General features: G+C 42.4%; 1 protein-coding gene and 2 non-coding genes across 5 annotated transcripts; all 3 read right to left on the bottom strand.

Moving 5' to 3' along the window:
- Positions 1–111,237: 111,237 nt before the first annotated feature.
- Positions 111,238–277,173, bottom strand: LOC124544766 (zinc finger protein 420-like). Of its 3 annotated transcripts, none has more exons than XM_047123442.1 (17): positions 276,544–277,173; positions 218,804–219,006; positions 211,067–211,316; positions 209,304–209,572; positions 207,718–207,924; positions 202,920–203,229; positions 199,059–199,264; positions 191,078–191,221; positions 185,776–185,964; positions 176,729–176,971; positions 176,503–176,638; positions 149,708–149,848; positions 149,448–149,615; positions 139,360–139,529; positions 134,666–134,763; positions 132,023–132,187; positions 111,238–111,587 (listed from the first exon to the last, which is right to left on the bottom strand). In XM_047123442.1, the coding sequence occupies exons 2-17, from the start codon at positions 218,966–218,968 to the stop codon at positions 111,476–111,478; spliced, it is 2,973 nt and encodes a 990-aa protein (XP_046979398.1). In that variant the 5' UTR covers positions 218,969–219,006; positions 276,544–277,173; the 3' UTR covers positions 111,238–111,475. The 3 variants fall into 3 exon arrangements, with proteins under 3 accessions (XP_046979398.1, XP_046979400.1, XP_046979399.1); XM_047123444.1 differs by having other exon boundaries at positions 149,448–149,609; XM_047123443.1 differs by having other exon boundaries at positions 176,503–176,635.
- Trnat-ugu lies at positions 169,999–170,073 on the bottom strand. Its single transcript has one exon. It is a non-coding gene; the product is annotated as a tRNA-Thr (tRNA).
- Trnat-ugu lies at positions 170,439–170,513 on the bottom strand. The gene has a single exon. It is a non-coding gene; the product is annotated as a tRNA-Thr (tRNA).
- Positions 277,174–288,358: the final 11,185 nt, after the last annotated feature.

The raw sequence follows: 288,358 nt of genomic DNA, 5'->3' as shown, positions 1-288,358 counted from the left end.
GAACAAACACCGTCTGGGCCATAACAGATGTATCTTTTCTACGAAAAATTTGCATGATCACAAATAACATTAATAACAGCCAGCCTCATTTACCGATTAACACAGAAGCTACCAATTAATCTTGATTTTTTTGTATCGATGACGTATGTGCAACGCCATTTATAGCTTTGGTGAAAAACTATTATTTACATGATTCGTACTGTGCTGGTAATACGCGTTCTGAAACGAGGAAGATACGGTAGCCCATGGGCAGGAAGCTAGGGGGGCTGCGGCATTTGGTTTTGAGAAGCCTTATAGGAGAGTCCTGCGAAGGCAGCCGGGCTCGTAGGTGGAAGAGGCAGCAGCGACCAAGGTACGATGGTTTGGGCGGCGATTCGGTCACATTCGCAAGTATCGTCGATACTCTATGAAGTTTTTCGATACTTACACATTTTTCGGTATTTCATGAAATATGTATTTCTGTAATTACACCACCAACTGCTGTCAACACCTTTACTAAGTTTCGATCGTGTACATGGACTATTTTCTGGCATCTGGTAATTAACAACAAAAACAAACCATGTTATGGTCATTTTAGTTTTTGATTGATAACAGATGTAGTGGCATGTAATAATAATACCAGTTGATGCTTGCCCATTTAACTTAATGTTAAGATAACAATTTGTAATGCACCAGAAAGCAAAATTCTATAACCATATTGATTTGTTTTCGTTGTTAATTACCAGAATATGGTCCATGTATATGACCGGACTAGTAGCAATATACTACAGATTTGACAGCAGATAGTGACGTAACTACACAAACGTCTTTCATGTAGCATATAGCAGCTGTGGACCACCACTACACTTTCTGAGTTACTCTCACTTGATACTTAACAAGAATCGCGTGTTACACTGAACAGTGACTAACTTATGAATGGAACGGTTACTTCGATGATAGAAATTAGATTACTGAACTTTGGTGGAATGTCGATGAATTAATGGTGCCGTTTTCTTCAATGGAGTTTGACTTCCAGCGGGACCAGTCGTTAATCTTTTATCTCGTGCCTGCTTGTATCAGTCGATGCTCTCTAATTTCGGAAGATCGCCCAGGTTCTTGTTTTATGGAACAAAATTTAATTGAGATTCACGTTGATCCAATGCAGCTTAAATTATTTAAGCTGGTCCACATATTTACTGAACGTTACAAATTCCTCAGCTAGTCTATTTTACGAACACATGATTACGACAATGCGGTGGCATCCGTGTACAACGCATAAGAATTCATCCATACAATCACCTGTCCCGACGAATTATGGTACAGTGATAACTTAGGGAGCAGCTGTCAATCATAATCTAAGACTCTCGTCTCCCAGTCTGGTTTACGAAGTCGTGACACAAACGTCGTCTTCTGCGAATCAAACTGGAACACCACAGTAATAGTACCAGTTTCCTACAACTTATAACGCTACAGCCTCTCTCAAGATGATTATGAAGTGTCTGATACCACCTTTTTTTATATGCATCCGTGTATTTATCGTACGATTCAGTGCTCCCCAAGGCCTTTTATCTGTATCTTTACAGGTATCATTCAGTTCAATTTGCCAAAAAACCTATTATTCTTTGTAAACGCATATAGAATATTCTGGAAGACGTACATTATCGTGATTGTCAATAGATTGTTGTCATTAACAAAACTATATACATATGCCAAATTATATATTAAATCGAGAAATTGAAGTGATAAATGTTTAGCAACAAATATTAAGAGGCTGTGGAAATGTTGGCATAAATAACTAACGCCTCTAATTACCAAAATTGCAATTGGCACATTAGTTATCACAAAAAACTTCATTCTGATTCAAATGAAAATAACAATTATTATCCAGTGATGTAGTTTCATTCGTTCTTCATTTTTATGTAATTCATTCTAATTAATGATGCTTGAAAATTACGCAGATTATTCCCTCTTGTCAGTTACACAGCCCAAATTAAAAAACTCCGGCATATAAGACAAGTGCGTATTCAATTTATGTAATCTGGCGAAGCACGATGTGTATACTTCTAACTAATGTTAGCAACGAAATTCATACAATCACTAATTCTAAGTTAAAGTAAAACCAAAATAATTGTTGAAAAATATTGTAGATTAATTTTCACACAAGAGACCACAGATGATAATAAAAAATAATGTTATTCTACATTATATATTATAACCTGTACAAATGTAACAGCAGTTAGTTTAGATGAAATTGTTTTTAATTGTAAGTTACGTTTTGTAATAAATTAACAATGCAGCAGCTGTTAATAATTGTATTTAAAGCGACGCAGCGAGGCTGCAGGGAGGAGAGTCAGTGAAGTCAGTCAAAGAGGTCAGTCAGTCAGTGTGTTCTGTTTACCTCAGGAGTCTGTGCAGTTCGGCTGTCAACTAATGTCAATAAATAATTTTGTGAAGCTTGAAACTTTCGTGATGTTCTTTTCGATCATCAATGAACCAGGCAAACGCAAAGTTAAGTAACGTTCAAAAATAAGATCGTTACAAACTGCAATAAAGCATAACGTGATCGTCCAGTTCCATACTCTTTTTAGAGTTTATTTACACAGTGGAACACGAACTGCTAAATTTCTGGCAAGGAATTACAAAGCTCGCTCGAGCAGTCTGGCCTTGCAGAATGGTGAGAACTGCAGGTGCAGTCAAGGCCCAAGGAGTTCTCTGTGCTCTGGCCTTCAGTTGGTCCCGCAAAGGATTTACGTTTTCTTTGGAGCTCAGTGAAGAAGCTCAACCCGAGTCGAGAATGTCCTCGTCGTTGACTTTACCACGCTGGACGCTCTAAATATGGTAGAGGAACGTGGCCAGCACTTGAAAAGGAACGAAGGTCGGGGTTTAACGGCCGGTCGACGGAGAGATCGCTAGAGACAGAGAGAAAGTTCGGATTCAGGAAGTATAGCGCAACCCCTCTCCTCTCCTCTCCCGCTTAATCTGCCTCTTTGAATAATCAAAGTGTTCGTTAAAGTTTACGGCAATCGGACGGGTGAATACGGTTTATCACGTTAGCTGTGCAAGTGACTGTGCAACTGACAGTTTAGGACCGTGTACCTTAATCAACCTCTAGAGTGCTTCCTACATGTATAAGTGACTGTTTTCAGTGATTGTTCCGAAATATTAAGTCATTCAAATTAAAGACAGTTTTTTCCCCTCTTTAGTTTCTCTCAGTTCAATATCACACATGCTGCTTAACCATGAAACTTCTTTGTTTAAATGATTGTGTCTGTAATTAAATTGCTGAATGACTGAGAAGATGAAATTTCTACGTTATTTGATTCTGAAACAGCTGAGTAAAACTGAACGTACTGATCCTAGTTTCTCTTTACTTTTTCATATCATGTCAACACTGACCCACAATATTCTAGCGCAACGCAATCTGACTGCTCAAACAATAATTAATACAAAAGAATGGCCCTGACTTCAAATAAATCTTAACAATATCCTATACATTTCATTAAGCATTTACCTCACAAAAATCTTCATTACGCGAACTACTGCAATATAGCGAGCGTCAATACTGCCAGCTAAATGAAAGATTCTAACTACTGAAGCCATTAACTACTAATAGGCACGTTGTTAGCAAAGGAAAGATTTTGTTGCAAACCAAATCATGTATTTTTTACCTAAATAATGTGACATCCAGTTCAAACACGAATATAAATCGTCATTGACATCCAGTACAAAGATATATAATCATGAATAATTTTCAATCTCCAAGTCGGATACTTTCAGATCGTTAGCCTACGCTAACACTTCAGACCTCTGCACTCCATTAACGCTAACTTCTCACATTTAACATCCATCACTGCTGGCTGTTCACCTCCAACTGCCAAACAGTACTTCCATCACTGCTGGCGACTAACTTCCAACTGCCCAACACTACTGGCGATTAACTTCCAACAACAAGTCCAACCAGCCATAGAGTCTCTTACAAAGAAAGCGCATTCACAGATCCAATGCAGAGCGCTACACAGCGTTGCCAACACAGAAACAGCTCACTTACAACCATGTAAGTCAGTTTCAGCAATTTCGCTTGGTTTAGTTACTTCATCTGAACTTGTTCAGGACTACTATTGATAGTCAACTTACGTAGACGGTTGTTAATTAATAAATTATCTTGCCACGTTCTGCTAATGATTGCCATACACATAGCACTCTGCAATCTTCAAACTGCTGAAATCTCACAATTCTACATACTTTTATTCACATAGTTATTTCCCGTTATTTTACCATCACAACGCCACTTGAATACACGGTCAGTCACATTAATGTGAGCACCACCTACTTTCGACGTCAACGTACAATAGTCCTTCACGAACGGCAGGTTTCAGAACTAGCAATGGAGTGTATATAAAGCGTCTTTGGGAGGACGAGGGAAACAGTGCAGTCATTTTCGTAATGCGGAAACGTAGCGATTTCTCTGGGGTCCGAAATAGAACGATCATTAGCTTTTGGGTCCAGGATGGAAGCAATTTCGAAACGCCTACGTTTGTAAACTGTTCGCGTGCCGCCGCGATTAAATTATTCCGCGCACGGCAAAATGGCGTTATCTAAAACTGGCGCGAAGGCGATTGTAGCACACCACGGACCATAGGTGACAGCGCTGAACGACGGCTGTGGAGACGTGTAGAGGCGAATAGCCTGCAACTGCCGAGCAACCGACCGCTCAGGCGAACCAGGGCTACCAACTGTGTCTTCCCAACGACCGTTCAGAGAACGTCGCTGCCTATAGTCCTCCGCATGTTTAGTGCGCCATCGGAAAGATGGCCGTTGGCACTTAAGTCGTGAAACGGCTAAAAGCAAACGCCCTGCAACAATGCAGTACTGATGATATGGGAGGTGGTGCGTTCATTGCAGTTAAAAGCTATTTAAGCAGTTGAGATCGATACTGGGTCGGACTGTGAAATAGTCTGGATAAAACTGTCAATCAGACAGTGATTGTCCGTCGTATTTGGAAGTTTTCATAGACCTCCAGCATCCGCAACAAACGTCGCAGAACGTTTCAGGGAAAGTTTTGAGTACATAATCAATAAATATCCAAATTATCCATTAGTTATAGTCGGAGACTTTAATCTGGCGTCCACTGACTGGCAAAATTACACGTTTATCACAGGGGGCAGAAGCAAAGACTCGTGTGAAATTATTCTAGGAGCGCTCTCAACATACAACCTCGGGCAATTGGTTAGAAAACCAACTCTAGATGGGAACATATTAGATATATTGCCGACAAACAGACCTGATCTTTTTCAGGAAGTTAATCTAGAACAAGGTATTAGCGACCATAATGTCTTTGTGGCTTCTATGCCAGTATAAGTTGAAAAAAAAAGCCACGAAGAAACAGCGTAGAGTTTTCTTGTTTGGGAAAGCAAATAAAACTGTCATTAATGAATATCTTCGTAGTCAGCTCCAAGCATTCACCGCGGGACACAAAGATATTGAGCATCTTTGGTCGAAATTTAAAGGTAGTGCCCACCACATGCTAGAGATGTATGTGCGTAGCAAAATAGGGGAGGGAAAGAATCAACCTTGGTACAACAAACATATTAGGAAGTTGCTGAAAAAGCAGAGAATTTTGCACAGTCGATTTAAACGTAGTCGCTGCCCCGCTGACAAACAGAAATTATGCGAAATGAAAGCAACTGTCAAAAGGTCAATGAGAGATTCTTTCAACGAATATTGAAAGTAATATTTTATATGCAGGCTCTAGAAAAACCCCAAAAAATTTTGGTCTTACGTAAAATCTATGAACGCTGCAAATAATTCAATACCTTCTCTTGCTGACAGTACTGGTAATATAACGGATGATGATAAACAGAAGGCCGAAATTCTAAACCTAGCTTTGAAAAACTCGTTAACGGTAGAGGCCTGCAGCACCATTTCCCCTTTGAATTATCAAAATGGCTCTGAGCACTATGGGACTTAACATCTATGGTCATCAGTCCCCTAGAACTTACAACTACTTAAACCTAACTAACCTAAGGACATCACACAACACCCAGTCATCACGAGGCAGAGAAAATCCCTGACCCCGCCGGGAATCGAACCCGGGAACCCGGGCGCGGGAAGCGAGAACGCTACCGCACGACCACGAGCTGCGGACTTTCAATTATCGAACAAACGTAAGGATGGCTGACATAGTGTTTAGTTTATCTGGGATTGTAAAACAGTTAAGATTCTTAGACGCCAGGAAGGCATCTGGCCCAGACGGTATCCCCGTAAGATTGTATGTTGACTATGCTACAAATATAGTACCAGTCTTATCCATCATCTATCAGAGATTATTGGAACAGCGGAAAGTTCCACGGGACTGGAAGAAGTCCCAGGTCATAGCAATACATAAAAAGGGCAGAAAATCAGATGCACATAATTACCAGCCAATTTCACTGGCATCGATTTGTTGCAGAATCATGGAACGTATTTTGTGTTCAGACATAAAGACCTTTCTAGACTCTGAGAAGCTCATCTGCAGAAACCAGCACGGTTTTAGGAAACAGCAGTCATGCGAAACACAGCTAGTCCTCTTTGTGCATGATATACAACAGGCTCTAGATACCGGCTCCCAGGCTGATGCCATATTTCTCGACTTTCGAAAGGCGTTCGACTCAGTTCCGCACTGTCGCTTGTTCCAAAAAGTGCACACTTACGGTCTATCCGATGACATATGCGGTTAGATAGAAAGTTTTTTAACAGAGAGAGAGCAGGATGTCGTTCTGAATGGAATGACTTCGACGGAATCAAGCCTAACATCAAGTGTGCCCCAGGGCAGCGTAATAGGTCCGCTGCTTTTTACGATTTACATAAACGATCTGGTTGATGGTATTGAGAGCGAAATTAGACTGTTTGTCGATGATGCTGTAGTCTACAGGAAAGTAGTACCACACGAAAATTGTGAGCAAATCAATGAGGATTTGCAGAAAATAAATGCGTGGTGTAATGACTGGTAGTTAGCTCTCATTATTAGTAAGTGTAACCTAATGCGTATAACAAGACGAAAATCCCCATTAATGTACGAGTACAAAATAAATGTCCAGTCTTTGGATGCGGTAACATCCGTCAAGTATCTGGGTGTGACTATTCGAAATGATCTCAAATGGGATGATCAGATCACACAAGTAACGTGCAAGGCGAGCTCTAGATAGCGGTTTATTGGTAGAATCCTGAAGTGATGCAGTCCTTCAAAGGAAATTGCTTACAATACGTTATTTCGTCCGGTCTTAGAGTATTGTTCGTCTATATGGGACCCTTACCACTTCGGTGTGATTCAAGAGATTGAGAAGGTCCAAAGAAGAGCGGCAATATTCGTGAATGGTACATTTAGCCATCGCGAGAGCGTTACAAATCTCACATGAAAGTTTGAAGTGGGACACACTTACCGATAGACGACGCACTAAACGGAAGGGGCTGCTCACAAAATTCCGAAATACTATCTTCGCCGAGGGTGTAGAGCGTATATTATTACCACCAACTTTCAAACCACACAATGATCACCATTCAAAGATAAGGGAAATTAGAGCTCATGCTGAGGCTTTCAGACAGTCGTTTTTCCCTAGCGCGATCCGCGAGTGGAATAGAGGGGGGGGGGGATATGACTATATGACTTTGGCGTGAATTGTGCCCTCCGCCAAACACCTCTTAGTGGCTAGCGGAGTATATGTGTGGATGCAGAATTGCCGGAGCATTATGGTCTGGGAATGCTTTCGTGGCATTCCCTGGGTGATCTCGTCATTCCGTACTGCGCAATGGCTCAAAACCCGTGTGCATATATGCTTGGGAACCATATGCAACCCTACATGCCCCTTCGTTTTTCATCGGCACGCCGGCATCTACCAACAGGGACAATGCAACGTGTCCCACTGCTTACCCTTGACCACCAAACACCCCGAATTTAAATTCATTCGAGAACCTGTGGGAACAACCTCATTCGGGCTGTTCGCACCATAGATCCTCATCCGAGAGACCTAGTGCAGCTGGAAACAGCACTGGAGTTGGAATGGCTCAACATCGATGTCGATACCTTCCAGAACCTCACTGACTCTCTTCTTGCACGTCTCGCAACTGTCTACGCTACAAAAGGTGGTTATTCAGGCTTTTGGCAGGTGTTCATTTCAGTGTGACTGAACAGTGTACTTCGTCTTATCACTTTCATACTACTTATGCTTCAAAGTTAAACTTTTCTCCTCGCTAATGAGCCGTAGCCGGACAGTCACCTTTAAGCCGCCGAGTCGCTAGCTCTTAACTTCTCGAAAGCACGCCCGGCCCACCTGGGATTTCCGACCGTTTTGCGTAACTATAGCTCCCAGGACCTTCTAGAACACCAGCGGTATCGCAACCACCTGAACTGAGCTGCTAATATCAGTTTTTAGTAAGGGTGTCGATAAGGGCATCATTACAACAGGAAACAGTCGTTTTCAAAGGAACCATCCCGGCCTTTGCCGTGAGCGATTTACTGAAATCACAGAAAGCCTAAATGTGGATGGCTTGGCATTCATATGAATCACCATATTCCGGAATGCGATTCCAACTGCGCAACCTCGGTCGGCGCAAGTTCTGGCATTGTGGAGCGCCAGACTTCAAACTTGTACGCAACTCAAAGGAGAGGTAGGAGACGAGGTACTGGCGGAATTGAAGTTGTGAGGGCGGGTCGTGAGTCGTGCTTGGGTAGTGCTGTCGGTAGAGCACTTGCCCACGAAAGGCAAAGGTCCGAAGTTAGAGTCTCGGTCCAGCACACGGTTTTAATATGCCAGGAAGTTTCATATCAGCGCACACTCCGCTGAAGTGTTAAAATCTCATTCTGAAACTTAAGGCTGTTCGTCACTCGTATTTATTGCACTGCGACATCTCCTGTTACTTCTTTCCTAGTTGCTGTAACAATACTGACAGGAGGAACTATGGCCCCTTTGTGTGCAACGACTATACATAGGCAGCAGTGGTTTACTATTTTACTACCTGGAAGTTCGTACTATCAAATTTCAGTAGTACCCTTTCTACGAAGGCTAGTCGTAAAGCAAGCAACGATAGGTCGCGAAATGGAAATCACAGTGAAAATCAAAACTATTTTATTTACAACGGTTAACTACACCTTCCAGCTATTTCTCTACACAGTCGCCCCTCAGACTTAGACATCTGTCTAGCGTTGTACCAACTTTTCAATTCCCTCGTTATAGAAGACAGCCGCCAGTGCTTTTCGATAATTTTCTACTCTTGACTGCAGCTTGTTGTCTGTATCAAAATATTGTCTTCGTAGTCGGCGGTCCATATGAGCAGAGATGAACCTCAGCGGTAGCCAATTACGGGCTGTATTGTGGGTGATCAAAAACTTCCTATTCAAAACGCTGCAGGAGCATCTTCATTGCCCCTGCAGAGTGCGGCCGAGAATTGTCGTGTAGAATGAACTGCATGACAGTTATGTTATGTGGACTGCATAGCTTCAGGCGAAATCTTTCCCCAGGCCCTCATACTTGGTGGAAGACATTAATTTCTAGCCATTTTTACGTTCTCACTGATAGCTCTGAACTGAAAAGAGCGACATGATGCGATCGACGCGCGTCCTAGACACAGTGCCCAACGCATCTGTGCAAAACTTCATCAGATTTTCACTGTGTTTTCCATTTCGCGACCGATCGTTCCTTCCCTTCCGAATAGCCCTCGTATAACCTAAACTGCTGATAACACTTTAAAAATAAATACTTGTTAAGTCGGGTGACTGCTGAAACTAGTAAAAATTGTTTCTTTATAATTCTATACCACATTTTTTAATCTTTTTTAATGAAGCATCCCCTCTAAATTACATCATTAATTTTCGGACCCGTTAAGATAACACTTTGACCTTCCTTTGGTTGTGCTCCACAGTTTTGATCAAAGACTGTTTTATGTTTGCTACCAAAAGCTGCTCTTGTTTTACGGAGTTAGAGGTGCCAGTCACTAGGCACACTTGCTTCCACAACACTAACTAGACACATATTTTACTATTATGGACATATGGTAAAGTCTGCCACATGATGACTTAAACTGACGAAACTAGTTTTAGTGTTACAAAGATTCTTGCAGATTTTTGTGGCATAAATAAAAACTACTGTGTCGGTAACAGGGGAGGCTGATAAAGGCAATTAGACATCTAAGATAGATAACACATTAATAAGTTCATTTATAATATGTACATTTTTTGAGATATATATAACTTTTGTATAGCTGTAAGTTCTTCTGGTGCTGGATTATATAGAATGTTAATAATGTACATGATAGAGTCTTGAATGCTGATACTGCTAAAAAAAAAGTCCCTGAATAATAGTAATGTTCACTAGGGAAGTGCTAAGTAGTCGTGTTGTCCTCACTGCAGTCTTCCGTATTAATGTTGATTAGTCTGCAGATGAACTGAATCTCCGGGAGAAGCTCTGAGTGCAGCTGCTTGAAAAGACGCGCCGGCCAATCAGAGTCGCAGGCAGTGGGATCCGACCTCCAATGGTGTTCAAATGTGTCGTCTTCCGCGTCGCTGTGAGCGATGCGAGCGCGCCAGGTGCGGTTGTCGAAGATACAGCCGATACCACAAAAATGTCAAAGCTTTAATTCTTATCAGTCCTGTATCTGCTGCCAAAATATTAAGAAAATGTTAATCTATTCGTGACAATATTACACATTACAGAGTAAAAATGTAAAACGAAGTTTGCAAAGAGCATTATTTAGTAAAAAAACTCGGACAGAACCAAACAAGTAGAAAACAAATGTGAAAGAAATTAGTGGGAAGATAGATGTTGCATAACAAAATTGGTAATGTCGGTAGCATTCTGAGATTTTCTTAGACATCTTTTATTCTATTCCAGCACTTTTTTCGTAGAAAATGCTTTCTGGTGAATACGTGTAGAATGGCTATCAGGTAATAAATCTCAGAAAGCTACTTTAACGTTCGTTTTACAGCTCCGTCCGTAGATAACTGTGCCAAACTTTCATGTTCACCGAAAGTCACTTCTTGCATCACATTCATGTCGACAGCAATGGCGCTCTAACCAAATAGTTTTTTATGTTCCAGAAAATATTGCAGTACCTTGATCATTTTGAGACCAAAGTTTATTTTACCTAAATTTCGAATATTTATGTGTCTCCCTGTAAGGGTCTGCTATGAATATGTATTAAGAGGACGTGTTAAACGTGTAGCTATATAAATATCCACGTTCCCTTTCCTTTTTTCTCCCGCCACGAATTCCTCTCCTTTCCCAGCCTCTTCATTTCAGAATGGCATTTGCAACGTACCTCTTTGCTGGATGTGTCCCAATCTCTGTCTTCCTCTGCAGTTTCTGCCCTCTATAGCACCCTCTAGTACCGTGAAAGCCATTCTCTGACGTCTTAACAGATATCCTGTCATCCTGTCCTTCCTCTTTGTCAGTGTTTTCCACATATTCTTTTCCTCTCCGATTCTGCGAAAAACCTCCTCATTCCCTACCTCAGTCCACCTAATTTCCAACATTCGTCTATAGCAACACATCTCAAATGCTTCGATTCTCTTCCGTTCCGGATTTCCCACAGTACATGTTTCACAATGCTGTACTCCAAACGTACATTCTCACAAATTTCTTCCTCAAATTAAGGCCTATGTTTGATACTAGTAGACTTCTCTTGGCCAGGAATGCCTTTTTTTGCCAGTGCTAGTCTGCTTTTGATGTCCTCCTTGCTCCGTCTGTCGAAGCTTATCTCACTGTCTAGGTAGCAGAATCCCTTAACTTTATCTACTTCGCGACCATCAAACCTGACGTTAAATTTCTCACCGATCTCGTTTCTGCTACTTCTCATTACTTTCGTCTTTCTTCCATTTAGTCTCAGTCCACATTCTGTACACATTAGACTGTTCATTTCATTCAGGAGCCAATGCAATTCTTTTTCACTTTCACTCAGGATAGCAATGTCATCAGCGGATTGTATCATTCATATCCTTTCACCTTGAGTTTTAATTCTGCTCCTGAAACTTTCTTTTATTTCCATCTTCGTCGATGTACAGATTGAACAGTAGAAGCGAAAGACTACCGCCCTGTCTTATTATTAATCCGAACACTTCGCTCTTGGTCGTCCACTCTCATTATCCCCTCTTGGCTCTTGTACACACAGTATATTATACGTCTCTCCCTATAGATTGCCCTATTTTTCTCAGAATTTCGAACAACTTGCACCATCTGACAACACTTTTTTCCAGGACTACAAATCCTATGAACGTGTCTTGATTTTTCTTTAGTCTTGCTTCCACTATAAACCGCAACGTCAGAATTGCCTCTCTCGTACCCTTACCTTTCCTAAAGCCATACTGATCGTCATACAGAGCATCCTCAATGTTCTTTTACACTCTTTTGTATGTTATTCTTGTAAGCAACTTCGGTGCATGAGCTGATTGTGCGATAACTCTCGCACTTGTCGGATCTTGCAGACTTCGGAATTGTGTGGATGATATTTTTCCGAAAGTCAAATGGTATGTCGTCAGACTCATACATTCTAGACACCGACGTGAATAGTCCTTTTGTTGCCACTTCCCCAATAATTTTCAAAATTGTGGTGGAATACTTATTATCTATGCCTTCTGCCTTATTTGTTCTTAAGTCATTGAAAGCTCTTTTAAATTCTGATTCTAATACTGGATACACTATCTCTTCTAAATCGATTCCAGTTTCTTCTTCTTTCACATCAGACAAACCTTCCCCCTCACAGAGGCCTTCAATATACTCTTCCATCTATCCGCTCTCTCCTCCGCATTTAACAGTGGACTTTCCGTTCCACTCTTAATGTTACCACCCCTGCTTTTAATTTCATCGAAGGTTGTTTTGACGTCGCTATACGCTGAGTCATTCCTTCCGACAATCATTTCTTTTCCGATTTCTTCACATTTTTCATGCAGCCATTTCGTCTTAGCTTCCCTACACGTCCTAGTTGTTTGATCACGCAGCGACTTGTATTTCTGTATTCCCGAATTTCCCGAACATTTTTGTTCTTCCTTCTTTCATCGATCAACTGAAGTACGAGGGGCGTTCAGAAAGTAAGCTCCGATCGGTCGCGAAATGGAAACGACTATGAAAATCCGATAAAGCTTTGCACAGATGTGTTGGGTAGTGTCTCTAGTATAACCCCAGTTAGCATCACGTCGCTCTTCTCATTTCTGAGCTCGCAGTGAGTGCGTAAAGATGTCTAGAAAATAGTGTTTGCCGCCAAGTACGAGGGCCTGGTGAGAAATTTCGCCTGAAGCTATGCAGCTAACATTACATAACTGTCGTGCTGTTTCGTCTTCACGACAATTCTCAGCCGCATTCTGCAGGGGTAATGAAGATGCTCCTGCATCGTTTTCAAATGGAAATGTTAGATTACCCACAATACAGTCCGCAATTGTCTCCCCCTGAGTTTCATCTCTGGTCACATGAACCGCTGTCTTTGAAGACAACATTTTGACACAGACAACGAGGTGTAGGCCAGCGTGGAGAATTGGCGGAAAGCACTGGCGGCTGCCTTCTATGATGAGGCTATTGAAAAGTTGGTACAACGCTATGACAAAAATCTAAGTCAGAACGGCGACTACATAGAGAAGTAGCTGAAAGGTGTAGCTAATTGTTACAAGTAAAACATTTCTGATGTTCACTGTGGTTTCAATTTGGCAATCAATCGGAGCTTACTTTCTGAACAGGCCTCGTATTTCTTCTGTTTCTCATGGTATCTTCTCACTTACCTTCCTTGTACCTACGTTTTTCTTTCCTACTTCTGTGATTGCCCTTTTTAGAGATGTTCATTCCTCTTCAACTGTATTTATTGCCTACTGAGCTGTTCCTTACTGCTGTATCTATAGTCTTAAAGAACTTCAAGCGTATCTCGGCATTCCTTAATATTTCCATATCCCACTTCTTTGCGTACTGATTTTTCCTGACTGATCTATTGAACTTCAGCCTACTCTTCATCACTACTATATTGTGATCTGAGTCTATATCTGCTTCTGGGACGCCTTACAATCCAGTATCTGATTTCGGAATCTCTATCTGACCATGATGTAATCTAATTGAAATCTTCCCGTATCATCCGGCCTTTTCCAAGTATAGCTCTGCCTCTTGTGATTCTTGAACAGAGAATTCGCAATTACTAGTTGAAATTTATTACAGAACTCAATTAGTATTCTCCTCTCTCATTGCTTGTCCAAAGCCCGTATTCTCCTGTCGCCTTTTCTTCTACTCCTTCCCTTCAACAGCATTGCAGTCCCTCAAGACCATTATATTTTCATCTCCCTTTACGTACTGTATTACCCTTTCGATATCCTCATGTACTTTCTCTATCTCTTCATATTCAGCTTGCGACGTCAGCATGTAAGCCTGGACTGTCGGTGTTGGTATGCTGTCGATCCTGATGGGAACAAACCTATCACTGAACTCTTCACAGTAACACAGTCTCTGCCCTTCCTTCCTATTCATAAAGAATCGTACTCCCGTTATACCATTTTCTGCTGCTGTTGATATTACCCTGTAATCATCCTGAAACCTCCCCTTAGAAAAAATTATGAATGATTGTGCTGATAAACCCCTTACGTTATTTGATTTTCAAATAGCTGAGCAAAACTGAACATGCACAGACATTTTTCTCTTTACTTATTCAGATCATCGATAAACCGACACACAATATTTTTAGCACAACGCAGTCTTACTTTCTATAATTCCTACAAAAGAATGGCCCTGACTTACAATAACCTAAACCTTTGATGAATCACTTACCTCACAAAAATCTTCGTTACTCGAACTACTGCAATACAGCGAGCGCCACTACTGCCAGCTAAATAAAAGATTCAAACTACTGAAGGCACTAACTACTGATAGGCATAGTCAGCAAATGAAAGATTTTGATAGAGAACAAACAATGTATTTACCTTAATAGTGTTCAAAAGTCATAATATATATATATCAGTTCATGACATCCAGTCTTACGAATTTACTGTCTCTGATGGACACACATCCAGATCATCCGCTCTGAAAACTCTGCCATCTCACTCCCCACATCCACCACTGCTGGCGGCTCACTTCCAACTGCGCTACGCTACGCGCTGTTCACATCCGACTGCCCAACACTACAATAGCGAATATTACAACAATCCCAACCAGCCACAGACTGCACATAGCACAGCGAGTGATTTTCATACAGAGCGCTGCGTGGCGTTACCAATATAAAAACCTAAACAGCCTACTTACAATCCAACCAGAAATCCTTATCTTCTTTACATTTCACCTCACTGACGCCTATTATATATAGACTGAACCTATGCAGTCCCCTTTTCAGGTTTTCTAGCTTCCATACCACGTTCAAGCTTCTGACATTCCACATACCGACTCGTAGAACGTTATCCTTTCGTTGAATACTCAGTCTTTTTCTCATGGTCACCTCTCCCTCGGTAGCCCCCTCCGAATGGAGGACCATTTCGGAATCTTTTGCCAGTGGAGAGATCATCATAACGCTTTTGCAACTACAGTCGACGTGTCCTGTGGTTACACGTTATGTGCCTTTAATGCACTGTTTTCCATTGCCTTCCTCTGTCTGTTCCCCCGCCCGCTTTTGACAAGGACGTTGACAGAATGAGGGTATGGTAACACCTCTGGTAATGCCTCCGGTAATACGGCTGGTAACGCAAAGACCATGTGGCTTACACAATGGTGTGAACGAAAGTGACGAATTCAGGTCACAGAAATATATTAGCTGTTAAACAAAGACAAGTGGTCAATAAAACCAGAAATATATTTTTTCGACGATTATATGTCACAGGCAAGTCAGACATATTTGAGTAGGTAAGTAATGTTTTCAGTAATAACTTCTTGTCCCTATGTCCTGCACTGTATGACACGTACGCTCTATTAATTGTCAGTTTAACATGTATTTGAGAATAGCTATGAAGCCGAAATCACGATTGTGTAAAAAAAATAATTAACAATTAACAGTCAAATGGGGGAATTTATTTTAAAATAAAAAGAATGTAATGGTTGCTTCTCTTATTGTGGATCATCGTATAGCACAGCTTATTCTTGGTGGATAAAGCTGTTCTAATGTTATAAGGTTTTAAAGAGTTGGTCTTTTTTGTTGAGAGATATTACGTAAGGAATACATACAGTGGGCGTATCATTTTGTTATCATTTTTCGTTCTGTTTTCTTCTGTTCCACTTCTTATTTTGTGGAATACTTGTTCTATAAGTGTAGACAGTTATCCACTGACATAAGCCTCATTGTCATCCAACTTAACTTATTTAAAAATTCCAAAAAGATCCGTTAATGTTACATCTGTAAACTGTAAACAATATTTATGTAGCATATTTGCAAATGTTGTTTGCACAGAAATAATTATTGTGATGTGATACAATCATATAAACATACAGTAATCCGCAGAGCCATGTTATTGATTTTCATCATATCACTTTGTTTTAAAATTAAATTCATTTGTTTAGTGCTGGAGCAGTATTATGTAGAACTAAAAATTCAACAGCCTTAATATACATCCATATCTTAAATGTATTTTTTTACAGTTAATGCCTACGAATTGTAAGACTTGATTACTGACTTTCATTAAAATGCATTTTGATTTAAAAAATAGAAGAATAATTTAAATTACACAAGTTGTGGGTAAAGAGCGCCAACTCTTTCCCGCTACAAGCTCCACAACACAAATTGGCGCGACTCCGCATTAAACAGTTCAGGTTGTCGAGCTTGTTTGAAACTGTTAAGTCTTCATGGCCTTTGATGATGTCTTCAGCTTTAAGGGACGACTCATTAGGCACAAAAATTTGTCTTGGACCATGCCCTCATACCCATGAAACAAAGATCATTACGGGCACAAATCGATGATTTGGGGGGGGGGGGGGGAAGATATCAAATCATTCGCAATACTCGAAAAGCAGCCCATCTTCTGCTGATTTAATGAAGTCCGCCACTGTTTCCTCTCCTGTTCCAGTCTTGTCAGTTCAGAACAATACACTAAACGTCCTCGCAGTTATTCGTCGTACATTTGCCAATCTCTGTCTTCCACAATAATGTTTGTCCTCTACGGATCCCTCTGCTAGCACGGAAGTTATTTCCCGACGTCTTATCATATGTCCAAGCCATAGAGTATAAATATCTATGGCCGGCCGAAGTGGCCGTGCGGTTAAAGGCGCTGCAGTCTGGAACCGCAAGACCGCTACGGTCGCAGGTTCGAATCCTGCCTCGGGCATGGATGTTTGTGATGTCCTTAGGTTAGTTAGGTTTAACTAGTTCTAAGTTCTAGGGGACTAATGACCTCAGCAGTTGAGTCCCATAGTGCTCAGAGCCATTTGAACCATAAATATCTATGGCGTGAGCATTCGGATGCGCAAACGAGAATTCTGTCCGCAAAATCTCCTGCAGCTCAAGCCATGTGATTTTGGGTCGGGGCATTCTAGTCGTATAGCGCTTAGGCTGAGTGATCGTGGCCACATATAGATCACCTTCAGAGGCACCGTGCAACTTTGTATACGCGTTTTACTGTCATCTTAATAATTTGATACCAGAAACAGAAGTTAGCTTAAAGATGTGAAGTCCAAAAGTATTGTGATTTTTCGCCACACCATGATAGCTGACATTTTACTTTATTTACGATTTTTCGTTAACGGGATAAGAAATGAGAGCCAACAATATTTTTTTACGTTTTCTGTCGCACTTGTTCATATTGTCGAATCTCTTTTCTAATTAATCACGTTACAATGACGTTGTAGATGGCACCAAAGTGTCAAGAAAAAAACAACGCATTTGGAATTACGAAACTGTTACAATAAACACGGTAAGCTATTTGCACCACCTGCTTATCCATTATTATTTCCAATTTTTCGTTATTTACCCTTCTGCTTTTTACAGACAAGTAAAATATCTATAACATTTTTTCGCTATCTTATCAGAGAAGTAAAACCATACACTGTGCACAAGAAAAAATAAAAAATACATGCTTTATGCTAGAAATTTGGAGTAATAAAAGAAGTGACAGCCAACAATATTTTTTCGCTCTTTCTATTGTACTGATTCATATTGTTATAATTAATTACGTTACAGTGACACCGTACAGGATTTTGACTTATGCAGAAATACTCAGACACACACAAGGGTTTGAGAACCTGCGTAAATTCGAGAAAATCAATCAGACTTCAATGTATAAATTTTATGTGTGTGAACATAGAACTGATATGTAAACACAGACTGGAAGTTTACTCAAACCCACTTGCAAATTTATCTAGCACTTGTCTGGTAAACACATGGCCATAACATCGTAGAAATTATCGCTACAATACGAGTTTTTACAACACCGTGTCTCGATCTTTTGCAACATACAAAGTTCTTCATGTCAATGTTGTTGTTGTGGTCTTCAGTCCTGAGACTGGTTTGATGCAGCTCTCCATGCTACTCTATCCTGTGCAAGCTTCTTCATCTCCCAGTACCTACTGCAATCTACATCCTTCTGAATCTGCTTAGTGTATTCATCTCTTGGTCTCCCTCTACGATTTTTACCCTCCACGCTGCCCTCCAATACTAAATTGGTGATCCCTTGATGCCTCAGAACATGTCCTACCAACCGATCCCGTCTTCTGGTCAAGTTGTGCCACAAACTTCTCTTCTCCCCAATCCTGCTCAATACTTCCTCATTAGTTGTGTGATCTACCCATCTAATCTTCAGCATTCTTCTGTAGCACTACATTTCGAATGCTTCTATTCTCTTCTTGTCCAAACTATTTATCGTCCATGTTTCACTTCCATACATGGCTACACTCCATACAAATACTTTCAGAAATGACTTCCTGACACTTAAATCTGTACTCGATGTTAACAAATTTCTCTTCTTCAGAAAAGCTTTCCTTGCCATTGCCAGTCTACATTTTATATCCTCTCTACTTCGACAATCATCAGTTATTTTGCTCCCCAAATAGCAAAACTCCTTTACTACTTTCAGTGTCTCATTTCCTAATCTAATTCCCTCAGCATCACCCGACTTAATTCGACTACATTCCATTATCCTCGTTTTGCTTTTGTTGATGTTCATCTTATATCCTCCTTTTAAGACACTGTCCATTCCATTCAACTGCTCTTCCAAGTCCTTTGCTGTCTCTGACAGAATTACAATGTCATCGGCGAACCTCAAAGTTTTTATTTCTTCTCCATGGATTTTAATACCTGCTCCAAATTTTTCTTTTGTTTCCTTTACTGCTTGCTCAATATACAGATTGAACAACATCGGGGAGAGGCTACAACCCTTTCTTACTCCCTTCCCAACTACTGCTTCCCTTTCATGTCCCTCGACTCTTATAACTGCCATCTGGTTTCTGTACAAATTGTAAATAGCCTTTCGCTCCCTGTATTTTACCCCTGCCACCTTTAGAATTTGAAAGAGAGTATTGCAGTCAACATTGTCAAAAGCTTTCTCTAAGTCTACAAATGCTAGAAACGTAGGTTTGCCTTTCCTTAATCTTTCTTCTAAGATAAGTCGTAAGGTCAGTATTGCCTCACGTGTTCCAGTGTTTCTACGGAATCCAAACTGATCTTCCCCGAGGTTGGCTTCTACTAGTTTTTCCATTCGTCTGTAAAGAATTCGTGTTAGTATTTTGCAGCTGTGACTTATTAAACTGATAGTTCGTTCATGTCAATATGACATTTACAATTACGTACACCGAGCGAGGTGACGCAGTGGTTATCACACTGGAGTTGCATTCGGAAGAACGACGGTTCATACCCTCGCCACAGACGCAGGTGGTTTGAGGAGTGTTATAGTCTCGGCGACCAAATTGCCTGATGTAAATCCTGTGGCACCCATCTGGGTCACTATCACTATGGGGCGACACCACTGCGTACACAAATGGATGGCCAGTTATTTACGCGAGTTACATGACCTGTGTGCAGACATCTAATGCCACACACCTCCACAAACCTACCAAGAAACTGTCGGCTCCCTGATACGCATAATCAGTGTTGTATTTTCTTCCAAAACGGACAAATAAGCTATTAAGCAGGTGGTCATAACGTTTTGGTCTCATCAGTCTATAAAACAAGGCCAATACGTGTAATATTCAGGCTTCGCTATTACCGCAAATTGTAGACAAGCAGCGTTGTCCCGAAATCACGTGAATAGCACGATTTGATGTTGAAAACATGCACAGAAGGCTGTGCTCACTCCATAGACATATATATTCTATGGTCCGAGCATCCTCTTCTTTCTTCCAGTTACTGGTTTCTGCTTATCTCTTTCCTTGCCCTTTATGCGTAGAAACTACTCCTTTCTGCCAACGACGTTTTAAGCAGCCTTCCGTAAGAAACCTTGAATATGCACTGCATGTTTGGGGCGTCAGACTCTCTCCTTAACATGTCTGGTTCTGTGAACGCTTCTTGACGTACAGGAGCGACGCCCCCCCCACCCCCACCCCTCCGTCTTCGTACGTGATAGATTTCCCAGAACAGGGGTCCAGCGGAAGTCTCTGGTTGCGTCAGACAGTTGTGAAAATGCGCGAACAGCCGTGGATCCAGGCGTCACATCCTGTTCCCATGGTTTCTCCAAAGCGCTGCAGGCTTCCAATTCCCGCCCTCTTTAATCCGCGTCGCTGTCGACGGGCTCCAGTTCTTCTGATGAATGGACGCAGCAAAGTAACTTTACGCGATGGACCAGTTAGTGGCATACGAAAGCTAATCGTACGTCTGTTATCACAATGTTGACAGGAGATCAAGGAATTCTTGCTCTTTACTTGTTCATCCGACACGTACGACGTTTATCACTGATATCAGATATCATCTATCTGCAAGTCCACACCGCAAACCGAGATCTTCTGGAGGAACAGGCTGCAGGTTACAGTATTGGCTGCTGCTCTGCCATCGTCTTTCAGCCCACACTTTATGCCATGCGTAATTATGTCCTCGCTTCAAGTTGAGATATGTGGTCGGTTACATTGGATTCGGAGATAAGTGCCCATTGTGTGTTGTGTCATTTGCAAGGAATTCCACATACTCGTTTTTTTCTTTCAACTGTTAGTTGGGGAGGGGAGGGGAATCATTTGAGGGGGGGGGGGGAGGGTTCGCTGGCTCTGCTGGTATCCAGAGATCGCGTTGCTTGGGTGTCGAGAGCTGATACACTTAATGAGTCAAATACATCTTCACATAAATGCATATCTACATCTCCATACATACTTCGCAAGCCACCGTACATTGAATGCAGAGGATTAATCATATCAGTATTATTCCATTCCATTACCCTGTTGAGGGAGGGAAAAACGACAGCGTGCTTACCACATCACAACTAAGTACCCTTCTTTCCAACGAAGATCTTCCTCATTTCCCGAAACCCTGGTACAGTCTACCTAAATTTCTCTCCTTGAGAATTGGCTCCTTCAGAAAATATCTATTTTGTACACCTATAAATACGTTCTGTATCTGTTACGATCACTGTCTTTATCATAATATTAATACCTGAACACGAAAATTTAAGTACTGAATTTTAATATTAATTGTACAAGGAGGACAATTATCCTTACGTAATTCTAAACGTACTTTGCCATAGATGTGCACAAAGGAATAATAATGTGTGTATGTAGCCGTTAAGAGTCATAAAAGGAAGTAGAAACTTTCACATTCCTAACACTAATGCTACATTCTCTATCACGTATTAAAATCTCCAATACCTGATCATCAAACGTTGAAAACCTACCAACCTCTGCCTTGCGTACCGATCAGGTGCCGTGGTAGAAATGACACATGAAAGTAATAAACCGCGTTCTTTGCAGTAAAGCCGCATACCGGGCAGCTACAGTGCGGCAACTGCTAGGTCGATGATGTTGCTAGCAGTGAAAAATGAACATATCGTAGTAGCTAAGTGTGTAAATAACGTTGTATATTGGCGTCGTTATTTCGATTAATTTTCTATAAGAGTAACTGTGTGGTCATTTTTTGCCATTACCAGATAGTTTAAATAAGTTCCTAATTTTTAATTTCTTCGTTTTGAATAACTACGACTTCCGACTTTGCTTATTATACGGAAACTCTATTTTTTGAGAGTATTGCTAAAAGGAGAATGCCTACAGGTCAGAATGAAAGACGCAGACCTAGACAGACATAATTTTTGCACAGAGAAAGTAATAGTAATGTGGACATTCATAATGATAATGCGTCTGTTTTATTTAACGACCATAATATTAAAAAGTGAGAATCGAAAATTGGAGTACCGATACTTAAAATTAATTATATAAGGACGCCAATAAAACTTTCCTTGGATGTGCACAAAAGAAAAAAAATCATGTGTATACACAGCCATTAGGAGAGGTAAAAGGAAGCAGACACACATATGAGAAAAGTTCTCCTTTGTTTCTGACATTGGCACAAACCTCTGCCACGCGTAACGGTCGGGTGCTGTGGTATAAACATCACACGAAAATAACAACGTATCGTGAAGCTGCATTCTAGGGACGTTCATGTTTAAATGTTGCACATAGTTCATTTGTACACGTCTTCCGGACAGCTACAATGCTGCAATTGCTACGTTGTTGATCTCGAGAGTGGAAAACGAAACGTAGTAACGAAGCCGTCGGAGACAACGAAAGTTGTTTATTAGCGACGTTTTTTCACTTACTTTGGTCTAAGAGTAAACGGAACTAAATCTGTGTTCATTTGCCACCGTCACCACAAAATTTAAATTGTTCCTAGTTTTCAGTATCTACGTTTCGAGTACCTACAACGTCTCTTATTATAAGGAAACTATATTTGTTTTAGGCTATGCTTCAAAGAAGAACATTAACGGGTCGGACTGAAAGACGAAGCACTAGAAAGACACAATTTTTGTGTAGAGAAAGTTATAGGAATAGTAAACATGTTGATAATGATAATTCTATCGTCGTTCTGAAAGATACATTTCAATGTACACTGAACATAATTCCAAATAATCCTGAGAACTTAAATTGCGGTTTGATGAATTTACAGTCCATATTTTGGTAATGCAGATCATTTCGCGCCTGAGGTAGCGCATACAACGGCATACACATTGTGTTGTCACAAGGGAAAAGTTAATGCCGCCATTAACACAAAATTTATTTTTCAAGCATTATATCAAAGACTCTCTTCAAAACGATCGAATAATTAAAGAGAAATCACGGAATTCCCCAAGAATACACGTAGCTACCATGCATTTCTTGCCAAGGATCAGATCTGCGCATAAAGTTTTAGACACTTTGAGATACATGAATTTGCTATGACAGATCAGGTCCACTAAAGCAACTGGTCGAATTTTGAGCACAGGCGATACTAGTTATTATTATTATTATGTTACCAGCAGCAGTAATAGTCGTGTCGGTAGTACAGTGCGTTAACTATAAGTTGGTCGATCGACTTTCTAGACCTGAATCTGTGGGTCAGTAGGAGTTGGAGAATTTCGGCCGGTAGTCATATGTTTCTGGTTGCAGCCAACGTTACCTATCTGACAGTACTGAGGTAGCCATTACTTGCTGGGGTATGTTTCGTACACCACCTCACAATGTTTTCTTTCCACTGGATAAGTCTACATAATTGTTGCCGTTCCGATCTTTATTAAATATGTCACTATACAAGACAATCTCAGTTTCGATTACGAACAACATTTAAGTGATTTTTACCTCCATGCATGAAGCACAGGTTAAGGTGCCTCCACTGCCGGAGGGGTGGGTGGGTGGGGGGGGGGGGGGGGGGGTTCTGGTCTATTGTTATGTAACTATGATGTAAAATGTACCGTATGTGTAAAATACTGGCATGTTGTAAGAGAAATAGAAGTCCCTAATCTGATCAAGTTAAGTAAATAAAATCGCTAAAATAAGGCCGCGCGGGATTAGCCGAGCGGTCTCAGGCACTGCAGTCATGGACTGTGCGGCTTGTCCCGACGGAGGTTTGAGTCCTCACTCGGGCATGGGTGTGTGTGTTTGTCCTTAGGATAATTTAGATTAAGTAGTGTGTAAGCTTAGGGACTGACGACCTTAGCAGTTAAGTCCCATAAGATTTCACACACATTTGAACGTTGTGAACTAAAATAAGTATATGCCTCTGCACGCGTCCTGCCACCTCCTGTCTTATTTCGTAGCAGCAGAACGGCTATCCAGCAATGTATAAAACAATATCTACTAGCGTAGTCTCAGTATTCTATCCATCCTCAGCCACTATAGTCGTATATAATGAAATAATAAGCAACCAGTTGCATAAAAGAAATTTAATTTCTTTAGTGGTTTCGGGCACTTAGCGCCCTTCTTCAGAAGGTTATACCCATCGCATTATTTGCGAGTGTCAGCAATAAGATACATACAGCAAAATACTGTGGTCAACGTACAGATACTATGAAAGACATAACTATAGCATTTTGCTGTATGCGTCTTATTGCTGACACTCGCAAATAATGCGGTAGGTATAAGCTTCTGAAGAAGGACATTAAGTGCACGAAACCGGCGAAGAAATTAAATTTCGTTTATGCGACTGATTGCTTATTATTTCCTTACATGTGCATATCCTTCGTTTTACACCCTACACGATATAAACATGGTGGCAGCACAACGATCACACCGATTTCCTCACATACAAGTTCTGTAAATTTACCGAACAGTGTTTCGCGAGGTCTTCTTTGACTTTTTTCCAAGGATTTCCATTTAAGTTCCTCCAGCGCTTCTGTTACACTTAGTGCCGCGGTTGACAGCCATATTTTATAATACTGTGCATCTAGCAACAAACAGACGAATACAAAAATGTTATCTAAGGTTAAGAGCTACTTAAGAGTGAACGTTTCCTATTCAGTAAGGAATAAAAATACATAAAGAGGCAGTAATACAGGGTGATTATAATTAAAGTTTAACTTTCAAACCACTGTAGAAATAACACCACTGGTCATAATGACATCAAATTGCAACGGAATGTTATCGGAGAAAGGGAAAACGTATGCCAGAAGAAAAATAAATAGTCACAAAATGTAGCGATAGATGGTGCTCTAAGCATCATAATTTAATAGTGGTCGACTACAAATGAATCGTACACAATGCCTAAGGTGCACGTTTGACGTTAAACAAACTGTACTACTCAGTGTGCATGGGTGTACGGGTGTGATACTGTTAGTTACGTCGACCCATCTTACACGCCAAGGTCATGTCATATAGGATGGGAAAAATCCTTTTTTTAATTGGCCTGAGGCCAAAAACCGCATAAAAAGCATCGCTCACATCGGTTTTTAATTGTCCTGAAGCCAAAAACCGCATAAAAAGAATCAATCAATGTCAAATCGGATTATTAATTTCCGTGTGACTGCGCAAAACACGTTCAGTATGCTGTCCACCGTTTACTTCAACAAGTTGAAATCGATACACAGCATGTTCCACAACTCATTGAAGTGTTTCCGGGGTCACGTTCAGGATGTGTTGCTCTATGCGTGCCTTCAATGCAGCTAAGTTTGCAGTCGGAACACTGAACACATCTTTCAGATAGCCCCACAGCCAGAAGTCACACGGATTAAGATCAGGTGATCGGGTCGGCCAGGTTGTAGGAAAATGGCGGATGATAATTGTAGCATTTCCGAAATGGCGCTTTAGCATCTGCTTAACTGGATTTGCAGTGGTGCGCCATCTTGCATAAAAATGATCCCATCCACACATCCACGCCGTTGGATAGCTGGAATGACGTGGTTGCGCGAAAGAGACTCATAGAAGTTACCAGTGACGGTATACGTAACAGGACCAGAAGCACCTGCCTCTTCGAAAAAATGTGGCCCTGTGATAAATGATGTCGTAAACCCGCACCACACAGTCACCTTTTCAGGACGAAATGGTACTGGTTGATTTGCGTGTGGATGTTCCGTTGCCCATATTCGACAATTCTGTGTACTGACATATCCTGTCAGATGGAAGAAGGCTTCGTCTGTCCACAAAATCTTCCACAGCCAATCATTGTGCATGTGCATAGTCATCTTGTAATACAGCTTTACAAGCAGAGCGCGATCCTGCATTGAGACAGTCATGGCGAATGCCGCAGGCGCGAAAGGAGGAAAAGCCGTGTACCAGGCGTGTTTGTACCAACTTCAATGGGCCGTGCGTATGACAGGTGTTTTCATTTACGTACTCTGACAAATACAGCGCCATCTATTGATCAATTTTCACACTATTTTTTTTCTTTTGCTGTGCGTTTCCCCCTTCTCCGGTAATATTCCGTTGTAATTTGACGGCATTCTGACCAGTGGTGTTACTTTTACAGCGTTTTTAAAGTTTAATTATAATCACCCCGTATTTTAAGACGTGCTTCATTTTAATTAACGTTGGTCAATTCGGCCGTGAGCTAACTAAAGCTGACCGACTACTTCAGGGTAGAGTGAAGCCCTGATTAAAGAAAGTAGCGACAATCTTTTATGTCTGGATTGCCGACAATTAAGCGCTGCCCTTGGTCAGATTAACGTCACATGGTACGATGCCGCCATTTAGGATTCAAGTAGTATATGAGAGCAAATGGGGGACTTGATCTAGTTAGCCATTATCTTGGTATATAGGGGTTTGTGAAACATACAGGATCATTTTTATCGAATTGAGAGCCTAGCAAAACGTCTCAATTTTTCTGTGGTGAAGAATGCCGCAGTGTTGTGCAGTAAACTGCTATTTGAGGGCAGAAGGGTGGTAGCAGGATTTTTCGAATTTCACAAGTTGGAAGGACTACAGAAAGATCCAAACATGGATGCATCGAATTGGAAGGAAAGATACATTTCCATACGAGTCTGCTAGAATGTGTGAAATAAGCATTCTCTCATTAGTCTACTTAATAATGGCCTTCTGTCTCCCATTATGTAGTACGTACATCACATTATCACTTATAGCATAAATGGTAGCGTGCGACTTTACAAATGCAATGATCATATGATCTATCCTCATTTAGACCAAGATTTATTTCCTTCCGGTCCTATTTGCTTAATACTGTCTTCTGAGGTTTACTTTACTCGTAATACTGTTCTGTCAGAGCTTTAAATTCCATTAATGTTACGTGTTATATTTTAATATCTTTTTTTCATTTATTAACCTCATTTTACAAGTAAACAATGTGAGACGAACCACAAGGGTGATGCTAAGAAATTGCATTTCATACCTGATACAGCTCTTATTATGAAAAATCTGATAAACCATTTCACAATTTCCGACCACACTGTCCTGTCCAGACACTTCACTGAAGACAATAGTTTGCCGCTTCCAACTGTTTCCATTGAGATGCTGTAAATTTTGACAATGAAAAAAATCGAACATGCTTGGAACCTATGAGAAAATACACTGGTGTCCACAATTAAAGCGACAAACGGAAATTTTGCAAGGTTGCGTTTATTTTGCCGCAGAGTAAACAGGTGATAGTAAAGTAAGAAAAATGTAGACTAAAAGCCTTTTAAATGGTTAAAATTGTATTCTTTTGTGTGAGAAATTTTTCCTAATATTTGCTTTCTTCAAAATAAATGTAATTTCAGTGAAGTGTGTTCGCAATCTGTGTTGACATGTTGATTCCTCCAATAACAGTAGTCATCACTACTTACCATCTCTTTCTATTGTAGCTGTACTGCATACATTTTAACGTATTTTTTGGAGGGGTGTTTTTTAATGTACGTGTGCAGCGTTTTTACATGGTGCATTTACGTGTATTGTTGTGATACGTGATAACGAGCGTTAAGTTGTGGCATCCGTCATTAGATTCCGATCACCGGCCAATCACAGTAATGTTCTCGATCGCTATTGGTGCAAGACACGCTATCGGTGGGGACTTTAGATCTAAATAATGGAAACTCTAAGTTGTAACATTAGCAATATACGAAGTTACACACTTAGGTTTCGGCCAAAGCCTTTTTCAGAACAGAAAACACACACATCCATTCACATAACCATGCACACCTCACGCACACATTCCAATCGAGCTGCCAGAGATGGCGGTCATGTGTGCCTAAGGTATGCTTGCTCGTGTGAATGAATGTGTATGTGTTTTCTTTTCTGAAAAAAAGCTTTGGCTGAAAGCTAATAGAGCAACAGTCTTTTCTTTGCGCCTTTGGCTGAAAGCTAATAGAGTGTCTTTTCTTTGTGCCTGTCTGCAACTCAACGTGTAATCTTTACGGTAAGTAGCAAGCTGTCCTCTTCCTTGTATTGTTGGAACTTTAAATTTGACAGCCCTTCAACTACATGAACTGTGTTTACATTCAAAGGAACGTCATATTACCAAATATTCATGAAAGAGTGCGAGTTTTTTGGCTTTCCAATTATAACAGAGCAAAATTGCAGCCTGTTCCATCATTATCTATGGAATTAGTATGGGAGGTTCAGGACACTCACTTGCCCTTGGAGTGGGAAACTGCCCGTCAAGAATCAGCAATGATCAACGGCTTGAGGATGCAAAAGGCGGTAGAAACCACTGCACTGAAGACACACAATGTGTAGCCACAGGATATGTGGCCTGTAATTGATAAAGTATCATGATGATCTCTCCATTGGCAAAAGATGCCGGAATATTCTCAGTTCGGATCTCCAGAAGGGGACTGCCAAGGGGGAGGTGACCATGAGAAAAAGATTGAATAACCAAAGGAAGGATAACGTTCTACCAGTCCAAGAGTGGAATGTCAGAAGCTTGAACGTCGTAGGGAACCTAGAAAATCTGAAATGAAAAGGCTCAATCTAGATATAGTTGGAGACAGTGAAATGAAATGCAAAGAAGACAAGGATTTCTGGTCAGTGATTCTAGCAGAAAATTGTGTAAAGGGAGTAGGATTCGCTATGAATAGGAAGGTAGGGCACAGAGTGTGTTACTGTGAACTGTTCAGTGATAGGGTTGTTCTTATCACAGTCGACAGCAAACCAACACCAACAACGATAGTTCAGTTATACATGCCGACGTCATAAGCTGAAGATGAAGAGGTAGAGAAAGTATATGAGGATATCGAAAAGGGTAATACAGTACGTAAAGGGAGACGAAAATCTAATAGTCATCGGGGACTGCAGTGCTGTTGTGGGGGAAGGAGTAGAAGAAAAGGTTAAATGAGAGTATGGGCTTGAGACAAGGAATGAGGGGGAGAAAGACTAATTGAGTTCTGTAATAAATTTCAGCTAGTTATAGCGAATACTCCGTTCAAGAATCACAATAGGAGACGTTATACTTGGAAAACGCCGGTGATGCGGGAAAATTTCAGCTAGATTACATCATCGTCAGACAGATATTCCAAAATCAGATATTGGATTGTGAGGCGTACCCAGGAGCAGCAATAGAGTGGGATTACAATGTAGTAATGAGGAAGAGTAGGCTGAAGTTCAATAGATTAGGCAGGAAAAATCAGTACGCAAAGAAGTGGGATTTAGAAACATGAAGGAATGACGAGATACGCTTGAAGTTCTCTAAGACTATTGATACAGCAATAAGGAATAGCTCAGTAGGCAGTACAGTTGAAGAGGAGTGGACATCTCTAAAAATGACAATCACAAAAGCTGGAAAGTAAAACGCAGATACAAAGGAGGTAATTCCGAAGAAACCAGGGGAAATAGAAGAAATACTTCAGTTGATCGATGAAAGCAGAAAGTACAAAAATTCAGAGAAATTCAGGAATACAGAAGTACAAGTCGCTGAGGAACGAAATAAACAGGAAATGCAGGGAAGCCAAGAAGAAATGGCTGCAAGAAAAATGCGAAGAAGTCGAAAAAGTAATGGTTGTCGGATGACCTGACTCAAAATATCCTTCGTTGAAATTAAAAGCAAGGGTGGGAACATTAAGAGTACAACGGGAATTCCACTGTTAAATGCAGAGGAGAGAGCGGATTGGTTGAAACAGTACATTGAAGGCCTCCATGCGGGGGAAGATTGGTCTGATGTGATTGTAGAAGAAACAGGAGTCGATTTAGAAGAAATAGGGGATACAGTTCTAGAATTAGAATTTAAGAGAGCTTTGGATGACTTAAGATCAAATAAGGCAGGGAAGTGGCAACAAAACGACTATTCGCATGAGTGTGTAGAATGTATGAGTCTGGTGACATACCATCAGACTTTCGAAAAATATCATCCACACAGTGCTGAAGACAGTTAAGAGCTGACAAGTGCGAGAATTAAAGCACAATCAGCTTAATAGCTTTTGAATTCCAATTGCTGACAAGCATAATATACAGAAGAATAGAAAAGAAAATTGAGGACATGTTAGACGACGATCTGATATGACATCAGGGAATGACTATGGTACTACCGAGCGAGGTTGCGCAGTGGTTAGACACTGGACTCGCAATCGGGAGGACGACGGTTCAATCCCGCGTCCGGCCACCCTGACTTAGGTTTTCATGATTTCCCCAAATCGCTCCAAGCAAATGCCGGGATGGTTCCTCTCAAAGGGCACGGCTGACTTCCTTCTCCGTCCTTCCCTAATCCGATGAGACCGATGACCTCGCTGTCTGGTCTCCTTCCCCGAAACAACCAACCAACCAACTATGGTACTAGAGGGAGCTGTAGAGGGCAAAAACTGTAGGGGAAGAAAGAGAATGGAATAATCCAGCAAATATCATTAATTAAAACTTCAGGGCTGAATTTCCGTGGTCCAGGAGAAGCAGTTTTATATATGGACCACAGCAATTCAGCCCATGAAAGCTTACATGTTATGAATCCAGCAAATAGTTGAGTATGAAGATTGCAAGTGCTGCTCAGAGATGAAGAGGTTGGCGCAGGAGAGGAATTCGTGGCCGGCTGCGTCAAACCAATCAGAATACCGATGACTCAAAAAAAATGGGATTTCTGCGAGATGCTTTTGGGGTTCGTACGTAAATTCTGACATGATTTCTCTCATTAACTTCCATAGTGAAACAATTTTTTTTAGTCTAAATAATCAAAATTTACTGTATCAAGCATTCCAAAATCAATTTATAAATTCACGATCAAAATTATATTGAGTAGATCTCTTAGAATCGTTTTCTCCACATTTGGTTACATTTTGTGACTGGATTGAGTCATATAATTCACCACTTTCTGATGGATTATACCGTCCTGTCACAATCCTACAAGCACCTCTCTCAATTCACCAGTGTTTTTTTTTCATATTTATGGTAAATACTGTCCTGATGAATGTTGTAGTATACAAATGTAACTGTGTCAAAACTTTTAGAAGAGATTACCTTTACAGTTTATGTCAAGAATCGATAAATTAAAAAGCTGATGATTTCATCTTTGGTTAGTTTTCATCTTTGCGATAAAATGTGCTAGCAAATGGGCTTATAACCGGAAACCTAGGTCGTCTAATAAAGTTCGTGAAACAAGGCAGAAAGGTCCAGAATGAGTTTCTCAGTTTTCAGCGGAGTGCGCTCTGACATGGAACTCTTTCCCTCTTGGTTCTTGTACAAATTGTTTATTATCCTTCTTTCCATTCAGCTTACACCTATTTGAGAATAACATACACTTTGTTCCATATTTTTCTTAAGTCTTGCATCCATTATCAAGCGAAACGTGACAACTGCCTATCTGGTGCCTTTACCTCTCCTAAAGCCAAAATGATTCAATTTTTTTCCATTCCTCTGCGTATTACACTTGAGAGCATTTAAACTGGATGTACGATAGCTCTCGCCCTGCCTGCCCTTGCCATTTTCAGGACTGTGTCATTGATTTTTTCCGAGAGTCTGATGGTACCTTTCCAGACTCATAGATGCTACTAAACAATTTCAATAAAAGTTTGGTTTTCTCTTCCCCTAATTGTTTTAGAAATTCCAAGGAATGTTTTTTATGCCTTCCACCTTGTTTTCTTGCAACTCTTCCGAAGTTCTGTTAAACTCTGACTCTAATACAAGTACTAAATCCCCTACGTCTTCCCTATCAACTCCCATTTGTTCTTACTTTCCTTCTTTGAGGTCTTCAATGTATTCTTCCCACTATCCGCTCTCTTCTCTGTGTGTATCAGCGAAATTCCTAACTTGCACTCTTAACGTTGACGCCTTTGCTTTTAATTTCACTGAAGCTTGTCTCGATGTACCTATACGCGGAATCACTCGCTATTTCTTCAACAGCATAACGCGCGGTAATTTCTTTTCTTCATTCGTCGAGGAACAACGCTTCAACAATCGATGCCGTGCTGGTGGAAGTGTGTGGTAATAATACAACATGAAATGATACAGTTAATAGGTGGTGCATACGCTTCCAGTGTGATCAAACATGTCTGAATGAGGAAGAACGAAATGTCAGACCATTTTTCTGTGGAGAACCGAGAATACAACGAGGGGCGGAGACGGGTGCTGCTAGATCGGCGAATTACAATCTAGGCGGTAGCGAGAAAAGTGAGAAACAGTAACAGACAAGCCGTCTGCCGGGTTCCATTACTGCTGACGGCCATGCGAAAAGCCAGCCGAACCGAAACAGCAGAAATGTCCAGACCAAATCATTCGACTACTTTAACTACATAATCACTACGCACGAGTACCGGATGTGTCACTAAGACCTCAAAGCAGTAAAGGAAGCAGAGTAGACATGTGGGTCCATCACTGCCAAAAAAAGGTGAAGACCCACCCATCAATGGACAAGGTGATACGGTTCTTCGGTACTACCATGGTGCGATGCTAATAAATCATGTTGGTAAGGGGCAAACCGTCACAGGTGCATTTTAGAAAAATCTCCCGAAGAGCTTACGGGAGGCTTTTAGAACGAAGCGTCTCGAGAAGGTGTCCGTGGAGGTGTTATTCCTCTACTACGCCACGTCTCATTCTGCACACGATCAGTCACACATACTGCTTCTTTAGATATCGACGATCACGGACCCTGAAGATCATGCGCCGACCTTGACGTTGTTCCTCCATAGAGAGCAACACAGTGCACTTTGGATTCAGTTCTCATGGACGCCTCCTTAGCTGAGTGGTCAGCACGACTGACTGCCAGGCGGGGGACACGGGTTCGATTCGCGGTACTCCCAGGGAGTGTTCCTTGTTGGGAAGACTGGAACGGGGTGCAGCCCGCCTTGTGAGGCTAGCTGAGGAGCTACTCGAGCGATTAGGAGCAGTTCTAAGGTCAAGAAACCCGACAACGACAGAGAGAGCAGTGAGCTGACCCTATGCATCTCCGTACCGCATCCGACGATGCCACTGGTAAAGGATAACACGGCGGACTGTCGGGCCCGATTTGGTCTGTCTAGGTTCAGAACGCGGAACTTTACCTACCTTGCCTCTCATGGACACCCAGTTGCTGAAGACCCTTCTGCAGTTCATCCTCCCATCGCTCCCTTGGTCTTCCAATTGAATATCACTAGCTTCGGCCCACCATGTGACAGGCTTCGTGGCAATGTACCGTGCCAGGTTTATTCTCTGCGCTTTCATTTTCTGCACGATGTTCATTCGTTTCATCCGGTAGTACAGTTCTCGGTTCTTTCTACGTGTAGGTGTTCTCTTCGTGGACTGGTCCAGAGATCTTTCTCACTATTTTCCATTTAAAGATCGACAGGTTCTCTTCATACTTTTTTGTAGACCCTAAGATTGTTATCTGTTACAAAGTTACAGGCTGTAAGTTTAGTCTTAATTGCCATATTTGTGATGAGATGATCTGCTTGACCGGTTCTAGGCGCTACAGTCAGCAGCCGAGCGACCGCTACGGTCGCAGTTTCGAATCCTGCCTCGGGCATGGATGTGTGTGATGTCCTTAGGTTAGTTAGGTTTAATTAGTTCTAAGTTCTATGGGACTGATAACCTCAGAAGTTAAGTCGCATAGTGCTCAGAGCCATTTGAACCATTTTTTATCTGCTTGACACTGAAATATGTTTTAGACCCACTGACTATAAGTGGAGTAATTCCTTGTTTTAACTTATTATGCCTCTTGATCTAAGACTATATTGCATATTCAAAGCTGTTGCGGGACGTTATTAGGGGCTTCTCTGGATACTTCTATCATTTCATTCCTTCCTGCATTTATCCACAGTCCAGTCTTACTGGCATCCTTTGCTAAGTCCCCTACAGATTCTTCCAGGTCTTCCCCTAACACCTCTGTGGCTGCAGTGTCGTCTGCATATCGCAGTGACTGTGCCCTTTCATTTATCTTACCCACTTGCCTTCCGCTTTCATTTCCCAAATTACTTTATCGAGGAGAAAGTTAAAAAATAATGGTAAAATGACATCAACTTGTCTTACACTACTGGCCATTAAAATTGCTACACCACGAAGACGCCGTGCTACAGACGCAAAAATTTAACCGACAGGAAGAAGATGCTGTGATATGCAAATGATCAGCTTTTCAGAGCATTCACACCAGGTTGGCACCGGTGGCGAAACCTACAACGTGCTGACATGAGGAAAGTTTCCAACCGATTTCTCATACACAAACAGCAGTTGACCGGCGTTGCCTGGTGAAACGTTGTTGTGATGCCTCGTGTAAGGAGGAGAAAAGCGTACCATCACGTTTCCCACTTTGATAAAGGTCGGATTGTAGCCTATCGCAATTGCTGTTTATCGTATCGCGATATTGCTGCTCGCGTTGGTCGAGATCCAATGACTGTTAGCAGAATATGGATTCATTGGGTTCAGGAGGGTAATACGGAACGCCGTGCTGGATCCCAACGGCCCGTATCACTAGCAGTCGAGATGACAGGCATCTTATCCGCATGGCTGTAACGGATCCTGCAGCTACGTCTCGATCCCTGAGTCAACAGATGGGGACGTTTGCAAGACAACAACCATCTGCACGAACAGTTCGACGACGTTTGCAGCAGCATGGACTATCAGCTCGGAGACCATGGCTGCGGTTACCCTTGACGCTGCCTGCGATGGTGTACTCAACGACGAACCTGGGTGCACGAATGGCAAAACGTCATTTTTTCGGATGAATCCAGGCTCTGTTTACAGCATCACGATGGTCGCATCCGTGTTTGGCGTCATCGCGGTGAACGCACATTGGAAGCGTGTATTCGTCATCGCCATACTGGCGTTTCACCCGGCGTAATGGTATGGGGTGCTATGGTTATACGTCTCGGTCACCGCTTGTACGCATTGACGGCACTTTGAACAGTGGACGTTACATTTCAGATGTGTTACGACCCGTGGCTCTATCCTTCATTCGATCCCTGCGAAACCCTACATTCCAGCAGGACAATGCACGACCGCATGTTGCAGGTCCTGTTAGGGCCTTTGTGGATACAGAAAATGTTCGACTGCTGCCCTGACCAGCACATTCTCCAGATCTCTCACCAATTGAAAACGGTTGGTCAATGGTAGCCGAGCAACTGGCTCGTCACAATACGCCTGTCACTACTCTTGATGAACTGTGGTATCTTGTTGAAGCTGCATGGGCAGCTTTACCTGTACACGCCATCCAAGCTCTGTTTGACTCAATGCCCAGGCGTATCAAGGCCGTTATTACGGCCAGAGGTGGTTGTTCTGGGTACTGATTTCTCAGGATCTATGCACCCAAATTGCTTGAAAATGTAATCACATGTCAGTTCTAGTATAATATACTTGTCCAGTGAATACCCGTTTATCATCTGCATTTCTTCTTGGTGTAGTAATTTTATTGGCCAGTAGTGTATATCTGTTCTGACGTTTGATTCCTTGGACAGATCCTCCTGGTATTTCATCTTGGCATCCGTCTCCGCTGAACGCACCTTCACCAAGTTAATTACAAGTTAATGAACTTTCTCGGCATGCTAAGCTCCCTCAAGATCTTATACACACTAATCTATACAGAATCTTTGATAAATCTACAGACGTTACAAGAAAACAAAACGATAGTTGAATCCCCAGCACTTCTCCCAGATCTGTCTCACCCTGAAAATTTGATCCACGTTTTTCTTCCTGCTCAGAAAGCTACCTGACTCTCTTCAGCCGCATCTGCAGCAAAAGGCTTCAGTTTTCTGCTCATGGGGTCTGTCATCAGGGTTTTCATACGTAGGGATAAGGTTTCATTTTACGCCGAGAGCTCCGTCCGCCCTATGGCATGGAAAAGTGCGGGATGGGTATTGAAACGCCGCCGGTTTTTTCCTTCATTGGTTTTGTGTGTGATTTACCGAAGCCGTCAAACAGTTAATTATTATGATTACATGACCGTGTGCTTAATGGATGAAGGCTATCGGTTTTGCGTCTGTGGTTTCGGGGGTATTTCAACAGAGTGCGGCTGTCCTGAAACGGAATAGTTAATAATTGAAAGTTTGTCTATTATTAAAGACCATGAAGGTTGCGATGTACAAACTGATCTGTATTTTCTACGAATACACAAATTCTGAGGCAGTTGCTACCTTCGCCTTAGAAGTTTAATTACGGTTATATCTATTATTGGTTGCTGATTTTAGGTACTTCGTCACACGCAATGATGATGGTTAACATTCACAACAATCCTCACTGCAGTCCATGGTTGCTGCTGGCCGACCCGGTTGACGCGAAACACGTAGTTCGGCACTTGTCACTTTTGGTTTCATATCACTCTCGAATCGGTATCAATGAGGGTCAACCCCACGACGATCATGGGGACTCGCTCATTTGTCATACTCCGGTGAATTTACCGTTTACTACTCACTCGACCACCATTCTTGCCTGACTCTCCAGTACTACTTCTCACTCGGCACTCGTCTCTCTGCCTCCGGCAACGCTCGACAATCGACTCCTGTGTGCTATCGACCTGGGTGTCGGATACTAGCATCTATGTTCGTGGGATCACGGATCCCTTACAGTGTGGAATGGAAGAAATGAGGAAAGCAGTTCGTTGTCCGGCTCCTCTGCTGAGACCTTGTAGGCTAAGTAGGCCATGCTGATGGCTACGCTACCATCGGTATAGCTCTCGATTTCATTGGAGTGCAGAAGGTCTACCGCTTGCTACGATAGGGAGGTGCCCCATGCTTCTTTGGCTTATCACATTTTGCCTCACCTACGTATTGTCCTGACAAGTCACCCGGAGACTTCTTCCTCTTTCCTCAGATGGGCGAACCACTGCTTTGCTGGTACTTCCAGAACGACGAAGAGACGATTTTCGATGTGGAAAGCTTTCTGAACAACGAAAAACGCAGACTTTTACAAACAGAGTCTCTGGCGTGACTTCTAGAGGTGGGAAAAAATGTGTTGTACTCAAGGGAGAATATGTAGAGAATGGTTAACAGCATCGCTAAATTTCATGGTCTCTGATTTTTCCGTGGAGGTAATTAAAACTGCCCCTCGTATGGACAGATACTCCTAATGCTGCCGTCTCTTAATAGTGATCATATTGGACCCTCCTCGGTCCCCGTGGAGCGGCCTGCCACTCGTCCAGCGCCCACCGCGGATTTCTGGTCGCACCACCACGACTGTCCGGGAGCTTCTCACGCATCGGCGCCGACTCTGGCCGCGGGAAACGATTTCCAAACCCGTTCGCCTCTTCCTGCATCTGCGCGTCCGCGCCCGCCTACAGAATACCAAACGCAGCGCCCGGTGGCGGCGGCGACGTGGAATACATTGCAACAAACGACACAGGCGCCACATACGAGAGAGCGAGCCGCTGCACTTGCAGCGCCCGAGTAGCTCAACTCATTGCCGTGGGCACCGCCAGGTCGGGTATGGACAGCGCGAAAGGGCAGACCAGGTAGAGAAAGTATGAACGTGTTTTTAACTTCTCGTATAGTAGCTACATGTAGCCAAAATTCCACCAACAGAAGGTTGTTCAGGGACATTCGCTATTTTCTTATGACAGGCCCGTGGTGTCTGGTACCTCTTCTTCTTCCTCTTCTTCTTTTTCTCCTTCTTCAAGGGGCCATCTCTCTTCGGAGCGCGGCTAATAATCATCTTGTGACGTTGCAGTTCTTACACTACTGGCCATTAAAATTGCTACACCAAGAAGAAATGCAGATGATAAATGGGTATTCATTGGACAAATATATTATGCTAGAACTGACATGTGATTACATTTTCACGCAATTTGGGTGCATAGATCCTGAGAAATCAGTACCCAGAACAACCACCACGGGCCGTAATAACGGCCTTGATACGCCTGGGCGTTGAGTCAAACAGAGCTTGGATGGCGTGTACAGGTACAGCAGCCCATGCAGCTTCAACACGTTACCGCAGTTCATCAAGAGTAGTGACTGGCGTATTGTGACGAGCCAGTTGCTCGGCGGCCACCATTGACCAGACGTTTCCAATTGATGACAGATCTGGAGAATGTGCTGGCCAGTGCAGGAGTCGAACATTTTCTGTATCCAGAAAGGCCCGTACAAGACCTACAACATGCGGTTGTGCATTATCCTGATGAAATGTAGCCCGCCGGTCTGGAACCACGCGACCGCTACAGTCGCAGGTCCGAATCCTGCCTCGGGCATGGATGTGTATGATGTCCTTAGGTTGGTTAGGTGTAAGTAGTTATAATTTCCAGGGGACTGATGACCTCAGAAGTTAAGTCCCATAGTGCTCAGAGCCATTTGAACCATTTGACGAAATGTGGGGTTTCGCAGGGATCGAATGAAGGGTAGAGCCAAGGGTCGTAACACATCTAAAATGTAACGTCCACTGTTCAAAGTGCCGTCAATGCGAACTAGAGGTGACCGAGACGTGTAGCCAATGGCACCCCATACCATCACGCTGGGTGATACGCCAGTATGGCGATGACGAATACACGCTTCCAATGTGCGTTCACCGCGATGTCGTCAGACACGGACGCGACCATCATGATGCTGTAAACAGAACCTGGATTCATCCGAAAAAATGACGTTTTGCCATTCGTGCACCCAGGTTCGTCGTTGAGTACACCATCGCAGGCGCTCCTGTCTGTGATGCAGCGTCAAGGGTAACCGCAGCCATGGTCTCCGAGCTGATGCTGCTGCAAACGTCGTCGAACTGTTCGTACAGTCTTGCAAACGTCCCCATCTGTTGACTCAGGGATCGAGACGTGGTTGCACGATCCGTTACAGACATGAGGATAAGAAGCCTGTCATCTCCACTGCTAGCGATAGCGGAAAGGTCCCGAGTTCGTGTCTCGGTCGGGCACACAGTTTTAATCTGCCAGGAAGTTTCATATGAGCGCACACTCCGCTGCAGAGTGAAAATCTCATTCTGGAAACATCCCCCAGGCTGTGGCTAAGCCATGTCTCCGCAGTATCCTTTCTTTCAGGAGTGCTAGTTCTGCAAGTTTCGCAGGAGAGCTTCTGTAAAGTTTGGAAGGTGGGAGACGAGATACTGGCAGAAATAAAGCTGTGAGGACCGGGCGTGAGTCGTGCTTCGGTAGCTCAGATGGTAGAGCACTTGCCCGCGAAAGGCAAAGGTCCGGAATTCGAGTCTCGGTCGGGCACACAGTTTTAATCTTCCAGGAAGTTTGTTACTGATTTGTTTGACTGTTGGGGCTGCTAAGTGCTATACTACCTACTGCACCCCCCTGACTTAAGCCCTCGTAAGGTCAACTCGATTTCTAAACGGAAGGAAACACTTCACGGCATTCACTTCAGAACTGCTACAAATTCGTCGGGCAATAGACCGCGCCGCTCGAACTGTCAACACGACTGGCACTGCTAAGAGTATCCTACGACTTCCACATCGCTGGCAACGGGTTATACACAATGCTCGTGACCACTTTGAAGGTCGCTAAAACTTTGAAACACCTATCTATTTTGTACGAGCTGTAAATATATGGTTGCCACTATTAAAGTTTCAACCCTCGTATTTTATCTTATCTTCAATTGCAAGATGTGTTACTGAAATATCTTAACAAACTGTTCCTAATTGCCGGCCGAAGTGGCCGTGCAGTTCTAGCCGCTGCAGTCTGGAACCGCGAGACCGCTACGGTCGCAGGTTCGAATCCTGCCTCGGGCATGGATGTGTGTGATGTTCTTAGGTTAGTTAGGTTGAACTAGTTCTAAGTTCTAGGGGACTAATAACCTCAGAAGTTGGGTCCCATAGTGCTCAGAGCCATTTTTTTTGTTCCTAATTTTTCTAATTTTTTTCATCATTCTGTCCTAAAAAATTTGCTCCAAACGTTAGGGGGCTGTTCCGTCCCGGTTTCTCCCAACTCATCTCTTACCTCCGAGATTTCAAAGTTCTCCTGCGAAACTTGTGGGTCTAATTCCGGAAGAAAGTATATTCTAGAGACATGGTAGAGCACTTCCCCGCAAAAGACAAAGATTCGGAGTTCGAGTCTCGGTCCGGCACACAGTTTTAATCTGCCACGAAGTTTCATATCAGCCGACACTCTGCTTCAGAGTGAAAAATTCATTCTGCAAACGTTTACTCCTGCAAGTTCCGCAGATGAGCTTCTGTGAAGTGCGGAAGGTAGGAGATAAGGTACTGGCGGCTCTAAAACTGTGAGGACGGGGCGTGAGTCGCGCACGGGTAGCTCAGTCGTGAAAGTGAGTTGCCTTTAGTTGTGTGTGTATTATAGTAAATACAAACTTGGGAATCTGAAATGGCAAGATAAATGTGCTGCTGAGCCTAAAGCCACATCACTTAGATGAAATTGAAAAGAATCCTGTGTGTCTGAAAAACTATCTCATTCATAAGCAAATAAATAGGCAAACCAATAATTTCATGTTCAGTAGATTTGGTCAGTACGAACTGTTTGAAAAAATGTAACTGTACAAAATAAATTGTAATGTCGACCTGATTAAGAATGTGATCTGAAGCACAAGAAAATTTCTGCACTAACGTATGGCCCTGGTAAAATAAAGAAACTGACGGAACGTGCATTGCGCAAAGGAAACGAAACAATCACGTATTATGAACCTCACCTGCAAAATGAAGTACTGGCGGAAACAGTTACACAACAAGACTCCGCAACAGTAGATTTGGTCAGTACGAACTGTTTGAAAAAATGTAACTGTACAAAATAAATTGTAATGTCGACCTGATTAAGAATGTGATCTGAAGCACAAGAAAATTTCTGCACTAACGTATGGCCCTGGTAAAATAAAGAAACTGACGGAACGTGCATTGCGCAAAGGAAACGTATTATGAACCTCACCTGCAAAATGAAGTACTGGCGGAAACAGTTACACAACAAGACTCCGCAACAGTTAAAAAAATACTGCTAAAAACTAACTATAGTTGGTCCAGGGAAACTGGGTTCATAATCTTGACACAGAATGCCAATGAAACACATGACTCAACGTTTAAGTTCTGAAATTTTAGTTTGGAAGAAACTTATTAAAGGAAACAATTATAGACTATAATATGAAAATTCATGTAATCTAATAACTTCCATGGAACAGCAAATTAAATCAGAAAATTAATCAATACAACAATCACAAAAAACTCGGCTTGACTAGAGTTAAATGGATCAACATACAAGTCTGCAAAAATAAAAATAAACTTTCTACCTGATAAAATAATACCTTGTTCTTCGTTCCAAAACCTTTTTTATGTCCGTATGCTATCCAGTCATTGTTCTTAGTCATCATTCCTCCTCATAATAAATCTGCATCTCGCTTAGTTCCAAAAGTGCATCCATGCATGACACTGGTACACTCAACGAACCCCGCCTGGTGCACACCGCAGCAATGATGGTCATTGAGAGACAGTGACACTGACACAGAAAGAGACATGAGGGGAGGTAGAGGCGGTGGGAGATAAAGAGAGAAGTGAAAAGTACGGATAAGTGCAGGCGCTACATATGTTTGTGCCGTTTGGACCCTACGAGAGGGGCGAGCTTTAACACATACGTATAGGGAAGAGCGCATTTTGGACCGACACTTTAAACACGTGGATAAAAGGGGAAACCAACTTCTAAAATCAATGAAAAAACGGTCTTGTTCTCGATGGTTATTTTATAAAAATGGCCGGTTTCGGCCAAGGCTTAGGTCATCTTTAGACAACACCATCAGCTGAAGTTGACGATGCATAGAACAGCCCGTTGGCAGTTTCAGATACTGAAGTCAATTTCCACGTACCGTCAACTTCAACTGATGATGCTGTTTGAAGATGACCTAAGCCTTGGCCGATACCGGTCATTTTAATAAAATAACAGTCGCGATAAAGACTGTTTTTCACTGATTTTATACAGATTAAGAGATCGCTATTTTCCCAAAAATGTTACCAAAAATTTCTTAAAATGACTTGAACCCTCAGAATTTTTGAGGTGCTACGTCTAGTGGAAACTGTGATAATGGGAAATAAAAGACAAAAGGAGACAGTGTAAGTGAAAAAGCAGACAGCGGCAGAAGGATGTAGAGCAGTGCGAAAAAAAAGACAGTGGGAAAGAGAAGTAAATGTAGACCGTGGCACTGCGAGGGAGTTGCCAAGTATGAAGGCTTAACTACAAAAAGAGACCAGATAAAATGATTTAGAAAAAAAAATGTGAGGAAGGCAGAATGAGGATTTAGGCAACTGGTTCCCCACTTTTCTGTCGGATTCTTTTAAGAAGGACATATTCGCCTTTTATGTGCTCCGACAGGAGTATTTTTCCTCTGATAGTAGTAAATATTGTATAGCTCTTAGACAGTATACATAATCTATGATGTACGGTTTTTTCTTTTCCCTTGCTTTACCCTGTCTAGTACGGAGTCCGCTTTTTCAGAATTTGGCAGATTTTATTTTACGATCTAAGTATGTGTGCGGATACCCTTCCTAACGCCGCAGCCATCGCGGGAACCTGAGGGAAAGAAGTCATGTGCGCCATCTGTCCGTCAATCGTGTGAACTTTGTTCTATGGGTCGTAGTTCAACTGTTTACTTATGGTTTTCTCTGGGGCTGAATGGGGCACCCTGCCCAGCACTTGCCAAAACGAGCATCGGAAAGCACCTAGCAGTCTGACCAGCCAGTGTACCAACCCACGGTCGTCAATCTTCCACGTAGCTTCGATCCTGGTTTCGCTCTTTTCCGTGTCGTGGAAGTTAGACAGAGTTACGTTATTCAGGTATCTCTGTTTTGTGATCTAAAGTATGGTTGTTATTCTTTAGACTCGGAGACGTTTCGGGAGTGCAGCCGGTCGTCGTTTAATGTCACGCGCAGTATTTCTTCTGCACACCTACCAGATATCTACAAGTGAGCCTGCCAACCACGTTATCAATTTATCTGTGTTAAACGCATGCGCCAAGATCTTAACAGCAAGACCGACGTGACGGCCAGAAGGCTGCCCCCTCGATGACGGAAATGCGACACTCGGGTGTCTGGTGGGTTGCCGCTCACTCTGGGACACGGCGCATTCATGTCGTCTTAGCTGACAGCAAACGGGGGAAATAATGGGATTCCATGCGTTACCCAATCGCTAGGGGCTGCACTGGTTAACAATGCATCCCGCCATACGTATCCCCATGGATTTTTAATAATGGAATCCCAAACTGAAGTAGCAGTAGCCTAAATTGGAGTACGTTATGTATGGTGGAATGCAGCGTGTCCATAAAGTCCCGTTATCATTTCAAAAAATCTTAACGCATCATAGATTGTTCTAAAACGTTTAGCAGATCTCAAATTATTCACCTTTCTCCTTTGTTGCAGATTCAAGTCGGAGTGCATCAAAATGACGACAGACCAGCAGTAGGCGCAATATGTCTTCTGGTACACAGGATCCAAATCTGTGAGAACGGTGCTGAGGAGTTATCAACGCTAGTATGGGAGACCACCACAAAAAAACACAACCACAAAAAAACACACAATTCTAATGAGATGGTTCAAGAAACTTAAAGATACGGGTAATATCATAGACTTTCCTCTAAGTGGACGTCCACTCTCCCCCCCCTCCTACCCCTATGTCTCAAGCATATGTTGACAGAGTGCAAGCTACATTTCATTGTACCCTACAAAAGTCAATTCGTTGTGTATCGCGAGAATTGCAGGAAGCAAGATCGTCCATAATGTGCTACATAAGCTTTACACCTTTTTGCATACAATTTGCAAATGTTACAATCATTGCAGCTAAACGATATTCCTCTGCGATATGCATTCACGTGTTCAGTGCTGGCCTCCATAGATACAGTCAACGACTACCCGCAAAGATATATATTAAGGTAATATCATGCCGGAATAATTCTGTAATATCTACCTGAAATTTATTGCCGGTAATTGCCAGGGAGTCTACAAGTTGGGTGTTTGTAAGAGGAGAGACCGCATATTAGCAAACGAAACGAGTTTAGTCGACTGGATTTGATCTTATTTGAACAGGGAGATAAAAACAGCAGTGATCCTAGTCCACTACTGCTCGCACCGAAACAGGGATCCTGGTGCGATTTCATTCTCTGTGGTTCTAGTAAAACCAACCATTATCCTCAAGCAGTAGTAGGAGTCCCTTTACTAGTTCTTCATCGGACACAGTTTCTTCAGGGTATGATGACCCAAATATTCTGTGCCTTTTGATCTCCAATGCGAAGCACTGGAAGATTGGGTGTGATGCAGTTTTATTACCCTCATCACACAGCTTACACGTAAGAGCATCTAGCTCTGTGTCCAACATGTCTAGCTGTTTTTTAAAGTTCTCATGGCCTGTAATTAGTCCTACCATGAGTGTAGCCTGTCTTCTGTTCAGGCTCATGGTTACAGAACTTCTCTTAAAATATCCCCCTCCCGTCGGCGGTTCGAGTCCTCCCTTGGGCATGGGTGTGTGTGTTGTCCTTAGCGAAGTTAGTTTAAGTTAGTTCAAGTAGTGCGTAAGCCTAGGGACCGATGACCTCAGCAGTTTGGTCCCATAGAAACTTACCACAAATTTCCAGAATTCCAAAATATCCCTTTGACATCATTACCTTGTCATGTCTTTGTTTTTGGAATGTTGATACTAAACACTCGGGCAGTGCTCATTTCGAAAACGGACATACCTTTTTGCTGAATGATTTTTGTCTCTCTAGTCGGGAACAATAGTAGGAAAAATACCAGACCCTCAATGTGTCACCAAAAAGAAATAACTTCCCTAGTTTTCTCCCAATAAACGTATGTCGAACATTCGCCTTCCACTTAACCGTCCTTACGTGCTAGTTACATTTCATGTCTGTTTGCAAAGTTACGCATAGATATTTAATCGGCGTTACTGTGTCAAGCGGCACACCACTAATACTGCATTCGAACATTACTCGTCTGCATTAACTTACTATCCCACGTTATAGCACGCTACTGTTCAGCAAACCGACGTTAGGCATATTGGTCTGTAGTATATACGCGAATCATCTGTACCTTTTTTTCCAGTCGCTTTGGACTTTCCGCTGGACAAGGGATTCACTAAGTAAGGGGCCACTGCCTAAGAATACGTTGTTTAAAACCAAACTGGGAGTCCATCTGGGCCTGGCGATTTACTTGTTTTCATTTCTTTCAGTTGCTTCTCTACGCTTGTAAGGTTTTGAGGACAGAACAACTGTGTAAGCTGTAAATATTTTTGGTTTAATGTTGCAATCTTGTCACAGAAATACACGCATTTACACAGTTTACAATGTGACAATGTTACGACAGTTGTCAAACTAACGCATCTCGTCCTCAGAAAGTGAAATAATCCTAATCACAACAATGGTAAATTTTAACCAGAAGTTTCTTTACAAAATTATTCTTAAGACTACATCATGATGTTGGCCAGTACTATGATAAATCATCCGATTCCGGTTCAAAGTTCGGTACTATTTAGGATGACAATCAAGTCTACAGAGGATGGTTAGTTCTGCGACAAGTTGAGCAAAAGATTACCCAAGGTCGTTCGAGTTTTCAGTGGACACAAGCTGGTGAACCAACAAGTTTACGCCTCTGCTCATGGTATTTACTTTAGCTGCGATGAGCTGTCATCTGCATAGCTGCTCTCGTCCTCTGAAATTCCTATAAAAACTAATTAAGCCTTTGCTGATTTTTCCAGCAGAAACTCTCCCTGAGTTTCTCGACTTGGAAAATGGCGATATGCACGCGCATGGCTAGAGCAGTGTGCATATTAAAATGCCCTCTCAGTCCTCGCAAGAACAGTTACCCAACCGGATGGTTCGTTTCTCTGCTTTTAGAACTCAGCGACGCTACAGCTAAAATCTAGCTGAATGTCAGCTGCAGTGAACGCAGTGTTCACACAAATTTCTCCTCTGCGTCGTACAGAGCGTTATGCGCCCCATTCTGCGCTTGACGCCAGTTCAGAGAAGAGTCCCCGAAAAGTTCGCTCTTGTCTTTCTCGTAGCTGAACTGTCTCCCCACCTGGGTTCTTTTGTTCTCCACGTCACGGCTTTTTTCGGCCAATAGGAGCGTTCCTCTTATTTTTGTGGAAACTCTCTCTGCTAATCGGGAGGGCCCTACCATTAAACTGCATCGAAATCTCGGCACTTTACTCCTTCCTAGTTCGTTTCCGCCAGTCGGACGTTTTGTGCCCGCTCCAGACGGCTAAAAGTTACAAGTGTACATCACATGGGTACCACTCGCTGTTCGTATGATCAACTGCGTCACTGGTTTTGTTCGTATCCATTTGGAATTCCGAAATGCAGTTTTCTAAAGCTTCTTTCTGTCCTACTTCTGGTGGCGCGTTACTTGCTCTCCAGTATGCGTCACCTGTCCGGTCGCTGACTTCCACTGCGGGACGCCCCCTAAGAGCTTTTCGTGGTGCCTCCCGGGGTGCGGCCTCTGCTTCTGCCCGCACCTGCTTCCGCACAAAACGCTTCCTCTCGCTGCTTGTTTCACCTTCTGCTCATTGACATGCATTATATAGGAGTGATGTGTTAATACCGTCTATTGAGCGTCATCCCTTTTGCATTACACACTTATAGTCAAATCCGCTCATTACCGCCAAAGTAAGTTAGGTGTCATATTCACCTTCCCGTTACGATGTATAAAAAACTCTTATGTAAGGTGCGAAATTGACCTTCATTTATTCTGACACCTTACACGCTAATGATGCCATTTCTGCATCCTCCATACGGGAGCTTGCACGGCAGTCAAAATGTGGCACATCTCCATAGTCTTATTGCGTGAATGATTATTAAATGCGAATTTTCAAATATCAGTTTTCTTTATATCGTCTTCTATTTTCATATCAGACTGGTCTACGAGTGACTGATTATAAACCTTCAGCCTGCTCAGAATTTTTACGCAGGACCAGAATTTTCTATGATTCTCAACAAGATTTTTAGCTAACTTTTGATGGTGGAATTGGTATATGCTTCATGCATCGATCCTTTTATAAAAGCTCACATTTCTGTAAACTTTTGCCTGCCGACGTTTCCGCGTTGATTTTTGAATCAAAAGAGGAACAATATCTCTTTTCACTGAAGTTTCTGAATTTTGTTAGTAGGCCATGGCGGAATTTTCTACATTAATCCACTTACTAGACACATACCTATCCCGTGTCTGAATTATAGTCAGTTTAGACTTTTCCCACAATTCCTGTACGCCATATTGGAACTAAAATATGTCAAGGATGCTAACAACAGTTAATCTGCTCTTTCCAGCTTAAAATCTCTTTTGCCTCTGTTGATGAATTTATTTCGCTAACCTACATCTCCGTCTACGTCATTGTGACTACTTTGCCATTCACGCTTAAGTGCCTGCCAGAGGGTTCTTTGAACCACCTTTAGACCATTTCTCTACCGTTCCAGTCTCCAACAGCGCACGGGAAAAATGAACACTTAAATCTTTCTGTACAAGTTCTGATTTCTCTTATTTTATTATGATGATTGAGACGCCCTGCTAAACCCATAGGACAGGACAGATAGAATAAATTGTGGAAAGGGGCCAAAATAAGGGGCTGCCAGTTACACTCTAACATACAACTTTATTATTTGATGAAACATTACAAGAGCCCAAAAAAGTTTTTAAACACACAGCTTTTATCTTTGGGACTTAATTACTGGCTGAAAGCCAGTTTAATTTAAAAACAGCTGAAGGCCAATAACTTAAAACGCAAACATAATCAGAAATTTAAAAGGTAAGCCTTATCTTAAAACAGTTCTTTTGTTAGGCTGAAGTAAACAAGTTAAATTCAAATCGGCTGAAGGCTGAAGACTTAAAAATTCAAATTTTTTTTAAATGCCAAAGGGCTCACGCGAAACAGAACTTTAAACTAGGCTGAACGCCTTAAGAGTAAAACACAAAACCGGCTAGAAGCCATACAAGCACCAAAAAAAGAACAATTTTTTTAAAAAAGATGGCAGTCCACACAAGGGCGCCCAGGTGTTCGAGGGTCGGCCTGCAATTCAAACACTAACGCTCGCTTTGGTGATACAGGCAGTCGGGCAAACCATTCATGATCCGACTACAACTGACCGACAGTCAGCGGACCCACCGACAAGATAACTTCCACTTGACCCGACCAGGGCACAACAGAGCGTTGAACGGAACAACGTAGAAGATATTGGCGCCCCCAACCAATCATACACGGAGCTGTCAAACTACACACCGTGCTGGAGAGCAACAACACGATGAGGAAACCACACTGCCTGAAATTTACGTCGATGGCCAGGGCAGGTAACCAGAACGTTAACGCTCACAAGGCAGAAGATTCCGCTGGTGCACTTCAATTCAAATAACCATATACAGTGAAACTCCACTGGAGGGTGGTTATAATTTTGCAACTTGAAAACCACGTTGTTGCTCTCGGGAATATCCGAACAGCCGACACCAAACGACACAATGTGAACAGTCTTGACTTGCTGGTAGGTGAAATCAAAACTCAACTTTCGTGTCCAGGGTTAGCGAGCCACAGACCTCATAGCAATGCGAACAGCGCCACACACTCCGACACCGCGTAGAGACCGCCAGCGGGCCCCGGCCAAATTATGCCCCGCCGAGAATTCCTCACTGCTCCATGCCAACCGACCGACTCCTCGGAACCAGTATGCCGACAACATTTAAAATAACTTGTCAGTCAAAATCAGACAAACTACATACAGTTTCACGAACACTTGCACGAAGAACTGGACGATGCTAACGGCAGTGGCTGTACAGTAACAGGGACGAATCGCGAGTCAGCACACACAGCCAACCCACAAGCGATCGCCGGCCAAATACAAGTGGTCCGGCAAGACGACGGACCGACGAGCAACCAAAGTCGCCCCCACTCCAATCATGCGTGTCGGCAACCGTCGGGCGAGTCATGGCGGTCCGGACCTCACAGCTGCCACGCCCCGACTGGACTTGTGCCGCGTGCCAACTCAAACACTGCCAGGTCCGAACTAACATCACATGACGACCAGGAAGTAATACCAGTCCAGCAAAGATAATACGGCAGGGCCTATATCGATAAGCGCTGCTGCTGCCGCTCACGGGCAGGCAAGGCAGCAACTCAGTGACACAAGTAATGAAAATTAACAAAACGAGGTGGCAGTATGGTAAAAACAAGATGTAAAATAAGAAGTGGTACGAACACGAGCCACGCACGGCTCAATGATCATTTCTCCCTATGTAGGTTGGCGACAATGCGATATTTTCACATCCAGAGAAGAAAGTTGGTAATTACAATTTCGTGAAAAGATATCGCCAGAACGAAAAACGTCTTAAGGTTTATAATTTATATAAAGAACAGCTACCAGCCACATGTATGGTTTAAAAAGGTTTATTATCTTCAGACCATGACCGGTTTCGGATTTTTCTTACAAATCCATCTTCAGATGGCAGATTACAAGCATTCTTAGTTGGACCTAGTTTTGTTTGTGTTATTCGTTTGCTGCACTGGGAAAGGAAAGAAATATGATTGAAGCGATTTCCCAGCTCTACAATAACTTTATTATTTGAGATATTTTCACAATGCTTTGCACACACATACAAAAACTCAAAAAGTTTTTTTAGGCATTCACAAATGTTCGATATGTGCCCCTTTAGTGATTCGGCAGACATCAAGCCGATAATCAAGTTCCTCCCACACTCGGCGCAGCATGTCCCCATCAATGAGTTCGAAAGCATCGTTGATGTGAGCTCGCAGTTCTGGCACGTTTCTTGGTAGAGGAGGTTTAAACACTGAATCTTTCACATAACCCCGCAGAAAGAAATCGCATGGGGTTAAGTCGAGAGAGCGTGGAGGCCATGACATGAATTGCTGATCATGATCTCCACCACGACCAATCCATCGGTTTTCCAATCTCCTGTTTAAGAAATGCCGAACATCATGATGGAAGTGTGGTGGAGCACCATCCTGTTGAAAGATGAAGTCGGGGCTGTCGGTCTCCAGTTGTGGCATGAGCCAATTTTCCAGCATGTCCATATACACGTGTCTTGTAACCTGTAACGTTTTTTTCGCAGAGGAAAAAGGGGCCGTAAACTTTAAACCGTGAGATTGCACAAAACACGTTAACTTTTGGTGAATTGCGAATTTGCTGCACGAATGCGTGAAGATTCTCTACCGCCCAGATTCGCACATTGTGTCTGTTCACTTCACTATTAAGAAAAAATGTTGCTTCATCACTGAAAACAAGTTTCGCACTGAACGCATCCTCTTCCATGTGTTGTTGCAACCGTGCCGAAAATTCAAAGCGTTTGACTTTGTCATCGGGTGTCAGGGCTTGTAGCAATTGTAAACGGTAAGGCCTCTGCTTTAGCCTTTTCCGTAAGATTTTCCAAACCGTCGGCTGTGGTACGTTTAGCTCCCTGCTTGCTTTATTCGTCGACTTCCGCGGGCTACGCGTGAAACTTGCCCGCACGCGTTCAACCGTTTCTTCGCTCACTGCAGGCCGACCCGTTGATTTCCCCTTACAGAGGCATCCAGAAGCTTTAAACTGCGCATACCATCGCCGAATGGAGTTAGCAGTTGGTGGATCTTTGTTGAACTTCGTCCTGAAGTGTCGTTGCACTGTTATGACTGACTGATGTGAGTGCATTTCAAGCACGACATACGCTTTCTCGGCTCCTGTCGCCATTTTGTCTCACTGCGCTCTCGAGCGCTCTGGCGGTACAAACCTGAAGTGCGGCTTCAGCCGAACAAAACTTTATGAGTTTTTCTACGTATCTGTAGTGTGTCGTGACCATATGTCAATGAATGGAGCTACAGTGAATTTGTGAAATCGCTTCAATCATTTGTAATAGCCCTGTACGTGTACAACCATTGCTCTCATCTTTGAACTCACTGTTCGACTTTCGCTACGGCGTCTCCTACAGTAGGGTATGTGCTGAGATTCTTTGGTGTACCAACGGCCTGGCCAATGAGATGCTAAGGCGCGATGTCGCTGGCCATTCTTTTGTGAATTTTGAAGGCGAACAAGGACCGTGACTTCTTTCCATTGCGCTCGGCAGTGTGGTAGTAATGAGATGTACTTTCTTATGGTGTGAAGTGGTGTACTGTTCAATGTTTCTGGATTTATATACGCTGAGAGAGAGAGCAATATATACATGAAAGCAGCAATGGTTTGTATGTGTGAGATATTTCATTAAAACAAAGCTCCTCTCAAGCGGCGAATCTGGACAAAAGTAGCAGTTTTTCATTATTAAATGCGGGGGAAGCATGCTGGCTTGTCGAAATCTGTCTGGATTAAGTATTAACCGCTGTGACAGGGTGGCTCAATGGGTTAATGTCCATTCTGTTTATGAATTACATTTATCTCTTGAGCAAGGCGTTACTTCCATTCACCAAAAAGACTGTTTCTTCCACGATTCTTTTAATGTACGTTAAAGCACTGATCTTTGAATGGGTGTGCTAAAGACAGCACGAATTTTAAGCCACTGCAATCAAGTTAAGCTACGCAGCTTTTGCATGTGTGTGGTTAAATAATAATCCAAGTTAACGTAAGTCTTATACATTTCATTTCAAACCTATTCAATTCGTACATTCTGTTAAATGAGGCTGCATTCTTTTGAGATAATATATACGACCAAGTACAAGGCTTTGTACAAATTCTTTGTGTGGATGTAACAAAATTTTTTCTCATAACAAATACTGATAAATAAGCTACTCTTCGTATTATTAAGCTGTTTGCAGGTCACATAAATGAAGTTACCTCGAGAACTTCGAAAGGGCAGCTACCTCACATTTGGATTACATAATTTGTGTTACGATGGCATTAGAAGCTCGCCATTGAGAAAGATAACTGAATGCACAAGCTTAGAGCCATATTTTACTAATAGAGGAGAGCTAAAGGCTGTGAGGGAGATTTATTCTGGTTTCAGTAAAAGGGAAGTTAAGCAGTGGCCAATATTAAATTATTCCAGGCATCTAATCCAACTTCCGTTGCAGTATTGAAGTCTTGGTATCTGAGAGCCATAACAGTGATTAGTCAGGTCGCGTTACATTAATTTGGACCTTATTCATTTTGTAAGTAGGGAAACTTCCGTGTGCGACTTAATCAGCAGCAAATCTTGCTCTTTATGGTATAATGAAGTAACAGTTTTTAATTTAGAGGTAGCATACAACTTCTTAGATTAAAGTGAAAACCACAGGCGCCCAGTTTTCTCATGCATGCAACAACAACGATTATGATGGAATACAGTAGTCTCACATGGCTGGCTAGACTTTCTTGCCAGCCAAGACGAGACAATTCAGAGACGAAGGGTAAAGTAGCCCGTTGCTGTACTTCTGTAACACCGTCAGGTAACTTAATTAAGCAGTGCGATTTTAGAACCTCGTAACATCATATTTAATTGCCAGTCTGATTTAATTAGAAGCTCGTTGAAAAAGTTGGTCAGACAGACGTGTTGCCTGAAAAGGGAAGTTGCCTCACTGGGGAGTGGAAGGCGTAGAGGCGAAAGCGTTCCGTCACTCGCGCTTGCACAGATGTGACTTCCTCGTTCTCTTTGTCAAGAAATTCGCACCGTGCAATCCGAATACCATATTGCCAGTATAGTGGGGCAGATCCTATGGGTTTAATGATAACTTCCCGTCCCATCTTTATACCATGGCTTACTGTACTTGTTGACGCATCCAGACAAAAGGACAGTAGTGTTCAGTTTACTACACCTTGGTGAACGACGGTAGTAAAGGACTAAAAAACGATTACAAGGCAGCATTCAAACTGTTCACTTGAGCGAGTGAAATGTTTGCTTCTGGAGCAGGTATCGTTTCTTGGAACAAATTGTTGAAAGAGTTAGTTGCATCCTTGTTGATTCGAGCTATACGGGCGTTTCCTCTCGTAGTGCTGGTGATACCCTCAGATCGAATGATGTAAATACCGTGCATGGAAGATTGACTAGTATGACCACTTAGCTAATTTTATACGTGGGCCAAAAGTTACTTCGTGGTATCAATAATCTCGCCTACTGTAAAATATACGTTCTATGCCGATTATTTCTAGCAGTTAATGATAAATCCCAAATGCGCTATAGGAACAATTCAGTTTCTAGGTAGTATGTAGTATTATACTTCTTAGTTTAGCACATCACCATACCTAGGAAAATACACAAGATGAGACGGTCCCAAACCACTTTTCGAATAGCAGCTGATGATTGACTAATAAGATGGAGAGTGGAAGTAAGTAGGAAACCGGTAAGATGCAAGTTCATTTAACAAGATGTAGAAACATACACCATGAGAATTCAGTTCAGAATACGAAGATATTACAGATTAAATAAACCAACACCTACACCGTTGAACCAAAACATTATAACCACTGCCCTCCAGGTGGCGTTGTGGGTAGGTGTGATGTGGTAAGGAAAGTATGCAGTGTTAATGGGGATAAAGTCCCGCAATTTTCAGATTTTCTAATATTGTGGACAATGAGTTTCCCATGATATCAAATTGAAGTCATAGGTTGTGTAATTACCTATAACCGTACGAAATTCCAGCTCTGTAGGATTGTTAATGAAAGAGAAATTTACAGTTTCTCTAAAAGAAAAATTGCGCGGTTTTACCCTCGAAATGGGGAAAGCCTCGCTGAGCAGGTCTTTGCCCCATTTGCGATAAACATGGATAAAAATGAATGACTGTATAATAAACCACCTGAAATAACACTCTATGATATTGTTGTATTATAGCCACGTTATCCAACACGATATTGACCTGAAGTCTCTCGTACATTTGAATGAAATGTTTAAAAATACTTCTACAAAAATAATACTTTCTTCTCCATGAAAGTAGGATTAGTAGGATAGAGTTCAGTTACTGAGGCTAAGCTGTCTAGATACGTCGCAAATAATGTACTATGTTAGATCCTCTACTTTTTCCTTTCCTTATATTCGGATACTTCTTCGGGAAACAAAAAGTCGATATCTACAGGGTGGTCTATTGATCGTGACCGGGCCAAATATCTCACGAAATAAGCGTCAAACGCAAAAATTACCAAGGACGAAAATTGTCTAGCCTGAAAAGGGAAACCAGATGGCGCCATGGTTGGCCCGCTAGATGGCGCTGCCATAGGTCAAACGGATATCAACTGCGTTTTTTAAATAGGATGCCCCATTTTTATTACATATTCATGTAGTACGTAAAGAAATATGAATGTTTTAGTTGGACCATTTTTTCGCTTTGTGATAGCTGGCGCTGTAGTAGCCACAAACATATGGCTCACAATTTTAGACGAACAGTTGGTAACAGGTAGATGATTTTAAATTAAAATACAGAACGTAGGTACGTTTAAACATTTTATTTCGGTTGTTCCAATGTGATACATGTACCTTTGAGAACGCATGCTGTTACAGCGTGATTACCTGTAAATACCACATTAATGCAATAAACGCTCAAAATGATGTCCGTCAACCTCAATGCATTTGGCAATACGTGTAACGACATTCCTCTCAACAGCAAGTAGTTCGCCTTCCGTAATGTTCGCACATGCATTGATAGTGCGCTGACGCATGTTGTCAGGCGTTGTCGGTGGATCACGATAGCAAATATCCTTCAACTTTCCCCACAGAAATCAATCCGAGGACGTCAGATCCGGTGAACAGGCAAGCCATGGTATGGTGCTTCGACGACCAATCCACCTGTCATGGAATATGCTATTCAATACCGCATCAACCGCACGCGAGCTACGTGCCGGACATCCATCATGTTGGAAGTACATTCCCATTCTGTCATGCAGTGAAACATCTTGTAGTAACATCGGTAGAGCATTACGTACGAAATCAGCATACATTGCACCATTTAGATTGCCATCGATAAAATGGGGGCCAATTATCCTTCCTCCCATAATGCCACACCATACATTAACCTGCCAAGGTCGCTGATGTTCCACTTGTCACAGCCATTGTGGATTTTCCGTTGTCCAATAGTGCATATTATACCGGTTTACGTTACCGCTGTTGGTGAATGACGCTTCGTCGCTAAATACAACGCGTGCAAAAAAATCTGTCATCGTCCCGTAATTTCTCTTGTGCCCAGTGGCAGAACTGTACACGACGTTCAAAATCGTCGCCATGTAATTCCTGGTGCATAGAAATATGGTACGGGTGCAATCGATGTTGATGTAGCATTCTCAACATCGACGTTTTTGAGATTCCCGATTCTCGCGCAATTTGTCTGCTACTGATGTGCGGATTAGCCGCGACAGCAGCTAAAACACCTACTTGGGGATCATCATTTGTTGCAGGTCGTGGTTGACGTTTCACATTTGGCTGAACACTTCCCGTTTTCTTAAATAACGTAGCTATCCGGTGAACGGTCCGGACACTTGGATGATGTCGTCCAGGATACCGAGCAGCATACATAGCACACGCCCGTTGGGCATTTTGATCACAATAGCCATACATCAACACGATATCGACCTTTTCCGCAATTGGTTCAAATGGCTCTGAGCACTATGGGACTTAACATCTGTGGTCATCAGTCCCCTAGAACTTAGAACTACTTAAACCTAACTAACGTAAGGACATCACACACATCCATGCCCGAGGCAGGATTCGAACCTGCGACCGTAGCAGTCGCGCGGTTCCGGACTGCGCGCCTAGAACCGCTAGACCACCGCGGCCGGCTGCCCGTCGAATTTGTAGCAGTTCTGAAGCGAATGCCGTGAAGTGTTTCCTTCAGTTTCGAAAACGAGTTGAACTCACGAGGGCTTAAGTGACGGGAGTGTAATGGGTGGTATAACACTTAGCAGCCCCCATCAGTCAAACAAATCAGTAACAGCTTGCACTGTACGTGCTTGAGCATTGTCCTGCAAAATGATGATCAGGTCCTGCAGGAAGTGTATCACTTCTGTCTCTAAGCTGGTCGTAAGTTACGTTCCAAAAATCAAAAGCATAGAGAAGCTGTCTGTACTTTACTTTTTATAAAATTTTTGAGAATGCTGGCAAAAGTGAAATCGGTCTGTAGTTTATCCCCTTTCTTGAATAGAGGCTTAACATCTGCATATTTTAGCCAGTCAGGAAATGTCCCAGTTACAATTGACTGGTTGCACAAGTAACTTAGAATTGTACTAAACTCACAAGAACATGCCTTAATTAACTTTGTTGATATTTCATCATAACCACTAGAATGCTTTGTTTTTAAAGATTTTATGATGGAAATTATTTCTTTTGGTGAAGTGAGTGACATATTCATGTACCTGAAGCTATTTGTAAAGGCTAGTTTCAGACATTCAAGGGCATTATTTACTGATCCTGACAATCCCATTCTATCAGTAACGGATACAAAGTATTTGTTAAATAGATTTGCCACACTATGCCCATCGGTTACTAATGTATCATCTACCCTTAATGTTATTTGCTCCTGTTCCTCTCTAGTTCTACCAGTCACCTCTTTCACTATATCCCATATTGTTTTTATTTTGTTCCTTGACATTGCTATCTTCTTCTCGTAGTGCATTTGTTTAGATGTCTGAATTACTTTTTTTAATATTTTACAGTATTCCTTGTATTTAGCTAAATCATCAGCATTGGAGCTGTTCTTGGTCGACAGATACATTTTCCTTTTTGTCTTACAGGAAATCTTTATTCCTTGTGTAATCCATGGTTTTATTATAGTCTTCTGTTTAATTTGAGTAACTTTTAGAGGAAAACAGTTTTCAAACATGGTACTGACATTGTTCATGAATGTGTTATATTTTTCATTCATGTCATGAGCACTATAAACATCTTTCCACTTCATATCTTTGAGCAGTTTTCTAAAACACTCAGTTTTTGGTTGATTGACTACTCTCATGTACTCAGACCCATTACAGGCCCATATCGTTAACATCGATATGTAGCAGGATTTTAGAACATATATTGTGTTCGAACATTATGAATTACCTCGAAGAAAACTGTCTATTGACACACAGTCAACATGGGTTTAGAAAATATCGTTCCTGTGAAACACAACTAGCTCTTTATTCGCATGAAGTGCTGAGTGCTATTGACAAGGGATTTCAGATCGATTCCGTATTTCTGGAATTCCGGAAGGCTTTCGACACTGTACCACACAAGCGGCTCGTATTGAAATTGCTTGCTTCGTAGCAGCTGACGGAAAGTCATTGAGTAAAACAGAAGTGATTTCTGGTATACCCCAAGATAGCGTTATAGGCCCTTTGCTGTTCCTTGTCTATATAAACGATTTGGGAGACAATCTGAGCAGCCGTCTTCAGTTGTTTGCAGATGACGCTGTCGTGTATCGACTAATGAAGTCATCAGAACATCAAAACAAACTGCAAAACGATTTAGAAAAAATATCTGAATGGTGCGAAAAGTGGCAGTTGACCCCGAATAACCAAAAGTGTGAGGTCATCCACATGAGTGCTAAAAGGAACTCGTTAAAGTTCGGTTACACGATAAATCAGTCTAATCATGACACTTAGAAAATGTAACAAACCTACTAAGAAGACTGCCTACACTACGCTTGTCCGTCCTCTTTTAGAATACTGCTGCGCGGTGTGGGATCCTTACCAGGTAGGACTGACGAAGTACATCGAAAAAGTTCAAAGAAAGGCAGCACGTTTTGTATTATCGCGAAATATGGGAGCGAGAGTCACAGAAATGATACAGGATTTGGGCTGGAAATCGTTAAAAGAAAGGCGTTTTTCGTTGCGACGGAATCTTGTCAGGAAATTCCAATCACCAACTTTCTCCTCCGAATGCAAAAATATTTTGTTGATACCGACCTACATAGGGAGGAACTATCACCACGATAAAATAAGGGCAATCAGAGCTCGTACAGAAAGATACAGGTGTTCATTCTTTCCGCGCGCTATACGAGATTGGAATAATAGAGAATTGTGAAGGTGGTTCGATGAACCCTCTGCCAGGCACGAAATGTGATTTGCAGAGTATCCATGTAGATGCAGATTAAAGTTCCAACCCTCGTATATCGTTCAGAAAAGTCAACGTGTACGACGGGAAGAGATAATGGACGACCGTAGTGGTCACGATTATTATCCATCAAATTACGCAGTTCATAGTACCTTAAAATAACTAAAATTTAATTTGTAATAAGATAATACGAAAATGTAGTCTTTTATTCTTGATTAATAAGTTAGCTTCGTAAAATATTGGTATGAAGCTGGGTGCCTATGATGCCCTTTTGCCTAGGATGATTGCCTTTTTATGTCAAAATTTTCCACAAATAGTATGTTTCAGCGCAAAATCGGTGTGGTGTGGTGTGTTAGAAGCTGGTTAAAAAACCTTTCCAAGGTACCTCAGTCTCTCCTGTACGATTAGTAGGTGTTGAGAAAAAAGGATGTTGACCTGATAAATGATACATATGGCCATTTCAAGATAACTGGACTGTTCTTTCAATGTTTTTCTTTATTGTTTTGTGTTGAATGCATGAAAAACAGTATATTTAAATACCGATCGGTATTCTGTTATTATTAGAGGTATACAGGATGTCTCAGGAGAAATGGTCAATGTTCTGGACACGACAGGAACAATATTTCGAGGTAGTACAGTCTAGTAAATATGGGTTCTAAAAATGCATACCTTAAGAGCTATGAGCACTTTTTCATCTTAGGTATTGTAAAACAAGTCTTTTTTACTGAAAGCTCTTTGCTTTCCATATTTGGGAGGGAGGTAGTAAGGACCAAAACAAGAAAAATTTGCCTAGTATGCACGGTGTCTAAAATGCATACCTTAAGAACTATGAACACTCGATCAGTAGAAGAGATGTGTTTCACAATAGCGAAGATGAAGAAAGGCTAGTAGCTGTTAAGGCATGTACAGGGTGTTTCAAAAATGACCGGTATATTTGAAACGGTAATGAAAACTAAACGAGCAGCGATAGAAATACACCGTTTGTTGCAATATGCTTGGGACAACAGTACATTTTCAGGCAGACAAACTTTCGAAATTACAGTAGTTACAATTTTCAACAACAGATGGCGCTGCGGTCTGGGAAACTCTATAGTACGATATTTTCCACATATCCACCATGCGTAGCAATAATATGGCGTAGTCTCTGAATGAAATTACCCGAAACCTTTGACAACGTGTCTGGCGGAATGGCTTCACATGCAGATGAGATGTACTGCTTCAGCTGTTCAATTGTTTCTGGATTCTGGCGGTACACCTGGTCTTTCAAGTGTCCCCACAGAAAGAAGTCACAGGGGTTCATGTCTGGCGAATAGGGAGGCCAATCCACGCCGCCTCCTGTATGTTTCGGATAGCCCAAAGCAATCACACGATCATCGAAATATTCATTCAGGAAATTAAAGACGTCGGCCGTGCGATGTGGCCGGGCACCATCTTGCATAAACCGCGAGGTATTCGCAGTGTCGTCTAAGGCAGTTTGTACCGCCACAAATTCACGAAGAATGTCCAGATAGCGTGATGCAGTAATCGTTTCGGATCTGAAAAATGGGCCAATGATTCCTTTAGAAGAAATGGCGGCCCAGACCAGTACTTTTTGAGGATGCAGGGACGATGGGACTGTAACATGGGGCTTTTCGGTTCCCCATATGCGCCAGTTCTGTTTATTGACGAAGCCGTCCAGGTAAAAATAAGCTTCGTCAGTAAACCAAATGCTGCCCACATGCATATCGCCGTCATCAATCCTGTGCACTATATCGTTAGCGAATGTCTCTCGTGCAGCAATGGTAGCGGCGCTGAGGGGTTGCCGCGTTTGAATTTTGTATGGATAGAGGTGTAAACTCTGGCGCATGAGACGATACGTGGACGTTGGCGTCATTTGGACCGCAGCTGCAACATGGCGAACGGAAACCCGAGGCCGCTGTTGGATCACCTGCTGCACTAGCTGCGCGTTGCCCTCTGTGGTTGCCGTACGCGGTCGCCCTACCTTTCCAGCACGTTCATCCGTCACGTTCCCAGTCCGTTGAAATTTTTCAAACAGATCCTTTATTGTATCGCTTTTCGGTCCTTTGGTTACATTTAACCTCCGTTGAAAACTTCGTCTTGTTGCAACAACACTGTGTTCTAGGTGGTGGAATTCCAACACCACAAAAATCCTCTGTTCTAAGGAATAAACCATGTTGTCTACAGCACACTTGCACTTTGTGAACAGCACACGCTTACAGCAGAAAGACGACGTACAGAATGGCGCACCCACAGACTGCGTTGTCTTCTATATCTTTCACATCACTTGCAGCGCCATCTGTTGTTGAAAATTGTAACTACTGTAATTTCGCAAGTTTGTCCGCCTGAAAATGTACTGTTGTCCCAAGCATACTGCAACAAACGGTGTATTTCTATCGCTGCTCGTTTAGTTTTTATTGCCGTGTCAAATATACCGGTCATTTTTGAAACACCCTGTATTTAAGAGCCTATGTTTACTAGAATTTTCCCGCCTCTAATGATCGTTCCTGTCACAGCCCTGAATGCCAACGGCCTTGCAACTTGAATTGGTGACAGTTCGAGGAAAACCGGGTACCGTTGGTTTTCAGAACACGCAACTCATCGCAGTGATGTCAAATTGAAATATTTCCACCAGGCCATTAGCCACACGACCTTCGTTTTCTTATGTCCCTGAATATTGATCATTCCTCCTGGGACAGCTTTATAGATCAAGGAAAGGAGACGTTCCAGTTTATACTGTTATGTAATAATTATTTTATTTTTTTGAGCATGAAAGAAACGCTTTCACAATTTCTACACCAATGTAACATCTTGTGCCCGAAATGAAGAGATGAACTTTGAACACTTCATTTACATAGCTAGCAGCTGCTTGTACGTGAAATTTTTCAATTTTTTCTCAAATCACTAATTAATATTTACTTCATTAATCTAATTAACTTTAAGCAATTACATTCTTTTGGTAAAGCTGACCTCATGCTGATCAGTTTGAGACTCTATTTGTCCATTTCCCACTCTCCATTTGGCGCCTTCAGGTCCCCATTATTCGTTTGCTGGATACGCGCTTGGCAACCCCGGAGTTCCTGGACTGGGGCTGGAAAGCGCCGCCAGTCACCTGTAACCACAAACTCTGGGCACGCTTCAGCGACCACCGTGCGGCGCGGCGGTGGAACGGGGATCTTGGCTTGACCGCCCGGATCGCGAGGGCGGTAGAGACCTCTACAAAAAATACCTTCAGTCTTAAGGTGTGCTGCGCGCTGATGAGATGGAGGCTGTTGAGGTGGAACAGTTTGTAGAGGGCTGAGGAACCTACCACACCTCAGTTGTATAAGGCTTACCTAGGCCCTTGGGGCTCTGTCTGAGTGGTCCTCTCTTTCCCTAGCTGCTCGTGGGACTGGGACGGATCCCTCGAAATTTTCTCTTCCTTCTCCCAGCGGAGTGCGTGGACCACTAGTAGGCACCAACACCCTGTCTAACAAGAGGGCTTCGCTATCGAGTCTTCCGGACTCACTAATAGTAACATGTAACCTCCCAACTGATATTTTCCGTAACCTCGTAACAGAAAAAATACAAAATAATCATTCACATTCAGCGTAACCTCCCAATAAATAAATTCCGTAACCTACCAATAATAAAAATGTGACCAATCTCTCAATAAAATTGTGGTTTACTTATAACCTTTCAATAATTACCTGACTGTGAATCTAAACTGGTAAATTTGGACGTCAACAGTGCTGCGCCATGGACCTGAAAAAGCATACCGAATAAATTGAAAATGCTTACCTCAATAAGGTCGCCGGATAACGCGTATATATCTGCTCCTATAAGAGATTTTTCTGGCACAGTCCAGTGCAATGCTGGCCGATAGATTTGTCATGTATGAAAAGAACAACTGATTTTTCTTTACAATAATTGGGATGACCATAGATTGGAGAAATTAGTAAAATCTTTTAATTGAGATGAATGATTGTCAAAAGTTAATTTTTATAAGAAACGTTATTATTAAGATATTGTTTGAAACATTTACATGGGACTTGATATAACAATAGTATATATGCATAATGCTGCTTTTACCCTACACTACACCGCTCAGGCACCGCCATCGCTCCACACGACCGGCCCAGCCAACACGATACACCAGACTGCTCGCTACTACCACTACTACTGCTACAGACACTGCTCTTACTGCATACAACACTGCTCTTTGGTCTGAGATTCTCTTATAGCTTACATATCGCAGGCAGCGCGTGAGCAATCCATCGAAATTACATCTGCTCAAGTGCGCTAGCAACAAATTCCTTAATCACGGACCTCTTACAAACAGAACGCATGCTGGTTGTCAGAATGTGTTTATAATAGTTAAACAGAAAGAGGGCAGCTTCGATAAAGTTTCACCATTCTAAATACAAAAAGGCTTAGAGGGCATTGTTGGAATCTTCAGATCTGTCAAGCATTTGCGGAATAGGACCCTGCTGGTCGAAACGTCTAGTTCCCAACAAGTCAAGAACCTCCAGAAAGCTCAATGCCTCGTGGAGTATGCAACTGAAACTGAACTGCAAAACTACTTGAATTACAGCAAAGATGTTGTAACTTTCAGGGGTCTGCTTGATATGCCCTGAGAAGAATTGAAAGCTGAGTGGTCCCAGGAAGGCATTGTTGACGTGGAAAATATCATGAAAAGGCTGGACGGTAATCTTTTCAAATCTGACTTTTTTATACTTGCGTTTGACAGCACCAAACTCCCAGAGCATGTCAAGGCAGGTTTCCTTCGCCTAAGCATGCGGCTTTATTTCCCCAACCCAATTACTATCTTAAAAGCCAGTACTTCGGGCACACTACTCTCCATTGTAAGGGAGAAGCCACTTGTGGCAAATATAGTAAAACCGCCCATGACCGGTTTCATTTTTCACCTCTTCCGAAGAGTGTCAGTTGCTCTGGGGATCACCCTGTCTAGGGACTGCAATGTCTTTCTTGAAGAACGGTAGATCCGACAGATAAAAACCAAAAATCTCATCCCGTATGGCACTATTCATTGACGACCTTCATTCCCGTGACCACTTCCCACTCTGCATCCACCTACTGGATGGAGCATTACACAAACAGAAACCACCTAAATGAATGATCAGCAGCACTATATGTCTGATGTTCAGCCAGCTGGCTGTGTTTGAACACCATGTGTCCAGCAATGGGTGGAACACATTACACCAGCGATCCATCATGCTGCTAACTTATCCATCTCAATGTCCTCAGGTCATCTTGGGAGGCCTTGGTGGTCTGGTGAGTGCTGCTCAGCAATCCGGGACGGGCATGCGGCTCTTCGACCGTTTAAGTAATGCCCAACAGCAAACAACATCACAGCCTTTCGGGTCGCGAGAGCCAAGGCTCAACACCTAGTTAAGGAGAGCAAGAAAAGATCATGTCAAGCGTTTCTGGACTCCATCAACTTTTCCACTTGTTCGACAAAGATATGGGAATCTACCAGGAGGATTTCCGATGAACAGAGTCGTTTACCAACAGCAGCAATGCTGAAAAAGGAGTTCCTCCAAACCGCTCCCTGAGACATTGGTCAGACGATGGCAGAGCATTCTGCAGCGACTATTGCCAATGCCAGGCCGGATCTGGCTTTTCGCCGTTACCGAGCGACTGCAGTGAGGGGCAAGCTGGATTTCAGATCCCACAATTCTAAGCCCTACAACTACCATTTCTCCACGTGGGAGAAGGAACTGGCGCTGTCTGAGACTCACGATACTGCACCCAGTCACGAGCAAATCCAACACTGCACGCTTCGACATTTTTCAGGGGCGCTAAAGGAAATCCTCCTTAAGTGGCAAACAGGTCACCTTACCAACTTGTGGAGAGAGACAATTTTGAAGCCTCTCCTCAAACCAGGAAAGAACCGAACATGTCCCAGCAGTTACTGGAGAGTCGCCTTACCGAGCTGTGTAGGAAATACCCTCGAGCAAATGGTTAGCGGTTGTCTGGTCTCGTCGTTAGAGATCAGGCGTCTTTTTAACCGCTCTCAGTGTGGATTGCGAAGATTTCGGTCCGCTGCCGACAACCTGACGCAACTGGAGGCAGCTGTTCAACAGACTTTCATACTAAAACTTCTTCCTTTGTACTGAAACTTCTGAATGAAACTGAACCTACTGTCTCGTTACTTATTTTTATCATTTTAACACTGACATACAGAATTTTCCTTGACAAAGACAACTCAAACTTAACCTATTAATTTATTACCCACAATATACATTTTCAACGCAATCTGACTGCTCTAAAATGACAACATGACTTCAAATAATTAACCCAAAAGAATAATCCTGAATTGGAAGAAATCCTAACAATAACCCACATTTTTTCATATGCCACTTACCTGACAGGAAATCTTCATAATACGAACTACAGCAATTACAGCAAGCAGGAACTACAGCCAGCTAAATTAAAAGATTCTAACTACTATAGGCTCCAACTGCTAGGCGGCATATGGTTAGTAAAAGGAAGATTTTGTTGAAGAGCAAACAATGTATTTAGTAGGTTTTACCTTAAGCATATGACATCCAGTTCCAAAAATTATATAGTCGTCAGTAATTCCACTACCGAAACATTAGCAAATACATCCATCATCATTTTACAATGCATGTCCTAACAACACTGAGTCTCCACGAAGGACAAATGTCCAAGCCGTCCGCTCGCTAATGCTAACTGCTAGTTCGTCCAACCATAGTCTCTCTTACCGAGGGCCCAGAGCGCTGTCAGCGATATTAATTACAGTCTATAGCGCTGCCAACGTACAAATCTATAAACAGGCTACTTACACTACGTGAAAGTCAGTCTCGATATATTCTTTGGTATCAGTAAGGCTTGCGGCACTACTTGGAGACACAGTATTCTCGTGCAACTCCATCAATGCGGCTTACGTGGTCCGTCTAAGTGCTTTTATAGGTCTCAAGTTGGTGACGTGCTGTCGGATCGTTTTCAGCAGAAGAATAGTATTACTCAGGACAGTGTTTTAAGTGTTACTCTTTTTGCCATAGCCATAAACAATACCACGTCTACTGTACAGTGTTTAAACTTTTAGATGGCAGACCTCTCCCTAGTTCTGAATCGGCAGAAGTCGGTAAACGTCGGGAGGCTTCGGGAGGCACGCAGTTTCGACTGTTGCCAACATTACATAGCTGTGTTATACAAGGTAGCCATTGTCGTCTGCTTCGTTATTGTTTTGCGATGTACTGTTCTGCGTGGTTTTATATACTTTTTTTAACACGTTTGCGAAACGTGTTGCGAATAGTGTTAGTAGTGAAGAAATAATAGAAAAAAAAGTCATGCCTGACGCGGCACTTTTTCACGCATCTCGATGTTTACCTCGTCATATCTCCTGAATTATATGTCGTAAAGAGACATAAATTTGCCGGCGCATTTACTGATATATGTGGATACTGTATGCGAAATATGTTGCGATTAGAGTTAATAGTAACGAAATAATACATTAAAACGTCATGCCTACTGCTGCAGATTTACGGTATGTACTGAGAAAATGTAGTAAGCGACAACCTTTTTTTCCTTTCATTATTTTGTGGGGGAGAGGGGGGGGGGATGTCAGCGAGAAAAATTTTCGTAAAGGTTTCAAATTGTATGTAACGTTTGTTGCTAGTCGCTAAGTGCTCTCATTCTCAAATAGTGGATGCATAAATCTGGGTATTTTCCCGTGGTGGCATTTCGTTGTTTATGACGTCATATCTCCTCAAGAATGTGCCTTATGTCTTTTTTTTTTTTTTCGCCTAGGAATCTTCGTGGGCCTACGGAGAACAAATCACCAAAATTTCATCGCAATCGGATGAATGATTTGGGAGAGGGCAGACATACATACATTCATTTTTATATACAGGGATTGACAGTTTTACATTATACTATATGACCGGTTTAAGTATATTTAAATTTTATAATTAATAGTTTAACATTGCAGGGAATGAAAAAAAAAAATTTTTTTTTAATTGCGAGCAGTGAGAATCGTATCCGGATCTGCTGCATGACAAGCCTTGACCTAATCAATTGCGCTACGCATGTTGCAATGACATAACTGTTGAAACATTGTCCATTACCTTTTCGGGCGTTTGGAGAACAACTCACCAAAGTTTCATGGCAATTGGATGAATGGTTTGTGAGCGCATATATATATATATATATATATATATATATATATATATATATATATATATATGACGATTTCAGTTTCGTTTACGAACAACATTTAAAGCGAGTTTTACTTCCAAGCCTTTCGTCTGCTTTCGTGTAAGCATGACGCTCAATTTGTAGCGCCAGCACTGCAACTGGTAGGCGTGCCTTGTCCCCCCCCCCCCAACGGCTCCTCACCCCTCACCGGCCAATGCTTGCTTCCTCCTCTCCCCGCACTCCCCTCACAACTCGGCCGTCTTACAGTTAACACACTGTAAGAAATCCTGTACAGCGTTCCTTATTTGTGGACAGCGACCTGTGAGTTGCAGCTTACAATGTGGAGGTTAGATGAGTGGGCTGCAGATACGGGTTTTCAGTTTTCTGCAGATAAGTGTGTGAGTGTGTGTGTGTGTGTGTGTGTGATCATTTTAATCGTTGTCGTCGTATTTGCTTACGAGGGGCACCATTCTATATTTTAAGGACTCATTCAGGCTTCTGGGAGTCATTCTTGAGTCCAAACTGTCATGGTTACCACTCATGAGAGATCTAAAATGCATAGCCCAAAAGGCATCGAATATCATAAAGTGCCTTAGCCACAGGTCTTGGGGAGCAGACACGGCGCATCTGCTCCAGTTTTAAAGCGCTTCCGTGCGTTCACAGCTAGACTATGGATGCACAGTGCATGGGCCTGTGAAGCCTCCTTACATGACTATTATTGACGCATCCACCGTAAGAGGATTAGGCTGGCCACAAGTGCTTACAGGACCAGGCCCCTACCCAGCCTCTGTGCTGAGGCTGGGGGCCACCACTCACCATCTGGCGGCAGCTTCTCATGATGCATCAGGCATGTAAGATCCTCGCAGATCCGACAGCACCTGCATACCATACTGTTGCTAGTCCACCTCTCGAACGCCTTTTCTCCAACCGCCCAGTGCTGTTTGGGATACGCGTGCAGTGTGTGCTGGAATCGCTTGGTGAGGACCATGCACAACCCCAGATCCAGGATTTTAATCACCTGCCATGTTAGTGACTGCAGAGACCCAGAGTAACTGAACATGACAATTCTATAGCTGTCTTTACGGCTGGGTCGAAACAGGAGGACTCTGTTGGTTGTACTGTTGTTTTCCCTGTTCGTGTCCTCAAGATCTGACTGCCTCGCGACTTTGCCGTCTTCGGTGAGGAATTAGACGCGATCTAGCGGGCACTGCAGCAGATGAGACATGGTTCAAGTGCTAAGCGGCTCGTTTGTTCCGATGCTCTGCGTGCCCTTCACTCTCTACAACACCTCTACTCGTAAAGTAGTTCAGAATATCCAGGACACTCTTCTCCAACTACAACGGCTGCGGAAGGAAGTGTCTTTCTGCTGGGTACCAGGGCACATTGCTGCGAACGAAAGCGCATATGCAGCAGCCGTGGAGGCGTGTCGCGATCCTCAGTTATTTCAGTGTGGCATCGCCCTGCATGCTATCATATCGATTTTGAGGCGCAGAGTTATGCGTCAATGGGAAGATGGCTGGCTGAAAGAGAGAGATAATAAGTTGTGCCTCGTAAAGCCCACTACTCGGCCCTGGCGTACCTCCTTTCAGCCACGAAGATGGAATGAGGTCCTCCGTACACGCCTTCGCCTAGGCCACAGTCCTCTGACGCACAGCTTCTGGCTCCAGCGTGACGGCCATCCAGTGTGCGGTGCTCGTGACGTACAGATCACCGTGGACCACATTTAATTAGACTGTCTTTCATTTTCCGACCAGAAGGCAGCGGTAGATTTGCTGATAGATCTAAGGCTTCCACTCAGTCCCTTGTCGCCCAGTCTTGTGTGACAGCTGAAGATAGCATAACGAAAGTCGAAGTTTTAAATTTCACGTTCAAGAAATCGTTCAGACAGGAGAAACGTACAAATATACAGCCATTTGACCAACGGAAGGAGCATCCCCAGTGTAGAGAAAATCGAAACAAATAAATTACCAGGCCCCACTGGAATCCCAATCAGGTTCTACAAAAAGTACTCTGCGGCATTGGCCCCTTATCTAGCATGCATTTATTGTGAATCTTTCACCCAGTGCAAAGTCATAAGTGACTGTAAAAGAATTCCAGGTGCCTGCAAAATATGTTGTTGTTGTCATGGTCTTCAGTCCTGAGACTGGTTTGATACAGCTCTCCATACTACTCTATCCTGTGCAAGTTTCTTCATCTCCCAGTACCTACTGCAGCCTACATCCTTCTGAATCTGCTTAGTGTATTCATCTCTTGGTCTCCCTCTACGATTTTTACCCTCCACGCTGCCCTCCAATACTATAATGGTGATCCCTTGATGCCTCAGAATATGTCCTACCAACCGATCCCTTCTTCAAGTCAAGCTGCGCCACAAATTTCTCTTCTCTCCAATTCTATTCAATACCTCCTCATTAGTTATGTGATGTACCCATCTAATCTTCAGCATTCGTCAGTACCACATTTTGAAAGCTTCTAGTTATCGTCCACGTTTCACTTCCATACATGGCTACACTCCATACAAATACTTTCAGAAACTATCTCCTGACATTTAAATCTATACTCGATGTTAACAAATTTCCCTTCTTCAGAAACGCTTTCCTTGCCATTGCCAGTCTACATTTTATATCCTCTCTGCTTCGACCATCATGAGTTATTTTGCGCCCCAAACAGCAAAACGCATTTACTACTTTAAGCGTCTCATTTCCTAGTCTAATACACTTAGCATCACCAAACTTAATTCGACTACATTCCATTATCTTCGTTTTGCTTTTGTTGATGTTCATCTTATATCCTCCTTTCATGATACTGTCCGTTCCGTTCAACTGATCTTCCAAGTCCTTTGCTGTCTCTGACATAGTTACAATGTCATCGGCGAACCTCAAAGTTTTTATTTCTTCTCCATGAATTTTAATTCCTACTCCGAATTTTTCTTTTGTTTCCTCTACTTCTTGCTCAATAAACAGATTGAATAACATCGGCGAGAGGGTACAACCCTCTGTAACTCCCTTCCCAACCACTGCTTCCCTTTCATGCCCCTCGACTCTTATAACTGCCATCTGGTTTCTGTACAAATTGTAAATAGCCTTTCGCTCCCTCTATTTTACCCCTGCCACCTTCAGAATTTGAAAGATAGTATTCCAGTCAACATTGTCGAAAGCTTTCTCTAAGTCTACAAATGCTGGAAACGTAGGTTTGCCTTTCCTTAATCTATCTTCTTAGGTAAGTCATAGGGTCAGAATCCAAACTGATCTTCCCCGAGGTCGGCTTCTACCAGTTTTTCGATTCGCCCGTAAAGAATTCGCGTTAGTATTTTGCAGCCATGACTTATTAAACAGATAGTTTGATAATTTTCACATCTGTCAACACCTGCTTTCTTTGGGATTGTAATTATTATATTCTTCTTGAAGTCTGAGGGTATTTCGCCTATCTCATACATCTTGCTCACCAGATGGTAGAGATTTGTCAGGACTGGCTCTCCCAAGGCTGTCAGTAGTTCTAATGGAATGTTGTCTACTCCTGGGGCCTTGTTTCGACTCAGGTCTTTCAGTACTATGTCAAACTCCTCACACAGTATCATATCTCCCACTTCATCTTCATCCTCTTCCATTTTCACAATATTGTCCACAAGTACATCGCCCTTGTATAGACCCTCTATATACTCCTTCCACCTTTATGCTTTCCCTTCTCTGCATAGAACTGGGTTTCCATCTGAGTTCTTGATATTCATACAAGTGGTTCTCTTTCTCTCCAAAGGTCTCTTTAATTTTCCTATAGGTAGTATCTATCTTACCCCTAGTGAGATAAGCCTCTACATCCTTACATTTTTCCTCTAGCCATCCCTGTTTAGCCATTTTGCACTACCTGTCGATCTCATTTTTGAGATGTTTGTGTTCCTTTTTGCCTGCGTCATTTACTGCATTTTTATATTTTCTCCTTTCATCAATTAAATTCAATATTTCTTCTGTTACCCAAGGATTTCTACTAGCCCTCGTCTTTTTCCCTTCTTGATCCTGTGCTGCCTTCATTACTTCATCCCTCAAAGCTACCCATTCTTCTTCTACTGTATTTCTTTCCCCGTTCCTGTCAATTATTCCCTTATGCTCTCCCTGAAACTCTGTACAACCTCTGGTTTAGTCAGTTTATCCAGGTCCCATCTCCTTAAATTCCCACCTTTTTGCAGTTTCTTCAGTTTTAATCTACAGTTCAAAACCAATAGATTGTGGTCAGAATGCACATCTCCCCCTGGAAATGTCTTACAATTTAAAACCTGGTTCCTAAATCTCTGTCTTACCATTATAAAATCTATCTGAAACCTGTCAGTATCTCCCGGCTTCTTCCATGTATACAACCTTCTTTTATGATTCTTGAACCAAGTGTTAGCTATGGTTAAGTTGTGCTCTGTGCAAAATTCTACCAGGCGGCTTCCTTTTTCATTTCTTACCCCCAATCCATATTCACCTACTACGTTTCCTTCTCTCCCTTTCCTACACTCGAATTCCAGTCACCCATGACTATTAAGTTTTTGTCTCCCTTCACTATCTGAATAATTTCTTTTATCTCATCATACATTTCATCAGTTTCTTCGCCATCTGCAGAGGTAGTTAGAATAATTTCTTTTATCTCATCATACATTTCATCAGTTTCTTCGCCATCTGCAGAGCTAGTTGGCATATAAACTTGTATTACTGTAGTAGGCGTGGGCTTCGTGTCTATCTTGGCCACAACAATGCGTGTCTATCTTGGCCACAACAATGCGTTCGCTGTGCTGTTTGTAGTAGCTTACCCGCATTCCTATTGTTTTATTCATTATTAAACCTACTCCTGCATTACCCCTATTTGATTTTGTATTTATAACGCTGTATTCACCTGACCATAAGTCTTGTTTCTCCTGCCACCGAACTTCACTAATTCCCACTATATCTAACTTTAACCGATCCATTTCCCTTTTTAAATTTTCGAACCTACCTGCCCGATAAAGGGATCTGACATTCCACGCTCCCATCCGTAGAACGCCAGTTTTTTTTTTTCCTGATAAAGATGTCCTCCTGAGTACTCCCCGTTCGGAGATCGAAATGGGGGAATATTTTACCCAAGAGGACGCCATCATCATTTAACCATACAGTAAAGATGGATTCCCTCGGGAAAAATTACGGCTTTAGTGTCCCCTTGCTTTCAGCCGTTCGCAGTACCAGCACAGCAAGGCGGTTTTGATTAGTGTTTCAAGGCCAGATCAGTCAATCATCGAAACTGTTGCCCCTGCAACTACTGAAAAGGCTGCTGCCCCTCTTCAGGAACCACACGTTTGTCTGGCCTCTCAACAGATACCCCTCCGTTGTGGTTGCACCTACAGTACGGCTATTTGTATCGCTGAGGCACGCAAGCCTCCCCACCAACGGCAAGTCCATGATTTATTGGGGGGGGGGGGGGGGCTCCAATATGTAAGAACAGTAAAAGAACGGACCGCAAAATTACAGATCTATGTCCCTAACTTAGGTTTGCTAAAGAATCCTTGAACATGTTCTCAGTTTCGTTATAATAAACTTTCTTGAGACTGAGAAGCTAATATCCATGAATCAGCTTGGTTTTAGGAAGCATCGCTCATACGAAACTCAGCGTGCTCTTTTCTCACGTGGTACTTTGTATACTGCGAACTATAGATGAAAGGCAACAGGCAGATTCCATATCTTTAGATTTCCGGGAAAATATTTGACGCCGTGTCCCATTGCAGGCTGTTAACGAAGATACGAGCGTATGGAATAAGTTCAAAGGTACGTGAGTGACTCGAAGACTTCTTAAGTAATAGATCCAGTGTATTTCCCTCGACGGCGTGTGTTCATCATAGACAAGGGCATCGTCAGGAGTGTCCCACGTAAGTGTGATAGGACAGCCGTTGTTCTCTATCTACATAAATGATTTGGCAGACAGGGTGGGCAGCAATCTGCAGATGTTTGCTGTTGATACTGTGGTGTGTCGAAATTGAGTGTCTATAGGAAGATACAAGACGACTTACACAAAATTTCCGGTTGGTGTGATGAATGGCAGCCAGCTCTAAATGTGGACAAATGTAAGTTAATACAGATCAGTAGGAAGGAAAAACATGTACTGTTCGGTTACAGTGTTACTTGTGTCCTGCTTGACCCAGTCAAGTCGTTTAAACACCTGGGCGTAACGTTGCAAAGCGATATGAAATGGAACGAGAATTTGAGAAATGTGGTAGGGAAGGCGAATGGGCGACTTCGGTTTATTGGAAGAATTTTAGTAAAGTGTGGTTCACCTGTAAAGGAGACCGCATATAGGACGCTGGTGCCACCTCTTCTTGAGTACTGCTCGAGCGTTTGGGATCCGTACCAGGTCGGATTGAAGGAAGACATAGAAGCAGTTAAGACGCAGGCTGCTAGATTTGTTACTGGTAGGTTCGAATAACACTTTCGTGTTACGAATACGCTTCGGGAATTCAAATGGGAATATGCGGATGGAAGGCGACGGTCTTTTCGAGAAACACAACTGACAAAATTTAGGGAACCGGCGTTGGAAGTTGACGGCAGGACAATTCTACAGCCACCGACATACATTGCGCGTAAGGACCACGAACATAACAAGAAACTGGGATCATACGGAGGCATATAGGTAATCGTTTTTCCTTCGCTCTGTTTGCGAGTGGAACAGAAGAGGAAATGACTAGCACTGGGACAGGGTACCCTCCGCCATGCACCGTAAAGTGGCTTGCGGAGTATCTGTGTAGATGCAGATGTAAATGTAGATTTTAAGTGACGTTCAAACGAATGTGTTGAGACTTATAAGGTTTTTATGATTTGTCGAATTTGTTTCAAAAAATTTTAGGGAGATGTTCTTAATATGATAACAGTGATTGGTTCACCGGTATTTTTTGTAAGTACACTACTGGCCATAAAAATTGCTACACCACGAAGATAACGTGCTACAGACGCGAAATTTAAGCGACAGGAAGAAGATGCTGTGATATGCAAATGATTAGCTTTTCGGAGCATTCACACAAGGTTGGCACCGGTAGCGACACCTACAACGTGCTGACGTCAGGAAAGTTTCCAACCGATTTCTCAAACACAAACAGCAGTCGACGGGCGTTGCCTGGTGAAACGTTGTTGTGATGCCTCGTGTAAGGAGGAGAAATGCATACCATCACGTTTCTGACTTTGATAAACGTCGGATTGTAGCCTATCGCGATTGCGGTTTATCGTATCGCGACAATACTACTCGCGTTGGTCGAGATCCAATGACTGTTAGCAGAATATGGAATCGGTGGGTTCAGGAGGGTAATACGGAACACCGTGATGGATCTCAACGGCCTCGTATCACTAGCAGTCGAGATGACAGGCATCTTACCCGCATGGCTGTAACGGATCGTGCAGCCACGTCTCGATCCCTGAGTCAACAGATGGCGACGTTTCCAAGACAACAACCATCTGCGCGAACAGTTCGACGACGTTTGCAGCAGCATGGACTATCAGCTCGGAGACCATGGCTGCGGTTACTCTTGACGCTGGATCACAGACAGGAGCGCCTGCGATGGTGTACTCAACGACGAACCTGGTTGCACGAACGGCAGAACGTCATTTTTTCGAATGAATCCAGGTTCTGTTTAAGGTTCTCTTTACAGCATCATGATGGTCGCATCCGTGTTTGGCGACATCGCGGTGAAAGCACATTGGAAGCGTGTTTTCGTCATCGCCATACTGGCGTATCACCCGGCGTGATGGTATAGTGTGCCATTGGTTACACGTCTCGGTCACCTCTTGTTCACATTGACGGCACTTTGAACAGTGGACGTTACATTTCAGATGTGTTACGACCCGTGGCTCTACCCTTCATTCGATCCCTGCGAAATCCTACATTTCAGCAGGATAATGCACGACCTCATGTTGCAGGTCCTGTACGGGCCTTTCTGGATACAGAAAATGTTCGACTGCTGCCCTGGCCAGCACATTCTCCAGATCTCTCAGCGACTGAAAACGTCTGGTCAATGGTGGCCGAGCAACTGGCTCGTCACAATACGCCAATCACTACTCTTGATGAACTGTGGTATCGTGTTGAAGCTGCATGGGCAGCTGTACCTGTACACGCCATCCAAGCTCTGTTTGACTCAATGCCCAGGCGTATCAAGGCCATTATTACGGCCAGAGGCGGTTGTTCTGGGCAGTGATTCCTCAGGATCTATGCACCCAAATTGTGTGAAAATGTAATCACATGTCAGTTCTAGTATAATATATTTGAACAATGAATACCCGTTTATCATCTGCATTTCTTCTTGGTGTAGGAATTTTAATGGCCAGTAATGTAGTCAGCCGGTCACACACTCCTGTGCCGCCGTTTTTACCTCCTCAGTCACTTTCCTTCCGTTCTCATCTCAGGTGTATCACCTTTCACTATTTCCCCTTTGCTTTGCGGCATGTGATATGCAGTGATTGTGTGGATCAACGGGAGTGAGTGAGTGTGCCAACGATTTTAGACCTTTTACCCGTATTCGTTACTTTAAATATTTATAAGGGCGAGGATGACCTCGCCCTTGAGCGCCCGTACACCCAAAAAACAACAAGAACAACTATCTTCGTCTGGCTACGAAAATTCGAACAAAAATTTTCCCTCTGATCACTAATAAAGTTTTTGTTAATTAAATTGATTACATTCAAGCAAATGAACATTTTTTTTAAATTTACGTCATGTTGGTTAATATCATACCACATTTGTCTATTTTCCACTCTTCGTCTGGCTATGGAAATTTTGACAAAAATGTTCCCTCAAATCTCTAAGTTTTTTTTAATTACCTTATTGCTTCCAAGCAATTAAACTTTGTTCTTGCAAAACTAGATCCCATGCTGGTCAATTTGATACCTCAGTAGTCCATTCTCTATTGTTCGTTTTGGGGGTGGGAATTCGGACAAAAGCATCCATTGCGCAATAATTTCTACGGAGCCTGATTTTCGCTCTGCTCAAACATTTGACCAAAAGGACATTTTGTCTCTCAATATACCGAAAAAATATCAATGATGTGGAAAAAATAATTTGGATTAAAAAAAACATTGCACCTTGAATTGCGGTAATAATAATTATAAAAGGTGGCCATTTTATTTACGCACTGTCTTTTAAATAGATATGATGGTATCTGATATTCAAGTACTAATGCAAAGAAACGTAATGATGCTAAAATGCTTTAAATTCTTGCTATGATTTAATCTTTAAAATTTAATAATTGTCTTCCTGTTAATATTTAATTAATTAACATACGTCGTTCAGATTTCGTAACGCTGACGGCGTTAAAATTTAAAGTTGTTCAGTCCCTGCTTTGTTTTCTTTCAATTGTTGCGAGCCAGCGATGGTGCAATGCTGTTCGTTTTCAAATCTACACATTTATAAAAATCAGGTCCAGGAAACACTTTTGTGATCACGGTTGCGATTTAGACGGTATTCGCGTAACTGTACTGATTAAGAGTTATCGTTTCCGAAAGATCCAGGTTCGATGAAAGATGTGTGCACTCTTGCGCGTATAATGAAAATATTCCTAACACGTCGCGTAACAAAAAGTAACATGCGAATCACAACAGTGGTCAAACGAAGAAAATATATGATGACTTAAATGTTCTTCGCTGTTATTCAGGACAGGTTTAGATTAAACACCGCAATTTTCAGTCTTTAGAAATCACAAGACGATACACTTTAGAGATATTTGTTTTGAATAACTTGTATTTACCTCTTCTTATACAATGGTGATTGTCCACAAAGATTCGCTCTCTCTCTCCTTTTTATAGCCTTTTATACATTTACATTACATACATCGATCGATTAAGAAACTTTTCTTTCTCTACCGACCAGTACGAGAACAAAATCCACCCAGACAAAATGTCTTACATAGAATCAGTTCTCTCTTAACAATCATATATAGTTTCGTAGTACAAACAATGCTAGTCTATTCCGTGCACTAGAAAGTATTTGATTCACTGAGCACAAAAATTAAAATAATAAAATTATAATTACATTTTTGATATCGTCAATTCTTCTTTATATCATGAAAATAAGGTTTGACATCGTCGTAATATAATTTTTCATCGTTGTAGCACTATAACCTTTCTTTTAGAGTGGTCCTCGTAACTGCTGTTACGTAACAGATAGCGTACTGTATGACCTAACCACCTCGTGCACGTGCCCGCACTGGGGGATGTCGCTGTCTCTACACGCATGCCGGCCTGTCCCGCTGCCCTTCACCGGGCATACCAGCCGGGCCGCGCTGATGAAGCTATAGACAGCGGTGAATGGCAGGCGGGCGCTTTCGACGCGCAGCGTGGGTTACCTACACATACCTCGTGACGAGGTGTTGTATCCAGTCGGGCAGAGCAGAGAAGACAAGCCGGCTGTCTTTCTGTCTGGCCTTGGCGGCCGGAGAGAACGGTAATCGCCGGCACTAGAGCAGGCGTGTAAGGCGAGGCGAGGAGCAAGGACGCCCCTGCGTTACTGTTACTGTTACAGCGAAAGGCAGCCGTGATGCGGCACATCCCGCCGCCAGACACAAAGAGGTGCGCGGCTCAGCACCACACGAGAGCCTTCTCCGCTCCTGTTCCACGCTCGGTCTTTCGCGCGTCACCATCGCGACAATTAGATTCTCATCTGGTCAATCCTGTAGGAAAAATGACGAAAGACGCTGGTTTAATGTCAGGACGACGTGGAGGGCATTACAGAGCCACTGGAAAGAAGCGCAGGTGATTCCTGTATATACAAAGGTTAAAAGAACGGACTCGCGGAATTATTGTTATGGTCTTCAGTCCGGACTCAATGCAGCTCTCCTTGCTACTCGGTCCCGAGCAATCCTCTTCAGCTGCAACCTACATCATATTGGATCTACGCTACTGGCCATTAAAATTACTACACCACGAAGATGACGTGCTACAGACACGAAATTTAACCGACAGGAAGAAGATGCTGTGTTATGCAAATGATTAGCTTTTCAGAGCATTCACACAAAGTTGGCGCCAGTGGCGACACCTACAGCGTGCTGACTTAAAAAAATTTTCCAATCGACTTCTCATACACAAACAGCAGTTGACCGGCGTAGCCTGGTGAAACGTTGTTGTAATGCCTCGTGTAAGGAGGAGAAATGCGTACCATCACGTTTCCGACTTTGATAAACGTCGGATTGTAGCCTATCGCGATTGCGGTTTATCGTATCGCGACATTGCTGCTCGCGTTGGACGAGATCCAAAGACTGTTAGCAGAATATGAAATCGGTGGGTTCAGGAGGATAATACGGAACGCCGCGCTGGATCCCAACGGCCTCGTATCATTAGCAGTCGAGATGACAGGCATCTTATCCGCACAGCTGTAACGGATCGTGCAGCCACGTCTCGATCCCTGAGTCAAGAGATGGGGACGTCTGCAAGACAACAACCATCTGCGCGAACAGTTCGACGACGTTCGCTGCAGCATGGACTATTAGCTCGGAGACCTTGGCTGTGGTTAGCCTTGACGCTCCATCACAGACAGGAGCGCCTGCGATGGTGTACTCAACGACGAACCTGAGTGCACGAATGGCAAAACGTCATTCTTTCGGATGAATCCAGGTTCTGTTTACAGCATCATGATGGTCGCATCCGTGTTTGGCGAAATCGCGGTGATCGCACATTGGAAGCGTGTATTCGTCATCGCCATACTGGCGTATCACCCGGCGTGATGGTATGGGGTGCCACTGGTTACACGTGTCGGTCGCCTCTTGTTCGCATTGACGGCACTTTGAACAGTGGACGTTACATTTCAGATGTATTACGACCCGTGGCTCTACCCTTCATTCGATCCCTGCAGAACCCTACATTTCAGCAAGATAATGCACGACCACAATTTGCAGGTCCTGTACGGGCCTCTCTGGATACAGAAAATGTTCGACTGCTGCCCTGGCGAGCACATTCTCCCCATCTCCCATCAATTGAAAACGTCTGGTCAATGGCGGCCGAGCAACTGGCTCGTCACAATACGCCAGTCACTACTCTTGATGAACTGTGGTATCGTGTTGAAGCTGCATGGGCAGCTGTACCTGTACACGCCATCCAAGCTCTGTTTGACTCAATGTCCAAGCGTATCAAGGCCGTTATTACGGCCAGAGGTGGTTGTTCTGGGTACTGATTTCTAAGGATCTATGCACCCAAATTGCGTGAAAATGTAATCACATATCAGTTCTAGTATAACATATTTGTCCAATAAATACCCGTTTATCATCTGCATTTCTTCTTGGTGTAGCAATTTTAATGGCCAGTAGTGTAATTACTGAGTTCAAACTACAAAGTGGAGCAAATAAAAGTGGCCCGAAGAACAGAGTTCCAGGGTACAAAGAAACACTGCGAGGAAAGGAAATACAGTACTAACTTGACTATAGTAGATGTTGAAAGTGACCACCATTCATCTCTTGGCACTTTTGGCACCTAGTCAGCGTGTTGCTGAAGGCGGATCGAAGCTGGACTGCTGCAGCCTCATCCAAAATGTTCTGCTGCAGTTCGTGAAGACTATGACGGTTGTTTGCGGTGTACCTTAGACTTAAGGCCTCCCTATACTAAGTAATGGCTCACTGATAGATCAGGCGACGTGGGTGGGCAGCAACGGCCGCGACCAGACTGACCTCTGTTAACAATTCTGTAAGGCGTGGAGATTGTGTACATGTGCTCGAAGGTTCGGCCGGCTGTATGGGCAGTTGCTCCATCTTGTTTGGAACAGCTATTGGTCTTTTTTCTCCTTCGTTAACGCATACATTCACGTCCAATCGTATCCACTCGTCCGAGCCACTTTTATTTTCCCCACTCTGTGTTTTTCTTATTGTAGTGTGTGTTATGTCACAATCAAATTTAAACAGTTGGTTAAGCGGCCATTAGGCCTGATCATTGAATTTAAATTCAAGATTTTTAGTAAAGTAGATAATGTGTTTTATCACTGTGTTCAAACTGTTGTTCCTTTTATTGTGCCTATTGTGTTTCTACTAGTGTTATTTAATTTAAACAGTTTCTTGTCAAATTCAGTTTTTAAAAATTTTGGTCCTGTTAAATTCAGTTTGAAACTTCCTTGGTAAAGTGTCTGTTGGGCCTAAGTATTTATTTGTTTTAATAAAAGTTGTTATTAAAAATAACCCACTTGATCATCGAGCCTTTCCACTCATTACGCCTCTCTTACAGGAATAACGTCACACAATCTCAGCTCGTGTACTTTTGTTTTGTTTCCTCCTACGCTTCTGGGAGAGTCACTTTTTTGTCGGGCTGCGTGTGTAGGCGCATGCTTGCGATGTAAGAATTACCAGTCTTAGATTGTCACGTAGTTAATTATAGCATCCAGTGCCAACAACCATAATGCACATACATTTACATCGTTAGCGCCTCTCCGGGCCCGTTCAGTTGACGAAAAACTATGCAACTCTTTCATGTACATGTAGACGAGTGTAGCAATTAGTTTGATTCGTAATTCAGTTAATTATGTTTTACTATGACCCTTTTTCCATTCCTTTTTAGCAACTCGCGATACAATTTGTGTGGCCCGAGGGTGAAATATACATTATAAACACAGCTCAGTAACTTGTTCCAGACTCATGAGGCCATCAGCTGCAGTGACATCTGGAGGAAGAGTATCAGTTAACAGGTGACTTCAATCCACCTGAAGTTGTTTCAGCGAGATGCGGTCCAAGAGCAAACAACCAAACTGAAGTCTCCTGGCCGTGATTTAGCCTACAAAAGTGTACAGCAGCACGGCTACCCTGCACGGCCTAAGGGCTGCTGGTCCGGAAACAACCGAATCGAAAGGTGGGAATTTAAGGAGATGGTACCTGGGTAAACTGACTAAAGCAGAGATTGTACAGAGTTTCAGGAGGAGCATAAGGGAAAAATTGACAGGAATGAGGGAAATAAATACAGTAGAAGAAGAATGGGTAGCTTTGAGAGATGAAGTAGTGAAGGCAGCAGAGGATCTAGTAGGTAAAAAGACGAGGGCTAATAGAATTGCTTGGGTAACAGAAGAAATATTGAATTTAATTGGGAGAGCCAGTCCTGACAAAACTCTACCATCTGGTGAGCAAGATGTATGAAACAGGCGAAATACCCTCAGACTTCAAGAAGAATATAATAATTCCAATCCCAAAGAAAGCAGGTGTTGACAGATGTGAAAATTACCGAACAATCAGTTTAATATGCCACAGCTGCAAAGTACTAACACGAATTCTTTACAGACGAATGGAAAAACTAGTAGAAGCCGACCTCGGGGAAGATCAGTTTGGATTCCGTAGAAATACTGGAACACGTGAGGCAATACTGACCTTACGACTTATCTTAGAAGAAAGATTAAGGAAAGGCAAACCTACGTTTCTAGCATTTGTAGACTTAGAGAAAACTTTTGACAATGTTGACTGGAATACTCTCTTTCAAATTCTAAAGGTGGCAGGGGTAAAATACAGGGAGCGAAAGACTATTTACAACTTGTACAGAAACCAGATGGCAGTTATAAGAGTTGAGGGACATGAAAGGGAAGCAGTGGTTGGGAAGGGAGTAAGACAGGGTTGTAGCCTCTCCCCGATGTTATTCAATCTCTATATTGAGCAAGCAGTAAAGGAAACAAAAGAAAAATTTGGAGTAGGTATTAAAATCCATGGAGAAGAAATAAAAACTTTGAGGTTCACCGATGACATTGTAATTCTGCCAGAGACAGCAAAGGACTTGGAAGAGCAGTTGAATGGAATGGATGGTGTCTTGAAGGGAGGATATAAGATGAACATCAACAAAAGCAAAACGAGGATAATGGAATGTTGTCGAATTAAGTCAGGTGATGTTGAGGGTATTAGATTAGGAAATGAGACACTTAAAGTAGTAAAGGAGTTTTGCTATTTGGGGAGCAAAATAACTGATGATGGACGAAGTAGAGAGGATATAAAATGTAGACTGGCAATGGCAAGGAAAGCGTTTCTGAAGAAGAGAAATTTGTTAACATCGAGTATAGATTTAAGTGTCAGGAAGTTATTTCTGAAAGTATTCGTATGGAGTGTAGCCATGTATGGAAGTGAAACATGGACGGTAAATAGTTTGGACAAGAAGAGAATAGAAGCTTTTGAAATGTGGTGCCACAGAAGAATGCTGAAGATTAGATGGGTAGATCACATAACTAATGAGGAAGTATTGAATAGGATTGGGGAGAAGAGAAGTTTGTGGCACAACTTGACCAGAAGAAGGGATCGGTTGGTAGGACATGTTCTGAGGCATCAAGGGATCACCAATTTAGTATTGAAGGGCAGCGTGGAGGGTAAAAATCATAGGGGGAGACCAAGAGATGAGTACACTAAGCAGATTCAGAAGGATGTAGGTTGCAGTAGGTACTGGGAGATGAAGAAGCTTGCACAGGATAGAGTAGCATGGAGAGCTGCATCAAACCAGTCTCAGGACTGAAGACCACAACAACAACAACAACATCATTACATTTCTGGATACTGAAATCTATACATATTATAAAAGTTAGGTTGTATGTACGAATGTATGTATGTATGTATGTATGTATGTGGCACATCTCCTCCTCAACCTCTTAGACATATCAGTTACTGTCAGGAAGAAACCACGAAGAGGGTGAGAACCACCTACCTCTTCATCCAGTATTTGAGAATCAGAACCAAGGGACATGCAACCGAGGAAAATTTTAAAGCTTTCTAAATAAAACAAACTTTATTACCTTTCTACATCTTTATTCTTCATGTCTAAGTATTTGTTTCTCAATATAGTAACCCTGGCGACGAACAGGTTTCTCCCAAAGATGGGCCAGCTTGTTGATACCGTCGCTGTAGAATGTTTGACTTTGTTGGAGGAGCCACTACCTCACCTCTGCTTGCAACGTTTCATCACTATAAAACTGAAACTCAAGGTATTTTTTAAGTTTTGATAACAGATTAAAATCTTGTCGGGCCACCTCGGGAATAAATGGAAGATGATTGATGACATTGAACGCAATGTTCGGATTGTTGCAGATATCGCAGCGTTCGTGTGTGGTTTGACATTGTCATGCCATGTGTGGACCAAGTTTCCTGCTGTTAGAAATTCGATTACAGCACCTTGTTTCTCAGGCGCCGACCTACTGACTTTAAACACTGGCATATTATATGCTACAGTTCGAACTCCTCTAACGGCAGAGTGTTACAAGTTGCATTAGCGAAACGGGAAACTCGACCTAGTAATATGCATGACATGTGACACCTCAACCGATATTGAGAACAAAATAAAATATTCGGAGGCATAATTTTTCAGCACGCCTTCATATTAATCTCCTTAACTTTAATACGAAAAAACTGCATCTCACTTCCACCTTTCAGTAGTCAGTTCTAGTCTAGGCCTGAATCCAGTGAACGATAACTACGATCACTTGTACAATGTCCAGTTTGGCTCGTCTCGGCAGAATCTGTAGACACTGTCCTGGTGCAGTCTTGAGGTTATTGTTGGTACTCGAGTTAGCATTCGTGTGTCGTCTTATATCCGTGTTTGGCGGATGGATGCCAACTGAGGAATATTTGAGTGACATATGGCGGAAGCGTAAATTAGGTCTTCCCTTGAGGCGTTTTCTTTGAATGTCAACCTTAACTCAGTGCTGCCTGAACTGCAGACAGCTTGACGCTCTACAGTGTATGGTTTTGTCTCTTATCTCGGGAGGACACAAAAACTTTCATCCTGACGTTTTGCATATCGTCAATGTATCACGCAATGCATTTGAAGTGGAGGTAAAGTGCCCACTAGTCCTATTACTCATCCATCAGTAACGCTAAGCACGTTACATAACCTATGCTTTTTAGGGGCCCATTGTGTCTCCTGCAAATTCTTGCAGTTACTGTAGGAGTATGCAAAGGGAAACTACAGCAGGGCCAGCATGTGGGATTACCTTGTGGACTGGAATTATTCTTCAACGGCCGACGGCTGATGGTAGTTGCTGAAATACAGTACAATAAACTCTGTTGTTGTTGTTGTGGTCTTCAGTCCTGAGACTGGTTTGATGCAGTTCTCCATGCTACTCTATCCTGTGCAAGTTTCATCATCTCCCAGTACCTACTGCAACCTACGTCCTTCTGAATCTGATTAGTGTATTCATCTCTTGGTCTCCCTCTACGATTTTTACCCTCCACGCTGCCCTCCAATGCTTAATTTGTGTTCCCTTGATGCCTCAGAACATGTCCTACCAACCGGTCCCTTCTTCCCGTCAAGTTGTGCCACAAACTCCTCCCCAATTCTATTCAATGCCTCCTCATTAGTTATGTGATCTACCCATCTAATCTTCAGCATTCTTCTGTAGCACCATATTTCGAAAGCTTCTATTCTCTTCCTGTCCAAACTATTTATCGTCCATGTTTCACTTCCATACATGGCTACACTCCACACAAATACTTTCAGAAACGACTTCCTGACACTTAAATCTATACTCGATGTTAACAAATTTCTTTTCTTCAGAAACGCTTTCCTTGCCATTGCCAGTCTACATTTTATATCTTCTCTACTTTGACCATCATCAGTTATTTTGCTTCCCAAATAGCAAAACTCCTTTACTACTTTAAGTGTCTCATTTCCTAATCTAATTCCCTCAGCATCACCCGACTTAATTCGACTACATTCCATTATCCTCGTTTTGTTTTTGTTGATGTTCATCTTATATCCTCCTTTCAAGACACTGTCCATTCCGTTCAACTGCTCTTCCAAGTCCTTTGCTGTCTCTGAGAGAATTACAATGTCATCGGCGAACCTCAAAGTTTTTACTTCTTCTCCATGAATTTTAATACCTACTCCGAATTTTTCTTTTGTTTCCTTTACTGCTTGCTCAATATACAGATTGAATAACATCGGGGAGAGGCTACAACCCTGTCTCACTCCCTTTCCAATAAACTCTTATGCTTATTGTAATTTGATAACCAAACAGGAAAAAGACGAGGCCCAGTAGAAATCTATGCATAACACATGAGTTATTGAATGTAAGGGGCGAAAGGAGAAAATATAAAAATGTAACAAATGAAGAAGGTAAAAGGGAATAGAGAAGTTGAAACATATTGACAGTAAGTACAAAACAGCAAAGCACAAACTGCTAGAGAAACAGTGCAAGGCTGTTGAAGCTTGCATGGCTGTAGGGAAAATAGATGTTACTGATAGAAAAATTAAAGAGACTTTTGGTGTCTGTATGAATATAAAGAGATCAGATGGCAAATCAGTACTAAGCAAATGAGATCAGGTTGAAAGCTGGAAAGAATGTAAAGAAGGGCAATACAAAATGATACAAGAAAGAAACTAAAATAAAATATTATGGAAATGGAAGATAAAGTAGAGAAAATGAGATGGGAAGTATGATACTGCGAGAAGAATCTGACAGAGCACTAAATGATCTAAGATGAAACAAATTCCCTAGTGTAGACGACGTTCCCTCAAAGTTATGGAGATCCTGGGAGGACATAAGATGATATTCTTCCAACAAGTGCACAAGATATATGAGGTTGGTATAACACACTAGGACCTCAAGATAATGAAATAATTCCAATTCCAAAAAAGGCAGGTGCTGACAAATGTCAATACCATACTACCTACCCAACAGTTTAACAAGTTGTGGTTCCAAAATACTAACACAAATTATTTACAGAAGACTGAAAAAATGGCAAACCTTGGAGAAGATCAGTTCGAGTTCTGCAAAATGTAGGGACATGTGGGGAAAATGTGCCCTACAATGTAAATTAGAAGATCGGTTAAAGAGGGGAAAATCTACACTTACAGCATTTGTCGATTTATAGAAAGCGTTTGGCAATGTTGACTCGAATAAACTCCTTGGCATTCTGAAGGTAGCAGAGATAACATACAGGGAACAAAATGTTATTTACTACTTGTACAGAAACCAGAATGTACGGTTGAAGGATGTGAAAGGGAAGCAATGTTTTATACAGGAGTTTATTATTTAGCCTATGGCTTACATGGACTTAGTATAACACAGAAAAATAATGTATAAAAAAAAGTGATAAAATTTCACATTCTAGTCTGAAAATAAAATGGATCATACAAAGAGTGTCTATATAAATTTAAATTTTAAAGTTGAGGCTATTAATCTAGTCCAGTACAAAGTTTGAAACTTCAAAGGAATCACATTTTTCTCCTGGATACGCTGTAAGGGGGCATTCAGTGACAATGTGATGAACACTCTGAAGAGGTTCGTATCAGTTGCAGCTGTGATTCAGTTAGTCCTCATTTGTAGACTGATTCACGACAGATGCAATGTGACATTCTTATTCTGTTGAGGGTTTTCCACATATGGCGAGGCTGTGCTATTCTTGGTAGTCATGAAATAGGGTCAGTAATGGGCAGAGCCTGAGCCAGTTTCAAGGCTTCTCTTCACATGTCATGAGTTTTGAAACTGTCCCTCAAAAGTAGTTCTGCTAACGGTAGCAGGGGAGATCTAGATTTCACTGCAGATCAACATCAGCCAGGTCACTGTGTGATGGAAGGCGGGGATTGGCTAAAATTTTGTTGTATTCATTAACTAATCTTGCCTGTCTGAGGAGGGGCCAATATGACTCAAAGCAGGTAGCCAGGGTAAGCCACTAATTATTCTCATGGTCTAATTCAGTTTGGTGTTAATCTTCTGCACATGGTTGGTTACCTAGTTACATGTTCCATGGATCGTTTTTTTTTTTTTTTTTTTTTTTTTTTTTTTTTTGTGGTTTTCGGGCGCACAACTTCAGTGGTCATTAGCGCCCTGACTACTCTAAGAATGCACCGCGAGGCACAAGTTGACAACAACAACTAAAAGGGAAAACACAATAAAAGACAGACTGACAGGCATAGGACTAAAAAACATCATCAAATGTCCTTAGCGAGGTTTGTCAAATCGATAAAACAAAGAACACGAGCAGCTGCTCGTGGGTCATCCGCTAAAATGGCATCTAAAGTATTAGGCAGGTTAAGATCGAGGCGCAGTGTGTTAAGATCTGGACAGGACATTAAAATGTGTCTAACCGTCAGCAAGTGCCCACATGGGCAGAACGGCGCCGGCGCAGCCGTCAGCAGATGGCGATGGCTGAACCGGCAGTGTCCAATTCGTAACCTTGCTAAAACGACCTCCTCCCGCCGAGAAGGGCGTGAGGAGGACGTCCAAGCCACGGGAAGAGGTTTTAAGGCCCGAAGCTTGTTGTCGGTAAGTGCAGCCCAATCGGCATGCCACAGCGACACAACGCGCCGACAAATGACCCTGCTAAAATCGGACGAAGGGACACAACAAGAAGCTGTCCGAGGCTGGAGGACCGCAGCCTTGGCCGCGGCATCTGCAGCTTCGTTCCCAGGGATACCGACATGGCCAGGAACCCACATAAAGCTAACCGGCGTACCGACGTCCACCAGCTGCTGAAGAGAGCGTTGGATCCGGTGTACGAAAGGGTGAACCGGGTACGGATCACTGAGGCTCTGGATGGCGCTCAGGGAATCTGAGCAGATGACATAAGCAGAATGTCGGTGGCGGCAGATGTAAAGAACAGCCTGGTAGAGGGCAAAGAGCTCAGCTGTGAAGACCGAACAATGGCCATGGAGCCGGTATTGGAAACTTTGTGCCCCAACAATAAAGGAACACCCGACCCCGTCATTGGTCTTAGAGCCATCTGTATAAATTAAAGTCATGTCGATGAACTTCGAACGAAGTTCCAAAAAACGGGAGTGGTAGACCGAACCGGGGGTGACCTCTTTTGGGAGCGAGCTGAGGTCGAGGTGAACGCGGACCTGAGCCTGGAGCCAAGGTGGCGTGCGGCTCTCACCCACTCGAAAGGTTGCAGGGAGTGAAAAATGAAGGTGTTGAAGGAGGCGACGAAAGCGAACTCCAGGGGGTAGCAAGGCAGAGACATACAACCCGTATTGAAGGTCAAGAGAGTCGTCAAAAAAGGAACGATAAGACGGATGGTCGGGCATTGACAGTAGCCGACAGGCATACCGACAAAGCAGTATATCGCGCCGGTAGGTGAGTGGCAATTCGCCAGCGTCAGCATGAAGACTCTCTACGGGACTGGTATAAAATGCTCCGATCGCAAGTCGTAAACCCCGATGTTGTATGGAGTTGAGGCGGCGTAAGATGGATGGCCGTGCAGAGGAGTATACGAAGCTCCCATAATCCAGCTTGGAGCGGACGATCGACCGATATAGACGAAGTAGGACGGTTCGATCCGCTCCCCACGACATACCACTGAGAACACGGAGGACATTTAAAGAACGGGTACAACGGGCGGCCAAATATGACACATGTGGAGACCAGCTAAGTTTCCTGTCAAAGGTAAGGCCTAAAAATTTGATTGTCTCCACGATTGGGAGAGCAACGGGACCGAGTCGTAAGGACGGTGGGAGAAACTCTTTGTAGCGCCAGAAGTTAATACAGACCGTCTTCTCGGCAGAAAAACGGAAGCCATTGGCGACACTCCAGGAGTAAAGACGGTCAAGAGAACGCTGAAGACAGCGCTCCAGGACACGTGTACACTGCGCGCTGCAGTAGATGGTAAAATCGTCCACGAAAAGGGAGCCTGATACATCAGCTGGGAGGCAATCCATTATTGGATTGATCGCGATGGCGAAGAGAGCGACGCTCAAAACTGAGCCCTGTGGCACCCCATTCTCCTGGCGAAAGGTGTCGGACAGGACAGATCCCACACGTACCCGAAACTGTCGATCCAGTAAAAAGGAACGAATAAAAAGAGGGAGGCGACCGCGAAGGCCCCATGTATGCATGGTGCGGAGAATGCCCGCCCTCCAACAGGTGTCATAAGCCTTCTCCAAATCAAAGAACACAGCCGCGGTCGGGCGCTTCCGCAAGAAGTTATTCATAATGAAGGTCGACAAGGTAACCAGATGGTCAACAGCAGAGCGGCGCCTACGAAATCCACATTGTACATTGGTAAGTAGGCGTCGAGACTCGAGCAGCCAAACCAATCGAGAGTTAACCATTCGCTCCATCACTTTACAGACACAGCTGGTAAGCGAGATAGGTTGATAACTGGAAGGCAAGTGCTTGTCCTTCCCCGGCTTAGGAATCAGGACAACGATAGACTCGCGCCAGCATGCGGGAACATGTCCCTCAATCCAGATGCGATTGTATGTACGAAGAAGAAAACCTTTACCCGCAGGAGAAAGGTTCTTCAGCATCTGAATATGAATAGAATCAGGCCCTGGAGCGGAGGACCGTGATCGGCCAAGTGCGGTTTCGAGTTCCTGCATGGTGAATGGGGCATTATAACTTTCACAATTTGAGGAGCGGAAGTCAAGTGGCCTAGCCTCCTCTGCCTGTTTGCGGGGGAGGAAGGCAGGGTGGTAATGAGCGGAGCTCGAAACCTCGGCGAAAAAGCGGCCGAAGGCATTGGAGACAGCCTCAGGGGCCACAAGGACTTCATTCGCGACCTTCAAGCCAGAAACTGGGGAGTGGACCTTAGTGCCAGATAGCCGGCGCAGGCTACCCCAGACAACAGAAGAAGGAGTAAAACTGTTGAAGGTGCTTGTGAAAGCAGCCCAGCTGGCTTTCTTGCTTTCTTTAATAATACGACGACACTGAGCACGTAATCGTTTATAATTAATACAATTCGCCACTGTAGGGTGGCGTTTAAAGGTGCGTAAAGCACGTCGACGAGCACGTAAAGCGTCTCTACATGCTGCGGTCCACCAGGGGACCGGTACGCGACGTGGAGAAGAAGTAGAGTGAGGGATGGAATATTCAGCAGCAGCGAGAATGACTTCCGTGAGGTGTGCGACCTGACGATCGCAGCTTGTGAAGGTTTGATCCTGAAAGGTCGCCCTGGAAGAGAAGAGCCCCCAGTCTGCCTTGGAGACGGCCCAACTAGAGGAGCACGGAGAGGGAGTACGCTGCAGGAGATGGATAACACACGGGAAGTGGTCGCTCGAATATGTATCAGCAAGTGCATACCACTCAAACCGGCGTGCAAGTTGGGGAGTACATATAGAGAGGTCTAAATGGGAATAGGTGTGAGATGTGTCCGAAAGAAAAGTAGGGGCGCCAGTATTGAGGCAGACAAGATCGAGCTGGTTGAAAAGGTCTGCTAACAAGGAGCCCCTCGGGCAGGATGCTGGAGAGCCCCAAAGGGGATGGTGGGCATTGAAGTCTCCAGTTAACAAAAATGGTGCAGGTAGCTGAGCAATAAGTTGCGTCATGTCTGCCCTGGTAACGGCAGATGACGATGGAGCGTAAACGGTACAAAAGGAAAACGTAAAAGTGGGGAGAGTAATGCGGATGGCAACTGCCTGCAGGCCGGTGTGCAACGTGATGGGATCGTAGTAAATATCATCCCGGACCAGCAACATAACCCCTCCATGAGCTGGGATACCTACCACAGGGGGTAGGTCAAAACGCACAGAGGTGTAGTGTGCCAAGGCAATTTGATCGCATGGGCGTAGCTTCGTTTCCTGGAGGGCTACGACGAGCGGACGATGCAAGCGGAGCAGCAACTTCAAGTCCCCTCGGTTGGAGCGAATGCTGCGAATATTCCAGTGAATAAGTGCCATCGTAAGAAAAGGAAGATGATAGAAGTGGTCACCTCGAAGGCCGCTTAGGGCCTGGCTTCAAGCGAGCACTGCCGCCGCTATCAGGAGGCGGACAGTCATCGTCCATGGGGTCTATAGGGTCATCGGCCATCTCGGGAGGATGGCCGGGAGGGGGAGCTTCCTCCGCCGGTGAACGGCCAGATGTTCGGCTACCAGCGGTGCGGCCAGGCGAAACGGATGACGGCCTGGGGCGGCAACCGCTGGGTGGCGCAGGAGAAGAAAGGCGCTGCGGCGGAGAAGGAGAACTGTGCTTCCTATGCGCCTTTTTAGAAGGACGTTTGGTGGAAGTACCAGTCGAAGGCTGGGAGGTCGAGGGACGGAGGAAGTCTGCACGGGATGGTTCCTTCTTGAAGGCCCGTGCATCTGACTTCGGGGTCTTCGACTTAGCAGAAACTGAGGAAGTGGCTGGTGTCTGTGGGGTGACGGGAGGAAGAGGAGACGTCGACCGCGCGATCTTAGCACTGGCCGAACGGACGACCGTGGTGCTGAAGGTCAGATCACATGTCTGGGTTGCTACCTCCCGGGTAGTCCGAGGAGAGGCGAGGACAGTGCTGTATTTCCCCGCTGGGAGCAGCGTGGGCTTCCTACTAGCCAATAGCTTGCGAGCAGCCGAGGTGGACACTTTCTCTTTGACTCGAATTTCCTGGATACAGCGTTCTTCCTTATAGACAGGACAGTCGCGGGAGGATGCGGCATGGGCACCCTGACAGTTCACACAACGAGGAGACGGAGGTGGACAGTCACCCTCATGGGCATCCCTGCCACAAGTGACACATTTAGCCGCATTGGAGCAAGACTGTCGAGTGTGATTGAAACGCTGACACTGGTAGCAGCGCGTAGGTGTCGGGACATAGGGGCGAACAGAAATAACCTCGTAGCCCGCCTTGATGCGCGATGGCAGCTTAACACTATCGAAGGTCAAGAAAAGTGTCCGGGTCGGTACAAGGTCATTGTTGACCTTTTTCATGACCCGATGGACAGCCGTCACACCCTGCTCAGCGAGGAAAGATTGAAGCTCCTCGTCAGTCAATCCGTCGAGGGAGCTACTATAGACTACACCACGAGACGAATTCAAAGTGCGGTGGGCCTCCACCCGGACAGGGAACGTGTACAAGAGTGTGGCCCGAAGCAGTTTTTGCGCCTGAAAGGCACTCTCAGTTTCTAGTAATAAGGTACCGTTACGCAACCTGGTACAAGATTTGACAGATCCGGCTATGGCATCTACGCCCTTCTGAATGACGAAAGGGTTGACAGAGGAAAAATCCTTGCCGTCCTCAGATCGAGAAACTACGAGGAACTGTGGGGCAGGCGGTAGTACTTTTGTCACTGTTGGCTGGTCACGTTTCCGTTTTTGGGTCGAAGTCGAAAGCGATGGAGTAGAATCCATTGCGGAGGAATCCCCCATGATTGCCAGCGTCTCCGATGGCGCGCTCCTTCCTTGTGGGGACCCTCTCAGAGGGCACTCCCGCCTTAGGTGAATGTTTACACCTCAGGTCACACCTCCCGAGAAACAGACGGAGGGACCAATCGGCATGGTCAGAAGGTATCAGCTCAGGCAATCACCCCTCCCCGGGCCTGGCCTTTACCAGGGGGTACGCGCGTGCCTTACATGTCTACCCAGGGCGGGGACTTACGCGTTACCCCGTCACCGGCTACGCGTGCGAACGCGTGGGTCGGCCTTCAGACACGCACAGGGAGGAAGGAAGAAGAGGAAAAAGAAGAGAGAGAGGGAGAAAGAGGACAGACTGTCTCAAACGCCGAGGCGGAGACCAGAGAAGGCAAGGAGAAGAAGGCAATGAGAAGGCAAGGAGAAGAAGGCAATGAGAAGGAAAGGAGAAGAAGGCAATGAGAAGGAAAGGAGAAAAAGACAATGAGAAGGCAAGGAGAAAAAGGCAATGAGAAGGCAAGGAGAAAAAGGCAATGAGAAGGCAAGGAGAGGTCAAGGGAAAGAGTAAGGAAGACAGTGAAGTGGAGAAGAGCAAGGAAAGGAACCAACAAAAGGAAGGAAGAAACGAGAAATGAAAAACCAAAGACCACGATTATAGGTCGTGAAACCGTCCGTCTCCGGACGCAGGCGCTAACTACCCCCGTGAGGGGGATGGACTCCTTTTAGTCGCCTCTTACGACAGGCAGGAATACCTCGGGCCTATTCTAATCCCCGGACCCGCAGGGGGTATGGATCGTTTGTCATGATATATTGTAATGATGTGGAACGAGTCTTTTACATTCACGGCACAAATTAACTTGTACATACGGTTTTTAAGATTTTTTTATATATAATAAAACTGGAGGGCAGTATTCAGCAAATGAGCACACAGAACTGACTGCTGGTGTTCTGAGGGTGGTTGTACTTGTCCTTAAAGTGGGACTCCACAATTTATTGATTATATTGATCCTGGTATTGATTTCATTGCAATTTTTTCTAGATTTTTTTTTTTTAGTGATACTGTTTGGTCCATTGTAACCCCTAAATATTTTGGGAAAGGATTATAGCAAAATAAGATGTTGTCACAGTATACTTGTGGTTCTACATGTGCTTGGTTATTATTGAGGTGAATGAATGCATGTGTTGCATATTTGGCTGGGAGACCCCATTCAGGAAGTTCAGCCATCTGGTACAAGTCTTATTTATTTGACCCCACTTCAGCGACTTGCGTGTCGATGATGATGGAATGGTGATGAGGACAATGCAACAACCAGACCCCAAGCAGAGAAAATCTCTGACCCAGCCAGGAATTGAATCCAGGCTACTCAAATGCCATTCAACTGTGCTGACCACACAGCTTTGGAGTCAGACATCACTGAGGTGAAAGCACGACACTTCAGTTTTGGTCTAGTTTGAAATTAGTTTCCAGGCAGAACAGTATCTCCCTAGCACTGTAAGGTCTTTGAATATGATATTTCTGCCTTCCTCAATGAATTTCCTGCAGGCACAAGGACAAGGTCATCAGCATATATAAATTTCGTAGATGTTGTATTTGGTATATCTGAAACATGTAAGTTGAGCAGCACTGAGGCAGACCATTATTTAGATGTCTCATTTTACTTTTACTGTTTTGTGTTACTAATAGGAAAGGCCTGTCACAATGCATGTTATTTAACAAGTATGTTATTCAGCAGCAAGGTACCATGTTGAGAAGTTTACAAAGAAGACATTCTCACCGAGAATGGAGAGAGACAGGGTTATAACCTATGTTTGATGTAACTCAGTCTGCACTTTGAGCAAGCAGTAAAGTAAATCAAGGAGAAATTTGGAGAGGGAATTAAAGTTCAGTAAGAAAAAAAAAAAAACTTTCATCTTTGCCGACAACACTGCAATTCTATCAGAGATTCAAACGACTTGGAAGAGCAGTTGACCAGAAGTGATACCATCTTCAAATCAGGTTATAAGAAGAATATCAACAAAGTAAAGCAAGGGTGATGGACTGTAGTTGAATTAAAGCAACAAACCACTATTTCCCCATCCTATGTCTACATGAAGATATAATCATACCAACTGTCAACAGATGTCTGCATGATCATGTTCGGTGGTCAAGGGACAACCATGCCAGTGATGACATCAGGGCACCCATCAAATGGGCTAGTATTTGTCGGGTAGTCCCACATCCACAATCACTTTGTACACAGTCACAGGCAGCAGTACAGCACAGAGAAGATTCCTACCAGACTCTCTGCAATGGAGAGCCACAGGAAGAACGGAAGCAGGACAGTCGCATACTGATGTGGCCTGATGGCTTAATGTTAATCATTCTGTTGTTACTCAGATGTGGTGACAGTTTGTAGAGACCGAAACTGTACTCCAAAGACCAGGGCAGGACTGACCACATGCGACATCAGAAAGAGAGGACCATTATTTGCTGTAAGGGCATGACAGTGCCACCTTAGTACTGTACAGCAACTGGCACCTAACATTGCAGCATCCACTGGACATCTTGTATTGAGGCAAATGGTGTAGAAAAGGAATCAGCAGAGTGGCCATTATTGTTGGAGACTTGATGTACATATACCTCCGATGCATATTCTCAGAAGAGACAGTAGAGTTGTTGCCATGTCACCTGGACGGTTGAACAGTGAACCAATGTTCGCAGATGAGCCCTGATTTTGTCTGGAGAGTGATTCTAAATGGATTTGCATCTGGAGAGAATGTGAAACATGATTTCAGGACCCAGACTTTGTGGAAAGAGAATGATTTTGAGCAGGGTTCCTAATGGTGTGGGAAGGGATTGCGTTGACCACTCAAACAGCTCTTCATGAAATTGTATGGGTGAATCAGTAAAGTTTAACTGCTTTCAGGTATCATGACAAGATCTTGGGACCTCATGTGCAATTGTTGTGAGGTGCTGTGGGACCAGGCTATGTACTGATTGGCAATAATGCTCAGTCTCATAGAGCATGGGTGGTTGATGTTTTCTTAGATACAGAAGATATTGCGTGCATGGTGTGGCCTGCTCACTCTTCCAATTTGAATCCTGTAGAGCATGTCTGTGATGCACTGTGGAGATGGGTTGCTTCACGTCAGCATCCACCATCCAATTCGCAAGACTTGTGAACAGCTCTGCAGGAAGAATGGGCATCATTGTGTCAACATGAAATTGATGACATCATGCATTGCATGTCCTGTCATTGTCAGGCCTATTATGCAGCCAGACATGGTCACACCCCATATTGAGCACATTAATCAGTTGTCAGAATGTGGGTGCAAATCTGTTAAGTCGGAAAATAGGAAGAACATTTTTGTCTATGATTACACATGTTGCAGTTGTTTACATTCTGTATTCTTTACTTTATTTCTACTTTACTATCACCTGTTTGTATTGTTTTGTGGCAAAATAAATGCAACCTCACAAATTTTCAATTTGTTGCTATACTTTTTGACACCAGTGTATGTTAGCATTCAAGTGTTAAAAAGTCTTTTCTGAAAGTATTTGTCTGGAGTGTAGCCTTATACAGAAGTGAAACATGGGCAATAAACAGCACAGATGAGAAGAGAGTAGAAACTTTTGAAATGTAGTGCTGGTACTACAGAAGAACTTTGAAGAGTAGGTTATTTGATCAGAAGGAGGAAGTATGAACAGAACTGAGGAAAATAGAAATTAGTGGCACAACTTGTCTAAAAGAAAAGAAAAAACTTGTCTAAAGGAGATTGACAGGACACATCCTGAGGCTTCAGGGAACTGGCAGTTGGATCATGGAGGTGAGTGTGGAAAAGAACAACTGTAAAAAAAGCAAGGCTTGACTAAAGTAAATATGTTGAAATAGATTTAGGTAGCAGTACTTGTGCAGAGATAAAGAGGCTTGCACAGGACAAACTAGGATGGAGAGAGGCATTGAACCAGCATTCGCCCTGAAGATCATAAGGATTACAACCACCATCATTTAAAAAATAAAAGGAGAAAGTTGAGTGATAGGCAACCCCAGTATTAAAAAGCAGGGAAATGTTTAATGGAGTTAAACTTTCAAGTGGATTGCTTGCAAACAGTAACAGACAATCCAAATTTTATCAATTGTCATCCAAGCACTTTTAATATCTGTTCACTCTGGTTGTATCTGCAGTATTGAAAGCCACAAACTATAGGAATTCTGTACCCTTCATGTGAATATTCACAATCACTGTGAGCTTCTTGGAAAATGATTTCTCTCTGAGCTGATGTATCTGTTCTAAACATCCAAGCCGAAGATATCATTGATTGCCAGTTAGGTCTGCATGGTTCTCACTCATGTGCTAAAACCCTTTATGAAAGTATTAATCTCCCTCACCTTATAAAAAAGTAACCTATATGTGGTATTGCAATTATTTATTTAAATGCTAATCAGTATGAGCTCATGTGTGCACAAGGTAAATTATGTTACAAAAATAGTTTTTTTTAGATGTTCTAAAAGCACTGGCTTGTGGACAGCTATTTACAATAATATATTCATTAAATTTGGTTTAGTTTCTGGTAACAGTAACATGCATACAGTATTTACATAAATACAAAAGGTTTCATTAGCAGTAACTCAAAAATGATCATTCAATTCATGACATTACCAAAATTGTGAAATGTGGTTTGTTAGTCTCAAACATAAGTACATACATAACAAGGCAAGAAAAGAAATAGTCTGCCTCTGTAATGAGATAAATGACAAAGGGGAATAGTCTGAGGAATTCCTTGCAACAGTTATGATACCATTTGAGAAAAAGATAAATACTAAAACATGTGAAGAAGATAGCACCATCAGTCTAATGTCTCATGCAGCTAAAGTGCTGCTGAGAGTGTTGAATACAAGGCTACATGGCAAGATGGATAGAGGGATTGCAGAGGAGCACTTTGGATTTAGAAGTGGAAAAGGAACCAGAGATGCTATGGGCCTGTTAAGAACTATAGGGGAAAGATATATGGACAAAGGTAGAGAAATCTTTGCTATTTTTATATAATTAGAAAGGGCTGAGTAGACAACATTCCATTTGAACTACTGACAGCATTGGGAGAGCCAGTCCTGACAAAATTCTACCATCTGGTGAGCAAAATGTATGAGACAGGTGAAATACCCTTAGACTTCGAGAAGAATATAATAATTCCAATCCCAAAGAAAGCAGGTGTTGACAGATGTGAAAATTACTGAACTATCAGTTTAAAAAGTCACGGCTACAAAATACTAACGCAAATTCTTTACAGACGAATGTAAAAACTGGTAGAAGCCGATCTTGGGTAAGATCAGTTTGGATTCCGTAAAAAATATTGGAACACGTGAGGCAATACTGACCCTACGGCCGGCCTGTGTGGCCAAGTGGTTCTAAGCGCGTCAGTTTGGAACCGCGTGACCGCTACGGTCGCAGGTTCGAATCCTGCCTCGGGCATGGATGTGTGTGATGTCCTTAGGTTAGTTAGGTTTAAGTAGTTCTAAGTTCTAGGGGACTGATGACCTCAGTAGTTAAGTCCCATAGTGCTCAGAGCCATTTGAACCATTTTTGACCCTACGACCTATCTTAGAAGCTAGATTAAGGAAAGGCAAACCTACATCTCTAGCATTTGTAGACTTAGAGAAAGCTTTTAACAATGTTGACTGGAATACTTTCTCTCAAGGTGGCAGGGGTAAACTACAGGGAGTGAAAGGCTATTTACAATTTGTACAGAAACCAGGTGGTAGTTACAAGAGTCGAGGGGGCATGAAAGGGAAGCAGTGGTTGGGAAGGGAGTGAGACAGGGTAGTAGCTTCTCCCTGATGTTATATAATCTGTATATTGAGCAAGCAGTAAAGGAAACAAAAGAAAAATTTGGAGTAGGTATTAAAATCCATGGAGAAGAAATAAAAACTTTAAGGTTCGCCGATGACATTGTAATTCTGTCAGAGACAGCAAAGGATTTGGAGGAGCAGTTGAATGGAATGGATAGTGTCTTGAAAGGAGGATATAAGATGAACATCAACAAAAGCAAAACGAGGATATTGGAATGTAGTCGAATTAAGTCGGGTGATGCTGAAGTAATTAGATTAGGAAATGAGACACTTAAAGTAGTAAAGGAGTTCTGCTATTTGGGGAGCAAAATAACTGATGATGGTCGAAGTAGAGAGGATATAAAATGTAGACTGGCAATGGAAAGGAAAGCTTTTCTGAAGAAGAGAAATTTGTTAACATCGAGTACAGATTTAAGTGTCAGGAAGTCATTTCTGAAAGTATTTGTATGGAGTGTAGCAATGTATGGAAGCAAAACATGGACGATAAATAGTGTGGGCAAGAAGAGAATAGAAGCTTTCGAAATGTGGTGCTACAGAAGAATGCTGAAGATTAGATGGGTAGATCACATAACTAATGAGGAGGTATTGAACAGAATTGGGGAGAAGAGGAGTTTGTGGCACAACTTGAATAGAAGAAGGGATCGGTTGGTAGGACATGTTCTGAGGCATCAAGGGATCACCAATGTAGTATTGGAGGGCAGCATGGAGGGAAAAAATCGTAGAGGGAGACCAAGAGATCAATACACTAAGCAGATTCAGAAGGACGTAGGTTGCAGTAGGTACTGGGAGATGAAGAAGCTAGCACAGGATAGAGTAGCATGGAGAGCTGTATCAAACCAGTCTCAGGACTGAAGACCACAACAACAACAACAACAACAACAACAACCTCACTCCTTTCAATGCCACACTAAGGCTGAATGATAGGGTAAACCACTTCTCCATCGAGTATTATATTTGTAAAGCTAACATCATTCTGATGATTGTTGTCAGCAAACTTCATAAGGGAGTAAATGTACATAGGTGTATATACACACACTTCAGTGATGACCGAAAATTTGTACCAAGGCCAGGATTCAAACTTGGGTTCCTGCACTGTTCGAGTTTAGGGAGAATACCAAGTGAGCTGAGGCACGAATAGGAGTTTAGATTGACGAGGGAGGCATGCTAGGATAGACCATACAACTGTGCAAAGCCACTGTGTCAGGCTGGCATAGTTGTTAGCGCATCGACCTTGTAAGAGGGAGATCAGTGTTTGAATGCCGGGCTTGGTACAAATTTTCATCTGTTGCTTCAGTCTGTATATTTACATAATAGATGTCTGAGACCTGAAAAGGTCTCTGGATCGATAGTTTCATTTGAATGCACAGAGAGGGTTATCAGTATGTCTGGCTAATTAAAGATATGTCTCTTATTCTCATTACACACTTATTTACAACAAATACTTTTCCCCCAATTATGTGTTATCTCAGGAAATGATGCCATAAGATACTAATGAATGAAAATGGGAAAACTGTGTCAATTTTTTGACGTATTCATCTCTAGAATCTGATATTATTCATAATGCAAAAGTCATAGAGTTTCGACATTTAAAATAATCTATTATGTGTTACTTCCGCTTCCAGTTCTTATTAATATAAACACCTAAGAATTTAGAATATTTTGTTCATTTACTGATTTACTCTCATGCATTCCTTCTGGTGTGTGTGTGTGTGTGTGTGTGTGTGTGTGTGTGTGTGTGAATTCTAAAGGGACCAAACTGCTTAGGTCATCGGTCCCTAAACTAAACTTATGCTAAGAACAACACACACACCCATGCCTGAGGGAGGACTCGAACCTCCAGCGGGAGAGGCCGCGCAGTTCGTGACATGACGCCTCAAACCGCGCGGCCACTCCGCGCAGCTCTGATGGTGTGGTCAGGCCTCGTGCAGTACTCAGCTGCATCTGTTGTCTTTTCTCTAAATTCAGTGACAGTCCATTAGCAGATAAGCAGTTATTAATTTTCAAGAAAATATTATTTACATTTGCACATACCTGAAGTTAATCAACTAGGTTTGATTACAATATTTGCATTACCAGCAAAGAGAACTATTTTTTTCTTGTTGGCTATATGATGGAAGATTGTTTATGGATAACAAGCATAAAAGCAAAACAAGTATCTATCTATGTAGTGCAATTTTGGTTGTTATTCCCCATTCTGAAGATGTTGTTATGTTGTGTACTCTCCTTGAGTTTCTTAATATAGCTCTCTGCACTGTTTTAGTTATGTAGAATGAAAATCAGTTACCAGCAATATTTGTAATAACATAATATCTGATATAATATAGCAAAAAATATATAATAAATGTTTAGATATATGGAAATAATGAGATCAATTTTTTGGCACTCGTACAAGCACAATAAGCTGGGCTATGCCTGTAAATGGGTTCATATCAGTTTATATTAGTTCTGCATGGATGAAATAGTCTCTCTCTTGCTGTAGACTTATGCTTACCAATTAATAATACTACGTCTGATCGCCGATCCCACTTACAAAATCTTGACCGTGTCCATCATTCCTTTTGTAACTGGATCTTCATATTAGCCCCAAAGTACACAGGTGAGTTTCTTGAATTCTTCTATATTACAGTACCACTTGGAAAAATAACTCAATTTTTACTAACAGAATACGAATGTATTATTTCTTCTACACATAGAAAATACAGACTTTTTTACTTATTCTCTCAACCCAAAATTCCTACCACAGATGATGCTCTAAAATAATGAGAGTCAACCTTCGTACATTAGCAGATAGCAAGTCCTTCCTCTTACCAAGGAAAAGGCAAAACATCTTATGTTTTTTGACACTTGAAAATCAAAAATACATGATGGTAGGCACAGGCTCTATGCTGGGCTACCACTTCACCTGTTCTCCTTGCCTCAGAAGAAAATGAAAACATAAAAGCAAAAAATGCAAAAGGCGCATTACACTGAGCTTCTCTAGGAAAATACCATGAACTACACAATCAAATGCTTTTGACTAGTCACAGAAAACACCACTTAGTAATATTCTGTCATTTAACTTTTGTATAATCTAGTATGTCAATTGAAAAATAGCATGTTCTGATAAGAGATCCTTCCAAAATCCAAACTGAGATTGACTCAGTATTTCATTTTGAGGGAGATGTGTTGTGGTTCTGGCACACACAATCTTTTCTGATGCCTTCTGAGGTACGTAAGTATTGGAAGTGGCCAATGAATATTAATATGTCTTAGTACCTTTCTTGTAAAAGCACCTCACATTAGCATATTTTAATCTATCTGGAAGTGTCCCTCATATGATGATACATTAAATACATGACTATATAAACTGCGTGTTTATAAAGAACATAATTCTAGTTCTTGACCTGAAATAATATCAACTCCATGAGAATTTTTGGTTCTGAAAGATTTAATTATATTCTTAATATCTTTGGCATAACATGGAATAATATTTCTATTGCCCTTTTTATTTGGATTTTCCATGACAATCTTCTGAGCTACTTCAAGGAAGTATTTATGAAATCTGTTGGCTATCTGACTGCTGTTATTTATTATGTAGCTGTTTTATTTAGTAACAGAGCACTCACATTTTCTCACTGATTTCCCCATTTCTCATTTAACTACTGTCCACACATATTTAATTTTACTATCTGAATTATTAATTGCAGACAATATACAGAGGCTTTTAGATTTTTAATCACTTTTATTAAGACAGTCCAGCAATTCTCGTAATACTTAATCAAACCTACTTCTGTGTCTGACCTATTTCAAACAATTTGCTTTCCTTGCATACGACATTTTGACTCCTTCTGTAATTCAGGGCTTCTTTGATGTCTCATTAGTGACATACTTCATCGTTTCCTTGCGAAAGCAGTAGTTAAACATTGATAGAAACCCCAAATATAAAAACATCAAATTTGTATTTGACACGTGCCACATTTTACACACCCCTCCAATGAGTTTCTTACAAAGCTGCTATGAAACTTTGTTGTCTGTGTTACTGACTATGCTTTTTATAATACTGCTCCATTGCAATCTGGTAAGTTATTCAGTATGGTTAGCTGTGTATTGTCAGAAATATCATTAACTATTGAATAAATATTTATATCACTGATTAAATGCTCACATTCAAACTGCTGCCAATTAGTGTAATGCTTTCTTGTGTAGGTTTGGTGGGAAAATTAACAACAGAACTCATGTTATAAATGTTAAGTAACATTTCCAAATCGGTTCTTTTACCTGACTCTTTCAGAAAAAATAAATATCAATACCTCCACAGAGTATACCATCTGCTTTCTTTTGTCTGGCATAATTCCAGCTTCCACTGTATAACTCTTCACCTCATCTAGCCATTCAGATGTGACCTTCAACCCAACAATGCAGTCGAAGATCCTTTTGGTCAGTCTGCATTCGTCCATCCTTAGTAGGTGCCAGTAGAACTTAAACCTCCACTCCGTCATTGTGTTTGTTAGCTTTTCAGTGTATGTGTAGAGTTCTTCCTTTTTCCTCTTCTTCTAAGTCCCATCAGTAGTATTCTGTGATCTCAGTATTTTCCTCACAATCTTCCTTTCCTTCTTATTTAAAATGAGGCACTCCAAAGCATACACTGCTTCCGGTTTACTATCAAGTTATTAGTGTCTGACTTTGGCCTCATAGGCAAACACCCATTTATTGTACTTTTTCTGTTAGGCTTGTAGTACAAGACTAGTTTTCTGGCTGTTCCTTTGTTGGCCTCCTTATCTGGTTGGATCCAGTACCCCAGGTATTTAAACTCCTTTGTCCTCTTAACCTTCCCATGATGGTGCCAGCCCTGCTCTCCTCCTCCTCCTCCTCCTCCTCCTCCCCCAAATTTTTAGCTATCAGTTTAGTTAATCTACACGCATGTGGTTAGCCATGGGCATTAGCATATCACTTCATCACTTCCAGGATTCATGGAGAAGTGCTGGTTACCGAACGATTGCCGTCTGGCGGATTAACAATGAGGGCCAGTAAGCTAGCTGGCATGGATGTAGTACTGAAGCAGTTTCCACATGTCTGACTGTATGTATGCCAGGATGGTACCCATGCCTGCCTGTTACACTTTTTGCCAACATTTTGAAAAATGTTCTCACACTTTCACAGGATATCACTAGAGGCAGGCAAATGGGATACACACATTCTGTCCCAGCTTCAATTAAGCTGACATACAGGCCAACTAATAACATCTTCATGTTCTATCAGGCAGCTTGCAAAGAGATGGTTGAGCACTTTAAAGCCACAACCAAGTAGTGAGCTGGGCACCCACCAAGCTCGTACTACACATTTCTTTCAAGTAGTGCTTCCTCTGAAGAAATGGAAGAACTTTTGTAAGAGATTGTGTGTATCTTTTACATATTAACATTTCTTTTATGACATAAGGACTAATTATAGTCTCCATAAACCACGTACCAAACAAGTGACACAATTCCGTGCATCATCTGAAATCCTGTTGGTTAATCTGCTGGTGAACTGGCATGACAGAAATGGACATGTGCATACAAAATGCAGAGAACAGTAGGCTGACTTGTTCTAAAGGAAATCAGAGTTTCTCTGGAGCTAACATGTTGATTACGAGCAATAACAGCCAGATCATCAATTTTGTTATTCCAGGCATCGCAGGTTTGTTCCTCACCATCTGTGTAGTACTCCAGTGCTTTTCTAATAACAATTTTTTAAACATTTGCTGAACTGTCATTCTTGTTGGACACTGCCTGTCAGGATACCTATACGCATACAACTCAATTGTTCTCTTCTGTTCCTTCTGCATTCTCCATAAAGAAATAGCATATCTAGTTTCTTCCTTACCCAACATGATGTATTTTCTTATTTAGATATGAAGCCATGAAATTCCACATACGACAGCGATCAGTTTCACGTTCACAACAGATAAATCCTAAGTTCTAACTACTGTATCTACCCCAAAACTAGTGATTGAATTTTGAAGAGAGAAACATCCTTCAATTCATCTATTTTAAAACTATGATACCACATTAGCTTAGCAACATCTCCTGCAGTCTTGCAGAGTTTCCAACATTACCCACCACATTATCTGCATAGATCGTGAATAGTAACAGCCATATAATCCGCAGTCTTGCAGGACTCCCAATAGTACCCACCACATCATCTCCATAGATCACGAATAGTAACATCCATATAACACTCACTCGGCATATGCCCCATGCTACTTTCACATCTCATGACAACCCCCAATTTAGAACGACAGGCTACATTCTACCTGCTAACAAATCTTATGATCCCGTCACAAAAATAGACCAATATTCCATAAGCTCCAGTGTTTTGCACTCAAGGAACACAGCATTAAGTCAGATGCCACTACCTACTACCTTATCGATCTTGTGAGTGAATGCAGAGTTCCACAGGAATGTTGTTGGTGGGATCTGTGTTGATTCCAAGAGAGAAGAATTTTAGTCTTCAAGTCTGCAGTCTTCAAAATGATACATGCGTATTCCATCATACTGCAGTAGATGGATGTTAGCATTATTGGCACATTGTTGTGGGTCCATTTAAATGATCACCCATTTTAGTGGTGGTCAGTTGACAAATAAAAACAGTACTGTTCACCTTGGGGACACCCAGCGCACAGTTGCTGAGCTTGCTCTACAGCCTGACTCAACAGAACAGTAATGCCTGTGTGCGCTCTCTTTTACCCCCACCCTGACCAACCAAAAAATTCCTTTTCTTATTTCCTCTTGTTCTTCATTACACTACTTATTACACTTCTCATCTCTCTTCCTTTCAATCCAACTTTACTTTTCAGTCTGTCCTCCTATCATCTCTGACTGAAACTGGCATAGCGTTTACCAGTGCACTATCTTTGACTGCCTACTCAGACAGCTTCCCCTTCATCTCTGTATCCCCTCAGCCTCACAATGGTTAATTCTGAGACTCCCCATCCCCACCCTTTCCGACTTACCCCACCTATTCCTCTTCTTTCCTGAGGAAGGAACATTCAAGTTTTGAAACCTATGTGTAATATTCATCTAGTTTTAGGTGTTTATATCTGCAGTACTAGTAATTTTACTTCATCAGGGTATGTACTGCCCAGTCATTCTGTCCCCATGTAATTTAGCTAGAAAAAGTTTACTTCTTATGTCCAGCAAAGCAAATAAAACGTATTTGCTATTCATATTCTACTAGTTTTTTTAGACATTGTTATTCATGGGTAACATGATTCCATGTAAATTATTCCACAATGTTGTGGCAAATGAATAGATATATTGCCCATTTTCTCCCAAACCTACATCATGGAAAAGCACAGCTGATATAGCATCTCCTTCTTTGAATCCACAAGTAACAGAAAAAGAATTCTGAGAGACTGTTTCATACTTTAAAATTATGATTTTTGAGGTGATATTTTTACAAGCTAAATTAATTCTTATGGGTACCCCATTAGATAGTTTCTCTTATACTATCGAATTCTTTCTAGGAACCTGTTAAAAGCATATTAACATCAATTCAAATTTCTTTTCAAGTAGGATTGATAAGATGAAAATATTATCCACTGCTGGGCCATTTCCTTCGAAAACCACAACAATTCCTTCCAGATGTGACTGTAGAGTTGATAAAACTAGGATTAAAGTATTTTGCATATGGAAAAAAACATTCCCTTATAATTAGTACAAACAACTGGGTCTCCTTTTCTATGTAATGGACAAATTAAAATGTTTCCAATCTTCTGGTAGTTGTGGTTCTTTCCTAATTTTGAAGTTTATCAAGAATAGGTAAATTCTTTACAAGTATCAGATGGTACAGCTCTTTGGTTCCATACATGTGGTTTCATTTCTTACAGAAAGGCTTTCTCAATTAGCCACTCAGTAGTCTGGTGCTCTACATTACTGTTTTGTGTTGATGTCACTAATACCATTTAACAGTTCTTCAGACCCGCACAGCATTTCCATCTATCTTTAACGTATTTTAGTTCTGTTAAAAAACTGCCATTTCCATCCTTCCAGTACATGGACAGGAGGCAGATAAAGCAGGAACACATGCTAAAATAAATACATGCTAGGTCAGTGATCAAGCCATAATTTGCCCTCAAAGTGCAACTAATTAGAAAGTGGCTACAGTCAAGATGAATTACATGCATTATACTCATATAAAGTTCTATATACTTCAATTAAAATAATTCCACGAGAGATATTTCAGTGAGTCAAATGGTTAGGGCCAGATGCCAGCCAATCATAGTTTGTTTCTCAAGCACCAATTGCTCACTGTGCTGCCGAGGTGTTTCAGGTTGGCTCTTCGGATTCTTGGTGATTTGTTATACTTCATCTCATGCACCAAACATTTAAATATGTTGCCACCTAAACATTAATTTTATATACAGTGAATGTTGCTTACTGAATATTCGGTCACCATCAAGTATTATTCATCTGGGTCCAGTTAGTCTGTGCCCTGAATCCATGTGCCTTTTTCTTCCAACTTGGCTCAGACTTCACCTCCTTACAGGCTGCAGATAAAGCTCTTGAAAATTAACTTCTTGTTCTCGTTCACTCCACCATATAAATAAGAAGTGAGATGCAGTTTACCTTCTCATTTTATCTTCAAAAGTACAACTCAAGACATGAAAAATGAGGACAGCTGTCTATTCATATACTGCCTCTCTGTGCTACCTACCCTAACAGAGTTGATATGTAACTTCATAATTAATAATTATGATACATTTATTATTTTTGACATTTTGCTTTCTTAGATTTCATGGAGCTCTTTCCTCCAGACAGCTCACTCTGTGGAACTCCTACTGTTATAACTTCAAGTTTAACAAATATATTTCAAGGACGACACAATACATGTAAGTCACAGATCAAGTAAACAAAGACGTGTGTGCACTTTAACAATCAAATCAGAACTGAGTCCGAGTCTAGTGGCCGCTGGTTGGCTGACCGCTTAGGTGGCGCTGCTGCTGCATGGCTGGCAGACAGCGCCGCATGTAGAGGACGCTCGTAACTGCGCAGCGGCACTTTGAAAGATCGGCGAGTCACAACACTTTTCCCCCCTTTGAAGTTTTTGCACATGTCTTGATCGAGGTGGTCTGTAGATTGCTAACATCCATAGGTGCTGTTTGACTGGCCGTAAAGTCTCAAGGAGGAGGCTTCCCGTATTGATGGAAGTGTCCCCTATGAAAACAGGCAGAAATGCAGGAGACGTTGGGGTGGCATCTGCTGGGGCCCTGTGCACCAATCTGCCCGTTGCAGCAAGTCTGGTCGTTATAATAGGAGACATGGACGATGTGTCCGCGTCCGTAGGAGAAGGTGGTGAGTGGGGTTGTTCCGACAGATGGTGGTCATCTGGTTCCTGCATGGGCACGTCTTCTGTTGGCGTCAGTTCTTGTGCTGGCACCAAGAAGATGGTGACAGGACTGCGTTGTGAGTAATGAGAGGTTCCAGGATCCCGAGCGTCAGGTAGAGCCGAAGGTGGTGTAGTGGCATCCGGAACAGGCATTGCCGGCACATGAGGCCGAAGCTGGTCCGAATGACGCACTGCAACACCCGTGTCCATCTGGATTTTGTACAGGCATCGGCCAGGACTCCATTTTGGGCGCCTGCCATATCCGAGTACCCATACAAGGTCGCTGGCGGTGAACCGGCCAAGCGAAGGCACCCGCGGCCGTGAGGTGGAAGGCTGCAGAAGATGAAGTACCGTGCGGGGCTGTCGGGCATGTAAGAGCTCAGCCGAGCTGTGGTTGCCCATGGGGCTGAAACGGTAAGAAGCCAGAAATTGGAGAAGCGCATCATCAGCAGCAGAAGAAGTCAGGAGTTTCCTCATCTGAGCCTTAAATTTGCGGACCAGACGTTCAGCCTCACCGTTTGACTGTGGATGGAACGGAGGGAACGTGAAGTGCAGCCGTGACGGGCACAAAAATCCACAAAATTGGAAGAGGCAAATTGTGGACTATTATCAGTAACAAGAGTAGAGGAAAGGCCTTCCAAAGAGAAAATGCGAGCTAGAGCATTGGTGGTTGCTGTGGTGGTAGGCAACGTGCAACGGACAATGAAAGGAAAGTTAGAGTAGGCGTCAATAACAAGAAGCCAATAAGTACCTAAAAAAGGTCCCACGAAGTCAGCATGAATATGCTCCCAGGGCTTCTCAGGCGAAGGCCACGGTGACAAAGAAGACTGCGGGGCAGCGGCCTGTAAAGCACAAGGGCCGCAGGCAGCGACCACGTGTGTAATTTCAGAGTCGATGCCGGGCCAGTACACATGACAGCGCGCCAGAGATTTTGTGCGAGAGATACCCCAGTGCCCTTGGTGAAGGAGGCGCAAGACCGAAGCATGCAAAGATGCAGGTACCACAACACGCGGCGAAGCATTTTCGGTGGAAAGGAGGATAACACCATCCCTAGCCATGAGGCGGTAACGCAAAGCTTAGTAGTTCTGCAACGGATCAGAAGTCATAGTGGATGGACCATCTGGCCAACCCATCTGAATACAGTGTAAAATCCAGGAGATGGTAGGGTCAGAACCCGTAGCAGCCGCCAGCCGGTCCCCGGTGTTGGAGAACCCGTCCACAACCCGCTGCTCGGCAACATCCAGGTGGAAACACAAAAGTTCGTCCCTATCGAATGCCAGATCAGGAACCATGGGAAGGCGAGACAGTGCATCAGCATTTGCATGTTGAGCCGTCGGCTGGAAATGAATCTCATAATTGAAACGAGACAAGTAAAGAGCTCAACACTGGAGGCGGTATGCAGCCTTGTCGGGAAGTGACATTGATGGATGAAAAAAGGAAACAAGTGTTTGTGATCCATAACAAGATGAAATTTGGATCCCTAGAGAAAAACACCAAACTTATGAAGAGCATTTTCAATTTGAGAATACTTTTGTTGGGCATCCGTGAGCATTTTGGAGGCATAAGCAACGGGTTGTTCAGAACCGCCAGAAAACCGGTGCGTAAGGACTGCACCAACGCCGTATTGAGAGGCGTCTGTGGCAAGAACAAGATGTTGGCCAGGTCAATAAGTAGCTAGGCACGGGGCCTGTTTCAGCAGTCTTCAATTTCGGGAAAGCCGCATCGCATGACGCGGACCAGTGAAAAGGCACGTTTTTATGCAACAGGCGATGCAACGGCTGAACCACCGAAGCAGCAGACGGTAAAAACCTATGATAGTATGCTATTTTCCCCAAGAAGGCCTGCAGTTCCTTAACAGATGTAGGGCGAGGAAGGGGGGCATCAATCGCAGTGACAGTTTGCTGAAGTGGACGAATACCATCCCGAGAGAGTTGAAACCCGAAGTACGTGATAGATGCCTGAAAAAATTTTTATTTCTGAAGATTACACTTAAGACCGGCAGTCTGTAAGACATGAAAAAGTGTGCGGAGATTCTGAAGATGTTCTTCAGTGGTGGAGCCAGTGACAACAATGTCGTCCATGTAATTTATACACCCCGGGACAGTGAGCAATAATTGTTCCAAGAATCGCTGAAAGAGAGCAGGGGCGCTGGCAACCCCGAATGGCAATCGTTGGTATTGATAGAGGCCAAAAGGCGTGTTAAGGACCAGAAACTGCCGGGAAGCAGCGTCGAGAGGAAGTTGATGATAAGCTTCTGACAGGTCAGGTTTAGAAAAATACTGGCCTCCAGCAAGTTTAGTGAACAATTCTTCAGCTCGAGGCATAGGGTAAGTGTCAATGAGGCATTGAGCATTTACAGTGGCTTTGAAATCGCCACAGAGACGAATATCACCACTGGGCTTAGCAACGACGACAACAGGAGAGGACCACTCACTGGAAGTGACAGGAAGCAAGACCGATGAAGCAGTGAGACGATCCAGCTCCCGTTTGACTCGATCACGAAGGGCCACAGGAATGGGCCGAGCAAAAAAAAAAAAAAAAAAAAAAAAAAAACTTAGGCCGAGCAGTGGGTTTGAGCATGATATGAGCTTCAAAGTCGTTTGCACGGCCTAACCCAGGAGAAAAATGGGACAATAATGTTGTCGACAAGGAATCCAATTGAGCTTAAGGAATAGCATCAGAGACGATATTGACAGAGTCATCTATGGAGAACCCAAAAACGCAAAAGGCATCGAAACCAAAAAGATTCTCCACGTTACTATGGCCGACCACAAATATGGGAACAGTGCGAATGACAGATTTGTAAGATACCTCAGCATCAAATTGTTCCAAGAGAGAAATCTTCTGTTTATTGTAAGTCCATAATTGCCTAGTGACAGGTGACAGGATTGGAGAACCCAACTGAAGATACGTCTGAGAATTGATGATAGTGGCAGCAGAACCAGGAACCACCTGCATGCAAACATCCCGACCAAGTATTTGGACAGTGAGGAAATAGCTTCCCTGAAAGGGGACAGTGAGGAATAACTTCCCTGAAAGGGAAGAAGTACAATTGACAGACAACACAGAAGCAGAATCAGCGCCACGTTCATGAACATCAGGTATGCGGTCGGATTTGCAAACAGATGACACATGACCCATCTTTTTGCATTTGTGACACACGGCCCAATGTTGGGGACAATCCTCTTGTGAATGTTTCGTAAAACACCGCGGACATGAAGGAAGTTGCCGTGGAGTTTGCTGCAGTTTCTTAGAGGTTTGTTTACGGTTAGGCTGAGGCTGCGCTTGGGACCGTACTGCGGCCACGTCGGCCAGCGGGGACACACCACACGCTTCGTCAACAGCGCACAGAGGTTGTACGTCCCTGACGTCACCCCATGCCTCTATTTGCGCTCCAGCAGCGTGAGAAATTTTAAAGGACTGAGCGATGGATAGGACTTCATCTAGAGTCGGATTTGCCGACTGAAGGGCACATTGCCTAACTTCTTTGTTGGGCACTGATCGGATAATAGCACCCCGTACCATGGAATCGGCATAAGATTCTTTGTGAACGCCAGTAACAAATTGACACTTTCAACTGAGGCCGTGAAGTTCAGCAGCCCAAGCGCGATAGGATTGATTCGGTTGTTTTTGACAATGATAAAAGGCAACACGAGAGGCTACCAATTGTGTACGCTTTTGAAAATATACGAACAGAAGTAAGCACATTTCAGCAAAGGACAAAGACACAGGATCTTTCAAAGGAGCCAATTGCAACAACAACCGATACATTTGAGGTGAAATCCATGAAAGGAACAGAGACTTACATGTTTGGTCGTCCGCAACATGAAATGCCAAGAAGTGCTGTCGAAGACGTGTTTCGTAGTCAGACCAGTCTTCCACCATCTCGTCGTAAGGAGGAAAAGGAGGGAGAGACAACGACGAGAGACGCCCTGCATAGTATGCCGCGACGAAATCACGAATCGCATTTGTGAGAAGCGTTTGCTGTTCTATGAGACCTTGCAATAGTTTCTCTAAAGTAGCCATGGAAACCAGTGGGTCAACGATGAAAAAGAAAAATCCCATCCTTGTTGCCAATTGTTATAACTTCGAAGTTTAACAAATATATTTCAAGGACGACACAATACAAGGAAGTCACAGATCAAGTGAACAAAGTAAGACATGTGTACACTTTGACAGTCAAATTAGAACTGAGTCCGAGTCCAGCGGCCGCTGGCTGGCTGGCCGCTTAGGTGGCACTGCTGCTGCATGGCCGGCAGACAGCGTCGCATGTAGAGGACGCGCGTAACTGCGCGGCGGCACTTTGAAAGATCGGCGAGTCACAACACCTACCTACTCAACAGCTATGGTCGCTGACTGCCACTCACTTCTGTACAGTCACTGGTTCATTAGCTCTGGTATCAGCACCTACAGTTTTTAAAACACCTCACACAGTGGGGTGCTAACCACTACTCTGTCATGAACATCTTTTCTCTTATACGTATTTAAGGACGTGATAGCTCTCATTCAAGGAACGGGATGTATCATTACACTGCTTGTTCTTTAAGTGTATGCAGAGAGTGATGTTTCAGCGAGTCAAATGATAGGAGCCAGATGCCAGCCAATTATTGTTTTTTCCTCAAGCACAACTTGCTCACTGTGCTGCTCATTCTTTAAGTATATGCAGAGACTTGTAAAGTGTGGCTGGTGGCACACTAGCAGCAACACTGCCCTCTGCCCCTGAAATCTGTAAATCACAGTTATTTTATTCAAGCTGTAAAGAAGGTGAGGCAACCACTAGGTTTCAAAGTAAAAGTAACATGGAGAATACCATTGCTACCAGATGTCATTATCAATCTCCAATAGTATGACTGGATTAGACATTAGTATTTTAGAGGGTTCTTTTTTTACAAATTAACAAACATACTGTATTGATTTGAAGTCATATAATTCACCTGGAGGAATATTTTGAAAATATAGTTTAAGAACGTTTATTGTTTGTATTGTAATTTCCAAGTAAATTATTATGTTGGAGATAAGCCTCTGTAATGAGGAAAAGCTCAAAAATAATAATAATAATAATAATAATAATAATAAATAATTCACAAGCCTTTAGACAAAATAATTTTATTCACAAAAGAGAATCGCAAAAGAGAATTTTGTCATGATATTGTGTGTCAGCACTTGGCAAGACAACATTTCACTTGTCTGTCTTTTCAGAATGCCACTATTTACAGTACGACACTTTGATGTTGTACAGCTAACAAGTCACTCTGTGGCTTTTTGTAACAGTTCTGCAGGTTCTGTTTAAGGCAGAAATACGTTTTGTCTGGAGGGAATAACCTCTCGTCAGCTAGGAACTGCAGAAATGTTGTTGTCCTCAAACTCTTCAGACATGATTTCCTGGACACTGTTGAAGTCTCCAAGTTCCCTCTTCTGAGCAGCTGCTACATGGCGCTGCCTGTAAAACATTTGAAAAATAAGTGTATTATATGTCTTAACAGGAGAAAAACATATTAGAGAATTTACTTTAAAACAGGTGTGAAATACATGGAAAGTATTTTCATAAAGCCTTTATATTTATCTAGAGCACAGAGGAACACAGACTGGCAAGCACCTACAAAAACCTGCAGTACCAGACTTCAAGCTTCCAACAACAAAAGTGGATGTTTTCAACCGTTACAAAGGACAAAGTAGTTCCAAGACAACGTTGAAAGCAATAAAATAGCACACAGAGCAGCTGATGAATGGAGGGAGAAGAGGAAAGTTAGAAATGCAAACTGCCTTTACAATAGCTGTGATCAAAAGTATGCTGACGAGCAAATCAATTAAAAGACAGCTGTCAAGCTGAAGAATGAGCATTCCTGTACTCATCACAATTGTTACATATCACATTACCTTCATTGCCTGCTCACACAGAATGAGTAATACAAGATGTTTTATTGTCTTTTATTAGGGCTAAAAGATTGTGAACTTCAGCTACATTAATACTCCATAAGCCACCTTATGGTGTATGGTAGGGGATATTTAGTGTACCGAACAAATACGCTCGTTGACTCTTTAAATCACATCGTGATGTAGAATACCTCTCATGCAGTGTCTGCTGTGTGAATTGGCTGTGCACCTTCATGTTGCTTTTACACGCATTAAATTAATCTGTAAGGAAATATGCTGCTCTTCACTGGGTCTCTTCTATTTCCTCAATCTACACTGTCTGGTATGGATCCCAGACAGACTAGCAATATTCAACTATTGGTCTAACAAGGGTCTTGTAAGCTACTTTCTCTGGACATTAACTATACATCCTGAGAATCCTTTCAAAGAAATACAAATCTGGCATCTGCTTTATCTGCAATTTGTTTTATGTGGTTGTTCCCCTTTATATAGCTTGGTATGTATGCTCCGAGATAATTTATGGATGTGACTACTTCCAGTGATTCTCTGATGATCATGTTATCTCCACTTTTATTACATTACATTTGTTTAATTTGTTTATGTTGAGGGTCACCTGTCAATCCCTGCTACAGGCACTGATCCTCCTCAGGTCTTCCGGCATTGTAGGTTGTATACCTGGAAGAATCCCGGAGATACTAAAAGGTATCAGATAGATTATATAATGGTAAGACAGAGATTTAGGAACCAGGTTATAAATTGTAAGACATTTCCAGGGGCAGATGTGGATTCTGACCACAATCTATTGGCTATGAACTGCAGAAACTGAAGAAACTGCAAAAAGGCGGGAATTTAAGGAGATGGGACCTGGATAAACTGAAAGAACCAGAGGTTGTAGAGAGTTTCAGGGAGAGCATAAGGGAACAATTGACAGGAATGGGGGAAATAAATACAGTAGAAGAAGAATGGGTAGCTCTGAGGGATGAAGTAGTGAAGGCAGCAGGGGATCACGTAGGTAAAAAGACGAGGGCTAATAGAAATCCTTGGGTAACAGAAGAAATATTGAATTTAATTGATGAAAGGAGAAAATATAAAAATGCAGTAAATGAAGCAGGCAAAAAGGAATACAAACTTCTCAAAAATGAGATCGACAGGAAGTGCAAAATGGCTAAGCAGGGATGGCTAGAGGACAAATGTAAGGATGTAGAGGCTTGTCTCACTAGGGGTAAGATAGATACTGCCTACAGGAAAATTAAAGAGACCTTTGGAGAGAAGAGAACCACTTGTATGAATATCAAGAGCTCAGATGGCAACCCAGTTCTAAGCAAAGAAGGGAAGGCAGAAAGGTGGAAGGAGTATATAGAGGGTTTATACAAGGGCGATGTACTTGAGGACAATATTATGGAAAGGAAGAGGATGTAGATGAAGATGAAATGAGAGATAAGATACTGTGTGAAGAGTTTGACAGAGCACTGAAAGACCTGAGTCGAAACAAGGCCCCGGGAGTAGACAACATTCCATTAGAACTACTGATGGCCTTGGGAGAGCCAGTCATGACAAAACTCTACCATCTGGTGAGCAAGTATGAGACAGGCGAAATACCCACAGACTTCAAGAAGAATATAATAATTCCAATCCCAAAGAAAGCAGGTGTTGACAGATGTGAAAATTACCGAACTATCAGTTTAATAAGTCACAGCTGCAAAATACTAACGTGAATTCTTTACAGATGAATGGAAAAACTGGTAGAAGAGGACCTCGGGGAAGATCAGTTTGGATTCCGTAGAAATGTTGGAACACGTGAGGCAATACTAACCTTACGACTTATCTTAGAAGAAGGATTAAGAAAAGGCAAACCTACGTTTCTAGCATTTGTAGACTTAGAGAAAGCTTTTGACAACGTTAACTGGAATACTCTTTTTCAAATTCTGAAGGTGGCAGGGATAAAATACATGGAGCGAAAGGCTATTTACAATTTGTACAGAAACCAGATGGCAGTTACAAGAGTCGAGGGGCATGAAAGGGAAGCAATGTTTGGAAAAGGAGTGAGACAGGGTTGTAGCCTCTCCCCGATGTTATTCAATCTGTATATTGAGCAAGCAGTAAAGGAAACAAAAGAAAAATTCGGAGTAGGTATTAAAATTCATGGAGAAGAAGTAAAAACTTTGAGGTTCGCCGATGACACTGTAATTCTGTCAGAGACAGCAAAGGACTTGGAAGAGCAGTTGAACGGAATGGACAGTGTCTTGAAAGGAGGATATAAGATGAACATCAACAAAAGCAAAACGAGGATAATGGAATGTAGTCAAATTAAATCGGGTTATGCTGAGGGGATTAGATTAGGAAATGAGACACTTAAAGTACTAAAGGAGTTTTGCTATTTAGGGAGTAAAATAACTGATGATGGTCGAAGTAGTGAGGATATAAAATGTAGACTGGCAATGGCAAGGAAATCGTTTCTGGAGAAGAGAAATTTGTTAACATCGAGTATAGATTTAAGTGTCAGGAAGTCGTTTCTGAAAGTATTTGTATGGAGTGTAGCCATGTATGGAAGTGAAACATGGACGACAACCAGTCTGGACAAGAAGAGAATAGAAGCTTTCGAAATGTGGTGCTACAGAAGAATACTGAAGATAAGGTGGGTAGATCACGTAACTAATGAGGAGGTATTGAATAGGATTGGGGAGAAGAGAAGTTTGTGGCACAACTTGACTAGAAGAAGGGATTGGTTGGTAGGACATGTTTTGAGGCATCAAGGGATCACAAATTTAGCATTGGAGGGCAGCGTGGAGGGTAAAAATCGTAGAGGGAGACCAAGAGATCAATACACTAAGCAGATTCAGAAAGATGTAGGTTGTAGTAGGTACTGGGAGATGAAGAAGCTTGCACAGGATAGAGTAGCATGGAGAGCTGCATCAAACCAGTCTCAGGACTGAAGACCACAACAACAACAACAACAACAACTTCTCCAGTGACCTAAGGAAGTACACTTTTGCTAGATGAGGAGCCTGCTGTATCACATTCCCTATGTAGAATTTTACTAGTATTACTTCAGGTCCACAGGCCTTTCCCCAGTCAAACATTTTCAATTGTTTTTGAATCTTATGGTCACTGAGTTCGATATCTGTCATTCTGGCACTTGTGCGATGCTTGATGATTTATAGGAGGAACAACAGTATTAACAGCCCCAGTAAAACATTTTCTGCAAAAAGTCATTTAGTATTTTGGCATTCTCTCTGTCATCCTCCATATCGATGCCATTATAGTCCCAGAGTCTTCGGACAGAGGGCTTTAATTTATTTACTGACTTAAGATTGCTATTTCATAGGATTTTCTGTCAAGTCAGTGGGTAGAATTTTACTTCCAAATCTGTTGAGTGGTTCATGCATGGCTCTTCTTACGCTAATTATAGTTTTGTTTAGTTTCCGTCGGTCTGTGATGCTTTTGCTCTGTTTAAATTTACAATGAGGCTCATAGCAGCTTTCTAACGCATCTGTCGAATCATGGTGTGTCTTTCTCACCCCTCTCAACTTCGCTCAGCACATACCTATCTCTCTAGTGCATTTGTAAAATACTCTTTACCTTTATCCATTGATGTTCAATATTTTTGGGCCCTGGAGACGAATTTTTCAATGACCATCCCAAGTGACAAAATTATTCTTCTTTTTTCACTCTTTGTCTCCACGAATACCTTCATACCCTTCTTTATATTTCTATTTACAGGCACATTCAGTGATGCTGATCCCCTGCTTTATGCTAGCTGAGCTGAAAAGTTCAGGCCTGTTGGTGATCAGGAGACCAAGTAGATTGTCTTTATCAGTCAGTTCTCTGATTAGCTGCGCAAGGTAATTTTTGGCCAAAGCATTCAGAATAATTTCACATGATTCCCTGTCCCTACGAGCAGCTGTAATCACCCATGTCTCCCAGTCTACAACTGAGAAGCTGAAATCTGCACCTAATAATACAAAATGACATGAAATTTACATGAAATCTTTTCCAAGTTTCTCTTCAAATGTTCCACCACTATTGTTACTGAGGTACAGGATCTTAAAAGCATTGGATGAACACGTTTGATCTTCCTATAACACTTACCTCCACACTAATTATTTTGCAATTTTTTTTGAGTCTTTACTAAACTCCCCAAATATTATCATACTTTTCCAGCTATGGATATACCTCCAAAACCAGTTTTCAACATTCCTTTGCAATATACATTCCAGTTGGAATTTAGAATTTCACTGCTAGTAACATCTGGCTTCTGCCAGCTTTCTGTCCCTAGTACTACGTGCGCACTGTTAGCGATTATAAGAGAGACAACAGTTGGGAAGTTTGTATAGATGTTCCAGCAGTTAACTAATACTAGGAGGGGTAATTGAGAAGTAATGCAACATATTTATTTTCTCAGCCAACTTTGGTTGAAAGAATGTGGAATTTGCTGTAGAACATCATGGAATATTCCCACTTCAGCCCCTACAGTTCCATTAAGTTCTGATAGGTGGCAGTAATATACGTAACCTTCAAAAAAATTGCATCCGTAACAGAGGTGCATTCCAAGCAGAGTTTCTTTTTGCAGAAAACTGGAGAATCGCAGATATTCATTGGTGCTTGCAGAATGTCTGTGGAGATCTGACAGTGAACAGAAGCATAGTGAACCTGTCCGATCTCTCAGTGCTAGCCGGCTGCACACACCTGTGACTCCTGCAATGTTGGAAGATGCAGACAATTTCATTCAAGGCGATCGGCGGTTCACAATCAAACTAACTGCACAGCTGGATATCTCTGCTGACGGTGCTGACACACTTTTCCACCAGTGGGGTACTGAAAGGAGTGTGTGCACTGCATTCCTTGCCATCTAACAGAAGACCGTAAAGTCAATAAAGGACATCTAACAGAATTTCTTGTGCATTACAAGGCTGATCTGACAAGATTTTGTCAAATATCTTCACAGGCCATTACACATGGGTTCACCATCTCGAACTTCAAACAAAACGGCAATCCATGACGTGGTGCCACACTGCCTCTCCTCTCAATAAAAAGTTTAAAGCCGTGGCCTCAGATTTTAGGTCATTGTGACAGGTTTCTGGGACTCCGAAGGGGTTGTTCTGTATAATGTCCTCCCTCATGGTGCAATGATTGTATTGTGCTACCCTCAGGAAATTGAAGAAATGCTTCAGCATGTTCGTTGCCACAAAAATGCAAATGCATGTCTCCTCCTCCATTAAAATGCAATGCAGCCAAGAGGAGCTCATAAATCTTCATTGGATTGTTCATCCCCATCCACCCTGCAGCCCATATCTCACACCTTCCCACTTCCATCTGTTTAGTCCAACGAAAGGTGCACACCGAGGTCGTTATTGATGCAACAAGACGTTGGCTCCAACATCGACCAGTAGAGTGGTACCACGTGGGTACACAGGCCCTCCCAGTAACGTAGCATAGCGCCATCACATTGACTGGAGATTATGTTGAAGAATAGGATTCTATAGCCAAAAGAATGGAGAATAATATGGTGCATTGGAAAACTGAATTAAAAAAACCTGCTTTCAGAAAAAATGTGCTACATTACTTATTGGACATCCATAATGTATTATAATTTTCTTTCACCAGTCTGCTATGACGAAAGCTACTCTCTTTAATTAACTGAAATAGTAGGTGTCCCTGCCTGAAATTAAAATGTATAATATTGGGTGTGTGGAGGTATTTCTCAGTCCTAAAAAAAATCCAAATGTGCATACCACATGTTCTGTTACCTTAGTAGCAACATCCTGCCTGACCTTGTGACGAAGCAAGCCGGAATAATTTTACTTTGCCTCTTGTTTTGCCACCTGCCTCTTTAAAATTCATTTTTCATTTTTTGAATTAACTACCATTAACATACGTGAGTATAATCTGCATTTACATAAAAGAGAAAGGTTGGCCCTCAGTTTTAAAGACTATAAAACAAGATCTAATTTTGTGCTTAGTTTTATGTATGCAATTGATTTTCTAATTTATTTCGATTATGCCTAGTTAGTATTTGTTGCTACTGGGTGAAATCAGTAATTCTTTTGTAACTTAAATTCTATTGTTGACTTATAAACAAATATAAATTCTATAATAATTATATACATTTGGAAGACAAAACACTAGCATTCTTTAAGTATTTATTTCACTCTATTCACAAATATGGTAGCAAACCCTGCCTGTAATTAATTCCAAATTAATTAACAGTTTTGTCAAAAGTATTGTTTGTGTAACTATATATGTTAATTTCACGATTTAAACAAATAATTTCGCAAAACCTTTTAGTAGAGAAAACTGTCGAAAAGAACAGACTTTTCGATATATTCATTTTATTTAACGAGTCAAGTTTTAATTGTAATTTTGATAAATTAAACTTCAAACAATCTGTAGTTTCAGCACCTATTATTGTGAGGATATATAAGGGCCCAATTTTTGGTCCCGAGACAGTCAGTCCATGGCAGAGTTTCAGACAAGGAATCTGTATTGGTTAGATCAACAACAATGCATCAGTGAAATAAGTGTAACAAAATTAGGCCATGTGTTAAAACAATGACAGAGACAGTGTTGCACCATACATACCTTTCAAAATTCTTAAAGAACTATGAACTTTGTGGTTAAGTTTTTACTGCTTGTAGATGTTCAACAGTAAACTATTGTAGCAGTATGTGGAGGTGTGCCTACAAACTATTAATGAGGCTTATGGAAAGTTAAAACAATGGTGCACTGGCCATCTATAAATGCGTATTACTGGGGGGTTGTGAACAGTGAAAGTAAACTACGGTGAAAGGAAACTGTGCACCAGTCAGCTACATTATTTAAAATAGTCAGTGTTGCACTTCCACACCCCATTATTCAGCCCATACCACATTGCAGTATGTCAACACCAAAGACAAAAAAATGAAGAAATAAAAGAAGGCAACAGTCACAACCTATTACGGAGCTCCTATATTCTCCACCCAAAAGCGAAGGTCGAGGAATCTGCATCCAAGACAATGACAAAAATATCTGAGTCTCTGCTCTAAGCCTTCCACTCTGCTCCAAAGCAAAAGATCATGACTGGTTCTGGGAATGATGCTACAATATGCTAGCTCTGCTTTCACCCAGAAGCAAGGCTGTCTTCACCAAAGCAGCTTGCCAATAGGCCTCTGAGCCCAGGCAGCAGGCATCATGCATATTCAATCACTGCCAGTAGAGCCACCTCCATATTTCGGACGTGACCCCCCTCCCCACCTTATTTTGGAGCTCCCAATGCACAGTATCCCACACTCTACAATTGTCCGGGTCTTTCAGGAACATTGGTCCCAGTCTTAACGAGACACCCCTTGCTGGCTCAGATGTTCTTTCAGCAGTGGACAATACCTCAAATCTGTTTTAAAGGTATAAGAGGATAGCCGTGATGATGATGATTTGGGTTGAGGGCGAGCTCGACATCATGGTCATCAGCGCCCTGATGAAAAGTCAACATGAAATCTGGTCAAATGTAACTGGTATCAGTACCTGCGAGGTCAGATCTTCAGCAAGACAGAGCTGCCCTAATATCAGTATACAGGGCACACATAGCCACAATATGCTGAACCGAAAGCAGCACACCACAAACTTCACAGAATGGTGGATCCTCCTGCCGGAGGAGGAAGCCACGTGTGAAAGGGCTATACCCGATGTGCAGTCTGGTAAGCAAAACCTCCTTCCAGCGGCGAGGCTGACGCGAAGTCCACCAAGCCTTTGTGGTTGATTTGAGTGACCTCAGTTTGTTATCTGACACCTGCAACCATTCAGTCTCCCACTGATGCATGATGCATCTGTCAGAAAATGAAATAATGGTGTGCAACAGGATAGGACACTGATGGACAGCACCATCTCACCATGCTTCCTTGGCAGCTTGGTCAGCCATGTCGTTACCCTGTATCCCAACGGCAGCAGATACCCAGCAAACGATCACCACCTTGCCATGGCATTGGAGCCGCTGTAAGGCGTCATGGATGAGCTGAATCAACGGGCTACCGGATACATTTGGTGAAGTGCTTGCAGTGAGCTAAGAGAGTCAGAACAGACAAGAAAACTTGTACAGTGATGTCTGTGAACCCTCTAGTGCCATCAGAATGTCATATAACTCCGCATCACTATTTGTAAATTGTTCTGGAAGACGCACTTCAAAAACCCTATCAGGGAAAACCACAGAACAACCAAGAGCATTCTCTTTCTGGGATCCATCTGTATAAATAATGATAAAACTATGGTACATACTTAAAACAGATGAAAACAAAGTTGTGAAAACCATATGTGGAGTACAACTTTTCATGTACCATGTCAAGCTTAAAATCACTTTGGGCCTCTGAAGACACCAAGGCGGCAGTGCATTCCATCCCTGGGCGTGTATTTTCATGCCCGAGAGATCCAGTTCCATGAGACAGTCCATAGCACTTATACCAAATGGCTGAGTCACATGTGGCCGATTCCCGAACAGTTGTTCAAAGATGGGTTGGATCACCGAACTAAATGCCAATGACTGAGGTAACGCTGAGATTTTCAGCGCCTGTCAAGCCAAAAGGATACGTCGCCAAATTCAGAGTGGTGGTTCACCAGCCTCTGCACACAGACTCTGAACTGGATGGGTTCGAAAGGCTCCAGTCGATATCTGAATGTCCTCGTGGTGTACAGCATCTAACACCCAAAGGTAGGAAGGACGGGCCAATCCATAGACCATGCTGCCATAGTCTAAGTTTGATCGAACAAATGCCCTAAAAAACTGCTGGAGCCGGACCTGTAAGCTCCCCAAGTTTTCCACCAAGGCATTTCAAAATTTTAAACAACCGGAAGCCCTTTGTTCGCAGGCCTTTCACGTGTGGGAGCCATGTCAAATAATAAACCAAAAAGAGCACAGTGTCTTGAAAACGTAAAATACGGTCCACCGTTGTAAGCTCTGGTTGGTTAAAACTTCAATGAGCGCAATTAAAATTGACACAAACAGTCTTCTCAGATGAGAACTGAAAACCAGTTGTCTAGGCCCAGGTTTCCAGCCTCCTAATGGTCAGCTGTAGCTGCCTCGTTGTCGTCATCTTAAGATCAGAGGAAGAGTAGAAGATTACAAAGTCATCCACAAACAAACAGCATTTGACAGGGCTCCTGATTGCAGAGGAAATGCCATTGATAGTGATGGCAAACAATGTGACACTGATGACACTGCCCTGGGGTACACCATTCTCCTGAACAAAGCAATCAGACATGGCATCGCCAATGCGATAACGAAAACGCCAGCCCTTGAGAAAGGATTGGACCAGAAGCGGCAGGCGTCCACGTAGTTGGATTGGATTGGATTGGATTGGATTGTTTGGGGGAAGAGACCAAACAGTGAGGTCATCGGTCTCATCGGATTAGGGAAGGACGGGGAAGGAAGTCGGCCGTGTCCTTTCAAAGGAACCATCCCGGCATTTGCCTGAAGCGATTTAGGGAAATCACGGAAAACCTAAATCAGGATGGCCGGACGCGGGATTGAACCGTCGTCCTCTCAAATGTGAGTCCACGTAGTTCTCATTCATGAAGTTGGCGAGGGAAGTTGTACCTCCAAGTGCTGTCATATGCTTTTTCGAGGTCAAAAAACACACAAACTAAATGGTTTCGGCATAAGAAGGACTCCTGTATCACTGTCTCCAGTAGAATTAAGTTGTCAAGAATGGAACGGTAACGCCTGAAACTGCACAGGGACTCTAGCAGCCAGACAAGGTGGCAGTTGACCATGCGTTGAAGAGTCTTACCCATACAACTGGTAAGGCCGACACTCCGATAACTGTTGGGGGTGCTACGGTCCTTGCCTGGTATCCAGAAATGGGATTAATATTGCCTCCTCCCAAGTCATGTGGGTACTGTCCATCAAACCAGATCTGATTTAAACAAGAGAGGAGCTGACGTTTCGCTTCAGGGCACAGATGATGAAGCACGGTATAACGAATCTCATCGGGTCCTGGAGCAGTATCTGTGGCTGCAGATAAAGCCGATTCCAGTTCCCACATGGAGAATGGAAGGTTGTAGACTTCCTCATTACGTGAGAAGAAATTGAGCTTTCCCATCTCTGCAGCCTGACAGAATGCCTGAACAGCAGGAGCTTGTGTGGATGACTTAGTAACGGTAAAGAAGTGTCCACCGAGACCCCATTATTTGACAAGGCCGTAAGGGGACTTTGACTACCCTTGCCTGAAATCCATCTTATTGATTCCCAAATGTGCGCAGTGGAAGTGGACCGATTAATGGAAGTTGTGAATTCCCCGCAGAAAGCCCTCTTCCGTTCTTTGATCACACACCTTGCATGTGCTCTCACAGACCTGAAGGCATGAAGGCTGTCTATAGTGGGGCACTGTTTGAAGTTCCGCAGAGCTGTCCGTCTGGCCCCGATTGCCAATCGACAGTCGTCATTCCACCAAGGTACAGGCCATCATCTGAGGTGGTTACTAGACCTGAGGATGGACTCTGTGGCAGCCCTTTGGATCTCATGAATGATATGGGCCACCACCTCTTCTGCACAATCCTTTCATTTAAAAATAGCCTGTCAACTGTACTGTAACCAATTTGCCCTTTGTATCAGCCATCTGCGTGGTCTCTGGCCACTGTCCTAGGAGGCAGACAAATCCACACTGAGAAGTGGTCACTAGAACATAAATCTGGAGTCACTTCCCACTGAACTGAGTCTGCAAAAGCTGGGGAACAAAAACAAAGATGCAGAAAGGTTTATCCTGGACCAGCAGCTGCAATTCTTTCAAATGAGAGCGATATCCATTCCCAGCCTTTTCAGTAGTTGCAGGGGCAACAGTCTGGATGATTGACTGATCTGGCCTTGTAACACTAACCAAAACAGCCTTTCTGTGCTGGTACTGCGAGTTGAAAGCAAGGGGAAACTACAGCCGTAATTTTTCCCGAGGGCATGCAGCTTTACTGTAAGCTTATTGATGGTGGCGTACTCTTGGGTCAAATATTCTGGAGGTAAAATAGTCCCCCATTCGGATCTACAGGCAGGGACTACCCAAGAGGATGTTGCTATCAGGAGAAAGAAAACTGGCGTTCTACAGATCGGAGCGTGGAATGTCAGATCCCTTAATCGAGCTGGTAGATTAGAAAATTTAAAAAGGGAAATGGATAGGTTAAAGTTAGATATAGTGGGAATTAGTGAAGTTCGGTGGCAGGAGGAACAAGACTTTTCGTCAGGTGAATACAGGTTTATAAATACAAAATCAAATAGAGGTCATGCAGGAGTAGGTTTAATAATGAATAAAAAAATAGGCGTGCGGGTAAGCTTCTACAAACAGCATAGTGAACGCATTATTGTGGCCAAGATAGACACGAAGCCCACGCCTACTACACTAGTACAAGTTAATATGCCAACTAGCTCTGCACATGATGAAGAAATTAATGAAGTGTATGATGAGATAAACAAAATTATTCAGATAGTGAAGGGGGACGAAAATTTAATAGTCATGTGTGACTGGAATTCGAGTGTAGGAAAAAGGAGAGAAGGAAACATAGTAGGTGAATATGGATTGGGGCTAAGAAATGAAAGAGGAAGCCGCCTGGTAGAATTTTGCACAGAGCACAACTTAATCATAGCTAACACTAGGTTCAAGAATCATGAAAGAAGGTTGTATACTTGGAAGAATCCCAGAGATACTAAAAGGTATCAGATAGATTATATAATGGTAAGACAGAGATTTAGGAACCAGGTTTTAAATTGTAAGACATTTCCAGGGGCAATTGTGGACTCTGACCACAATCTATTCCTTATGAACTGCAGATTAAAATTGAAGAAACTGCAAAAAGGTGAAAATTTAAGGAGATGGGACCTGGATAAACTGAAAGAACCAGAGGTTGTACAGAGCTTCAGGGAGAGCATAAGGGAACAATTGACAGGAATGGGGGAAAGAAATACAGTAGAAGAAGAATGGGTAGCTTTGAGGGATGAAGAAGTGAAGGCAGGAGAGGATCAAGTAGGTAAAAAGACGAGGGCTAGTAGAAATCCTTGGGTAACAGAAGAAATACTGAATTTAATTGTTGAAAGGAGAAAATACAAAAATGCAGAAATGAAGCAGGCAAAAAGGAATACAAACGTCTCAAGAATGAGATCGACAGGAAGTGCAAAATGGCTAAGCAGGGATGGCTAGAGGATAAATGTAAGGACGTAGAGGTTTATCTCACTAGGAGTAAGACAGATACTGACTACAGAAAAATTAAAGAGACCTTTGGAGAAAAGAGAACCACTTGAATTAATATCAAGAGCTCAGATGGCAACCCAGTTCTAAGCAAAGAAGAGAAAGCAGAAAGGTGGAAGGTGGACGGAGTATATAGAGGGTCTATACAAGGGCGATGTACTTGAGGACAATATTATGGAAATGGAAGAGGGTGTAGATGAAGATGAAATGGGAGATATGATACTGCGTGAAGAGTTTGACAGAGCACTGAAAGACCTGAGTCGAAATTAGGGCCCGGGAGTAGACAACATTCCATTAGAACTACTGACGGCCTTTGGAGAGCAAGTCCTGACAAACCTCTACCATCTGGGGAGGAAGATGTATGAGACAGGCGAAATACCCTCAGACTTCAAGAATATAATAATTCCAATCCCAAAGAAAGCAGGTGTTGACAGATGTGAAAATTACCGAACTATCAGTTTAATAAGTCACGGCTGCTAAACACTAACGCGAATTCTTTACAGACGAATGGAAAAACTAGTAGAAGCCGACCTTGGGGAAGATCAGTTTGGATTCCGAAGAAATATTGGAACACGTGAGGCAATACAGACCCTACGGCTTATCTTAGAAGCTAGATTAAGGAAAGGCAAACCTACGTTTCTTTCAAAATTCTTAAAGAACTATGAACTTTGTGGTTAAGTTTTTACTGCTTGTAGATGTTCAACAGTAAACTATTGTAGCAGTATGTGGAGGTGTGCCTACAAACTATTAATGAGGCTTATGGAAAGTTAAAACAATGGTGCACTGGCCATCTATAAATGCGTATTACTGGGGGGATGTGAACAGTGAAAGTAAACTACGGTGAAAGGAAACTGTGCACCTGTCAGCTACATTATTTAAAATAGTCAGTGTTGCACTTCCACACCCCATTATTCAGCCCATACCACATTGCAGTACGTCAACACCAAAGACAAAAAAATGAAGAAATAAAAGAAGGCAACAGTCACAACCTATTACGGAGCTCCTATATTCTCCACCCAAAAGCGAAGGTCGAGGAATCTGCATCCAAGACAATGACAAAAATATCTGAGTCTCTGCTCTAAGCCTTTCACTCTGCTCCAAAGCAAAAGATCATGACTGGTTCTGGGAATGATGCTACAATATGCTAGCTCTGCTTTCACCCAGAAGCAAGGCTGTCTTCACCAAAGCAGCTTGCCAATAGGCCTCTGAGCCCAGGCAGCAGGCATCATGCATATTCAATCACTGCCAGTAGAGCCACCTCCATATTTCGGACGTGACCCCCCTCCCCACCTTATTTTGGAGCTCCCAATGCACGGTATCCCACACTCTACAATTGTCCGAGTCTTTCAGGAGCATTGGTCCCAGTCTTATCGAGACACCCCTTGCTGGCTCAGATGTTCTTTCAGCAGTGGACAATACCTCAAATCTGTTTTAAAGGTATAAGAGGATAGCCGTGATGATGATGATTTGGGTTGAGGGCGAGCTCGACATCATGGTCATCAGCGCCCTGATGAAAAGTCAACATGAAATCTGGTCAAATGAAACTGGTATCAGTACCTGCGAGGTCAGAAGCTAGATTAAGGAAAGGCAAACCTACATTTCTAGCATTTGTAGACTTAGAGAAAGCTTTTGACAATGTTGACTGGAATACTCTCTTTCAAATTCTGAAGGTGGCAGGGGTAAAATACAGGGAGCGAAAGGCTATTTACAATTTGTATAGAAACCAAATGGCAGTTATAAGAGTTGAGGGGCATGAAAGGGAAGCAGTGGTTGGGAAGGGAGTGAGACAGGGTTGTAGCCTCTCCCCGATGTTATTCAATCTGTATATTGAGCAAGCAGTGAAGGAAACAAAAGAAAAATTCGGAGCAGGTATTAAAATCCATGGAGAAGAAATAAAAACTTTGAGGTTCGCCGATGACATTGTAATTCTGTCAGAGACAGCTAAGGACTTGGAAGAGCAGTCGAACGGAATGGATAGTGTCTTTAAGGGAGGATATAAGATGAACATCAACAAAAGCAAAACGAGGATAATGGAATGTTGTCGAATTAAGTCAGGTGATGTTGAGGGTATTAGATTAGGAAATGAGACACTTAAAGTACTAAAGGAGTTTTGCTATTTGGGGAGCAAAATAACTGATGATGGTCAAAGTAGAGAGAATATAAAATGTAGACTGGCAATGGCAAGGAAAGCGTTTCTGAAGAAGAGAAATTTGTTAACATCGCGTATAGATTTAATGTCAGCAAGTCGTTTCTGAAAGTATTTGTATGGAGCGTAGCCATGTATGGAAGTGAAACATGGACGATAAATAGTTTGGACAAGAAGAGAATAGAAGCCTTCGAAATGTGGTGCCACTGAAGAATGCTGAAGATTAGATGGGTAGATCACATAACTAATGAGGAGGTATTGAATACGATTGGGGAGAAGAGAAGATTGTGGCACAACTTGACTAGAAGAAGGGATCGGTTGGTAGGACATGTTCTGAGGCATCAAGGGATCACGAATTTAGCATTGGAGGGCAGCGTAGAGGGTAAAAATCATAGAGGGAGACCAAGAGATGAGTACACCAAGCAGATTCAGAAGGATGTAGGTTGCAGTAGGTACTGGGAGGTGAAGAAGGTTGCACAGGATAGAGTAGCATGGAGCGCTGCATCAAACCAGTCTCAGGACTGAAGACCGCTACAACGACAACAACATCCATTCAAATTCCACTGCAACACAGAAGTCCCTATAGAAGCCATTGGTTAGCGATGGTAGTTCTTTTCTTTCTCCCTCGGAGGCGGTGATTTACTTGGGAGGTCAGGGGGAACGTTAGCTGGTTCCATGCTCTCAGGTTCCTCCGATTGTAAGTCCATATCTCCAAGAGCATAGTCACCATCAGAAAGTGAGAGAGCTCGTCAATCCGAAGTTTTACCTACCGCTTTCTCGGATTTAGAACTACTTTTCGAAGGACGTTTTTCTGTACTGATAGGAGGAGGTGGCTGCCTGGGTTGCGGGGATGGCTTAGTTGGCTTCTGATGTTGGGGAGTGGTATGTGGCTTAGTACTACTAACGGCTTCCGAACGACGTCAGTTGCAAGTGGAGCGTTTCCCCCACAGGTGCATTGACAAATGCATGTGCTTGTACTGGAATCTGTGGTCCGAGTTTGTGTGGAGGCATCACACTTAGCTATTGGTGTCTTAAGGGCTGATGCAAAAGAAGTAGCAAAACCCAGAGGTTGCATGGCTTTGTAAGCCTTTTTAGCATCACCATAGGGTATGCGTCTCTCTCTACTTTCAACACTCGAATTTTCTTTTCCTCGTTGCTTTCTGCTCCACACTGAGTGATCCCCAGAGCAGTTTGCACATTTCGGAGGACGTGTACAAGAAGTCCCAGACTCATGAGAGGAGCCTCCACAATTGCCACACATAGCCTTCCCATTACATCCCATAGTGGTATGGCGAAATCTTTGACATTTACAGCATCGCTTGGGGTTACGAACAAACGGGCCAACCTTAAGCCACATATAGCCTGCAAGGATATATTCAGGTAATTCGGGAGTACTAAACATTAAAATAAACGTTGCCGATTTTTCCAATTTGCCATTGACTCTCCGCATATAATTCTGCACCTCCGTGATGCCCACATTCATCCACTCTTCACGTAACTCCGTGGGGTGCACCTCCAGCCTCGGCTGGGTAGTCGCCTAAGGCCTTACATCCCAGAAGCTTAGGTATTTGGTTCTAATTAGCAGTTTCATCTAAAAATGTTCCATTGCGAAGTCGTTTGACACTTTTCAGAGACCCAGCAATACCTTCCAATGCCTTGTGAATATAGAAAGGGGATATCTTCTCAGAGCAAACAAACAGAACAACACGCATCAATTAAACAATCAGAGGAAAACGAAATATTAAGACAGCCAGCAGAACAAGCACAAACAGAACACGAAGTGACACACATGTTAGATACAGAAGAAAAATTTCAGCTGACATATATAGAATACAAAGACACAAACACAGACATTAGACCATTCTTGCATAGACCACCAAATAACCCACAAGTCAAAACAACAACAACAACAACTATCAACACAATCATACACAACAAAATAAATGAAAATACAACTATGGAAGAGTTACAACTACTGGTTTATATAGGAGCACTCACTACACTAAATATACACACTAGGCAGAGATCAGAACCAACCAACACACAGAAGAAACCCACAAAACCAGCATGGCAACACAGGCTACAGATCAGAATAGAAAAACTGAGAAGAGACATCGGACAGCTAACACAATTTATAAGAAATGAAATATCAGACAAAAAACGAAAAAGGTTAGGTAAAATCTCACAACAAGAAGCGATAGAGCAATTAGATGAAAAGAAGATACAAAAAAGTGAAAATAGAAGGAAACAAAACCAAACATTCAACACAAACCAAAAGAAATTTTACCAGACAATAGATAACACACACATTAAAATAGACAATCCACCAAGCATAACAGACATGGAACACTTCTGGAGCAACATATGGTCAAACCCGGTACAACATAACAGGCATGCACGGTGGATACAAGCAGAAACAGATACATACAAGATGATACCACAAATGCCTGAAGTGATAATTTTGCAACATGAAGTCACCCCAGGAATTAACTCTACGCACAATTGGAAAGCCCATGGAAAAGATAAAATAGCAAATTTCTGGCTAAAGAAGTTCACCTCAACACATTCACATCTAACTAAATTATTTAACAGTTACATTGCAGACCCATACACATTCCGTGATACACTTACAGAAGGAATAACTTATCTGAAACCTAAACATCAAGCAGACAGAGCAAACCCAACAAAATATCGCCCCGTAACATGCCTACCAACAATATACAAAATATTAACTTCAGTCATTACACAAAAATTAATGACACATACAACACAGAACAAAATTATAAATGAAGAACAAAAAGGCTGCTGCAAAGGAGCACGAGGATGTAAAGAGCAACTAATAATAGATGCAAAGGTGACATATCAAGCTAAAACTAAACAAAGGTCGCTACACTACGCATACATTGATTACCAAAAAGCTTTTGATAGTGTACCCCACTCATGGTTACTACAAATATTGGAAATATACAAAGTAGATCCTAAATTGATACAGTTCCTAAACATAGTAATGGAAAAATTGGAAAACCACACTTAATATCCAAACAAATTCAAATAATATCACATCGCAGCCAATACAGATTAAGCATGGAATATACCAAGGAGTCTCATTAAGTCCTTTCTGGTTCTGCCTTGCTTTGAACCCACTATCCAACATGCTAAGTAATACAAATTATGGATATAATATTACCAACACAACATCACACATTTGCTATACATGGATGATCTAAAACTACTGGCAGCAACAAATCACCAACTCAACCAATTACTGAAGATAACAGAAGTATTCAGCAATGATACAAATATGGCTTTTGGAACAGACAAATGTAAGAAAAATAGCATAGTCAAGGGAAAACACACTAAACAAGAAGATTACATATTGGATAACCACAGCGACTGCATAGAAGCGATGGAAAAAACAGATGCCTATAAATATCTAGGATACAGACAAAAAATAGGAATAGATAATACAAATGTTAAAGAAGAACTAAAAGAAAAATATAGACAAAGACTAACAAAAATACTGAAAACAGAATTGACAGCAAGAAACAAGACAAAAGCTATAAATACTTAAGCTATACCAATATTGACCTACTCATTTGGAGTAGTGAAATGGAGTAACACAGACCTAGAAGCACTCAATACACTTACACGATCACAATGCCACAAATATAGAATACATCACATACATTCAGCAACAGAAAGATTCACATTAAGCAGAAAGGAAGGAGGAAGGGGATTTATCAACATAAAACACCTACATTATGGACAGGTAGACAATTTAAGAAAATTCTTTATAGAACGAGTAGAAACTAGCCAAATACACAAAGCAATCACTCATATAAATACATCGGCTACACCATTGCAATTTCATAACCACTTCTACAACCCTTCAGATCACATAACATCAACAGATATGAAAAAAGTAAATTGAAAAAAGAAAACACTACATGGCAAGCACTCTTATCATCTAACACAGCCACACATCGATCAAGACACATCCAACACATGGCTGATAAAAGGCAATATATACAGTGATACAGAAGAATTCATGATTGCAATACAGGATCAAACAATAAACACCAGATATTACAGCAAGCATATTATTAAAGATCCCAATACCACAACAGATAAATGCAGACTTTGCAAACAACAAATAGAAACAGTAGATCACATCACAAGCAAATGTACAATACTAGCAAATACAGAATACCCCAGAAGACATGACAATGTAGCAAAAATAATACATCAACAGCTTGCCTTACAACATAAACTTATAAAACAACATGTTCCCACATACAAGTATGCACCACAAAATGTACTGGAGAACGATGAATACAAATTATACTGGAACAGAACCATTATAACAGATAAAACACCACCACATAACAAACCCGACATCACTCACCAATAAAAAGAAGAAATTAACACAAGTAATCGAAATATCCATACCCAATACAACAAATATACAAAAGAAAACAGGAGAAAAAATTGAAAAATACATCCAACTGGCTGAGGAAGTCAAGGACATGTGGCATTAGGATAAAGTTGACATTATACCAATTATACTATCAACTACAGGAGTCATACCACACAACATCCACCAGTACATCAATGCAATACAGCTACATCCAAACGTATATATACAACTACAGAAATCTGTAATTATTGATACATGTTCAATTACCCAAAAGTTCCTAAATGCAGTGTAACATATACCATACAGTTAAAAGGAAGTCACGCTTGATCAAGGTCCGCGTCACTTTCCATTTTTAACCAGACATAACGTCTGAGAAAGGAAAGTAATAATAATAATAATAATAATAATAATAATATCAGGTGGTTACATTCCTAGTTGATACAATGACATTATCTCTAGAACAACATATCAGGATATCCTCTAATAGTTTTAACCAGTATATGATATACATGCTTCGCCGACTGCTAAAGCGAGGGAGGGGAAAAAAACTGTTTGGGAACCCTTCAGCTGATATCTGAAAAGATTTTTGCAGTAAATTGGTCAGAACGAAGAGCATTATTGCACTGTACTGCAGTTTAATGATTTCTGTATTTCTTTACGACTGTATAAAGGTAGATTATTCTTTCATGCATCCAGATGAGTACACATTTTATATGCATGTAAACACCTAAGAACTACTAACTAGTTATGTGAATTAATTTTCACTTAAATATTATTTTATATATTATTCAGAATCCTAAAATGTGGGGATTGTACACTTTAGTTCTATGTACACATACCCCATCTCATATTCAGATCTGACGTGCACACTTCATAATCGCAACCCATACTCTGTGGGCAAAGAGAACCACAAGGCAAAGGTATACTTTTTACAAATATATATTAACAACAATGAAACTGCATGGAATTTTCAGAAGAATCACCTACGTAGCATATCACTGGACTTTTGGAACAATAATACATTGCATGAAACCTTTCAGGTGACATGTCACATGATGCTACCCACTAGTGAGCAATGTACTGCTTGCAATGACCAAGAATACAAACCATTAATCAACTACACCACAATTTAAGATTACCTGTGCACTGCACAACTCTGTGGCAGGTTTTTGGATACATAATAAGATAACTTCCAAATATGACAAATGAATTTTCTCTCTTGAGATGTAGTTAATATCTTAACTCACCTATGGGCTTTCAAAGAAGTCGACTGGATGAATTCACGTCCACAGTCAGGACATTTATATGGTCGAACACCATTATGAATTCTCTCGTGTCTAATGATATGAGAGAGGTGACTAAAGCTCTTGCTGCATGTTCCACATATGTATGGCTTCTCTTTGGTGTGGGTCCTGTAGTTTCAAACAAAGTGTCATAACTCACCATTTGCACAAGCAAATTCATTAGCTTTATACTAGTTTTTCCTTACTTTAAGTTATTTAAATACATATATATGTAAGATTTCCCAATAATAACATCAGTATTAAAAGAAATGAATCTATATTCAATCTGGGAGTTTCGTTTTCCTACAGGCAACGGCAAACAGTGTCAGTAATGGTAACAGTAACAGTGCCTAATAGTTACTTAGAAAGAAAAAAAAAAAGAGATGTATAAAGGGGAAGAGGGAGGAAACTGAAAGGGGAGGGGGGGGGGAGGGGAGGAATGTGAAAAGGAGAGAAAGTTAAAGATGAAGAAAGAGAGAGGAAAGGGAGAGGGGTTGAAAAGGAGGAGAGGGAAGTAGAGATGGACAGTTGGACGGACAGACGGACGGGCAGGCAGGCAGGATACCCACATTGGAGGGAGAAAGTAGTGCATGATCTGGGCAGTGAACAAGCTGTGTAGATACATAGACAAGAAAAGAGGCAAAGTGAGGCAGTGGGAACAAGTTTAGCAGAGGTTTAGGCAAGGGGACTGCAAGTTCAGAGAAGCTTGTGCTGGAAGGGAGTATCCAAATGACCGATGTTGTGAAGCAACTGTGAAAGTCATTTGTGTTGTTGTGCAGTGTGTTCAGCAACTGGATGATCAAGTTTGTGGTTGCCACAATTTGGCTGTGGTGGGGTTCCTGTGAGTAGACAGTTGGTTACTTGCCATATGCACATAGAATGCTGTACAGTAATTGCAGCTGATACATAACATGGTTGCTTTCACACATGGCCCTGCCTATTATTGCATTTGATATCCCTGTGACTACACTGCAGTAGGAGGTGGTGAGTAAGTGTGTGTGTGTGTGTGTGTGTGTGTGTGTGTGTGTGTGGAGCAAGTCTTGTGGACTGACCACAGGGGGATGACCCATTGGGTGCAGGACTGGAAGTAGGATTGGAATAGGGATGTCACTGTGTGCTTGCATTGCCATGAGATTCGTGCAGGTACGTTTTGACGTTTTCTCGAATTCCGCTATAAATATATCAACCCTGTCAAATGAGTGAGAAATTGTGGCTATTCTAGATGAAGAATAGAATTTTTCTGGATTGGAGGGAGAGATATCCAATTTGGAAGTCTGAAGAAATTGGTGAAGGACTCTTCCAAAAAGACACAACACTGACTCAAGAACTTGCTCCTAGTGCAACTATCAGCAGTATGCACTCACGATGACTGCTGCAACTTAGATGAAGCAGCACCCAATGCAGGTTTGCAAGGTTCATATAGAAACGACAATGTAATCTACTGGCAATGCAAGCAAGAAAGAAACAAGACAGTGTTGGCCTGAATGTAACATACCTCTCTGCATGCCAAAATGTTTTACATTTTTCCCTGCAAACACCAATTACATGTGAAATTGCTCGAAAACTCACTTGCACTTTATTGAGGACAGTTATACTTTCTGTCCTCATTATTGTAAAATTTGTAATCTATCACAGAATTAAAATAAAGATGACAAACAAAACTTTGACACTTTATCTTTTTTAGTGTATATTGCCCTTAGAATAAATCAAATATCAGATGCACCAGTAACATTTTTAATAATAGCATAAATGGCTAGTTTTCTGGGCCTGAAATTTTTCCAAGTGACTCGAACTCAGAATATTAAAATCTCATAATTTATGTAATCCATACATATCATAAAAATGTATGTATGTATGTATGTTCCACATCTTCATTTAAACTTGATACACATTATTACCTACAGTCTGAAAAGAATTACTGTGGCAGAAGAAACCAGCTACCGCTCAGGGGAGGGGGGGGGGGGGGGGGGGGGGAGGAGGAGATTAGTGTTTAACATCCTGTCGACAACGAGATCATTAGAGACAGAGTGCAAGCTTGGAGTAGGGAAAAGGAAGGAAATCGTCAGTGCCCTTTCAAAGGAACCATCCCAGTATTTGCCTTAAGCGATTTAGGGAAATTGCAGGAAACCTAAATCTGGATGGCCAGATGCAGATTTGAACTTTCGTCCTCCTGAATATGCGTCCTGTGTGCTAACCACTGTGATACCTCACTCAGTTCAAATGGATGGGGGTGAAGGTGGAGGTGGAAAAGGAGTGTAGCTCATGACGTGCCAGTATCCTGACTATTTCATCCAGTACTTGACAACAAGAGCACTCAGTGACTTGCAACGAAACTTTGGACATAATTTCAAACCTTTGTAGAAGTGTTCTCACTGACAGCCGTCTGATACTTTTTGAACCGCCCTAATAATACCGTTGTTATAAATTTTTAAATAAATTTCAATGTGAACACTGTAGGGCAATCATTTGGCTTTTAAATTTCAATGACATCCTAAGTCTTAACAAAGATGTAAACACTACTCTAGAATTTACATCGTTTTTATGGTTTATTTTCAAGGGGAAAAATATTGCATATGTTTAACAATGCAGTAACTTGTAATTACAAACCTTCGATGGACACTCAGATCATGCTTCTTGTAAAATGTTTTGTTGCATGTAGGGCAGACATGGGGCCGTTGCTTCAAATGGTCCCTTTTTATATGTTCCTGCAAAGTAATAGCAATTTCAACACAGATACCAAATTTTATCATAATTTTGAACATACAAAAAGTTATAATGTAACTGGATAGAAGCGGCACCAGGAAAACAAACATTTAAAAAGTATTGAAACTGCAAGCTGTCAGATCCAGTAGCTCCTTTTTCTGGCAGAAAGGTTGAAGGGGAAGGAAGGAAGGTGAACAAAAAGGACTGGTGAGGGTTAGGGCACAAGGAGAGTCCAGAAACATTTCCCAGAACACTGCATCAGGGGAGACTTATTGGACAGGATGAAAAGGAAAGACTCAGTTATTAAAAAAAAATAATAAAAAATTGTTATAGAACTGAAGTCTATAATGATAGCTTGAACATCCATAAAAGCTATTTGTAGCAATAGAATACCTAGCTAAATAAGCTGAGAGTAGCAGCTTCATTCATTCAGTAATACAGGATGATAGATGCAAGAGGATAACACCAAAAGAGGTGTTCTTTTCTTTCCTTCTTTAGATGGGGATCCTAATGATTTCTCTGTTTCCTGTCCCTCTAATGCCACAATTGCCTGTTTTGCCAATCACCTTCCCACAAATCATTCCCTTGTATACTTCCTAGGATTCCTTCCAGTCATGTTTCTTGGGTGACTTTTCATTCTTTCTTTCTCTTTCTGTACAGTACTCCTATATGTTTTTAGCACATATTTCATCCTATGTCATACTAACATGACCATACCAAAGCATATGCCAATTCCTCACCCTGTCACCTATGGTGCGGTAGGCATCAGATCTTGTCCTGATGTCTTCATTTCAGATACGCTGCTGTTCAACACTCTAGTTGCACTCTGTACATGCTTCATTTTCAAAGAACACATTCTCGGTTCTATTTGTTATGTGCCACCATTCCACACGAAATGTTGCAACTGGTTCAGCTTTGGTCTCCTACATTTGTTCTTCCTCACCTTGGATGACCATAACAGAGAAAAGAGGCTTCTTATTCCTCCCTGAACCATGGAACAGATTATATACTCTTGCACATGCTGGTTACACATTTCCCATCTGCTGTCAAAATAGATCTGCGATACAGATAATCTTCCTTGCATATAATCATTTTTCCCCTCAATATCTGTATCTGATGGTAGCTAGGCCATACTGGTGTTTACTCTTTCATATTGTACTGCACCTTTCTGTACATTGTAAATGTGCTAACAAATGGGTGACGCATAAGCCAGCCATGATGGTATTGACTCTGTGTAATTCCCAACTGGCTCTGAATAACTTCATTTTCTGAAAATATGCGCCTTTGATTAAGATAAGTTAACAGTAAAGTATACAACCATATTGACAATTGTGTTCAAGTCATAAAATTTATCGAAATATTAAGAAATAGTAGAAATATGAACTTGATTCATTATTTGGTCACAGCCTAATCCTTTCACTGTCTAATTACTGAGAGAAAATCTCTAGGGTCCACTTCTTTCACACCCCTGAGACCCATTTGTTGCGTATAACATCTAATGCTACATGTGATTCTCTATGTCCATCTCATATTTATCTCTCTCTCTCTCTCTCTCTCTCTCTCTCTCTCTCTCTCTCTTTCTCTCTCTCTCTTTTAGATTACTGAAGTAAAATAATGTGTTAAACAAGTATGTGCATTTACTGTAGAAACGAGGAGAAATAAGTTTTGGTATAAATGAAATTTGTTGGGAGTAACTGTAAATTCATTACTGTGTAACAACAAAACAACAGAAGAAAGACAAATGATTATTACAATAAAAATTAAATTTCACAATGTTTTTTGTATAATACTCTCTGTGTCAAAGGACAATAATTGATGCAAAACGATGTATTTCATTCATGTAACATGATTTTCAGCATTCTTTATTGCTACAGCTGAATGGTGGTTTTGTCCACCATTTTCTTTATCTTCTGTGGAACGGACTGGAGAAACAGAGCCGAGCCAAGATGGCATATTTTATTTGAGACTCCCAACCATCCAGCGGGCTTTCACCTCCCAAGGAAAACCTGGGTAACACTGAACAGAATATGGACAGGTCATGGGCGACGCAGATCCTTGCTGTACAGATGGAAACAGATGGAACTTGAGACCTAACCCTGGGTGCGACTGTGGTGCCAAAGAGCAAACCATCCACCACATCGTAAGCGAGTGTCCACTGAGGGCATTCACCAGCACTGATGATGACTTCCTAAGGGCAACACCACAAGCTGTGGAGTGGCTGCGGAATCTAAGTGTGGAATTGTGATTGCTGAAAATACTGGACCCTGAACTTTATGCAATCTTATTGTTTTGTAATATAGTTTTACATTTATTGTTAAGTGCCAATGTTCAGTTTACATTATTTTATTATGTCTGTATCCTATATTTTAACAATGTATATTCTCTTTTATACTGTTTCCAATGTAGTGTGTCATGTCATAAGCTAAATAAAATTCATCTTCTTTGGTCCCACTCCCATATATATTTGTCTGTCCAGATGTCAAGTTCACATCTAAGTTATTTTCATTCCAGTCTGTTACCTGATCCTGCCTCTCCTAGTATTTCACGACATGCTTTTGTCCATTACTCACCAAGAAAGCTCGTGTCTCAGTAGCATACTCAATAACTGAAAAACTAATGTCTCAGACAAATTGTAACATTCATTTCAAAAACTCTATTTAGTTTACAAGCAGCTCTCTAGGGCACTTTTACTTCTTTTATTTTCATTTCTGGAGCATCCAGTCATCATATTCATCTGCCCTCGACACAAAAAAATCATCAACTGATCCTACGAATTCAATGTTATTTTATACCTTTTTTGCAATGTCTTGATGTACACTAATTTAGACATATTACACAAGGTTTGTTTAAGAAGTATTGAGAAAAGTTTGATAAAAATAGATTTGTTTGAGATGTTGCTACAGTGCTTCAAAATTCTTGAAATTACTGGCTTTGATATTAACATAAAGTTTCTACCAGCAGCTTTTCCAAATGATGGTGTCTTTTGTAGTAGGATTTGATTTTTGGGAATAGGAAATAGTCTGCTGGTGCCAAGTTGGAACTGTGAGGGAGTTGTGGAATCGCTGCAATGCAGTTTATCGTCAGGTAGTCAGTTATCTTGGAGCAGGTGTGTCTGGGTGCACTCTCATGATGCAATCTCCAATTTCTGGTACCAGCTAACCTTATCCGGTCGACCCTTCTCTTCCATCCTCTTACCACTTTTAAGTAAAAAGCATTTTCACACTCTGCCCCTCAGGGACAAATTTGTAGTGGACCACCCCCTTGGCATTGAAGGAAATGATGAGCTCGGCTTTCACTCTGGATTGACTCGTTAGAGCCTTTTCTGGATGAGGCGATGCTGCAGTGTGCCATTTGGAACTTTGCCACTTTGTTTCTGTGTCGTACTCGAATGTGCAAGTTTTGTTTCCCATGATTACATCGTCCTAAATACTGGGGATCTTTTATGATACTTTGCAGAAGGTTTTCACAAGCAGACACTCACCTCTGCTATTGGTGGTCCATCAGGATCTTTGGGACAAGTTTAGTGTATATCTTTCACATCATGAAATATACAGCAACAATGATATGCACTGTCATCTTATCAAAGCCAATTACATCTGCAACCATGCACACACTTAACCTATGGTCTGGATTCAGCACTTCACACACACATTGTACATGTCATCGGTTGTTGACGCAAATAGCCATCCAGTGTGGGGCTCATCCTCCACACTCTCTCAGCCATCTTTAAAGAGCTTGTGCCACTTAAAAACTGCAGTTTCATCCTTGGTGAATCATGGTCAACGACTCCATACACAATTTCCATTGTCCAAAAAAAATTTGATGGAGTACTGCTGTCCAATCACGTGCTGCGCTTTGCACTTGCATGAGTCACTCTTCTGAGAGAACACTCAAGTGATTGGTGCTTGCCACATGTTGAAGGTCACACCCACTATCATCGAAAATATGCTGTACAAGTGTGCTGTGATGTACAGTCACATCAGGAAAAAATTGTTTCCGATACTTTTTATACAGACTACAAACTCTTTAACTGAACTTCAAGCCAACTTTCAGATGTAGTCTATTAATTTCTTTGATTAATAGTTGAAGTTTATCTGTGTTAAAAGATGAACAGAACAACGTTGCCCCAAAAATGAAGATCATTCATTATTATTTCTGTAAATATCAGAAAATCATACCAGCTATTCACTACCGTTAGTGTCATGCCCCACCACCTCCTTCAGCCCCTTTTCTCCATCCCAAATTTAATTTTTGTGCTTGATTCATTTAATATATGCAGCTTTAGTATATAAATTTCAATTTCTGCTCTAATAATCCACTGTTTTGCATTGTTCTTTATCAGTTGCAACAGAACAGAGCACAGGTGCTCATTTTCTGTTGTATATTTTTAATAAGCAGTGATTTTTATGGTATTCACTAAATTACATTCTATTTCCACAATAATTACACACTTGGTGTTGCAGGGTCTTAGTAAGTGGTGGCAAATAATCATAAATGTGGTGATGTATTTTTATTTAAAAACTTAAAATGAAATGACTATGGTGTGTGTGTCTTATTTGTCTTAAATATTCATACTTTAGAACAAAACAATGTCTTACCTGTACTTGTACAGCAAATGGATACTCTCGTCCACAGAATTCACAGCTAGATTTAGGTTGTGGGGCTTCACTATGCATTTTTAGGATGTGTTTATTCAGAGTTGATTTCCATGCAAAACACTGCCCACACGATGGACAAGAGTGTTTCATAAAATCCATGTAATGAACACCTGAAATGTCAAGTACATCCATAAAGAAAATAATCAACAATATTGCCCTATGATTCTGAAATGTAAGGAATAACTCCCACTAATTTTAAATGAACATGTTTCAATGTCACTAAACATACTTTCTTTTGTAAAGAGGACTGTGAATAGAACAACTAAACATTTGTTCACTGCAGCTTTATATTAGAATCCTGAAACATCCTAATTTTGTGTACGTAAAAGAAGACAGCAACACAGAAGTTTAATAACTTGTTTAAAGTGATGTCAACTTCCACATTTTGGCAATAGAAAGAAAGGCAAAAAACTTTTATTTAATATTTATATGAAGACTCAGACCTTCTGACAAAAATATTAACACTTGTCACTGCACGAAACCATGTACACAGTCCTTTCCTGTATGCACACGCTGCCAAGATATCCACTGTGTAAAGTACAAGTCTATTTCATACACAGAAAGACGTAATTTCAACAGTGAAAAGTGCTTGACTGTACTGTAGTTCATTCTGTATAAAAGTAATAGTACAAGTATATGTAGTAGAACTTAGTGTGTGCTTTTTTTTCCCACGGAAAACATAATAAATATTTCATAAAAACTGTAGTTATGAAATGGGGTTCTAGGCATAAATTTTAGAAAGAATAGTCCAAATTTATCCAACTACAAACTCACAAACACACTTAAAATCTAGTAAAAATTAATTATTTACTGACTGAAAGTAGAGTATTTAAGGTCCCCTTGTGCAGTAACTCTTAACAACTAACTGGCTACAAGTGAAAAAAAGGATAGTAAGCAGCGAGATTTGTTTAAGTCATGCAATAAATAGTTTCACTGGAGAGACTACGAAGGGGAGGTCAATTAGAGAATTAAAGAGGGTCTCTCCTGGCACTGCATCATATGCTGCAGAAACGTACTGATAAAGGAACAAATAGAAAGGTTTGTACCCTTGAACACAGCTGGAACAAGCCAGAAATGAGCTACTTATTACTAGAAGGGAGGGAAGGAAATGTTCAGAAATGGCAGCTGGTAAGAAAATAGGAAGAAAAAATGAGTTACTTTGGAAACAAAAAATAGGTTTCACCAGTTGTCCACGTCAGATGTAGAGAAACCCTGTGGCAGAACCACATATAAAAAACATGCATCAGACCTTGGTCATGACTAGGAAATCCAAGTTAGAGAAAGCTGTTAAGATGAAGGTACTGCAGCTAGGTAGTGGACATAGGTGAGGTGTATGCCCCCAGTTACATGAAATGCTAGGTACAGCATTCAAATCATCAGCATCTTCAAACCTAGTTCTTAATTATCTGACAGAACACCCGAGGATTCTGTATAAGGAATTCACAACAGAAGCTGAAGTTGTAATAGGGGTGGGGTGGAGAACAGGGACATTAAATACAGTACAGGCGGTAAAGTATGAGACAGAATTGCTGGTCGTTACATACCTCCAAGAGGCAAAATACATAGTACTACAAACTGACACATGTAAAATTAATAGACACACACTATCTAGCTTCCAGAACTAATAAGGCCTTCATGAGAGAAGAGAGAGTATGCTGGAGGACATTAAAAAGGAAGGGCATATCACTCATGTCCCAGAATAAGAGAGACCTATCTGTAGTTAGGATGAGATAGACAAAGACGAAGGTAGAGGTGTCACTAACAGTATGTCACAGGTGACACACTGTTTTAAGCACCATGCCAGCTTCAGTCCAGAGAAAAGAACATTGTAAGAAGTAAAGATATGTTAGGGGGAAGACTGATAAGTAGTGCAATAACGAGTTAGACAAAACTTGTAAGTTGGTTAACCAGTACATGAGAAACTACAGTTTATTTTTACAATGATACAGCCAGTTCACTGCCTTATGAGATGTGTCCAAAATGCCTGCCCTCTGCCCTTATGCAGGCTTCTGCTCATCGACACAGTGAGGCACGAACACGTTCAGAAATTCCAATGGGTGTACATGGTCTCTGACTACCCACCTGAATTATTGCAAGAAGTGATGCTTCATCCTCCACAGGTGTGGCACACACACACACACACACACACACACACACACACACAGAAGAGAGTCCAATGGGTTTAAGTCAGGTGATTGTGGTGTCCAAGCAATTGGTCCACCACTACCATCCCGCAATTAGCACAACAGCAAATCAGGTGTTGGCGGATAAAACACTAAAATGGACAGGGGCACCATTGCACATAAAGTACACTCTTGTTCAGAAAAAACAGAACATATTGAACAACTCAAGATAGGATGGTCATATTCACATGACATGTACATTAGTATGTTCCGCAGCAATGATTAGCATTTCAGTCACCTTGGTTCAGCAAGTGTCCTGTTGCCTAGTAGGCACAGGGTCTGCGATGGGCCCCAATAACTTGTTCCAAGTGTGATGACATCAACGCATGTACAGCACAAATGGTGGCCTGTGGTATATCCATGCTGCATTCACTTGGTTCAAAAGTTCATCCGTAGTGGCCGGCGCTGAGTCAGAGAGCTGCACCCACTGTTTTACCATATCCCACACATTTCTAATTGGTGACAAGTTTGGTGAGCTGGTAGGCAAGAGCAAAAGGTTTCCATCCTGTGACACCAAGAAAGCACATGTTCGTGTTGCAACATGTGGTCATTCATTGACTTGCTGAAAAACGCATCTGGAGTGTTGTGCAGGAAGGGTATCGCGATGGGTTGCAGACTGTCGTTCACGTCGGTCACACTGGTCACAGTGCCCTGGACACACACCAACTGTGATTTGTGGATATATCAAATAGCACCCTATACCACACAGCATCGAGTTGGTGCTGTATGTCTTAAGCAAATGCAGTCACTGTGATGCTGCTTCCGCTGTCTGTGGTGAACCAAAATGTGGCCATCATTTTCAAGCAAACAGAACCTGGATTTGTCCTAAAATACTATCTGATGCCATTCCTGTCCCCAGCGGCATTGTTCCATACACCACTGCTGTCTAGCATGCTTCTGCACATTCATCAAAGGTAGGTGGAGAAGTAGACAACCCACACATAACCATGCCATGATAAATGGCAACAGACCGTCACCCCTGATAGTGCATGATGTGTTACACTGTTTCACTGTTGCACCAGCAACAAGGAGAATGTAGGTCTGTCCTCCAATTACATTCAGATGAGGTGTCGATCTTCTTGTGGGGTGGAGGGGGGAGGGGGGGGGGGGGAGATGGCCTGAGACCTGACACATCTCGGTGTATCCCACAGCTTTCCGTGAGCCATTCGGCACACACCTGTTGCACTGCTGAAACACTCGATCCCACACAAGCAGCAATTTCGCGGATGGATGCATCACATTCTCTTAGGCCAATAATGCCTCATTGATTTGATGGTACAATTCAAGCACACGTCTGCGAGGCATCCTGCATGTCTGCTTAAGTCACAATGAACCATTATCTTCAGTTTATAGTGACAACGAAAGCTGCAGGCTCATTTTACCAGTAGGTGGTGTTGCACCATACCAGTAGGTGGTGTTGCACCACAATATTGATGTTGACTTTGAACTCGCGGGCTGATTTTATTCAAATGCTAATCATTTATGCAGAACATACTAATACGTATGTCCTGTGAATATTAACGTCCTATCTCTGTTCCAGGTGTTCTGTTTTTCCTGAACATTAGTGTACATCTGCTGCCGTAGTTTTAGAGAAATATCTTCCAACATAGGAAGAACCATCTGTACCTCCACCCATTCAGGCAGCATTGAAATACATGAAGTCCCATCAAGTGGTCCTCAATAATCCTTGCCCAGGTGTTGACGATGATTCTTTCTCAATGGGGCATTTCAACAGTTGCTCGAGGAATCCAGTATGCCCACTCATGCTGATTATGGACGTTTTGATTACAATCATGTGTGAATGTTACCCCATCCACCCACCCATAACATCATCTGCTAGAAAAGCAGCTTCATGCCGCACTCTTTGATAGGCATAAGTCTTGCAGGAAAATCCACAGGGGCCAATGCCTGGTGGTATGGATACAGATGTTGTTCACACAAACTTCACCAGACAGTGTTGTGAGGGGAATCCTGCTGACAACCTAGGCACCAAGCACTGATGTGTGGATTCTGTTCTGCAGCATCAATAATAGTGCGATCAGTTGCAGATGTGGTGCCTCATGGCTGCCCTCTTGTTCCAGGTAAAGGTGTGAGAAACTACCATGCTCACATAACTGGCTGGGGACTTCTTGGAATGTCTTCTGCACGTACATCTACAGCTATACTCTGCAAACCTCCGCAATCCACCATGAGGCGCATGGCAGAGGGTATGTCCCATTGTAACAGTTATTAGGGTTTCTTCTCATTCCATTCACGTAAGGAGCATGGGAAGAATGATTGATTGAATGCCTCTGTGTGGGCAGTAATTAGTCTAACTTCATCCTCATGACCCCATGTGAGCACACATAGGGGGTTGTAGCATATCCCGAGAGTAATCATTTAACACCAGTTCTTGAAACTTTGTTAATAGACTTCCTCTTGGTATTTATGTCTGTCTTCAAGAGATAACCAGTTCAGTTCTTTCAGTATCTCTGTGACACTCTCCCACAGATTAAACAAACCTGTGACACTCCGTGTTGTCCTTCTCTCTATATGTTCAATACCACGTGAGTGATTTGTAAGACATGTCTTTTGTACATGGATTCCACTTCCCCAGTATTCCACCAATAAACCAAAGTCTAACCCCTGCTTTACCCATGACAGAACGTATGTGATCATTCCATTTCATATCCCTACAGAGTGTTACACTCAGGTGCTCGCACGAATTGGCCAATTCCAACAGTGACTCACTGGTTTTATAGTCAGAGGACACTATGTGTTTTTTGTTTTGTGACATGCAAAATTTTACTTTTCTGAACATTTAGTGCAAGTTACCAACCTCTGCACCACACTGAAATCTTATCAAGATCTGACTGAATATTTATGCAGCTCCTCTCAGATAGTGCTTCATTATAGATAAGTGCATCATCTGCAAAAACCTTGGTTTTATCATCTGCAAAAGCCGACTACTTATTAGAGCATTGTGTAAAGATTTGAAGTAAATAGTCAAGAACATTTCGAAATTTTTCATAATAGTACAGATAAGGTATATATATACAAATAATTATCCTCGGGGTAAGTACTCCAGCTGATACCGTATCAAGGTTCCGCCTATGAGAAAAAGAGTATGTGATGTTAACATCTAAGACAAACCAGTAGCACATTAGTCACAAACTCCTCATATCGCATCACAACTGACTGGCCCTGGACCAGTTTATATGCCAGATTCTGGTGTAGGGCACACTTGGCAGCCAGCGTCCTCTGAGTAGTGGCACCCTAGTGGTCGACAGTAATATCATGACAGCTATTGTTGTTATTATTATTAAACTTTGTCATCACACAACTCTCGGTGACAAATTATGGCTCACTAAAACACATTGATGGTACTGATCCCCCATGGTACACAAAATGGGTCAGATCGCTGTTGCAGAAGCAATAAAAAAAACATGCCAAATTTAAAAGAACGCAAAATCGTCAAGATTGGCAAAGTTTTGCAGAAGTTTGATATATAGTGCATACTTCAATGCAAGATGCTTTTAATAGTTTCCACATTGAAACTTTGTCTTGGAATCTGGCAGAGAACCCAAAGAGATTCTGGTCATACATAAAGCACACCAGTGGCGAGACGCAATCAATATCTTCACTGCGCGATAACAATGGTGGAGTCACTGATGACAGTGCCACTAAAGCACAGTTCTTAAACATGGTTTTCTGAAACACCTTCACCAAAGAAGATGAAGTAAATATTCCTGAATTCCAATCAATAACAACTGCAAAGATGAAAAACATAGAAGCAGACATCCTCGGTGTAGCAAAGCAGCTTAAATCACTTAATAAAGTCAAGGCTTCCGGTCCAGATAGTATAGCAGTCAGGTTCCTTTCAGAGTATGCTGATGCGACAGCTCCATATTTAGCAAATATATACAACTGCTCATTCACAGAAAGTTCCATACCTAAAGACTGTAAAATTGCTCAAGCCACACCAATACCCAAAAAGGGAAATAGGAACAATCCACTGAATTACAGGCCCGCATCACTAATGTCAATTTGCTGTAGGGCTTTGGAACATATACTGTGTTTGAACATTATGAATTACCTTGAAGACAACGATTTATTGACACATAGTCAGCAAGGATTCAGGAAACATCATTCTTGTGAAACACAACTAGCTCTTTATGCTCATAAAGTAATGAATGCTATTGACAGGGGATGTCAAATTCATTCCATATTTTTAGATTTTCAGAAGGCTTTCGACACTGTTCCTCACAAGCGTCTTCTAACCAAACTGTGTGCCTATGGAATATCGCCTCAGTTGTGCAACTGGATTCATGATGTCCTGTCAGAAAGGTCACACTTCGAAGCAATAGACAGAAAGTCATCGAGTAAAACAGAAGTAATATCTGACGTTCCCCAAGGAAGTGTTATAGGTCCTCTATTGTTCCTGATCTATATTAACGACATATGAGACAATCTGAGTAGCCCTCTTAGATTATTTGCAGATGATGCTGTCATTCACCATCTTGTAAAGTCATCAGGTAACCAAAATGAATTGCAAAATGATTTAGATACGATATCTGTATGGTGTGAAAAATGGCAATTTACCCTGAATAAAGAAAACTGTGAAGTTATTCACGTGAGTACTAAGAGAAATCTGCCAAATTTCAATTAGGCGATAAGTCACACAACTCTGAAGGCTGTAAATTCAACTAAATACTTAGGGATTACAATTAAAAGTAACCTAAACTGGAACAGTCACACAGATAATGTTGTGGGTAGAGCAAATCAAAGACTGTGATTCACTGGTAAAACACTTAGAAGGTGCAACAGATCTTCTACAGAGACTGCCTACACACCACACTTGTCTGCCCTATTCTGGAGTATTGCTGTGCGGTGTAGGATCCGCATCAGGTGGGACTGACGGATGACATTGAAATAGTCCAAAGAAGGGCAGCTCATTTTGTATTATCGCAAAATAGGGGAGATAGTGCGATAGACAAGATATGTGAATTGGAGTAGCAATCATTAAAACAAAGGCATTTTTCATTGCGATGGGATTTTCTCATGAAATTTCAATCACCAGTTTACTCCTCAAATTGCGAAAACATTCTGTTGGCACCTACCTACATATGATCACGATAAAATTAGAGAAATCAGGGCTCACACAAAAAATTTAAGTGCTAGTTTTTCCCATGTGCCGTTCGAGAGTGGAAGAGTAAAGACAGCTTGAAGGTGGTTCATTGAACCCTCTGCTAGACACTTAATTGTGAATAGCAGAGTACAGTAATCACATAGATGTAGATCATTAAAAACTAGTAAGTCTTTTCTTAAGGTATTTATCTATAATGAAGCCTTTTAAAGAAACTAAATGTGGAAAATAAATAGTTCAGACCAGAAGCGATCAGAAGCTTTGGAAGTGTGGTACTACAGGAGAATGCTGAAGATTAGATGAGAAGATCAAACAACTTATGAGAAGCTTGTGACATTATAGCCTTGTGGGCACCACACTAAATTTCATATATTCTAACGATCTGAGAAAGGGAACAGTAGCCACTCACTGCATGTTTGACAGCTGTAGAATGGCAAAAGCTAGTTGGCGGCTCTCGGTGCGCATTTTATGTAACAGAAACAGTTGTGTCAGATTCGGGTGATTAGCAGAGAAACATGCCCATCAAAACCCGCAGGGTAGGAGTTTGCCAGTTTCACCAGAAACACGTGCTCAGATTCCTTCATGTGTGCCAGCCAGTGTGTGGTTTGATACCTCGGACAAATGACAAGCGCATGATCCTCGCACAATGATCCTTTGTAGCAACAAAATAATTAAGTATAGCAATTTAAAGATCTTTTCAATACAAAACAAATGAGCCTGCACAGTACCCTGTAGCACTGTTAGTTTAGGAAATAAAATTTAATATTGTAAATTTAAAAAATATATATATTTAACTTTCATTGTTATCACTCTACAAGTGCGAGTGATAGCTCAAATGAAAGGTAATGCAGCATAGAATGCAATTCTAATCCCAAAACTGACAGTTAATGTTCTTTAAGTGTTATTGAAACTTTTGGTATTTTGTACTTAGTTTTATAGAAAAAATTGTAAACATAAATCAGAATTGAGAAACCCAAAGCAGCGTGGGAAAATAGAGCTTAAGATGAACAGATTGAGGTGCCAAACCAATGATGTACATCAATCTGACTCCAAAAATCGGTGTTAAACATTAAGAAAAAACATGCAAATGGCAAAAATAGTACCCAAAATTAGCACTCAATCCTAATGGCACACATCACATAAAATATGCTGACCTGACCTTCCATACCACTTAAGAACGTAGCAACTCTACATTAGATTTAAGCAGGCTGCATTTTTGTAAAGTTTCGTGTTTCTAAAGATCATTATAACATTTTAAAGATTGACGGGAAAATATTATACATAACGACATTCTAAATGCATAGGGAGATGTACCCAAAAAAAAAAAAAAAAAAAAAAAAAAAAATTACCTCATCTGATATGTGTCACCCTCTGTAAAGTATAAAACATTCACATGGAGAGGCAAAATGTAACTCTGATGGCTCAAAAACATTTTATTTCATGGAGTCGCAAATATAAATAGAAACACATAATGTGTGCTGGAAGGCAGTCTTTCGGCAGCCACTGGATGTTTGGCATGGTATATTGTGAGACATGTTCACGGATGTGCAGTATGACAGTCACACTGTTGAACTTAGCACAATTCTGGTATGCTGACTGAAATTTCTGGGAGCTGATGGACTTAGAATCATTCAAGGTCACTTAGACTCTCATTTTATATGGAGCCATATTTTACTGTGAATATCTGATAAAATGGGCAAACAAACTTGTAAAACGGACATTCACATAGAGTTACTAGCCATCAAGATTACGTAAGTGATTTGTAATGTGCTATCTTACTTGAAAGTCAAATAAAATAAGTGAACATTTGCCGATGATTTAATTCAGAAAAAATCCCACTCACTTTTCTTTAAATGAGTTACATTGTTGCTTGCTCCCTCCCCTCCCCTCCCTCACCCCCCCCCCCCCCCCAAGTGCGGCTAATTTCCAGTAGGCGTAAGCAAATGCAAAAGCCTCCTCAGTGGGCCCACTATACATCAGTAACCATTAGATCTGAATATTTGATAATCAAGTCATACTAAAAGGACAGTTAAGACTTGACACATACATGCAATACATGTATTTTCCGGCACGTTCACAAGGTACAGACTTAAAATAGGGAGAAAAAAACCTTATAGCAGAAATTAAGAGAAGGGGTCAAATGATGGACACATTCTGAGGCATGTATAAAAAGTAAATTCGTTGAGGAATACAATAGTATGATTATTGTGAGCAGGTTTGCACTGATGTAAGACGCAGAAATGAGAGGCTTTCATAGGACAGGCTAGGATGAAGAGCTGCATCAATCTAGTGTTTGGACTGTAGACCACAATGGCATACAGTATGCATATTTGTTCAGCCCTTGTTACACATCAGGCACTCCTTTCTAACTAATGCTTTAGTCATAGCAGACACACACAGGTTTTTCTCTTCCATCTGCAAATTTTCAAGTGTCAGATCTTTTCTGCACTCAATAACTGAATGGCTCAGTAACCTAGACAGTGTTGCCACAGTAGCAGTTTAACACCTTGAAAATACTAGTGTGGGAGTCAGAAAAATAGATTGGTGCGAAACTTTCTTTACTATGTGTCAATACTTAAATTATTTCAAATCTCTGACAAGATACAGTTAACAAAGTACATGTACTACGACCTTACCATAATATACTACATATTATCATCAAATTACTACTAAATCATCAATCCAAATAACCAATGAAATCTAAAATATTGAGCACTAACCTAAATGTTGTTTGAAGTTACTATTTTTGTTAAATTTTTTGAAGCACTCTGGACATTTGTACATCTTTCTCTTTGTTTTTATCCCATTTTTATCTTCTTCGTCTACAATTTCTGCCATGTCATTGATATTTATACAGTCTTTAATTGCTCTTCTCTTAGCAGCTGTAACTTAAAAACAGGGATGAACACAAGAATTTAAAACATCATTAAAATGCCATAGTCATACCTTTCCAGCTAATACACCAACAATGAATACATACCCTTCTGGGAGTACTGACTGAACAGTTTCTTCTTCTTTCTGTTCTTCTTGGTTTTATCCTTGCTCTTCCCTTGCCCTTGAGTTGCATGTTCAGATGAATCAAGTGTCAACAGGTCACTGATGTCCTCTGCCAGTTTACTACCTAAAATGAAATTTACAATTGAGAATACAGCAGTGGGCAGGACTACAACGGGTAACTACATCACGTGGCAAAACACACAGACCTGAACTGTAACAAGCTGTTCTCACCATCCCACAAGATAAGAAACAGTCTTCTACACACTGTTTATTTCGCAGATGATAAAATTTCTATCTCTGACATGGAAAATGTTAGTTCATCTGAGAAATAACATAATGTCTTGAATTCTGATAGACAGTCAAATGTTTCACATTTATTGAATCAGTTCTCTCCTTAGTGCTATTACATAGTTATTAGACATATGAGAAATGGAGAGACTTCAATTGAAGCATTGACAACATGCCACTACACATTCAGTCAGATATGTGAATTACATAATAAGACTGTTCCGAAGGGTGCTGCACGATACTAACGCACTGGAACTAATGGATACAACTTTTTGCACTTAATGAAGAATTACATGAGTGCTAAAAAGCTGTGTTATGGTCATGAACATTGCTTTAAAACTCTTGTTGTTGTTGTTGTTGTTGTTGTTGTTGTTGTTGTTGCTGTTGTTGTCTTCAGTCCTGAGACTGGTTTGATGCAGCTCTCCATGCTACTCTATCCTGTGCCAGCTTCTTCATCTCCCAGTACCTACTGCAACCTACATCCTTCTGAATCTGCTTAGTGTATTGATCTCTTGGTCTCCCTCTACGATTTTTACCCTCCACACTGCCCTCCAATACTAAATTGGTGATCCCTTGATGCCTCAGAACGCGTCCTACCAACCGATCCCTTCTTCTAGTCAAGTTGTACCACAAACTCCTCTTCTCCCCAATCCTATTCAATACCTCCTCATTAGTTATGTGATCTACCCATCTAATATTCAGCATTGTTCTGTAGCACCACATTTCGAAAGCTTCGATTCTCTTCTTCTCCAAACTGTTTATCGTCCATGTTTCACTTCCATACATAGCTACACTCCATATGAATACTTTCAGAAACGACTTCCTGACAGTTACATCTATACTCGATGTTAACAAATTTCTCTTCTTCAGAAACGCTTTCCTGGCCATTGCCAGTCCACATTTTATATCCTCTCTACTTCGACCATCATCTGTTATTTTGCTCCCCAAATAGCAAAACTCCTTTACTACTTTAAGTGTCTCATTTCCTAATCTAATTCCCTCAGCATCACCCGACTTAATTCGACTACATTCCATTATCCTCGTTTTGCTTTTGTTGATGTTCATCTTATATCCTCCTTTCAAGCTTTAAAACTATACACTTTTTTTATAGAATCAAAATTAACCACACGGGAGTAGATGTAATATAGATTAATAACACGGAGTGTAAACAAATAACGAAACAGTGGCATCCAAAAAAGCTGTGTTAGCATGATTTAAGTGTTGATGTTGAGTGTGTCAACCTGCAAACAAAGCAGGAAGAATACTGTTATCTGTGCCTTATCAAGCAACTAGAGACATTCCTATAACCTTATGCCAGTTTCTTTTATCTTTCAAAAATGGGGGAAGTTTAAGAACTGCATAAACGGATTTCGTCTACAGTAGCATAATAAAATGCTAAACTTGCCAAAAAGTATAACTCTTTTGAAAGTGAACGGCATGAAGCAGCTATCAAAAGTGATTCTGAAGAGTTTCTACAGTTCTGAGTTCTGAAATTTTACAAGAAATTACAGCATTCGATGTACAGAATTGAATATCATCTACTTTCTTTAATAATAATTCCTTTCCATTAAGTTATTTCAAATTTCATTACAAAATATATTTTGTGTGTTACACCAGTATACCATACTGCATTTGTCTGGCGATACTATGGTGGGGGTGTGATGGACACTAAAATTACAAGAAATAATGTTAAATACTTTCCCCATGGACCTTGCCATTGGTGGGGAGGTTTGTGTGCCTCAGCGATACAGATAGCCGTACCGTAGGTGCAACCACAACGGAGGGGTATCTGTTGAGAGGCCAGACAAATGTGTGGTTCCTGAAGAGGGGCAGCAGCCTTTTCAGTAGTTGCAGGGGCAACAGTCTGGATGATTGACTGATCTGGCCTTGTAATACTAACCACAACTGCCTTGCTGTGCTGGTACTGCTAACGGCTGAAAGCAAGGGGAAACTACAGCCGTAATTTTTCCGAAGGGCATGCAGCTTTACTGTATGGTTAAATGATGATCACGTCCTCTTGGGTAAAATATTCTGGAGGTAAAATAGTCCCCCATTCCGATCTCCGGGCAGGGGACTACTCAAGAGGACGTTGTTATCAGGAGAAAGAAAACTGGCGTTCTACGGATCAGAGTGTGGAATGTCAGATCCCTTAATCGGGCAGGTAGGTTAGAAAATTTAAAAAGGGAAATGGATAGGTTAAAGTCAGATATAGTGGGAATTGGTGAAGTTCGGTGGCAGGAGGATCAAGACTTTTGGTCAGGTGAATACAGGGTTATAAATACAAAATCAAATAGGGGTAATGCAGGAGTAGGTTTAATAATGAATTTAAAAAAAATAGGAGTGTGGGTAAGCTACTACAAACAGCATAGTGAACGCATTATTGTGGTCAAGATAGACACGATGCCCATGCCTACTACAGTAGTACAAGTTTATATGCCAACTAGCTCTGCAGATGATGAAGAAATTGAAGAAATGTATGATGAAATAAAAGAAATTATTCAGATAGTGAAGGGAGACAGAAATTTAATAGTATGGGTGACTGGAATTTGGTAGTAGGAAAAGGGAGAGAAGGAAACGTAGTAGGTGAATATGGATTGGGGGGAAGAAATGAAAGAAGAAGCCACACAGTAGAATTTTTGCACAGAGCATAACTTAATCATAGCTAACACTTCGTTCAAGAACCATAAAAGAAGGTTGTATACATGGAAGAAGCCTGGAGATACAGACAGGTTTCAGATAGATTATATAATGGTAGGACAGAAATTTAGGAACGATACTGCGTGAAGAGTTTGACAGAGCACTGAAAGACCTACCGTATTTACTCGAATCTAAGCCGCACTTTTTTTCCGATTTTTGTAATCCAAAAAACCGCCTGCGGCTTAGAATCGAGTGCAAAGCAAGCGAAGTTCAGAAAAATGTTGGTAGGTGCCGCTACAACTATAACTTCTGCTGTCGAATATATGTAGCACTACACAGGTATGCTATGTAGGCACAAAGATAAATACTTTGTAAGTAGGCTGTTTATGTTTTCTCTAGGTAAGTAGGCTGTTTATGTTTTCTCTATGTAAGTAGGCTGTTTAGGTTTTTTATTGGTAGCGCCACCTCTGTATGACAATCACTGGCTGTGCTGTGGGCAGTCTGTGTCTGCTTTGCATTGTTGTAATACTCGCCATTGTAGTGTTAGGCAGCTGGCTGTGAACAGCGCGTAGCGTTGAGCAGTTGGAGGTGAGCCGCCAGCAGTGGTGGATGTGGAGAGAGAGATGGCGGAGTTTTGTAATTTGTCATGAACTGCTATATTTATATATGATGATATCAAGGTAAATACATTGTTTGTTTTCTATTAATATCTTTCATTTGCTAACTATCCCTATCAGTAGTTAGTGCCTTCAGTAGTTTGAATCTTTTATTTAGCTGGCAGTAGTGGCGCTCGCTGTATTGCAGTAGCTTGAGTGGCGAAGATTTTTGTGAGGTAAGTGATTTGTGAAAGGTATAGTTTAATGTTAGTCAGGGCCCATTCTTTTGTAGGGAATTTTGAAAGTCAGATTGCGTTGCGCTAAAAATATTGTATGTCAGGTTAAGCACAGTCATATATAAATTGTTCAAAGGGGACGTTTCATATGGCGACCCTGCCAGGATACCTCACTGGAATCTTCTGATTTTTTTCTTGTAGTTTGTGTATTTAGTGTAGCTTTTGTTTATTGCTAGCGCGTAATTGTAGAGAGAATCTCCTTTGTAGTTGTAGCCTTTCATTGTTGTACAGTAAAACAGTTGTGGCATGCATATAGATTTGCACCAAGTATTTCGCAGCTGTAATTAACTAGATATTATTTTCAGTGTTATGTTAATGTGTTCTCTTATTTTTGCTCTTCAAATTGTGTTTTTCTGTGTTGTCGTGTGAAATACTGTGACAATAATGGCGTGTGAAAAACGTAATACTAGGCTCCAAAGTAAACTGAGAAATGACAGTGAAAATGAGAGCAGTGTGTTAGCGCCACCGAGTAATGAATTAACTGATGTTCAAAGTAGTAATTTGGTAATTGTGCATAGGGAAATGGAGCGGGCGGCAAACAATGGCGTGGACAGTGAAACAATTAGTGAAGAGGGAAGCATTATCGATCGATCGGTCGGCAACAGCTCGCCTCAGGAATCCGAAATGACAGGACACAATTTCGCAAATACTGTAGATTCAGGTTTTGGGTCATCACCGTTTTCTCAAATAAGTCAAGACACATTTTCTGCTTGTCAAAATGTGAATGTTGTCGGTGCAAATGCACTGCCGAAAAGCGTAGAGAAACAGATTCCAGACACTAATACATTATTATTGCAATTAATGCAACAAATGGAACAAAATCAGAGACAAACACAGCAACAGTTAGACACAGTGGAACAAAATCTAAAAAAGTTAGACACAGTGGAACAAAATCTCAAAAAGTTAGACACAATGGAACAAAATCTTCAAAAGTTAGACACCACACTTGAACAAACACGTGAAGATTTAACTAGTGAGTTACATAACATTGAATCGAAATGTCAAAAAGTCTGTAATGACGTAAAAACACAAATTTGTGAGCATTTTCAACCTATTTTTTCGCGGCATGAAAATGCATTACAGAATCACGAAGCAGCCATAAAAGAACTGCAAATTATTGTTCATGAAAATCATGAGACCTTGCAAGCTAAATTTGACTCAGTTGCATCTACCGATTCGGTTACGCAACTTGCAAAAACTCAGGATAACTTAACGGACACAGTAGATTCGATTTCAACACAAATGGACACTCTGAAACTTGGTTCAGAAAAACACACTGAGGAAATGTGTTCATTATCAGAGAAAGTAGTTCAACTTTCGGATCAGCTAAATAATTTATCTACGAAGGTAGATGATAATCTGAATGACGCAAAACCGGTAGTCTTTAATGACACAGAACAGAGCGAACAAATTAGGAAACTGAAACAAAATCTGAATCAAATTGATACGCAACACCAAAGAGAAATCCGGGAAGTACAAGATCAGCTGACACAGGTAATACAAGAATTACGTATTTCAGAAGACACTCGCGCTCCAACACGGGAAGAGGAACTTAGAAATACGCAAAAGCCACAAAATAATAACACAGGGCATTTCGGTAATTATGAAAGAAATTGGCAAGGTACACCGAATTTTGAGATGGAACGGCCGACACGACCTAACAATGACCGATATGCGACTCGCCGACATGATGATTTTGACTATAAGCTGTTCATTACTACACGTAAATTCAAAACATTTAAGAATTCTGGCAACGACATTCATCCACAAGCATGGCTCCATCAATTCTCTCATTGTTTTCCTCCCAACTGGACGTTGGAACACAGATTAGAATTTATGTGTGGCTACTTAGAGAATGAACCAGCTGTAAGAATGCGATCGGTCATTCACGATTGCCACAGTGAAGGAGAATTTTACCATGCCTTCCTCTCAGCATATTGGTCTCAAGCCACACAAGACCGCGTAAAACATGGCATCATAATGATGAAACATTTCGAACAATCTGAATTCTCCAGTCTTGTGAAATATTTTGAAGACATGTTGCATAAGAATCAATATCTATCAAACCCATACAGCCCCTCAGAACTCATCCGCATTTGCTTACTCAAATTGCCTGAACATTTACGACATATTATTTTAGCAGGACGCTGCAAAGATGACATTGAAGCATTTCAGGGTCTGTTACAAGAACTGGAAATTGACACTGACAATCGGGGAACGCGGAAACAGGAGCACAACAATTACAGGTCATATCTGTCACAATTCCACGATGAAAGAAATAATAACTGGACACGACAAGGCTATTCTCACAACACATATCGTGACCAAAACAGACACCACCCGTATGACAACCGTTGGCAGAGTAGTAATAATTACAGAGAAAGATCGCATTTCCGTAGTAATGACTATCACAGAGACAATCAGAGAAACAGACAATATGGGAACCAAAACAATTATTATCAAGGGAGGCAGAATAACTTCAGACGCAACAGTTCAGCGCGCAGTTACGATTCAGGGAGAAATTCTCCACCACTTAACCGACAAGAAAGACTCTACAGAAACTACCGACAAAACGACAGACCTGAATTCCATCAGAACTGGCGGGATTTAAACAGGGCAGGGCCCTCTCGGCAAGGCGAATTTGTAGAAGTTAGGTCTCCTAATCCCAATAACAACGCGCGCCAACAAAGAGACAGACAATGACTCGCGCCGCAGGCACCCACGTGCGCCGGCTGGCTCAGAGAAAAATAACATAGACGCTAACCTTGAGAAAAATTCCAGTATTCTTTGCCGACGTATACCGCATGACAATTGCATTCAAGTTCAAACTCTGAGTACTATGAAGAGTAAAGGTTTACACCAGGTTTCACATGTAAAACCATTTATTGAGAGATAATCTGCTTTTTAACTTTGTCTTTGCCATAAAACGTTTCACTTCACGTTACTAGTATGCTTTAGAAACTGTTACCATGCAACAATGTTTGAAGTTCAATATCCAGTCAAGAACCAAGAGAAATTATTTAAACAGAAATTACGAATGCATTGTTATAGTGAACAGACGACACAGTGTTGTATTTGTACATTCTTGCTTGTTTGTTGCACGATTACGTAACGACTATAAGGCTCACATACTTAGAACATTTACCAGTACTGCTAATGAGATTTTAAGGCAACATTTTGGTTGACCTGAAAATACATTCCGGATTTAAAGTACCTTCTGAGAGATACCAGATGACACAGAGGTTAGTTTAAGTGACAACTACACGGTTTTATCACGACGCTACTAATGAGTGACAATTTACAATGTTGCTTTTGCGGTGTATCTGTTTTATATCTGCACAGTTTTTCTGAATTCTTCTGGAAAGTAAAACAGGTTTTAGTAGTAACTTTTGTGGTATAGCTACAATGAGACTGCCTTTTCCGTAGCACAACAATACGTTACAGCACAGTACTTTCTTCATCACAACAATAAGCGTAATAACTACGATATCTATACACAAAGCATTTCACTTTTGTGTATCATGAGGTAAGTACATTGACTTTAGCAGAACTTTGCTTACAGAGGACGATAACTACGACAGTTCCACAGAATTATCTTACAGCAAGACGCGCATTTAGCGCTACAGGACACGCATTTGAGTGATTAATCTTATACTTAAAACACTTATTTTCAAAGATTTTTTAATTACAAAGAAAGTTTTCCGTGATACATTTCATTCCATTGCTGTAATTTGTAACACCTGAGGGTATAATTACATTTATCCTCAGGGGGGTACACGCTTACTTTGTGTACCATGTGTGTGGCAACCACAAGGAACCCTAGCTAATATGGTATTTGCTTATACAACTTTACACGTCGGTACCATATTTCTCTAACACAGAATTACACAGCTATCTGATTATTTAACTGAGAGAGACAAACATTTATTTTACTACATCAGTGACACATGTTTACGCAATTATACAGTTGGATAACTTCACACTTATGAAACTGTATTTTGTCTGTACTTTGTAAACTGTTCATATTTTTTCGGAATCATTGTGATACTATGAGAGCTTTGAATGATGTATTTGGTATGAGATCATGATTTTTAAAGTACGTTTGAGGTAGATGACACTATTGAAATGAGCAGAGAATTTTTTTTTACGTTTTGAAATTATTGGAGGAAGTTACGACGATTTTAAGATTTGACTGAAGTGTTATGATGTTATTATTACGACGACGATGTGTACTATGCTGTTGAGGTATGTTTATGATAAATAAGCTGATGCTATATGAGGAATCTGATTATGCTATGTAGCTATTATAATGAAATATTGAAGACGTGTTGATGAATATGAATATGTATATGTGTAATAAGGTAAGGAATAAGGAGTAGGGGTTAGGGACTCTGATTTATGAAAAGGTTGTTGGAAACCAAGAATCGTACTTTAAGAGTTATGAAATGTGTGTGTATATGCATGAATGTATCACAATGCCACTGAAAATTTTTTTTGGACACTGTTATATTTATAGGGTTTTGTTTCTACAGATTTGCAACGCTAATTCTTGACCCGTGAAATATTTTTATATGAGACTACCACGGTAGCAGAATCTCCTGTCGTAAATATTTCCGTACGAAAGTTAAGTGACCACCTGCACGTAATGCGTCGCGGGCACCCAGCTGTGTCAGACGCCTGGAGAAAAAGCCATTATTGCGAGCCCTTTTCAGCGGTACAGGTAGAAAAAAAAAGGGGACGTGGGACGTGTCAAACACCTGGAGAACAAGCCATTAGGGTGTGCCTTTCATCGCTAATGCGACACCCTCGTTACTTGAAAACATATGATTACTCGCACTTTGTGCTAATTACTGAAATGCTTATGAATTGATGGGAAATATTCGTACATCTGCACACCTGATTATGACAAGTGTCTTTCTCCGAGAGTTGAGTGCTACTGACTTACGAAATGCCACATGACTATTGAATGATATTTTTATGCTTTGCTTTTCATAGTTGCTTATTTCATTTGACATCTGTTTTCCAGCTGTGTTGCAGCATTGCTTTTATAAAATAAAATGCATTTGCTAATGTGAACACTTTCTGTCAACAGATCTATTAAATAATTATTTTATGATCCACATTCTTTAAAAAAGGAGCACTTGGAAAGGAAAGAACAATAAGAAGGAACTAGTAACTGCATTCATAATTTTCTTCTCAAGTAATTGGTAACTTTTTGGTAGAATAACTTCTTGTGGTGCACCACTTTAATTACTTAGACATTAAGATGTGATTATACATTTGCCTTATCTGCATTGTTATCTTTAGTGTACTATTTTTTCTACTTGAGCTATGTCATGTTTCGATATAAGCTGCTGTTTGCCAGGCATAGTGCTACTGAACTTTAATTTGTGTTACTCTGCTAAGCCAGATTTTTTTTTTTTTTTTTTGCTGCACAGTGCCCTATATGAGTTGTAATATTGCAATTGGTTTGGCATTTGTATTTTTGTCATTGATGTTTGTGTTAATTGTTTTGTGCTGCTGCATTGCCTCGTCCCTTAGTTTAGCATCTGAGCTCAGTAGATTTAAGTTAGCTTAAGAGGGGGTAGACTATATGAGAAACTGACTATGGAGAATAGGTAAAGAATGCATTGCGAAGTTATATAAAAAGGATTTGGGCCCAAATGAGTATTGTACAATCAGAAATAATTATTTTGAAAGAAATATGAACAGAATACAGAAAGCATGCTTGGATAAGATTTTTTTGGTGGAAGCAAAGGTTGAAATAAGACGAAAGATCTATAGAATGAAGTTTTGGGATGGACTGCAGTACCAAATGTTACACTGAAAACGAACCCTGTCCTTTCCTTTTGTGTTATCCCACTATGTGTTTGTGTACCCTTGTGTATTTGTTTTCTTCCTGTCTCTGTGTAATTTCATAGAATTTTTTTCTTCTTTTAATATTAAGCTACATTCACTATGATGAGGAATACTGTTATCCTCAAATGTAATTGGCATTAATAATATGTTATTTACTTTGTAAAGATGTTAGACATTAATTCCGTTCTGTTTAATGCTCATGTGTGAAGTTAATGTTTCGAAAACTATTCTCATTATTTTATGTATGTACTTATGTCACTATTTTTTTAACACTGATGTATATGTTTATTTCTATTCTTTTGTAAAGCCTGTACTACAAATGTTATCTGTATTGTTATGTTCTTTAATGATGTGTTCTGTACCTTTGTTATTGTATTCTCATGTTATAAAATTGTAATTGACACCAGTTTATCAAATTAAGTTACATTTCACTGCACACGTTTCTGTTGGTCATAGTATATGGACAATATGTGAGAAGTTGGGACTGTTAGTGTTTGCACGTGTGTTTATAATTCAGCAAGGGACTGGATAACAGCATTGCTGGTTCTAAGGACAATTCCAGAAACTTTGTGAGTGCACAAGTGGTGGTTTATGGACTTGCTATATTATCCGCAAGACTCTTCAATGGTGATTGTGCACCTGCACAGTCACAACAGATGGCTGCTGGCTATTTCTACAAGGACTGCAGTGGGTCTGCACCTCTGGTGGCCCACCAATACCATTATCTCTACAAGGACTGCAGTGGGTCTGCACCTCTGGTGGCCCACCAATACTGTAATCTCTACCAGGACTACAGTGGGTCTGCTCTGTGATGACTTACCTACCAATACTCTTCAAAACTTCGAATGACTCTGCTGTGGGTTTGCTCCATTGTGGCCCATTACCCGTCAGCATGTCAAGAGCCAGCACTGTCTTTCCGTTGGAAGGACAACACTACTTCTTCAAGACTGCATGGAAATCCACTACTTCTGTGTGCATTTTCTTTTACTGCTCAGACTTTGAGAAAAACACTGCAATTTTACTGTGATGAATCAGGACTGTCTTTATGGACTGTGAGAAATTTTTAGCTTTTGACCAACATTGTATCAATAAGTGTGTGCATTTGATTTCTTTGTTATTGTAATTATGAAAAATTTTTGTCAAATCTGTATTGGCCAGTGCCCAACACCATTTGTAAAAATTTTTTGTGGGGAGCATGGGGGCTATGTAAGTAGGCTGTTTATGTTTTCTCTAGGTAAGTAGGCTGTTTATGTTTTCTCTATGTAAGTAGGCTGTTTAGGTTTTTTATTGGTAGCGCCACCTCTGTATGACAATCACTGGCTGTGCTGTGGGCAGTCTGTGTCTGCTTTGCATTGTTGTAATACTCGCCATTGTAGTGTTAGGCAGCTGGCTGTGAACAGCGCGTAGCGTTGAGCAGTTGGAGGTGAGCCGCCAGCAGTGGTGGATGTGGAGAGAGAGATGGCGGAGTTTTGTAATTTGTCATGAACTGCTATATTTATATATGATGATATCAAGGTAAATACATTGTTTGTTTTCTATTAATATCTTTCATTTGCTAACTATCCCTATCAGTAGTTAGTGCCTTCAGTAGTTTGAATCTTTTATTTAGCTGGCAGTAGTGGCGCTCGCTGTATTGCAGTAGCTTGAGTGGCGAAGATTTTTGTGAGGTAAGTGATTTGTGAAAGGTATAGTTTAATGTTAGTCAGGGCCCATTCTTTTGTAGGGAATTTTGAAAGTCAGATTGCGTTGCGCTAAAAATATTGTATGTCAGGTTAAGCACAGTCATATATAAATTGTTCAAAGGGGACGTTTCAACTTTCGCCAAAACCTCTGAGTCAGTAAATAAATTTTAAAAAAAAAAGAAAAAAAAAAGAAAGGTGGAAGACGAGCTTTTTTTTTTCTCCGCCCCGAGTTTCGACCACTGCATTTTCATACATTATCCAACGAAGTAAATACAAATTCCGTATTGTTCATCTTCGAATGTAGCAGAATTTCAATGTACTACGAAAATCCGACTGGCAAGACTGTTTAGGATGTTTGTCAATATGGCCAACTCTACGTTCTGAATTTTTTCCTACCAGTGAGAAGAGATGGTTGCTAATAGGAACCTGATGAAATGTGAATCACATGCAGTATTCTCTTCACCATAAGAATAATCGAATGTAAACATTTTGCCATGTATTCTTTCGCATTTGCTGCTATCTCATTTAAATCCTGTCTGCCTAATAAACTACGAAACTAGAGTGAGACAACAGCAAACGCGGAAGAACATACGTATCGTGTCATGTTTATATTCGTATTATTCTTATGCCTAATGTGATACAGTCAGAAATGAAGCACGGCAACTGATTAAATTTTTAAATCTAAGATGACTCTAATTTCTGTGCAGAATTTGATGTACTAAAGAAGCGGCCGCAAAGATTTTCAAACGGAGAAAAATTTTCGCCGAACTCTCGTTCAGAACATGTTCTATCACACGCAGTCTATTATTTGGTCCTTGTTGATCATTATCAAAGAAAGCAGCAGTGTAAGTAACAACAAATAGCAGTATCTTGCCGTTGTTTAGCTAATGAGATGATTCCTCTCTTTTTAAGCGGCGGTAGCGCGCACAAAAGCAATCCGTGCCGCGAGCGGCGACAGGCCGTAAACACGCACTATCAGAATGCGACAAACAATGCATGACACAGTACAGTAATGCATTTTCAGCTTAGGATGATGTGAACACCTATAACAAAGAAAACGGCACTTATCAGATCAAAGCAAAATAAGCAATCGATTCAAACCAGACAGAGCACGTGAAAAAGGAAGGGTACTCGTATAAATACGGACGGAGCGCCTGACGCATAGCAATGGCTACCTGTTAAAGCTTAACTGCTAAGCTTACGACTCTAACCAAACTACTGTCGCTGTATCGTCATTCATTCGACGTAAATTGTGTCTCATATTACAATGGACCAACTTTGTTTCGATTTGGAGGTGCGGCCTACAACTTTTCTCTCCCCTTGAATTTCGAGTCGCAAATTTCAGGTGCGGCTTAGATTCGGGAAATTTTTTTTCCTTTATTTCGAGTCTCATTTTTCAGGTGCGGCTTAGATTCGAGTGCGGCTTAGATTCGAGTAAATACGGTAAGTCGAAACAAGGCCCTGGGAGTAGACAACATTACATTAGAACTACTGACAGCCTTGAGAGAGCCAGTCCTGACAAAACTCTACCGTCTGGTGAGCAAGATGTATGAGACAGGCAAAATACCCTCAGACTTCAAGAAGAATATAATACTTCCAATCCCAAAGAAAGCAGGTGTTGACAGATGTGAAAATTACTGAACTATCAGTTTAATAAGTCACGGCTGCAAAATACTAATGCGAATTCTTTACAGACGAATGGAAAAACTAGTAGAAGCCGACCTCGGGGAAGATCAGTTTGGATTCCGAAGAAATATTGGAACACGTGAGGCAATACTGACCTTACGACATATCTTAGAAGAAAGGTTAAGGAAAGGCAAACCTACATTTCTAGCATTTGTAGACTTAGAGAAAGCCTTTGACAATGTTGACTGGAATACTCTCTTTCAAATTCTGAAGGTGGCAGGGGTAAAATACAGGGAGCGAAAGGTTATTTACAATTTGTACAGAAACCAGATGGCACTTATAAAGAGTCAAGGGACATGAAAGAGAAGCAGTGGTTGGGAAGGGAGTGAGACAGGGTCGTAGCCTCTCCCCGATGTTATTCAATCTGTATATAGAGCAAGCAGTGGAGGAAACAAAAGAAAAATTCGGAGTAGGTATTAAAATCCATGGAGAAGAAATAAAAACTTTGAGGTTCGCCGATGACATTGTAATTCTGTCAGAGACAGCTAAGGATTTGGAAGAGCAGTTGAACGGAATGGACAGTGTCATGAAAGGAGGGTATAAGATGAACATCAACAAAAGCAAAACGAGGATAATGGAATGTAGGCAAATTAAGTCGGGTGATGCTGAGAGAATTAGATTAGGAAATGAGACACTGAAAGTAGTAAAGGAGTTTTGCTATTTGGGGAGCAAAATAGCTGATGATGGTCGAAGTAGAGAGGATATAAAATGTAGACTGGCAATGGCAAGGAAAGCGTTTCTGAAGAAGAGAAATTTGTTAACATCGAGTATAGACTTAAGTGCCAGGAAGTCGTTTCTGAATGTATTTGTATGGGGTGTAGCCATGTATGGAAGTGAAACATGGACGATAAATAGTTTGAACAAGAAGAGAATAGAAGCTTTTGAAACGTGGTGCTACAGAAGAATGCTGAAGATTAGATGGGTAGATCACATAACTAATGAGGAGGTATTGAATAGGACTGGGGAGAAGAGAAGTTTATGGCACAACTTGACTAGAAGAAGGGATCGGTTGGTAGGACAGGTTCTGAGGCATCAAGGGATCACCAATTTAGTATTGGAGGGCAGCGTGGAGGGTAAAAATCATAGAGGGAGACCAAGAGATGAATACACCAAGCAGATTCAGTAGGATGTAGGTTGCAGCAGGTACTGGGAATGAAGAACCTTGCACAGGATAGAGTAGCGTGGAGAGCTGCATCAAACCAGTCTCAGGACTGGAGACCACAACAATAACAACAACAACAACAACAATGTTAAATCACTGATAAATAGACATCAGTATGAACAATTAATTTTTCAAATTGCTATAGTTAAGCCATAAAATATTAAAGATGCTGTTCAGCATATATTCCCTCTTGTGAATAAAGTTTTCTGCACTAATTAATTCTTTCAGTTTTAATCCTTACACACACACACACAAACGCAACTTGCACACACATCTGCAGTCTCAGAGAGCTGTGTATGTGTGTCTACTGCTGACAAAGGCCTTAATGGCCGAAAGCTTTAATTGTGTGAATCTCTTTATTGTGCCTATCGCGACTCAGCATCTCCGCTATATGGTGAATAGCAACTTTCCTTCTCTAATATCACTCATTAACATCTACACTGATGAGCCAAAACATTATGACCACCTGCTTAATAGTATGTTTGTCGATCTTTGGAACAAAATACATCAGTGATTCTGTATATCAGGCATACGACAGTTTGTTGGTAGGTTTGTGGAGGTATCTGGCATTGATGTCTGTGCACACATCATGTAACTCACATAGATACCGCACCACTGATTTGTGTACGTGGTGATGGCGCCCAATAGTGACCAAGATGGATTCCATAGGATTTACATCAGGTAATTTGGGTCACCGGGACATCAACGCGAGTTCACTATAATGCTCCTCAAACCAATGCAGCACAGTTCTGGCTCCGAGATATGGGCAATTATACTGCTCGAAGATGACATCATTGTCAGGGAAGACATCAAGTTTGAAGGGATGCAGCTGGTTCACAGCCGTCAGCATGTCTTCGGTTACTACCATAGGTCCCATACAAGCGCAGGAGAATGTCCACACAGGATTCTCCCACAGCATAGTACTGCTGCTACCAGTCTGCATCCGTTGTGCACAGCACGTTTTGAGTCACCACTCATCTCGATGATAGTAATTGTGGAGATGACCATCGACCTAGTATAGCAAACATGTGATTCACCCAAAGAGCTGACAAGTTTCCACTGATTGACAGTGGAATCCGGATAGTCCCAGGCCCACTGCAATTGTAATTGTTGATGTAGTTGGGTCAACACGTGAACATATAGGAGTGGTCTGCTGCGAAGCTCCATGTTCAATAATGTACAATGAACGGTGTGCTCAAAAACACGTTGCGTGTGCATCAGTATTGTTCTCTTTCGGCAGAGATTCCATAGATCACCATCTATCCTACTTTACAGAGCAGACAAGCCTCCAAACCCCACATTCGGTGAAGAGTCATGGACATCCAACCATTTAATGCCTAGTGGTAGTTTCATTGTCCTTCAACCTCTTTCTGTAGATGCTTAAAACAGTAGTACACAAAAATTTGACCAGCTTCACCGTTTTCGAGATATTCGTTCACAGGCTCTGTGTAATAAAGATCCGCCCTTTGTCAAAGTCTCTTGCCTCAATGGATTTTCCCATTTGCAGCACATATCTTCGCTAGAGTGATCCCCTGCCTGTGTCTGCTGCACTTACATACTTTTGTTAACGCTTCACATGTTCCCAATGCCACCAGGTGACATCCAATGTCGCAGTGGAAAATGGTAATAATGTTTCAGCTGATCAGTGTATACGGTGATGCACCCAAAAAGAGAGAGATTCAGCGGCTTTATTGTGACGTTAAGTATGAGTGACAAAAGTAAGTTTTGAAAAGACTAAATTTTGGTACTAAGTATGGTACAAGTTCAATGTAAAAAGTACACAAAAGCATCATTGAATTTGATTTAATATTTTGTTGTTCACTTTAATCCTTTCCCGGTGGAAGAACAGTATTATTTCACCAGTGTGTGGGGAATTTGCCTCTAAGCCAGATACAGCTAACACTGAGAAAGTAATTTTTCCAGCTGCACCCAAGTGTTGGATCCTTCGATTAAGGATCAAGTTAGGATCTGGGGCCATGTCATGAGATGAGCCAATGGCACAAAGGAGTTCCTCCTCTGTAAATGGTCATTATATGTCCCTGAACAGGGTACAGTAAAGAGCTGGAAGGTGTCCTTTGTCCAAGTGCCTGAAAGTGGTAGGTCACCGTAAACTGAATCACAAAATGTTCCACGTACGCCTGAGAGGAGGAAAAGTCACAGTAAGGCAGCAGCAGCCAGCTGAGGCAGACATAACGACACGGAAGTAACCGATTTTGTGACTTTTATGAGTTACTAGCCATGAGTGAATTTTATAATATCATCTGTTTGCTTTAATAGTTTAGTTTCTTCAGTTTCTGCATGTTAATTTAATATCTGATAGCCACAGTTCTTGCATTTCTGTTTGTGTTGGAAAGCAAATAGGTTTCGTGACATATCACAAGTTCCTAATCAGGGGAATATTATTTAGTTTCATCCGAGTGTTTCGGTAGTTAGGTTTTTGAATCTCTGCATATTAATCTAATTTATATCTAAAAACAAAGATGATGTAACTTACCAAGCGAAAGTGTTGGCATGTTGATAGACACACAAACAAACACAAACACACACACACAAAATTCAAGCTTTCGCAATTTAATAGACACAGTTCCTGTGTTTTCATTACTGTCTACAGTAGAGTTCCGCAGCACATGCCAATAGTATGTTTATCTGGGTAGTTTAGTTTTCCATGGTCTTTAGTACAGATAGGGACTGTGATGGTTGTGTGCAGATGTGAGCCGAGTTGGTGACACTTCGCTCTCAGCTCCAGGCTGTGATGGCTTCGGTTACACAGCTTGAGGATGCAGTGGATGGGCATCACTGTAGTGGGTGGGCTGTGGGAATCCAATGTCCGAGTCCTCCGATCGGTCCTCACTGGTGGCCAACCCAGTTACTGCTCACACTGAGGTTGACCCCCCTCACCTGTGATTGAGTGGGAGATTGCCCCGGGGCATAGCAGGGGGCTGCACATGAGGCCTCCCTCATTAGTCTGACAAACAGGTTCCACGTGCTGTCTGTGGCTGACACGTCGCTCAGGTAGATGCTGTCACATGTCCTGTTTCAGAGGAAACCACTCAGCATGCAAAATCCGGACAACCACATCAGCCTGCAAAATCCGGACAACCACAGAGGATGGGATTATTGATATTTGGGAGCTCCAGTGTTGGGCACATTATGGGGCCCCTTATGGACATGGCCTGCCAATAAGGGGAAGGAAGCCAATGTGTACTCTGTGTGCATACCGGTTGGAGTCATAGAAGACGTGGAATGGGTCCTCGCAGATGCCATGAAGAACACAGGGTGCAGCCAACAGCAGATGGTGGCTCCGTCGGTACCAATGATGTGTGTTACTTTGGATCGGAAGAGATTCTCTCTGGTTTCAAGTGGCTAACAGAAATGGTAAAGGCTGCCAGTCTTGCTTGCGAGATGAAAGCAGAGCTGACCATTTGCAGCGTAGTAGACAGGACGGATTGCTAACCCCTGATACAGAGCCAAGTGGAGTGTCTGAATCAGAGGCTCAGACAGTTCTGCAACTGTGTAGGCTGGAGATTCCCCAACTTGCGCCAAAGGGTGGTTGGAATTTGGGTTCCACTGAAAAGGTCAAGAGGCGGCTACACAGGTACCAGGGGCTGTGTGGCATGGACTGGGCAGTTTTTTACGAGAGGGTCTCGGAAAACACAAGAAGGGCTTCAGTCAGAAAGGCTGCAGCCCGAACACAGGAAGAACGTAGACACAAGAACCATTGGTCTGTAACAGTTGTAAACTGTCATATCTGTGTTAGGAAAGTACCAGAGCTCCAAGCGCTAATAAAAAGCACTGATGCTCAAATCGTTATAGGCACTAAAAGCTGGCTGAAACTGGAGATAAGCTCAGCCAAAATTTTCACAAAGAACCTAACGGTGTTCAAAATTGATAGGCTAATCACAGTTGGAGGTGGCATGTTTGTTGCTGTTAGAAGTAGATAGTTTTTGTGGGTTAGTATGAGCAGAGGTCATTGTTGGCAATCAGAATATAATAATTGGATCCTTCTACCGACCTCCCAATTCAGATGATACAAAAGCTGAAAGGTTCAAAGAAACTTGAGTTTCCAGAATGAGATTTTCACTCTGCAGCGGAGTGTGCGCTGATATGAAACTTCCTGACAGATTAAAACTGTGTGCCCGACCGAGACTCGAACTCCGGACCTTTGCCTTTCGCGGGCAAGTGCTCTACCATCTGAGCTACCGAACCACGACTCATGCCCAGTCCTCACAGCTTTACTTCTGCCAGTATCTCGTCTCCTACCTTCTCCTACCTTCCGTCCGTAGTTCGAGTCTCGGTCGAGCACACAGTTTTAATCTGCCAGGAAGTTTCAAACTTGAGTTTGATTTCATACACATACCCGACACATATGATTATAGTTGGTGGTGGCTTTAATTTACCCTCAATATATTGGCAAAAATACATGTTTAATTCTAGAGGTCCGCATAAAACATCATCTGAAATTGTGTTAAATGCATTCTCTGAAAATTATTTCAGGCAGTTAGTTCATGAGCCCATGCGAATAGTAAACGGTTGTGAAACTACACTTGACCTCCTAGCAACAAATAATCCCAAGTTAATAATGAGCATCAAAATGGATACAGGGATTAGAGAACACTGGGTTATTGTAGCAAGACTGAATATTGTAACCCCCAAACCCTCCAAAAATAAATGAAAAATATACCTATTCAAAAAAGCAGATAAAAATTCACTTGATCCCTTGCTGAGAGACAATCTTCACTCCTTCCAAATTAACAATATAAGTGTAGACCAGATGTGGCTTGAATTCAAAGGAATAGTATCGGCAGCAATTGCGAGATTTATACCAAATAAATTAACAAACGACGGAGCTGATCCTCCTTGGTACACAAAACGGGTCAGAACACTATTGCAGAAACAACGAAACAAACATTCCAAATTCAAACAGACACAAAATCCCCAAGACTGGTGATCTTATACAGAAGCTCGAAATTTAGCATGGACTTCAGTGCAAGATGCTTGTAATAGTTTCCATAACGATACTTTGTCTCAAAACCTGACAGAAAATCCAAAGAGATTCTGGTCATTGTGAAGTTTCTAGCGGCAGGACATACTCAAAGCCTTCTCTGTACAATGGCAATGGAGATACTATCGAATACAGTGCTGCCAAAGCATAGTTACTACACACATCCTTCCGAAATGACTTCAAAAAGAAGACAATGTTCCATAAATTGAATCAACAACAGCTGCCAACATGAGTAACATAGAAGTGTGTGTGTGTGTGTGTGTGTGTGTGTGTGTGTGTGTGTGTGTGTGTATGTGTGTGTGTGTGTGTGGTTTGAGGTTTTCGGGCGCTAAACAGCGTGGTCATCAGCGCCCAAACATAGAAGTAAATGTCCTGGGAGTAGTGAAGCAACTCAAATCACTTAATAAAAACAAGTCTTCTGGTCCAGACAGTATACCAATTAGGTTCCTTTCAGAGTACACTTATGCAATAACTCCATGCTTAACAATCACATACAACAGTTCACTCAACGAAGAAGCCGTACCCAAAGACTGGAAAGTTGCACAGGTCACACCAACATTCAAGGAAGGTAGTAGAAGTAATCCACTAAAATACAGGCTCATGTCATTAATGTTGATGTGCAGCAGGATTTTGGAACATATATTGTGTTCGAACATTATGAATTACCTCAAAGAAAATGGTCTACTGACACACAGTCAACGTGAATTTAGAAAACATCGTTCTTGTGGAACACAACTAGCTCTTTCCTTGCATGAAGTGATGAGTGCTACTGACAACAGATATCAGATTGATTCCGTATGTCTGGATTATAGATTGATTGCGTATGACTGGATTTCTGGAAGGCTTTTCACACTGTACCACACAAGCAACTTATAGTGAAATTGCGTGCTTATGGAATATCGTCTCAGTTATGCGACTGGATTCGTGATTTCCTGTCAGAGAGGTAACGGTTCGTGGTAACTGATGGAAAGTCATCGAGTAAAACAGAAGTGAAATGATAGTTAAATGGACACCCTAGCTGCAAACAGGCGTTGACGTACTTCAGTGGGGACATGTTGAAAATGTGTGCCCCGACCGGGACTTGAACCCGGGATCTCCTGCTTACATGGCAGACGCTCTATCCACCTGAGCCATCGTGGGCACAGAGGATAGTGCGTCTGCAGGGACTTATCCATTGCACGTTCCCCGTCAGATCCACATTCCCAACATGTCCACACCACCACATTCGTAGTGCGCCTAATAGATGTTTGCCCACCATACTCATTACTCGTGGCAGATTAATCTACCAAGTCCCGTACGAGTTCAGGCATAGCGTGTGCGTTCGCACAAGAAGGTCAATGGCCAGGAAGCCATATTTTAACTATATATGATGGTAGTATCTGTTCCCGAAAGAACAGTTACCGTGGATGACCATGCAGCTCTGCTACAAATGAAATGATAATTAAATGGACACCCTAGCTGCAAACAGGCGTTGATGTACTTCAGTGGGGACATGCTGAAAATGTGTGCCCCGACCGGGACTCGAACCTGGGATCTCCTGCTTACATGGCAGATGCTCTATCCATCTGAGCCATCGCGGGCACAGAGGATAGTGCGTCTGCAGGGACTTATCCCTTGCACGTTCCCCGTGAGATCCACATTCCCAACATGTCCACACCACTACATTTGTAGTGCGCCTAATAGATGTTCGCCCATCATACTCATTACTCGTGGCAGATTAATCTACCAAGTTCCGTACGAGTTCGGGCATAGCATGTGCGTTCGCACAAGAATGTGCAAGGGATAAGTCCCTGCAGACGCACTATCCTCTGTGCCCGCGATGGCTCAGATGGATAGAGCGTCTGCCATGTAAGCAGGAGATCCCTGGTTCGAGTCCCGGTCGGTGCACACATTTTCAACATGTCCCCACCGAAGTACATCAACGCCTGTTTGCAGCTAGGGTGTTCATTTAATTTTCATTTCATTTCTAGCACAGCTGCATGGTCATCCACGGTAACTGTTCTTTCGGGAACAGATACTACCGTCATATATAGTTAAAACAGAAGTGATTTCTGGCATTCCCCAAAGTAGTGACATTGGCCTTTTGCTCTTCCTTATCTATATAAACAATTTGGGAGACAATCTGAGCAGCCGTCTTAGGCTGCTTGCAGATGACGCTGTCGTTTATTGACTAATAAAGTCATCAGAAGATCAAAACAAATTGTAGAACCATTTAGAAAAAGTATTTGTATGGTGCAAAAATAGAGAATTGACCCTAAATAACGAAAAGTGTGAGGTCATCCACACGAGTGCTAAAAGGAATCCGTTAACCTTTGTTTACACGATAAATCGGCCAAATCTAAAGGCCATAAGTTCATCCAAATACCTAGGAATTACAATTACAAACAACAAATTGGGAGGAACACATAGAAAATGTTGTGGGGAAGGCTAACCAAAGATTGCATTTTACTGACAGGACACTTAAAAAACATAACAGATCTACTAAGGAGACTGCCTACCCTACACTTGTCCGTCCTCTTTTAGAGTACTACTGCACGGTGTGGGATCCTTACCAGACAGGATTGAGGTAGTACATTGCAAAAGTTCAAAAAAGGACAACATATTTTGCACTATCGCGAAATAGGGGAGAGAGTGTCACTGACATGATACAGGATATGGGGTGGGCATCATTAAAACAAATGCGTTTTTCTTTCCTGCAGAATCTTCTCATGAAATTCCAGTCACCAACTTTCTCCTCCGAACGTGAAAATATTTCGTTGACACCAACTTACATAGCGAAAAACGATCACCATGATAAAAAAAGGGGAATCAGAGCTCGTATGGAAAGATATAGGTGTTCATTCTTTCCGCGCGGTATACGAGATTGGAATAATAGAGAATTGTGAACGTGGTTCGATGAACCCTCTGCCAGGCACTTAAATGTGATTTGCAGAGTACCCATGTAAACGTAGATGTAGATCATTCTGAGCATTCTTATTTCTGTGTTTGCTTAAAAAAACAGTATCTTGCGAGAAGGCGCTCTAAGATTATGAAACTGATCACTGTCAGAGAGCTCATCGGTGGTCTCCTATTGACACCACTGGAATGCAGAGGCCGAAGTAGCAAATCACAATCCATTGTCTTCACTTGCCATATATGCCTTGAGTAGGGTGTTGTAATGGGATATATGACTGCTGCACCTGCCAGAATCTCCTCCACCTTTGATTTCTTCATTATTTTTTCTTTTAAACTTTTAAAGGTTTCACAGGTCTGCACAGACTTTTCTAATTTGAGACTAGGAACGGTAGAAGTGAAGGTGGCTCTTCAGCCTGCAACCCACGCTTCCTCCAGCTGCTGGACAAAGTTAGGTTGTGTGTACACACATCTCCCAGAGGAGAGTTACGGAGACTGAGTCCTTCAATCCAAGAACGGAATGGAAAAGGAATGCTTCTCCAGCTGTTCATGGGGAATTGGGGCACCTCAGTGTTGGTCAGAGAGGAACGGTAAGATGGTACACTTAGCCTCAGATCGAGGGGCTTTCACGACTGTGTAGCAATTGGTTCATGTCATCTGGATTGGCACAAGGTTTTTTCCACAACTGTTGTGAAACTGATTGTCGTAATAATAATAATGATAATAATAATAATAACCTATACTAATAATAAAACTAAAACTGTCGTATCTGTCTGAATACGCTAATCTCCAAAACTGCACCTACAACACTTTCGCTATTATGGGCGGCTATAGACACAGCATGACTCAATATGTCTGCAGGGGCTTCCAACAATTTTTCGGTCCATGTCATGCCAAGTTGCTGCACTACACCAAGAGAAAGGAGATCCAACACACAATTTGGAGGAATGCCAAGACTTTTGCCACATCAGTGTATATGTATCTGAAACATTAACATTGGTCATGGACAGGAAAAGTGCACCAGAAAGTAACTAGAAAATGGAGAGAAGAATCATCAGAAAAATGCTAGTGCCCAATAAAACAGAAGAAGACTACAAACTGCATGGCAGACAAGAGACCAAACAGACAGTACAGGACATGGAGACATGTTGACCGAAATTTTATGGGCGTATCAAGAGTATGCTGGACACCAGCAAACTACACATATCTAGGAGTACACAGAAAACATTAAGAATACGAAATGGATTGCCACAGCCATGTACAAAATGACAGAAAGGCATTCAAGCACAAAGTACTCAAGTGGAAAGCGAACCAAGGTGTAACTTGATTGGATGATTCAGATGAAAGAAGAACAGCACCTGATAATAATGTGAAGACATTTGTATTTTTTTGTCAATGAACTACAATAACTGATCAAAGATTTTGTGTTCTTGGATTGTCTGTACCTTCTTGTAAATAGGACACACTGGCATATGGCAGGTGTGCCTGTCCTTACAGATGGCAAGTTGTGGCATGGACACAAGGTCTTCCATCATGCTGAGTATGTCTGCAATTCCCACAGGCTGGTTCACTGGTACATCAAGATGATGTATGTCCCACACACACGTACTTATAGCACCATATAGTGGTGGTACATAGGACCTGATATCACCATAAAAATAGTTGAAGAGTGGAAATGTTAAATGTTCTAAGTGCCGGCATTTTTCACAAAATGGGTTTCCAGTGCTACTATGTTCTCGGTACTCTGTTGCTTGTCCCTAGACTTGCTCCAAGTGTCAAATTATGGAGAAAATGTTTCAAACATTCTTACCAAATGGTGCAAACTTTGAAAAAAGCTGTGCTTCTCAATGGAGTTCCAACTGCCATGCGCCGAGGTCTCATGCATTTAGCCTGAGACGATTCAACTAGATGACAATTTTTGGTGAATTGACACACCTTTTTGAGCTGCAACAGAGATTTTGCAACTAAAGAGAAATGATGAAAGGTTAGGACAGCCTTTGTTCCACAACGGATTATTGTGTCAGTTACAACTATGAACCCATTCCAAGTAAATCCAGTGCACCCAACTGACTTTATTTCAAAGCTGCTGCTGAAACACTGTTGCCAATGCAGGGGTGTGTGACCACATTGTCTCATACTCAACCATCTCAAATAGCTATATAAGAATACTTATTCTGAAATGGAAGTATGAAAATATGTCCAAGTATTCAAACAAGGAAAGAACATGTAAGTCATGTCATACTTCATCTGAAAGACCAGTCATGTTTATCAGTTGCAACACAAAGACCTGTTAAGAATGTTGCAATTTCTTTCTCAACAGCATAGGGAGTTTTACAGTAAACTCGGGGACATCTGATCCCAAGAATGGAAGAAACAGAAGCCAATACTGAGAGATATTTACTTGAATTTAATTTTGTTATTCTCTTATCAAAAAATTTAAAAGAAAGTAGAAATGGTTGTTTTGAGTACAGTTCCAGCAGTTAAAATATTAGTGCTGCATTTTTGTATTTGTATTATCACAACTAAAATGTTGTGCCTCTGTATTAACAGCATTTTCAACAAAGACTTTCTTACTGCCACTTAGAATCAGTCAGTTTCATGGAATGGGACTTCAATAATTCTTAATAAATTATTCGTTTTTCATTTGTCTCATTATTTTTTACAGAGATGAGGTAGACACCATAATTGCATGGTATCAGAATACTTTCTCAATTTTGGATACAAATAAGGTATGTACAATAAGCATACACTGTTTTCTGATTCCCCTGATTTAGCACTCAATTTTTTCCATTTCCACACTTCAATTATCTTCACCTTTTCTGGGAGCATGGCCTCCTCAAATGATCCCTTGTCATTTCTATTATCCTATTGTCCCAGCTGAATATGGCGGATGAACTGTGCCCCCTGCCATTACAGGGTGCCATATAGTTCTTCATCTGCTTGTATTCTAAATCAAGTCCCAGTGAAAAATAATGCCTTGTCATTTGTTTAAAGTGCTATGAGGAATAAAAGAAACTGGAATAGCGATCACAGAAGTACACGAAAGTAACACTCAAGACACAGGGGATAAGGAGGGAGCCTTGCCATGTCTTGTTCAACACTGCCACCTCTTCAAACTTATCTTTGATATGTTCCATGAAGAACTGAGATCCGGTCATTAGAAATGTCTCACCATCAGTTCTAGTGCAGACTAGGTACTGTGGTGAATACAGTTCTGCACGTCAATACCACTGTCCCTACTACTATAGCGTAAACAAGTGTAGGAAAACTTTGGGGCTATACTGGTGAGCATCTTAGTGAGAAATCCGATCTGAAGAGATTGCCAGGATCTCATGACCACCAGCTTGCGTAAGTTTGAGTAGCTTCATGGCAGACTGTCTGCTTGGTGCCTTTTACTCCAACCAGGAGCTCACTCTATGGGCGCCACCAAGTCACAACCACAACCACCTGTCGTGGTAAGTGTTTTGTGAGAAACAATGTCTCATTGTGGAAGGGCACCACAACCTTTGCACGTTTTGCATCACAGATACCAGCAGTGCAATCCCTACATTGCCGAGGGAAAGAAGGCGCTACAAGTGTGCAAATATATGGCAAATCGCCCAACAATGGGCTAGCTACCGCATTAGGTGTTGGATCGAGCAGTGAGGCAGTTCACCTAGAAGTGCCAGTCCCTGCACAATCTGCATTTAAGAGACACTTGGAAACAATGACCAACAGAACTGGGTAGGGACTACACAGAAGTTGAGAAACATAGGGAGTCATGTAAGACAGCACAAGAATAAACCACGGTAAGACCTAGGTGAGAGTCGGGTTGTCGCCAGGAGAGTGGGCAAAGGTAGAGCGAGCCGGGAAAAAGAAGCGACAGGCATTGAAGTACACACGATAAAGACTACTACAGCACCTCTACGCACTGTGCTCACCATTCATGGACCCACAAAAGAGTCGCGTGCCTCCTGAGGAGCATTATATCAGGAGATTTGTAGACAGAAGCTACCACACCATCTTACCCATAAACAGAAGCCTCAGGGCATGGAATTTCATCATCAGATGCTTAACAGGTTTAATTATGGCAGATCAAAGTTGATATTCAATAACCAACCATGCAGATACATATCTGTAACAACTTGATTCTGAGGCAAACTATATTTATGCATTTTAGCTTCCTAGATACAGTTTTCCAACTGAAGTAATAAGAGCAGATGACGTTCATCTTACAACCCAGACCTGGCCTTATGTAATCTTTTTCTTATCCCAAAAGTGAAAAAAACCACCTGATGGCATTTGTATTTGATCATAAGAAGCAGCTGTGTGTTTCTCAAGTATTCCTAAACAAGTTTCCCACTAAACACACATAAAGAACCTTCACTAAGTGAAGACTATTATTGGTGCTTACACCTTGAGGAAAAGTATTTTGAAATAGTGTGACAACATACTTTCAGAAAAAAAATGGAAATTTTCCATTACTTTCTTGTAACTTCCACTAACACTGCTACAACAATGGCTGTGCAAGAAGTACAGATCAAATTAGGAATGAGGTATCCCTTAATCTAATTTCAGTAATCTGCAATTATATAAAGCTGAAGCAATTATTATTACAGGTATATTAGTTTGAGATCTGGTCTGTGAAGTTCTGCAGTCCGAAATGAAGAGATATAACATTTATCTAAAGCAAACTCACTTTGAACCATACTAATTTCTGTAGCATGACTCTCTGACCCTTCCCTTTCTTCTGGCTTCCTTTCAGTTTCTACTATCATAATTTCTGGATCTAGTTGTTCTTGTTCTTGTTCCTGCTGCTGCTGCTGCTGCTGCTCCTGCACCAGCAACAAATAAGGTGTGAGTGTAATATTAGCATATGACAGAATAAAACATCAGTATCACTTTAAGTATGTGAAACCTTGTACCTCAGTGTTAGATGCAACCTCTCCCAAGGTCACTCCATTTTCATGTTTCTGTTTCTGTTTTTCATCCTTGGAAGGCTCCATCAAGAAACGTACACAAGGGACACCTTCCCCATCTGACTTGCATACAATTACAACGCCATCAGCAAAACTAGTATCATGCCCAACACAGCTAACATCCTCTGACAGGGGAAGAGTCATTATATCAGCATATTCATGATCTATACCAGTATCTTTAATACGCACCTAGGACAAAACGAGAAAAAAGTCAATTCTATAACATTTAGTAACATGTGGTGAAATTACTAATATAAATTTTGAGTAAATATTACAATGTCATCTACATTAAAGCAAAGCAGTCTACACTCCAAAGATTGGTTTGGGCACTACAGTACTTTACTAGGCATGGTGCTGTTGGAGTTGGTATGCCTTTGGCTTCCTCTGACCTTTGAATTAACCATCGTGTAACTTAGAATTTTTCACATCAACGAACATTACCAGAGGTGAAAGAAATACCATATTATAGATAAAAATATAGGACTGACTGGGGATTCAACCTGAGACCTTTGGATTTGTAGTCTGGCACTTTACCACTGAGCCACCACCATCAACACATTTCTAGTCAAAACCACGAACATGGCATGCAGAAATAAAACTTTCAAGTAGCCATACCAGAATGAAAGAAGGGATAGGGTGAGACATACCTACATCTATATTATTACTTAGCAATTCACACTGAAGTGTTCGGCAAAGAGCTCATACAACTACTTTCAAACTATTTCTCTACCATTTCACTCTCAAGTAGTATATGGGGAAAATGAAGCTGTGAATCTTTTCCTGTGAGCTCTGATTACTCTTTTTCTTACCATAATAGTCATTTCTCCTTAGGTAAGTGGGAATAAACAAAATATTATACATGTCTGGCATTGTGGTAACTGCTGGGAGCATTCTGAATTATTATATTATTCCGAAATATATAATGGCACCCTCCTGTGCAAACAGTTTTTTGGGCCATCGAGAGATCTTCCTAACCTCCCAAAACACTAACCCCCCTAGTCTGGTTCAGGTTCATTGACAATATCTTCATGATCTGGACCCTGGGCCAAGACACCCTATCTTCATTCCTTTATAACCCCAACACCTTCTCTCCCATCCACTTCACATGGTCCTCCTCAACACAGCCTGCCATCTTCTTAGAAGTTGACCACCTCCTCTCTGGTGGCTCTGTCCAGATTAAACCCACCAACCACGACATTACCTTCGTTTTGACAACTGTCATCCCTTTCACACAAAAAAAATCCCTCCAATATGGCCTGGCTATCTGGAGATGGTGTATCTAAAGCGATGGAAACTCCCTTGTTCAGTATGCTGAGGGTCTCACCACAGCCTTCACAGGGTGGCACAACCCCCAGAACCAGTCAGCAAACAGACCACTCATGTCATTTCCTCTCTCACACCCCCAATCCTCCAACCACCCCCCAAAAACCAGCCACAAAGTAGTGTCCCCTTCGTCACACAGTACCATCCCAGTATAGAACAACTGAACCACATCCTTCGCCAGCGTGTTGTAGTCCGTCCCTATGCCACTCCCAATCCCAAACCCTTGCCAAAAATATCATACCCTGTGGAAGAACCAGATGCAAAACCTAACCAATCCACACATCCTGCAAATCCTATTCCAGTCCTGTCACAGGTTTCTACTACCCATCAGGGGCAGGCCCACCTGTGAAAGCAGTCACTTCATTTACTGTGCCATTACCTAACACAATATTAAGGTACTGTGCTGCACATGTTAGCTCTGTATTTAACCATATTTGTAACTTTTCCTTTAGGAATGGTCAGTTTCCTGAACAATTAAAGTACTCTGTAGTAAAGCCACTTTATAAAAAGGGAGAAAGGGACAATTTTAGACCTATTTTTATGCCATCAGTGTTTCCTGAAGTTATTAAAAAAACTGTGTATGTAAGGATAATTGATCATTTTATATCACACGATTTGTTATCAAATGTTCAGCTTTAGAAGCTGTTTAACAACTGAAAATGCTATATTCTCTTTTCTCTGTGAGATATTGGACAGATTAAACAAAAGGTTTCGAACGCTAGGCATATTTTTTTATTTAAGTAAGGCGATTGATTGTGTTAATAAAAATTATTGCTCCAGAAGTTGGACTATTAAGGAATATGTGGGGTAGCTCACAATTGGTTCACCTCTTACTTTAGCAACAAACAGCAAAAGGTCATTACTCACAATGTTGAGAAGGGCTGTGATGTGGGGTCTGAGTGGGACACAGTCAAGTGGGGGTGCCCCAGATATCAGTGTTGGGGCCACTCCTGTTCCTTATTTATAAAATGATATGCCCTCTAGCCTCCCCATGAACCATGGACCTTGCCGTTGGTGGGGAGGCTTGCGTGCCTCAGCGATACAGATGGCCGTACCGTAGGTGCAACCACAACGGAGGGGTATCTGTTAAGAGGCCAGACAAACGTGTGGTTCCTGACGAGGGGCAGCAGCCTTTTCAGTAGTTGCAGGGGCAACAGTCTGGATGATTGACTGATCTGGCCTTGTAACAATAACCAAAACGGCCTTGCTGTGCTGGTACTGCGAACGGCTGAAAGCAAGGGGAAACTACAGCCGTAATTCTTCCCGAGGGCATGCAGCTTTACTGTATGGTTAAATGATGATGGCGTCCTCTTGGGTAAAATATTCCGGAGGTAAAATAGTCCCCCATTCGGATCTCCGGGCGGGGACTACTCAAGAGGACGTTGTTATCAGGAGAAAGAAAACTGGCGTTCTACAGATCGGAGCGTGGAATGTCAGATCCCTTAATCGAGCAGGTAGATTAGAAAATTTAAAAAGGGAAATGGATAGGTTAAAGTTAGATATAGTGGGAATTAGTAAAGTTCGGTGGCAGGAGGAACAAGACTTTTGGTCAGATGAATACAGGGTTATAAATACAAAATCAAATAGAGGTAATGCAGGAGTAGGTTTAATAATGAATAAAAAAAATAGGCGTGCAAGTAAGCTTCTACAAACAGCATAGTGAACACGTTATTGTGGCCAAGATAGACACGAAGCCCACACCTACTACAGTAGTACAAGTTTATATGCCAACTAGCTCTGCACATGATGAAGAAATTAATTAAATGTATGATGAGATAAAAGAAATTATTCAGATAGTGAAGGGGGACGAAAATTTAATAGTCATGTGTGACTGGAATTCGAGAGTAGGAAAAGGGAGAGATGGAAACGTAGTAGGTGAATATGGAATGGGGCTAAGAAATGAAAGAGGAAGCCGTCTGGTAGAATTTTGCACAGAGCACAACTTAATCATAGCTAACACTTCGTTCAAGAATCATAAAAGAAGGTTGTATACATGGATGAAGTCGGGAGATACTGACAGGTTTCAGATAGATTATATAATGGTAAGACAGAGATTTAGGAACCAGGTTTTAAATTGTAAGACATTTCCAGGGGCAGATGTGGATTCAGATCACAATCTATTGATTATGAACTGTAGATTAAAACTGAAGAAACTGCAAAAAGGTGGGAATTTAAGGAGATGGGACCTGGATAAACTGGCTAAACCAGAGGTTGTGCAGAGTTTCAGGGAGAGCATAAGGGAACAATTGACAGGAATGAGGGAAAGAAATACAGTAGAAGAAGAATGGGTAGCTTTGAGGGATGAAGTAGTGAAGGCAGCAGAGGATCAAGTAGGTAAAAAGACGAGGGCTAGTAGAAACCCTTGGGTAACAGAAGAAATATTGAATTTAATTGATGAAAGGAGAAAATATAAAAATGCAGTAAATGAAGCAGGCAAAAAGGAATACAAATGTCTCAAAAATGGGATCGACAGAAAGTGCAAAATGGCTAAGCAGGGATGGCTAGAGGATAAATGTGAGGATGTAGAGGCTTATCTCACTAGGGGTAAGATAGATACTGGCTACAGGAAAATTAAAGAGACCTTTGGAGAAAAGAGAACCACTTGTATGAATATCAAATGCTCAGATGGAAACCCAGTTCTAACCAAAGAAGGGAAACCAGAAAGATGGAAGGAGTATATAGAGGGGTCTACACAAGGGCGATGTACTTGAGGACAACATTATAGAAATGGAAGAGAATGTAGATGAAGATGAAATGGGAGATACGTTACTGCATGAAGAGTTTGACAGAGCACTGAAAGACCTGAGCCCAAACAAGACCCTGGGAGTAGACAACATTCCATTAGAACTACTGACAGCCTTGGGAGAGCCAATCCTGACAAAACCCTACTATCTGGTGAGGAAGGTGTATGAGACAGGTGAAGTATCCTCAGACTTCAAGAAGAATATAATAATTCAAATCCCAAAGAAAGCAGGTGTTGACAGATGTGAAAATTACCGAACTATCAGTTTAATAAGTCACAGCTGCAAAATACTAATGCGAATTCTTTACAGACGAATGGAAAAACTGGTAGAAGCCGACATCGGGGAAGATCAGTTTGGATTCAGTAGAAATATTGGAACACGTGATGCAATACTGACCTTACAACTTAACTTAGAAGATAGATTAAGGAAAGGCAAACCTACGTTTCTAGCATTTGTAGACTTAGAGAAAGCTTTTGACAATGTTGACTGAAATAATTTCTTCCAAATTCTAAAGGTGGCAGGGGTAAAATACAAGGAGCGAAAGGCTATTTACAAATGGAACAGAAACCAGATGGCAGTTATAAGAGTCGTGGGGCATGAAAGGGAAGCAGTGGTTGGGAAGGGAGTGATACAGGGTTGTAGCAAAATAACTGATGATGGTCGAAGTAGGGAGGATATAAAATGTCGACTGGCATTGGCAAGGAAAGCGTTTCTGAAGAAGAGAAATTTGTTAACATCGAGTATAGATTCAAGTGTCAGGAAGTTGTTTCTGAAAGTATTTTTATGGAGTGCAGCAATGTATGGAAGTGAAACATGGACGATAAATCGTTTGGACAAGAAGAGAATAGAAGCTTTCGAAATGTGGTGTTACAGAAGAATGCTGAAGATTAGATGGGTATATCACATAACTAATGAGGAGGTATTGAATAGAACTGGGGAGAAGAGGAGTTTGTGGCACAACTTCACGAGAAGAAGGGACCGGTTGGTAGGACATGTTCTGAGGCATCAAGGGATCACAAATTTAGCATTGGAGGGCAGCGTGGAGGGTAAAAATCGTAGAGGGAGACCAAGAGATGAATACACTAAGCAGATTCAGAAGGATGTAGGTTGCAGTAGGTACTGGGAGATGAGGAAACTTGCACAGGATAGGGTAGCATGGAGAGCTGCATCAAACCAGTCTCAGGACTGAAGACCACAACAAGAACAACATGCCCTCTAGCAGTACGGGTAACTCTAAAATATTTCTGTTTGCCGATAGTAGTAAAGGATGTTGTGTGCAACATTGGCTCGATTTCAAATAGTGCATTTCATAACCAAAGTTCATGGCTTGTAGAAAATAAAGGAACACTAAATCACAGTAAGAGTCAGTTTTGACAGTTTCTAACAGACAATTCAAATAAAACTTGAAATTTTAATTTCACAGTATGGGAATATGATTACTGAAACGTAACAGTTCAAATTTCTAGGTGTTCAGATAAGACAGTAAACTGTCGTGGAAAGCCCACATTCAGGATCTGGTTCAAAGACTTAAATATGCAATTTTTACACTATTTGAACAGTATCTGAAGTGAGTGATTGTTCGACACGAAAATTAGTCCACTTTGCTTATTTTCATTCACTTATGTCATATGATACTACACTCCTGGAAATGGGAAAAAGAACACATTGACACCGGTGTGTCAGACCCACCATACTTGCTCCGGACACTGCGAGAGGGCTGTACAAGCAATGATCACACGCACGGCACAGCGGACACACCAGGAACCGCGGTGTTGGCCGTCGAATGGCGCTAGCTGCGCAGCATTTGTGCACCGCCGCCGTCAGTGTCAGCCAGTTTGCCGTGGCATACGGAGCTCCATCACAGTCTTTAACACTGGTAGCATGCCGCGGCAGCGTGGACGTGAACCGTATGTGCAGTTGACGGACTTTGAGCGAGGGCGTATAGTGGGCATGCGGGAGGCCGGGTGGACGTACCGCCGAATTGCTCAACATGTGGGGCGTGAGGTCTCCACAGTACATCGATGTTGTCGCCAGTGGTCGGCGGAAGGTGCACGTGCCCGTCGACCTGGGACCGGACCGCAGCAACGCACGGATGCACGCCAAGACCGTAGGATCCTACGCAGTGCCGTAGGGGACCGCACCGCCACTTCCCAGCAAATTAGGGACACTGTTGCTCCTGGGGTATCGGCGAGGACCATTCGCAACCGTCTCCATGAAGCTGGGCTACGGTCCCGCACACCGTTAGGCCGTCTTCCGCTCACGCCTCAACATCGTTCAGCCCGCCTCCAGTGGTGTCGCGACAGGCGTGAATGGAGGGACGAATGGAGACGTGTCGTCTTCAGCGATGAGAGTCGCTTCTGCCTTGGTGCCAATGATGGCCGTATGCGTGTTTGGCGCCGTGCAGGTGAGCGCCACAATCAGGACTGCATACGACCGAGGCACACAGGGCCAACACCCGGCATCATGGTGTGGGGAGCGATCTCCTACACTGGTCGTACACCACTGGTGATCGTCGAGGGGACACTGAATAGTGCACGGTACATCCAAACCGTCATCGAACCCATCGTTCTACCATTCCTAGACCGGCAAGGGAACTTGCTGTTCCAACAGGACAATGCATGTCCGCATGTATCCCGTGCCACCCAACGTGCTCTAGAAGGTGTAAGTCAACTACCCTGGCCAGCAAGATCTCCGGATCTGTCCCCCATTGAGCATGTTTGGGACTGGATGAAGCGTCGTCTCACGCGGTCTGCACGTCCAGCACGAACGCTGGTCCAACTGAGGCGCCAGGTGGAAATGGCATGGTAAGCCGTTCCACAGGACTACATCCAGCATCTCTACGATCGTCTCCATGGGAGAATAGCAGCCTGCATTGCTGCGAAAGGTGGATATACACTGTACTAGTGCCGACATTGTGCATGCTCTGTTGCCTGTGTCTATGTGCCTGTGGTTCTGTCAGTGTGATCATGTGATGTATCTGACCCCAGGAATGTGTCAATAAAGTTTCCCCTTCCCGGGACAATGAATTCACGGTGTTCTTTTTTCCATTTCCAGGAGTGTATATTTTGGAGTAACTCTTCCCATTCTAAAAGGATATTTTTGGCTCAGAAACGGGCGGTTAGGGCAATAAGTTGTGTAAGTTCATGAACCTCTTGTAGACCCCTGTTCACAAGTCTGCGTTCATTGCACAGCTTTTTATATTGGTATGACCATCAATCAGCTGTCCACCAGGATGAACAGCCACTGCTGAACTGTGGCCAAATGCAAAGTAGACCATCCTGTGGCACACCATTCAGTAAGACGTAACACTCTCGATTTCAATGGCTGCTTCACTACCCGAGCCATCTAGACCCTTTCCTCCACCACCAGCTTTTCTGTACTGCACAAATGGAAGTTATTCTTACAACATATTCTCTGTTCCCATAATTATCCTGGCCTCAACCTATGGTAACATACTGTCCCCACACCCTTCACCCAAGTTTCCACCCCTCTGTCCTATTATCTACTCCCTATTCTCATCTCCCACCCTGTTTATTTGCAGCCCTCTGCCAATGCGTCCACCCATCTTTCCCCACTCCTCTCCTAATGTGTTCTTTTTTTTCCCACCTCCCTGCCCCACAACCTTCTGAAACTGCACCTCTTGGCATTCTAGTCCCTGCACATTCCACACACTACTACCCCTTCCCCTTCCCTTTCTCCTTCCCCACCCCCTCCAGATTGCTGCTTGCATCTCACATGATGATGCATTCCGGCTCAAGATGCTGGAGGTGACGGTCGTGTGCGTGTGTGTGTGTGTGTGTGTGTGTGTGTGTGTGTGTGATGCACGTGCTGACGAAGGGGCGAAGGCTGTGGGCGAAAGCTATTTGTTAGTGTCTTTTAATTTTGCCTGTCTGCAACTTGACATGTCTTCTTTGCAGTAAATAACAATCTGTCTTTTCCTAGATTGTTGATATTCCTTTCAGGAATTTCTATAGTTTGATTTTTACCTGCTAGTTGGCATGTTCTTCACTATTTTCAAAACCATATTTTGTAGAACACTGAGCTCTGTCCTGCACTGAAAATTATCACTTTGTGCAATAACAAGAAACAGTTTCTAATTTATATGATCAATGCTGGAGAGTTCCTCGTTTGCAAAACTTCGAATGCTACATCCTATACCACAGTCAGAGACAGGGCAATTTTTACTCCTTACTCCCCTCTCCAAACCACACTTATTTGCCCTGTCACAGTGAACCACTCAGCCCAGTCGGACCACAGAACTGTCCTACCATCTTTTTTTCGCAATACTCATGAGAGTCTTTCGCACAATAAATATCACATTCCTATTTTTTTGTGAGATACACATTCCAAACTCTCTAAAAAAACAAGCAACAAAATTTCAGAGGTCTCAAACAGTGGCTTAGACCATTTTGAAGCATCACCTGTTTATACATTCATGGTGGGATGAATATCTTATCATCCAAACACATAAATTGTTAGCATGTCAAAGGTAAGACGCAGACAGCAATTGTTTGGACAAGTGTGAAAATCATACTAGCTCTAGATACTGCTTCATTCATTAGGTTGCACTTACCCTTAGAGAAGACACTGTGAGGCCTTTCAGTGGAAAAAAAAGCAAAGACTTGCTAGACTATCCATCCTTCTCTAATCAATCAGATGTTAATGCATTGGGATTGTTTGGGGGAAGAGACCAAACAGCAAGGTCATCGGTCTCATCACATTAGGGAAGGACGGGGAAGGAAGTCGGTCGTGCCCTTTCAAAGGAACCATCCCGGCATTTGCCTGGAGCGATTTAGGGAAATCACGGAAAACCTAAATCAGGATGGCTGGACGCGGGATTGAACCCTCATCCTCCCGATGGCAAGGTGTTAATGATCTAACTATTTTCATAATTAAGTAAATCAAGATCTTTTCAAAATAGTGTACCTGTTTCACATCTGATGTACCTTCCTCAGTAACATAGATAATAATGTCTCTAGAAGATGGCACATCTATCCCATTTGAATTAAGTTGGCCTTCGTGCTCCACGTCATCATTTGATTCTATTTGTGGGCTGGTATTGTCACCATTCACTCCACAGTAATGCGTTTTGACATCATCTGCACACAGGAAATCCTGAAATGAAACAAATTAATGATTGTCACAATAAAATGCAGAAATATGTTCTGTCAAACACTTCCCTGTGTAAAACACTCTTCAACTCCAGTCATGTAGAAGCATCTGTAAAATCCTATGAAAAGTAACTGCAGCATAAAACTCTCCTCTCGCACATAAGATCTGCTGGACATCCACTGGTGGCACATTTCTGAGACATTCTGGTCAGTTTGCAAAAGCTTATCACTACATACGGACAACTTATCATGTAGCACATGGGAGATGCTAGGCTGCTATTAAATACTGAACACAGGACACATCCCACGTTGCTTGAGGGTTACAAGGCGGTATTCATTGTGAAGATCCACAGTGCGTGTGTAGTGTGGAACGTTGCTAATGATTTGCAGCACTTTGTTCTGTATGATCTGCAGGCGGCGCAGTCCTGTAGGAGCTGTATAACTCCAGACGGGAGCTGCGTACATCAGAGGTCTAATCAGTGTCATGTATATGGATCTCGACATCCTCCTATTCAGTGTGCTTTCCCTGTTGAGCATTGGGTAGAGTTGTTTGAGCCCCGCGTGCGCTCTGTTGGCAATGTATTCGATGTGGTCCCCCGATTTAAGTTTCCGGTCCAGCCAGACACCGAGATATATGACTTCCTCTCGGAAACATATTGAGCATGTATGTAGTGTTATCTGTCTACTGTGTTGATGTTTCCACAGTTGTTTCGATCTGCGTATAAACAGAACTGCTTCGCACTTGTCGACGTTTACTTTAACACACCATTGTTCCAACCACGGATGGCAGTTCTGAGTGCTGTCTGTATTTGTGAATTAACGTTCGACGGTTTCCAATCTTGCGCAAGGATGGCTGTGTCATCCACGTAGATGGCTAACGTCATGTTTTGTGTTACTCGGAAGTTGTTAATGTACAGGTTAAACAAGATGGGCCTTAGGATGCTTCCCTGGGGTACTCCAGCTTGGATATCGTGTTGTGTTGATTGTTTGCCCTGCACATCAGTGTTGAAACATCTGTTCATGAGATGTGAGTGTATGAGACGTACGAGTCCGTCCGGGAAACCAGCTCCGCTTAGTTTGTGTATAAGGCCATTGTGCCAGAGGCGGTCGAAAGCTTTTTCGATGTTCATGAACATGGACCCTGTGGCTTTGTTCGTGTTGTAGCCATGTGGTATATGTTTGACTACGCGGAGGAGTAGTTGTGTTGTCGAATGGTGATTCCTAAAGGCGAATTGCTCCAGTCTTAGGATGTCACTGGCGATGCAGTGCCTAGTGATGCATTTTAATATTACCTTCTCAACAATCTTGCTGAGCAAGCACAGCAGACTGATGGGTCAGCAATTTTGTGGGAGGGAGTGGTCTTTCCCTGGCTTTCTGAACATCAGGACCTTGGCCACCTTCCAAAAGTCAGGAAAGTGTTGGTGTTTTAGGATAGCATTCATTATGTGTGTAAGGTATTCAATGGCTCTATCCGTGAAATCCTGAAGGGGACAGTTTTGAATGCCATCAGGCCCAGGGGCTTTCCTAGCATTGGTATGCTTGATAGCCCATGTAATTTCATTGCTGCTAGTGCGTCTAATTTCATCGTGTCTGGGCTGGGCTACAAGTCGTGTAACCTCCTGGTCCGTTTCAAGTGTGAATATTGGATCTGAAGGAGCCAGATTCAGCATGAGAGACACTGCAAGCGTTGTGGCCATAAGCTCTGCCGTCTCTGTCGCAGAGTAAGCTTGGCCGTCTGATCCTTGTAGCGTGGGGATATAAAGTTTCTCCCTGGTGAAGTGTCTGGCTATCTTCCACACACCAGGACATGTGGTATCTAGCCCAGCGAGTTTCTGTCCCCATTGTTTGTTGCTAAATGTCCGTATTTTGTCCCGTATTATACCCTGGAGTCTGTTGACGTGCAGTTTATAGAACGGGTGCCTGGTATGCTGCCAGTATCTGCTGAGGCAGTTCCTGATTGAGATAAGGCCCAAGATCTCTTGGGGCAGGGCTGTTGAGTGTTGTTTTGGTGTTGTGTGTGTAATGCTGTCAGTCACTGCGTCCTGGATGGCAGCAGTAAGAGCCTCCACATCCTCATCAATTTGATGCGTGTTGTTAATTTCGTGGGTGTCAGGAATACGACTATCAAGTGTTTCCTTGAACAGTGTCCAATTTGTGCGTTTGTAGTTCAGTATCCTGCATGGTTCTGAGTCCTGCAGTGTTTCTTCCATGTGCAGTATTACAGGCATGTGGTCTGAGTCCAGATCGTTTTCAACCGTAAGGTTGAGTGTGCTTGTGATGCCCTTGATGAGGGCTATGTCTAGCACGTCTGGCCTGTGTCGGGCCTGTGCAGGCATGAACGTGGGGGCGTCTGGCCCAAGTATGATGTAGTTTTGGCCTAGTGTGTGTCCATATAGTTGCTTGCCATTCGAGGTACGTATTCGTGAGTTCCAGTCGGGGTCTTTTACATTTAGGCCTCCAGCGGCAATTATCCGCGGTGCTATGTTGAGAACTGCGCTGATATCACGTGTTACTGTGTCTCTAGGAGGACTGTACAGTGATACCAGCGTGGTGTTGGCTCCACTGAACTTGACCCTGACGGCCGTGGGCTCTAGTTTCTCAAGCGCAAGTAGCTCAATGTTCTTGTGTTCTATGTCTTTGTGTATGATGATTGCTATGCGACCTCCCTTCCTGCCAACCACTCGGTCGGCATGATAAATGCAATAGCCTGGGATGTTTAGCTGTTTGCAAGGCATAAGCAGTGTTTCGTTCACTGGGGTGATTCGGATATCCTTTCACTCCATGAACGCGACCATTTCAGCCCTATTGTTTGCGATCCCGTTGGCGTTCCAAAACAGTATCATTGAGTTCATGTCAGCATCTGTGTTTTGGGGCTGGTGTGGAGTATTATCCATGTAGTGGTGTGAAAAATGGAGTGATAGTGGCTTGGATGCTAGTCCAGTTGAGCGAGCCTGACATGAAATGCATGAAGAGTTTTGTGACACACCCCATAATCTTCATGATCACTTCGGTGGCCGTGAGTCCGGGGAATAACGTCTCCATTATTCTCCAGAATGTTGAGATAGTTTTGGGTGTGTGTGCCTGTGAGTTGTTGGTCGTGCTGGCGGCCACTGGTGCTTGTGTTGGCGTCTGGTGAGGGCTGGCTTGTATGTCGACTGTTTGAGTGACAGTTGTGGGCGCCTGTGTGGTCTCTGTGGTGAGTGGGTGTGTTGTGTGGGACGCCACACGACTACACAGGAACTCGAGACACTCTAACAATCCTTTCATCCTTACTCTGGGAAACTACGATCACAACCATAGGTGGAAGCATAAGCGGCCAAAGACACTACTAGCTAGGGCATAACCACCTGTGGCAAGCTAAAATACACCAACAAGCGACAAATGTCGGCAAGCCCCTGCATATCAGCAACATTGACTGGAAATACCAGCTGCTATTAAAGCTGACCAACAGGCTACAGCAGGGAAACTGACAAGCTCGCCCACTGACGCACAAACAAATCGCCCACATCACCCTACACTGTGCATCTGATATATGAGTTATCGGACACACAATGATGATAAACCTAACTGTTGCAGGCTACTGACACTAACCGACAGTTCAACACCTTCACCCTGTGGCAGCCGCCGAGCAACAGCACTGCACAATGTCAAAGGTATTGACATGCATGATACCCACTATTAACAAAGCCTACCCTTGCACGACCTATCACAGGCAGCAAGACATCCGCTACTGGTCTTACCACCCAACCTAACTATCACAGAGTTTTTTTCCCTTGGCTCTTGCCTTGGCACTTTTATTCCTCTGCCCTTCAAACTGCTACCCTTCGCTCGACTTTCGACCCAATCTATCTCCAGAGGAGCACGTATCAATGGTTAACCTTAACCCGACGTACGCAAACATCTCAGTACCCACATCCCGTGACACCTCACTTTAGTGAAAACTAACCCTTATGCAGAGATGGCAGTAGACCTTTTGAGTTGGCCATCATGCCGGTGTGGGCATAGAAGGGCCCCACCTCTTGCGGGGGAAAAAAAAAAAAAAAAAACCACATCCCACCTAGCCAGACTGCTGACTTCAGCTGCCAATAAAATTACTCACGCAAGCCAAGTCACCTCAAGTTTCCTATCACTTGCCCTGTTGTGACAAAATGTGTTATCAGGGATCAATGTTTTTATTCCCATACACTACAGAGTTTAAAGTTTCAAGCAATGGGTGTGCAAAATGTGGAAAAAGCAATTTCAGTGACAAATAAATTGGAAATGATATGGAAGTACAATGAAATCAAAAAACGGTCCAAAAATGAATTTGTGCTGTCACTTTGAACACATATTCAACATTGCTAATTATTGTAAGCAAATGGAAGGACCTTGAATAATAAATTGCTTGTGAAGGGGCAGTGAAATACCAGAAAGGAAAGGTCAGTGATACGAAGAAAAGACATTTTTAATTATTTACACCTAAGCTGCTAATTATTTATTGGTTGACAAGTTTCAGACTGCATATTTTCATAAGCCACATATTACAGAGTACAAAATTAAAGTAATTGGATGGATAAAAAAATGTACTTACAAAGCAAAGGAACGAGAACACACAAATAAAAGGTGTTATGGGTTGCTAGCTTTTGTTCTGGTAGAACGGCTGAACGGAAAGGAAGATGGATGGAGAAAAAGGACTGGTGGTTTAGGAAATTGCGAGTTTCGCAAAAGTTGACCAGGGGAGATTTACCAGACAACTCTATATCTGCTTTTCAGTGACTTGTCTCTATTATTCACGAAATATTTACATTCTTCCAGAACTTCCTAGCAGTCCTTAAATTTACTGCATGGTATAGTGAATCAAATCAGAATAAAGGCTGGTATTTATTACTGAATGAATTTTGAAATCACGGTGCAAACTTCTAGAATGGTTATTTTCAATCCCACTACATATGTGGTACACGCTACGTTGTTTCCAAAAAGTAAAGACAAAAGATACACAATGCTCTTACAATTCTATTTATGTTTTTCAGCAGCTGGTAAGTACAGTAAATTTGGTTGTTTGTACTGTATAAAAGGTAAGAGTATTTTGCAAACTGTAATGTCACAAACAGTTACAGAAATGGATTCATAATACTTACTTTCTTACAAAATTTACAATGAAAGTCTTTCTCCTGCACATGGATACTTTCATGGTGCTTGAGAAGAGCTGCGTATTTAAAGCTAGCTCCACACAATTTGCAGTAAAAACTTCTGACATGAGTGCCATCCTTCAACTTCAGAGCCTATAAATAAAAAACGGAATTCAGATTATATATTTTATATACATAGTAGTACTCTTACATAATTGCCAGAAAAGATTTCAAAGAAACATTTTTTTACACAAAGATAATGAAAAACAGAGGAAGATTCAATTCAGATGTCACATACCTCTGACAAAAACAAAACATAAAACTTCTCGTAGCTATGGTTCACAGTCATGACATCATGGTCCCTTTCTAACTGTAAAATTATTTATTTGTTCAATCCGCTATAGCAATTTCAGCCATTATCATGTGGATGTAATTGCACTTCAGCACATGTCAAAACCTAAGACAAGCCTGACATATATGTGTGCACATATGTGTATATACAGAGTGTCCCATTTATCTTAACCACCCTAAATAACTGTTTGTCCAGACACAAATTACAAAATGTTTCAAGCAAATGTTCTTTAGCCGTCAGGGGGGACATCAATCAGCATGATTACCTCCGTTGTAGCTTTGTTTTTAACAAAGATACGAACAGCAGTATGATTTTTTTAAATTGCACACTGTATTTTTGATTTGGTAATTCGTTTCCTTTCCTAAGACCTATTCAAAAATGTATCACAGTGTACCATTCACTGAAACACACCGTTATTAATTACATAACACAACAATGACGTTGACGCTCCCAACACTTAGTGCAGGTACTCAGAGCACTGGAACACATCCACGTGATGACGTTGACAGAGGACAAATGTAAACATAAGTAGAATGCACACCTGTCATTCTGTCAACCATCGTCAGTTGAAGAGTTGTGTGAGCAGAATGTACTCCAACGAAGAGTAGGTAGAAATGCTACACATCTATGGGGAATGTAAGTTAGCAGAACAGTAACAGCAATACTGTTTTCTTATTTACGTGTTCATTTAGTACAGTAGTTTAGTCCTTTTAAATACTGTTGTGTAGAGTAGGCATGCAGTAAAGGCTGTCCTTCCTACAAACTGCATCGACATAATGTTTCTTTTATTGTTGTTGTTGAAGGTAGGCAAAATGCTATGCAGGCAGCGGAACTGTACAGAGAGCGACCGATATCCTGACAAGAACCCACTTTCCCGACGGATGTTTTCTCGTCTTGTTGTGAGGCTTTGGGAAACAGGAAGTTTCAAACCACGACAACGCAATGGTCGTGGCACTCGCACAGATGAAGCTGCTGCAGTTACTGTTCTCACTTCTGTTGCTATGAATCCACATGTGAGCACACGAGTATTTGACCATGAGATTGGCATTCCTGAAACCAGTATACATCGTATTCTTACACATCACCGGTTCCACCCTTACCATGTACACCTACAGCAAGAATTGCAGGGGAATGACTTCCTGAATCGTGTACAGTTCTGTCAGTGGGCACAGCAGCAAATCCTCGCCAACCCGAACCACTTCTCCAGTGTTCTATTTACTGATGAATGTTCCTTCTCAAACAAAGGACAGGTAAATACAAGGAACATGCATTACTGGTCCAGCGACAACCCACGATGGCTTATACAGGTGGAACATCAGCGTCAATGTAGAGTTAACGTCTGGCGTGGGATGCTTGGTACTACAATCATTGACTCTTATTTCATCAATGGTGGTCTAAATGGCACAGCGTATTACAACTTCCTTAGACAAATTCTTCCTCCTCTTCTGGACGAAGTGCCGCTAAGAACCAGATGGCTTATGTGGTATCAACACGATGGATGTCCAGCACATAATGCCTTGCATGCACGTCGTGTTCTGAATTGGAGGTATCCTGCCAGATGGATTGGTTGATGTTCTACTCCCGGGTAATGGTACAGGAGAGTCAAAGTCAATTTTGTGTTACGTTTTTACTTTTTTACTTGGTTTTCATTTGTTTTCTGACAACTCTAGCAAGTGGACAAGTTTGTAATCCTGGACTCAAAGTCAATGTTGTCTTACGTAATTAATAACGTTGTGTTTCGGTGAATGATACACTGTGATAGATTTTTGAATAGATCATTAGGAGAGGAAATGAATTAACGAATAAAAAATACAGGGTGCCATTTAAAAAAGTCATATCGCTGTTCATATCTTTGTAAAAAACAAAGCTACAACAAAGGTAATCATGCTGATTGATGTCCCCCGACAGCTGAAGAACATTTGCTTGAAACATTCTTTAATTTGCATCTGGACAGTCATTTAGGGTGGTCAAGATAAATGGGACACCCTGTATATATCTCTGAATGCTGACACACAAATATGTCAGACAATTTTTGGGCAAAAATCAAGCAATGGAAAATTCTGAATGGAATAATGACGATATTATGAAAAGAATAGATTGCTGCTGACCACACAGAGGAGATGCTGAGTTGCAGACAGGCACAACAAAAAGACTGCTAAACACACAAACTTTCAATCGAAATACCTTCTCCTAAAGTAGACAATACACGCACATTTATGGAAGCACAACTCTCATACACACGACCACTGTCTCAGTTGCTTGCATGAATATGTATTTGTGTTTTCTACTTTAGAAGAAGACCTTTTGGCCAACAACTTAAATGTACAGCAGACTTTTTATTGTGCCTGTCTACGACTCAACATCTCTTCTACATGGTGAGTAGCAATCTACCCTTTTCATAATATTATAGGCAATGTTTAGGTTTTGACATGTGCTAAAGCATAATATTATTTCCATTAGGTTATGGCCACAAAGTCGAATTGCAATAGCGAACTGCAATAATAATAATAATAATAATAATAATAATAATAATAATAATTTCACAGTCAAAAGGAGATCTTTCACAAAATGGATTCTCCACTGCAATGTTGCACAATTTTTCTTTCAGATGTAACCACCTGCTGATACTGGGAAGTGTTCATTCAATTGCAAAAGCAGCTAGCAGTTACTCACGCTCTCAAACTTTATACATATTTCATAAGAGCACTGAGAAAGAAGTATACTACAGTTGGAAGCTAAGTATTTAAATGCATGGAGCAGACACAAATAGCAGAAGTTGTGAGGGACCACCATTGTTCTACATAGTATCAGCAACATGACGAAAACAAATTCAGAATAAAGCACAAACATAATTAAAAAATCACTGCAATTCCCCTATCACACAAACACAGGCCTGCAACACAGAAAGTGAAGTGCCTAAAACTTTGTAATAAGCTGCCTCAATCAGCTCAGTCCTCATCTTTTCAATGATTTTACAGTTAGATTTGTGATTAGTTATTTAACAGCCATTTTATTATGTAAAACATAAAATTTTCAATGCAGTTCTACATCAAGAACTCAATACCATACACAATTAGAGAACATCCAATCACATATCCAACTGGACAGCAGACTTCTTGTGGGTTAGAAATCAATATGAAGATATTTATGGATTTGACATGGGAAGCAATTGTCATATCGAATATGCTTTCGAGTGTTTCTAAACAGTGCTTCAAACTGCTTTAATAAATTAATGTCTTGCCACTAACCTTGAAATCCTATAAGTACAGAGAAAATGGAAGACACCCAATCCATAATGTCTCGTTAGTCACGTATGCTCTTGTGTTCCAAACAATTCTTCAACATACTTATCCTACACCTGTTAATTCTACTCATACCCCCATCTTTCCATTTTTATTTAGTATAACCTGTTCGCTGACTTCACTTGGATCTTTGTTTCTTAGATTCTTACCTGTTCTGTAATTACTTCTAATTTACCTAGCTTTTCCAGTGCTTTTTTCTCCTCACCCGATCAGCTAATCTCCTCCTCCTCATTACTCAACTTTCTGTAAGGTGGTTGTTGTTACTGTTGCTGTTGCATGCGCGCGTGCGCACACACACACACACACACACACACACACACACACACACACACACACCTCTAAACCTCCAAATACCCCCAAGAGCCACCTACGAAGGGGTAGTGCCCCTCCCCCCCAACCCCCCATTAGGCAATATCATCCCAGAATGGAGTAACTGAACCATGTCTTTCGGTCAATTTTCAACTATCAACATGGGTCGTATCCCTATGCAAAACTCAGGTGCAAGACCCCCCCCCCCCCCACTCCCCTTTTTCACTCACTCGGCACATCCTATTCAACTCCCATCATAGGCTTATCCTGCCCCAGAGAAAGGGTCACCAGTGAAAACAGCCATGTCACATACGGTATAGCACAGTACCATTTTTGGTGCAATTTCTGCACAGCACTTTATGTGAGTGTGATCACCAACCAGCTGTCCACCAGAATGAATGACCACCACCAAAGTGTGGCCAAGAGCACATTTGACCACTCAATGGTGGAACACAGCGCTGAGCAAAACATTATTTGACTGCCTGCTTCACATCCTGTGACACTTGAATCCTTGCTGTCAGAACTTTGAAGAAGAAGAAGAAAGAGAAGGAGGAGGAGGAAAAAAAAAAAGAGCCCCAGTTTTATCCGTTTCAGTGTCAATAGTTGAGTGTTTGGCTGGTAGAAAGCTTCCAGTCTTACATCTGTAGCCTGGCTGTTGTGTTTTGGTTGAGATAATTGACACTAGAAATCATCTTTGCTGCATACAGCTTTTGACATTCAACAACTGAGTGTGTGCTTTCAGCCTCTGTCCTGTATTATTCAGGCAGTGCTTCCAAAAGTGGATGGCTATAGTGATCCTGAGCTTGAAACTGAATTTAGCAACTCAGAAACTGAAGAAGACATGATGTTCCTTCATTAGAGACAAAGTGATGACAGTTTGTCAGATGATTGGCACGTGCTCACCACTGGCACCCCAACCAGCTCCAAAGTGATTTTAACATTCACATGGCTTGACTTCATATCACAAAGAAGCTAAAAAAAAGGACTAAGTTTCAGGATACTTTAGTCAAAGTCCAATTAACAAGTACACTCAAAATTTTATCACCACATTGAGCGCAGAGCTGATTTCACTGGACTTTCCAACAAGGCATAGCATGTCGGCGACCACTTGATGGTTAACAAAGGTCAACAACTGTTACTGAATACAACAAGGGACAAACTGCTAGTGATCTTTTGGATCAACTGAGTGCATGTGGCAGTCCACTGAGAAATACAGTAGAACAGTAGCAAAAGTTTACATTCAATCTTGTTTTGAACATTGCCATTATAAATGCCTTATACACAGCCCAAGATGTCACGACAAAACGTCAAACACAGTATTTCAGAAACAGTTGGCAGCTGCACTCACATCCCATTCACTTGAAGAACTCTAGTAGTGACAATACAAAAAGAAGCAAACATCAGTTGTAAAATGAAGGAAAGTCACAAAGTGTGTAGATATGGTCCTGCATGTTACAAGACAATCACAAAAACATTCGGGTGCAATGCAGCTAGAAAATTGCTCACCTTTTGTACTATGTGCAAACATAAACCCTATATTGTATTGAAAGGTTTGATAAACTTCATTAAAATTACAAAACTTGTTTATTAACCTTGAAACTGCCATTCCCATGCAATGATGTCATTCAAACAAAACCTGCACTGTCAGTCCCCACAGACTGACTTCATCCAAATGAGAAGTACACTGTCTGGTTTGGGGGACGGACAGCATCCAAACAAAGAGAGCACTGTCATTCCCACAGGACTGATGGCATGCTTAACATGTTAATGGTGATCCTCAAACATTTGTAATGCATTATTTTGAGCTTTAAAAGTTATATTTATATGTCTATATGTGCGCTGTCAGTAATCCTAGGTGAATAGAATCCCAGAAATAATCCCCTCAGATGACAAACACGTTATAGACAAGACAAAAAAAGGAACTGTTCCAGGCAGTGATGAACTCTCAGTCAATATTTTAAAGTTGATAGATGAGGAATCTATAAAGCATTCAGATAAAATATTTTCATCATTGTAAGTCCATCTTTGTAGAAGGATGATGGTTGGGACATTGGCTGGTCAATTTGAAGTAAACAGAAGTATACCTTTAGCTTACCTAAAGGAGATGGGACCTGGATAAACTGAAAGAACCAGAGGTTGTACAGAGTTTCAGGGAGAGCATAAGGGAACAATTGACAGAAATGGGGGAAAGAAATACAGTAGAAGAAGAATGGGTAGCTTTGAGGGATGAAATAGTGAAGGCAGCAGAGGATCAAATAGGTAAAAAGACGAGGGCTAGTAGAAACCCTTGGGTAACAGAAGAAATATTGAATTTAATTGATGAAAGGAGAAAATATAAAAATGCAGTAAATGAAGCAGACAAAAAGGAATACAAACGTCTCAAAAATGATTTCGACAGGAAGTGCAAAATGGCTAAGCAGGGATGGCTAGAGGACAAATGTAAGGATGTAGAGGCTTATCTTACTAGGGGTAAGATAGATACTGCCTACAGAAAATTAAAGAAACATTTGGAGAAAGGAGAACCACTTGCCAGCGCTTTTGTTTGGTAGACGAAAGTGCTGGCATGTTGATAGATACACAAACAAACATAAACATACACACAAAATTCAAGCTTTCGCAACCAACGGTTGCTTCATCAGGAAAGAGGGAAGGAGAGGGAAAGACGAAAGGATGTGGGTTTTAAGGGAGAGGGTAAGGAGTCATTCCAATCCCAGGAGTGGAAAGACTTACCTTACGGGGAAAAAAGGACAGGTACACACACACACACACACACACACACACACACACACACACACACACACACACACACACACATCCGCACGTACACAGACACAAGCAGACATTTGTAAAGGCAAAGAGTTTGGGCGGAGATGTCAGTCGAGGCGGAAGTACAGAGGCAAAGATGTTGTTGAATGACAGGTGAGGTATGAGTGGCGGCCACTTGAAATTAGCGGAGGTTGATGCTTGGTGGGTAACGGTTGCCGCCACTCATACCCCACCTGTCATTCAACAACATCTTTGCCTCTGTACTTCCGCCTCGACTGACATCTCTGCCCAAACTCTTTGCCTTTACAAATGTCTGCTTGTGTCTGTGTACGTGCGGATGGATACGTGTGTGTGCGCGCGCAAGTGTGTACCTGTCCTTTTTTCCCCCTAAGGTAAGTCTTTCTGCTCCCGGGATTGGAATGACTCCTAACCCTCTCCCTTAAAACCCACATCCTTTCGTCTTTCCCTCTCTTTCCCTCTTTCCTGATGAAGCAACCATGTGTTGCGAAAGCTTGAAATGTGTGTGTGTGTGTGTGTGTGTGTGTGTGTGTGTGTGTGTTATTGTCTCTATCAACATACCAACGCTTTCATTTGGTAAGTTACAGAATCTTTGTTTTTATGTGTATATATATCAACAAAAAACAGACACAAATTTTGCAAAAAACAGATGCAAATTGTCAAAAATAGGTGCAGATTTTCTGGTCCCTAATAATACAGGATCTATTCCTATGCAGTCTCACGGTACTAAGTCCACAAACTGCAACCCCTTTGTATTTATTTGTATACTCTTATGACATGTTGTACAGATTAGTATGTATTTATATTTCTGCCTTGCCTTTACAAGCTGCTTAACAAAAATTTAATGAGATTGTCTTCTTTAGTCACTTCTGCACAACAAAGCATCCACAAGTGCATTAATGCTTCAATAAGAATGAAGGGCAAGAAAAAACAATATGGGGCAGTGCATGTTTAGCACAACTACCAGGATAAGATTCAATAGAAAACTGTATTCCAAACTACAGGTTTCGCCAAGACTGATTTTTAAGTTATTTGCTACCTTTTTCCTTTAAGTTGTTTGGAGCAACATGAATAAAGTATGAGAACAATTGCTCAATTCTTCCAAGTTAATAAAGAAATAAGAAAAAGTGAAAATCAAGAATTATACATTCTGCCATGATTTTCAAATATTTTGGTTAAAAGTACACTATTGAGCAGCCACAGTCCCAATGAAAATGAAGCATATTATAATATGATATCTTACTGAATATGCATCTTTGCCCATGCTGACGAGTTTGTCTTCATGGGAGTACCTCACATGTCGACGCATAACATTGTACGATTTAAAAGTTTTCGGGCATAAGCTGCAGCTGATATCTCTGCTTTCCTGATGAATTGTTTTATGCTGATGCATTCCATTTAACTGGCTAAATCTTCGACCACAGATGGAACATGGATATGGTTTTATGCCTGCAGAAGAAAAATGTAACAGACATAAAATATGCATATTTATTGAATTTAAGAATATGTAAACTAAAATTTTTATCAAAATATACTTCTGTACAGTAACCCCTTTAGGCACAAATTGTATTTTCTTGATTAATACAAGTATTCTGTCATATTGTTACCATTCTTTAGATTGATTTGACACAAGCAGTTGAGGATTTTTGTAAGCAAACCTGTGGAGTCATTTATTATCTTCATTACAAAATGAAAAAAGATGTGAAACTGTCGCTTTATAGTTCTTACTCACAGCTGCACCACAGCCATACAGACATTATTTCACTGACCAGAGAAACTACAAGGGGTGTTTAAATAAGCAATGCAACACTTTTTTCAGACCCAATTTTGATTCAAAAAATTGTAATTATCCTAAACATTCCCACATCATATCAAAATTTCCAGTACTCCTAGTAGACACCAGTACTATAACCAGTGTTCAAAATGGTGTCTGCAATGGAGATGAATTCCAACCAAAAAGCAGTTATTGAGTTTCTTTTGGCAGAAAGACAGACTATGGCAAATATTTACAGGCATTTACAGAATGTTTATGGCCGCTGGGCAGTAAGTCACTGCGCGAAGCAACTGCCAACAGAACAAGGAGAAGGAACTTTATATGATTTCCCACATGCAGACTAGCTGCACGTAGTTGTGATGCCTGCACTGCTGCAACATGTATTCAATGCATTCCATCAGTAACAATTGGCAACTCAATGCTCAACTCTACATCTCTGTTGGTAGTGGTGACACACTTGTCCACCAGTTAGCATATCCAAGGTTTGTGCCCGATGAGTTCCTCCACTCTTAACTGAAGAACATAAGGAGTAAAAATGGAATGTCTGTGCCAAACTGCTTGTTTGTTACAGAGCCAATAGTGATGATTTCTTGTCAAACATTGTCACAGTAAGTGAAATAAGGACTCACCACTTTTCACCTGAAACTAAATGACAATCCGTGGAGTCAAAAGACACATCTCTTTCAAAGAGAAAGTTAGAAACAGTACCCTCAGCTGGTAAGTTCTACTTCTGGAACCCTGAAGGGAGTATTCTGTCCAATGTCCTTCCTTCAGGGGCAAACAACCAGCCCCGAAGTCTATTTTGGAACTCTTAGGAAACTGAAGAAACAATTAGAGCATGTTCATGATCTTTCCATAATCCAAGGCCACACACGAGTCTATGCACCTGAGAAGAAATTACAAAAATTCAGTGGTCTGTTCTTCCTCACATGCCCTACAACCCAGATTTTGCATCCTCTGACTTTCATCTTTTTGGCCCCACGGAATGAAGGACTCCACATGAAGCACTACATCAATGCTGAGGAAGTTATGGATATAGCAAGAACTTTGCTGACATGCAGACCAATAGAGTGATACCACGAGGGTGTACAGGCTCTCACATTAGGTTGGTATAAGATCTTAGAACGGATATTACAGTGGAAAACAGGGTTTTTAGCCAAAGAATTGGGAACAATATGGTGTATTTAAATCATGAATTAAACCATCCTTCTTTGTGAAAAAGTTGTTGCATTACTTATTGAATGATCCTCACAAGACAGAAAGTGGCCAAACAGCGCAAATAAGAAGCTGTTGTACATTAATATCAGTACATTTTGTATCAGACTTGAATCATGTAATGACTCTCTGTTTAAACTCAAAGCACATATTTTCCAATAAAAGTCAATAAACATATTCTGTCCAACCAAAACAGTTATGTACTGAAGGAAGTACTAAAATTGGAGAAATTGAAACTTGGACAGAGGCATACCATGAATCTTTCTACACTCTAACTATCATAGAAGGGGAAAAATTAAACTTTCACACTATGTTGTTCTACAACATGGTATATAATGGCTTTTAAAGAACATCGCTAGATGTCAAAATACATAAAGATTTAATCAATGTATTTCCACCAGCTAAATGAAAATCAGAGTCACCTTCAAACTACCAAATTCTGTACTAATGACAATTTTAGTTTCAATTTTAAATCATCATCAGCTTGACAAACCTTAGCAATCTTTTCAGCAGATTTACATGTACTTTTGTTTCACAGATCCATAGCCAGGAGAGCCTCAAGGTTGTAGAACATGTCACAAAACAAGAATACACAATACATAAATATGTATTGTGTATTCTTGTTTTGTGATATGTTCTACATTTTCATTGATATAAACATATCACTGAAAATAGTCGATGTTTGAAAATCTAAAACGGATTAAAAAAAAAACCTTACCAAGCTGTGGTAGGAGAACGTAATCTTTTGGAGCCAGTGGCTCCATCTTCTGGCAGAAAGCTGAAGTGAAATGAAAAGAGATTAGGGAAAACTCTTCCCATTTCCTAAACCTCACCAGTCCTTTTCCTTCATCCTTTTTTCTTCCCATTCCACCCTTCTGCCTGAAGGAGCCACTGGCCATAAAAGCTCTCATGTTTCCACTTCTTTTATGTGTTTACCCTTAGTGCCATGTGGTGAGTAGACTTTTTTCCTGTATCCTTATTAGGATACATATATACAAAGAAAAAGAGATGTACTAATGTACCTTCCAATAGACCCCCAAGTGAAATGGTTCCTATGGGTGCGGAGTAAGACATATTTCCATTTTAAAGGTAACAATAAACTTGTCACAAAACATATATGTGTGCATATGACACTTTTTATGCTACTGTAGTGATGCATCATTAAAAAGAAAATCCGTTTATTACATTTATTTACATTGATCCCATTACTGCACTGAAGATGAATGGAAGCAAGATTTTACTTACTACATTAATTGACGCTATTAGTAATCTACACATATCAGTCAGTTTCAATAAGAAATTCACAACGGGATTTTAACTGCAGCTAGCAAGTTATTGAAAATGTTTGCATCTGAATGCTTGATAGCTGTCTGGTTCAAATGGATCTGAGCACTATGGGACGTAACATCTGAGGTCATCAGTCCCTAGAACTTAGAACTACTTAAACCTAACTAACCTAAGGACATCACACACATCCATGCCCGAGGCAGGATTCGAACCTGCGACCGTAGCAGTCGTGCAGTTCCGGACTGAAGCTCCTAGAACTGCTCGGCCACCGCGGCCAGCTAGCTTTCTGGATGAAGGTAAATTATTTTACATGTTTGTGAAGACTGTACCTAGTACTGATTCCATGAACTGAGCTGTTCGTTTGAAAGAGATTTTATACTATTTATGACATATTTCGTTAAGGAGTAAATCTATTGGAAAGCAGTAGTAATACTCCTAGTTCCTTGACAAGGCCTCTGCATGATGTTCTCGAGTTCATACCACAAATAATTTGTATTACATGCTTTTGGACTCAGAAAACTTAAGCTTGGCTTGATGAGTTATCCCCAAAAAATGACCCCATACGATATTAAAGAATGAAAGTATATGGTAAGTTGTACATGTCAGTTTCTTAATGTGAACAATAGTTATCTTTACTACTTCTCATACTTGTATGCCACTCAGACCTTTCCAGCTAAATATTAAATTGTTAGTTTAAATATTCCGCATACATTTAAGGAAATGTTACTAATAAATGTTCTAATGAGTAGGTTTGTCAGTAGATGTTTCCTTTTAAAAATGTAGTAATCTTACACACTGAGTTTCTAAATAGAGTACAGTTATTTATACCTGTATGTATCCGCGAATGTCTAATTAGATTAGACACATGGTTGAACTTCCTGCCACAGATTTCACAGATGGATTTGCTTATGCCAAGATGAATGTTTAGATGACTCCGTAGATCAGATCGTTTGTAGAAGCTCTTCTTGCAGATCTGACATTTATGAGGCCTGTCTCCAAAGTGAGCATGCTGCTGGTGATTTGCAAGCTGCGAAAGGCGGCTAAAGGCAGTGGGGCATTGAGGGCAAACATATCGCCGTAACACGACATGACCGCCAATTTCACGTTGTTGGTCTCCTCCTGAAGTCGCTGGGCCCAGCTGTACAGAAATTATGACTGCTTAAATTCTCAGCAATCAGCAATACACAAAAGCTTTTTTTTCTTTTGTTTTGCTTGCCTCACAATTATACAAATATTCCTAGTGTTATTATCTGAAAAACCAAACAAGTGGTATCTTGATCAGAAGCATAAGAGAACCAATCACTGTTTTTTCTATGAACAATAACCCAAATCCTCAACATCAAATATTTCTCATCGAGGTTGGAGTCACAATTACAGGGCAGATTGAATAAAGCAAACAATAAAAAAAATGTGTTCAAATGAACATGTGAGGAATTACCAAGATGGAGAATCACACAACAAAATTTTAAAAGTACAAGAAATGAGAAAATGAACCACACTGTATCCTAAAGCATCAAGCATACTGCAAAATCCGTATGTTCTTGTTTGCAGAGCAATTCAGATAACAATATTTCTGCAAAATAGTACCTTCAAAAGAAACTGGTGATCATGAAGACAAACAATCGCAAAATATAAATTTACAAGAAAACTGAAGTTAAATACAATACGGTGAAGCTTCACGTGATAATGAGTTACCCTGACATACAGATCAGGACAGTCATGAAAATTACATCAATTGCAGGAACTGAAGGCTCTGATGGCCAGTGACAATGAAGGGCATTAGTGTGCTGCCTATGATGACAAACTCCGAGGCAGACTCAAGTACATTATATACCCTTCCCCCCCCCCCCCCTTCCAAATATCCCGACTGCACCTAGCAGCCCTATCCTGTTCCCGCCACATTAGCACATGACACACAGCTACGTTTCCATGCTGACTGTTGGTGCAGCATCTCATGTCCCACATTATTTCCACTGATATAATTAATCCTAAACCTTGAACTGATCACTTTTTGGCCACATTCTTGGATATTTTTCCGTGTTTTTTCCGTACCTTCCTGTGCCACATAGATGTGTGAACCTCAAATTACAAACCCTCCACTCCCTCACATTCTCTTCTCTTATTCCAGCATGTAAATACTATTCTCACCTAATCCATTCGCATCTGCTGCCCCCCTCTTTGCCCATATCCACCCACTTACCTGCATCCCAGATCAGCATACTTTCATTTATTTTTCTCTTTTACCTCATTGTGTTTTAATGTAGATTTATGTTTGTTTTTGCCTTTCACTATTGGCCCTACTTCCTCAAGTTTCATCTTTTTTCCCCAACTCTTCTATCCATCCTTTATATTATTTTCCCCACATATTTTTCCATATTTTGCATATCTGTATGAGTATATTTGCACACATTTTTATGTAATGCATGTATTTTTACATGCTTTTATCCTCCTCCAAGGACCCTTGCTCCTTCCATCAGCACAAATATAGAAAAATTTCCTTATCCCTAGACAGAAACTAGTTCCACATACTGTTCCTGCGGTGTTACTTAGTTCATAGAATCCCCCCACCCCCCACCCCCCACCCAGATGGCTTATCATCACATTACCCATCTCTGGCTGCAACCTCTCGTTCCACAATGACTTCTGTCTCTTCAAATGCTGCCAGTCCACAGCCCTCACCACAGTAGTCCTGTAAAACCATTCCTGCAGCCCCTCTCCCAAACTAGAGCAGCATGCACATTGCCACCTTACAAAACTCTCCAATCTCTTCACCTCCCTATTCTGTCTTTGACTACCACTATCCACCATCTCTACAACAGCCTCCAAATCTCCCCACATCCCCTTGTAGCAGACAAACCCTGCCTCATGGACTTACTGCGTTTACCACACCCTCAGAAACTCAATCACACTAGAACCTAAACAGACCCAAAACCCAATCAAGAATCTTTCCTCCAAAAGCCTTAGTCCTGCAAGTGTGTCAGTATTTCCAATGGCCTTACTTTTTGCCCCACTCCCAAATTCTATCACGAACTTGTTAGAGACTTCCTCTCCTTCTCCCACTCCCTACAGTAGAAAGTTTTCGCCACCAACTCTGGTACTCAGACTGAACCCAAAGCCCATGCTGAACCCTGCCTGACTCACTCCTCCATCCAACCATGATCCACCTCACTGCCACCAAATCCCCCGTTAACATTCCAGAATTTCTTAACCTAATACCTTACCTCACCATCATTCCCTGTCCATCAACATGGAAGCTAACATTACACCTGCAGAAAGAACTGCAATCCACCACCTGAAAACTTATCCTGATCTTATAATCCTACCAGCCGACAAAATCTCCACCACAATGGTTCTGAACCACAGAGATTACCTGGCGGAAGGATTATGACAGCTTTTAGATTTGTCCCAAATCCTTAGGCCTCTGCACTCCTACCTTCTACATGCTTCCTAAAGCCCATAAACCCCACCACCCAGGACATCCCACTGTGGTTAATTACTGCACCCCCACTGACAGAGTCTCTGCTTTCGTGGACCAACACCTCCAGCCAATAATCCATAACCTATCCTATACCAAAGGCATCAATCATTTCCTCCAACCACTCTCCACAGTTCCTGTTACTTTACCACACAGCACACTGCCACATTCCTCCACACTAACATCCTTAATGCTCATGGCCTTGCCTCTACTGAACACAACCTTTCCCCAAGCCTGACCGAATCCAAACCTCAACCTTCTTCCCGATCACCATGACCAACTACATCCTCACCCACAAAAAAAATCTGTGGTACAGAATTGAGCAGCCACCTGGCACCATCCAGCACTATCCTATTCAGTACCTCCGTCCATATGAAACCTACCAACCACCAGCAATACCTCCACTTCAAAAGTTCCCACCCACTTGATACCAAGAACTACCTTCCATACAACCTAGCCACCCATTGCCATCACATCTCTAGTGATAAGCAGTCCCCCTACCAAGTGTCTCACTGAGGACTTCACAACTGAAATTACCCTCCCAACTGTGTACAGAAACAGATCTCCTGTGCCCTGTCTCTCCAGCAGGTCACCTACCACCTCCCACATTCTCACCATCTGGCCACAAAGGAGCACTCCCCTTGTGATTCAGTGTACCACCCAGGACTGCAGCAACTGAATCATCTCCTGTCATGCTCTGAAATGAGGAATATCCTACCAACTATCTTTCACATCCCACCCCACCCCCAACCCCCATAGTGGTATTCTACCACCCACTGAACCTACACATCCCAACTATGCCCCTGCTGCCAACCCTTTGCCTCATGGCTCATATCCCGAATACAAGACCTGTTCCATACATGCTCCCATCACAACCCACACCAATCCAGTCATAGGTATCACCTATCCCGTCAAAGGTAGAGCTAACTGTGAAAGCAGTCATTTGATCTACAAACTAATCTCCAACCACTATGTTGCTTTCCACGAGGGCGTGACAATCAAAAAGCTGTCGGTCCGCACGAATGGCCACTGACAAACTGTGGCCAAGAACCAGCTGGAGCACCCAAGTGCGGAAACATGCTGCTCAGAACATTATGCTTCACTTCAGTGACTGCTTCGTGGCATGTGCCTTCTGGATCCTTCCTACCAACACCAGCTAATCTGAATTATGCAGATGGGAACTCTTCCTGCAATAAATACTTCATTCCTGTAACCCCCTGGCCTCAACCTTTGCTAGTCCCTGTCCTTCACTCATCTGTCCCCTACCTTGCTCCCACTCCAACACTACACACAGCCTTCTATTCCACCAACACAACTACTCGTCTTTTTCCTTTCCTCTATCTCTCTCCTTGTTCACTATCCTTCATGCCCCCCCCCCTTTAAACCCTCTCCCCCCGACTGCACCTAGCAACCCTACCCTGACTCCACCATATACCTGAATGTTCCCACCAGCAGTACTACACCCTCTTCTAGCCCCAGCCTGCTATCCACCACCCTCCACACCTTGCCCTCTTCTTTATCCCTACTACCCATGGATTGTTTCTCTTGTCAAGCACAGCTGCTCACAGTGTGGCCTCAGTGGTCAGAGGTAGTGTTCACTTGTGTATCAATTGTGCTTGTATGAACTTGTTTGTTTTTTCTACTTTAGAAGAAAGCCTTTTGGCCAGAAGCTTAAGTGTACAGCAATATTTTTGTTGAGCCTGCCGGTGACACATGGTCTCTATACGATGAGTAGTAGTCTATCCTTTTCACAATATTATTGTTATTCCACCCTGAATTTTTCTGCATTTGATTTTATATATTGTGAAGAATTTGTCAGCAATCACTACAAGAAGAGGAAACAGAACCAAAAGAATATTTCTGTGCAGGAATTTAGTGTTTTCCTCAACAACAAGAGATGTATAATCTAAAATCTTTTCTCAGAACAGGCTTTCAATGGTTCTGTTATTACTATTTCAGTGTCACAAAACAGGTCCATTCCATCTGACAGGTAGAATCAGTTTACAACTAACGTAATTCCACGCAATGACTCAGTGCTTTGATATACATTCTGTATGAGAGTATATCTTAAATGAGAATGGGATTCCATTTAAGTGACAACACAGCCTCCTTCCACTTACATGTTAAAAGTACTGTAATTAAGCCACTTACCCTCCCAGAAGACTTTGTACAAGACAGCTTTTGTTCCTCAGTGTGTTCATTAAGGTGATTGTAATATGCTTCCTTCTCTGGGAAAGAGGCACCACAAAACTGGCACAGATAGGACAAGTCAACTTCTTTAACATTGGCACTTGCCTCCTCTTTGTCCTTCTTCTTGTAGATTCGCTTTGGGGCTGGAGTCAACATCGCATCAACAATCTATAAATTAGAACTGACTCATAACATGATGTAATGTAATTATGCATTCATGATATATCATATGTAAACAGGAAAAAAATTGATGGTGTCTGGGTAAATACATACATGAAGAACTGTTTCTAAATCCCATATAAATATTATAGTGCTTCAATGAATTTATCAATGTCAGTGAAGCAGACTACCAGGAAAAAGTAAATTACTTTGGGCTAGATCATAAGATTAAGTGTCTTACAAAGTTTGGAAATGTTTCAAGAATGGACATGGAAAATGATATAATACCAGTAAGAAGAAAAAAAATTCTGCAGATCGGGATGCAATACCCACAAAGGCAATTACTCTCAAAATGCCGAGTATCCCTGTTCTAACATGAGTCCTGCAACATATTACATTCTCTGACTTACCCCTAGCACACTGATCATTAGGGAGAAAATTAGAGACATTCAAGTTTACAAGCAAGGGGGAGAGGGGTTACCAACAATCACACTTCCCGCACGGCTCACACGAACACACAACGGATGTGGAAAGGCGAAGCATACACTTTACAGTGACAACTCTACTAGCATGGGCATAGATATAGCCACAGCAAGTACAGCTGCTAAAGCACTGTCCGTACAGACCAGCGACAAGTGGACCTCTGACAGAGATAGCATACTGAATTGATAAATTTAACAAGACATTTGTTCATCTTGGTGTCTTGCTTTTCTCTACAGATGTCTCAACAGATACTTCTGTAATTCTATTGTCACAGTCATGCAAGAAAAGTCACCACACTTTTTATGAAAACTGGCAAATAGCAAATAATTTCTTTCAATTTTAAAAATAACATAAATGTCTTACTAGAAAACCTCAACATGATTAGTTACTTGAAGCAAGTCATCAATTAATATTGTAAAAGCATGCCCACGACATTTTCAGCACCCAAGTTTTTCAACACACTTAATTTCATTTTTTTTTTTATTATATCCCTGCGTAGTAATGTTTTGAATTATGGTGTAGCTGTATAGGTTTGCCAATATTAGAATGAAACTTAAAATTCACATTTTTGTTACCCATCTTTTAAAATTATGTTTTGGCCTTTACTTCTTTATTACAAAGTTTGTAGAAGAAGTTTCCCTTCTAGTATCTAATAATTTTGTTTAGAGGATGTGCCTATTCGTCTCTCTCTCTCTCTCTCTCTCTCTCTATCTCACACACACACACACACACACACACACACACACACACACACACAATGAAATCACAACCTCCTTATACAATACTTTAGTATACATAGCTTTCACAAACACATTCTTTAGGCTATAAACATTCCTAACAGCTTTTTATTGACAAACAGTTCCAACCAATCACGAACTGGAGTAACAAATAACTTATTTTTTTACCTGCAACTTATCTTCAATGCAAAGGTTGTTCCCAACAAAACTATGTTGGAGTTTTGTAGATGGAAATCTTTTCTTACTGGGCTTAGATATTAATTCTGGCATTTGCTCGACACAAACATTTGCAGCATTGGAGCTTATTTCCACTTGGCCCACACTGTCTAGTGCAGTATCGGCTTCGTTTATAATATGCCCAACGTTTAGGAAAACTGTGCTCCCATCTTCAGCAACATGAAGGACTGAATGTGGTGCTTTCGTCTTCTCACCATTAGCTGCAGCATGAAACAAATGTAACAAAACAATTTTCTAATTAAATTCTAAGCTGTTACATAAGGCAGAAATGGAACACCTCATTCATATGCCCACAGAGGTGATAATATCAGAGGATCTAAACAACTGTGTCAACAACGATAATCTGTGTATCTGTGACGTGTACTCGTCATGGTAACAGTATTACCTGTTGCTCTTCAAACATGCCCTAGATGAAAGGACTAGTGGTGGTGGTGGTGGTGGTGGTGGTGGTGGTAGGAGGAGGAGGAGGAGGAGGGAGAAAAGAAGAAGAGACTGGGTGTATACTTTACTGCAGTTTTGCCTTCATTGTTCATACAATTTAAACCAAGACAATTTTAACTTTGTCCTATTTACTATTTAATATAGGCAGAAAAAGACTGTTTGACTAAACATTACACCTCTTTTTTCCCCTATATCTAGTATTATGTTTGTTGTACAACAGTCACAATCATCACACCATACATAATGTTACTCTCTTTTTTTTTTCTTTTTTTGACAATCCATTGTGTAAGGAAAAACAATGATAATACTTCCTAGTTATCTGAAATGCTTTCATTATTGTAAAAGCATTCCATAATATTCTAGGAACAGGTTCATCATTCTGTGATGTTCTATGACATTCCACATCATCATGTTATTATCCAATGTTCCAACATTCCTGAACACTACACTACACACTGTAAGTGTGATTTTCATCAAGGACCCCATACACAAAAAGGCAATCAAGGTGCAAGACCTGTCCTATACACCAACTATGCACTCCCCTGTTCCAGCTACATCATAAGTGTATCCCACACCCTCACAGGAATGAAAACTCTGTAGATGGCCTCTATCCAGCACTAAATGTCACATGGTTGATGATGATGATGATGATGATGATGATGGTCTAACATCATCCCATCCTGGATTTATTGTGAATTTAAAATTTCATTCTCTCTCCTCTCAGCTCTATCTGAAGTAGAGATGAGTTGTACAACAGGACTAAGTAAACTATCATATACCTGTACATGGTCAATTCTAACCAAATATAAATAAGAAAGTTTAATATTAAACAATGGAAAATCCAGGATGGAATGTAATGATATTATGAAAAGGAAAGTTGGTACTCACCATATAGCATGGATGCAGAATCGCAGATTGGACAAAAAAAAAAAAAAAAAAAAAAAAGTCTTCCAAATAAAGATTTTGGCTCATAAGGCCTTAGGCCTTACGGGCCGAAAGCTTTATTTGGAAGCCTTTTTGTTGTGCCTATCTGCGACTCTGCATCACCGCTATATGGTCAGTAACAACTTTCCTTTTCATAAGAAAGGTTACATAGGGGTACAAACAAAATTTTCCATAAAATAAAGTAGCGCATGAAAATGATCTACAGAATTTGCAATTAACTATCAGCCCTCAGGCACTCAAGACCTGACATGACACAGATTGATGAAGTTACAACATATGTCTGGAACTATGATAAAATTTTACTGAACCTGTTTCTCCTTGAACCTCCACAGGAGGCTCACCACTTGTGAGGTCAACTTCTGAAGTGCCGGGCAAAGTGTATGTAATGTAAAATACTTGGCCATCATCTTCCTGAAAGGCCACTGCATTAGCTGATACTGTCTTTTCCCCTTCCTCTGAGCAGCTGGGTATGACTGATCCCAGGAAATCTGGTATCACCTCAACACAGTTAACTGCTGGGATCTGCCCGACACCCATAACAGATTCGCCATTAACATCCTGAAAAATTAAAAGCAGTGTTATTGTTTTTCACTATAATGTAACCAAAAGGTATGAGATTATTATGCATGTGTGCCTAGCCAGCACAACAGCAAGCACAGAAATTTAGCCCCAGTCACAAGCAATCATTGTTTATTGATGAAAAATGACTTTAAACCAAAGCTAAGAACATTTCTTTTTCAGCAGTAATGTCTCTCATCTGCAGATCTTGTACACACTTCACAAAAACTCAGACCCCATATTTATTCAGTTTTGTAAGTAATCTCAGCCCAAAATAATTCTTACTAATGTAAATGTCAGTAATCTAAGAATCAGAAACACTATAAAACAAAAATTGAATCCAACCGAAAAAGCTAAATATTGCACAGTGTACAAACATATCATGAAAATAATCAGTTTTTGGAAATATTCTGTAACTGGATAGATAAAAAATTTACTCTCCAAGTGGCAGCAGGACAACAAAAGCATATTAACGGTAAGGAAATTTGCAAGCTTTCAGAGCCACTGGCTGCTTCTTTTGGCATCTATATTCTCCTGCCGCCACTTAGTGAGTAAAGTGTATAAATAGCTAAATAACAGTGCCATAACCACTTGCACACAATGCATGAAGGCCATCCAGAAAATAAATTACGATTGTACCCAGAGAAGGCACGAGTAGTTGGATCAGAAAGTCCATGTGTGGAAAGAGAGGTACATTATTCAATAATGTGGTACAGTTGCATTGTTGTGACCGCAGTCATTTTGCAATGCTAGGAAAAAATGGTAGTATTCTTTCCTGCCAACTACAAGCTTCATACAAGTATTAGATTTCTACCTTTCTGTACAATACCTTACACGTCAATGTAAATACTTTGATGTTACCTGATAATGATTAGTTGATCAAAACTCTTGGTCAATACAGGTTTATTTTGTCAGCAACTCTCATTAGTTCTTAAATATGACTCTTCCAAACAATCCCTTGGTCACATAATTGTTTCATATGTGAAGAGCAAATCCAAGCAGACAATCTCTGTCAAAAAAGTTGGGTAGTTCTTCTGGAATATCATGGCTCGCAGAGGATCATGATCTTATAGTGAGGGGTAAGTGCCAAGTGGTATAGTCAAACACAGGGAAATCTGCAAAGGACAATACAGGACGAGAGGTGGAACAAAGAGTGGAAGTGTTATTCTTTTGTACTGCAATGCAAGGCCCCTTACAGCCAACATCACAATGAATCAGTTACTTCAGTTTGAATGGGAGGTCTTCATCCTTCCACCCTAAGCCCCATCCTCATGCCAACTAACTTTCATTTGTCCCATCACTAGCAGTGACTTAATGCCAGCAGATTCACATGCCATACACATACAAATGTTGGTGCACCAACATAATAAATGCCTTCACAGGTGTGGTACAGTAAGAAGTAGACAGTGAATATCTGCGAAAAGTAAAATAAATGGTCCCTACTTTTTGATGTTTTTGTTTTCTTTATCAACCACTACAGTGCGTACGGCAAGAGAAGAGCTCTGACAATTGGTGCAGCTTTGGCACATGTGCTTCGCGCATCCATGACAGCCAATCAGATCGTGAGCTTTTGTTAACATAACTGTGGCAACGCCCGTATTGCCATTGTGCTGGGCGACTGCTGCTGGCTTGCTGCCCATGCATGTCAAATACTGGCAACTGCACTGCCAGCCGTCAGAGCTCTTCTCTTGACATACATAGTATAGGCCTAATTTTCAGGGTGAAAATTTGTGTCATGTCAAGTCTCGTGTGCCTGAGAGCTGATAGTTAACTGCAGATTCTGTAAAAAAAGGTCTTATCTTTTGACTGCATTGACTTCGAAGCTTAAATTTTTTACTCTGACAAGGGACCATACCTTAGTATTTGACATAAATTTCAACTTGATACCTCTACTGATTTCTAAGAGAAAGGAGTCTTAACAGACAGATCATATAATAGTTCCACTCTCACTGATGGATGTATCAAACTCTAAAAAACATAATTAGCAGAAGGGGAAAAGTATTAATTGATACATATTATAGAAATGTATGTATGTATGTATGTATGTATGTCCCACCTATCCGCCTAAACCCCTGGATCAACCTCAACCAAAGTTCATACACATATTGCTTACTACCTGGAAAGAAATACCGTGTTGGTAAGAACCATGACCTGCCTATTGGGGTAGAGTGGTAATGTGAAGAGAGAAAAGGGGGGAGGAAGAGGAGACGGGCTACTAGAATTGGTGTACCGTATTTACTCAAATCCAAGCCGCACTTTTTTCCCGGTTTTTGTAATCCAAAAAACTGCCTGCGGCTTAGAATCGAGTGCAAAGTACGCGGAAGTTCTGAAAAATGTTGGTAGGTGCCGCCACAACTAACTTCTGCCGTCGAATATATGTATTGCTACACAGGCATGCTCTGCAGGCACAAAGATAAATATTGGCACCAAAACCTCTGCGTCAGTAACTAAATTAAAAGAAAAGGTAGAAGACTGTAAACATTATGCCACATATTCTTTCGTGTTTGCTGCTATCTCATTTAAATCCTGTCTGCCTAATAAACTACGAAACTAGAGTGACACAACAGCAAACGCGGAAGAATATACGTATCATGTCATGTTTATATTCATATTATTCTTATGCTGAATAGTGATACAGTCAGAAACGAAGCACGGCAACTGACTAGATTATTAAATCTAAGATGACTCTAATTTGTAAGCAGAATGTAATGTAATAAGAGGCGCCTACAAAGATTTTCAACGGAGAAAAATTTTCGCTAAACTCTCGTTCAGAACATCATCTATCATACGCAGTCTACTATTTAGTTGTTGTTGATCATTATCAAAGAAAGCTGCAGTGTAAGTGTAACAACAAATAGCAGTCTCTTGCCATTGTGTTTTATATATACACTCCTGGAAATGGAAAAAAGAACACAATGACACCGGTGTGTCAGACCCACCATACTTGCTCCGGACACTGCAAGAGGGCTGTACAAGCAATGATCACACGCACGGCACAGCGGACACACCAGGAACTGCGGTGTTGGCCGTCGAATGGCGCTAGCTGCGCAGCATTTGTGCACCACCGCCGTCAGTGTCAGCCAGTTTGCCGTGGCATACGGAGCTCCATCACAGTCTTTAACACTGGTAGCATGCCGCGACAGCGTGGACGTGAACCGTATGTGCAGTTGACAGACTTTGAGCGAGGGCGTATAGTGGGCATGCGGGAGGCCGGGTGGACGTACCGCCGAATTGCTCAACACGTGGGGCGTGAGGTCTCCACAGTACATCGATGTTGTTGCCAGTGGTCGGCGGAAGGTGCACGTGCCCGTCGACCTGGGACCGGACCGCAGCGACGCACGGATGCACGCCAAGACCGTAGGATCCTACGCAGTGCCGTAGGGGACCGCACCGCCACTTCCCAGCAAATTAGGGACACTGTTGCTCCTGGGGTATCGGCGAGGACCATTCGCAACCGTCTCCATGAAGCTGGGCTACGGTCCCACACACCGTTAGGCCGTCTTCCGCTCACGCCCCAACATTGTTCAGTCCGCCTCCAGTGGTGTCGCGACAGGTGTGAATGGAGGGACAAATGGAGACGTGTCGTCTTCAGCGATGAGAGTCGCTTCTGCCTTGGTGCCAATGATGGTCGTATGCGTGTTTGGCGCCGTGCAGGTGAGCGCCACAATCAGGACTGCATACGACCGAGGCACACAGGGCCAACACCCGGCATCATGGTGTGGGGAGCGATCTCCTACACTGGCCGTACACCACTGGTGATCGTCGAGGGGACACTGAATAGTGCACGGTACATCCAAACCGTCATCGAACCCATCGTTCTACCATTCCTAGACCGGCAAGGGAACTTGCTGTTCCAACAGGACAATGCACGTCCGCATGTATCCCGTGCCACCCAACGTGCTCTAGAAGGTGTAAGTCAACTACCCTGGCCAGCAAGATCTCCGGATCTGTCCCCCATTGAGCATGTTTGGGACTGGATGAAGCGCCGTCTCACGCGGTCTGCACGTCCAGCACGAACGCTGGTCCAACTGAGGCGCCAGGTGGAAATGGCATGGCAAGCCGTTCCACAGGACTACATCCAGCATCTCTACGATCGTCTCCATGGGAGAATAGCAGCCTGCATTGCTGCGAAAGGTGGATATACACTGTACTAGTGCCGACATTGTGCATGCTCTGTTGCCTGTGTCTATGTGCCTGTGGTTCTGTCAGTGTGATCATGTGATGTATCTGACCCCAGGAATGTGTCAATAAAGTTTCCCCTTCCTGGGACAATGAATTCACGGTGTTCTTATTTCAATTTCCAGGAGTAGGAGTGTGTGTGTGTGTGTGTGTGTGTGTGTGTGTGTGTGTATATATCCATGTGGGAAAAATATATCTAAAAGAAAGATGATGAAACTTACCAAACAAAAGCGCTGGCAGGTCGATAGACACACAAACAAACACAAACATACACACAAAATTCTAGCTTTCGCAACCAATGGTTGCCTCGTCAGGAAAGAGGGAAGGAGAAGGAAAGACAAAAGGATATGGGTTTTAAGGGAGAGGGTAAGGTAAGTCTTTCCGCTCCCGGGATTGGAATGACTCCTTACCCTCTCCCTTAAAACCCATATCCTTTTGTCTTTCCTTCTCCTTCCCTCTTTCCTGACGAGGCAACCATTGGTTGCGAAAGCTAGAATTTTGTGTGTATGTTTGTGTGTCTATCGACCTGCCAGCGCTTTTGTTTGGTAAGTTTCATCAACTTTCTTTTATATATATATATATATATATATGGTTATAATAGAGGGAAACATTCCACGTAGGAAATATATATCTAAAAACAAAGATGATGTGACTTACCAAATGAAAGTGCTGGCAGGTCGACAGACACACAAACAAACACAAACATACACACAAAATTCTAGCTTTCGCAACCAACGGTTGCCTCGTCAGGAAAGAGGGAAGGAGAGGGAAAGATGAAAGGATTTGGGTTTTAAAGGAGAGGTCTTTAAATATGTCTGCTTGTGTTTGTATATGTGTGGATGGATATGTGTGTGTGTGCGAGTGTATACCCGTCCTTTTTTCCCCCTAAGGTAAGTCTTTCCGCTCCCGGGATTGGAATGACTCCTTACCCTCTCCTTTAAAACCCAAATCCTTTCATCTTTCCCTCTCCTTCCCTCTTTCCTGACGAGGCAACCGTTGGTTGCGAAAGCTAGAATTTTGTGTGTATGTTTGTGTTTGTTTGTGTGTCTGTCGACCTGCCAGCACTTTCATTTGGTAAGTCACATCATCTTTGTTTTTATATATATATATATATATATATATATATATATATATATATATATATATATATATATATTTTTTGCTTTGATCTGATAAGTGCCGTTCTCTTTGTTATAGGTGTTTACGTCACTCTAAGCTGAAAATGCATTACTGTACTGTATCGCGCATTGTTTGTCGCATTCTGATAATGAGTGTTTACGACCTGTCGCCGCGGCTTACAAATATATAAAAAATATATATATATATATATATATATATATATATATATATATATATATATATATATATATATTTTTTTTTTTTTTTTTTTTTTTTTTTTATATATATTTGTAAGCCGCGGCGACAGGTCGTAAACACTCATTATCAGAATGCGACAAACAATGCGCGATACAGTACAGTAATGCATTTTCAGCTTAGAGTGACGTAAACACCTATAACAAAGAGAACGGCACTTATCAGATCAAAGCAAAATAAGCAATCGATTCAAACCAAACGAAGCACGTGAAAAAGGAAGGGTACCCGCACAAATAAGGACGGAGCGCCTGACACATAGCAATGGCTACTTGTTAAAGCGTAACTTTTAAGCTTACAACTTGAACCAAACTACTGTAGCTGTATCTTCATCCATTCAACCTAAATTGTGTCTCATGTTACAATGGACCAACTTTGTTTCGATTTGGAGGTGCGGTCTAAAACTTTTCTCTCCCCTTGAATTTCGAGTCTCAAATTTCAGGTGTGGCTTAGATTCAGGAAAATTTTTTTTCCTTGATTTCGAGTCTCATATTTCAGGTGCAGCTTAGATTCGAGTGCGGATTAGATTTGAGTAAACATGGTAAATACATACCCGGGCAATGCTGTGGACTCAGCTAGTCAATTAATAAACTAATAGATGTCACTGCAGTTCAACATCGATTGCTGCAGATTGGAAACTGTAAGCATCAGTATCTGCAAGTATTTCATCAAGTTGTGTGGCACAATGTTACCTTCAATCAGCTCATAGCTGTCAGTATGTACCATTCCTTGCTACTCCATCTTTAAATCTACATCTAAACCCTCTCATTGAGTGTGGCAGTGGTTACTCATGATCTAGTACTTTCTTGCTCTGGTTAGAAAGTTCTATTTATGGTTAGAGTATATGGTCTGACCAGCACATAGCAGAGCACAGGAGGACAACCAGCAGCCCTTGGGGTCGGCTCCAGTCTGCAACTGGTTTCAGTCTAGCCCTTGGAAGAAATTTGTGGGAGAGAAAGCAAGGCACATGCATTGTACTCTGCCTGGGACACATTTCTGGTATTTCCATCAATGGTCAGATTGCCTCAGGTTTCAGCTCATGACATGGCCAGCGATTTGATCAGAACAACAAAGAGAATTTTGTTTCCAATCTGATTGGAGAGTTACACAACGAAAATTTTTAAGGCAGCTATTGTAAAACTACATTAGTTAGGAAGCAATGTTAACAATTTATAAATAAATGTGTAAACATCTGAAGACAGGGCACACAAAAAATGAATGTACTCTCAAAAACGTGTGTTTTGAGGCACAATTTGTTGACGTGGTGTGTCGGGAAAGGAGTCTTGTATCCCCTCGCCCATCCAGATAAATTTCTGTGGAATCCCATGGTCCTGAGTTTCCCCCCTCTTCTCTTTTGTATTTTGTAGTTTTGTTGATACCATTCATTTGCTACATCTTACCTTTTTCTTCTCCTCTGCCACAATTTCCCTCCTTTATCTCTGGCTTCTCAAATGTGTTCTACACAGCTTTAGTCTTCTTCAGGTTTCAGGTCCCACCACTGCATCCTTTCTAACCCAGTGACTTAGCTTAATTTTCTTCAAACCTTCCCTACCTATAGCGAATCTTCCAGGTTTAAATTACAGCAATAAAGGAATTATAGAAGGAGAATTACAGTTAAACATCACACCATAATAATATCATTAGTGGTGGAATACCCTGACAGAGACAAGATGGGGACAATAATTTGTCATGTCCTCCTCAAAGGAAGATTATCAACTTTTACCTTAAGCAATTTAGGGAAACAAATCTTGTTGGCTGTATAGTGATCTGAACTATCATCCTCCTAAATGCAAGTCCAGTGTCTTAACCACTGCACGCCTCACCCCGTTGCAAAGAAAAACAAAACTTTTTCCTCCCTTATTTGTAGACATTAACTGTTATGCTAAATTCAATACAAATAAGTAAAACAGTGTTAAATTGCTGTGAGTTCTCCTCACCTCTTGTACCAGAGCAACGACTTCATGATCCAACTGTTGACTACCTGTAATTACAGGCAATGCCCATTCCACTTCACCTTCTGGTTGCAAGCATATGACAACAGGGTCCTGTGCAGTTGTCACATTTTCCACTCCAGCAACAGTCAGACAATTTTGTAGCTCCATGGATATCTCTCATTATCAGAACAACCGCACAAAAGCATCTGAAAAATATAGTGAAAAAAACTCATCTTTATGAGAAAATATGGTACCTAAAGGCAAATGAGTAGCATCTAATTTCAATGTGCATCATACATCAACACCAAAATGCGTCAAAAATTTGTTTGGGTTAACTGTAAATCAAAAATGCCTGGAACTGTAAGAACACAAAGTAAAGACATCCAAGAGAGTATTTCCAAGCCACTGTTGCAGTACGTTATGCACTATTTCCTGAGAAACTTTTAGTCAACCTCATACACAGAACTTTAGTGATACAAAATCATTATTTAACAAATAAATAGGATAGATTGCTGCTTGCCACATAGAGGAGGCCTTGAGTGACAGACAGATACACTGGAAGGAGAATACTTGAAATTATCAGCACCTGTACTTCGCCCTTCATCAGATGTAAAAAACAAAAACACACACATGGTCACTGTCAACTCCGGGCATTAAGACTGCAATCAGCCCTCGGTGCCCAGAAATGACAGTGGCCATCTTTTTGTACAAGTTATGAACATGTGAACATGTGTTTTGCCTACATCCACTCAGGGACTTCGTCTGATAGCTGATAATATACAACAGTCTTCTTTCAATGTGCCTGTCTGGAATTCAACACATCTTCTACATGGTTAGTAGCGATCATCCAATTTTGTAGTTGTATTCCATTCATCTACATCTACATCTACATTTATACTCCGCAAGCCACCCAACGGTGTGTGGCGGAGGGCACTTTACGTGCCACTGTCATTACCTCCCTTTCCTGTTCCAGTCGCGTATGGTTCGCAGGAAGAACAACTGTCTGAAAGCCTCCGTGCGCGCTCTAATCTCTCTAATTTTACATTCGTGATCTCCTCGGGAGGTATAAGTAGGGGGAAGCAATATATTCGATACCTCATCCAGAAACGCACCCTCTTGAAACCTGGCGAGCAAGCTACACCGCGATGCGGAGCGCCTCTCTTGCAGAGTCTGCCACTTGAGTTTGTTAAACATCTCCGTAACGCTATCACGGTTACCAAATAACCCTGTGACGAAACGCGCCGCTCTTCTTTGGATCTTCTCTATCTCCTCCGTCACCCTGATCTGGTACGGATCCCACACTGATGAGCAATACTCAAGTATAGGTCGAACTAGTGTTTTGTAAGCCACCTCCTTTGTTTATGGAGTATATTTTCTAAGGACTCTCCCAATGAATCTCAACCTGGTACCCGCCTTACCAACAACTAATTTTATATGATCATTCCACTTCAAATCGTTCCGCACGCATACTCCCAGATATTTTACAGAAGTAACTGCTACCAGTGTTTGTTCCGCTATCATATAATCATACAATAAAGGATCCTCCATTCTATATATTCGCAATACATTACATTTGTCTATGTTAAGGGTCAGTTGCCACTCCCTGCACCAAGTGCCTATCCGCTACAGATCTTCCTGCATTTCGCTACAATTTTCTAATGCTGCATCTTCTCTGTATACTACAGCATCATCCGCAAAAAGCCGCATGGAACTTCTGACACTATCTACTAGGTCATTTATATATATTGTGAAAACCAATGGTCCCATAACACTCCCCTGTGGCACGCCAGAGGTTACTTTAACGTCTGTAGACGTCTCTCCATTGATAACAACATGCTGTGTTCTGTTTGCTAAAAACTCTTCAATCCAGCCACACAGCTGGTCTGATATTCCGTAGGCTCTTACTTTGTTTATCAGGCGACAGTGCGGAACTGTATCGAACGCCTTCCGGAAGTCAAGAAAAACAGCATCTACCTGGGATGCCTGTATCTAATGTTTTCTGGGTCTCATGAACAAATAAAGCGAGTTGGGTCTCACACGATCGCTGTTTCCGGAATCCATGTTGATTCCTACATAGTAGATTCTGGGTTTCCAAAAACGACATCATACTCGAACAAAAAACATGTTCTAAAATTCTACAACAGATCGACGTCAGAGATATAGGTCTATAGTTTTGCGCAATTGCTCGACAACCCTTCTTGAAGACTGGGACTACCTGTGCTCTTTTCCAATCATTTGGAACCTTCCGTTCCTCTAGAGACTTGTGGTACACGGCTGTTAGAAGGGGGGCAAGTTCTTTCGCGTACTCTGTGTAGAATCGAATTGGTATCCCGTCAGGTCCAGTGGACTTTCCTCTGTTGAGTGATTCCAGTTGCTTTTCTATTCCTTGGACACTTATTTCGATGTCTGGATTTCCCACTGTTTGTAAATCAATATTTAGTTATATCACCACAAAACATAACATCATATTGAGGACTGAGTTCCGTAGTGTCAAAATCAGATAATTTTACCCAAAATGCACAATTAATCAGTGAAGGCACAGAAAGTACAACACTGAGTTTTCATCCCAAATAAACTTGATCTGTGATGCACTGAGCACATCACAGAAGAAGTGAATTCTGGGAAGAAGGCAGAGAGAGAGAGAGAGAGAGAGAGAGAGAGAGAGAGAGAGAGAGAGAGAGAGAGAGATGGGTGCCCTATGGCAAAGTCATCAGCGCGCTTACACTTATAAAAACAAACAAATGTGGAGATGAACTAAAAGTGTTGTACACGCATGCAGTCAAAATGACCACACAGTCACTCTGTATCACACGCAGTAAAACCAATTAGAGCCAGCCACCCTTTGACACATTAAGAACATCTCCCCAAAATCTCATTAAAAATGATGGATAATTCAAAAAACTTTAAAACCCTAACCACAATCATTTGATCATTACATAACATAGACGGCAGATCCGCCAGCAAATCTGCTGCAGTCCACTGGTCGGCAAATAAAATGCAGTCCAATAAAACGTGGCGCACCAGGATCTGCATGCCACAAGCACCACACATTGAAGAGTCCTCTCGCCGGAATAAGAATACATATATCATAGGGCCATGGTCTATGTGAAGACGAATAAGAAGGACCTCGTCCCGCAGACGGGGCTGGAAGGAAGTACTGTACAGCCGAGTTGTGGGCTTGATGACACGGAGTTTGTTATTGATCACTGCCAGCCACTCGTCTTCCAATTGACACTTGACTTTATACCTCAACAGCAAGGTGAGAGCATGCAGGGGGATAGCACACTGAAATACCAGAGGATCACGACACGCCCCCTTGGCTGCTCGATCTGCCCTTTCATTCCCCACAATTCCAATGTGCCCAGGTACCCAACAGAATAAAACCTACTTACCCAGTCATTGTAGTTGTAGGAGTACATCTTGGATATTCTGGGTTACTGTAACTGCTGGGTACAAACATTGGAGAGAGTAAAGTTAGTTGGTTGGTTTAAAAGAAAGTAGTGGGGGGGGGGGGGGGGGGGGGCAAACTGTGAGGTCATTGGTCCCTTGTTCCCAGTTAAATAATTACACAACGGAAAGAAGAAAAGAAAGGAGACTTACAGCACAATAACAAGAGAAAGGAAAAACCAGAAGAACTACAGAAGGACAACAAACACAACTATGGACAAAAACAGGAAACGAAAACTATAGAGAGAAGCAAGAAACAGGTAGAAGGGGTAAAAACAAGAGAGCAGATGACCATGGCTGGCCGACCATGAGAATAAAAAGCCAGCCACTCTGCGACACATTAAAACATCCACCCTAAAAGCATTAGAGTGGAGAACACAAAGGGACAAAGGACATGCACTAAAACTTATATAGAATGATAAAACCTACCGTCGCGTATAAAATGTAAAACTAAATTAGCCGATGAGGCATTGTCAGCTAAAATAAATGGCAACGGGGCCAGTAACTGAAGAGTCCGGCGCAGGGCAGCCAAAGGAGGACAGCTCACCAAGATATGAGCCACTGTCAGCTGAGCGCTGCACCAACACTGAGGTGGGTCATCACAGCACAGGAGGTAGTTGTATCTCACCCAAGTGTGGCCAATGTGGAGTCGGCAGAGAACCACAGAGTCCCTGCGAGAGGCCTGCACGGAGGACTGCCACACATTCATAGTCTCCTTAATGGCTCCTAGTTTGTTGTGCGTGCTGAGGTTATGCCATTTTGTCTCACAAAGCTGCAAAAACTAGCGGAGTAGTACTGAATGCAGGTCAGTTGCAGAAAAGCTGATCTCCATAAGCGGTTTCCACGTAGCCAGTTTGGCCAGCCTGTTGGGAAGTTCTTTGCCTGGGTTTCCGACACGACCTGCGGTCCAGACAAACACCACTGAAAGACCGCACTGTTCCACGGCATATATGGACTCCTGGATGGTCACTATCAAAGGATGATGAGGGTAGCACTGTTCAAGAGCTTGTAGGCTGCTCAATGAGTCAGTACACAGAAGAAACGCCTCCCCAGGGAATGAACGGATGTGCTCAAGAGCACGCGATATAGCCACCAGCTCGGCAGTGAAAACACTGCAGCCATCGGGCAAGGAATGCCATTCCATACATCCTCCATTGACATATGCGAAGCCGAATGAGCATCAGCTATCGAGCCATCAGTGTAAACCACTTCGTGGCCTCGGTACTTGTCAAGAATTGAGAGGAAGAGACAGCGGAGAGAGTGGTGTTAACTGAGTCCTTAGGGCCATGTGAAAGGACCAGGTGAAGCTGCAGCTCAGGTGTACACCATGGAGGTGTATGTGGTGTATCTCAAGTATAGATGGTAAAGGCAAGGACACCATTTGAGAAAGAAGGGATCGGACACGAACTGCAACTGGAAGCCCTGACCTGGACCACCGATGCGAGAGATGAACCGCCGTGGGTGAGAAAAGGAGACGGTGATTCGGATGCACAGGAGAACAACAAACATGTGCTATGTAACAGGCCAACAGTTGTGCATGCCTAACCTGAAATGGAGGCACTCCAGCTTCCACACAGACGCTGGTCACCGGACTAGTCCTAAAAGCTCCTGCCGCTAGGCAAGCGCCACAGTGGTGCAATGGCTCGAGTAAACACAATGCTGAGGGTGCCGCCAAACCATAAACCAGACTTCCATAGTCAAGGCGGGGTTGAACAAGGGCTCTGTAGAGCTGCAGCAGCATAGAGCGATCTGGACCCCAGTTGACATTGCTTAGGCAGCGGAGGGTACTGAGGTGCTGCCACCACTTCCGCTTAAGCTGACGAAGGTGAGGAAGCAAGTCAATCAGGTGTCGAAAATCAGTCCTAAGAATCGATATGTCTCCACTACAGTGGGTGGATCGTCATGAAGGTAAAGTTCAGGTTCTGGACGAACGGTACGACACTGACAGAAGTGCGTAACACACAACTTTGTGGCCAAAAACTGGAAACCGTGGGCTAGAGCCCATGACAGCACCTTGTGGATGGTTCCCTGTAGGCACCACACAGAAACACCAATACTGGTGGAGCAGTATGAAATACAGACGTCGTCTGCATACAGAGAGGGTGAGATGGATGGCCCTACAGCTGCTGTCGACCATTAATGGCCACTAAAAATAGAGAGACACTCAATACAGAGCCCTGCAGGACCCCATTCTCCTGGATACTGGGGGGACTATGGGAGGCACCAACGTAGACACAGAAAGTACGTAGCGACAGGAAATTCTGTATAAAAATCGAAAGTGGGCCTCGGAGACCCCACACATATAATGTGGCAAGGATTTCATAAATCAAAAAAGATGGCAACCAGGTTTTCGCGCCTGGAAAAGACTGTTTGGATGTCAGACTCCAGGGACACAAGATTATCAGTAGTAGAGCAACCCTGGTGGAAGCCGTCCTGACATGGAGCCAGTAGGCCACATGACTCCAGGACCAAAACCAACCGCCGGCACACCATATGTTCCAGCAGCTTACAAAGAACATTGGTGACGCTGATGGGCCGATAGCTATCCACATCAAGTGGGTTTTTACTGGGTTTGAGCACCGGAATGATGGTGCTCTCACATTATTGCGATGGAAAGACACCGTGGCACCAGATCAGTTTGAAGATGACGAGGAGGTAGGTGGTGCAGGAGCAACAGGGAAACAGGGAGGGAAGTGCCCCCCCATCATCATGAGGGCAGGTGTAATCTTCCACTCTGAGAGTTGACTGCTGGGGTTGGCGGAGCTGATGGGGCTAGAACTGTTGTAGCAGTGGCGTAAGACGATGTCATGCGTACAGGATGCAGGCATTCAAATTTCCTCTTAACCTCACTGTATGTCAGTCGGTCCAGGTTCTTGTACTCCATGATTTTCCATTCTTTGTGGAGAATCCTGCAGTCTGGAAAGCAAGGCGAATGATGCTCTCCACAGCTGACACAGATGGGAGGCGGGGCACATGGATTATTGGGACGTGATGGGCATCCGCAATCTTGACATGTGACACTGGAAGTAGAGTGGGAAGACATATGACCAAACTTCCAACATTTAAAGCACCGCATTGGGGGAGGGATATAGGGTTTTACATCACAGCGGTAGACCATCACCTTGACCTTCTCGGTAATGTATCACCCTTGAAGGCCAAGATGAAGGCACTGGTGGCAACCTGATTACCCCTCGCACCCCGGTGGACACGCTGAATGAAATGTACACCTCACCGTTCTAAATTGGTGCGCAGCTTATTGTTGGACTGCAAAAGAAGGTTCCTGTGAAATATGATACCCTGGACCATATTTAAGCTCTTGTGGGGTGTGATGGTTACAGAAACATCCCCCATCTTGTCATAAGTGAGTAACGCCCGTGACTGGGCAGAGGATGCCGTTTTGATCAAGACTGACCCAGATCGCATTTTGGACAAGCCCCCAACCTCCCCAAACTTGTCCTCTAAATCCATTGTCATCCTCAGCATAGAAAAAGATATTGCACAGTTGATGGAAAAACACACACCAAGTAGGTGACCGTGCCCAACAGTTGGAGAATGAGCAGAAGTGTAGATCCATGTCGACGAAAGATGCGATAGGTCTCAGCGCATGATGGTCGCGATGCACCACGTAAGTCGCCCTTCCCCAATTGGCTCGCTCTTCGGGAAAATTTTGAAAATGGAGTTCAAACCCTACAGGGGACCATCACAAAGGCCGAAACATGTGAAACTCCTTTTAGTCTCCTCTTATGACAGGCAGGAATACCTCGGGCCTATTCTAACCCCCGGACCTGCAGGGGGGGAGAGAGTAAAGGATGCTCAGAGATTCTAAGCAGATGAGAAACCTAACAGTGGGACAACATCTCTTCTGCTCCAGTGTTCGCAAGATCGCATACAATTCTGCATCGAAGACGATAAATTCTGGAGGCAGTCTGACCTTGAGGACACAATCTGGGAAAACAACAGAGCAACCGACAGAGACCCCCACTTAGACCCATCCATAAAACACTGCTACATGTTCATAGCACTCAGATAAAATATCAGAGAATATCGCATTAAAAACAGAAACAGGAGTGCTATCTCTCCATCTCTCCCGTAATGCACCAAATCTACAATTGCTCTGGGCCTCTCCAGTAACCAGGGTGGCAGGCAGTTAAAACCCTGGATTTGGGGTCATACTGGCTCCACACTGAGTGACTCCAGCACACACTGCACGCAGATCCAAAATGGAATCGTGGCTCGTAGACAGTTGGAAAAAAGGTGTTCCAGAGGTGTACGAGCAACAGTGTGGTGTGCAGGTGAAGTTGGAGCTGCAAGGAACTTAAAATGCCTGACGCATCACAAAGAGCTGGCGCCAGATGGTAAGTGGCGGTTTCCGCGCCTCAGCACAGATGCTAGGTATGGGACTGGTCCGATAAGCACCCATGGCCAGCCAAAACCCCTCATGATGGACAGCATCAATGATACGCAAGTAAGAGGGCCTCGCTGACCCATACAACATTCAACAATAGTCCAGTCATGAACGCTCAAAAGCCCGTTAAAAACTGAAGGAAACTTGCCCTGTCCTCTCCCGTTGACCTGTGGCTAAGGCACTTGATAACATTCAGTGCCTTCAGGGTTCTGGGAGTTCAGTGCCTTCAGAGTTCGCGAGTCAAAAATGTGGCCCAGAAACTGCACTGTGTCTCTCAAATGCAGGATGGTGTACCCCATATTCAAGGCAGGCAAATTAAAAAGACAATGAGAATGATTAAAATGAACACACACACACTTATCTGCACAAATGTGAAAACCTGTCTTTTCAGCCCACTTCTGTAACCGCCACTCTGTAAGTTGCAACTGACAGCTCGCCATGCAACACTGGAGGAGGAACAGAAAACAGCAAAAACGTCTACAAATAAGGAGCACTGTACAGGACTCCTTACCGTAGATGTGATACTGTTGATGAGTATGGCAAAGTGGGTAACACTTAGAACACTGCCCTGAAGAACACCACTCTCCCGCTCAAATTGATCAGACAGCATGTCACCAAGTTGGGTCCTAAAAAACTGCTGAGATAGGAAAGACCATATGAAGATGGGGAGGTGGCCACAAAAGCCCAATTTATGCAGTTGTGCAAGAATACACTGTCTCCATGTAGTATCATATGCCTTACTTATATCGAAAAATATGCTGGTACAGTGATGCTTAGAGATGAAAGCCAGCTGCATAGACACCTCCAAGAGAGTCATATTGTCGACAGTGGACGAAATACTTTGGAATCCACACTGAGAGTGGCTAAAGAGTTGCCTGGTCTCTAACAACCAGACCAGACGATGCTTAACCATTTGCTCCGGGGTCTTCCCCACACAGCTTGTTAAGGCGATACTCCGATTACTACTGGGACATGTGCAGTCCTTTCCTGGTTTGAGGAGAGGGATCAGAATTGCCTTCTTCCACGAGTTGGGGAAGTTGCCTGTCTGCCATATTAGATCAAAGCATTTGAGGAGGATTTCCTCTGATGGCACTGACAAATGTCTAAGCACACAGTACCGTATTTGGTCGTGACCGGATGCAGTGTTACAAATCTCAGTCAGTGCCAATTTGAGTTCCCAAATGGAGAAAGGGGAGTTGTAGGCCTCAGAACTGTTTGACCTGAAGTCCAACTTTTCCCTCTCAACAGTCGCACAATAGCGACAAAACGCCAGATCCTGGCTTGCATCGGCAAAGTTTGTGCAAAATGTTTGGGCAGCGTCTGAGCAATGACTCTGGGTGTTGTTTGGAGGCACCCCTGTTTCAGCACTGCTGCTAGTGGTAAACAGTTACATTTATGGGAAATCCTCCAGATGGCTTCCCATACTTTTATATAAGAAGGGGAACAATTGATGGAGTCCAGGAACAATAGCCATGACCTTTTCTTACTCTCCCTAATGACACGTCGAGTCCTGGCCCTCACGACTCAAAAAAGGCCCTAAGGTTGTCTGCTGTCGGTCGACATTTTAAATGTTGAAGAGCCGCACGCCTTTCCCAGATTGCAGAATGGCACTCGTCTGTCCACTACGGTACTGGTCGCCTCCTAAGATGACCTGAGGACTGTGGGATGGAGAAGTCAGCAGCACGATGGATCACTCATGTGATGTGGTACACTCATCCTTGAATGCTGTCACAGTGTTCAAACACAGCCAGCCTGCTGAAACACATCCAGTTAGTCCTGCTGACCATCCATTTTGGGGGCTTAACTTCAAATGGTGTGCCATTTCGTAGGTGAAGGCGGACTGGGAAAAGGTCACTGGAATGTAGGTCGTCAATGGCCTCCCACTGTACAGAGTCAGTGAGGCCGGTAGAACAGAAAGAGAGGTAGATTGCTGAGAATGACCTAGTAGCAGTAGAGAAATGTGTGCAAGTACCCATGTTGAGGATTCACAGCTGGTGAGACATCATGAGGCCCTCCAAAACCCGACCCCAAGGGCAAGTATTGGTCGAGCCTTACAGGACACAATGGGCACTGAAATCTCCCAGAAGGAGGAATGGTCGTGGGAGTTGTGCAATAATATCTGTGAGAGCCTCAAAGTCTAGTGCATCTTGCAGAGGTAAATACAGTGAGAAAACAGTGATCCTTCGACACACAGGAATTTGAACTGCAACTACTTGTAGGTCAGTAGCCAAGGGGAGAACAGAGGAGTGGTGTGTATTAGTGACAAACATTGCGACACCTCCTTTGGCCCTTTCCCCCAATAGTCACCCTTTCAGTATAGCATATATCCCTGTAGCACAGGGACATCTGCATCTTTAAAATGTGTTTCTTGTAAACAAAAGCATAAGGGTCGTGCTTGTGCTAGGAGTTTCAGGTCCTCCACACGAGTCCTGAACCCATTCATGTTCCACTGTACTAAGGAAGCCATGTCATCGGTGTGGTTTTAATTTACTCCAATCTTTGCACTGGGTAGGTGAAGCACTTTAAGAGCGAGGGGGAGTGGAGGGGCTGTCTGGATCCAAGGCATCTAACTCCACGATATCCTCCTCATCAGTCAGACGGGAAAGAATGACATCTGATGGTGCTAGGGACAACATTTGACCCTGTAGTAACCACAACCAACAGTGGGAACGCTTTGGGCTGCGGATCGGAGCTGCCAGGCGGGGAAGCCGCCGGCGGTGGAGCACGCATCACCGGGTAAACACAGGATGAGTCGGACGACCGACCAACGACAACTGACAACAACCGACCACGACCGACTATGAGGGACACAACCAGAAAGAGATAAACAACAGAGGCTTGTGGAAACCACAACACCAAACGTAAATCCACTCGGAACCAGAGCCCGGCAAATGTCAAACGAGTAACGACCAGAACGCAGTACCGCCGAGATAGAAATGAAATCCAGAGCGAGTACCAGACTGGCTGGACTAGGGCAGAGCGGGTCCCTATATATGAAACTGGAGGGAGCGGCTATTGGTCGCTGTCTGTACGTGGCTTAGTGGTGGCGCCCTCGCTGCGCGAGAGCCGCTGCGCGGAATAGCCGCCGTGGAGGCGGAGCCCTCTATGGGCTGACCACGTCCATTTGTTCTGCCGCGTGTTCGACTTCCGCGGCGGAAGGTACTAGAGACCCGAATGTCGTGAGCCTTTCCCTGCACACTGCCCTTTAGAGGATGAGAGGAAAAGGGGGCATTGAGAGGCACTGCTTTTCTTGTACCTTCTGGATGCTCAATGTGGAACTTCCGTTGGTCTTTCCTGGTGCAGCTGCCTGGATTGCTCTGTCCTTACTCTTTTTCCCTTGCCATGTACATGTGCAAGTACAGTTGCTTGTGGTGGATACAGGCACACTAGGCATTGTCTGTGTCTAAGCATCCATCTTGGTAATAGGCTTCTGCACCATGGAAGAATATGAGGTGGCAAAGACAAGAGGGTTTCGTTGCCTTATATTCTTTTTTGGCTTCAGCATAGAGGATCCACTTAGTCACTTTTTATCTCCTGTACTGTGTGTTCTTCAGCAAAAACAAGGCAGTCTCAGCTCCAGACTGGGTGGTTCCCAAAGCAGTTGATGCAGATCGCTGGAGACAAGCCGTCAGTCCCAGCGTCATGAGCGGCTTTCCGCAGTTCTTGCAGATCACTTCACCTCCACAACTCAGGGTTGTATGGTTGAAATGCTGGAATTTATAGCACCACACAGGGTTTGGAATGTAAGACTGAACATTAAGTTGAAGGAACCCTGCAATAAGATCAAGCAGTGTCAGAGAATTGAAAGTGACAATGAAAGTGGCAGTCTTTTCAGTTGCTCCATTATTCCTGCGCATTCCTTGCTCCCCATCAACTATTCCCTGGAATGCCCATTCTTGCTTCAGTTCTGCTATTTCCATGTCCATGATATCTCTGAATGTGACAACGCCCTTACTGGAGTTGAGAGAGGTGTGAATCTCAACAATGATATCATGGTCACCCAGTTTCTGCAATTTCTTAAGAACGTCTACCTGCTTTGACCTGTTAGTTTCGACCAGCAATGAGTCATTACACAATCATTTTATAGATTTTAATGTTCCAGCAAGGTCTTCCAAACCCTTATGGATATAAAAGGTGGACACTTTTTCAAATGTCCCCACCTTCCTCTTTATCACCAGAAACACATTGTTATTCATTACTCCACGAGTCCTGTTACTGCAGTCCAAAGTATTCTTTTGGATGAATGGGTGTGAATACTCCCAGGCGGTACACCCTTTTACCAATGAGAGGAAAAGAAGATGATTTCGAGGGTTCCATCTTAGTCCCACAAGCAGCTATGGAAATAAGGGTCCACTTACACAGAGCCCCACATGCCTGAGTAAGCCTTATACAACTGAAGTGCGGCGGATTCCCCAAAGGTTGCTGCTAATGACTGTTCCACCTCAACAGCCATGCATCCCATCAGCACGCAGCACACCTCGAGACTGAGGGTATTTTCTCACAGAGGTTTATCCCGTCCACACGATCCGGGCAGTCGAGCCAAGATCCCCATTCCCTGAGACACACAATGTTCCACCACCACGCCACACAGTGATCGCTGAAGCATACCCACAGCTTACAGTGTCAGGGAACTAGTGGTGCTTATCAGTTCCCAGCTCAGGAACCCTGGGGTGGTCAAGCCCGTAACCAGCAAATCACCACTGAGGGCTAAGTTGTCATGCACTGCATGATTAGGTAACAGTCAAAGGAGTAGTTTGAACTACAGTTCCTACAGCTTCCTCATTAAAGCAGTAGCTGGTAGTCTATCTTGACTTCATACTAGCCAGTGTTATTAACAGTATGACAGATCCTCAGCATCCTAACATTCATTCATATAAGAACTTCAATCAACTATATGCTAACCACAGACCTCTGGATGTGTGGAAACAAATTATGATGAGAGGATGTTACACCAAAGTTCCATTTTGTCTTGGGCCACAAAAATAACTACAAACACATGTAACACCATTGTTAACATCAAACTTTCCGAAACTCCGCAGAGAATAAACAACAAACTAGTAATACGAGGTGGCACTGAAACAGTTTACCAACATAACCTGCAAATATTTTCACAGCAACAATTACTTCACTACAGGTTTGAATAATCATGACTACGAGGAGACACTGCTGGCACCTGCTGAATGTACTGGGAGCAGCTAACTGTAACTCACAGCTCATGTAGGCATCAACAATGCCTGTCACCTGGGTTCACAGTCAATAGGACAGTTCCTTTCAGCAGCTGGCTAACTTGGAGAAGGTTACTAGCCTCACTTGTGGGATGAAAGTTAGCCTCATTGTGGGATGAAAGCACAATTTGTGTTTATCAGCATTGTCTCCTGTGCTGACAGAGACCCTCCATTTTAAGTTAGGTGGATGGTTTGAATCAGAGGCTGTTTTAGCTCTGAGACACTTTCAGGAACAGTGTTCCTTAGCTTCATTATCGGGTGGACAATTTTAGAATTCCCCATAAAAGGTTAGGTGTGCACTGCACTCCAAAAGCAGCAACTCAGTTGATCTGTCGGTTGGGAGGGCAGGAGTCCCTCACTCATGGGGCAGTCCTTCTAGAGTTAGTGCCATCAGCCAGAAATCCGATTGAGGAGGAGTAAATCAAGGCACTGAAAGCAATATTGATGCCAGAGATGAAAAATCATTGCATGAGATAAAATCATATGGATCAGGCCAGTCTGCAGTTCAGGCAGCAGATGAGGGCCACCCTACGGCTCACCTGTGGCAAGACGCACCTTTCTCAAGTTTGAGCACCCACAAATACAGTGCGAGGGTAAGACAGTAATGGAATAAATAACAACTCCCAGCCAGAGTGAGAGGATATCCATAATAGTAAAAGCAAAGAGGCTGAAAACATAATGAACAACATTCGGGCCAGCATTAGTAAAATAAGGGAAGATAAATAATCAGTTTGGTAGGTGGGTACAGTCAGTTGTCCCCTGGAGTTCAGCATGAGACAGAAGGCACTCCAACTCTCACAACCCTGTTGCAAAAGCAACTTTGTAGGAGTGAACAGAGAACTAGTTCAACTGTCCATACACTGTCCTTTAATATTAGAGGCAAAGAATCTGGAGGACCACATTTTGCATGGACAGCAAGAAGGATGGTGCATTCCAACAGAATGTGAGCTACTCTCTGAAAGGTTCCACAATGATAACATGAAGGTGGCTCACTACATATGACAAAACTATGGGCCGACATATTATGACCAATGTGGAGCCAACAGGACAGTGGATGCCTTCCAAGAGGAATGGACGAAGGAAACCCGTGCAACCTCAGAGGCCTTGATTGTGTGGAGTTTGAGGGCAGTAGCCCACCAGGTATTGTTCAATCTCCAAATAAGTAGATGCTTATCTGTAGCTGCAAATCCATGCATGGGATCATCAAAGTGAATGTTGACTGAGTAATTGCTTCTCTAGCCAAACAATCAGCCAGTTCACTCCCTAGAACACTCACATGACTTGGGACCCAGAGAAACACAACTGAGTGGGTAGGATAACTAAGGTCTGAGAAAAGATTGTGAACAGCAGACACCACAGGGTGACATGAGTAACACCAATCAGCAGTTAGAAGACAGCTCATTTAGCCGCTACAAATTAAAATGTGCTTGAGGGAAGACTGTTTAATAGAACACGGGGTTCTGTTAATGGCTTTCAGCTCAGCCATAAAAACATGGCAACAAATGTTACTCCTGACCGGTAGAAGATGTAAAAGCATTTCCCACACTATACACGGTTTTAGAGCTTTCTGTGTAAATGAGAGTAGCACCCGGGCACTCCTCAAGAACTGAAAGGAATAGGTACCAAAAGGTCATGGGGGCAACAAACTTTATATCCTTTAAATTGACTGGTCTTAATTCTTGGTCTGCATGCTCACCAAGGAAGAGTGCTCAGGAATACACATTGAGTACATTCTAAGGGGGTCGGGCAGAGAGCCTGGTAGAGGTTCTGTATGAAAAAAAGAATTAAATATGTCAGATGCTTCTGAAATATTGATTGTGTAAGTGAGCAAGAGTTGGTACCATCTGAAATCAAGTGATGCCCTATTTGGTGAGAAGACTGTCTATGGTAGCAGTCCAGAAGATGCAAGTGGCAAGTCTTAATCCAAGATGATGTACTAGGACTAACAATTAAAAGCCAAAGGTGCCAATGAACTGTAAACCTGTCAACCGCAGTCCTGTCATGATGAGTCCACAGTACCCTAAATACAGAGTAGAGTAGCATGATCCATACCCCAAGAGAAGTGGGCAAGAAAGCAGAGAGCTTCACATTTACACAAGCAGTTAGTCTTATACTGAAGAATATGGGGGAGCCACATCAGCTTTTTATGAATGAGGAGCTCCAAAAATTGGCACTGCATAACATTGTACAAGTGCTGGGTAGTAGAGCTCTGGGTCAGGATGAACCGTGGCACAGTAACAGAAACACATGACCCACATTTATATGTGAGAAAATTAGAATCCAAGGAACGGCATCAAAGCTGAAGCCCTTCACACGGCTCCTTGGAGGTGACATTCAGCTAAGGGTACAGACTGGGAGCTATATCGAATGCAAAAGTCATCAACATATGTCGTAGGAGTAACCACTGGTCCACTGGAGGTCATTAGCCAATTGATGGTGATAAGGAAGAATATAACAATATGGGGCCCTGAGGAACACCATTGTCTGGACCATTTGAGAACCAAGCGACACTCCAACTCTAACACGAAACAAATGGAGGGATAAAAAGTGATAAATAAAAATCAATAGGGGGTCTCAAAAGCCCCAGTCAAGGGGTGCAAGTCTAAAATTTGATGGTGCCAAGCAGTGTTGTATACCTTATGTAGGTCAAAATAAACTATTGTGAGACGTTGGTGTTTAGTAAAAGTCTGTCTGATTGCTGTTTCCAACAAAAACAATGTTCAATTGTTGTTCAGCTTTCCTGAAAATCACACCGAAAGCCCCAAAAAACCCCAGGCTACCATCATTTCAAGTAGCTTGCAGAGCACAATGGTGAAACTAACCAGCTGGTAGATGTCAACAGATGTTGAGTTTTTCTCTGGTTTAAGAACTGTGATGATGACACTACCTCTCCATGCCATCTAGTCAAATACAGTTCACGGCTCTGGACAGATACAGTCAGTGAGTCACATTCAGATGTTTCCTGCTTATTAATTGAATCTGACTTGGGACTGTATCACGAGAAAAGTCACAAGCCTGAAGCAGTTCCCAGTCAGTGAAAGGTTCAGGATTGTGGGGCATAAGAGGTAGAGGGACATCTTCAATTCATCATCTGAAAGGTAGCTGAGCAAGAAGAGAACACTGACACTCAAAGCATCACCGGTGTACCACCACAAAGGAAGAGGAACACTTGTTCGTATCTGGTGGCTCAGCAGACCAGTGGAAGAGGACAGTAGAAAATGAAACAACAGAGGAGATGTCTCTAACAACCTTATCTAAGAAGTCTGACACAGAGAGAATGGTGATGACAGAGGTATAAAACTGCCATTTGGCTCTTTGGAAAGTCCATTGTGGCAGCTGGTCCATTAGGTGGTGACAAGGACACGACAGAATCATCAGGCAGTGATCCTTGTCACAAAGATAGGTTCTAACTGTAATGGAGTGGGACGATCTGGCAGCTCAGTGGACCACTGCACCTGTCTTCTCCCAATATTTCTCCTTTTTCTCCTTAATTACTTTAGAGAGTCAGGACTCAGCTGGGAGTTCATCCACTGTGACGATAGGAACAAAAGAGGAGCAGTCAACTCGATGAACACAGTCTGTGGCTGGTTACTATTGGATCACTGCTCTACAGATTTTCAGGTAGAGGTTTCTCTAAAGGAAACCCTACTGCCAGTAGATTCCAGAGGAAAATGCTGCTTCTCCAGCAGATGCAAGGAACTGAGGTCTCACAAGATGGCACTTCAGGATCACCAAGAGGCAAGGGATGGGGGTGCTATCTGCCCCATGGACTAAGTTACTTGTGCACCTACCAGAGCTCAAGGCTGAGGGAACGAAGGGTGTAAGTGTTCTAGGTACTGCCAATATCCTGACCACTGTAGCAGAAAAATCTAATGCCACTGAGACAGGATATAAGGGATTGTACTTTTTCCAGGCTTTAAAATATAAGATGATCAGAAACATTAAGTAGTTAGGTTAGAACACTCCAGATATTGAGACAGATGATCGTCTCCGTAATTGACACAGAATGGTAGTTGCTCATATGGTGAGTTTTCGTTAAGCAGTCACCCACAGTCTCCACAAACTGCAGAGTTCATAGACCAGGATAACGTATGTCTATTGGGTTAGCACTGGAAGTACCTCATCAGAGGTGGTTAACAGGGCCTCATATCAAATCAATGGTGTCTTTTTGCCATAAAAACTATGTAATATCTAACAATACAAATAGGAATTAAAATGTGAGATAACCTGAGAGAAGATAAGAATCACAGGCAGGCCTGAAACAGAAACAAGTGTGTGCATCATCCACCAACATTAAGTATATGACTGATGGGAAACTTTGGAGATAGCTTGGGAAATATTACATGTGAATTCCCCAATCATACCATGTGATAGGAGATTTCAATCAGCTACCTATAGTCTGTGAAATGTGTGCTTTTAAAACATGAGCCACCACCAAACAGTCTTGTGATCCTGTATTAAACATACTTTCTGAAAATCATACTTAGTGAACAGCCCACATATAAGCTACATCTATCAGATCTGCAGCAACAAATAGACCCAAACATTGTCATTCAGTGAAGATAAAAGTAGCCTTCAGCAACCAAAAGGCTATTACAGCAGGAATGAGCACTGATGTTGAATGAAAAGCTATGAAAAGTAAGAAGATATTAACACTTAACAAATGCAATACTGATTCAAAAGTGCCTTAGCAGTCAGCACATCTGGGAAGGAGACTGTGGAGGAACTCTGCCACAGTTTATGTTGTGTTGTAGGCTGTTCATGGGACCAAATAATTCAAAAACACATTTTTCCATAACAGTTACAATGAGCAGCTATTTAACTAGCTTTGCACTATCAGCCCCCTGAAGTTTCAAAGGGGGAAGAGCCATTAGATGAAGCTACCAAGGTAACAGCCTTTTGGTCTCTACATGGAACATTTCAAATAAGTTGTTTCCAATGCCTCAAAGATTAGGTGCTATCCACATGCCATTAAGCATAATTCAGAACTGTACAAGGCAGAGATCCATTGCACTTTCTGGAACAATGGCTTAGCATCAACATGTGAAACAGGCAGATCACTGCAATGAACATAAGCAATTCCCTCACTTATAACTGCCAAGAAAATCTACCACTGCAGACCATTGCCTTACTACTTGCCATATGATGCATAAATCAAATCAATGGAGATACGGAGTCTCACAAATGGGACAATGTTACGAGGGAGTCAACCGGACAATTGGGATTAAATTAGCACGCAAACAAGGGTGAAGGGTTTTGGAACCCAACTCGCTAACCCCTCTCTCTTCTTCTTCTTCTTCTTCTTCTTCTTCTTCGGCACTAGCACTTTGCTATGAGTGTTTTATTTTCCTGCGTGCTCTTATCTATATTCCACACTTGTGTAGCCCTATTCACCGTAAGTTAAATTAGCACAGCAGTAGTGTATTACTTGTAGTTTACTCCTTCACACTGTGGTGTGGTGGTTTGTCCTCCAAAACACTGGCTTTCCTACATGCTTGTAAAATACCAATTCTATTAGGAAAACCTTTCATTTCACATAGTTTTTAGGGTTTAATAACTTCTTATATGTGTGTGAGTAACTAAGATTTGTACATGGATATCTGCATGTAATGAATTTATGTGAACATGAGTTTTAGACAAAGTCATATCTTCAATGTGTCACTACATTCTTCTACTGTTCCTATGTCATCAGTCAGCTTTCAACTGCTCTTTGCAGGACTAACGTCCTCACTGTACCAAGTGATGTAGCGAATAAGAGCATAGCCACAGCTAAGAGTAAAGCTCAAAATGTAATTTCTCACTATACAGTGAAATATGTATGAGGGAAAGTGGAGTATCATGTATGTGGTAATTTCTTTCCTACACTAGAAGAGGAACAATGACGCAACAATCCATGCTGAGTTGGTAGAAGTGTACAGCAACAATGCACATTATATGACACAGTGGTGAGTGGTACAAACACTTGCAGTGCGGTCAAACAAGGCTGAATGATGAGGAATAAAATTGGCAGACTGTACCTGTGTGAAGAACTGGGAATAACAAGTGAATTGGGGAGCCTGGTGCTTGAAGGCGGATGTAACACAATGAAGATTACAGTGGAAAAAGTGAAATTCAATTATGGATCAGTTTTCAATATCTTGCATGACATTCTAAATGTGGTGGGTTTCGCTCGGGGCCAATGAGACATACGGGGCCTGCAATGAACTTGTGACATCACACTAGTCAGTTTTTCTGCCAAATTTCATGAATGCTCGGCTCAGTGCAGCACCCACGGGATATCTATATTTAATTGAAAAGGTACCCACTAAAGGTCTCAATTTTGTTATGTGCTTTCTAGAACTTGCATGCATTTAAACATGCAGTTAAGAATTATTAAACTCATCTGAAATAGTTATTCGCTCCCTGTCAGAGACAGCTGCTGGTGCTCTTAAGAGCTGCAGTGCTACGTGATGTGGCACGCACACCACGGTCTGTCTTCCTCAGGGGCCTCAATTTCGCTACTGCTCACACCCATTTAAGAAGTCAGCCGAACTGAGGCAGAAACAGAAATGTTGCAGCTGTGTCAAGACTATCTAGATGGCTTCTTTCGCAGCCTGATCACCATGGACGAGTGCTGGGTGTGTCCTATGACCTCAGACAAGGGAGCAAAACAAATAGTGAAAATATGGACTCACGACTGCCAAAAAAAGGATAAGAACCCAATTGTCATCAGAAAAGGCAAAGAGGAGTCTTTTATGAGACTGTCATTCTGTGTTTCTTACATATTTTGCTCATAAGGAGAGAATCTGGAAAGATTACAGAATGCTGTCAAGGTGAAGAGTTGCAAGAAACTGTCCAAGGAAGTGCTTTCGCCCCCGACAACATGCAGACTCATTCTGCACAGGACACAGTCATACATTTTGTGCTATCAGATTTTGCCTAATCCTACTCCTCTCTGTATTCACCTAACAAGTGACTTCTTTCTCCTTTCTTATACGAAGAAATCATTGTGTGATAAATCTTTCTGGAATGGCAATGAGGTGATTTTCGAGGTGGAACATATCCCAAACAGCCAAAATGCAAACCGTTACAACCAATGTCTCCTTCACTGGGAAAAAAAGTGACCCATTAAAGGATAAAATGAAGAGTACGACTAAGATCATGACCAAGTTTCATCACCACATTTTAACTCAATTTTTATCTTTTCCTATGTGACAACTAAAATTTCACAGTTTCAGATATATTACATAATTGCAAGGAACATACTTCAAAACCAAATTTTAAACTACAAAGCATTTCCACGTGCAGATGTGCACTCTGATTGCAATTTATTGGTTGTAATCCACAGATTAAAACTGAAGAAACTGCAGAAGTGTACGAAATTTAGGAGATTGTGTTTGGATAAATTGAAAGAATCAGGATTCATTGAGAATTTCAAAGGGAGCAATGCAATAACTGATCAAAATGAAAAAGGAACACAACAGACAGAATATGAATGAATAGCTTTAAGAGACGTAACAGTGAAGACAGTACAGGAACAACTAGGCAAAAAGACGTGGCCCAATACAAATCTTAGACTAGCCCACACAATGATGAAATAAACAGACAAAAGTATGAAAATGCAGTAAATGAAGCAATCAAAAAGGAATATTGCAGTCTAAAAAACGAGATGGTAAAGTAGAAGTAGCTAGAAAAGAAATGCAAGTCAGTAAAGCCAATCATAACTATGGGAAAGATGGATACCACCTGTTGCAAAATTAAAGAAAACTCTGGTGAAAAGAGAAGCATCTGTATGAATATCAAAAGCTGAGGTGGAAAACCAGTAACAAGCAAAGAAGGAAAATTTGAAAGGTGTAGGGAATTAATAGAAGGGGTATACAAGGGAAATGAACTTTAAGACAATAATAAATGAAAAGCACGAGTTTGCTTCTGTTCCACAGTATTACTTTTATTGTGTTAACCAGTTTCGGCTTACAAGGCCATCTTCAGACATTTAAGACAATACTACAGAAAGGGAATAGTAAGTAGATGAGGATGAGATAAATGATATGCTACTGGTCAGAATGGATTGAATAGAGCACTGAAAGACCTAAGTCAAAACAAGGCCCCTGGAGTAGATGGCAATGCCTCACAATTATTGAGACCTTCAGGGACCCACCAATAACAAAACTGTTCTGTATCGAATGCAAGCTATATGAAACCAGGCAGAATATCCTACAGCTCTAACAACAATGTTGTTGTTGTTGTTGTTGTTGTGGTCTTCAGTCCTGAGACTGGTTTGATGCAGCTCTCCATGCTACCCTGTCCTGTGCAAGCTTCTTCATCTCCCAGTACCTACTGCAACATACATCCTTCTGAATCTGCTTAGTGTATTCATCTCTTGGTCTCCCCCTATGATTTTTACCCTCCACGCTGCCCTCCAATACTAAATTGGTGATCCCTTGATGCCTCAGAACATGTCCTACCAACCGATCCCTTCTTCTGGTCAAGTTGTGCCACAGACTTCTCTTCTCCCCAATCCTATTCAATACTTCCTCATTAGTTATGTGATCTACCCATCTAATCTTCAGCATTCTTCTGTAGCACCACATTTCGAAAGCTTCTATTCTCTTCTTGTCCAAACTATTTACCGTCCATGTTTCACTTCCATACATGGCTACACTCCATACAAATACTTTCAGAAATAACTTCCTGACACTTAAATCTATACTCGATGTTAACAAATTTCTCTTCTTCAGAAACGCTTTCCTTGCCATTGCCAGTCTACATTTTATATCCTCTCTACTTCGTCCATCATCAGTTATTTTGCTTCCCAAATAGCAAAACTCCTTTACTACTTTAAGTGTCTCATTTCCTAATCTAATACCCTCAGCATCACCCGACTTAACTCGACTACATTCCATTATCCTCATTTTGCTTTTGTTGATGTTCATCTTATATCCTCCCTTCAAGACACCATCCATTCCGTTCAACTGCTCTTCCAAGTCCTTTGCTGTCTCTGACAGAATTACAATGTCATCGGCGAACCTCAAAGTTTTTATTTCTTCTCCATGGATTTTAATACCTACTCCAAATTTTTCTTTTGTTTCCTTTACTGCTTGCTCAATATAGAGATTGAATAACATCGGGGAGAGGCTACAACCCTGTCTCACTCCCTTCCCAACCACTGCTTCTCTTTCATGTCCCTCAACTCTTATAACTGCCGTCTGGTTTCTGTACAAGTTGTAAATAGCCTTTTGCTCCCTGTATTTTACCCCTGCCACTTTTAGAATTTGAAAGAGAGTATTCCAGTCAACATTGTCAAAAGCTTTCTCTAAGTCTACAAATGCTAGAAACGTAGGTTTGCCTTTCCTTAATCTTTCTTCTAAGATAAGTCGTAAGGTCAGTATTGCCTCACGTGTTCCAGTATTACTACGGAATCCAAACTGATCTTCCCCGATGTCGGCTTCTACTAGTTTTTCCATTCGTCTGTAAAGAATTCGTGTTAGTACTTTGCAGCTGTGGCTTATTAAAGTGATTGTTCGGTAATTTTCACATCTGTCAACACCTGCTTTCTTTGGGATTGGAATTATTATATTCTTCTTGAAGTCTGAGAGTATTTCTCCTGTTTCATACATCTTGCTCACCAGATGGTAGAGTTTTGTCATGACTGGCTCTCCCAAGGCCGTCAGTAGTTCCAATGGAATGTTGTCTACTCCGGGGGCCTTGTTTCGACTGAGGTCCTTCAGTGCTCTGTCAAACTCTTCACGCAGTATCGTATCTCCCATTTCATCTTCATCTACATCCTCTTCCATTTCCATAATATTGTCCTCAAGTGCATCGCCCTTGTATAGACTCTCTATATACTCCTTCCACCTTTCTGCTTTCCCTTCTTTGCTTAGAACTGGGTTTCCATCTGAGCTCTTGCTGTTCATACATGTGGTTCTCTTATCTCCAAAGGTCTCTCTAATTTTCCTGTAGGCAGTATCTATCTTACCCCTAGTGAGATAAGCCTCTACATCCTTGCATTTGTCCTCTAGCCATCCCTGCTTAGCCATTTTGCACTTCCTGTCGATCTCATTTTTGAGACGTTTGTATTCCTTTTTGCCTGCTTCATTTACTGCATTTTTATATTTTCTCCTTTCATCAATTAAATTCAATATTTCTTCTGTTACCCAAGGATTTCTACTAACCCTCTTCTTTTTACCTACTTGATTGTCTGCTGCCTTCACTACTTCATCCCTCAGAGCTACCCATTCTTCTTCTACTGTATTTCTTTCCCCCATCCCTTTCAATTGTTCCCTTATGCTCTCCCTGAAACTCTGTACAACCTCTGGTTCTTTCAGTTTATCCAGGTCCCATCTCCTTAAATTCCCACCTTTTTGCAGTTTCTTCCGTTTTAATCTACAGGTCATAAACAATAGATTGTGGTCAGAGTCCACATCTGCCCCTGGAAATGTCTTACAATTTAAAACCTGTCTTACCATTATAAAATCTATCTGATACCTTTTAGTATCTCCAGGGTTCTTCCATGTATACAACCTTCTATCATGATTCTTAAACCAAGTGTTAGCTATGATTAAGTTGTTCTCTGTGCAAAATTCTATCAGGCGGCTTCCTCTTTCATTTCTTAGCCCCAATCCATATTCACCTACTACGTTTCCTTCTCTCCCTTTTCCTACACTCGAATTCCAGTCACCCATGACTATTAAATTTTCGTCTCCCTTCACTATCTGAATAATTTCTTTTATTTCATCATACATTTCTTCAATTTCTTCGTCATCTGCAGAGCTAGTTGGCATATAAACTTGTACTACTGTAGTAGGTGTGGGCTTCGTATCTATCTTGGCCACAATAATGCGTTCACTATGCTGTTTGTAGTAGCTTACCCGCATTCCTACTTTCCTATTCATTATTAAACCTACTCCTGCATTACCCCTATTTGACTTTGTGTTTATAACCCTGTAGTCACCTGACCAAAGTCTTGTTCCTCCTGCCACCGAACTTCACTAATTCCCACAATATCTAACTTTAACCTATCCATTTCCCTTTTTAAATTTTCTAACTTACCTGCCCAATTAAGGGATCTGACATTCCACGCTCCGATCCGTAGAACGCCAGTTTTCTTTCTCCTGATAACGACATCCTCTTGAGTAGTCCCCGCCCGGAGATCCGAATGGGGGACTATTTTACCTCCGGAATATTTTACCCAAGAGGACGTCATCATCATTTAATCATACAGTAAAGCTGCATGCCCTCGGGAAAAATTACGGCCGTAGTTTCCCCTTGCTTTCAGCCGTTCGCAGTACCAGCACAGCAAGGCCGTTTTGGTTATTGTTACAAGGCCAGATCAGTCAATCATCCAGACTGTTGCCCTTGCAACTACTGAAAAGGCTGCTGCCCCTCTTCAGGAACCACACGTTTGTCTGGCCTCTCAACAGATACCCCTCCGTTGTGGTTGTACCTACGGTACGGCTATCTGTATCGCTGAGGAACGCAAGCCTCCCCACCAACGGCAAGGTCCATGGTTCATGGGGGGGAACAACAATGTAGGAATCCCAATTTCATAGAAGATGGGTACTGACAGGAGTGAATATTGTAAATCATCAGTTTAGTAAGTCTTTAAGTATTTACAGCAAACAGTGAAAACTATTACAAGATGACCTCAAGAGAAATCATTTTGGGTCCCAGAGAAATATAGGAACAAGTGAGGCAATACTGATCCTACGACTTATCTTGCAAGGTAGGTTGAAGAAAAGCAAACCAATAATTACAGCATTTGTAGAATGAGAGAGAGCTTTTCACAATCCTGATGGAATATTTGAAATTCTTGAGGTACTAGGAATAACATACTGGAAGCAATAGGTTATCTACAACTTGTACAGAAACTAGAGTGCAGTTTAATAGCCAAAGGAGAACGCTGAAGATTAGATGGGTCGATCATAACCTAAAAGAAGAAATCAATTGAAAGGACACATGCCGAGACGTCAAGAAATCATCAGTTTGATAATGCAGGAGGGGGAAGGGGGAAGAGAGGGGGAAGAGGGGGGGGGGGAGAGAGAGAGAGAGAGAGAGAGAGAGAGAGAGAGAGAGAGAGAGAGAGAGAGAGAGAGAGAGAGAGAGAGAGAGAGAGAATGGGTGGGGGAAGGTTAAAAAAAATTTGACAGAGGTCAAAGCTTCACTACAGGAAGACGGTTCAAGCTCATGTAGGCTGGAGTAGTTATTCAGAAATAAAACAGTTTACACATGTTAGACCACCATGAAGAGCAGCACAGACAGAAAGAGCTGCACAGACAGAAAGAGCTGCACAGACAGAAAGATCACGACAACAATTAAAAGTTTATGATTTAAAGGAATTACCACTATAAAATATTGTGCTGACAGTGCTCTATCCAAATGATTTTTTACACATGTTGAAAGGGACTAAACAAGGCCGTCAGTCCCTTTTTCCTTTAACAATCAAAGCCTAAAAGGTTTCCAGAAAAAAAGATGGACTGCTAATTTCATCTTTCAGGAACCATCTAGGGAAGTTAGAAACACACCCACCAGGGCTAGTCAGTGTGCGAAGTCAACTTCTGGGTCCAAACAGTTCAGAGGAGTTCAGTCAAGCTTCCAGTATCAAGGAGGTGTGAAAGAAGATTATGTATGGTCAAAACCAAAAGGTTCCAAGGACAGCATTGGCTTACAGTCTGCAGGCTGCTTAGAGTGTTGGTATGGATTAGGAAATTTTTGAAATTGTGAGTGGATGGAGTTCTTGGAATATTGGCCTTGAATTCTGCTGTAAAAATACTAAATCCCAATAACAGTGAGTGTTGTTCATAGCCCCGGAATGTACAAAGGCATTACAACGTGACCGTCTACTACTGAGCCTCCAGTACAGATGACTCTGGAAAAAGGAAATTTGCCAAGAAATAAGAGAAGCAAATGCCACAACGTATACGGGTTTATCATTCCCTTTTTTCCAATGGAAAAGTCCAGCCACATCTTTGGATGAAGTATGTACCATGAGGTGGTTTGCAAAGGTAACCTGATGAGAGGGTTCAATGGCCGGTTAGAGCGGATAGACCGCAAACAAATTGCTGCTGGAAAACCAGATATGAGTTTCCCCTGTGGGAGATGAATCCCCACGTCAGGGAAAAGCATATGATGGTTTTGGTGGTCAGGGTACCCGCAGACACACAGTGCGTAATTTACTAGTAACTGGCGACTTCAATCAATAGAGGAGGAACCTCATCCTTTGCTAAAAGGCATCCATGAGATATGGTGAATATAACAGACATTCTGTTTTTCCAGTGTCAGATCTTGATGAAAAATAACACAATAGATCTTGCTGAAGCCCTTGTGGAGGATGATGGTAAAAGGGATGACACCAGACTTCCCACAGGAGAGCAATGCCTTTGACTGAGTAGGTCAATGAGGATACAGCTGCTAAGCCAAATTTTTCTTCAATGTTTTTTGTACTCAAAAAGTACAAACTATGTACAGAGGAAATATTTCCCATCATTTCTATAGAATTTACTTTCCTCCCATGGTGTGTCATGATAAGGGAAAGCCTTAGAGTTATGCCTTTCTGCATTTGACCAATTCATTCTGCCTGCAGGGACTACTGCTGACCCTTATGGCCACGAGCATGCAAAAGTCTGAGCCTCTTCTTGCAGGTAGTCTGCCATGGTGCCACCCACTCTAACTAGGGGCTCTCTCCACAGGTGTGACCCACCGCAGCAATCGCTACCTGGAATGGTAATCACTGTTTGGAATCGCTGTGCCCCAAACACAACAGGCACATTCTCCTAGACATGCATGAGGATGTTGCAGCTTTGACACCAACAACACATTCCCTACATTGTTAGGGGGCTACAGCTGTGGGTATCTGACAACCCCCTACAATGGATTGGCAACCATGTTAGGTTTTGAGCACCCAATTTGACCATTCACATAAGAGGTGCTTAAGAAGAAATTATACAATAGATGGAATGTATACCACAATCAGCAAACTTCTCCTGCACAGTTTGCATAGTTGCAAAATAAAATGTGACTTCAAAGCCAGTTCCTGGGACCAAAGATACGTTAGCTGAAAAAGTGTGTAAAAAAAGTCTGAATATGTAACCTTAGTCAGTGTCCAACAGAAATGTCAGATTGTGAAAATGGAACCTGTCCTACAGACCCAGTCAGAGAGAAGGTGCAGTCAGGGACTGGACAGCAGAACAGGAAAGAAAGGAGTATTATAATGGCTCCGGGGCCTCATGCTCTCATGGATGTGCCTGCAAAAAAGAGGATAGATGGAGTGTTACACTTACGGTACACGCAAAGTAAGTAGTGCCGCATGAGCTCCAGTTCCTATGTTCAACCAAGTACCGGTGCGCACAAAAGAACTGAGTCCACTGGGAGAGGGATGTTCTATCGAATGAAGTGCTCCGGCAAAGGGCAGAATGACGAAACAATAATGGTTGCGAAATTTGCAGTGTCGTCGAGTATCGAGAGCAGCACAAGAAGTACTGACCACCACAGAGATACAGCGCAGCAAAGCTGTATCACAAGGCATCAATGAGATGCTAGGAAGACCTGTGCCTCCCACAGTTCCGAGGTGCCACCATTGTGCCTCTGCCCTGAAATAGCATCGCCAGAGGCCAGAAGGGAAGTTCCTCGTTATGCTGTCTAAGCGCTGTAACACTTTGCCTGTGTGCCAACGCTATCAGAACTGTCAACAAGTGTCTATGAACTTGTGTTTCCTAGTGACCGTAGTGAAGTTACAGTATGGCCATTCTGAACTTGTATCAATTCGCCACTCAGCAATCACGGTTTATTAAGTGTGTTCTGAAACGCAATTCCATGTGTGCAATTTCATAGCTACAACCGAGCCTGGGAAGCAGAGATAAGTTTTCTTGTAATTAATAAACTATTACTTATTTGCAGTATTCTAATTAACTGTACTATTACCAGCCACTTCAGTGTCCAAGAAGTCGGGCAAAACGAGTAAAGTGACGAAAAGGAAACAGCTTGTAAATAGTTCACTGTGGCATATTGTGTAACTAGCCCTCACTTGCAACAGTGCTACTTTTCTGTTTGTGTGCACAGTTGTTCATGATGCTCTTTTAGATGTGTCTCCCATGCAAGCTACACAATTGCAGGGACAAAGGACTGAAAAATTATTACAAGCACCGCAAGGAATTGTGGCAGCACCACAACTGCCACCCCAGCCAGTTCAATTGGAAACAATACAATGAACAGTTAAGTCTCATGAATTCAGAGCATTTCTCGGTCAAAGCAGACTGGGTTGGTAATGTTGCACAGTTGACGCTGCATTTCAATGTCTACAGCATAATGGGCGACCAGTATATTATCATTCTGTCTCCACTGCAGGCTCAGATGTATTCTGGTTGGTAGCAAAACTGTTTCTGGATTGCCAACCTCTTGATGTCCCCAATGATGAGTTAGTTGACAAACTGTCAAATCATTTTAAATCGCAAGTGCATGTAGTGGATGCTTGTTACAAGTTTTTGCAATTACAATAGCAGCCCAGACAGTCCTACAAACATTGGGTAACAGAACTTCGTGGTCTTACTATACACTGTCACTTTCAGTATTCATGTGGGTTAAGGTACAGTGACATTATGATGAGAGATGCAATTACACAGATCATGTGTGATTTCCATACTTATGCTGCCACCATAAAGCACCCAAATCCTGACTTCAGTACAGCACTGTCAATTATTGAGTCACAGGACACTGTCGATGTAACTGAGCACCGTTTTCAAGCACCTGCATTATCTGTTGTCACGAGTAAGACAGTTCAGCCCCCCCCCATCTCCCTCCCCCCCCCTCCCTTGGCCTCATACAGCTCAGACGTCACCCAACATTAGGTCATGTGCTGTCAGGCCACGGCAAAGCCCACACAATCGTGGAAGTCTTGCCTGTGTTGCTTTCAAATCCATGACAGGGCACTGGGCCCATGCTGCAAAGCCAAGTGTTTTGCACATGGCAAACAAGGAGAAATACAGTTGGCATGTTTAAGAATAGATGGTGTTCCACAGCTTTCGTATTCCATGTCAGACAGTCATTCTAAAGAAACAATCAATTTTTGACAATATAACGTAATTGGACAAATACAAAATCTACTCGCCAAGCAGTGGCAGAATATGCACAGAAAAAGGTTGTATTTATGCAAGTTTTTAGAGCCAGTGGCACCTTTTTCCAGCAGAAGGGTGAAGGGGAAGGGGAAGGAGGAAGGGTGAAGGAAAAGGACTGGAGAGGTCAAGGAAAAGGGGCAGATTTTTGGAAAAGTCATCCAGAACTGCAGATCAGGGAAGACTTAACATACGGTATGAGAAGGAGCCTCTCCAATTAAGTCTACCATGTCAGTCAGTTGTGGTTCATGGTGTGGGTTCCTGTAGTCATGTCCTAGTTCATGAACCACGGGCAACGTATGAGTGGCCAAGTAAGTGGTCCCGACAGTCGGGATACCAGTTACTTTGGAATAAGGCTGGGCATCTCGGACATATTCTGAGTCGTGGTCACCTTTGTGCTCATATGGCAAAGACTATCAAATCCACCGGTTAGTCCCTCAGCCGTTACGGGTAAAACCCAATGGGACTCGGGGCAAGTAAGGCTAGCAACCTGCTTCCCTGGTACTTTAAATATGATGCTGGCAACAATCAGAGCAAAATGCCTCGGACCTTTGGAGGTGACAGAGTCCCACCTCTAACTGACAAACCAGGGACTCCTAAGATACGACTTGGCAAACAAATGGTAATGAGATGGGGAGCTATTAATATCAATGGGGGCTGCTCTTGGAAGAAGGTAGAGCTGGCAGAGGCTGCAAGTAAGATGGGGCTGGACGTTTTAGCTGTTAGTGACATTTGGGTAAGAGGTGAGAAAGAAGAAGAAGTGGGAGAATACAAGGTCTACTTGTCAGGAGTCAAAGCAGGAATAGCACAATGGGGTGTAGGGCTTTACATCAGGAAAGAAATGGAACCCAGCGTAGTTGCAATAAGGTATGTAAACGAACGACTGATGTGGATAGATTTGACAGTGTCTAGCAAGAAAATTAGGATTGTGTCAGTATATTCGCATTGTGAAGGGACTGATCAAGATAAGATGGATAGTTTTTATGAGGCACTCAGTGATGTAGTTGTTAGAGTAAAGGACAAGGACAGTGTTCTGCTCATGGGTGATTTTAACGCCAGGATTGGAAATCGAACAGAAGGGTATGAAAAGGTTATAGGTAAATTTGGAGAGGATATGGAGGCCAACAGGAACGGGCAGCAACTCTTGGATTTCTGTGCCAGTATGGGCTTAGTAATCACAAACTCCTTTTTTAAACATAAGAACATTCACCGGTATACTTGGGAAAGCAGGGGAACCAAATCTGTCATTGACTATATAATAACAGATCAGGAATTCAGAAAGGCTGTGAGGGACACACGTGTATTCAGGGGATTCTTTGATGACATTGATCATTATTTAATCTGCAGTGAAATTGGGATTGCGAGGCCGAAAGTGCAGGAGGTCAGGTCCATATGTAGGAGAATAAGAGTGGAGAAACTTCAGGATAAGGAAATCAGGCACAAGTACATAACAGCGATCTCAGAAAGGTACCAGTTAGTTGAATGTAGTCAATTACAGTCATTGGAAAAGGAATGGACAAGGTACAGGGACACAGTACTAGAAGTGGCTAAAGAATGTCTTGGAACAGTAGTGTGTAAAAGTAGGAGGAAGCAAACAGCTTGGTGGAATGACACAGTCAAGGCAGCCTGTAAAAGGAAAAAGAAGGCGTATAAAAAATGGCTACATACTAGAACTCAGGTAGACAGAGAAAGTTATGTTGAAGAAAGAAACAAAGCCAAACAGATAATTGCAGCATCCAAGAAGAAATCTTGGGAAGACTTTGGAAACAGGTTGGAGACATTGGGTCAAGCTGCTGGAAAACCATTCTGGAGTGTAATTAGCAGTCTTCGAAAGGGAGGTAAGAAGGAAATGACAAGTATTTTGGACAGGTCAGGAAAACTGCTGGTGAATCCTGTGGATGCCTTGGGCAGATGGAGGGAATATTTTGAAGAGTTGCTCAATGTAGGTGAAAATACGATCAGTAATGTTTCAGATTTCGGGGTAGAATGGGATAGGAATGATGATGGAAATAGGATCACGTTTGAGGAAGTGGAGAAAATGGTCAATAGATTGCAGTGCAATAAAGCAGCTGGGGTGGATGAAATTAAGTCGGAACTCTTCAAGTACAGTGGAATGTCAGGTCTTAAATGGCTACACAGGATAATTGAAATGGCCTGGGAGTCGGGACAGGTTCCATCAGACTGGACAAAAGCAGTAATCTTTAAACATGGAAACAGAAAAGATTGTAACAACTACAGAGGTATCTCTTTAATCAGCGTTGTGGGTAAAATCTTCTCAGGTATTGTTGAAAGGAAAGTGCGAGTATTAGTTGAGGAGCAATTGGATAAAAATCAGAGTGGGTTTAGGCCTCTTAGAGGTTGTCAGGACCAGATCTTTAGCTTACGACAAATAATGGAGAAGTGTTATGAGTGGAAAAGGGAATTGTATCTATGCTTTATAGATCTAGAAAAGGCATATGACCGGGTTCCCAGGAGGAAGTTATTGTCTGTTCTACGAGATTATGGAATAGGAGGCAAACTTTTGCAAGCAATTAAAGGTCTTTACATGGATAGTCAGGCAGCAGTTAGAGTTGACGGTAAACTGAGTTCATGGTTCAGAGTAGTTTCAGGGGTAAGACAAGTCTGCAACCTGTCTCCACTGCTGTTCATATTATTTATGGATCATATGTTGAAAACAATACACTGGCTGCGTGAGATTAAGATATGTGAACACAAAATAAGCAGTCTTGCATATGCGGATGACTTAGTTGTGATGGCAGATTCGATTGAAAGTTTGCAGAGTAATATTTCAGAGCTAGATCAGAAATGTAAGGACTATGGTATGAAGATTAGCATCTCCAAAACGAAAGTAATGTCAGTGGGAAAGAAATATAAACGGATTGAGTGCCAAATAAGAGGAACAAAGTTAGAACAGGTGGACGGTTTCAAGTACTTAGGATGCATATTCTCACAGGATGGCAATATAGTGAAAGAACTGGAAGCGAGGTGTAGCAAGGCTAATGCAGTGAGCGCTCAGCTACGATCTACTCTCTTCTCCAAGAAGGAAGTCAGTACCAAGACTAAGTTATCTGTGCACCGTTTAATCTTTCGACCAACTTTGTTGTATGGGAGCGAAAGCTGGGTGGATTCAGGTTACCTTATCAATAAGGTTGAGGTTACGGATATGAAAGTAGCTAGGATGATTGCAGGTACTAGTAGATGGGAACAATGGCAGGAGGGTGTCCACAATGAGGAAATCAAAGAAAAACTGGGAATGAACTCTATAGATGTAGCAGTCAGGGCGAACAGGCTTAGATGGTGGGGTCATGTTACATGCATGGGAGAAGCAAGGTTACCCAAGAGACTCATGGGTTCAGTAGTAGAGGGTAGGAGGAGTCGGGGCAGACCAAGGAGAAGGTACCTGGATTCGGTTAAGAATGATTTTGAAGTAATAGGTTTAACATCAGAAGAGGCACCAATGTTAGCACTGAATAGGGGATCATGGAGGAATTTTATAAGGGGGGCTATGCTCCAGACTGAACGCTGAAAGGCATAATCAGTCTTAAATGATAATGACGATGATGATGATGTCAGTCAGCTTTTACATCGATATTCTACAGGCTTACCTGAGGTGATAATGTCGGATAATGGGCTGCAGTCAAATCTCAGGCGTTTGAACAGCTTTGTGTAGACAATGGTGCTCAACAAATCGTTACAGTGTCCTTTCATTCACAGTCGAATAGTGAAAACGAACACTTCATAAGGACCTTCAAACCACAGGTGAACAAGTTTCGAGCCACCCAAATGAGGTTGGTTGGTTGGTTGGTTGGTTAGTTGGTTAAAAGAGGGGGAAAGGGACCAAACTATGAGGTCATTGGTCCCTTGTTCCGAAGGAAACAACGCCACAAGGGTGACGCTCCGGGATGATGATGGCATTGAAACAGAGGATGACACGCGTAAAGCTGAAATACTAAACACCTTTTTCCAAAGCTGTTTCACAGAGGAAGACCGCACTGCAGTTCCTTGTCTAAATCCTCGCACAAACAAAAAAATGACTGACATCGAAATAAGTGTCCAAGGAATAGAAAAGCAACTGGAATCACTCAACAGAGGAAAGTCCACTGGACCTGACGGGATACCAATTCGATTCTACACAGAGTACGCGAAAGAACTTGCCCCCCTTCTAACAGCCGTGTACCGCAAGTCTCTAGAGGAACAGAAGGCTCCAAATGATTGGAAAAGAGCACAGGTAGTCCCAGTCTTCAAGAAGGGTTGTCGAGCAGATGCCCAAAACTATAGACCTATTTCTCTGACATCGATCTGTTGTAGAATTTTAGAACATGTTTTTTGCTCGAGTATCATGTCGTTTTTGGAAACCCAGAATCTACTCTGTAGGAATCACCATGGATTCCGGAAACAGTGATCTTGTGAGACCCAACTCGCTTTATTTGTTCATGAGACCCAGAAAATATTAGATACAGGCTCCCAGGTAGATGCTATTTTCCTTGACTTCCGGAAGGCGTTCGATACAGTTCTGCACTGTCACCTGATAAACAAAGTAAGAGCCTACGGAATATCAGACCAGCTGTGTGGCTGGATTGAAGAATTTTTAGCAAACAGAACACAGCATGTTGTTATCAATGGAGAGACCTCTACAGACGTTAAAGTAACCTCTGGCGTGCCACAGGGGAGTGTTATGGGACCATTGCTTTTCACAATATATATAAATGACCTAGTAGATAGTGTCGGAAGTTCCATGCGACTTTTCGCGGATGATGCTGTAGTATACACAGAATTTGCAGCATTAGAAAATTGTAGCGAAATGCAGGAAGATCTGCAGCGGATAGGCACTTCGTGCAGGGAGTGGCAACTGACCCTTAACATAGACAAATGTAACTTATTGCGAATACATAGAAAGAAGGATCCTTTATTGTATGATTACATGATAGCGGAACAAACACTGGTAGCAGATACTTCTGTAAAATATCTGGGAGTACGCATGCGGAACAATTTGAAGTGGAATGATCATATAAAATTAATTGTTGGTAAGGCGGGTACCAGGTTGAGATTCATTGGGAGAGTCCTTAGAAAATGTAGTCCATAAACAAAGGAGGTGGCTTACAAAACACTCGTTCGACCTATACTTGAGTACTGCTCATCAGTGTGGGATCCGTACCAGATTGGGTTGACGGAGGAGATAGAGAAGATCCAAAGAAGAGTGGTGCGTTTCGTCACAGGGTTATTTGGTAACCGTGATAGCGTTACGGAGATGTTTAGCAAACTCAAGTGGCAGACTCTGCAAGAGAGGCGCTCTGCATCGCGGTGTAGCTTGCTCACCAGGTTTCAAGAGGGTGCGTTTCTGGACGAGGTATCGAATATATTGCTTCCCCCTACTTATACCTCCCGAGGAGGTCACGAATGTAAAATTAGGAGGCTTTCAGACAGTCATTCTTCCCGCGAACCATACGCGACGAACAGGAAAGGGAGGTAATGACAGTGGCACGTAAAGTGCCCTCCGCCACACACTGCTGGGTGGCTTGCGGAGTATAAATGTGGATGTAGATGTAGAAAGGAAAAACCACAATGACTGAAGGGCAACACACACTTAAATGGACGAAAGGGGACAAGGAAAACCACAAAGACACAAGAAACAGGTAGAAGAGGTTAAAACAAGAAAGCAGGTTACCATGGCTGGCTGACCACGAGGATAAAAAGCAAAAGTCAGCCACTCTGCAACACATTAAAACCTTCACACTGAAAGCACCAAAGGTAGGGTGCTGGTAAAGTTAAAAGTCCATCGCAGGGCGGCTAAAAGTGGCCAGTCCAGCAAGAGATGGACAACCCTCATTGGTGAATCACAGCACATCGAGGTGGGTCCCAGCAACAGAGGAAGTAACCAAGTGTCAGCCACGTATGGCCAATGCGGAGCTGACAGAGAACCACAGAGTCCCTGCGAGAGGCGCGCACGAAGGTCTTCCACATATTCGTAGTTTCCTTAATGGCATGCAGCTTGTTATGCATACTGAGGTTATGCCAACCCATGTCCCAATTGCGCAAAACCTTGCAGCGTAATAATGAACGCAGGTCAGTTTCAGAGAAGCCAATCTCTATAAGTGGTTTCCGCATAGCCTGTTTGGCCAGCCTGTTGGCAAGTTCATTGCCTGGGATTCCGACGTGACCCGGTGAACTGGGGTCCAGGCAAACACCACTGAAAGACTGGACCGTTCCAGGGCATAAATGCACTCCTGGATGGTTGCTACCAAAGGATGACAAGGGTAGCACTGGTCCATAGATTGAAGGCTGCTCAAGGAGTCAGTAAACAGGAAAAATGGCTCACCTGGGCATGAGCGGATGTGCTGAAGAGCACGAGATATGGCCGCCAGCTCTGCAGTGAAAACACTGCAACCGTCTGGTAAGGAGTGCCGTCCTATATGTCCTCCATGAACATAGGCAAAGCCAAAGTGACCATCAGCCATCGAGCCATCGGTGTAAACCACTTCATGGTCCCTGTACATGTCGAGAATCGAGAGGAAGTGACAGCGGTGAGTTGGAGGGTTAACTGAGTCCTGAGGGCCACGTAAAATGTCCAGGTGAAGCCAAGGCCTAGGTGTACATCATGGAGGTGTTTGCGAATGAACCTTAAGCATAGGTAGTAAAGGCAAGGATGCCAGTTTGGAGAGAAGGGATCGCACACCACAAGCAATTGCAACCCCTGACCGGGGTCGCCCATGAGGGAGATGAACTGCTGTGGGCAGGAAAAGGAGACAGTAATTCAGACGAGCAGGAGAACTACAAATGTGTGCAACGTAACTGGAGGGCAATTGCGCATGCCTAACCTGCAATGGAGGGGCTCCGGCCTTCACCAGGACGCTGGTCACCGGACTAGTCCTAGAAGCTCCTGTCGCTAGGCAAACGCAACAGTGGTGCACTGGGTCGAGTAAACACAACGCTGAGGGTACCGCCGAAACATAACCCACACTCCCATAGTCAAGGCGGGATTGAACAAGAGCTCTGTAGGGCTGCAGCAGCGTAGAGCAATCTGCACCCCAGTTGGTGTTGCTCAGGCAGCGGAGGGTATTGATGTACTGCCAGCACTTCCTCTCAAGTTGACGGAAGTGAGGAAGCCAAATCAATTGGCCATCAAAAACCAATCCGAAGAATCCATGTGTCTCCACTACGCTGAGTGGATTGTCAGTAAGGTAAAGTTCTGGATCCGGATGAATGGTATGACACTGACGGAAGTGCATAACACACGACATTGCTGCTGAAAACTGGAAACCGTGGGCTAGAGCTCATGACTGCGCCTTGTGGATGGCTCCCTGCAGACCCCGCTCGGCAACACCAGTACTGGAGGAGCAGTACGAAATGCAGAAGTCGTCGTCTTACAGAGAAGGTGAGATGGACAGCCTTACAGCTGCTGCTACACCATTAAAGGCCACTAAAAAATGATATACTCAATACGGAGCCCTGCGGGACCCCATTCTCCTGTATATGGGGGAGGGGGTGGGGGGGGGCACTAAGGAAGCATCAACTTGGACATGTGAAGTACAAAGCAACAGGCAATTGTGGATAAAAATCAGGAGTGGGCCTTGGAGACGCCACTTGTATAATGTGGCAAGGATATGATGTCGCCAGGTCGTGTCATACACTTTTTGTAAATCAAAAAAGACGACAACCAGGTTTTGGCGTCTGGAAAAGGCTGTTCAGATGGCAGATTCGAGGGACACAAGATTATCAGGGGTAGAGCGACTCTGGCGGAAGCTGCCATGACATGGGGCCAGTAGGCCACGTGATTCCAGGACCCAACCCAACTGCCAACACACCATACATTCCAGCAGCTTACAAAGAATGTTGACGAGGCTGATGGGCCGAAAGCTATCTACATCAAGCAGGTTTTTACCAAGTTTAAGCACCGGAATGATGGTACTCTCCTGCCATTGTGATGGAAAGATGCCATCGCACCAGATCCGGTTGAAGAAGATGAGGAGATGTCGCTTGTAGTCAAATGAGAGATGTTTAATCATCTGACCGTGGATCCGATCTGGCCCCGGAGCTGTGTCGGGGCATGTGCAAGGGCACTGAGGAGCTCCCATTCTGTAAATGTGGCGTTATAGGGTTCACTGTGGCATGTAGTGAACGAGAGGACTTTCCTTTCCATCCTTTGTTTGAGGGTGCGAAAGGCTGGGGGGGGGGGGGGGGGGGGGGGGGGGGGGGGTGTTAGTTTGATGCAGAGGCTGAAGCATAGTGCTCAGCAATTTCGTTTGCTTCTGCAGATAACATCCCATTGATGTTAATGCCAGGAACACCTGTTGGGGTCTCCTACACAAAAAGACGTCTGATCTTCGTCCAGTATTGGGAAGGTGACATATGCCACCCAATGGTCGAGACTTATCTCTCCCAAAACTCCTGCTTCCATCTTTTGATAAGTTCGCAAATGTGGGCTTATAGGCTACGAGGTGTTCCAGAAAAGGGTGCCACTTATGCCGCTGTAGTGCCCATCAACACTAATTAATTGCCTCATTGACTTCTGATGACCACCAAGGGACCACCTTTCACTGGGGGCACCCTAAAGAGCGAGTGATTGCATTTTCCGCTGCAGTAACGATTGTTGTAGTCACCTGCTCAGCCATCACATTGATGTTACCGTGTGGGGGAGAGTCAATGATGACCACAGAGGTAAAAGTTTCCCAGTCTGCCTTGTTTAAAGCCCATCTGGACAGGCGCCCGTGGGCCTGACGCTGGGTCAGTGACAGGAAGATGAGGAAGTGGTCACTACCACACACATCGTCATGTGCTCTCCAGTGGATGGGTGGGAGAAGTCCTGGGCTGCAAATAGATAAATCAATGGCTGAGTAACTACCACGAGCCACACTGAAATGTGTGGCAGCCCCAGTATTTAAGATGCAGAGGTCGAATTAAGACAGTAAATTTTCGACATCTCTGCCTCAGCCAGTAAGGACAGTGCCACAACACAAGGGGTTAAGGATGTTAAAATCTCCCAAAAGTAGGAAAGGTTTAGGGAGTTGATGAATCAGTGCAGCCAATGTATTCAGGGGTACTACAACATCTGCAGGAAGATATACATTGCTGAAAGTTATTTCCTGCGTCATCCTTATTCTGACAGCCACAGCCTCAAAAGGGGTTAGAAGGGGCACAGTTTCACTACAGACTGAGTTTAGGACATTAACACAAACTCAACCTGACACTCGATTATAGTCACTACGATTCCTGTAAAATCCCTTACAGCTGCAGAGGGCAGGGGTCCGCATTGCCAGGAACCACATTTCCTTGAGGGCAATGCAGAAAGCGGCTTAACAGTTGCCGTAGCTCAGCCAGACGGTGGAAGAAACCACTGCAATTCCACTGGAGGACGATGTCATCATCAGACTGGGAAGACATGGAACATACAATGAGGCAGCTTACGCCTCAGAGTCACCTGCTGCCACCGACTTATTGCCTGAGCAGTCTATATCCATTGTGTCTGAGGCTCCAGCAAGATCCAGGTCCTCAGCGGACACCATAATCTCCACCTTATCCCCAGACGCTGAGCTTGTAGGTAGCGGTGGTGTGGGTCCCACCTCAATTTCCTTGGTCTTAGGGGTCTTATTTTTGGACGTTTCTTGCTGCTCCTTGGGTTTCTCTGGATGGGAGGGCTTCACTGATTCAGTCGTCGGGACTGAGGATGATCCTGAAGCCCTACGACCAGCTGCTTTTGGGCACTTCAGTCACTGGCGGACGTCATCTTTCCCATTGGTAGAAACCTGGGAACGGAGTGACCCAAGGGACCGCTTCCTGGCAAGAGTAGCCGAAGAAGACTTACACTTCTCCAGCTTAGAAGAGGGGCTGGTGTCCCTGATAGTTGGGAGGGGGGGGAGCAGTCTTCCGAGGTAGGTGGTGCAGGAGCAACAGGGGCCGAAGTGCCCCCCATTATCAAGGGGGCAGGTGTAGCCTTCTGGCTCTGAGAGTCGACTGGAATTCACGGAACTGATGTGCCTACTACTGTTCTCATAGCGGCAGCGTATGAGGTCATAGCCACAGGACGTAGGCGCTCATATTTTCACTTAGCCTCAGTGTAGGTCAGTTGGTCCAGGGTCTTGTATTCCACGATTTTCCTTTCTTCCTGTAAAATCCTACAGTCTGGCGAGCAAGGTGAATGATGCTCTCCGCAGTTGACACAGATGGGAGGCGGGGCACATGGATTATTGGGATGTGATGGATGTCCACTATCTCGACATGTGACACTGGAAGTACAGCGGGAAGACATATGGCCGAACTTCCAGCACTTAAAGCACCGCATAGGGGGAGGGATATATGGTGTGACATCACAGAGGTAGACCACCACCTTGACCTTCTCGGGTAAGGCGTCACCCTCGAAGGCCAATATGAAGGCACCGATGGCAACCTGGGTATCACTCTGACGCCGATGGACACACCACACGAAATGAACATCTCGCCGCTCTAAATTGGCATGCAATTCACCGTCAGACAGCAAAAGAAAGTCTCTGTGGAAGGTAATACCCTGGACCATATTTAAGCTCTTATGTTGCGTGATTGTAACAGAAACATCCCCCAACTTGTTACAAGCGAGTAAAGTCCGTGACTGGGCAGAGGATGCTGTTTTTATCAAGTATGACCCAGATCGCATTTTGGACAAGCCCTCCAACTCCCCGAATTTGTCCTTAGCATGGCATTCCTCCCATGGTGTTGCTAGGGAGGGGAATGATTTAGGGTCATACTTTCTTGCATTGTACTGAGACGTGGAACGCTTAGAGACTGTTGGTGTTTGATCACCAGCAAGTGATGACCTGGTACACTGCATCGTGCGTCATTCGCCCTGATGCTACCCACAGGGACCAGGGGCCCTCACCACCGGCACCACCAAGCCACAGCAAAGGCCACCGGGCAGGAGGGCCACTGCTGGGAGTCCCGATGCCCCAGAACGACGGGCATCTACTCCTTGGCATACGTGGGGAGTGCAGGCATCAGCAGAGCGATTCCTGTGTTGTGAGCGGGCTACAACCAACAGGGTACATTGCGGCCCCACCCCAGCGGACTGGCTACCGTGCTGGATATGAGGTGCAAAGAAGTCCATGGTCATTGTCGGCGCAAAAAGCGACACTGCATAGTGCATGGTGGAAAACACACCCAGGAAGGCGTCCTCGCCCAAAAGATGGAGAATGAGCTGGACTGCAGTGCAACTACAAGAAAGTGGGCTAAATATCTCAAAGCACGATGGACACAACGCATCATGTAAGGCGCCCATCCCCAGTTGACTTGCACTTCAGGTAAATTTTGAAAACTGGAGGTCAAACCCTACAGGGGACCATCACACAAAGGCCAAAACGTGTGATGCTCCATTCAGTTGCCTTTTACGACAGGCAGGAACACCTCAGGCCTATTCTAATCCCTGGACCTGCAGGGGGTCCTGTATATAGGACCAGGCTTTGAAAGTTTTTCTGTAATCATATTGCACACTGCTCAAAGTTGGAAGGTTCCCAGTTGAGCACCTTCATGGTTGACATCATACGACAGCTCCATTTTCAATGTTCACCACAGAGAACTTATGTCCCTCCTTCCGAGTCACAGTTTTAGCCTCAGCAACCAGTGTCCTTTCATGTATTTGGCAGAGGTCACAGATGGGAACAAGGTGCGATGTCTGAGGTGTTGTCCCGTTCCCTCTACATCACCTACAGTCTGATGGGATCACAAAGGCAGCATCAGAACCAGCTTCAACCAATCATTTAGAGAAATTCTGTTACCCCCTTTTTGTTCACAGTACACAACAGAGCAGGCAGCAGCCACCATCACAGTCCCAGATGTCATCTCCGACAGCACAGTCGTTTCTGCAGCAGGAGACATTCATGGACATCGACCTGCCACTGCTGCCAGCATCACTGTTGCGCTCACAACCCGTGACACAGCCAGTAACTGTGTCGCATCCGGTTGCCTGACCAGAAGTCCCAGACATTGTCTCCAGTGGCCTGCTTCTTGCATCAACTGCCTCTGCGCCTACAGCCGCCAATGTGCCCCTGTGGTTGGTTTCTCGGTTGGCGTTTCCAGCCACACACAGGATGGATGCAGGGTTGCAGATGAGTGCTCGGTAGTGACTGAAGTTTCGGTATCCACCTCTGCAATTGGATTGGCACTCCATCCCCCCCCCCCCCCCCCCTACCCTACCAGCTGTGACCCATCTCCATATCTGACGCCAGGGCAGATGTTTGGTGGGGAGGCATGTGGCGTCATAGGGGAGCAGCGCAAGAAGTATTTACCGACCACCGCAAAAATACTACACACCGTAGTTTCGAAGCACCACCATTGTGCCTCTGCCCTAAAATAACATTGCCGAAGGACAGGAGGGTAGTTCTGTTCAAGGCTGGATCCTGCCCACTTTCCAAGAGGTTCCTGTTGGAGTAACACCATTGTGCTGCTACTTGCCATGACACAGGCCATGTCAGCAGTCGGGGAATGAAGAAGCTTCTGTCTCCTGTGAACTGTGCCTAAGAGCCAATGCTATAAGAACTGTCTCAGCAAATGTCTACAAACTTGTGTTTTCTAGTGACTGTGGTGAAGCCACAGTACGACCATTCTGAACTTTTATCAGTTCATCACTCAGCAATCGTGGCTCATTTAGTGTGTTCTGAACCGCAAGTCCACTTCTACAGTTTCATAGCTACAGCCAATCCTGGCAAGCAAAGATAAGTTTTGTTGTAATTAATAAAGTATTACTTATTCAGAGTAGTCTAATTAACTATATTATTAATAGCCACCTCAGCGTCCACCGAGTGAGGTGGCGCAGTGGTTAGCACACAGGACTCACATTCAGGAAGATGACAGTTCAAACCCATGTCTGGCCATCCTGATTTATGTTTTCCATGATATCCCCAAATCGCTTCAGGCAAATGCCAGGATGGTTTCTTTGAAACTTGCTGCTTGGTACCCTCCCCCCAAATCAATCAACCAACCAACCAACCTCAGTGTCCAAGAAGTCATACACAACAAAATGAAATGTCTGAAACTTGTTTCCAGTACTCTCTTACCAACTTCCACGCTGGTTCAGTTTATTTGTACATCAATATCCTTCTCAGATCTCTCAAACCCACGTTCACTGGTTGTCTTCCTTCCACCTTAGCAACTTACTGAATCCTTGCCCAAAATATGCAACCTTCTTTTAATTTTTCTTAGACGTCTCTGTTATGCTCTTTCTTTTCTCCAACTTTTCAACTGTATACCCTGCCAGTACAAAGAGGACTTACAATTTAACATGGACTCCAGTCCATGGCGAAACTAGGTATTTTTATATATACAATTTCAAAGCTGAAAGAAATGAAAAGTGGTAAAAAAATCTTGGATGCATTTAATATTAAATGCTAGAGCTTTGGATTTGTAGTCTGAGACTCAACCACCAAGCCACCAAAAAATCTGCTGAAGTAACCAGCATGTATTTCACAATCTGAAACCAAGTGGAATCTCCTTTAATTTGTGAGATTCGGTAGGATTTCAATAGCAGCAATGATACTGAATACATGCTTCTGACATCAACATTGCATCCAAAGCCCATCCACATTCTTCCCAAACAAATATAAAATGTGTGCTTCTAGACTATCATTACAGATATACAAATTGTCTCAAGGCTTTTAAAAGACAGAACCCAGTACATGCTCTAAAATAAGGAAGCAGCTTCAGAGCTTAAATTAGCACCAAAAAATAGGTCAAGGATGTGCAATATGAATATTACTGTTCACAACACATATAAATGACTTCTGAGATAATGCTGATAGCTTTCTGGCTCTTCATGAGGAACACTGTTAGGTACAGAGAGAGAACAACATCGGCAGAATTTTTTTGTGAAATACTGAAAGACTAACAGTCAATTCCAAATGTAAGGAAATGCAATTTGAATCTTGTGAACAGTACAAAACACACTGTACTCCCACAAGAAATCTTTTAGTTTGCAGTGGGGAGTTTGTTGTAGTGTAACTCCACAACAGATGAAAACTGTGAAGCAGGCTGAGATTCAAATCAAGACCTGTGCATCTTGTGAGCAATGGTCTTACTGATTGAATAATAAAGGAAGTTTGAGTACAGTACACAATCCAAATCAGAATTAAAGATTCACTGAGAAACAACTCATAGGCAGTGGTTAAGTCATTCTCTAACATATGATTTCTCTTGGGGGTGTTAATCCAGCAAGGCACATTGTAGAATCTATACCAATCTTCAAAAGTAGAAAAATGGCATTGGCTGCTAGAAGATTTGAGTGGGACTATGTCACAAGCCTGGATAGCTCGTCCAGTACGAGTACTGCTCATAACCACAATCCAGCTCGAAGTCAGCTCACTTTCTGTCAAAAATTTTATATCGCCACCGCACGCAATCAACATTTAACCTATAACAGACAAACCACTCCACAGCATGGCAAAGGGACCCTCCCATTGTACTGAATATTACAGTTTATTCCCCTTCCATTTGCATAGAAGCATGGGAAGATTGAGTGCCTAAAATCCCTCTGTGTGCACTGTAATAAGTCAAATTCTGCCTTTGTGATACAGAGCAACATGCACAGGGTTATAGTATTTCCTAGGTTCTTCACTGGTTCTTGAAATTTCGTAAGCATACTTTCAATGGATGGCTGACATTTACCTTCAAGGGTCTGTCAGGTCAGGTTTTTCAGCATCTCAGCAACTCTCCCCCATTGGTGAGGAGAGTGGGAGGGGGGGGGGGGGGGGGGGGGGGGAGAGTAACAGTGTATGTATAGTATCAATATAATAGAGGGAAACATTCCATGTGGGAAAAATTATATATAAAAAACAAAGTTGAGGTGACTTACCGAACGAAAGCACTGGCAGGTCGATAGACACACAAACATACACACAAAATTCTAGCTTTCGCAACCAACGGTTGCCTCATCAGGAAAGAGGGAAGGAGAGGGAAAGACGAAAGGATGTGGGATTTAAGGGAGAGGGTAAGGAGTCATTCCAATCCCGGGAGCGGAAAGACTTACCTTAGGGGGAAAAAAGGACGGGTATACACTCGCGCACACACACACATATCCATCCACAACATACAGTGTATGTATAGTAATATAGTTTTAAAAAGCAAGCTTGTGATATGTCCGAGACAGAAAATTTACAATCACAGTTATGACTTCTAGCAATTGGAAACCATTGCATTAAAGATGCGTAAGGTTTATCTACACAACACATGGCCTGCAAATGGCGGGAGGGGGGGGGGGGGGGGACAGGTGATGATGATATCTCCATTGGCCTAAGATTCCATTTTAGTACCCCATTCGGATCTTAGGATGGGGGAGGGGAAGAGACTGCCATGGGGGAGATAGCCACAAGAAAAAAATAGAAAAACCAATGAAAGAATAATTTTCTACAAGTCAGAGCATGGAATGTCAGAAGTCTGAATGCAGTAGGAAAGCCAGAAAATCTGAAACAGGAAATGCAAAGGATTAGTCTAGATATGGTGGGCAATCAATGATGCGGAATCGAAAGAAGATGGAGATTTCTAGCAGACAATGCCAATGGAAGAAGACACAAGAAAAGGGGAAACAAAAGAGCACAACAGATGAGACAAAATGTAGGGAAAAGGCGGGAAGAACCTGGCCAGTGTGGAGGCGAGGTCAAGGCCTCTGTAACCAATGCCTACGCAAACTGAGGGACTCGAATGCCAGAGGAAAATTAAAGGACTTGTATCTTAGAGAACGAACCACTCTGACAAAGAAAACCAAGGACAGATATAATTTGCCAGGGTCATCTGCTAACACTCAAGACAAGGGAGGTGGGAGGCCATATTTAGTGCATGTGTAGGGGTCACGGAGAATGGAGGTAGGTGGTTGGTCCCCCAGCCCAACTGAACAAGCACCACCAAGATTAGCAAGAATGTGGATAGCAGAGACCAAGGGGTGGCACAAAAAACACCAAGTGATAGCATGAAGGCTACTCACTGAGCCTGTACATAACAAAATTCAGGTGAAGATGGAAAATTTAATAAAACGAAGAGCCCGATAGATGGCCACAAATTCTGCAGTGAACGCCTCGCACGTGGCAGGCAAGAGATGTCGTTCCATGACAACAGAAGGCACGAAGGCATATCCTATATGATCAGCAGATTTAGAGCCATCAGCGTAAAGCAATGGCATCCTGAAACTGCCATAAGAGCATTCAGAACAAGCAACAGAGCATCACTGGAGCAATGGAGGCTTTTGGTCGCTGGAAGAGATCCATTCAAATTCCAAATCTGTTGTCGAGGAACTAACTGGAGGGGTGGGGGGTGGGGGGTCAGGAGAGAACATGTGGAGAAAAGGACAGGGAGGGAAGAGGGAAATCACAGTGGAGGGAAACGAGGCTGAGCCCAACCGGTAAACCACCCAAGGACGGGGAGCACAAAACAATGAAAAGAAGAGAATAGGAAGGGTGAGCAGGAGAAGAGTGGATATTGATGTCACAGGAAGCCAGGAGCTATGGACTGCTGAATCAAAAGCCAAGGGATCCCAGCAGCTTCAAGAAGAAGACTATCGACAGAGCTAGTGCGAAAGACACCAGTGGGTAAAAGGATACCACAAAGGTGAACTGGGTCCAAGAGAAGTAGTATGGAAGGAGCAGCTGATCCACAAACTTGACAGCCATAGTCCAGACAGGACAGAACAAATACCCAGCAAAGGTGGGGAAGTATCGCAAGATCCACACCCTACGAGGTGTGGGCAAGAAAGCGAAGAACACTCCAATTACGCAAACAGCCAACCTTCAGACGACAGATATGGGGCAACCAAGTAAGGTTGTCATCAAAAAGAAGACCCAAGAAACGGAACTGGGGGACCACATTCCGATGCTGGACATCGAGGTAGAGCTCTGGATCAGGATGGACTGTAGTATGGCGACAGAAATGCACCACCCTCAACTTAAGGAGGAGAGAATTGAAAAAAAAAGATTGAGTGTTCACTTGGATGGGCACCCTGGAGTTGTCATTCTGCAGAGGCCACTGAGCAAGAGTTAGGCCTAATACAGAAATCACCCACAAACAAGGCGAGGGTGATCAACAGTCCAGCAGAGGCCACAAGTCCAATAATAGTGATTAGAAACAGAAGCACACTTCATAGGGAACCCTGTGGAATGCCACTCTCCTGGATCCAAAGAGAGCTGTGAACAGTGCCAAACCAGTCTCTGCGCAACCAGTGGGACAGGAACTGGTGAATAAAAATCATGAGGAGTGCCCTAAAAGACCCCATTCATAGAGCATAAGGAGCCTGTGATGGTACCAAGCTGTGTCATAGACCTTACGAAGATTGAAGAAAACTGCGATAAGCTGGTGGCACTGAGAAAAGGCCTGCTGAACTGCAGTTTCCAATCAAAGCGGATGATTGATCGAAGACCATCCCTCCCAAAGGCCACACTGGTAACAAGATTAAAGGTCCCGATATTCATAGATCCAATTGAGCCAAAGAGCCACAATCCATTCTAGTAATTTGCACGGGATATCTGTCAGGCTAATGGGCTGGTCACTATCAAAGGACAACAGATCCTTACCAGGCTTAAGGACAGGAAGCACAATACTGTCTCTCCATTGAGAGGGAAAAATGCCTTGGAACCAAATACAGTTAAACACCTGGAGGAGATTTTAGCGTTGTGGAGGAATGAGGTGCTGAAGCACTTGGTTATGGATGGAATCAGGGCCACAAGCTGAACTGTGGGAAGAAGAGAGGCCCTGAAGAAGCTCCCATTCAATGAAAGGTTCACTGTAGGATTCCACCTGATAACGAGTAAAACATATATGCGACACTGTTTCTGGAGGAGGAAGGCAGCTGGATAAGTGACCAGCAGAGGATGAGAGCCACTTAAGATGTTGCAAGGCATGACAATGGTCACAGATAGAGGATCAATGGCCATGCTCCACCAAAGAGCTGGCCGACGGGGAACAGGGCCCGTCAAGCAAGGAACAGCAATGCCAGCAGCACGAATTATCTTTTCAGACATATCACGAATGACTTCATAAATACAACCTGACAAAGAAGATATAGAGAGGCCAATCAGCACAATGGAAAGCCTGGCAGGAAAATCTGGTCATCGGGAGGTGGGAAGGGTACGACAGAATCAACGGGAAGTGCTCATTGTCACAGAGGTCACTGTGTGGCAACCTGTGTAAGGAAGGAGGAAAGAGAGGGCAAGAAAGTGAAAAATCAAAGGCAGAGAAAGTTCCATATGCAGCACTAAAATGAGTAGCGAAACCATCATTAAGACGGCACAGGTCATGGTCCACAAAAAATTGGTCAATGAGGAGCCCCCGGCTAGTTGAAGAAGCACTGCCTCACAAAGGGTGATGGGTATTAAAATCCAGAAGGAGGAGGAAGGGGGGGAGGAGCCGCAGAAGGAGAGCAGCAGATGTAGTTGGCCTGTCAGGAGGAAGATAGAGATTACAAACTGTGACGACAGAGTCCAAGTGGACCTGAATGGCAAACGCTTCCAATGTGATACGACCCGGTATCCACGCGTGAAAAATATCTGTACAGACCAAAGTTCAGATGCTATCAAAAGCCCTCAAATGGCCAAAACGTTTCTGACAGAAAGCATGGAACTCACGAAGGGTCGGTGAGTGACCATCAGTAAAATGAGATTCTTGGAGACTAAAAGAAGTTGTCAAGTAAGAGGCAATAAGAGATTGCAAATCTGAGATGTGACGATAGTATCCATTACAGTTCCAGTGAACAATCATGGAGCAGGTACCTAAATGGGACGCAAATGTGCTGGAGCCAATGATGCCATTGGGTCACCATCCGTCACCAACAACAACGGGATGATATCCATAAATAAGATTTTTGACTCAGGTTGCAAGGAGGCAGATGGCATATCTGGGGGCACTGGGAGGGGAGGGGGGGTTATCCTGGAACTTAGCTTCTGCAATATCCAGAACCAAGAGTGCGCACAGACTGCATCGTGTTAGCAGGACTCTGACCTGAGATATGCTGGGGAGAGGGGTCTCATCAGCAGTGGGCACCAAAACAGGGGGCCACGTCTTTGGTTGGGGAGGGGAGAGATAACTGGAAGGTGCAGGAACCGCAAGGGAGGAGACAGGAGATGGGGACAGTAAAGCATGTAACTGAGGCGAAAGTAAATGTCATCAACACAGGGTGGAGTCAGTCATATTTTTGAAAAGCCCCAGTGTAAGATAGATGATCTAGGGATTTATACTCTTGTAGCTTTATTTCCTTCTTGTAAGCCAGGCAATCTGGTGAGCATGAAGAGTGACGGTTTTGACAAATTACACACACAGGTGGCAGAACACAGGGGTGCCAATCATGGAGTGGGTGTCCACAGTCACAACCTAGAGGGTTTGCCATACATCAGGAAGACATGTGCTTGAAACACAAGCACAGAAAACACCTCATGGGTGGCGGGATGTACAGCTTCACATCACACCAATAACACACAACCTTGACCTCCTCTGGGAGTGTTATCTTCCTCAAAAGCCAGAATAAAGGCGACGGTATCAGCGCACGTATCCCGGAGTTCCTCATCAGTTTGAAGGATGAAGTCCCCACAAAAAATGACTCCCTGGACCATATTCAAAGACTGGTAACGTGTGACAGACACCAGGACATTACCAAGATGATCACAAGCACAAAGAGTTGCAGATTGGGTGGCAGAAGAAGATTTGATCAGCATGGAATCCAACCACATCTTACTGAGAGACTCCACTTCGCCACACTTGTCTTGGAAATTTTCCACAAAAAATAGCGGCTTTGTGGCGGTGAATATGTCCCCATCCATCCTAGTATAGTCCAGCTAGCAGGGAAAGTGTTTCACTTCAAGCCAGTGAGCCTGGCCATCCTCCCAAGGTGTAGCAAGGAAAGGGAAGGGAATACTTCAGGGTCATAAAAAGCAGCATTCAAGGATCCGTTACCACTCGAAGAGATGTCCGTAGGAGGATAGCCAGACTGTTAGAGTTTGATATGCTTCACTCACAAAGCATTCACCCTGATACCACCCATTCCAATCAGGAGCTTTCCCCTTGGCACCACCTGGCCACAGCAAGGGCTGTCTGGCACTGCGGTCATTGCTGAGAGTTCCGATGCTCCAGAATGACCTGCAACCATTCCTGGGCATACATGGGGAGCCAACAGCTCTGGTATCAGAAATGTGATCCCTCTTTTGGCAGAGGGCTAAGCCAGATGGGTACATTACAACCCCACCACGTGCACTGGCAAGGAATGGGAGGAGAGGAAGCCATGGCACAGACACTAGGGAGGGGGTTCTTCCCAAAATGACTCACACTAAAGACAGAAAATTTAGAAGTGTAGGTCAAACCCCAAAGCGTGACCAAAAAGAAAGAAAGAGAAAAGGCAACGGAAACAAAACTGCAAGAAATACAGGAAACCAGGTGGATAGCCAGGTCGATACAAGTAAGAACACCTAGAGAGGGGGAGGCGAGGGCAGCAGGAAAGGAACGAGGATGGGGAGGGAGGAGCACAGGGAAGGACACATAGCCCGTGTAGGAAGAAATGGCTGCAATAGCTCGAGACTCTATGGGCACCATGCATGAACTCAAGAAAGAACTGTGGAGCCCGCTGGGAGGGGAGGGGGGGGGGAGACAGAGATCAATTATGTTATGCAATAAATATAAGCTCACAATAGCAAATACACTGTTCAAAAATCACACGGGGACACGGTACACTTGGAAAGGTCCTGGAGACACAGGATGATTCCTGCTGTATTACATTATGGTCCGGCAGAAATTCCAAAATCAGATATTGGGTTGAAATGCTTACCCACGAGCAGATACAGACTTGTGCCACAATTCAGCAATAAGAAAGAGTAGACTGAAATTTAAGTGGATCATCTGGATGAATAAATGTGAAAAGAAGTGGGATAATAAAGTACTGAGGAACGGTGAGATGATTTCAAGTTTTCTAAAGATGTAGATACTGTGATAATGAATAACACCGAGGAGAGTTCAGTTGAAGAGAAAAGGACATTTCTAAAAATAGCAATCGCAGAACTTGGACGGACAAATATAGATACATTGCATGCATCAAGTCTGAAAGAAATGTGCGTGCTCCAGAGTCAGGCAGATGAGGTAGAGTTGATTGAGGTCAGCTAAGAGGCCACCTCTTGGACAGGTTCTGGAAGAACCCCACAAGGGATGGTGTGCATTAAAGTCACCGAGTACCAAAAAGGTCTGAGGGAGTTGGCCAATAAGCTGGAGGAAGTCTGCCCTAATGACACCAAATGATGGAGGGATGTAGAAGGTACAAAGAGGAAAGGTGAAATGAGGAAGGAAAATGTGAAGAGTGACAGCTTGCAGCTGGATGTTCAGTGAGACAATCTGTCCATAATCATTCCGGATGAGCAGCACGACACTCTCATGAGATGGAAAGCCATCCTTGGGTGGAAGGTTGAAGCAGATTGGAAAGAAATGCAGTTGAAGAGGATCTCCAAGTCAACGAAGGAGAAGACCGTTCGCCTTTGTTTGATTTCTTGGAGCCTTTATGGTTGGTGATGAAGACTCGGATGTTTGTTGGCTGGAGGGATGTAAAAAGTCTTCATGGGAGTATTCCTTCTGTCCTTCCCAGCCTGCCAGTTGTGTAGCTGGTGATTTTGATGCCAGAGGTGACAACTTGGGGGTTTGTTGCACAGCTGGAGTAGGAGACAGGGATGTTATTGTAACACTGGACGATTTTAGAACTGCTGTGCTGAATCCGAGGTTGCAAGTCTGTGTGGCCTTGTCCTTCGTGGAGTGAGGTGTAGCAAGAACGGTACTATAAGAGCAAGACGGTAAAACGCAGGGCTTTCAACTAGCCAGCAACTTTCAAGAGACAGGGTAAAGCATTTCTTCCTTCACCCAGATCTCCTGGACAGCCCACTCATCAAAATACACGGGACAATCTTTCAATGAGACTGCATGGTCTCCGTCGCAATTGATACAACGGGAAGGGGGAGGCAGGCAATTGCCCTCAACAGCATCCCTACCGCAAGTAACACATTTGGTCGGGTGTCGACAGGACATTTGAGTGTGGTTATAACATTGAAACTGGCAGCAGAGCATTGGGTTCAGAATGTACAGTCAGACTGTGATGACTTCATAGCCTGCTTTGGTTATTGTTGCGAGCACTAGTCTATCAAACACAAGAAAAAGAGTGCATATAGGCACTAAGGATGCATCAACCTTTTTCATGACTCAATGGACTGCAGTAACACCCTCATCAGAGAGAAGTTGGATTTTTCCCTCGGTCAGACCATTGAGCACCCTAGTGTAAATAACAACCTGCGAAGAATTCAGCATTCAATGGGCCTCGGCATGAACAGGATAGCCGTGGAGTAACAAAGTCGGAAGCAGGTGTGCTTGAGAATCACAATTAGTCTCCAAAAGCAAAGTGCCATTGCATAAATGAGAGCAGGATTTCACAGGGCTGGCAACTGCATCAACATCTTTTTCAGTAATAAATGGATTAAACTCCTTCAGTAAGTGATATAATGAGGAACCGAGGTGCAGATGGGAGAATCTTGGAAACTTTAGCCTCATTCCACTTACGTTAAGCACACACAGACTGAGATGGTGACTGACTCATTGTGAAAAAATCCCCCATGATTGCCAGAGTCTCCAATGGCTTGCTCCTTCAAACTGGGGGCCCACCTCAGAGCCACCTTATGTGATTGTTCACACCTCAGGTTACACCTCCCAAACTTCTGACAGAGATACCAACTGGGAATTTGGGAAGTTAATAGCTCTGGCAATCACCCCTTCCTGTGCCTGGCCTGAACCAGGGGGTACATGCGAACCCTACCGGATGACATACGGCTGGGAATTACACATTACCCAGTCACCTGTTATGCAGCCGAAGTATGGGCCGGCCTTTAGGAGCACACAGGGAGGAAGAAGAAACAAAGAGGGACCGCAAATGCCAAAGCAGAGGAAGGACAGGAGATGGAGAATGAAGAAAAAAGAAAAAACAGTGGAGGGACTGTTCTGATGTCAAGCTACTGAAAATACAGAACACATTCCCAAAAATATCCCAGACTTGTTCTCCAAGGGAGGATAAAAAGAACAGCAGGAGGATAGAAATGCAGCATTGAAGAGAAAAGATGCTGCAAAGGCTGAGGCCCAATGGTAGTCAACCACGAACTCAAAGAGTGGTGAGACCCCTTGGGGGACATTCATAGGATTTGTTCACCAAGAAAAAGTGCTCAACAATGTAAAATTTTGCAACATGTTTGAAATTTTGTGAAAAACAGGAGTAAGCTATAGAAAAGTTTGAGTAATATACAATATGTATACAAACCAAGAGGAAACAATAAGAATGGAAGGCCAAAACAATGTGCTTGGATTAGGAGGCTGCACGACAGGGATGTGGTCTTCAGTCCTTACTGCACAGTTTATACATTGTAGAAGTAATGACAGCAATAAAAGGAATTTTAAAGATTGAGATTAAAATTTAGAGTGCAGGGCATCAACAATAAGGTTCACTGATGGCACTGCCGTCCTCAGTGATAAATAAAAAGGACTGCAGTGTCTGCTGAATTGAATGAACAGACTGACTGAGTGCAGAATTTGGATTAAGAGCAAACCAATGGTTGATGAAAGTAATGAGGAATATCACAAATGAGATTAGTGAAAAACTTATTAAAAACTGGTGACCACAAAACAGACAAAGTGAAGGAGTTCTGCTACCTTGGAAGTAAAATAAGACATAGCAGACAAAGAGCAGACTAGCATAAGCAAAGAGGGTATTTCTGGTCAAAATAAGTGTTTTACTATCAAAGAATGCGCTTACTTTGAGGAAGAAAATTTTAAGAATGAACATTTTGGGCACAGCACTGTATGGTAGTGAATCAAACTGGGAAAACTCTAGGAGAAGAGAATCGAAGCATTTGAGGTGTAAGGTTATAGAAGGATGTTGAAAATTAGGCTGATTTGGTAAGGAATGAGGCGGTTCACTGTAGAATGGCAAACAAAGAACTGAGAACACTGACAAGAACAAGTGAAAGGATGATAGGATATTGGTTAAGACATCAGGCAATATCCATGGTGTTAGAGAGAGTTGTAGAGGGCAAAAACAGAAGGGGAGGAGAATGGAATACACCAAACTAACAATTGAGGATGTTTGGTGCTAGTGCTACTCTGAAATGAAGAGCTTCACACAAGAGAGGAACTTGTGGCAGGCATTATCAAACCTATCAGAATACTGGGCATTAAATAAATAAAAGGGACAATGAAAACACTTGAAGTGAAAAATCATTCAAAGAGTATGGAAACTGTAACCACAATTCTTTGTATTTTTCCATTCTGGCCTACATACTCACTTCCATTCAAGTACTGTCTGTGCATGTGACACTTCAGTGCTATCATTTTTAATTTTACTCCTAACCAAAATACTGGAGATAGGCATGTGGCACTAACACTAGACAGTTACACAAACCTTTGCTTGTTATAGGGTATTACCTAGTACAAAAGTATCACCTATGCAAAACTTCTATTATGAAAAGAAGCTTTTGTACGTCTCTGCGTAAAATATGTATATATTTTAACACATGTAAGCATATGCATCCAAATGGTATCATATTTGAATTTAAGTGAATTTTTATTTTTAATCCTGCACGAGTACTCTGTGCACAGTAAATGTAGTCAACTATAGGCCACGTCAAAAACAGAAAACATTCGTTATCACTTGTTTCCTAAGGAGCGACTATTCTGATTACACTCTCTAGCATTACTGATCATAAAGAATGCACATCAAGTCACAGACAGACACAATTAGAAGACACTCACATATAGATTTCAGCCACAGCCTTCGTCAGTAAAACACACACACACACACACACACACACACACACACACACACACACACACACACACACACACACACACTTCCTTTGTTTGACTGTAAACAATGGTATATACAAATGCAGTTTAACAGATACTCTTTAGAACCAAATAATTCCTTTTTCACCAGATAGCCCAAGCTTCTTTGGACAGTTAGTGTCATTTGCACTACTATGCAGACTTTTTAGTAACTTCATGCCCAATTAATGTCCTTTTTCACCACTGTCGAGGTATGGAATATCCATACTGTTCTTCCTATATGTGTTGTATGTGTGTTCACTATCATTTTAATACAACCAATTTAAAGTCAAATGCAACACAGGAAAACAATATCGACAGCATACACAGTGTTTATGAAGGAGCCTCCTCTAAATTACAAAAACATATGCTCGTACATATGATCTGACTAACAAATAATTCACTACAATTGCTTAGGCTTCCACAGCCATAGTCAGTTGATATAAATGTTTTCTGGGTACCATGCCATGCCATTATGTAAAAACCCCCTATGCTAACCAACATTTCAGGCACATTTACAGAAGACGGCTATTGCAACAGTGTCCAAAACGTCGGTTTCTTTTTTTTATGTTATGACACAGTACAATACTTTGAAAACTTTTGTATCAAATAATCTATTGTTTAGAGATTATTTAAGAAGATTTTGTTGTTGCTTCTGGGCGATTTCATGTGAAAATGAGCCTGACACTTTTTTAAATTTTATTTTCAGTTAAATTTATGTCATAGTTTTCTGAGCCTACGTTAGTTAAATTATGGAATCCTGAAAAAAATTATCAAAGTTACAAAATTATTTCAGTAAATGCAATTGAATGATGTCAGCACTTCTGTAGATGAGGATGGAGGGCAAAAAGTTTTCTTTTTATATTGGCAGCCATCGTACCAGTCTCAATTATTAAGTTTCAAGAGCAGAATGTTATTTTTTTATGAAAGGTAAGATATTAAGCATGCAATTTATTTACAAAAACAGCTCTGTACTTAGTGTCCCACCTGTGACAAAAAAACATGAAAAAGTTTACTCTGTAACTCAGCAATTACAGCAATTTTGTTGATTTTAAATTAAGAGTAAGAAAACCTGATAAATACACCTAAAGCAGTGTTTAATATTTAAATGGCCACATATATAAATGTTGAAATTAATTCTGTCCCACCCGTAACTTTTTTTGGGTTGTGACTGAAATCTAAACCATTTAAAACTTCTTGTCATTTTTAAGTTATGCTGATTGGAATAAATGTGCCTTAAAAGTTCACACTAATATCAACGTATCAAACAGTGGAAAATCCAGGATGGACTGTAACAATATTATGAAAAGGAAAGTTTCCACTCACCATATAGCGGAGATGCTGAGTCACAGATAGGCACAACAAAAAGACTGTCACAAATAAAACTTTCGGCCAGTAAGGCCTTCATCAAAAACAGACCTCCCCCCCCCCCCCCCCACACACACAACTCTCACACACGTGACTGCAGTCTCAGGCAACTGAAGCTACACTCAGGCTTCAGTTGGCTGAGACTGCAGCCATCTGTGTGTGTGTGTGTGTGTTTTTTACGAAGGCGTTACAGGTCAAAAGGTTTATTTGTGAAAGTCGTTTTGTTGTGCCTATCTACGACTTTATATCAACTTCTTATTTATACAGAAAGTGGGGAAAAAAATGTTCACAAAGCATAAGAGACAACTTCGAGAAAAGTTGCACAAAGCTGCCAGCAAATGCAGTACCCATACACAAAAAGAAAACGATAGAAAAAGATAGGAAAATATGAAGATAAAGACATCCTCCTGTGAAATTTTTTTTAATTGATCACCATAGGAAGAAAGCTGACCTAAAAAGAAAGTAAAGGATTAAACCAAAATTTGTACTAACTGAAGATAACCTGCTTCCCAGATAAAATCACATAAATGTCTTCAGACCCTCAGCAAAGCTGCTTCTCCCATAAAAAAGGTGCTTTCTTCCATTCCCTAATAAAATCATCAGCATTCATAAAAAGTTTGTATGGGAAACCCTGACTAAGAAGGTAAAGAGAACATTTTCTTAAAAGACATGAAAACTTCATCCTGTTAACTTTTTCACAAGTAATAAAATCAGCAGGCAGTTACCTTGTGTAAAGGATGTCAACTCTTTTGCAGATCTAGCAACTGGGAAAATAATTATCTTGCAAAAACATTATATGAATAACACAATTGAAATCAAGTTTTTCAGCGAATACCCAGTGTACATTCTTTCATCTATACAGATTTAGAATCTGTATAGATGAAAGATGTACACTGGGTATTCATTGATGAACAAGCATATTTCAAAGGCCTAAAGACAAATAATTTCGAAGAAGGTACGGAGTCATCACCAGCTGTTGATAAGTTCGTGCCAGGAAAATTTATTTTGTTGGAGTTTCAAACTGCAAGAAGGATTTCAGCAAACTACAGGCATGCTGCAATTTCACAGACTGTTCTTCATGTGTATGAGATCTATAGCAGACTCAGCAAAAGTGTTCGAAGTTGATGAAGAGGATGTATACTACATAAAGTTGGAAAACTTCTTGCTATTCTCCCAAAGCCAGACATCAAACATGTCAGGAATGTACCTTATCTTATGAATGTTCTGGAAACTTTAGACATTTTGGCAGAGGACAAGTAGTAATCTGCAGAGTTTTTTGTGTGCTTTTTTTAACTTAAAATCTTTAGGTACACAGTACTTACAGTAACACTGCACTGTAAGTTATTTACAATGTAACAAAACTTCCTCACAAGGTTATTCACATAGAAAGTGAGGTCTAAATGGCTCTGAGCACTATGGGACTTAACATCTGAGGTCATCAGTCCCCTAGAACTTAAAACTACTTAAACCTAACTAACCTAAGGACATCACACACATCACGGCCCGAGGCAGGATTTGAACCTGTGACCGTAGCAGTCGCGTGGTTCCAGACTGAAGCGCCTAGAATCGCTCAGCCACAGCGGCTGGCTTGAGGTCTAAATATGTTCATTACTGATTTATCTATAAATTAGTATAATGAAATTAATGTTCACTAGTAAAAACAGATTCTACTTCACACATGCCCTACCCGTCTTCAACTACAATTTTTTAAAGTAAATATTAATGATGTTAGATTTATTGATATTTCATCATGAGGAGAACTGTTTTAATACTGTGAATTCAAGGTTTTTAAAAAAATATAAGGACATAATTATCAGAGTTCTCATAAAATGCTGGTGATCATTCATTTAGTCGATTCGGTGTCCACCCATGACAAGGTTTCCTTATGATCATCAGTCAATTTTTAATTTATATATTTAGGTCAGCTTTTGATTGTCGAAAAATGTAGTGCAACTGCCCCACCTGCGACATTGGAAACCCACCTCTCCAAACAAACGATGCAAACAATGTCGTGTAGAAACAACGACTTATGAGTAAGTCGAAAATCTTTTGTCTTGCACTGGTCTTAACTCGAGTACTAACAGTATTAAATGTCAGGCCACTCCAATCGACTACAAAATAGATCCAATGATCGCACATAACATTCTAAAAAAAAAATACTGTTTCTCCATGTGTTAAACATGTTTGGCATGTAAATAAACAAAACTTGACATATTGTTTTTAAATTATTTTACTGGGCAGCAAAGGTAAACCATGAGGAATGTAAACTGGGAAATTGACAAGCGCTAGGCAAATTTATCTATACAGACTTATACTGGCATGTGGCGGCTTTTAAGTCACGTCTGATGTGATCGTTTTTTACTAACCATAAATTTGTAAGAATAGTTTTGCTGTACTTACATAATGCTGATTTCGATGAGCACTTCGTTGACACAAAGAAATGTTTACGTTTCACCACACATCTGCATACTCATAAAATTTTTGAAGACGCTTACATTTCTTTTGTTGTTGATTATTTGCAATAACAATATAATTAAACCGCAAAATACTGTTGGCTACGAAATAATAGGTTCTTCTTATATGCCTTGCAGTTTTGTTGATATATTTATGTATTACAATAACAACTTTCTCCACTTAGTATTTCAGAAAATTAATAAACACAGAACTCTCCCAAGAGGACTCGAGGCACCGCATATGCACAAAGAACACGAAACTAACACCACATTTAACCATATATTTCGACTTACGGGAAAATGAAACTTCCTAAAATTCAAACTTTTGCGGCAATATTATAGGGTGCGAGTCTCTAAAGGCAGTAGCACACATGAGATTCTCTGGCCAACCTTCGGCAAGTAGGTGAAACATTTTCTGCTCTGATGATCAACGCAAAGTATAAAAACTTTCCACACGACGATGTTTCGCAGCCTGTTTACGAAGACGCAAAGCAATCATAACACTGTGTTTGTCTGGTAGGGAGTTGGACATAGCATACGATTTTCATGTGACAGTAAACTTCTGAAATGAGCGTAGCATCTGAGATCAGAGTAAGAAACGACGTTATTAATCATTGCCTCTTAAATAAGGAATGACACTATTTTACTATAAATGCCGTTGAACTTAATACATTTTTTGAGAGTTAAAATTAAAAAAAGTAGTAAGTAAGACAAATGGAACACTTTGTATAACGATGTAACTCGTATAACCAATTCAAGCAGAAACTATTCGGTCTCGCTCCAACAAGACAAGTATCATTCAGTCATTTTAAAGTATCTGCTATAAATATAAGTACAGTCACAATAACCAAACCCCATGTTCCCCCTCTTCTATAAAGTATTGAGGTTTTTTTTTTTTGTTTATGAAGGGACGCTACCATGAGAAGTACCCTTCAAGCACTGGAGGACGCTGGTTGGTGCTGATGAATAATTCTCAACCTCTTTCAGTATGCCTCTTTTCCACAGCAAACCATATGAACAGTATACATCCAGAGACAGAGATGGACAGGAAAATGTGTTTCTTACATACGTCGGTCCAAGGGAAAGCAGATGAACGACTCGGCCATTCTGTGTATCGAAAGCCGAAGCATACGAACCTACACCTCAACAGACATAGCTTTCATCATCCAGCTCAGATAAGAGCTATTCCGAACACCTTAATACACAGAAACAGGGCTATTTCAGACAAGGAGCATATCGGCTCCGAGATTATTCATCTAAAGATGATATTCAGAAGGAACGGCTATTCTGTCCATTATAGTAGGTCAACGCTGTCGAGGAAACCATGAGCAACTATTATTTGCACGATACAACTGGCGTTCGGCTGAAATCGACCGATTTAATACGGCCCGAAAGTAAATATTAGTCTCATTACAGATCAGACTGTCATGACAAAATAGACCGATTTCGGCCGAGTGCCAAAGTACTGCTGTCATTTTAGCAGCTCATGAGAACGTCAAGACGTGGTGCCGCTCTACCAAGTCAGGACGACCAACATCAAGTGCGGCTTCCTTTCTGCAACAACTTTTAGAGTACAAAGTAGAGCGATTTTTGTATCTGGGCCGTGTCTACACACAATCGAGCGATTTTGTATATAGGCAACTGGGAGAAATTTCTTGTTTATAGATACGCTTTTGCTACAAAATCGCACAACTTCTGATTCCTGTTTGAAATGGGAGACATGAGACAATTCTTACACAACGTTGCGTGATATTTCGTCGCATGGAGATGTTGGAGACATGGCCTCCAGTTACTGTCTTTGCGGTGTGGAGAAAGCTTCGTCTGGTTTTCTATCATTTTTCTTCTTCTTATTGTCAAACGTCATTACCAAGACGTGGGAAACGGAAGAAGTGTTGCAGCTGACGGAAGATATTCACGCGGCATCAAGTTTGTGGAAAACTGGCAAGTCCGAATATAAAAATCGCTACAAGAAAAAGTTGTTCGTCGAAGAGCTAGCCGAAAAATATTAAAGTATCAGTGCGTGATTTGACAAACAACAACAAAAATGCTGTTTTCTACTTTCAAAGTCGAAAGTAAATTACAACCAAAAGGAGACCCTTCCACGAACAGTTCACGTTACAACCAACGTCTCCTCTTTAATTTTTTTCAGTATTAATTATTGTCACTGCACAAGCTGCGATTCCAATTAGGTCAGCCATACTAAAAAGGCATGCAAGTGTGTACACGAGACAAAGTATCTAGACTGTCTATATACATTGTCTAGCTACATGCCTATAGGCAGTCCTTCTACAATGTCTGTAGACAATCGCTCGATTTTGTATATAAGTGTGTACTTACCTTTAAGGTAGACAGAGTCGTAAACAAGCAACAAATCAAAGCATTCTTCCAGCCACCCAGGAAAAAGAACGGAATGTTGCGACCAATTAAAGATAATTTCAGCCCAAGAGTGCCGTGGATTTTTAGCATTCCTCGCGAATGCGGCAGAAGTTAAGTGAGCCAGTCTATACAGACTGTTACCGGTCACTGTGTTGAGCATCAACATATCTTAAATATATGAATTCCAAAAAATCAACATTGGCTGAATATAGCCTGTTAACACACGATTAGGTTTGAATAACAGCTTTCTGAGTCGTTATAGCCTCCGATGAAGTCGCCAGCAATGGAAGACGAAACGTTAGACAGAGAATTATACCTTGGACTGCAGCCTTACATCTGCAAAATAAGATATCAACAATATCGCAAATACTGGCCGTGAAAGCCTATATTCTATGATTAAATGAGGTTTTTTACTCTTGCACCGAATTATTGGGACTATGATCAGGGAAGTAGCTGAAATTAGATTCTGTGTACATGAGTTTAATAGAGGCTTTCGCTATGCAATTATCAATGCGTGGGAGTGTGTACTTGATAAAGAAACAGTGCAGAGTAAAGCTTCTTCCGGCCGCAGTGGCAGAGCGATTCTAGGCGCTAGAGTCTGGAACAGCGCGACCGCTACGGTCGCAGGTTAGAATCCTGCCTCGGGCGTGGATGTGTGTGATGTCCTTAGCTTAGTTAGGTTTAAGTAGTTCTAAGTTCTAGGGAACTGATGACCTCAGAAGTTAAGTCCCTTAGTGCTCAGAGCCAAGTAAAGCTTCTCCTAGTTTACCGTCTGATGTAACTGGTGGCGCTGTAAGCGATGTCGGACAGCAAGCACAAACATAATGTAAGGGCGCAGTATGTGCCATCACAGCATGCGTCGGCTCTGTGGCATCATCCAGCCAATTAGATGTCGACCTCTGGCAGCACGCACTTTTACAGGGGGTGATGCCCCTGGGCATGAAAGCGTCAGCCACGCTGCTCGACTCGCTGCAGGTCGCACCGTTGCTGTCGCTTGTCTCGCTCGCCATGTCAGGGCGCGAAAAGGGTGGAAGAAGCAAGATTGCTGCCGTTGCCAACCTCCTGCTCAAGTTAGCTGTGGACGGCCGCTGCAACAAGAACAGGACGAGGAAGCACAAGGAACAGTGCTACCAGTGCCAAAAGATGGGGCACCTTGCCAAGACTTGCAAGAATACAGTTGCGTTCCTGAAGTGCGCGCAAGCACTGTAACAGACCGAGAGGAGTGGCTGCTACTCGCGCAAACTGCAGCGGAATGCACGCTGCTAACTCGCGAAGTGCAACTACGTGAAGACCTGGATGCAGCAGAAGAGGGCCACCACATGAGAAGAGGTGGCCCATGAAGATAACGCGCTGCCTCGCCCCCTTTTCAAGTAATGGAAGCGGGCTGAGTCGCCAAGAGAAGAAGACTGTGGTGGCCTCTGCGAAAAGTTTCCGAAAGCCACCGACCAAGCAACTGCCACTCTCAAAACTGCCTTTGCTGAAGAGAGGGCAGCTCTGATAGCTGATAGCTGAGGTGGAAGAAGTACATCGCCTACTCGCTGAACTACGCGATGAGATGCGCGCTGCCAAAACGACGCCAGCCGCCCCGGTGGTAGTGGATGCAGCGATGCAGACAGAAGATCCTCCAGCCCCTGCGGAGTGGCTGGAACTCCCGGAAGACGTCACGGAATGGGGTCGCCTGCTGCCACGAATTCAAGTGATTTTGATGACCAGCAGGCGCACGACACTCTACTGGAAGAGACGCAACAACTGGTATGCACTGACGAAGAGGATGGATCAGAGGCAATGCTGCCTCCATCTGAGCCACGGCCGCTACCGGACAAGGAAACCGTGCAGCAAATGCTGCAGGTGATTGCACAAGCAATACATGATAAAACATTCGCATTTAACACCTATCCCTATTATTATACCCCATCTAATATCCCTAAACCTTCCCTAAGCCGTACGTATTCGGCTGGGAAGGACCTGTGTCCGATAAACAGGCATCCGGTTTTTTGAAGAACGCGTCTGGCGTCATATCATCGATGTAACGCCGAGAATCAAACAGAGGAAGAAGACACATTCCTCATAAGTTCGCTAATCTACTGTAACTCCCAATAATTTAATCCTGTCTGCTCAGACTAGTCCAATGCCCTCCAATGGTCCCAGAAAGCAATTTCAATCCAGTACCAGTGGAGTAAATGTCCAAGGATAACAAACTCCAGAACATAGACAATCTCTAGGGAGGTTGCCATCACCAGAGCAGGGAGAGAGAGAGTTTCACAACACACACACGCTTTACAGTCGTCGCTCTGGCGCGGTGCAGAGATGTGAGCATGCCCTGAGTTTAAGGTAGCACTGAATAAAGCGACGGATGTGGCGGATCGTTGTTTGGTATAGGTTGCTCTGTCGACAGCCTCATCTCGCCCGCCGCAGAGTAGACTGCTGCTGAGAACGGAATGGCAGCTCGCTGGTCGGCAGATTTCACTTCGCTGAGAGCCCCATCTGACCCTCCTCTTATGATGAGTCAGCTCCTAACTGTGACTTCAAGGTGGACGAGCCTGATGATGACGATGTGCCGCCTCTGAACTACTACAGAGAACACTGTCGAAGGAAGAGCTGAAGGGACAAGATGTAACAAGAGTGCTGTGGCATCTTGATGGTGAACAGTGCAACCGATAATGGACTGTGGTGCAGACAGAGATCACCAAGAGATCGCCGAAAAAGGAAAGACAATTAGCGGCAGAAAGCGCTCCATTGCAGGTACTAGCACTGTGGGCATCAACTGGATCTATGTCACATTAAAAAACATGGCACAACCAGAAATGACACCCATTGCACCAACAACAGTGACCATGAACTGGTACCAAGATCTGATGTGGGTGAAGATGGAAGACCTTCCTCAGTCCAGACAACAGAACACCACACCTGCTGTCCAAGAATAAGGCAGCCCTAGCCAGCTGCAAACCACACAGCAAACTGATGCAGAAGTAGCCAGCTCCCACGTAGCATCTACAGCTTGGTGGTCAATGCCACAGTCACCTCGCATTGGCTTCGAGGTGATGGATGACCACTGTGGTTCTCTCCAGCACTTCAATTGGTGGACAACACCTGATTACATTATGATAATTGAAGGAGGCATCCTGGTGGGAGAGAAACTTGCTGACAGCAAAGATTTCCAGAAGGTGGCGAACGAAGCAGTAGTGGTCTCACTGCACTTCTACATGCATACTGCTCTTCCAGAATGACTCATAAGGGTGGTGTTCACGTTCTCCCACAACTGGCAGATCCTAGCTTTCTTAAAGAAGAGGTGGAGGTCCTCAGCTTTGGAGTCCACAACATGATATGCATAATGTTCCCCCATCCCCCCTTCCCCAAAACTCAGAAGGAATCGCCACCCCTCCTGGTCATCACAGTCGACAACCCAAAGAATAGGAGGCTCCTTCAATAGGATGTCCAACATCACAGTCACTGTAGAGCCTTTCAAGCACTCGAAAGGCATGCTACAGTACCTCATATGTCAAAGGATGGAGCGTGTGGCATGCTGCTGTTTCCTTTCAGAGGCATGTGTGAAGTGTGCTGGCGATCATGCAAATGCAAACTGCTTCCATCTGCATAAACGCTCTCGAAAATGCAGAAATTGTGGCAGCCCTCACTAAGAAAGCTATCGCTGCTGTGAGGAGATTAAGGCTGCAGTAGTTCATAAACACATGTGTCACGAAAAGTTGTCTCACCTTGCAAAACACTCGACAAGGCACAGATGTTGGCTGCACCAGCAGCCTGGCCTTAAACTGTTCCAACGACGTCTGTGCACAGAAAAATGATGCCAGGCCAGCTGCCGGCCGCCAACAAGTTGTAAGCACTGCCGTCGTGTGAAGAGAAAACCCCAAGATGGACCACGAGTTGATACAACCAGAATCTGAAGTTTTTAATCCTCATTTTATTGCAGATACTGGAGGAATAGCAGTAACATTCTGGTACAGCACCAACGCCAGGGGGTGATGGGCAATCCCTAAAGAAGTCCCAATCTGTCTGTCATTTTCATGACAGTCAGACCATGATGATTATGATGGAAGTAATCATCAAATGCATAGGATGTTATCTGAATTCGATGAGACAAATTAACGGAGAATTTTTTATTTCGAAAGGCTATGAAAAAGCCTCTAGGCTCATGCATAAAGTAGCCACTAACGCAACAAAAAATTTTAGGTTACTACTGAATCTCATTAAACTTGACATGGAGGTGACAACAGTTATTAGATACCTCCTAATATCGTGTTGGACCTCCTTTTCCACAGCAGAGTGCAGCAACTCGACATGTCATGGACTTAACATGTAGGCCGGCCGAAGTGGCCGTGCGGTTAAAGGCGCTGCAGTCTGGAACCGCAAGACCGCTACGGTCGCAGGTTCGAATCCTGCCTCGGGCATGGATGTTTGTGATGTCCTTAGGTTAGGTAGGTTTAACTAGTTCTAAGTTCTAGGGGACTAATGACCTCAGCAGTTGAGTCCCATAGTGCTCAGAGCCATTTGAACCATTTTTGAACTTAACATGTACACTCCTGGAAATGGAAAAAAGAACACATTGACACCGGTGTGTCAGACCCACCATACTTGCTCCGGACACTGCGAGAGGGCTGTACAAGCAATGATCACACGCACGGCACAGCGGACACACCAGGAACCGCGGTGTTGGCCGTCGAATGGCGCTAGCTGCGCAGCATTTGTGCACCGCCGCCGTCAGTGTCAGCCAGTTTGCCGTGGCATACGGAGCTCCATCGCAGTCTTTAACACTGGTAGCATGCCGCGACAGCGTGGACGTGAACCGTACGTGCAGTTGACGGACTTTGAGCGAGGGCATATAGTGGGCATGCGGGAGGCCGGGTGGACGTACCGCCGAATTGCTCAACACGTGGGGCGTGAGGTCTCCACAGTATATCGATGTTGTCGCCAGTGGTCGGCGGAAGGTGCACGTGCCCGTCGACCTGGGACCGGACCGCAGCGACGCACGGATGCACGCCAAGACCGTAGGATCCTATGCAGTGCCGTAGGGGACCGCACCGCCACTTCCCAGCAAATTAGGGACACTGTTGCTCCTGGGGTATCGGCGAGGACCATTCGCAACCGTCTCCATGAAGCTGGGCTACGGTCCCGCACACCGTTAGGCCGTCTTCCGCTCACGCCCCAACATCGTGCAGCCCGCCTCCAGTGGTGTCGCGACAGGCGTGAATGGAGGGACGAATGGAGACGTGTCGTCTTCAGCGATGAGAGTCGCTTCTGCCTTGGTGCCAATGATGGTCGTATGCGTGTTTGGCGCCGTGCAGGTGAGCGCCACAATCAGGACTGCATACGACCGAGGCACACAGGGCCAACACCCGGCATCATGGTGTGGGGAGCGATCTCCTACACTGGCCGTACACCACTGGTGATCGTCGAGGGGACACTGAATAGTGCACGGTACATCCAAACCGTCATCGAACCCATCGTTCTACCATTCCTAGACCGGCAAGGGAACTTGCTGTTCCAACAGGACAATGCACGTCAGCATGTATCCCGTGCCACCCAACGTGCTCTAGAAGGTGTAAGTCAACTACCCTGGCCAGCAAGATCTCCGGATCTGTCCCCCATTGAGCATGTTTGGGACTGGATGAAGCGTCGTCTCACGCGGTCTGCACGTCCAGCACGAACGCTGGTCCAACTGAGGCGCGAGGTGGAAATGGCATGGCAAGCCGTTCCACAGGACTACATCCAGCATCTCTACGATCGTCTCCATGGGAGAATAGCAGCCTGCATTGCTGCGAAAGGTGGATATACACTGTACTAGTGCCGACATTGTGCATGCTCTGTTGCCTATGTCTATGTGCCTGTGGTTCTGTCAGTGTGGTCATGTGATGTATCTGACCCCAGGAATGTGTCAATAAAGTTTCCCCTTCCTGGGACAATGAATTCACGGTGTTCTTATTTCCATTTCCAGGAGTGTAGATGGAAGCCTCCTGCAGATATACTGAGTCACGCTACCTCTCAAGCCATCCACAATTGCGAAAATGTTGCCAGGGTAGGATTTTGTGTATGAATTAACCTCTTGATTATGTACCATAAATGTTCGATGGGATTCACCTGACTGTTCAGAATATTCTTCGGAGCAATTGCAAACACTTGTAACCCGGTAAATTGGCGCATTGTCATTCGTAAAGCCTCCATCGTCGTTTGGGAACGTGATGTCCGTGGATAGCTGCAAATGGTCTCCTAGCACCCGACCATAACCATCTTCAGCCAATGATCTTTTCAGCTGAACTAGATTACGTAGTCCATTCCATGTAAACACAACCCACACCACTTCGCACAGTGCCTTGGTGACAACTTGGGTCCATGGCTTCATGGTGTCTGCGCCATACTTGAAATCTGATCAGGCCACGTTTTCCCAGTCGTCTATGGTCCATCTGATATGGTAGCGAGCCCAGGAGAAGTGCTGCAGGCGATGTCGTGCTGTTAGTCAAGACAATCGCGTCGGTCGTCTCCTACTGTAGTCCATTAACTCCAAATTTCGCCACCCTGTCCTAACTGATACGCTTATTTCTGGGTTTACTTCGGGTAGTATTGCTTGTTTGATATCACTGACAGCTCTATGCAAACGCAGCTGCTCTCGGTAGTCAGTGACGGTCAGTGGCCACTGAGTTATCCGTGCAGAGAGGTAACGCCTAAAATGTGATATTCACGGCACTCTCTTGACACTGTGGAACTCGAAATATTGAATTACTTAACGATTTCCGAAATTAAATGTCCCATTCGTGTAGCAGCAATTACCATTCAGAGTTTAAATTCTGTTAATTCACGTCGTGCGGCCATACCCTCTTCACATCATTCGCCTGAGTACAAATAACATCTCTGGATCAGAGGCCAATGCACTGTCCTTTTACATCTTGCATATGCGATACTATCACTATCTCAAGACTTTTATCACCTCTGTGTAGGCCAAATCCTTGACTGTAGTAATTACACTCCAGATACTACAACACACTACTGAAATACAGCACAGTATTTGAACGCAAATCAGTGCTCACGTAAGGAATTGTAGGCTGTTAATCTGGCTGCTGCACTAACTCACCTCTGGATAAAAAATTAAATTCCCTATTACAAGGAATCTAAACATACTGCACACATTACTCTCTCTCAACAAAGAAACAGACAGAGGTCGCCCATCCGGAAGTAGCTAAACATTGTTTCCTATTTCGGGAACCGGAATGAGGACGAAATTAGGTGCAGGGACGATATTGGGGCCCTTACCTTACATAATTTCTATGGTATGCTGTCAGAGATACACAACGTCTGGCGACTAGATCTCAGCAAGGATGTCAAAAAAATTGCACCCTATGGTTCATGGTGGCACTGCCCATAAGCACTCTGTGGATTTCAGCTCTTGCTAACTGTCTCTTCTTTGAAACCAGTTGAACAATCCTACCATCTTCTCATGGTGCAATCCTTCTGGAATGAACGATGCCTCCTCTTCTTAGCACGTTGTTCTCATGCGTCAACAGTCATTACCGAGTGAGATGAGATCAATGATTCCTTTGAAAGGGCACAGTCAAGATTCTTCACCATCCTTCCCTAATACAAGCTTGTGCTCCATCTCTAATGACAGTGTTGCAAATGGAGATGTTACAACACTAATCTGTCTTCCTTCGTTTCCAACACTTGATCTCCCACACTCCTCTAAATCCGAAAGATGGAAATAAACTGCTTGTGCAAGAGCTCTGGGCATGCTGCGCTGCAATCTCCATCCAAAGATATCCAATAAAGACAGATATCACCGAGAGCCATATGAAAGCACACATTACTTCATGCATTGTGATACCTATTTTCTGTGCTGAAAATAAGTTCATGTGAAGATGAATATTTAATTATACCCCACAGACGTGTAAGTGGACTACCGTTTGGTGGTCTTTGGTCAGTGTCTTCATGCTGCACTGTGTTGCAGCTCGATTTGATTCTGGCTCCCATGAGAGATAGTGTATATCATTCCTGCACATGTGTTTTCCCTAGTCGCAGTGTGAACACTGGGGACATGTACTTAGCGCCGACTCCTTCCCTTTTAGGACACTGGGGCGGCAGTTGGTGGATGGAAACAAGGCTGGGCGTGCTGACCACTTCCCTGATGTGGGATGGACTATTGCATGGACAATTCAATGAGAGATCTCAACCCAAGTCGCTCCTGAGTGCACTGTATGTTATATGGTTGCTCAACCATGGTCGCTGTCATGAGGGGGCTTTGGGCTATTATGTGTTGGATTTGAGCCACCATAATTGAAACTGTTGAGCATCTGTCCATGGGAAAATGTAACTGTGTTCAGACCTATGTGTTCTTGTGATGTTCCCAGCTGTGCTCTAACATTTGTTTCCTTCATGTTAGGCCAATTACCCACTGAAGTAGTGTATGCATTTGAAGGTTGGCAAACAATTAGTTGTTACCTTTATTTGGCTGTTCTGTGGCAATACCTTCAGAAGTCAGATTCGGAGTTTATGTTCTGCTTCAGTTAGCTTTTAATGTCAACTGTACAGAACAATGGTAAAAGTTTTTCTTGTCTACAATTCTGCAGAATCTATGGTGAGCTGTGATTGCTGTTCTGGTACTTCGTTTTTTCCTATGTTGTCATAAGCAGAGTGTCATGTGATTCTTCATCTGTATTCAGCTGGCTCCCATTAATAGTTGAATGAAAACATAAAATACAAGCAGCACTGCGCCATTTCTCTCCTCCAGAAAGAAATCAGTCCATTCACCAACTTGGTTCATGTGTATTAAATTTTCTCACTGTGCAACAACGGATGTCCTGTTAGGTGTATCAGAAGCTTGTCTAATTAAAAAAAAATATCAATTGGAAGTAATGCTTTTGGGGTCATAAGTTTTAAGTAAATTTATAGTGAACATTGAGAGGTCCCACTTGTGCTAAAACATGCTAGATTTTCTAAATTCTATCTCTTGTTTTAGCTGAAACCTTTTATTTCAAATTAAGATAAAAGCAGTAATAACCAAGCTCAGTATATTGGTCTGGTGATTTCATTATTGTTGATGAAGATATTATTTCTGGTAAGGGTTACTATTCTACCAAATTTCATTTAAAAAAGAGAGAAAGATCTGGAAAATAAATGTGTCACAGTTCCATAAAAGTGTTTCTTTCTGTGTCATGAGCCCTTGTCATTTCCATGTCCATGCCTTTGCTATCTAGGACCATTTCAGTAACACCTTCCATTTGTTAGTGTGTATTGTTATACCCAGGCATGTGGGTGATTTGAATGATAACAACTGTGAATAATTGATTTGTGGTAATAACAAAATACTTTTTTTCATTTTATAAAGTGCATAATTTTAGATTACTTTACATTTAAAGCCAGCTGCTAATGTTTGCACCACATTG

This window comes from Schistocerca americana, chromosome 8, assembly GCF_021461395.2.
Source record: "Schistocerca americana isolate TAMUIC-IGC-003095 chromosome 8, iqSchAmer2.1, whole genome shotgun sequence".
NCBI lineage: Eukaryota > Metazoa > Arthropoda > Insecta > Orthoptera > Acrididae > Schistocerca > Schistocerca americana.
This window is presented reverse-complemented; position numbering and strand designations above follow the sequence as displayed.

Coding starts and splice junctions, on each gene's coding strand:
- LOC124544766 (XM_047123442.1), bottom strand. CDS start 218,968: ATGGAGCTACAAAATTGTCTGACTGTTGCTGGAGTGGAAAATGTGACA. Junction 199,265..202,919: donor ACATTCGCGGATACATACAG/GTATAAATAACT, acceptor TTTCTTCTGCAG/GCATAAAACCATATCCATGT. Junction 132,188..134,665: donor GATCTGAGTGTCCATCGAAG/GTTTGTAATTAC, acceptor TTGAAACTACAG/GACCCACACCAAAGAGAAGC.